The sequence below is a fragment of the Eubalaena glacialis genome, chromosome 12 (genome assembly GCF_028564815.1).
Source record: "Eubalaena glacialis isolate mEubGla1 chromosome 12, mEubGla1.1.hap2.+ XY, whole genome shotgun sequence".
NCBI lineage: Eukaryota > Metazoa > Chordata > Mammalia > Artiodactyla > Balaenidae > Eubalaena > Eubalaena glacialis.
In genome coordinates this window covers 98842083-99130440 of record NC_083727.1, presented here as the reverse complement: position 1 = coordinate 99130440, position 288358 = coordinate 98842083, and the positions used below count along the sequence as shown (strand labels likewise).

The following is a 288358-nucleotide window of genomic DNA, read 5'->3' as shown; positions in this document are numbered from 1 at the left end:
TACAAAAAATAATTTTATAGAAAGAATTTGAAGTCTAGGATATTTCCTTCCAGAGAGAATTTTCCTTTGCTTCTTCTAAGCTCTGGGGATTACTAACAACCCAAGATCAGTTTAATAAAATTTTTGAGTTGGAGATTTTCTAGACTACACAGGAGCTGGGCTGTATTTGGTGGAGGCCTGGATAACCTTGTGTTCCCCTTTGCTCCTAGGATGCAGCCCTTCAGAACTTTGGGGACTTTGGGTCTTTTGAGCGTCAGCTGACAGTTCTCTTTGGTTGTCCATGTTGGACACCTTGTAATAAATGCTGTACTTTCCTTCATCACAACCCCGTGTCAGTAGACTGGCTTTACCTCAAGTGGGGGAGCAGACCCAAGTTTGCTTCAGTAGCAATATCATATAGGATATTTTTAAGAACATGAAGTAGTATATACCACATTCTCCTTTAAACAACATGTTTTATTAAGGAGGCTATTACGTAGAAATTATTTTCATACCTTAAAATTGTTGCTTTTTCTCCTAGAAAAAGAACACTGGTGTTTCACAACAGGGTTATAAACTAAGTATAACACAGGAATATACAGCAACAAAGAGAGAAAGTATTTTGTTAGCTTTTGTTAGCTACCAGCTTTTCAGCCCATAAAAATGTATATCAGAAATATTTATATAAATATTGATATATGAGTATGTATCTATTCTAAATCCTCATATCATTTTTCCTAGATGTGGTTATTTAAAGGTAGATTCATCTTTCACCTAGTTCATTTCTCATTTTCAGATGCACTGTTCTAAGATTCTACACCAATTTGATGATTCTAATTTTCTTTAGATATCACCAAAATAATCTGTAGTTAAAGATGAGAGCTGAAAACTTATTACCCTATGCTACCCTCTGGATACCCCCCAAAAATAATATTCAAAGGTATTTTTTAAATATGAAGCCACAACAATAAACAGAATGAGAAAGGAGACAATAGTAATAAAATTATAAAATTTCTGCAGCGAGTAAAGCAATTAGGTCATTTGAACCAGTCCTCCTGCTGAAGAAATGTAGAAAAGCTGGATGAAATATAAAATCATCTAATAGACGTGAGCGGAGAGCTAACAAATAATGAAGCAGAATAGAGATTTACAAGAGGTCAGAATCAAAACAAGTGAGCCTAGCTCTGGGGGTTACATTTGCCCCAAAGCATTTGCTGATCTGTAAGAAACACAGAGGCTGAGCAGGGCTTTTGAAAATCTCTTGGTAGGAAGTGGACAAAAATTGGAGTCCAGGCCATAGCAGAACCCTGGTAAACTCTGAAGGGCCGCATCCTAGGAACAAAAGTGAACACAAGGTTATCCAGGCCTCCACCAAATACAGCCCAGCTCCTGTGTAGTCTAGAAAATCTCCAACTCAAAAATTTTATTAAACTGATCTTGGGTTGTTAGTAATCCCCAGAGCTTAGAAGAAGCAAAGGAAAATTCTCTCTGGAAGGAAATATCTTAGACTTCAAATTCTTTCTATAAAATTATTTTTTGTATTTCTAATAAACTTTTTATATTATAATAAATTTAGACTTACAGAAAACTTGTGAAGATATTAGAGAGTTCCCATATACCCCTATGGCAACTCAGTTTCCCCTAGCATTAATATCTTCTATTATTATATTTGTTACATTTAATGAATCAATATTGATACCTGAACCTATTAACTGAAGCCCATACTTTATTCGGATTTTTCCTAGGTTTTTTTTTTTTTTTTTTGACTTTAATATAGTATCCTTATCCTGTTCCAGGATCCCATCCAGGACTCCACATTACATTTAGTTGCTATTTCTCCTTAGCCAAGTCCTAGCTGTGACAGTTTCTTAGAATTTCCCTGTTTCTGATGATGGTGACAGTTTCGAGGAGAATCAGTCAGGCACTTTGCAGAATGTCCCTCAATTGGGATTTGTCTGATGTTTTTCTCATGATTGGACTGGGGTTATGGGTTTTCTGGAGGAAGACCACAGAGGTAAAGTGCCATTCCATCACACCGTATGAAGGAAGCATGCTGTCAACATGACGACCTTGTTGACGTTGACCTTAATCAAAGGTGATGTGTGTCAGGATTCCCCACGGTAGCGTTTGTCTTTTCTTCCCCCTTTCTATATTGAACTTTTAGAAGGAAGTCACAGGTCACATTTAAGGAGTGGCAGTTATACTCCATTTCCTGAAGAGTGGTGTTATCTACATAAATTATTTGGAATTGTTCTACATGGAATATTTGTCTATTCTCCCCTGTTTATTTATTTATTCAATAATTCATCTGTATCAATATGCACTTGTGGATATTTATTTTACACTTTATGTTATCATCCAATACTACTTTATTCCTCAAATTGCTTCTGTTTGTGCCACTGGGAGCCCTTTCGGTTAGCGCCTGTGTCTCTTTGACATATCCCACCAGTGTGCAGTTTTTTGGTTTTGGGTTTTTGTTTTGTCTTGTTTGAGCACTTCCTCACTTTCTGGCACTACAGGACGCTCCAGGTTCATCTTGTATACTTCCTGCCCCAGTTTTAGAATGAACCATTTCTCCAAGGAGTCACTGGTTTATTTTATTGAAGAACAGGAGGTAAGAACCAAGGTCTGGGTGCTAAGTGTGCTCATTGCTACTGGGATGTCATTGCTTCTAGGCTCTCTCAGCTGTTGGAGAAAAGAAATATGTGTATACTATCCAGTACATATACACAGGTCTATAAATATATAAATATATATAACATGTATATTAATTAATTAATATATATTTATATGGTATATATTAATTAATATATCCATCTCTATGTAAAACTAAACATGGGTTTATACTGATCTCTCCAATTCTACCCCATTACCATATGCATTATTTTTGCCTCTTCCCCTTGCTTGTCTGTAACCTCCACTCCAATAGTGAGAAACGTGGCCTCACCATCTGCCATCCATTTACTTAACTGTTCAGTTCCAGCATGCATGCTATAGTTGTTTCAGAATTGTTAACTCATACCCCTGTGGGAAACAATTTTTTTCAACTAGAGTACACTGCTTATGTACAGTTCCTTTTGCCATTAGTCTGACAGACATTTCCCAAGTTATTTAGGTCAGCTTTTCCTCCACCCACTTCAGTGACTATTTCAGACATTTTTAATAAAATTAGATTCTTTAGTCACAGCCTGCACTGTCACAATTAGCATTGTTAGGTGCTACCTGAAGGATTTGTTTTTAATTTACATGCCTTTAGATTCATTCCTCTGTTCCATGGGTTTCAAATAACGCATAAAGTCATGCATGACAGTATTATACAAAAGTTTCATGCCCTAATACTCCATGCTCATCTCTTCAAAGTGTACACACCCCAAAATGCCTACAACTGTTTCACCTGTTTGTCCCTTCCAGAGTGTCATATAAATGGAATGACACAGTATGTTGTCTTTTCAGACTGGCTTCCTTAACCTAACAATGTGCATTTAAGATTCATCCGTGTCTTTGCATGGCATAGTTCATACCTTCTTATTACTAACAGTATTCTCTTGGGTACGCACAGTTTGTTTAATTCACCTACCAAAGAACATCTTGTTGCTTTTGGGTTTTGGCAATTATGAACAAAGCTGCTATAGATAGTCAAGTGCAGGTTTTTGCATGGACATACATTTTCAGTTCAGTTGGGTAAATACCTGAGAGTGTGATTGCTGGATTGTATGGTAAGACTATGTTTAGCTTTGCAAAAACTTACCAAACTGTCTTCTGAAGTGCCTGTGCCAATTTGCATTCCCACCAGTAATGAATGAGAGTACCTGCTGCTCCACATCTTTGCCAGCAGTTGGTAGTGTCAATTTTTTTTTTAATTTTAGTTATCCTAATAACTATGTAGTGGTATCTCATTGATGGTTCAATTTGCATTTATTGTACTAATGACAAATGATGTTGAACAACTTTTCATGTGCTTATTTGCCATCTGTATATCTTCTTTGGTGAGGCATCTTGTTCAGATCTTTGGCTCATTTTTAACTGAGTTGTTAGGTTTTCTTATCATTGAGTTTTAAGCTTCCTTTGTATGTTTTGGATACATGTCTTTTATCAGAAATGTGTTTTGCAAAAATTTTCTCCCAGTTTGTGGCTTACCTTTTTTTAAAAAAAATTTTATTTATTTATTTATTTATTGGCTGCACTGGGTCTTTGTTGCTGTGTGCGGGCTTTCTCTCTAGTTGCGGTGAGCAGGGGCTACTCTTCGTTGTGGTGCACGGGCTTCTCATTGTGGTGGCTTCTCTTGTTGTGGAGCACGGGCTCTAGGCGTGCGGGCTTCAGTAGTTGTGGCACACAGGCTCAGTTGCTCTGCGGCATGTGGGATCTTCCCGGACCAGGGATCAAACCCATGTCCCCTGCACTGGCAGGCGGATTCCCAACCACTGTGCCACCAGGGAAGTCCCTGTGGCTTATCTTTTAATTTTGTTTACAGTCTCTTTAGCAGAGCAGAAAATTTTCATTTTAATAAAATCCAACTTACCATTTTTTTTGTTTCATGGATCGTGCTTTTATCTTGTACCTAAAATCTTATCACCAAGCCTAAGGCCAAGATTTTCTTCTACACTTTTTTATAGAACTTTTATATGCATTTTTCATTTATGTGTATGATTCATTTTTACTTCATTTCTGTGTAAGGTGTAATGTTTGTGTCTAGGTTCATTTTTTTGTTTGTTTTTTATAGGAGTTTTTGGTGGCAGGTTCATATGGCACCATTTGTTGAATAGGCAATCCTTTATCCATTGAATTGTTTTTGCACCTTTGTCCAAAATCAATCAACTATATTTGTGTGGGCCCTCTGGGCTCTTTATTCTGTTGCATTAACCTTTCGGTCTATTCTTTCACCAATACCATAATGTCTTGCTCACTGTACTACAACTCTTAAAATATAATGTCTAGCATACAAAAAGAAAAAATAACCACTTGTACAAGGAGATAAGATAATAACAAATAAAAAAATAAGAAAAGCAAGACAACAGAAATAACACCCAGAGCTCCAGAATTTGGAGTTATCAAACTATTCTTTCTATATTTCATGAGATAAAACACAAGGTTAAAAATTTTAACCCAGAAACATAAACTATTTTTTAAAAATGATGAAGCAGACTTGAAGAAGAACCAAATGGAAATCCCAGAACTGAAAAATACAGTAACTAAAATTAAGAACAATAAATTATATCCAGCTGAAGAAAAAATAGTGAAATAAAAGATGTCAATATAATGAAAGCAAGAGGGAGGTAAAGGATGGGAAAAATGAGTATATGAGACACACAGATTTTATGACAAAGGTGGAAATTCAGAACAGTATGGAAAATGATGATCCTTTCAATAAATGGTGGTGGGACAAGCAAAAGTAAGCAACGGTGCTTACAAATGTGTAGTTAAGCAGAAAAAAAAAAATTAAGAAAAGCAAATAAGTGGTTACCATAGAAATCAGAATTAGTGATTATATTTCATGGAGAAGAAATGTTTGTGTTTGTAAGACCATGGATCCTTCTGGGGTGCTATTAATATTCTCTGGTTTTACTTGTATGTTACCAGGGTGTTCACTTCATAATAATTTTATTAAGCTGAACATGTAGGTTTAAGCCAAGTTTTAAAACATGGATAAATGGTAGCAGGCTTAGAAATACAAATCTTAAACTGACAGCAGAGAAAGCTCAGAAACAATCTAATTTACCTAAATATATTTAAAGACATACTGGGTACTTCTGAAAATGGAGGTAACTTAATAGAAGGATTGGGTTAAAAATAGAAGAATAAATTGAAATATCTAATAATCACTTAGGGTTCCAACTCCCCTCCCCCATTCCATTCATTTGTGTAACTGCCTTTTTGCCACCCAACAGAAGGCTGAAGTTTTATTTTCTGGACAGTGTAAAACATTCTCTGGACTATTAAATATTTGGCAGATTTGTGAATAAGGGTACTTCTCTGAAAACAAGAAAATTAAGTTAAAATATCATGAGACTATTAAGACTCAAGCCCCAGACCGTTTTCTCCACTCGTGTACTGATATATTGGGAGCTAGGCTATATCCTAAATTCAAGAGATGAGCAGTCTTTTCTGGAAGATCTGACCACCTGCAGAGGCAATACTTAAAGATGCTGACTTCAGATGTTCTGGAAAAAGGGTTGCCAGATGTAGCAAATAAAAATATAGAATGCCCAGTTAAATTTGGATCTTAGATAAACAAATAATTTTATAGTATGTCACACATAATACTTGTGACATATTTATACTAAAAAAATTATTTTTTTATCTTAAGTTTAACTGAGTATGCTGTATTTTATCAGGCAACACTAAAAAAGAAGTATCCCAGCCAGATAAATCTATACTGAAGACCACAGTTCACAGGTTCCAATCTTATGCACAGAACTTTCAGTCAGCTATTTACAGACTTGAAAATAAGTGAGTGGTCAGCCAAGGATTACCAGATATTTGAGAAAAGCTTCAAAGAAAAAAGAAAAAAAAGCAAAAAGAAAAAAATTTAAAATTCAGCTTGGATGAAACAGAGGCTACAAAAGAAGAAAATAATTTCTGAAACTGTTATTAATATCTTTAAAGAAATAAAAGAAATTGTATCCCCGAAATCCTGAAACAGTATCTTATCAAAATTTTTAAAAAAGAAAAAAAAATTTAAGACAAAAACCACCAAAAGCAATTCCCCAGAAATTACAAATGACAGTAAAAATTAAAAAACCAAATAAGGGTTAAAAGATTAAGTTGAGAAAATGTGCTAGAAACGGGAGTATAAAGAGTAAGAGGAAAATAAAAGAAAGCATGAATTTTAAAAGTTAAAGAACCAGTTCAAGAATGCTGCCATCCAAATAATATGGATTCCAGAAAGAGAAAATACAGAAATTAAAATATGGAAATCAGATCCCTAAAAGTTTTCAATAACTGAAGGACATGAATACCTAGATTAAAGGTCCTCTAAGTGCCCCATACAATGGATTAAAAGAGACCCACAACCAGACAGATTACCATGCAATATCAGAACACTGGAGACAAAGAAAAGATTCTAGAAGTTTCTGGAGAGGAAAAGATCCCATACAAAGAATCAAGAACAATTCGGACTTCAGATTTTAGTAGCACAGGAAGCTAGAAGATGATGGATTAATTAATGTCTTCAATATTCTAAGTAGATGCTATTTCCAACCTAGAATTCTATATCCAGTTGTCTTAGTTCTTTTGGGCTGCTATAACAGAGTACTATAGACTGAGTGTCTTATAAACAACAGAAATTTATTTCTGACAGTTCTGGAGGCTGGGAAGTCCAAGGTCAAGGGGCAGACATATTCAGTGTCTGATGAGAGGCTGCTTGCTGGTGCACAGAAAGCGGTCTTGCTGCTGTGTCCTCACATGGCAGAAGGAGCAGGGGGCTCTCTGGGGTCTGTTTTCTAGGGCACTAATCCCATTCATGAGGGCTTCACCTTCTGACCCAATCATCTCCCAAAGGCCCCACTTCCAAATACCATCACATTGGGGTTAGTTTTCAGCACATGAATTTTGGGAGGACACAAACATTTCGTCTATAGCACTGGCCAAACTATTAGTCAAGTATCAGGATAGATGGAAGCCATGTTCAAACATATAAGACCTCAAATTTATCTACTGTGAACTTTCTTTCAATAATCTACCAGAGCATGTGCTCTGCAAAAACAAGAGATTAGGTTAAGAAAGAAGGCAACCTGGGGTTCAGAAAACAAGAGAGGTGAAGGAATCCCCAGGATGCTTGTGAAAGGAGAACCCCAGATTACTGCTGTGAACAATAGCAAGAAATAGAACACTACAGCCTGGAGGAGGTTAGAAAGCTCTAGGAAACATGGACAATCTGAGGTGATTGACCATATGAGGAGGAAATTTACACATCTGGGGTAACATTTGGTATGTAGGAAACTTAGGGAAAAAATGAGATAATTGCAAAAGTCATTAGAGGTTACTGGTTAAGAGCATAGGCTCCTGGGTTCAAAACCTGGCTCTGCCACATATACCTTGGTTTCCTCAAATATAAAACAGAGACAATAGTACTTACCTCATAATGGTGTACTGAGAAATATATGGGTAATCTACAGAAATCTCTAGAACAGTGTCTATCACAACATAAGAGTTCAATTCATGTTAGTAATTACAGTATATTCCAGGCTCAGCTATATGTAGCATGTATACAGTCACAATAATATAAGATTGAATTTTCGATAAACTGAAAATACAATAAAACTGAGGCAGATGGAAGGATGGGACTAGTACATGTTTATGAGTGTGGGGAGGGTGTGTGTGGGGTAGGGGGAGAAGATATTCTTAATATTCATTATTTGATAACGCCTGAAAGTGAAAAACAAAAAAATAGTAATAGAAGCATACTATTTAGAGGTGCAAATGAGGCTACTAGAAGAGTTAGCTTAAAGAATTAAAAGTGGTTGCCTTTGAACGGAGGGAGGTATGGCACCATTATCTTTCACGAATCTTGTAGAACTATTTGACTCTATACACTCTGTGCATGAATAACAAATTTTAAAAATGTAAACCAGACTTAAACCAGAAAGGTCATCTGTGTGTAATGCCAGAAAGAAAGCAATTTACAAAGCAGGCCATTTCTATGAGAATGGAGACAGATTTGCTACCTCTGGAGACAGACATATCGACTAACCACATACTTCCAGGGGTGGCAATTAAGTTCTTTCAGTGGATGTTCCTTGCGCATGTCATTTTGGAAAATATTTGACCCTAACTGTCAGCCTTCTTCTGCATTTGGCCGGACTTCCCCTGGCTCTCTGTGTCCCTGTAACAGGTGAATAACTAAGGAAGAAAAGCATTCCTTCTGTCTGTGGACAGTTGTTTATAAGGCATTCAGGGTCCCCTAGCTGGGCTGACAGATGCTCCTCCAGAAGGTTAATGAGATAAAGTTTCCTCCAGCTGGTCCTTAAGCAGAGATTACACCTAAGGGGAAGATAAGGAGATTATTCCAGAAGCAGGCACTGGCTCATGTTCTTCATAAATTAGCACCCTCATAAAGGTAAACCAAGAAGGTTATCCTCACTCAGCTAATATCAATATTTCACTATTTTTCATATTTCTGTCATTTTATTTTTTTAATGAAACTTGGGACTGTTCTGTGATTGTTACCAGAAGTACCAATGCACAAAAGCCAGAATGTATTTGGAAACTAGAAGGGCTATTTTTGTTCTTTGGATTTTTCTCCAAGTTCAAGGAATCAAAGGTAAGTTATTTAAATATTTGTTTATTTTTTAATTGCTTATATACAAAATCTATTTACAGAGTTGAACATTCAAAGTCAAGAAAGTCACCACTGTATCTCAGAGGGCTCGTATATGGTAGGCCTTGAATAAATATTGATTGATTGATTGAATGATTGTCAGAAATGGTTTTCACTTGCTGAATATTTATTTTATATTTGCATAATATATGTATTTTTATATATATCTTGTATTTGCATCTTAAGTGCAATTTATGTTAACAAAATAGGAGAGATGAATGCATCCTATTTACTCTTATAAAACATTGAATACAAATTCATAACATTAATGTCAATAAAATTAGTAGGTCCATGAAAAAAATGAAATTAATACTTTGTCAATTATGATCAAACAAAAAAATGTATTCCTTACCCTCTCATAGTTAAATCATTAGTAATTTTCCCTTAGAAAATAGCAAGTGTGCTTCATCTTCAGAGTCCGTGATGAGGACCAATTCAGAAACTCGGTTGCTTGTAAAGTATGCGTAAAAGAACAAGCACTGCAAATTTTTACAGCAAATCTTCAAGTGAATCTAAAATTAAAGCAAGCCACAAAACAGACATATTTAAGAAAAATAATGTACTAAAAATAACTTGTTGAAGAACGCTTAATTTTTTTAAAGTATAAGGCTGACCATTATAACAATGTTTTAAGACATTCGAAATCAATAATGTTCAGTTCTTCTTTAAGGATGATGTAGCTTTGGACAATCAACCTTTTAATTGAAGCATTGGTTTTAAAGTGCCCATAGAAAAGTAAAACACATAGTTGGTTGCATTTGTTAAGTCACAAAAATAACAGATCTGTCGGTTATTTTATATGTAACATTTTAGTGGTTGCATCTGGAGAGAGAAGAAAATTTCTGGAAAAGATTATATGAAAATTCCCTTTATGTTTTGCTACCTATAAATGATGATGGATGGAGAAAAAGTTTACTTACTTGCCTTTCAATTTGTCAATTACATATAAATGTTTACATTTATAAAAACATTTTAATTATAAACAAATGATGGGATTCCAGTATATTCTGAGCTTAATCTGCTGAAGCATACCAATTTGTCAGTTTCAGAAGCTTGACCAGTCAAATCAGCTTTGGTTTTGTTTGTTTAATTAATTATGTTAACTAATTTAGCTATTTTCTCTATTTTCATATATTATGTATCAGCTATTACAATTACAAATAGCATAATTACATATAGAAAGTTAAATGAAAGAAGCTCACCAAAAAACTACAATTTGTTATATGCCTACATCTATGAAACAAACTATTATAACTGCATAATAAAAAATCCTTACATGGTTACTTGTTTGGGGCTTTTTATTCCATAAGAACCTCAGATCTGTGAATTTCTGTTAATCTTTAATTAGTGAGGTCCATGGGTAATTAGAGTTTATGTACTTCAGCCAGACTGGTTTCCCATTTCGGACTAATTAACCATTATGAGTGTATTTACATAGAAAATGCTTTTGGAAGAGAGAAGAGTTCAACTCAATACAACTAGCTGTGGACCATAAAAACTGGGTATTTAAAGTCAAGAATTTCTTTTTTAAAAGTTATAGATTATTTGAAAAATCAAAAGATATGGAAAATTACCCATAGTACACCTATCCAAACACAACCTATGCTGGCACCTTCATATGGTCCCTCAGTCTTTTTTCTATGCTTATTCAATCTTTACATGATTGCAGTTCTACTGCACACACAATTTTATATGAGGCTTTTTGCACATCTTTTGCATCAGATGAATGTTCTACATTGCTATCTTGCTTTGACAAGCATCATTTTATTGGCTGCATAATGTTCCTTTCAGTTGATATCATGATTTGCTTTATCTAAATACTCAACGAAAGAGAATTGTTTCTAATTGTTTTGTTATTATGATATTAAGATATTCATTGCAATGAATATCTTTGCGCATAAGCTCTCTCGGTATTTAAGATTCCTAGCATAAATTCACTAAAGTAAAATTATTGGGTCAAAGCAATATAAACAGTTTCATGGTATTTGATTCATATTGCCAAATTTCTTCTCAAAAGGTTTCCTATGTCGCTAGGTAATTTTTCCCAATTTGGTTCCACAAGTGGAGTGTTTGCAATGTACCCAACACAGAATATTAACAGATTCAGAGATATGCCGATATTTCAAAAGGTTTCCTTTAAGCTTTGCAGATTTCAAATGTAGTTTTTCCATTGATACATAAAAGTGAAATGGTTTCGATTTCAAAACATTCATTAAATAAATCGTTTAGTGCAACAAAAGACAGTTCAATAGTTTCAAAGAACAATTACTTCATCTAGATACCAAGCGCCTCTCTTCGGTTTTCATAATGTGGATGCCAGTTATATCCTATGTGTACTGCACTGCTTTATTTGCTTACATTTCCATTTCTCATAAACAATTTCATCGAATTGCTTGTGACATTCTGAGGTGTGGGAGAAAGAGAATAGAGAAAAGCCACCCTTAGCAAACCCTAAAATGGAAATGGTGTTTATCAGAGTATGGGCTTTTTGCATTATATTTGGTTATAGTAAATGAAACCTTAACTAAGTTATTATTAGCTCACCAAGGTAGGGTAATTTATTTTAGTAACTGTGAAATGTCAGGAAATATGCATTTGAAGACACTCCAGTTCTTGCTAATTCTTTACTACTGGGATATGTTCTCCTTTCATAAAATTACCCAGGAAGTTATTTTTCCTCATTGCGGCTCCATAAACAGAGAACAAAGCTTCATTTATATACCTGAGATAGCTGCCCAATGACAGTCACATTAACTTTGCAGCTCCTATATTTTATCATCTCTGCTACAGTCTCAGAACAGTGTAATTCAAAAGGTTGAAGGCAGATATTTTTCTTCAATTATACCTGAAAAGATGTCCTTAAAATCAGTCATGGAAATTGAAGACACTTTGTGTCCAATTGAACAAACCATGGCAGCACACCTCACTCAGACCATTTATTAGATTATATGCTTTAAAAAGAAAAGGCGATTGCTGCCTTGTGACCCTTCCAGGCTTATTTTGCTGATCACACTGAAGGACTATTATATGTGCGAGCTAATTAGGCAGCGTTGACAGGACCTATTGCTTTCGTGGCCATTTCCATCAATCATGAGCGAGCCACCACCTTAAATATCAGCCGTATTTGCATGCTAATCCTGTATGCAAATTCAGATCCTGTATACCTTTGGTGCCTCAGCCATGTTCACAGATCTTATGCTGTTTTAAAATAATCCATTTGAGGCAAACCAAGAAACCAGTTTGTTTTTCACAATAGTCTCTAGGTTTATATTATAATTCAGTAGGTATTTGGAAATGACCATAGTAAAAGTCTGGTTTTCAGCAACCATTGGGTCTGAGTTCCCTGTCTGAGACTGAGACACAGTCTCACTGGGATTTTAGCCTCACTAATCAAGAGCACCATGTCAGATGGAACCATTTTAATAAGGGAGGGAGTGTACTTTTTGTTCTGGATCCAAGGCAATCTGCATGCTGAAACTTATCCTACAGAGAGTTGATATGGTTGACTGGCAGAACCGTGGTAATGAGAATTCATATATGGAAATGCCACTGTCAAATCTGGCCTACCGTGTGCATCGTTATGATTATTTATTGAGGATGTACTCCCACTGCTACCCCTCTCTTCTGGCCACAGTGAATGTGGGAAGAATATGAAAGAGCTACAGAACCGTGATAAATACTTCGAAGCATATGGTTGTATTCAGTAGATAAATATTCTCCCATTTACATTCAGCCATTCTTGAGGAAACTGTGTCTTTCCGTGTGCCTTTATAAAGGCATCTTCTTTCATTCCAACTTGGGTTTCCCCATCCAACCATCTTTAGACCCCTCATGCACCACCACCCACATCTATTTTCATAATTGCTCCCCTAGGAAAAGGGTTAAAGGAAACTAAGCCAAAAGCCAAGGAAAGAGAAGAACTTCCAAAGTCTCCCCAATGCCTTCAGAATCAAGTCCAATCATTTCATTTGAGGGTCCTCACAATCCGCCCCTACCTTCCTTTCCAGCCTTACTTGTAGAGCCTGCATGAGTCCATGCCATGGCTAGACACATTGCTTTCTGCAGACCTCCTTACTTGGGAAATATACACCAAGAGTGTACAAAACATATATGTGGTATTTAGAGAAAAATAATAACATGCTCGCTTCCCAGGTTAAATAATAAAACATTAATAGTATCTTAAAGTCCCCTGTCTGCTCTGCCAGGATCTCATTCCCTTTACTGTCATGAATCTTGTGTTAATCATGTCGTTGCTTGCCATTAGTGTTTCCACCTATAGATGTATTCTCTAAATAGTATATTAATATTTCTTCATTTTGTTTGTTTGTGTATTTATATAAGTAATCTCATGTTGTATGTGTTCTCCTATGACTTAGTTCTTTGGCTCAACATTATATTTTTAAGAGTCATCCGCACTGTTGCGTACATCAGACCCAGGGGCAAGAGCTTACCTGCTACTCTTCATTAGGGAGTGCATTTTCAGGGAAACAGGAGGAGAAGAAAATGAGAGATGAAGCAGTGAAAGAGGGAAAACCAACATAAAGATGCCTCACCAAACTGGCCAGCACTTGGTGTCAAGTGCAACCAATTGCTGATTTCAAGGGACCATCTTTAGAGACTACAGGATCTCCAGATTGTCCATGAGGTTGGGAGCCTAGGGGTAAATGGAGAAAAATTCATAAGAGATCTCCTCAAAAGTTCACCTCAAAGGACATTAACTTCCCTGCACTTCCAGTGTACCCATCCATGGACCACGGGTGGGTCTTGGTGCTTCTCACACCTCAGCAGCAACAGAAAATCCTGGGGCAGGAGAAACAGACACTATGACACAGCAAGAGGCAAGGAACTGTGGGCTTGTGTCTCCCATGATCGGTCAGAGCTTATGAAGAGCTGGTCTGAGAGACAGGTGAGGCTAAGAGTGCCTGAGATGATGCTTGAGAGGCGTCTGGGACATACTGCTGCCTGGTATGGATACACTGTGTATTCATTCTTCTGTTGATGGACTTTGCGTTACATACAACACTGGTACAGACATTCCCAATTGTCCCCTGGTGCTCTCCAGGAATCTCTCCAGTGTCTAGCTCTCTCTTTCTCTCTCTCTCTCTCTCTCTTCTGAGTAGGAGAGAAATCATTGTGTCATGAGGAATGCATGTTTTCAGTTTTACCAGGTGATACCGAACTGTCTCCCTAAGTGTTTGTGCCATTTGGAGTGAGAATCCCTTTGGCTCCAAATCCTCATCCACACTTGTTATTGCCTGACTTTTTATTTTTTGTCACTCTGCATTGGGGGTGAAATACTATCTCAGTGTGGTTTTAATTTGCATTTCTCTGATTACTAATGAAGTTCAGTATCTTTTCCTGTATTTTGGGGTCTTTTGTGCTTCCTCTTCTAGAAAGTCCTTGAACAAGTATTTTGACCAATTTTTTCATTGAGATGTATGTCTTTTCTTACTGATTTGGAGCAGTTCCTTTTAAGTTGCAGACGCCAACACTTTTGCAATTATGTTCCCTTTCAAAAACCTTCTGTCAGTTTGTAGCCTTGCCTTCTTACTCTCTTAATGGTATAGCCTTTGATGAACACACATTCTTAATTTCAGTGTTGTTGAATTAGTCTTAGTGACTTCATATTCTCCTATATTGTCTTATAAAAGACGTTTTGTTTTTCATACTTAATCCACGACAATTTATTGTGTGTGTATGTGTGTGTGAAGCAGGAAAACAATTTCTTTTTTTAAAAATACTGATAATCAATTGTTTTAGCACCACTCAATGGATAGTTTCCCCTTTTCTCTCTGCTCTGTGATGCCTCTTCTGCCATGGACATGGGTTTGTTCATTATTTTATCCCTGAGCTAATACCACATTGCTTCAATTATTACGAATTTATAATAATCTTGAAATCTTGTAACCATGTTTCCCTGGCTTAGTTCTCTTTCTACAGGAGTGTCTAAGCTATTCTTCACTCTCCACTCTTCCCGAATACATTCTAAAGTTAGCTCACCACGTTCCACAAAAATCCTTATGGAGGTTGAACTGGAATTGTGTTGGATCCATAGATGAATTTGGGGGAAATTGATACCTTTAGGGTGTTAAGTCTTTCTACCAAGAACATGGAATATCTCTCCTTTTATTAGTACCTTACAATTAAGTTGCATAATGACTTTTTAAAGGGCTCCACATCATGGACTTATCCCTAGCCACTTGATATTAATTGTGATCATGTAAATGGCATCCTTAGTACATTTTTTTAACATCTTTATTGTGGTTGCTTTACAATGTTGTGTTACTTTCTGCTGTATAACAAAGTGAATCCGCTATACATTACATATATCCCCATATCTCCTCCCTCTTGCATCTCCCTCCCACCCTCCCTATCCCACCCCTCTACGTGGTCACAAGGCACTGAGCTGATCTCCCCATGCAATGCGGCTGCTTCCCACTAGCTATCTATTTTACATTTAGTAGTGTATATATGTCAATGCTACTCTCTCACTTCGTCTCAGCTTACCCTTCCCCCTCCCTGTGTCCTCAAGTCCATTCTCTACATCTGTGTCTTTATTCCTGTCCTGCCGCTAGGTTTTTTTCGATTTCCAAACATATAGGGAATTTTCCAGTTGTTTTTTAAAACTGATTTTTAGCTTACTTCTTTGTTGGTCTGAGAACATAATGTACGTGCATTATAGTCCAATATACAGTCAATATTTGTATGTTCTCCCTGTGCTTGAAAATAAAGTATATTTTATATATAATATAAATATATACTATATTATATTTTTGTTTTATAATGTTCTATATATGTTCATTAAGTCAATTTTAGTTATGTTTTCAGTCCTCTGTATCTTTATCAATTTTTTTCTGCTTGTTCTATCAGTTACCAAGAAAGATCTCTTAAAATCCACATGCTATTATTGTTGATTTTACTTTCTTTATTGTTCTGTCAACGTTTGCTGTATATATTTTAAGGTAATATTATTAAGTACATAAAATTATAACTTGTTACATCTTTCTGATGACTTTAAAATTTTTGCCATTATGACGTGACTATCATCATCTTTGTAATGCTTTCAGCCAAATAAGGAAATTTGTCCACTGATGTGTTGGAACTGGCCCATACTGACTTACAGGAGCCAGTTGCTCACATCTCTTCCCAACTCTGTGTTCAATAATAGCACATCAGTGGCTTGAAATCAGCCATGGGAGAGTTATAACACAGAAAAATTGGCAAATGTTGCAAATCAGGCCTTCTCATCCAACCCTAAGAGCTAGTTATGGAACATTTAACAGCAGACCTCTGACCTCATTAGATATTAATATAGCTATACCAACTTTCCTTTTATTAGTGTTTGCATAATATAACTTTTTTCCATCCTTTTAATTTCAACTTCCCTATGTCTTTTCATTAAATGTGTCTGTTAAAACAGCATATAGTAGAATTTTTTAAATGTAGTCTGACAATCTTTCTCTTTTAACAGAAACATTTTGTCCATTTATATTTAATGTGTCCCAAATATTGCATGGGACATACTTATACTAAAAATTTAAAAATTTACATAGTTGTTTATTGGAAATTCAAGTTTGACTGGGTGTCCTATATTTTATTTGCTAAATCAGGCAATCCTATTCCTATCTTATTCCTAGCCCTAAACCTCAAAATAAGATGGTACCACATCATAATAAGAGCTAACAATGTGCCAGGCCTTCTGCAATATCGTGACACCTATTTTCTCATTTAATCTTCAAAACAAAACAGAACTATATAACATGCAAACATTAATCCAAATCTATGGTGTTGGAATTATCGCTATACCCTTTGTAGGTTAGAAAGTTGAAGCACATTGAGATTATTTGCCCAAGTTCAGGAAGTGGCTCAGGAAGGCAGAGCTATCTTACTGTAACTTCAGCCCGACAGGTACTCAAGATGAAGTTCATCTTTCTTCTCTGCAAGAACTGTGATAGTTTATCATGCATAAGAAAGGCAGAGATGTATAGCTGTTTAGCCTGTTTAATCTGTTCCAATTCTGCTCTCCTTGAGTAGCTACAATATCATTCTTTTGTGGCAATATATGCAAGAACACTGTACATGCAATTCTCTTTACTCAGAATTCCCAGTACACTCCAAGACCAGGTTTACATGAGAGCACTAAAACTTAAGAGTAGCTGTTTCATAGTTTGTAATATTAGAATCGTCAGCAACAAAGAGATTCAGAAAACAAAGATGCTGGGCTAAATTAGATGATTCTGATACAAGTACTTCAGACATGGTTAGAATCTAATGAGATAAATATGCCTCAAATATGTAGCACCCCTAGGAATCACAGGGAGAAAGACACCAGCACAGCTGGAACCAGAGGAAAGTGGTTAATGTGTCCCATAAGCAAATCTATCTTCCTGTCCCCTGCTACTTCCTCAGTGCACTCCCAGCTTCTGAAGTTAGCTTCCTCCTAATTTGGGGGATTTTTTTATAGGCTCTTGGTAGGTCTTTGTGATTTCCCGCTACTTGTCTTCCCCACTCACTTCCAAGCAGATGGTGGACAGACTCTGCCTCCAGCTTGTGAATGACCTGGTAGTGTTGTTCCAGCAAAACCCTTTGGTTTCCATATCATTCAAACTTTCTGTCAAGCCAGGCTAGAAAAATGCTCTGAAAACTATCACATCACATACATTTGTGGGATACAACTCATCATCTGCAGATCTCAGATTAACTTGTAAAATTCCATTCTGATTCTCTTATTCGTAACCTGTGTATTTATTTAAACTTCACATTCTTTTTTTTTTTTTTAATTTATTTATTTATTTATTCATTTTTGGCTGTGTTGGGTCTTCGTTTCTGTGCGAGGGCTTTCTCTAGTTGCGGTAAGCAGGGGCCACTCTTCATCGCGGTGCGCGGGCCTCTCACTGTCGCGGCCTCTCTTGTTGCGGAGCACAGGCTCCAGACGCACAGGCTCAGTAGCTGTGGCTCACAGGCCTAGTTGCTCCGCGGCATGTGGGATCTTCCCAGACCAGGGCTCGAACCCGTGTCCCCTGCATTGGCAGGCAGATTCTCAACCACTGTGCCACCAGGGAAGCCCTAAACTCCACATTCTGAAACCAATGGAGATGGTGTCCCCAAAATTTACATGATGGGTTAAAAATTGGGAAGCAGAAAAAGGTTAGTAAAAGTTAATGTAAGGAAGAGATGATTAAAAGTGGCTTAACAGGGTTGGTCCTACATGGATACGGAGAAGGTGTCTGCCTATCCAGTGTGATTTGAGTGGTACTAAAACATCCAGCTGCTGGGGAAAACACTGTTTCTCTCTGTCAACTCCTGAAAACAAGCCTTATCTAGGCTAGCCAGCAACTTCAACATAATTGTTCTCACCTCAGTTTCACATCCTGTTTACTTCAACCTGACCTCAGCACTAAACCAACTCCACTCACCGTTTTCCAAAGAACTGTACTTTACAGTTAGTCACAGCTTATAGAAATATCCTACTCTTCTAACTTTCAAGACTGGCTTATTTGGGGGAGAAAGGATTTTGCTGATTTTGCTTATGTATTCATGTGAAAATCATTTACAATCCTTCACATTTTAAACTTCGCTGCTAAAATGCTCAAGTAAATTTAGCACTGCATGAAGAAGCTAAGTGTTGATACTGTGGTTTCTCACAACCTCTGACACACGAATGCAGACCTTGAGGGCACTTGAGAGTCAAGGGCATCCCATGGTCTTGAATTGCAGCAGGAACAGTGCCTCTGGAACCGGCAGGTGGCTGTGAACGGGCCTTGGCCAGGAGGCTTGTTGTGAAGGATTCCTCGCCTTAGATGAAGGCAGTCTATGAGCCCTTCAAGCTACCCCAGGACAAGTGCCTCAGTTGCGTTGCTCTCCTTTCTGAGGACACAGAAGGCCGGTCTTTGTGCAGTATGCTCCTCCCCCTTCTCAACACCCTCTTCTGTCTCCCCACAAAGGGGTGGGGAGCGAGCACCCATTTTTGTTCTGGGTCCAAGACCCTGCCCAGCTGGACCCCTGCCTCTCCACTCCCTGACACCTACCAGACATGAAGAGCTCAGGACCCCACTTGCTCACAGGTCATCCCCCTGGGGGCACAGAAGAGTCCACCCCCTTTCTCTTTCCTTTTTTGGAAATCTGTAATTAACATTTTCATAGATCTTTTTAGATTTTTCCATGTATATGAACAGATAATTATTTCATAAAAATTGGATCAACAAAATATATTTTCATACCATTATTTTTAATGCTTGTCCAGAATTCTAATGAACTCTTTTTTTTAACTTGGTAGGTATTTTTTGTTTGTTTGTTTATTTATTTTTCATTGAAGTATAGTTGATTTGCAATGTTGTGTTAATTTCTGCTGTACAGCAAAGTGATTCAGTTACACGTATATATACATTCTTTTTCATATTCTTTTCCATTATGGTTTATCCCAGGATATTGAACATAGTTCCCTGTGCTCTACAGTAGGACCCTACTGTTCCCCTTTCTCTTTTCCACTCCTCCCTTCAACTTCCATTCGGTCCCTGCCCTCTCACCAAGCCGCATACGCCCTCAGCAAAATTTCTCGGCATCTCACCTACAGATTTGGTTCTTCCTCTTTTTTTTAGTGCAGTGAGATGGACTTACCAATACATATGTATCCATGCAAACACATAATAGAAGATAGCAAGCTTTACTTCTTACAATGGTTTTCCAAGGTCCTAACCCTTTCCTTCTGACGTAGCAAATGCAATGGCCAAACCTATTTTTGCAATGTGAAGAAAACTAGTGCAACCACTCTAATGCTTTGAGAGAAGGGGCACTGGTTTTCACCCTCAGCAGGGGGTAGTGGTGTGGAGACAAGGAAGGCTGCCGTGGCACCCAAGTTTCCAAAGCTTCAGGGAGGGCAATGGTGTGGCATCCACCCTGCATCACCGATAATCAGTCTGTAGGCTGACTATCGTGAGACTGCACTGGCTTTGTATCTCATTACAGAAAATCACTGAAATTTTCCCTAATTTCTATGGTCCTCTTTTCCACCATTTACTCGCTTGCAGCAGGCTTGTCAGGATGGAATTTCACTGGGAGCTACACGTAGGAAGATAGAGGAGAAAGCAAGATGTAGGAGCTCTTGTCATCTTCACTTGATCATGCAGAAGACAGTGTGCTTAAAATCCATGCAACTTTCTGGACCAGCATTAAGCAAGTGTTCAGTACAACCACATAATTTCTGAGGCGTGTTCGGGTACGTGAAGCACAATGTACGTTTAGTTCCCTTGCTCTTTGGAAGAAAAAAATTTCAGGTGGGTAATTGAGCATTTCCACTAACGGAAGGGCCGGATTGGGATGTAACAGATCACAAGCAAGCTGAGCGTTTGCAAAAAGGCCAGAACGGTTTACTCTTTTTTGGTAAGGTCTGGAAAGCATATGCAAGATTAAATTTTTATTTTTTAAGACTTCCAATTATTGATTTGGTCCTGGAGTGTTCCCCACTTTCTCTCTGTGGAGTTCTGTTCTTCAAATGGAGATTTTTATTCTGGAGGAATTCCAGTAGCTTTTGTCTCCACTCCTGTTAATTCATTCATTAGGACATCGCAGCCTTTTCCCTTAGGAAAGCATAATGGGTTCACTAAGTGCTTTTACCAGTGGCTGTCACTCTCATAACAATGCTGCCGCGAACGCCCCATTCTCCTTTTTCTGTTGTCTGTTACTGTCACTATATGTGTACAGTAATCCTAGATTGTAAGCCTGCCGGGTTAGATGGCGAGAAAACATTCCTCTAGAGGAGAGAGTCTGGTGAGAATTGGTCCGAACAGGCTGGTAAGGATCCTCTTGAATACATAACCAAGAAAGAGGCTGCCTCGTGGGCAAGGTTGAGCCCTGAAATGGAAACTTTGTAAACAATCTATGGTTGGAGGCCAACTTTGGTACAGGAAGGAAAAAAAGAAACTCTTCAGTGATGTAATAGGGTGGTGGTTTCCAGGATGCCAGTCAACATCAAGGCCCTACCAGCCTAGAACCTAGAGTGGAAAAGATACTTTTGACTGAAGGGCTAACCTTCACGTGAACTAGTGGACATGTTTAGGCAATGCTTAGACAATCTAATTTTAACACAATAAATGAAGGGGCAAAAGCCCAGCATTTCAGAGCTGCCTCTCCACCCCAGCGAGATCTGACTTTTTCTTAGGATAATGTAATGTTTGAATTCAGTGTTTGAATCAAATGGTTGTTCATTAATTTCCCTTTCTGTACATTTGGACATTTCCAAACTTGTCACAGCTACCCTGGGTGGCGGGATCTGGGTCAGCTCCAGGATTGAGCGGTTACAGAAATTTAATTTAAACCCCAGTTTAAACCTTCGGTGTTGACCACCTTCCCCGGTCTGCTGGAAGTTGCCTGCCTGTGAACCTGCGGTCCTCTTCCTGCCACCTAAATACTGATATTTCCCTATCTGCCAGGCCTTTCAGGAGAACCTCCCAGCTCAATGGGAGTCCATCCCACCATGCCATGTCTCAGCCCTTCCTCAAATGGTCTGTTTTGCTGCAAAATCACAACCTTCACCACCACCCTCATCAACAAATGTCAGTACTGAACACGCACAATCCCAAAGTCAAAGAACTGATTATTGGGGTTCCGTTTTCCAACCTTCAGCTCTCATTATATTATGTGTTCGATAGCGACATCTTCTGGTGAAGTGTCACAATAGCATGTTGAATACCCCGGGCTCTACGAGCACACTGCAAACATCAAAATAAATAAATATAAATAAATAAATGAAAAGAAGGAAGGAAAAAAGAGGAGGGGATGAAGAGAGGAAATGTTGATAGCTTTGCATGTGGTGTCAGGGGAATCCTCCCTCATTCATATAGGACCTTGCTTTGTTTCAGGAAAGGAAGTAAAAACAGATCTTTCAAAGAGTTTTGCTCTAAGTGCAAATAGAAAAATGGGTCAGTGGCTGGAGGGAAAGTGATATCAAGAAAAAATAGTTTAGGTAGAAGGAGAAAATAATAGAATGTTTGCAGGCTGATAGGAATGATCCAGTAGAAAGAGAGAAAAATGATTCAGTAGGTGAATGAAAGGAGGGTTTCTGGAAGAACGTCCTTGCGAGGTGAAAAGGCTGGGATCCAGTGCATAAGTAAAGGAACTGGGCTTAGACAGGAGCACAGACCAGTCATCAGATAGTCACAGGAGGGAAAGCAGAGTATCTGAGCACAGATGCAGCCAGTGAGCGGATGCAGGGCTGGAAATCCAAAAAGTTATCTTCTGGCTCCTCTGCTCTCAATAAAATGTGAAGCAAGGTCATCAGCTGAGAGTGAGAATTGGCAGGAAGTGCAGGAAATCTGAGAAAAGTTGTGTGTAGTTCTCCAAGAGAGAGGGAGAGAAATTCAACGGACCAGAGAAACGTAGTGTGATATTCCTGAAGGATCATAAATATAAAGTAAGTCCTAATGATTGTTTTTCTCCAACCTTGTTCAGCTACTAGGGTGCCCGTGAGGAGAAGGCAAAGAGTAGTATTTAACCCTGGTTATGGTTTTGCCTGTCAGGTACAAAAACGGGGTCAAGAGAGTGGAGAACTCGTCCTCCTAAAGAACCGGGCAATATTAATACTCTTTCCTGTTGATACCTATGTTTGTAACTGGCTCCATTTAGCATTTGTTTGTTTCTTTACTCTTGGATAAATTGAAAGATTCTGGGGATGCTGATTTTACTAAATTATACTTTGCGTATAAACCGTCTCCTTTCTGTTCTTTTGGTTTTCATTCACAAAGGAATTTGGAGAGCCTTCTTTAACAAAATGGGAACTTAAATCTCTGTAAGCCACATGCTGGTGGTCTCCAGGGGCCAGAGTGAGTGGTCCCAACTGTTCATCAGTAATTCCTTTCTTAAACGGTAGAATGGCTGAAAGGAAAGAGATGGAGTGGGAGGGGAGAGTGGAGATCTGACCACGCTGTTAACGTGCTCTGACACCTCTAGGCCTCAGTACCTGACTGAATGGCAGACTGAGAAAAAGGGTATCTGTTTCGTCTATACACTAGAGCTTTTCTGAGAGTGATATGAAATAATACCGATGGAAAAAATTCAAAATAAAATAGTACTCAGTGAATGTAAGTTATTTTTATGAGAGGTCTACAAAGCTAAAAATGAAATCCAGACCTAACCCTACCAGACACCTCAGTGCCAGCAGGATGAATGGCTCCGGGAGTTTAATCCTCTGCCAACACCCTCTCTTTGACCTCCCCTCCATCCCTTCTCTCATCATCTCGCATAAAATATCAAGTTTGCTCTGTAAATGAAACTCTAAGGCCCCAAATCACTTTCAACCAGATTGCCACCCATGGAGCCCTGCCCTCAGAGAAATCCTAGGGCTGCTGCTAATAGGCAGGGAGGTTGTTTAGTTGCATTTTTTCCCCTAGGTCTTTAGAAGCACTCCACTTCCTCATCAAGAGTACACCTCTGGGTACCACAATGCTATATCATTCCCCACTTGAATTATAATGTCTATCTAAAGAGGCATCTCTCGGGAGGCTTGAGTGCTAAGTGGGGAGTGATTTTAGGAGAGATGTGTGGGAAAAGGTTTCAATATTTGGCAGTTCCTAAAGGCAAGATGATTCGAAATGTTGTTTTTGTTTTTTTTAAATACGCTTGATCAGCCCATTATGCTATTCCCTGATTTCTGAAAATGCCTTGTCATTGGAATATCACATTCGGCAGTTACAGCAAGATAGAACTTCCATAACCCTCAGGATCAAATTTTTAGTTTTTTCCATCCATTTATTATATGCTTCACTTATAGCACACAAATGTATATATTCATCAGGAAATCAATCTTTTTTTAATTGAAATATAGTTGATTTACCATGTTTTAGGTGTACAGCAAAGTGATTCAGTTATACACGTGTATATTCTTTTTCAGAGTTTTTCCACTATAGGTTATTACAAGACATTGAATATAGCTCCCTGTGTTATACAGTAGGTCCTTGTTGTTTATTTTATATACAGAACTGTGTATCTGTTAATCCCAAATTTCTAATTTATCCTTCCCCGCTCCTTTCCCCTTTGATAACCATAAGTTTATTTTCTATGTCTGTGAGTCTGTTTCTGTTTTGTAAATAGGCTCACTTGTATCATATTCTTAGCTTCTACGCCTAAGCGATATCATGATATTTGTCTTTCTCTGTCTGACTTACTTCACTTAGTATGATCATCTCTAGGTCCATCCATGTTGCTGCAAATGGCATTATTCCATTCTTTTTTATGGCTGAGTAGTATTACCAGGAAATCAATCTTTCTTTTACAGATCTCTCCATTAAAATATACCGTTCTGAAATTAAAGATGTAGACAATGCCGCAAGAATTGAAACAACCGAAAATACCGGAAAAATTTACGAAGTGTCAACAATGAGACGAATATTCGATTTGGCAAAGCATCGAACCAAAAGATCAGCCTTTTTCCCGACTGGGCTTAAAGTCTGTCCACAGGAATCCATGAAACAGATTTTAGCAAGTCTTCAAGCGTATTATAGACTGAGAGGTAAGGAAAGAGGCGCAGCCTGTTTGGACTTTCCCTCTCTTCATCCCTTCCCTTTCATCCATCCCAAGGTTGTGTTCAGCCCAGAACTTCTCATTCAGTCACAGGAGTTATAAAAATCAGCCAACTGACCTGAGAGTTATGAATAATAAGCCTTCGAAACTATGGTAGATCTGTGCTTGTATGTTTTAAAACCATGTCCTGTGCAACACAGAACCATGAGAGCATTTAACAAGCCACGAGAAAGCCTTGGCCTCTGGGTTTTACCTCTTTGTTTTATTTTTGCCAAAGCCCACTATTAAATCCTAATGTTGTAAGAAGCACAGGATGATTGCAATGTTAGGAATCTGTGCAAGCTGATTGATGACTTAAGATTTCACTTTTCAAAAACCACATTACAATCCCAATCCTCCCTCCCTTCTTGATAAGTTTCAGTTGTTTATTGCTGATCCAGTAAAAATGTCTGAAGCTGGGAAACCTGGAGGCACAAATTAGCAGTGGTTACCAAGATATAATGCAGGGGTGTTAACGGGATTTACAGCACAATTACTGTGGTTTCCATCAGAGCTACAGTGTAGTTTTTACCCCAAGACAGCATTACAGGACTCTTACAGCATTCCCGGAAATCATGATGGAGTTCAATCACACCACAGCCATCAGTAGCTGTCCTTGTCATTCACTTACCGTGGATGAAAAAAAAAATCCCATGGCTTCTTCTTTAAATGAAAGAAAAGAATCTTTGGTAACTGCTATTAAATTCCCCAGGTAGCTTGTCTGGCTGCATCCTAAACGCAAGTCACCTTACATGTGAAAACTGAGGAGGTTTACTGATTTCCACCTTGATCATAATAGATGTTTGCTTCCACTCCAAAAAGCACAGTCACCCTGCTCTATTTCAAGCCTATTGACTAGAACGAGCTGGTTCAATTCTAGCCTGTGATGTGTTGCACATTCTGACAACTGAAAACTATGTCATCAACTAACATCCCACCAAGTTCTTAAGTATTTACATCTATAAGATGTGCAAAAGTTGAATTAATCTGGGTGTTCTTATTGGGTTTGGGAAGCATAATTAACTAACAGTATCAAAAATATCAAGCCCTGGGCTTCCCTGGTGGCAGCGCAGTGGTTAGGAATCTGCCTGCCAATGCAAGGGACACAGGTTCGAGCCCTGGCCCGGAAAGATCCCACATGCCGCGGAGCAACTAAGCCCGTGCGCCACAACTACAGAGCCTGACCTCTAGAGCCCGCAAACCACAACTACTGAGCCCACGTGCCACAACTACTGAAGCCTGGGTGCCTAGAGCCCGTGCTCCACAACAAGAGAAGCCACGACAATGAGAAGCCCGCGCACCGCAACGAAGAGTAGCCCCCGCTCACCGCATCTAGAGAAAGCCCGCGCACACCAACGAAGACCCAACACAGCCAAAAATAAATAAAATAAATTAAAAAAAAAAATCAAGCCCTATGTTCCTCATATGTCTCATTTTATGTGGAAGTAAAAAGATACTTGCTTTCTGACAGAAGGCACACCCGCAGAGAAATGACAGCTACTGGGTCAGAGTCAGAGGGAGGACTCTAATTATAGAAAATCAAGTGCACGATATTAAAATTCTGAGGTCCTAGCACAGCACCTCTGCATATGGATGCAGAAGCAAAGAGGTCATTGGGAATGCAAAGAAAAGACAGTGCCACATGTAAAGCATTCATTTTGGAGGTACCTACACATTGATCGGACAATGACATTGGTAAATTTCATGTTATTTGTTAATGGATAGGAGCATAAATACGTGGGATATGCATCGCATTGACTATGAACCCAGCTGTCGCTAACTATTTTCACGTAACTTCTAATCCTTTGCGACGTTCACAAGTAGGATTCATCACAGGTATTTGTAGAATAGACTATTGCTGCAACCAAATTTTTAGCTCTGAATTTTATTCTTAGCTCTTTATTCTTGATTAGGTTTGCCTCTTTCATTCTTGCTTCCCTGGATGAAACAAACCACTGTTTCTCTCCCCACAGCAATGACAGCCTATTATCTTTATGGCTGCCCTTGGGTGATATGAAATTTTACTGTTCACCAGCATGGGTTTCTTAAGTCTAACAAATTGATTCACAAAGAAACTAGAAATAAGACCCAGCTGTAAAGCAGTGTTTCTTTGACAGAGTAACCCAGTTATCGTTCTCATAGCTGCTTTTGCAAAATTATCTGTTGATGTTTTGCAAACTTAGAGGAGACAGCGCCCACATTCCTCAAATCAAATGGAATACTGAGCTATTTCTCTTCCCAGTGCTTAAAGCAACACAAGGTCCAATGTTCTGAGCTTCCTGATAGAATCGCGAAGATTTCCTCAGAAAGCACAGACACAAGGGTCACGGTCGTTTCTGGTAGTTTCCCAGGCAGAACCTCCGCTCCCACCAAGCAGACTCTCTCCTCTGTGACTGCCTCCCTTCAAAGTCCTCTGTGAGTCCTTTGTGATTTCACCCCTCCCCATGTCTCTCTCTCTCTCTCTCCCTCCCTCCCTTCCTCTATCTCTCTCCACTTTCTCTTTCTCCCAACTCCAATATTAAAAGCTAGATCTTTCTTTCACATTAATGTGTGACTCGGAGAAAGTTAAAGGTGAAGGGAATCCTAGTTCTTGCTACTCAAACTGCTGTCCACAGACCAGCAGCATCACGTCACCTGGGGGCTTGTAAGAAACGCAGGTGTTCAGATGGCTCCCCAGACCTACTTCATAATCTGCATTCTCATATGAGAAGATGCCCGGGTAATCTTGCTCCTTCACCTGCGGCCCTTTCTCCCACCTCAGGGACACAGAAATCCCTCGTCCCTACTAAAACCTACTTTTCCCAAAGACTCTGAGAGAACGTTCTCCCTGAAGCACAAATGCCTGAAGCTGCTTGAAGAATTATTTCCCTGTGGCACTGTCGTTTACAGTGATCAAAATGTCGGGATGAAACAGGGACCAGTATCTTTTCTTTAGACGATTTTTGAGGGGCAGGATTTTGGTGACTCCTCTGATGTCATTTTTCTGGCATCCTGGAAGCTCAGCACAAATCAGGAGGCACAGAATCCTTCTGTGATCAAGAGAACAGGAGCACCAGCCCATGACTCACTGGCAGAGTCATCCATCCTTGCTAAGGGAGCCTCAAATAAAAACCTTGAAAGTTGAGGCATCAAAAGACCTCAGGGCTGGGAGGAGTCTGAAAACCTCTGAAAAGTTGGATTTTTCTAACCTCTTGGTTTACCTTTCTGCACCATCTTTGTCTGACTCTATTGGGAAGGATTGCCACAAGGATTTTGGAGAAAGCCGGAGCCTTGCCTCCCCAGTATCCCCACAGTTGCTTGAGATCTGACCACAGAACCTCAGCCTTTCTGCTGAATGTCTCAGCCTAGGCTGTTTGATGATGTAGGAAAAACCCCAGGCAACACACACCTCAAATGTGGAAAACTCGATGGCACTTTTGAGGTGGTGGGCACTGCAAACCACCCCCCCCCGGGTCTGTGGGTTCTGGTCAGGTTGCCGCTAGTAAATGACCTGAGTTTCTGTTGGTCTGGAATTCTCTTTGTCTCTTAAAACAGAAAGCTAAGAGAAACCCAGATGTGGACCAAGTGGGGAGTGAGGGAAGGTAAAGCACTGGAGTAAGAGTCTCCAGACTGGGCTTCTCATACCTTGTCCCCCCCCATAACCCATAACCCCTTTTCTCTGCATGGCAGTCAGAGGGTTTCTTTAGAAAGTCAGATGATGTCAGCTTCTACTCCAAAGCACCCCCTTGCTCCTCATCCCTCCAGAGTTGAAGATCAACATATTACAATTGCTTATGACCAAAGTCTTCTATCTTTTTTTCCTAACTTAATCCCCTAAAATAATTTTTAAATTAGGTGCCCTCTTGAGAGCTTTTCTGTTGACACCTAAAGTTTTTCATCATAAGCTTAAATAATTGGATAAGATGTAACTTCTGGTGAGCTGTAAATATTGATATTGAAAATAAAATAGGAATTAAAGCATTCTCATATATACAGTGGAATCTATCATAGATACTCAATACTTACCATCAAGTACTCTACAAATGCATGAACAAACCCTTCCAAACAGCAGGCAATGTCACGTGGTCCCTTTTCCTCCACACACCCACATTTCCATCCCACCTCTCACTGCAGAGTCTTATCTTAATGTAATTTAGGTCATACTTGAGAGTCTGTTATGGGTTGCTCTAAAATACTTATCAGTAACAAAAATGTAAGTAAATTGAAATTACATTTTTTACTTATTTCCTAAATAAATAACTTATTTTACTTATTTCCAGAAATTTCTTCTGGATTCAGTTGCATTTATAATTATTTTTAATATATAAAATTGATTAAAGGAAGTAGATATAAGTTTGACAAAAGTTTTTAATTTTTTATTGATGGATATAAGCTCAGATATTGGTTTGGGGTAACTATTGTTTATAGATACAAATTTAGGAACAAAGCTTTGGAAGGGGCCAATTTAAATGAAGGGCCTATAGCTTAAGGTCCACTAGCTTCTGCCTCTGGATAGATGGGGTTGCTTTGGTGCTGTCCCTCTATTAGTTCATGTGCCATTATTTATTATTCCTATTATGCATTGCTAACATTAGACAGGATTTAACATCCATTTTATCCCTATGCTTTGCCTTAGTTTCACTTAAATGCTGAGAAAACGTGTTACATAAATAAGTAGACGGGAAAAGATGCAGTTTTGTTACAGTAGCATCCTTATTCTTAAGTTCCTCTGGCATTTTATGCTAACAATCACATCGTGATCTGCCATCATTATTTTTAACGATCTATCAGCTGTTGACTTCATTAGGACTTCTTCTAATGTGTTGAAGGCAAAGCATCAGAAACTGCCCTACTTGCAAAAACTGTGTGTTTGCCCTTGACTAAGTTCACTCCCTGTCTTAATCTCAAACACAGTTATTTCAAATACCCTTTGCGTGGCAACCTAGGGGCACTGTGCCATCACAGGAAGACTATGGATGGGGAGATGGGGGAAGGATGACGGCCAAAGGGAAAGTGAGGAAGGAAAGATGTGTTGTTAGGCAAACCAATTTAGGAAAACACGATAGGGAAGTTGAGATCTAGAAATTGAGTCTCTTTCAATGTCTGTGTGCCTGTTTACCCCTTGGAAAGTCTGCAGATACAGCGGGGTACCTGTGCCCCAGTTGAAGATGACTGGGCTGCAAGACCTGCACCATCTCTGTGCCTCTCACCACATCCTTCCGTGTTCATCCTCTATGACTCTCAGCCTTGCTCTGGCCACAGTGACCTTTTTTACTGTTTCTTTAATGTGCCCAGCGTTCTCCAGCCTTGGGGCCTCTTCCCAAGCTGTTCAAAAGTCACCTTGATCATGAGGCCTTCCTCAACCACCCTATTATAAATAGCAGTCTTACACACACACACACACACACACACTTGTATTTCTATCTCCCTTCTTTTATTTTTCTCCACGGTGCATATAGGGGCTCGATAAATATTTGTTAAGTGAATTAATCTCTATGGGCTATAGGCTAGTGTATCGCATAAGCCATGACAGAGCTTGCCGTGTTTAAGATTGGGCTTGGGTTGGGAGAAGGGCATCGTCTCAGGATGTGGCCGTTTCTCCCTCCTCACGGCGCCGCCTTGCAGTGTGCCAGGAAGCAGCGTGGGAAGCGCATCGGATCTTTCTGGATCGCATCCCTGACCCAGGGGAATACCAGGACTGGGTCAGCATCTGCCAGCAGGAGACTTTCTGCCTCTTTGACATTGGGAGAAATTTCAGCAACTCCCAGGAACACCTGGATCTTCTTCAGCAGGTGAGTTTAAACACAGAGTGTTGGGAACCCGGTCCAAATAGCTCCCAGGCCTCCAGACCCTGCCCCTTTTGAACTGGTTCCCCCAGGGTAAGGGTTGGCTGAAGAAATGCTTAGAGAGATCTGAGAAGGCCAACAGGAATTTTAGTCCTGCAAAATAACATTTTACAGGCGGATTGAAGTGAAATTAAAGGGAACAGGGAATGAAAATAGACTTTGGCTCTTCAGTTGGCATTGTCTCTTGACAAAATTACTTTTTATCTTCCTACAGAGGATAAAACAGAGAAACTTCCTTGAGAGGTGAGTACCCAAAATACAGTGCAGCATGCTTTTGACTTTTGAAAGATCACATGATGGAGTGAGACTGAGCTATTGTGCCTTTATATTATTTCAGCTACTGAGATCAGAGTAGGTTATTCTGACAGACACTTTATGCATATATTTTGCTGAAGATAAATGAGTATATAAAAGGGAAATGGATAGACCTTATAGATCGAGATAGATGTTTGCACTATATTTGCAGATAAAATGAATGCAATACTGTGTGATAATTATCTAACATGTTTTTTACTTATTAGATACAGAGCAATTAAAATAGTTTAATTTTTAGAACTGATGAAAAATATTAGTTACATCAGGAACATGTTGAATGCAGTCAGAGAGCAACCTGAATTTTGAACTCTCATTTGGTATTCTGTAAAGTGTTAGTATTTCTCAAACTAAACCGAAGCACTGAGCTGTGTCTTCTACAAGAACCGAATATCAAATAAGAAAATCGAAATGCAAAGAAAAAGCAAAGTACATCTGATAAAATGATTAAAGAAGAGAGATGCTGTTGCCAAACTCTAAACTCACAAATTACACTCATAACAGTTAGATATCTAAAACTGAAGATAATAATACTGCAGACAGAGCCACAAATTGGGCTGTATGAATTACAATTCTTTATAATGCTTTTCACAGGTGTTCCTTGGTTTCTGTTCCCTTTGTCACAACCTGGCCCAGGACCTTATTAATTTACACTGTGCAAAACGTCAAATCCTTGCCTCTAACCTCTTCCCCTCCTTAACTTGCATAACTGCTCCTGGGTTAATACATCGGAGATATTCCTTTTTTTACACTGAGCCTTGTTCAAAGGCTTTTCAAAAATACTCCCGCATCTTCCCCTCGGCCTTCTGAATATCCATTCCCACCCTTCTCCACGCGCTCTGTGTGCAGAGGGCTGAGCGGGAGGGACTGACTCACTGGCCTCCCTTGGCCTCTGACTTCTGGGAAGGACCAGCCAATGTGGATCAGGAAATCAGAGGGAGGGTAGGGTGAGGTGAGCGAATTTATCACCTCCCCACGGCCCTGACCTGCAGAGTCTTCCAGGGCTACGGACCTCTTTCAGCAGCAGCTCAGCTCCTGTCAGGCAGCCCTCTCTTTCCACAGAGCCTTCTCTGTCTCTGCTTGGCGGTAACTGCTGCATCATCTCACCCCTCCTGGAGAGGGGAGCTTTGAGTACCTCGCTGTTATCACCCACGGGTTCTGCACTCACCCTTGTGGTTGCTCGTATACTCTTCCCATGACTTAGAAAGTAAGGCCTTTAGTAGACGTTGCTCAAATTACCCAACTCTGAGTGAGCCATCTCTTCCCTCTCAGGACCTCCACTGAGGCAGAGGCCAAACGAATTCATCAAGGTCTTCACACCCTGACCTTTCCAGCTTTGCCCTCCATGAGCCAGGATCCCACCACTGCCACCATGACACTTCCTCACCACATCCAGACCACACCCTGCTCATCCTGGGCTCTGACCACAGCCTTCCCCTCTGCCTGAAGAACCTGTCTTCTCCACCCCACCCACCGGAATCCTGCTCTCCTTTCAAGCTCCCTAGTCCCCTACAACCACAGAGGACCTAGCCATTCCCTCTGGTCTTCCATCAGCGTGAGCCACTATTTAGATCAAACAGTCAACCATGACTATATTGTACAAACACAGACATAATCCTTTGAGACCTAATAGCTTATAGTAAGAAATCTTTCAGTGAGCTTCAATAGCTATCACTACTGCTACTCCTTTCTAAATAAAGCTTGCTAGAATGGGCTAATGTGATATGCAGACAGCTCTATAACCATGACCTTGGATGACACTCCCTGGCATTGCAAACCTACCCACAACTCCCTGGCAGGTTACCATTGCAGGCAATGATTATGTCCAGAATAGGGATTCAATACACCTGCATTATCCAGAAATCTCTCTCTCTCATTATCGTAACCACAAGAGTTACTTTATCAGATAAACTGAATGACTCTCTGAATTTACAGGTTTGAGGGTCTGAGATTTTAGCAAGAATATTTCAGTCATAGACCATGTGATCAATTATCTTTGATGTCAACGACACAGTTGAAGCACATTTGGGGCTATAAAACATCGGACCCCCAGAACCATCTTTGCCTGCTATGAAAATGCTCCCCAGAACGGCAAAAAGCCAAGATGCTTATGGAAAACCCCTGGAGTCAAACATAATTATTTTGGGGTTGTTTGACTTTTTCTTCAAAGAAAATATATTAGAAGATTACTTCTGTAATGAAAATATAGGTAAACCTAGTTTTAAAATATACTTTCTCTCTAATTTTTAGGTCTATTCAGTATAAGCAAACTTAAATGCATTTCCTCTATTGTCATCAAGCTCCTTTTCACCATCTCTTTTTTATTTCCTATTGTGCTAATAGAAAAGATGAAATATCCACAAAGGAGACATTAGGAGAGCCTGGTGAAACCCCTGTGCTTTCAACAGGTAAGCTTAGAACTCCTCGTTTCATCTGCTACTGAACCTTAATTCAAACCATCATGAAAGCATGTTATTTGAAAAGCAATGGTTCATTGAAGTTGACACAGTGTATAATGCACTTTCTCAAAACTAACTTGTATTTCTAACCTTACAAAATAATTTAAATTCATAGCATACGTCTTGGAAAATACAGAAAAGAATAAAAACAAAACCGAATCACCCATTATCCTACAACTTGGAGGCAATCATCGATATTTTCCAACAAACAAATTCAAGATAATGTATTCATGTGTCCTTAGCATAGTCACAAAAAGAAAAAGTAACCAGATCTCATTAGGCAAAACCATTTAACTGTAACACATCTAGGGGAGCTCCAAACTTGCGTTCTGGAAAGGAATAATGAGGAATTTAAGTGGGATCAAGAGTCTGAGTTATATTTTGCTCAAGATCATATTTGTGTGATCTTAAAAGAAAATGAGTTCAGAATGCACCTAACATCTGTAATTTCCAGAGTGACAGGAAAAGCATGTGACATGGTGACCTCATTCTAATTTAAACTCCTCCAGCCTTATTTTCATGCCTGTACTTTTTTAAATTTCCACAGACGTTGCCAGTGTCTCACCCGGGTCCCTGCCTCCCCCTCCTGATGACACACTCTTCAACGAAATCCTCAACAACACCCTTCTGGACACCAAGATGCTTACAATAGTAAGAAGTTCTCAATCTAGCTCTTCACATGTCTGTTTGGTTTCATTAGTAAAACAGGGAAAGACAAGGGATGGACTGGCCATTCACTGTTATTAGTGCTGCATTTTTATCACCCCAAGTAAGAGTCGGTGACTTCCTTCTATTCACTGTTCTCACTTCTTCCAAGGGAGGGACTGAAAGGAAAAGAAATAGATTGGAGACTAGGATAAAGTGAGAGAAGTTGCAACTTAATTATTAACTCCAGGAGGGCAGGGGCCCTTCTTCCCTCAGTGCCTAACAGAACCTATGTACAGCAGGTGCTCACCAAGGGTTAGAGTGAGTAAATGATGGGTGAATGAATGAATGAATACATCAGTCAACCCATCAATGAAGTTCTTTCTCCACTGAAGTGTAATCACACACTGACAGCAAGGGCAGAGGTCTTCTTCCCAGTCATGTCCAGCACGAATAGACCAGATAAATATCCAAATGACCGAAATCCTGCATGTCAAGCTGGGGAAAAATAAAAACAGTGTTTTCTGGCAAAAAGCAACACTGGCCACCACTCTGAGTGAGAGGGCATGCAGGATTGTTAGGGAATTGAATGTTGGTTATCACTAAAGGGGGACTTTTTAATTGAAGTATAGTTGATTTACAATATTTTGTTAGTTTCAGGTGTACAGCAAAGTGGTTCAATGGTTTTATATACTCCATTTAAAGTTATGACAAAATAATGGCTATATTCCCCGTGCTGTACAATAGATCCTTGTTGTTTATTTATTTGATACATGGTAGTTTGCATCTCCTAATCAAAAGGGAGACATGCTTAACCTCTCCAAAAGCTTTGAGCCCAGACGCTCAGTACAGAAGCAGGCAAACACCACTCCCTTTGCTCCTGTGATAGGGTTGTGGCAGCACAAGGCAGGCAGCAGACCCAGAAGAGGGCAGTAATATAAGGAAGGGACCCCAAATCAGAAGCTGGATCTTATGCTGCCACTGCCACAGGTCTACCATTCCCTGTGGTCTGTGAGGCTTCTCTGGCCCTTTCCTCTTCCGGTGACCCTCCCTCCAAGGCACAGATCAAAGCCAGAAGGTGAAGGCAGGAAGTTCAGTCTCACCATCTCTACATGGAAATTCAGAGATGAGAACCCTGCTGGCCATTCTCTCTGGGCTTTAGGCTGGATGACTGTAGACTTGATGGAACTACTGCTATGAACAAAGAATTTAAATGTTCTGTTTTTCTCAAAAATACTGTTTCATCAACAGTGAAAACTGCTGTTGAAAAAAATTATTGAGATTAAACATATTCACTGCAAAATTTCTAAGACAACTCCAGTCTGCCTTCTCTCTTTTCTCACATTACCTGTGTCCCATCTCCTTCAAAGTCTGATATAGGTCCCTCCTCTACTGTAAATATCCCCTGAATATTTTATTTCACATTCATCATATCCTCCCGTTAACATCCTTTTCGCCACCTACATCTATATTTATTCTTTCATTCAGCAAACATTGGGCCATGCACTAAAGATACTAAGATGAGCAGGACTCAGTCCGGTCCTTCAAGGAATTTATAGTGCACATAAGGGCAACAAAATAGCCTAAGTGCTATGACTGAAGACAGCAGATGTATAGACAAAATAATAGGCTAGGACAGGTTGCTGAGGTTGTGACCCGCCTTGTCATGGATATTCACTGAGAGTTTCGTGCAGAAATGGTCTCATGTTTTTTGCTTTGAGGGATTCAATGAAGTGTGAGAATCACGCTGGATTCAAGGAGATTTTATGTGGAGTGACAAGATTACCATATTAAAAAAAACCTTCTATATGAGTGTATCAGAGGTACCAAATGAGCAATTCAGATGTCATTTGCTAGTGCAAAGGTTCAGAGAAGGCAAAGATTTCTACCCTAGATGGTAGAGGAGATGTTTTTTAGATGAACCAAAGGATATTGGTAAAAAGTAAATAAGTGTGTGTGTGTCTAAATGCTTTCATGAAGAGCACACAGTCATAAAATGATGGAGTTCTCAAGGATTCTACATAATTAACTCATTGGAGCTTTGATACTTTGTCTCTCCGTGAAATTCTTCATAACCCACTTCCTGAGACAGTATCAACATATATTATACAATGTAACCATTTGCTCATGGTTTATATGAACAGAATCCCTTCTCTCTTTTTTTTTTTTTTTTTAACTCTAACCCAGGAAAGAGAAGTAGAATTCACTGATGCTGCTGAGGATGCCCTAGAGCAGAAAGTGGGGCTAAGCGTCTCTCTGGCAAAGCAGAAGTTCAAGGAAGAGCTCACCGACTCCCAGTCCCCGTATTACCAGGAGGTTGCAGCCAAGTCTCAGCTTCAGGTGAGTGAACCCACCTCACACAACCAGAGCCCAGGGCAGGACTCAGATCTGGGAGCCAACAGCACAGAAATCGTCTTGGTTCATCTTCCTGTGACCAGGCATTCTTTTCATTTATTTATTTATTTTTTTTTTTTTTTTTTTTTTTTTTTACCTTTTGACCCCTTCACCCATTTCTCCTACCTTCCACCCATCTCTACGTCTGACAATCACCAATCTATTGTTTGTATCTATGAGCTTGGTTTCGGGGGGGGGTCTTTTGCTTTGTTTTTAGGTTCCACATATACGTGAGATCATTCAGTATTTGTCTTTCTCTCTCTAACTTATTTCACCTAGCGTAATGCCCTCGAGATCCATCCATGTTGTCGGAAATGGCAAGATTTCATTCTTTTTATGGCTGAATAATATTGCATTGCGTATGATGTATTCCATCTTCTTTATCAATTCATCCATTGGTGGACACTCGGGTTGTCTCCATTTCCTGGTTATTGTAAATAATGCTACAATGACCATGAATCTTTTCAAATAATGCTACAATGACCATGAATCTTTTCAAATTAGTGTTTTCATTTTCTTCAGAACTGGAATGAAGTGGAATTGCTGGATGATATGATAGTTCTATTTTTAATTTTTTGAAGAATCTCCGCACTGTTTCGATAGTAGCCGCACCATTTACATTCCTGCCAACAGTGCACAAGGGTTCCCTTCTCTCCGCACCCTCTCCAGCACTTGTTATTTTTAAAAGGCATGGCATTCTTCATGGGTGATAAGTGGAAGAAGTTATATGGTCCACATCATCCGTCACTAAATCAAGACACTATCCCAAGATGGCTCTTCCATCTCTGACCATCATCGCACCTGCCTGTTCCTGGTTAATTTAAAAAGCTCTTCATTCTCTGCAGGATAAATCCAAACTGTCATGCTGAACTTGGCATTTATTTGCCATGATAAGACTCCTGTCTTCCTTTCCAGCCTCCTCTTAACACCAGTTCTTTACCATCCCCCTCTTTACACTCTACTTTCCAGAAATGCGAACTGGTTGCAAATCTTTTCTTACCTTTAGTCTTTACATGGGCTGCCTTCTCTGTCTGGAATGCCCTTCCCTGAGTTGCATTTTACAAACTTCGTCATGAAATGTTCTCTCTACGCATCCTGGGTTCAGTGCCTCTCCTCTGGGCTAACAGCCGGTGCCCACTGTTGTCACAGCACTTATCACCTTGTCTTGAGATTGTTTGTCTGCACGTCTATGGCTTTCGTTGTCTCCACTCCCCTCTGCTCTCCAGCCACACTCACTGCCATGAGGGCATGAGCTTCCCCCTGAGGGCAGGAACTGCTTCTTTCATCTCTGCTGCTTACCTCCTAATACAGGGCTTGGGATGCAGTTAACTACTCAGTAACTGTTTGTAGAAATGCAATTGAAATTAGAAGCATCCATGAGATGATGTAACCATGAACTACATTTATGAACAGCCTGGGTGCCCAAGCATCTTAGCGTGGCCAGAGAACAACAGGCGCCTAGCTCTCATACTTGGAAAATTCAATGCTTTCCTCCTCTCAGCTGGAGAGGAGATGAATAACAGAAACATTCTCAACCTCCAACCTCTCCCTGCATCAGCATTCAGTCAAATGTAAAGAATCTTTTCTATGAACTTCAAAGAGAAAGCATCAGCATGGGATATTTATGAACCAGAGAAGTACTTAGACATGGATTAGTAGATAGAATGAATTAAAGAATTGTCTGTTAACTTTTCTATTTGTTCTTTGAAATATTCTTTTCAACAGATCCTTAGGCTAGTCAGATTATCTTAAAATTGGATAATTGGCCATAGACTGTATTCACTGACCTGTTGTTAATTTTCTAAGCACCTAAAACAACCTGATGTAAAATAATGCAGAGAAATCATAATTTTTTTAAATCTGAGTTTTAGTCTTGTTTCTGCCCAAGAATTAGCCGTGAGAATTTGGGGATCACTTCCCTGACCTTGATTCCTCATTTAGAAACTAAAGTGCCTTTCCAAGTCTAAAATGCTCTGTATCGAAATAGTAGTACTGTTCTTAACGTTTTATATATGTTAACGGGATTATTTACGGGATTCTATACTTAAAGTAAAATCATTTCTCTTTTTGACAAGTGAGGATACTGAGATGCAGGGAGATTAATTAATACACCCAACCATGTCACACCTATTAACTGGCAGAGCCAAGGTTCAGACCCAGGCAGCCTGACACCAGAACCCGTGCTCTTAACCACTCTGCTATACTTTCTATTTTTCCCAAATAAATATGCATGGGGAAAGGATTTTTGTATCAGCAAATGAACATGCCTCTGAAAAATGTATCAACCAAAGAAGAGTATGTCTTGCTGGATCTTGTTCCAGAGGCCATCACATCAGTCTTGCTGGTTCCATTTACATGGTCGCTGGTGCCCCTCTTCTCAGCACATCTGTTCCCCTTCCAGGCACCTGAGCAGTCCGACCGCCCAGCAGCTGCCATGAGATAACCAGCCAGCCTCACCACAGCCCAACACTTGCATTAGCTCAGCCATTCAGGCCTAATCAGGAATTAATGGCCAGTGCTTTGCAGTAATTTAATTTTCACAATAAACTTAATGACCAATTTAATACAAATGTCAAAAGGAATGCTTAGTTGTTGTCTGAATGCTTTCTCTTGTGCAAACATCCAGGAGAACTCAACACGGCTGCCTTTTTTTTAACATACATTCCAGCAGAATCAGGAAGGCCTCTGTGCATTTCACATTATTAATAAGGTCAACTGGGCACTTAATTAGCAATTTAGTGGTTAGCCGCTCCATGATCAGAAGTTCTCCGGAAGATAAGTTAGCAGAATTAACCGAAGGCCTTTGTCATCGCTTCCTTAGATGCCTTCTGCACCCTCCTAATCAAAGCTGATTCTTAATCAGTCACAGCCAGGTTCACAGAGAGGACACGGACACGAGCAATCAATCCCGTCCACAGGAGCCGGGGCTTAGGGGCTGCTCTCCCCACGAGGCTCCCTGCTGCGCACGTTGCAGCCGGGGCTTCTCCGGAAGCAGTTCTGTGTGTGATGGATTGTTTTCAGATGTGTAACGGCATCGCTGGTATCCTGGACCAGAAAGATGGACAAGTCAGGGTCTGAACCTTGAGCTCCAGAACCTGCAGCTTACACTTAAAACAGTCCACGCCAGGTGCTGTCACTGGAATGGCATTTGGGGGCACAAACGCCTTGTGGCCCCAGAGCCATTTGTCACAGGGCATCCACTGAGCTTTCCCACCTGCCCCCGTAATAAAGATCAGCTCTACGGAAACTGGCCTCCTCTCTCACCTCTATGAAGCCCACCGTGGGGTGGGAGTGGAGGCACAGAAACTTATTACCCAGGCCCCCTGCCCTTGACCTCTATGAGGACCTTCATCCTGTCCTTCCCCCCTGAAGTCTGTCAAAAACAACGGACTGAAGGCTTGCTCTGCCTTGCCAGCCTCCATGCTATGTGCCCACTGAGGAAGTAGAAGTAAATCAAGCTTTAATGAACTGGGAATCCAGTAGAGGAGGCAAAGACTAAGTAAATAAATAAAACAATATTACCAGCTCTCTGCTCACCGTGTCAGGCACTCACTAGTTATTCCTTATGACAACCTTACAATATACGTATTGTTATCCCATTTTGGCTAAGAAGACCAAGATTCAGAGAGATTAAGCGATAAACTCAAGGTCTTGCAGCTAGAAGGTAGCAGAACCGATATTTAAACTCAGGTGTGTACAGCCATCTCCACATCACCCAAAAGCTGAGCTACCTTCATCACTGCAGTTGTTACACACTCAGGGAACAAAACTACTTTTAATACTGGTACAATAAAATATAATTTAGATGGTAAATCAGTCTGCTGGAAAAAAAAAATCCACGATGCACTCCAAAGCCCAATGTAAGTGATTTGGGGACTATCTGTGCGTCACCGCTCTAGTCTTTGGCATAGATCATGTAGACTCAGCAGTAATTTTAGATACAGTGACAAGGCAGTGGCATATTGATGGGTTTAGAGAAAGAAAAGATGCTCTCAACCTGACTAAGCAAAGTTTGCTGAGTCCCTACTACATGGATGACGATCTGCTAGGGACTGGGAGGAAAGGAGATAAAGATGAATAAATAGGACACAATCCCTGAGCCCAGGAAGCATAATCTCAATGAAAAGACGGCATACCCCTCATGGACGGTTTTACGGGACGTATGGCAATAAGTTCTAGAACAGTAGGGAGAAGAAATAATGGAGCCTGACTTGGGGGAGCTACAAATGCTTTTCAATAGAGAAGATGCTTGAGCTGCCTTTGAATGATGGCATGGGGGAGGCATTCAATGAGCAGAGGGTAGGAGAATTTGCATTTGGGGCTAAAGGGAAGAAAAGGTCACAGAAGTCCAGAGGAAGTACATGTCATATTTGGGGAGACACAGGAATTCGTTTAGTGTGACCAGAGGACACGATATTGGCCAAGCGGTTAAGGATGGCAGGAAGTGCAAATGGAAAGGTACTTGGAGGGGCAGATTGTGGAGGGTCTTAAATATCATTCTAAAGAATTGGACCTTATCCAGTAGGCACTGCAGCCCATCACAGGATTTTTAGTGAAAAGCAACAGATAGGGAATGATTAACTTGGGAAGAAAGTATAGTCAAGGGGACATCTTCCTTCGCTCGCCCCAGCACACCCCCAAAACCCATTTCCCTTCCCTCCCCCTACACGCATCCAGAAAACCATTCAGCAGTGTCAGAGGGGAGACAGTGAGGGTGTGCCTGCCATGGGAATAAGAAGAACGTGGTGGAAACAGAAGTCATGTGGAATTCAGACTAGCAGGCATTGGTGACTGGACAGCAGGAGCACAGAGGGAAGGTGTGTAGGGTTGCTGGGCTCTCTGGATGGAAGACCATGGGTGCTCGTGACCCTGACCGAGACAGGGAGCCCGGGAGGAAAGGCAGATCTGGAAGGAAGAGATTCACTCTGGTTTGGGCGTATCTAGTTGGTGGCAAAGTTGGGATTTTCATGTGAAGAACTCCAAGCTGCATCTCAGGTGATTGTGGAAGCCGTGGGAGAAAACCAGAACCCCCAACGAGAGGCAGAGGGGAGTGGGTGCAGGGAAAGGGGGACAGGGGGTGGGCCCTCCTTTCAGTGCTTTACTACTAACTGCTATCACTTCCTCGTGGTCTCTCTTGCCTCCCTGCCTCCCACGAGTCAACTGGATGGGGCAGAGCCCATTTCCATGGTGATGTGTCCTGAGAGCCTAGCACAGAACCCACAGCAGAGCTTCCTGCGTACATGGGAGCGTGCGTGCGATGGGGGGTTGAGAATGCAGACCTGCAGAATCCTTACAGCTGAGGGAGAGGGTGAAGTCAGAAAGAGGATGGAGTGAAGGAGACTGAGAAAGTGGCCAGAGAGATGGAAAAAGAACCCTAGAAAAGCAGGGACTCCATGGAAAAGGAGTGGAAAGTGCCCCTGGGTTTGGAGAGGACCATCCTTGCTGGGAGAACCCAGAGGCAGAAGCCAGGCCGCCGTGGATCTGGGAGCCATTGAGTACTGCAATTGTAAGTTGTTCTGATCATGCACCTCATGAGCAAGATGAAATCAAGAAAATGTAAAGTCCACATAAATCTAAGAGCAGAACTAATAAGATTAGAATTTGCTTCTACCATTTTTTTTACTCATTCATTTTTTTTCAATTGAAATATGGTTGCTGTACAATATGGTATGTTACAGGTGTACAATACAGTGATTCACAATTTTTAAAGGTTTTATTCCATTTATAGTTATTATAAAATATTGGCTATATTCCCTGTGCTGTACAATGGATCCTTGTAGCTTATTTTATACCTAATAGTTTGTACTTAACCCCTTACCCCTACCTTGCCCCCCCCTTCCCTCTCCCCACTGGTAACCACTAGTTTGTTCTATCTGTGAGTCTGCTTCTTTTTTGTTGTATTCACTAGTTTGATGTATGCTTCTACCATGTTATTTAGGTACAGCAGCCAGTTTGACTTTAATAATCCCTTTAACATTACAGATATTTTCCAAATCATATAATTCAATTCAGAAAATATGATCATTACTCTGTGTGTATAAATAAAAATACTGTAGCCAAAAAAGTTTCTTCCAAATATCACCTTAAAATTATTTCATATTTTATGTAAAGTAACCAGTAAAGCAGGTCAGAACTACCCAATTACAGCTTTTAAATAAATAGCAAAACACTTTCCTCTGGGTTTCAGAAATAAATGAGAACAAAAAGTTTGGCCTCAATCGTTACTTCAATTTTCCATTTTCACTTTTTTCCCCTAACTCATCAAAAGTGTTTAGGCTTTTTCAGTTAGGTAAGATCTGACCCAGTAGAACCAAAGAGTATTTCATAAATTTCTTTCTCTCTGCAGTTGCAAAAGGTATTTAAGAAACTTCCAGGATTCAAAGAAATCCATGTGTCAGGATTTAGGTAAGAGAATCGGACTCTTCTCAATTTTTAACTTACTTTCTCGCTATCCCCTTTTAAAAGCAATGTCATGAGGATTTTAAGGTCACTTTTATCCCAATTGCTTAGCTCCACCAAATCCTGAAATATGAATACATTTCAGATTAAGGAGTTGTCTAATTAGAACGTGACTCTAGGTGATTTTTAAGGAGTAACACAGGAGCCGTCCTCCTTCCTTCCTCCGGAGTCAGAAACACGGCTTTCTGCAGAGAGCTCATCGCTGTCTTTGGCAATGTCATTTACCAAACCTCTTAGCAAAACCCCTCAGCAGAGACAGGTCCAGAAAAGTAGCAATTAGTTACCTTGATGTCAATTGCCTGATTTCCTATCCAATGCTAAATACCGTCATCGTTTAAGCAAATCAGGCTGATCCTAGGGAGACAGGGGAAACTAATCAAAAGTGGTACCTATAAGGGTACGAGAATTGGGTAGACAGGGATGGGGATGCAACGATTGATACCTGTTTTATCACTTTGATGTCTGACCGTACTTTTATACCATTCTGTTGTCTGGTCCATAGTAATGTATTACCATGCAAAATTTATAAAACTGAATATTTAAATAGAAGACATGAAATAAAATAGTGCCACGCTAAAGCAGGGTTGCATCATGTTCCCACAGATTTCCCATAAGCAGGCCTATATCCAGTAGCATCTCAATATTCCAATGTGGGTTCAGGAGTTTTGGCAAGACTTTTGCATCTTTCTTTTAAGTTCTCACTATTCAAAACATCTACAAGGGGGATCATAATGTGGTATTTTTTTAACTGTGCCACAGGGCATATATCAGCCCTGGTGTGAGCAGAGGAAGTCCATCCTCTGCTAAGTCCATTCTAAGTCCATCCCTTGCACTGAGGGGGATTTGTAAAACAGGAGGGCAGGCCTCTCTCAAAGTTCTTCCTGGCCTGTCCCCATCTGTTGTCTTAAAGCAAGAAGGTCCACAGGGTGGGTCCCACATGCTCACAAAGAACAGCCGTGTAGGTGGGGGGCTCCACCCATTTATTTCTCTCGAAGCTATCAGGCCCCTCTGATTTGTGTAACTCCAGAGGAAGGACATGTTGAACCATGAAAGTAACAACAGATGAAACCCTTAACATTTACCGAAGCAGACTCATTTTTCTTTATTTCAAGATGCTGCTCCACAGTATTCCATGTGAAATCAGATGGATTAGAGAGAAATAAAAGGTGATAGGAGAATACTCTGCATAGATGCAAGGTCTTCTGGATAGACCACTGCAGTTAAAGAACAAATTTTTAATTTAAACCTGAAGGAAATGATAGGAACAGTTCTGTTGGTGAATGTTCAAATGCTCATTATCTCCTCCCTTCAAATAAATGAAAAACTAATAATAATAAAAAAAATCTGTTTCAGAAGAAAACCAAAATGTTAGGTGATAAAATTTTGCAAGGTAAATATTTTAAAGTTATTATATCCTCTGAAACTGCATCTTTCCCGTGTGTTTTTCTCTGTAAGAGTTTATCCTTCTTTCTGTCAAGGATGCTTATAAAGTATATTTGATCACATCTTCCCAGTGATTTCCATTATGTTATGTAGACTTAGTCTCCCAGAAAACATTTTGACCCCCGAATACAATAAATAATATGCTTATGAGTGTGGCAAACTTTTAATAATGAAAAACAATGCTCAGAATATTGTAAAGTAAACTTGTTATGAAGGAAATTGCTTTCTCATGGAGTCAGATTCTCCCACAGAAGACCTAAAATCCCAGGAGCCTCAAGGTACCCTCTTTCTGTGAGCTCACTCTTATAAAGCCTGATCTACAATTAAACAAGTACTTTTATATTAGTGACCTCATTTGATTCCTTTAACACAACTGGGAAGAAGTTAGAACATCTATTATTAACACAGTTATAAGGAGGAACATTAAAAGTTCCACTTTAAATATTGCTTTATCTCTTAAAGCAAATATGAGAAACTATTAACAATCATTCAATCTAGTTGGAGGGTATATTCCTTCAAAAACGTGTACACAGATATCCACAGCAGCTTAATTTGTATTAGCCAAGAACTGGAAACAACCCAAATGGCCATCAGCAGAGTCATAGATAAACAAATTGTGGTATATTCTTACCATAGACAGCTACTCAGCAAAAGAATGAACTACTGGAATGCACAACAGCATAGATTCATCTCAGAATAATTATGTTGAGTGAAAGATGCCCAAAAAAAGGAGTATGATATAATTCCATTTGCATTTAACTCTGGATAATGCAAACTAGTCTACAGTGAGTGAAGACAGATGAGCTTCTAAACTAAATTCACGTTATATGCCCAGAGAAGTCCAAAATGTTGTCATCAGTCTGGTGACCAAATGGCTTTTTTTTCTGGCACAAACAGGTGGTGGCGTGGCAAAATGAGCCCAGGCTCATGGTCTTCCAGGCCAGGGTTAGAATCTTGGCTCTGCTACTTTCCCACTGACAGCTTTCCCTCTCTCTGCATCTTCCCTTATCTATAAAATGGTGATCGTGTTGTTGAAAAGATTAAATGAAGAAGCATGTAAACTGCCTGCAACAGACCACCCACTCGGTAAACAGGTGTTTGCTTTTCCTGCAACCTGTTGCGTGGTGAATTGTTCCATCCCCTCAAGGCTTACTGATTAAAGCAATTCAAAAAACAGTCAACAAAATTCCAGTTCCAGCGTCTGGCCTCAGATAAATTACCTTCAGGAATAAACGAAGGGGATAAGAAACCCATTTATAAAATACTTTTTAGAACAACTTCCTGGCACCAGCACCCCACTGGAAACCTAAGATGTATAGGATATATTTGAAGGCTCTGTAAAAGGAATATAAGGAAATCAAAGAGTTCAAGTACCTAAACTCTTTGAACTAAGGCTCAAATCCTAATAAGAAACATCATAGAATAATGTTTACTTCCTGAGATTCATATGGTTCTCAAAACTTCTATCCAAAGTCTGAGGGCAGTTTATATGTTTCCTTCAAAGCTCTGAACCAACATGGGAGACAATGAAACTTTTTTTTTGTATGTGATTGATTCATCGAATGTCTCAATAAATTTCACGAAAGTTCCTTCTCCCTTGCATGTTCCCGTCGTGTATGATGAAACGAAGACCAAAGAAAGAAAGAGATGGGTAAATAGAACTTTTTTTTTAATGTTATGAAATACAGTACATTTCCCCACACACACACGTTTATGTGCTAAACTCTTACAGATTATTTTTACAAGTAATGTCTGGGGTAAGCCAGTGTCTTTTTACTGGTGTCTTATTTAAATGGGAGTATTTGATCAATTGCTAAGTAGTAGAAAAGAACCCTCAAATCAAAATCACTACGTGGAGAAGCAGGTAAACAGTGACCTGATCAGCGGAAGTGTGTTCTATAAAACTCAAAAGCTTTTCAAAAGAAAAACATAATAACACATATCTGTGATGCAAGTATGTTTCAACAATTTCTTAAATGTCATTTGTGATGGGAAGTTGTCAGTCTAGATGCACACTTGTGCATGCAAGCCGCCTAGGTCTGTAATAAAGCAGAGAAACTGATTTGCCACTTGGTTCCCAGGTCAGTGTGAATGGGGAAAGGGCCCACTGTATCCAGCTTGGCTCCTGTAATTGGGGAAATAACCAACTGTAGACACTGACTGATCGTGTGACCTGAAGAACTGCCGAGAATACACATTATCGGTTCCTGTGGCCTTTAAAACATTTTTGTATCCCTCTGTGTGGATTTATGGCATAAACTAAGAGGTAAAACCTGGTCCTAGAAGACAGAACTAGAGAGGATCCTATTTCATGTTTACATGAGTAAAGGCGCTGATTCAATAAATATGATAACAAATACAGTTAATCATGAACTACTTCCCTTTCTCTTTTCTCACGTCTTCCTTCTAAGATGTTATTTTAAAAGCAACTTGAAGAAGAGATTATGTTTAATATAGTGTTGTACTTTTTAATTAAAAAATACTTCTTCAAAAAAGTAGAAAAGAAATAGCCTTGAGAACTGAAGCTTTGACTTGGCTACAACACGTACATATTGTTGTCCCCCTGCTATATCCTACAGGAGGCTACTTGTAGGGAAAAAAAAAAAAGACAATTCATCCTTCTTGCTGATTGGCACTTATAAGACCACGAAAACACTGATCAATACCAGCAACTCTTGACAACTAACTTTTTCACAAAGACCTGAAGTGAAAATTTATGGTCACTTGTTCCAGTTAATAGTCTCTCTTCAAGCTGGATTTCAGTCCCATCATACATTCTATTTCAGAGCTGAAATATATGTCAATTCTTTTTCTACCTTTCAAATTTCTGACAAACACTGAAATTAGTTTCAAGTGTGTGATATTCGTTAAAAGCCCGTCAGGAAAGAGGTTGAAGCTGTCCTGAAGCTTTGTAGCAACATAGTGATTCTCTTTACAAGGCATGTAACAATGGCTTTGGATGTGATGTGTCCTCTGCGATCTACAGGTCAAGCTCTACAGAGATGCAACTTACAGCCATCTTTCAGAGAAACAAGGCAGAAGCAAAAAGCCCTGCAGGTGACCTCCTGTCTTTTGATTCCAACAAAATTGAAAGTGAAGGAGACCTTCCTGGGACGATGGAGGAAGACAAGCAAATGGAAATCTACCCCACAGCTTTAGACCTCAGAAAGCTGATCAGCAAAGCTCTGGAGGAAGACCCGTCCTTGGATATGGGGTCAATTCAGTTCACTGATGGTCAGTGGGTGATTTCATAGTTCTGAGTTTATCCTCATCCTGACAGAGAGATGAGGAAGTGTGACTGTCTCCTGGTCACTGTCATTTTAACTTGGGTCCTGTAGAGTCAATCATTTCGGTGACAGGCAAATCATGGATGGTTATCATTTCTGTCTTTCCTCACTGCCCCCTGGGTCTCATTCAATGAGCCTTTCGTGACCACTTCACACCAAAAATAGCTCTAGGGAAGCCAAGAGGCTCAGCTCAGTCCAGCTCAACCACAGTCATCCAGTGGAGCCCAGGTAGGGAAAAGAACCCGAGGAAAGTTCTGTTCCCCTGGCACAGCCCAGATTCCCTCATCTAGTAAATGGGTCAGGTTCCAGATGGCACATTTGAATTAGGATAATTTGAAAAGAGTTTGATAAAGGGACTATTTATAAAGGTTTCCCTAATGCCCAGAGGACTAGGACAGTTCCCCGGGGCTAGAAGCACCAAGGCCCCACTACTACCTCCAGGCCTGAAGGGCTGTCTAACGATCTAAGCCATCCCAAAGACAGGGAGCAAGGAACCACTGATATGGTCCATATAAGTCAACCTCCCAGGGCAGGAAGTAGTGGGGAGAGAAGATAGTGGATCTAAAGAAATCAACAGATAATCAGGCTCACTCAGGGTCCTCAGAGGGGGCCTGGAGGGACCCAGGAGCCTGGAACTCTTCACCCAGTACTCTTGGCATAATAGATGGGCACTAGAAATGCCATCTTAATGTGACATGGCGTGAAACTGGCATTCTCTGTCAGTTCTGTTTCTGTAGTTTAGATAGTCAAACTCAACTCTGGAAAACTTTACAAAGATCCCTTGGGATGAGATGTAGGGTACGTCACTAAGGTTGTCAGTAAACATTAAAATCCTCTCGGTTCACTTTTGAATTTCTAGGCGAGGAAAGTTCAGTGAAAACTTCAGACTCATCTCTGAGAGCATCTGGTACTCTGGGTTGGTCTCTTGGTTGAACCCTTTGGGATAATCTGAGAATTGGGCTTCAGGGTAGAAGTAGGACTCGCAAGGACTCACATTCGGTCCTTGGTTCCAGTATTTATTCTAGCCATTTCTTTCTTTGTCAACTTAGTTATATTTTTGTCCCCACTGACCTAGCCAATCAGTTGGCCTGCTTGGTCCAAATGTGTACAACAAAACTAAAGACCCTAAAAATCCACCTTAATAACTGTTCTTATCCCATAGACTTGCAAGATGCACCCCTTGCATCCATCCTTCAGCAGGTCACTCAGATCAATGACCACTAGTGCATCTGAGGCTGATTTCTTGATGATTTGTTGTACCACTCCTTAAGAACTGATTATCGCCACATTTCCCCACCTTCACTGTTTTACTGCTCCAACCACAAAAGAAAAAAAGAAAAAGAAACACTCAAACCTTGTGATTTTTCACCCACAGAAATTGTTGGGTCTTTGCCGCCTCTTGATCCTGACACCCAATCGGTGCTGCCCACCCTCCTCGCTGATATCACAAAGGTGAGTTTGCTGTCCTTCTGTTCTTCAAATAGGAACAAAGCCTCGAAATCTTCCATCAGAAAAAATCAGCTTAAGGACTGAACAGAGCAAGATCCCCTCTGCCATGCTAAATATAACTCTTTTTGGAATCTAAAAAAAAGAATGAATATATGTATATGTATAACTGATTCACTTTGCTGTACACCTGAAACTGACACAACATTGTAAATCAACTCTACTCAAGAAATAAATAAATAAAATTCTTTTCTGTTTTTTATAGGCAGTACTTGCTTACCCACTTCCACTATCTGTATTAATAAAATATAATACAACTTGCATTTCAAATATCCTTAAATTCCAAATTTCCTTCAACATAGTTAGAGCTCTGTTTCAATTAGAATCAGGAATTGCCATTTTTGATAAAACAAATACACGTTCGTGAACGGAAAAAATACTTAAAGCAGAATATGTTATTTAACTTTGACTTTCTGAAATAAATATAACATAAAGATACTTTATAAGTTTGTTCTTAAGTCTTTTTTTTTTTTAAACATCTTTATTGAAGTATAATTGCTTTACAATGGTGTGTTAGCTTCTGCTTTATAACAAAGTGAATCAGTTATACATATACATATGTTCCCATATCTCTTCCCTCTTGCATCTCCCTCCCTCCCACCCTCCCTATCCCACCCCTCTAGGTGGTCACAAAGCACCGAGCTGATCTCCCTGTGCTATGCGGCTGCTTCCCACTAGCTATCTATTTTACATTTGGTAGTGTATATATGTCCATGACACTCTCTCACCCTGTCACATCTCACCCCTCCCCCTCCCCATATCCTCAAGTCCATTCTCTAGTAGGTCTGTGTCTTTATTCCCATCTTGCCACTAGGTTCTTCATGACCTTTTTTTTTTTTCCTTAGATTCCATATACATGTGTTAGCATACTGTATTTCTTTTTCTCTTTCTGACTTACTTCACTCTGTATGACAGACTCTAACTCCATCCACCTCATTACAAACACCTCCATTTCATTTCTTTTTATGGCTGAGTAATATTCCATTGTATATATGTGCCACATCTTCTTTATCCATTCATCCGATGATGGACACCTAGGTTGCTTCCATGTCCTGGCTATTGTAAACAGAGCTGCAATGAATATTTTGGTACATGACTCTTTCTGAATTATGGTTTTCTCAGGGTATATGCCCAGTAGTGGGATTGCTGGGTCATACGGTAGTTCTATTTTTAGTTTTTTAAGGAACCTCCATACTGTTTTCCATAGTGGCTGTATCAATTTACATTCCCACCAACAGTGCAAGAGTGTTCCCTTTTCTCCACACCCTCTCCAGCATTTATTGTTTCTAGATTTTTTGATGATGGCCATTCTGACCAGTGTGAGATGATACCTCATTGTAGTTTTGATTTGCATTTCTCTAATGATTAATGATGTTGAGCATTCTTTCATGTGTCTGTTGGCAATCTGTATATCTTCTTTGGAGAAATGTCTATTTAGGTCTTCTGCCCATTTTTGGATTGGGTTGTTTGCTTTTTTGTTATTGAGGTGCATGAGCTGCTTGTAAATCTTGGAGATTAATCCTTTGTCCGTTGCTTCATTTGCAAATATTTTCTCCCATTCTGAGGGTTGTCTTTTGGTCTTGTTTATGGTTTCCTTTGCTGTGCAAAAGCTTTTAAGTTTCATTAGGTCCCATTTGTTTATTTGTGTTTTTATTTCCATTTCTCTAGGACCTGGGTCAAAAAGGATCTTGCTGTGATTTATGTCATAGAGTGTTCTGCCTATGTTTTCCTCTAAGAGTTTGATAGTGTCTGGCCTTACATTTAGGTCTTTAATCCATTTTGAGTTTATTTTTGTGTATGGTGTCAGGGAGTGTTCTAATTTCATACTTTTACATGTACCTGTCCAGTTTTCCCAGCACCACTTATTGAAGAGGCTGTCTTTTCTCCACTGTATATGCTTGCCTCCTTTATCAAAGATAAGGTGACCATATGTGCGTGGGCTTATCTCTGGGCTTTCTATCCTGTTCCATTGATCTATATTTGTTTTTGTGCCAGTACCAAACTGTCTTGATTACTGTAGCTTTGTAATATAGTCTGAAGTCAGGGAGCCTGATTCCTCCAGCTCCATTTTTCGTTCTCAAGATTGCTTTGGCTATTCGGGGTCTTTTGTGTTTCCATACAAATTGTGAAATTTTTTGTTCTAGTTCTGTGAAAAATGCCAGTGGTAGTTTGATAAGGATTGCATTGAATCTGTAGATTGCTTTGGGTAGCAGAGTCATTTTCACAATGTTGATTCTTCCAATCCAAGAACATGGTATATCTCTCCATCTATTTGTATCATCTTTAATTTCTTTCATCAGTATCCTATAATTTTCTGCATACAGGTCTTTTGTCTCCTTAGGTAGGTTTATTCCTAGGTATTTTATTCTTTTTGTTGCAATGGTAAACGGGAGTGTTTTCTTAATTTCACTTTCAGATTTTTCATCATTAGTATACAGGAATGCAAGAGATTTTTGTGCATTAATTTTGTATCCTGCTACTTTACCAAATTCATTGATTAGCTCTGGTAGTTTTCTGGTAGCATCTTTTGGATTCTCTATGTATAGTATCATGTCATCTGCAAACAGTGACAGCTTTACTTCTTCTTTTCCGATTTGGATTCCTTTTATTTCTTTTTCTTCTCTGATTGCTGTGGCTAACACTTCCAAAACTATGTTGAATAATAGTGGTGAGAGTGGGCAACCTTGTCTTGTTCCTGATCTTAGTGGAAATGATTTCAGTTTTTCACCATTGAGGACAATGTTGGCTGTGGGTTTGTCATATACGGCCTTTATTATGTTGAAGAAAGTTCCTTCTATGCCTACTTTCTGCAGGACTTTTATCATAAATGGGTGTTGAATTTTGTCGAAAGCTTTCTCTGCATCTATTGAGATGATCATATGGTTTTTCTCCTTCAATTTGTTAATATGATGTATCACGTTGATTGATTTGCGTATATTGAAGAATCCTTGCATTCCTGGAATAAACCCCACTTGATCATGGTGTATAATCCTTTTAATGTGCTGTTGGATTCTGTTTGCTAGTATTTTGTTGAGGATTTTTGCATCTATGTTCATCAGTGATATTGGCCTGTAGTTTTCTTTCTTTGTGACATCTTTGTCTGGTTTTGGTATCAGGGTGATGGTGGCCTCGTAGAATGAGTTGGGGAGTGTTCCTCCCTCTGCAATATTTTGGAAGAGTTTGAGAAGGATAGGTGTTAGCTCTTCTCTAAATGTTTGATAGAATTCGCCTGTGAAGCCATCTGGTCCTGGGCTTTTGTGTGTTGGAAGATTTTTAATCACAGTTTCAATTTCAGTGCTTGTGATTGGTCTGTTCATATTTTCTATTTCTTCCTGGTTCAGTCTTGGCAGGTTGTGCATTTCTAAGAATCTGTCCATTTCTTCCAGGTTGTCCATTTTATTGGCATAGAGTTGCTTGTAGTAATCTCTCATGATCATTTGTATTTCTGCAGTGTCAGTGTTTACTTCTCCTTTTTCATTTCTAATTCTATTGATTTGAGTCTTCTCCCTTTTTCTCTTGATGAGTCTGGCTAATGGTTTATCAATTTTGTTTATCTTCTCAAAGAACCAGCTTTTAGTTTCATTGATTTTTGCTATTGTTTCCTTCATTTCTTTTTCATTTATTTCTGATCTGATCTTTATGATTTCTTTCCTTCTGCTAGCTTTGGGGTTTTTTTGTTCTTCTTTCTCTAATTGCTTTAGGTGCAAGGTTAGGTTGTTTATTCGAGATGTTTCCTGTTTCTTGATGTAGGCTTGTATTGCTATAAACTTCCCTCTTAGAACTGCTTTTGCTGCATCCCATAGGTTTTGGATCGTCGTGTCTCCATTGTCATTTGTTTCTAGGTATTTTTTGATTTCCCCTTTGATTTCTTCAGTGATCACTTCGTTATTAAGTAGTGTATTGTGTAGCCTCCATGTGTTTGTATTTTTTACAGATCTTTTCCTGTAATTGATATCTAGTCTCATAGCGTTGTGGTCGGAAAAGATACTTGATACGATTTCAATTTTTTTTAATTTACCAAGGCTTGATTTGTGACCCAAGATATGATCTATCCTGGAGAATGTTCCATGAGCACTTGAGAAAAATGTGTATTCTGTTGTTTTTGGGTGGAATGTCCTATAAATATCAATTAAGTCCATCTTGTTTAATGTATCATTTAAAGCTTGTGTTGCCTTATTTATTTTCATTTTGGATGATCTGTCCATTGGTGAAAGTGGGGTGTTAAAGTCCCCTACTATGATTGTGTTACTGTCGATTTCCCCTTTTATGGCTGTTAGTATTTGCCTTATGTATTGAGGTGCTCCTATGTTGGGTGCATAAATATTTACAATTGTTATACCTTCCTCTTGGATCGATCCCTTGATCATTATATAGTGTCCTTCTTTGTCTCTTGTAATAGTCTTTATTTTAAAGTCTATTTTGTCTGATATGAGAATTGCTACTCCAGCTTTCTTTTGATTTCCATTTGCATGGAATATCTTTTTCCATCCCCTCACTTTCAGTCTGTATGTGTCTCTAGGTCTGAAGTGGGTCTCTTGTAGACAGCATATATATGGGTCTTGTTTTTGTATCCATTCAGCCAGTCTGTGTCTTTTGGTGGGAGCATTTAATCCATTTACATTTAAGGTAATTATCGATATGTATGTTCCTATTCCCCTTTTCTTAAATGTTTTTGGTTTGTTATTGTAGGTGTTTTCCTTCTCTTGTGTTTCTTGCCTAGAGAAGTTCCTTTAGCATTTGTTGTAAAGCTGGTTTGGTGGTGCTGAACTCTCTCAGCTTTTGCTTGTCTGTAAAGGTTTTAATTTCTCCATCAAATCTGAATGAGATCCTTGCCGGGTAGAGTAATCTTGGTTGTAGGTTTTTCTCCTTCATCACTTTAAGTATATCCTGCCACTCCCTTCTGGCTTGCAGAGTTTCTGCTGAAAGATCAGCTGTTAACCTTATGGGGATTCCCTTGTGTGTTATTTGTTGTTTTTCCCTTGCTGCTTTTAATATGTTTTCTTTATATTTAATTTTTGATAGTTTGATTAATATGTGTCTTGGCATTTTTCTCCTTGGATTTATCCTGTATGGGACTCTCTGTGCTTCCTGGACTTGATTAACTATTTCCTTTCCCATATTAGGGAAGTTTTCAACTATAATCTCTTCAAATATTTTCTCAGTCCCTTTCTTTTTCTCTTCTTCTTCTGGGACCCCTATAATTCGAATGTTGGTGCATTTAATATTGTTCCAGAGGTCTCTGAGACTGTCCTCAGTTCTTTTCATTCGTTTTTCTTTATTCTGCAATGCAGTAGTTATTTCCACTATTTTATCTTCCAGGTCACTTATCCGTTCTTCTGCCTCAGTTATTCTGCTATTGATCCCTTCTAGAGTATTTTAAATTTCATTTATTGTGTTGTTCATCGTTGCTTGTTTCCTCTTTAGTTCTTCTAGGTCCTTGTTAAATGTTTCTTGCATTTTGTCTATTCTATTTCCAAGATTTTGGATCATCTTTACTATCATTATTCTGAATTCTTTTTCAGGTAGACTGCCTATTTCCTCTTCATTTGTTAGGCCTGGTGTGTTTTTACCTTGCTTCTTCATCTGCTGTGTGTTTTTCTGTCTTCTCATTTTGCTTGTCTTACTGTGTTTGGGGTCTCCTTTTCACAGGCTGCAGGTTTGTAGTTCCCGTTGTTTTTGGTATCTGTCCCCAGTGGCTAAGGTTGGTTCAGTGGGTTGTGTAGGTTTCCTGGTGGAGGGAACTAGTGCCTGTGTTCTGGTGGATGAGGCTGGATGTTGTCTTTCTGGTGGGCTCGTCCACATCTGGTGGTGTGTTTTGGGGTGTCTGTGGCCTTATTATGATTTTAGGCAGCCTCTCTGTTAATGGATGGGGCTGTGTTCCTGTCTTGCTAGTTGTTTGGCATAGGATGTCCAGCACTGTAGCTTGCTGGTCGTTGAGTGAAGCTGGGTCTTGATGTTGAGATGGAGATCTCTGAGAGATTTTCGCCGTTTGGTATTACGTGGAGCTGGGAGGTCTCTTGTGGACCAGTGTCCTGAAGTTGGCTCTCCCACCTCAGAGGCAAAGCCCTGATGCCTGGCTGGAGCACCAAGAGCCTTTCATCCACACGGCTCAGAATAAAAGGGAGAAAAAATGGAAAGAAAGAAAGAGGATAAAATAAAATAAAATAAAGCAATTATAATAAAAAATAAGAAAAAAATTATTAAGAAAAAAAATTTTTTTTAATTTTTAAAAATAGATTTATTAATTTTTTATACTAAAAATAAGAAAAAAATTAAGAAAAAAAATTTTTTTAATTTTTTAAAATAAAAAATATGAAAAAACTTATTAAAAAATTTTCTTTAATTTTTTAAAAATAGAAATAAGGAAAAAATTATTAAGAAAACATTTATTAGGGAAAAAAAATTTTTTTAAGTAAAAAAAAAAAAAAAAAAAAAAAAAAAAAAAAAACGGACGGACCTAACCCTAGGACTAACGGTGAGAGCAAAGCTATACAGACAAAATCTCACCCAGAAGCATACACATACACACTCACAAAAAAAGGAAAAGGGGAAAAGTTAATATATCCTGCTCCCAAAGTCCACCTCCTAAATTTGGGATGATTCGTTGTCTATTCAGGTATTCAACAGATGCAGGCACATCAAGTTGTTTGTGGAGCTTTAATCCGCTGCTTCTGAGGCTGCTGGGAGAGATTTCCCTTTCTCTTCTTTGTTCGTACAGCTCCCGGGGTTCAGCTTTGGATTTGGACCCGCCTCTGCATATAGGTCACCTGAGGGCGTCTGTTCCCCGCCCAGACAGAACGGGGTTAAAGGAGCAGCTGCTTCGGGGGCTCTGGCTCAGTCAGGCCGGGGGGAGGGAGCGGTACGGAGGAGGCGGGGCGAGCCTGCGGCGGCAGAAGCCGGCGTGACGTTGCAGCAGCCTGAGGCGCGCTGTGCGTTCTCCCGGGGAAGTTGTCCCTGGATCCCGGGAGCCTGGCCGTGGGGGGCTGCACAGGCTCCCGGGAGGGGCGGTGTGGAGAGTGACCTGTGCTCGCACACAGGCTGTTTGGTGGCGGCAGCAGCAGCCTTAGCGTCTCATGCCCGTCTCTGGGGTCCGCGCTGATAGCCGCGGCTCGCGCCCGTCTCTGGAGTTCGTTTAAGTGGCGCTCTGAATCCCCTCTCCTTGCACGCCGCGAAACAAAGAGGCAAGAAAAAGTCTCTTGCCTCTTCGGCAGCTGCAGACTTTTTCCCGGGCTCCCTCCCGGCTAGCTGTGGCGCACTAACCCCTTTCAGGCTGTGTTCACGCCGCCAACCCCAGTCCTCTCCCTGCGATCCGACCGAAGCCCGCGCCTCAGCTCCCAGCCCCCGCCCGCCCCGGCGGGTGAGCAGACAAGCCTCTCGGGCTGGTGAGTGCTGGTCGGCACCGCTCCTCTGTGCGGGAATCTCTCCGCTTTGCCCTCCGCGCCCCTGTTGCTGTGGGATCCGCGCTGATAGCCGCGGCTCGCGCCCGTCTCTGGAGCTCGTTTAGGCGGCGCTCTGAATCCCCTCTCCTTGCGCGCCGCGAAACAGAGGCAAGAAAAAGTCTCTTGCCTCTTCGGCAGCTGCAGACTTTTCCCGGGCTCCCTCCCGGCTAGCTGTGGCGCACTAACCCCTTTCAGGCTGTGTTCACGCCGCCAACCCCAGTCCTCTCCCTGCGATCCGACCGAAGCCCGAGCCTCAGCTCCCAGCCCCCGCCCGCCCCGGCGGCTGAGCAGACAAGCCTCTCGGGCTGGTGAGTGCTGGTCGGCACCGCTCCTCTATGCGGGAATCTCTCCGCTTTGCCCTCCGCACCAATGTGGCTGCGCTCTCCTCCGTGGCTCCGAAGCTTCCCCCCTCTGCTACCCGCAGTCTCCGCCCGCGAAGGGGCTTCCTAGTGTGTGGAAACCTTTCCTCCTTCACAGCTCCCTCCCACTGGTGCAGATCCCGTCCCTATTCTTTTGTCTCTGTTATTTCTTTTTTCTTTTGCCCTACCCAAGTACGTGGGGATTTTCTTGCCTTTTGGGAGGTCTGACGTCTTCTGCCAGCGTTCAGTGGGTGTTCTGTAGGAGCAGTTCCATGTGTAGATGTATTTCTCATGTATCTGTGGGGAGGAAGGTGATCTCCGCGTCTTACTCTTCCGCCATCTTGCCCCTCCCTCCTGTTCTTAAGTCTTAAGGTCTTATCTATATATTTATTTATGGGGGTTTGTAAGGATAAATTAATATCTTAGGAAGTAAAAAATAATGAATTCAGTAATAACTTTTGTATTTCATTTAAAGCTGTGTCCATTTAATTTATGCCAAAAGTTGTCACTACGGGGTTCATAAATGGAAGCGCTAAGCTTTATTCCCTTTTTAAATAAAAAAATTCATAAGTTCAAATATGATTGACACACGTTTCAAAGTATTTTGGGTATCAGTTAACCCTATACAGGCAGACTCAGCCAAGAGATCGTATTTTACTACTGTATCAATGCATGTTTTCCTTTCAGGACATGTTTCTGTATCAGAACCTATAGCAGAATCCACAATAGATTCAAGTCAACTACAAAATGATTTGCTTAAATTTAAATGAAAAGAAAAAATACAGAGTATAACCCTTCTCACATACAGAGAAATGTCCCTTGTCAACATCTGTCCTAAATTCCTTCTTCAGGTTGCTACTCTGAGTCCAGAATTTCCTCTTGGTCAACCCATGCTGGAGACAGTGGACAGAGCAGGACAGAGTCTACCTGGTGAGTTTACTCCCCACAGAGTCTGTGTTAGATGACAACATCCTCTTTGAGGAATCCATCTATGACACTATCTCAAAGACCAGTGATAAAGTCATCCTTCACCCAGGAGAAGGTTGGGTCCCACCACTGTTTCCAACAGAAGAGCTGTCCACTGAACCACCTTCTTCTAAAGAGGTGGTCACCCTCAGCATCCTTTCCTCAGCTCTCATCCCCAGTCCCACAGAGAGCACTGACAGCCCTTTCCTGACAGATCTGGTGAAAGAAGCTGAAACCAAAGCAGCCCCAACCTCTGCCCACCCAGAACAGCCATCTCAACTGGGCTTCAAACCTGAGAGTCTGTCAGGACAAGGTTGGTCCTAAGGCCCACGTCCATGACAAGGGGCTATGGCGACAGAGGATTGGGCTCTTACAATCAGTATTTGTATTCCTATTCGCCATACACAGGCTGACCCCAGATACTGTCTGTTCTGCTATGTGTGTTTCTTTAGTGCCAATTAGCACATGTGTAATTGGTCAATAAGGATGTCAGTAAACATTGAAATCCTCCTAGTTTACTTTTTTTTTTTACTTTTTAATTAATTAACTTTTTTTTAATTGATGTATAGTTGATTTACAATGTTGTGTTAATTTCTGCTGTACAGCAAAGTGATTCAGTTATACATATATATACTTTCTTTCTCATATTCTTTTCCATTATGGTTTATCACAGGATATTGAATATAGTTCCCTGTGCTCTACAGTAGGACCTTGTTTTTTATCCATTCTATATATACTAGTTTGCATCTGCTAACCCCAAACTCCCAATCCATCCCTCCCTGACCCCCCTCTCCCTTGGCAACCACAAGTCTGTTCTCTCTATCTGTGAGCCCATTTCTGTTTCATAGATAGTTTCATTTGTGTCAGATTTTAGATACCACATATAAGTGATATCATATATTTGTCTTTCTCTGTCCGACTTACTTCACTTAGTATGATAATCTCTAAGTCCATCCATGTTTCTGCAAATGGCATAACTTCATTCTTTTTTATGGCTGAGTTGTATTCCATTGTGTATATATACCACATTTTCTTTATCCATTCTTCTGTTGATGGACATTTAGGTTGTTTCCATGTCTTGGCTATTGTGAACAGTGCTGCTATGAACATAGGGGTAGATGTATCTTTTCGAATTATAGCTTTGTCTGGATCTATATCCAGGAGTGGGATTGCTGGATCATTTGGTAATTCTATTTTTAGTTTTTTGAGGTTCCTTGTTCATTTCTGAATTTTCAAGAATGTTTACTTTCGAGGCAATAAGGTCAAACTTTCTCACAGTTAAAGAGGAAATCTTTATCAATATATGAAGACCTTATGAAAAAAAAAGCAAATATTCTGCAGAAGAGTCTTTTTTTAGTGCAAGAAGTAGTGGATATAGTGGCTTTAGGAACCTCTGTGCTTCCCACTTTATACAGCTCCCTGGTGAAACTATAAGTAAAAAATGTCTTTAAGGAAGCATGAACCCCAAGATATAAGGCTGATAAGGATGCTCTGTGATTCTCAGTGCAAATGCCAGGGAAGATTTTTTGTGGCTGATATTTTTAATAGAATTGTTTCTGTTTTAGTTAGGGCTCTTTACAAAATTCTATGGGTTTTGGTGGTCTACCTCATTCTTATTTTCCTCATAAACCTTGTGTGAAATTAGTATGCAATTTTACTGAGTACAGGGTTTTTCACAAAAACATGTATGGCATGATAGCAGAACCACCTACACAGATTATTTTTGGTTTACATGATTACCAGTGACTAAATATTAACCGCATGATACAGTTATCTATTTCTGCATTACAAATCACCCTTAAAGCTAGTGCCTTAAAACAACAATCACTTATTTTGCCCATAAATCTGAAATTTGGACAGGGAGCAGTAGGGACAGCTCTTCTCTGCCCCATGTTGTGACAACTAGAGCGTCTCAACTGGTGCTGAAGATCTTTTTTCAAGAGGGCTCACTCACACAGCTGACAAATCGGTGGGCAGCCAGAGCTGTTGGCTGGAGGCCTCATTTCTCCACTGTGTAGCCTCTCTGAGGGGCTGCTTGAGCTTCCTCTCAGCATGGCAGCTGGGTTCAAGGAGTCATTATCACAAGAGAAAAAAGTGGAAGGCTCCAATCTCCTCAGGGCCCAGAAACAGTGTCACTTCCTCACATACTAATGGTTAGGCAGCCATAGCGTCCATCTTGATTAAAGAGGAGGGAACATAGACCTTATCTCTTGATGGAAGAAGTAGCAAAGCATTTATGGCCATTGATAATCAACCACAATTCACAACAACTGCTATTTTGACTTTTAAATCACTTAAAAGTTGGTTAGATAAAACAGACCACCTTTTGGTGACATGAATGATATTAAATGCTCACTGGATTTCTTTCCTTCATTATGATATCAAAAAACCTTATTATAAGATCAGCATTTTGGGTATATTAGTAAAAACGATAGTATATCTATGATGAAAGTATTATTGTATTTTCAAAATTGCTTTACTGTTTTCATTTTTTGTATACATTCCTTCCATTCATGAATATACCATAGAACACTAAAGCTGGAAAGACTCTTAGACATACTCTAGTTAAGCTGTATGTTTCACAGGTAAGAAAACCAAGGCTAGAGATGGGAAGTGCCTTGCTCAAGGTCACACCGTGTAGCTGGTGGCAAAGCCAGGACCATCATTCAAGTTTCTTCCACCTATTACACTATGTTTGGCTTAGTAACCGCATCATTTAAAAAAATATATATTGCCCCAAACTTGCTTGCCTTCAACCCACAGCCTCTTCTTTCTCTATTTCACTACCTTGTCATTTTTTTTTAATAGTCTAGCCTTCTGAGTCTTCACAATCTCACCTCCTAATCACCACAGTTTTCACAAGGTTTCACACGTTACAGGGACACAATTTTCACAAAAATCACAGATCTTTTTTCAGTTTAGCAGCCTCATTTCCATCTTTATTTTACTACACTGCTGGTGCAGGGCTCCTATTGACACTCCCTTTACACTCCTTCATTTAGCTTCCGCAAGATGAGTCATTCTTGGTTCTTAGGTTTTTTAAAATAATTTGTTTATTAAAATCCTGCCTCATTCCCCAAAAAAGGTGATGATGGTTTACAGACTTGTGTGAAATACAATCAGATTTTATCTTAAAGAACTGAAAGAAAAATGGAAGAAAAGATGAAACAAAGATAGGTCAGATGACTCTTGGAGTAATGAAAATGTTTGGGAACTAGACAGAGGTGGTGGTTACACAACGTTGTGAATTTTCCCAACACAATTACTGAATCATTCACTTTTTTTGAGGTCATCAGACGTTTATAACTAATAAATAATTTTAGAATAACAGAATTAAGGCAATATTGAACTGAATATTGCCATCACTCCTTTTTTATATTTGGCATTTTACAAGTTAAACCATTCACTTTAAAATGTCTAATTTTATGTTATGTTTCACCATAATAATATTTTTTAAAAATCAAGTGACTCCATACGGAAAATTGTTTAGAAAGTAAACATCAGAAAGTTCTTTGTTTGCTTTAGGTGGTTCATGAATTTGTCTTTGAGCTTCTCAACAGACTGTGCAGTGAGGACAATGCACTTTGTCACATAATTTGGAATCTGCATGCTTAGAGCATGGTAATTGCTTAGGAGAAAAAAATTTCTCCTATGAGTCCTTCTAAGGAGGAGCATCTGGGTTACGGTGAACCACGTTCTGTCTGCCTCAGCCTCCCTACAGCATAAACTCCGGGTCAGGTGTTTCCTAGAAGGCCCTCCCTGGAGACGCATGACGAATGCCTGAACCCAGTTCATTACAGTGGTTCCATGAGGGACACGTGCTGACCGTCTGCCTTAACTCAAGGATTGATTTTAGAGTATCCAGAGGAAATGACTATGCTGCATAACCTTCAGTCAATGCCCCATAAATAAAAATTACACTCATAACTGAGCTTTTGATTAGTATTGACCAAGAAGCACTATATTTGTTGGCCTGGGTTTACACAGCAAGTATGCTAGGTTGCCAATGAAAGGCAGATCCATACGTTTTCGTAATCAGCCCAACCAGGGATAGAAAGGACATATCTCAATGACCACTGAAGACCCCAACTAGGAAACATCCCTGATAAAAAGGCATCCCACTCATATATGTAGAAACAGGAAGGAAAACACAGAGCAGCTCTAGGCAGAACCAAGCCTTCCCTCCGTCATAAAATTCTGGGTCTCTTCGCAGCACACGTAGATGACAGCCAGGACTCCAAAGCTCTGCACCTTGGCATCACTGAGATAATTCTAGCCTGGAAAATTTTTAAGGTTAGTGTCACCAAACGCCCACTAAGCCATTAAAATCTCAGTCAAGTACTCATAGAAATCTCTCAGCTTAAGTAGTCTAATGTAGTGGTTAATCCCCTGAGATAAAGTACTTGCAAAATGTGCCTCTAGAACACTGAATGAATTGGTGTCTGTCTGGTCTCGAATTCTGAGGTCTCCTATTTTTATTTTTTTAGGTTAGTTGATCCCATTCTTTCTTGCAGAGCCAGTTATCTGTTAAGATTATTCCTATTTCATACAAATGAGTCATAAACCTATAGGATAAAATCAACATTCTGTTCTCCACATAACATGCATCCAACTCGTTCAAAAGTGGTATCATATCATTAGGATAGAAATTTTGTGTGGTTTGGTTTGGTTTGGTTTACATGTGCGTAGGCAGCGATACATTTTCCTTTTCGTTCATTAGAATGATGATCTGACCCATCAAAAAAAGAAGCTCTTTAGTGTTCTCCCTCCCAAATTACAGTTTTTCACTTGCTAGACATTCCATTTAAGATGTAAGCCAGATCTCTCAATAAATTGCAATATCTTAAACGGTGAAAAAGCAAACTTTAGGCAGAGCTATTCTGCTATTGGACGTTGTTTTGCCTTTAATTTCCTGCATTAATCTGGGTTCTCCAGAGAAACAGAACCAACAGGGGATTAGAGATAGAGATAGAGATGATAGAGATCGAGATCGAGATCGAGATAGAGATAGAGATAGATTCACTGTAAGGAATTGGTTCCCATGCTTATGGAGGCTGAGACATCCCAGATCTGCAGTCAGCAAGCTGGAGACCCAGGAGCATCAGTGGTGTGAGTCCCAATCTGAGTCCAAGTCCAAAAGCAAAAGAAGACCAGTGTTCCAGCTCAAAGACAGGCAGAGAGAGTGAATTCCACCTTACTTCGCCTTTTGTCTTATTCAGGCTTCCAACAGATTGGATGAGGCCCACCCACATTAGGGAGGAACCTGCTTTACTCAGTCTATGAATTCAAATCTTAATCTCATCCTGAAACACCCTCACAGACACACCCAGAACAGTGTTTACCCAAATATCTGGGCACCCCATGGCCCAGTCAAATTAGCCATCACATCCCCCAACCTGGGTAATAGGTTAAAACACCACACATTTCTGACTTTTCTTAATCTGGCCTCAGCCTTTGACTCCATTGAAAGGAATCAGTGAGATGAACTAAACTGAATGAACCCATTAGAGAACCCAGGTGCTCATATTCCAAGAGGTCAAGGACTCGGTCTGTCTCTATTCACTGCAGCATCTTCAGTGTCAAGTCAGATGCGTGGAACATCTAGACAGGCAATTAATATATATTAAATGAGTTGAAGGAGTAAATGAATGAATGTATAGCATAATACCTCCATGAAAGTAAGAGTTGATGGGTTAATTTGATTATTTCCCTTTTGGCTCTACCTAAAAAAGCAGCTCAGAGCGAACCAATTAAGTGGTACAGAAACAGTGGGCAGCTATCTATTCTGGTCGTTCCGCTCCCCATTGCCATAATATGTCATCCATAGTCATGCCTTTGTGGCTTTGCACAAATTATTTTCTCTTGTGCTTATAACACCCATCCATCCTTCTAGCCTGATGACCTCCTACTCATACTTTAAGTTCCAGCCAACATGCCACCTCCTCTGTGAAGCTTTTCCCAACTGCTACCTGAAAAGACTCATAATTACCATTTTTTCCCTGACTCTAAAATAAAAAAGTATATATACCTCCATCAAACATTTACCACTCAGTATTGAAACGATTGGTATGCATCTCTGGGGTCCCTCCAAGACTGACTTCCTGAAGTGAAAGAATGTGTTCTTATCCCTTTTTTAAAAAACTCCTGCACTGAGCACAGTGTCTGGCACATGCTTGGGGGTTCATAACTATTTGTTACTGCTGTCAACTTCATTGGGTCCATCAGTGTTTTCTGGTGTCAGATGGTAAACTCCTGGAGGATATACCTCTCTGTGTATTGGTCCTCATGCATCTCCAGAGACAGCCTCACATGAAAGGTGATATTCCTCATTGGTAAATACTTTTGTCAAAATGAGAGTGCTGAACAACTTTAATTAGCTCCACCCCATGGGATGTATTAATACCACACGGATTCATGTGGAGGCATGAAGTGGACGAAATATGCAATAAGCCACTCTCCCAGCCAAAACATTTTACTTCCTAACTCTCAACCAGAAGGGCCTGGCCAAGATGTTATTTAATTTGCTCCACTTCAAGATGAAAAGATAATAATTAAGACTTGGAAAGATTTGTAAGGAAAACTCAGCTGAACTTTACACCACTAAGGTCAACATGTTTGACCTCTTCTTCCTTGTATTTCTAAACTGAGGACCAAACAGTAAATTTTCCCAGCAGGAATATGCCACTTATAAAAGGAGTTCAGAGGTCCATGGGGAAAATTTCATCTCAAAGAAGGAATGGACGGCCATTCAACAGGGGCTTGCAATTACACTCCATCCCTAGATACCATCTTCACAATGCCCAGAGAAAACTGAAAAGTGAAGGCCTTCCAACTCTCAAATTGGATCAAAGCTGAGATAGTACTGTCCTCCAAATTTTATATTTGGGAAATTCAATGCCCTGCCCCAAATTGTGGCAATTCCCAAGAAAATGTGTTTTCTGACTTTCTGCCTCCAGTTGAACTGATCTGATGCCCTCGCCCTGCTGCAGTGCTATTCAGCCCTCATTTTCTCAAACCTCTCCTCCATGACCACCCTTTTTCCAGCTCTTCCCAATTCCGTCCTCAAGTTATGATCTAATTTTCTATGCAGAGTAGTGGTCCCTTTAATCTCTTTTCAACATTTTAATGAACAGAAACATCGAGTTTTATGAGCCCTGTTAAGAACATTGAAAGGGTCTTAAGCTTGGGAATGACACAGCAAATCTGCTTTTAAATAGATCTCTGACTGCATTGTGAGGAATTGGCTGGAGGTGGGCAAAAGCAAGCAATCAGTTAGAAGAGTGTTAACAGCAATCCATGCTGGAAATGTTGATGGCCTGGACTTGGGTGATAGAAGGGGAGTTGGACAAAAATGAACTGATCTGAGTGGTAGTTAAGAGGTAAAACCATTATGAAGAATTCTGAAGCCATGAATGGCTTTCGGCAAGAAAGCTTGGCCTGATTAATGAGCAGCGTCTGTTATGAGCTCAATAGTGGGTGGTGGGGATCTCTGTGTCTACAGTGTCTGTACTATATGCAAGTGAGCTGGTCTGGGTCACACTCCCAGATGTCCAAGTATTGTCTTCTTGTTGCCACTTTATGGTCATACGACCAGTGAGCACATCCCAGGAGATGCCAGCCTTAGCTTGTTCTCAGACCCTTGACATGGTCACTTGCATCCATTTTTGTTGGTTCATATTTACATAATGAGGAAGATTGATAAGTATCCATTATTAGCAATGCTTTTGATTGATCTGTCGAGTATTTTACAGTGAGGAGAAAAGAAGAGGTTGATAAATACAGAAAACTGTGCCACATAAATAGGTCAACATAATGATTTTAAGGACTTGACCCATGCAACTGTGAAGGCTAGCAAGTTCAAAATCTGCAAGGTAGGCTGGCAGGCCAGAGACCCAGGGAGGAGACTGCTGACAGAATTTCCATTTCCTCTGGGGAGGTCAGGTTTCTTTTTTTTTTAATTGAGGCCTTCAACTGATGAGGCCCTCCCACACTATAGAAGGTAATTTGTTTTACACAAAGTCAACTGATTTAAATGTTATTTTCATCTAAAAAATACTTTCACAGAAGCAGCTAGAATAATGTTTGACCAAATATCTGAGTATCATGGCCTAACTAACATAAAATTAACCATCATAGTAGGTCTTGAATGAGCTCAGCATAGTAGGTAAAAAACAGAGAGTGCTTTATACATTAGGTCAGCAGGAAAAGATTCTAGCCAGGACTAGAATCAGGTCATAATTTGACAATTCATCTGGTGCAGAGAGAAAGCAGGGTTGCCTGATGGAATGCCCTTAGTCATAATGTGAAGGTGTGTTTGTCATCAGTGATAATAGGTGGTCAGTATTTGTGGAGTTGCAAGGAGCCCACGGTAGAAAAGGGGGCAGGAAATACACAGTAGACAGAGCATTGTGCAGAAGAAAGCCACAGAGAGAGAGGCACCAGGGTGACATGGGCGAGGCAGTCAAAGTGACATCTAGCCAATCCCATAGTCACCCGTTCCCACCTGTATCACCTCTCGAGCGACTGGGACATGGCGTATTCATAGCTACAGGATTGCTGTCTCGTGCCCCCTTATCTTGACCCACACGAGGTGACATCACAATTAGGGTGGGAAGGCAAATATTTCTGACTCTCTTTTGCCCATTTTTACAGAGAGTATAAGGCACCAGTTGTGCAAATGGTCTGAGGCCAGTGAGCAACCAGGAGCTGACAAGGTCATCTCTGAGACTGTGGGGAAGGAAGGTCACCTTGGGTCCTGCTGTGAAGAATCGGGAGTTTACAATACGATCAGCATTGTAATCAAAGAAGCAACTCTTGCATTGAGGGAAAGTGACATTTTAGCAGTCGTTAAGGTAGAAATAGCAAGAGCATTTACAAGGGAATTCTATCCATTTACATGGATAGAAACTCCCATGAATTCCTTTAGTTTTTAAGTTTTAAGAAGATGAAACTGCATTCCTAAAGGCATCAGGAAACACCAAGTAGCATGCAGTGGTCAGTTTCTAGAAGGAAGTCCGCACAGGCAACTGAGCAAACCAGTCATTGTCATACACGTCTGCTCAAAGAGACAGGTCACATCATTCATCTGACCTTAAAAATGTAAATGTCAGGAAAATGGGAACTTTGTCTTTAGATTCTATAATCTCAGAGAAAATTTAATGTCTTTTGACCACTGAGTAAACCAAAAGATAAGACGATTTTCAATTTCTTCTATCTCTATTTTTTTTTTTTTGCTTGGCAATGAATGAGATAGAAAAATAACAACTCTCCCGTGCTACTTGGCAAGTTCTCTGTATTGTCAAGTTAGGTAAAAGCCTTGCCAGAGCATGTGTATTAGCTTTATTCTATTTGGAATGTTGAAACAAGTGCTAATCCACAGAATTTTAATAAAATGTTCACAAAATGTCATCCAAAGACAGCATTTACAAAACTTACCAAACTTCATTTATAGATGGAACAAATGAAAGCATTTGAAGACAGGTAAATGAATACCTCTATTTGTATTTGTTTGTTTGCTTTGAATGAGCATGTTTAGAATTTAGGAAAATGTATCTCTTTAGATTCTCTATCCAAACCTTCATTCTGCAGGGTGACAAACTCCCCATTGATTTGAGTCTTTCCATGGGAGTTTGCAATCATTTTAGTCAGGCCCTTCAGCTGTTTATTTGTGACAATCTTGAATGATCTTCCAGTAAATTTCTTCAACTTTGAAAGCTGGAGTGACTCAGGGTACTACATAAATGAGGTACACCACTTTTTGCTGTATCTTTTGTATAAGAAATTTAAGTACAGGTAGTTGGACAGGAAACTGAGAAGAAATATTCAAGGAACAGAGCAAGCGTGACTTCCCTGGTGGTCCCGTGGTTAAGACTCCGTGCTTCCACTGGAAGGGACACAGGTTTGGTCCTTGGTCAGGGAACTAAGATCCCACATGCTGTGTGAAGAAAAAAAAAAAAAGAAGAAGAAGTAAAAGAAACAGAGTAAGAAATATTACAGCTGGGAGAACTGGGCAGTAGAGAGGAGGAGGGAGGCCAGAAGAAGGAAAATGAGATAGAAAGAATACAACCAAAATAGCTTAAAGGGCCTTTCAATTGTGGAAAATATTTGTTTTAACCATGGGATCTGGAGAGCAGCCAAAGAGAAGCTGCACGAGGATAGAGACCTTGGAAATAGGACAGTGGCAAGAGGTGTTGGGCAAGACGGGGGTCACATCAGTGCTGGGGGGCAGGGGCTTCTCCCTTCTGGAAAGGGAGCTGGGGCTGCTTCTGTAGCAGATGGTTCCCAGGAGAACCAGTTTAAAAGAGTAACTGCTGATCAAGGCCCAGGGATGGGAAAGAACACCTATTCCCTCAGGAAAGGAGAAAAGTTGAACCGATTCAAGGATGCAGAGTCACCTTATAAGTTGGACAAAGCCACACTGCTACTGGGCTGTGTACCTGCAATTTGCTAACTTTCTTATAAACTTTACTCATGATCCCTGCATGGCTCTAAGGAGCTGAATATGTTGAATGACAGCCCAGGCAAATGAGAGTGAGAATACTCAGCAAGACTTTAATGTCAGACCGAAATCCAGAAAGAGGACCTCCGCATCCTCCTGGGGGATGAAGAATGGGGGAAGACCTGGGGGAGGCTCTCATTGAGGCTCTGCTCTGCTTCACCCCAGGTGAACCCTTTCCCCAACGCTCCTCCCAAGGAAGCTTCTTCTGAGGCAAGGAGGAAGTTAAGCGTAAGCCAAGAAAAAGAGGAAATGAGCACTGCGGTACTGGGCCCCAGCTGCCTTAATATTCACTATGGAAAATGGAAGCTGCCACTTTGCATGACTGGTTGATGGGTGCCCTTAATTCCTGGCTAAAAAAGAAAAAAAAAATGACTTTGCGAAAACTTTCCTGAGACCAAATACTACGTTAGAAGGCTCGTTTCTGGAGCAATTTAATTCATTGTTTCATCATATACGAAAGATATGAAACTCTTCCTGTTTCCATGAGACTCATCTGAGGCTTTGTTGGTTTGTAGGCTTGTTTTGTTCGTTTCGTGTTTGTTTTTTAAGTTTGCAGCCTTCATACCCAAATTAATGAATTTCTCAATTCATTTCTCTCCAGGGCAGTGTCCTTTTCTCTCCTCATTGCAAACATTTCCTCTTATGAAGCACAGGAGAGAGATCCACTTTGACATGTTACGCAGTTTATAGCAATAACCCTGAAATGGTATCTTTCAGTCCTCTTTATTGATATCTACTATGCTTGATCAGGACAAGTTATATTACAGGTGTCATTCTTTTCTACTCTAAGGCCATTTTCCCAATTTCAAGTTTTCTTGGCAAACCCATGATCTACAATAAAGTAGCTTTATGCTGATTCCCATCTGGATCTGTGTCTTCAAGGGCCTCACCACCAATTCAAAGGCAATTTGCCCAGGATTCAGTGGACCTTGCTTTTTTCCCCTCAGACTTTATCATAATAATTTTTAAGACCGTGAGTCTACTTTGGGATATTTTCTCTCAATTCCGTAGCATCCTCCTTTCATGAATTCCTGCATAGACAGCCTGGCCCTTTTCTCTTTCTTCTTTCTTCCTCTCAACCTAATCTCAGCACACCCTCTGTGCATGTGTGACAGGTAGCACCCCAGCAGGGCCAGGTTTAGGGTGTAGTGAGTGAGGCACAGATTGAAGGGCAATCCAACAAACTCAGTCATCAAGATAATATTGAAATGTAAGATTTCAAAAAATCAAAATTAATGCAAAAACTCAGGAGGAAAAAAAAATCAAAATTTTAAATGAAGATAGCTGTTGTTTGTTTTACAACCCTGCATTACCGTATGACAGGGACACTCATTTCCAATCTCCACAGCCCTGGTCTCTCCCTTCAGTCAGGTTTATGAGGGTTGACATCAGTGCAAATGACTGGATAATGTGAGGCTTCATAACACAGAGTTATGATTTGGTTTTGTTTTTTGGTTTTTTTCTAGTGCCTTTGCTAACTTTTTCTATTTGGTTCAAAACATGGGGGGATATTTTGCTAAGTGTATAAAGGGACGCACATTTTTCCTTTTGCCTCAGGACCCAATAGGCTCAATACCAACAGAACTAAGTCTTGCTAAGGTTGTGTTCTATGAGCAGAAATGCTCTCCAAGCCTTACCCAGCAGCCTGGTGTCAGATCACGGAGTAGTAGGGTTGCAATAGTCCAGATAACAACTAGCATAAACAGCACAGGCAGGGGTAGGTATTTATAAGGATGGCAAAAGGGGTTATTGTAAATCACTAAAGCATTATTTTGGATGAGAAATGTATTGATTTTTCCATGCATTCATTGAAATATAAATACTTTTCAGAAGGGTTCTGGAATCAACTTTCTACTTTTCTTCCCTAATGACCCAGTCAGTCTATGTAGGATTATCGTCTCTGCTTTGGTCCCACCTGGAAAATGCTGGCGGTTCTGCCGCCTTCTGCCTCTTCCCCATCCCAGTACTGTGTCCTGGGCCCCTGTTCTCTCTGCCCACTGCATCCCCTCTGCCAGGGCCAGCATTTTAAAGTCCCTTTTTGGTGGGAAGGATTCCTTCCTTAGTTGACCTGTAACAGTCAGAATTTAACCAAAAAACAAAAAACCAGAAACTACTTCAGGCATTAGGTTACCATTTTTATAAGTCAAAACAGTCAAACCTGAGCAGTACATAATGGTTCAAACTATTATTTACAAGAAAGAGAATTTAATGCAAGGAATGTGTTAGGTGGCAGAGGAGCTGAGAAGCCACACAAGAGAGAGAGGCTGCCCACAGATTAAGAAGAGCAAGTGCTTCTACTCCAAGTGCACCCCAGGCTAGAGAAACAAAAGTTGGAGGTGGTATTACTGGGATCCAGAGGCCAGCTCACTTGAGGGAAGCTGGAATCCTGGAGCACCTATGAGGGGGAGGTGGAGACCCAGAAGAGAGAGAGAGTTGCCAGAGCAGTGACCTGGGGCACACAGGGAGGAGGAGAAATAGTCCCACCTTTCCCTACCCCTGCCTGCCAATGCCCTCATTGGCCAAACCCAGCCAGAAACCAGATGCTGCAGAGGCCTTTGAAATGCTACCTACAGGGTTCAGCATCCCACCCCCACCTCCCTGAAACAGAGCGGAGGGAAGGGCAAGGAATTACTGAGGGATCAGCCCAGAGTCCAGATCGTAAGGGGTGCCATCATCGAGTAGCAATACGGCACTTGTAATAACATCGTGAAACATTGCTTATCCACACCCAACCAAGAGGTCTTGCTATCCAATCGCTTTATTTCCAGGATTGTGGGAATACACATGTCATTGCCCTTCAAAACTGTCACCTTATTATTCACACTTAATTAAAAACAGGAGGCTGTCTCCCTATGTATTAAGTAATTTTTTTCTTTTAATTTAATTTTTTTAGATTGGGGTATATTTGATTTACAATGTTGTGTTAGTTTCAGGTGTACAGTAAAGTGGTTCAGTTATACATATACATCTATCCATTCTTTTTCAGATTCTTTTCCCATTTAGGTTATTACAGAATATTGAGTAGAGTTCCCTGTGCTCTACAGTAGGTCCTTGTTGGTTATCTATTTTGTATACAATAGTGTGTATATGTTAATCCCAAGCTCCTGATTTATCCCTCCCCGCTAACCTTTCCCATTTGTTTTTGAAGTCTGTGAGTCTGTTTCTGTTTGTATTAAGTAATTTCAAAATTTCAACAGAACTGCTTATTTTCCCAGAGAAATATCTCCTTGTGTACCCAAACCCATCAGCTTCTATAAAGTAATACACAGCATAATCACCTGGGATAGTCCTCATTGTTACTGACATCTTCCTGATGTAGTTACCCATCTTAGCTGCCCTTGAATTGAAGCAATCTTACTCCATCTTTTGACACCAACTCTTACCATTATCTTGTTTTCCTCTCCAGGGTCACTCTCTAGATGAATGGATGGATAAAGGGATTGAGGGGTGGGTGATGGAAGATGGATGGATGTTAATGGTAATGATGATGTCCCTGGATTTTAAATAAAGAGATGCTCCCAGCCTTTCTTTTGGTGGCTGCAGGTTGATCCACATACAAGTGCCAAGGTTGATGCAGGGTCATAGATGCAAAATGTGAACCTCGTCAATGTAACACTTTATCTTCAAACCACAGTTGAATGTTAAATTAAAGGTAGAAAGAGATGATTTTCTCAGAAAGATATCAATGATTCAGGCATTCCTCACTGCGGGTGAGGAGAGTTTGAATGTATTTTCTTAATTCAGATAATAAATAATAAACTGCTGCCTGAATTATTCAGATTCTCTTCTTAATGTTCACATTCCCTATGCATTCAGCCTTTGCAGTATGCTATAAATCTTCCTCTCACCCCACCACCTACAATGTCTTATGGAGTTGAATTTTTATTATTTAATGTTAATATATGATTAGGCTATGATTTCTTCAAATACAGTTCATTACTCTTAATAAATCTTGCAAATTGTTCAAAGTCCACTGTAAAATAAAAGCAGATGAAATATCATATTTTAGGTAAAATTGTCAATACCAAGGGCATGAAATTAACCAGGCATATAACGCACTTAAGGCAGTTTAAGTGCTCTTTGTAGATCACTTGAGGATGAATAATGCTTAGAAATTTGAGTTTAAAATAGCCCTAACTGGAACTATTAAGTTATCCCCCCAAAAGTTCTTGCTTCTAAACCACCTTTTAAAAACAAATTTAGAACCAGTCTCTTGCATTCTTCTCTCCTTTGCACATAATGATTCCCTCTAGCTGACAAAATGTGATGTTCTCTAGTAATACCTTCAAAATATGTATTTACAAAACCAACTTACAGAATGCATTGAGGCAGGAAGCGATGGTTTTAAGTGGCTGAGATACAAATATCTTCTGCAACCGTAACTCGGCAAAAACCACTAAAAACTATCATACCGGCTTTCTTCGTACGGGGAATTTATGTTCCATTAAGAAGTAAGCAAAGAAAGATGTTAACCAGCTTGAATTAACAACATCCTGGAAATTCAAACACACTTTTTAACATGTATTTGCTCTTTAACAAGCTCTATAGATATATGGCAGAAAATGTCCATTTTTTCCCAAAAATGACGTTCATGGACATAAAAAGCATTTTAAATGTCAAATGGAAGAACGCTTCTGAAGGGACTTCAATGTGATCGTATTATGGATTTCTTACTCTTCAGAGTACAAAGCTACTGTCTAAAGTTGAATTTCCTTGTCTTTAATAAACATTCTAAAGAAGAGTTCCCTTTGGGGGGACTTCACAGATCTTGGTATTAAACATAAATGTTCATGTACCTCTTCTTGACCCAAGTCTTTACCACTAAACTACAATACAATAAAGGGGCACCTGTGGATGAAGTAGGGACTCCAAGGACTGAGGGCAGAAGAACGATGTTGTTTTACATCCTCCTCAGGGGCAGACCCAGGCTGGGCTGCATCACCGTGCTTCGGTCACTGTACATTTTCCGTAATAAATTGTGGAAGCTTTCCTCCTCCAGCGTTCTGAAACTTTTCCATGAATCAGAATCCCTGGAGGGCTTGTTAAAACACAGATTGCTGGGCCCTTCCCCCAGAACTTCTGATTCATTGTGTGTGAAATGGGGGCAAATTTGCATTTCTAACAAACGCCCAGGGGCTCAGGTGCTGCTGGGAGCCCGGGGCACACTGAGAGAAGCCCTGTTCCACAGGAAGAGCTGTAACTTACATTGGGCTCTACCTAACATTTTCAAAGCTCTTTCATGCCTTTGTATTGAACTAATTGATTGATAAACTTTGCCATAGATGCACAGAATAGCTCTTCTTCTCTCCATTTTAGACTGTAAATGAGAAGCACTGAGGCTACCCCCCACCCCCGTATTCCCTGTCTCAGTGACTACAGGCAACATCAATGAAAGCGCCCGAGCTGGAAACCTGGAGGTCACTCCAGGCCCTTTCCTCTCTCTGCACTCACATCCAGCTGCGTCCAAGTCATGCTGCCCTCACCCCCCATCTTCTGGGTGTCCTGCTGCCTTCCACTTCTGTGCCTCTGCACATATTGTTTTCTCTTCCTGATAAACTGTGACGTAAGAAAAATGCACAACCTAAAAATTGAGAGTTATGTTTTATTCAGAGGACAAAACTGAGGACTTAAGCCCGGGACACAGCATCTCAGGTAGCTCTGAGGGACTGCTCTGAAGAGGCAAGTGTCGGGGGAAGGGGGAGCCAGGATACATAGGAGTTTTTGCAACAAAGACCAGGTAGTCGGAACATCAAAAGACTACTGTTTTGTTTTTTTTTTTAATTATTTATTTATTTATTTATTTTTGGCTGCATTGGGTCTTTGTTGCTGCGCACGGGCTTTCTCTAGTTGTGGCGAGCAGGGGCTACTCTTCGTTGCGGTGCGCGGGCTTCTCATTGCAGTGGCTTCTCTTGTTGCGGAGCACGGGCTCTAGGCGTGCGGGCTTCAGTAGTTGTGACGCACAGGCTTCAGTAGTTGTGGCTCGCGGGCTCTAGAGCGCAGGCTCAGTAGTTGTGGCGCAGGGGCTTAGCTGCTCTGCGGCATGTGGGATCTTCCCGGACCAAGGCTCGAACCCATGTCCCCTGCATTGGCAAGTGGATTCTTAACCACTGCACCACCAGGGAAGCCCAAGATTACTCTTAATTAAGGAAAACCAGACATCTGAAGTTAAGGAATTTAGCACTTTTCTGTGTATGGGAAGATGCAAGAGTCTGGGCTCTCTGAAATCATTCCTTTGATATGCATCTCAGCTGTCTGGGGCCAGTATCCTGTGCTTTCTCATCCTGAGTGTCCTCAGGGTGCACCGTCGGGGTGCCTGCAGCAGCTGACTGCTAGATGGGGGTCCATCCTGCCTGATGGGGGGGCATCCTGCCTCCACCCTGAGTTCCCTCAGGGCTCATCGTCAGGCTTGATGGCTGCAACATCCTTTGCTTACGGATATGGCAGGCAACATTTTTTATTCACAGTACCTTGATACTCATGCTTACATTTTTCAGGAAAAAATGTTTCTTAAGGTTTGATATATAACACTGAAACAGGGTGAGTTAACCTTTGATACAGATCTAATATTTTGTCCCCTTTCTAGTATTCATAAGCTCAATTTCTCCTTCAAATTTGCTAATTCTGGGGTACATCTTTTTCAAAGTTCACCATTCCCTAGGTGTGTGATTGTGTCTGAACAATCTTGCTTGAAACACGCGAGGCAAGTTTGGTAAGACCCCTTCCTCAGGTGGGAACTTGAGTAGCTAATCCCCCAATACCCTGTGGCATCCAAGTCCCATTTCTCAGGCTTGGTTCAAGCTGCTTTTGCCCCTCACAAGTGCTCTGACTCCTGGGTCTTCCCGTTTTTCCATTCGGCTCATTACATTCAGCACGAGCCTCAAGGCCTGGGGTCGAGCAGGGTGGGCTGCTCTCCTGAGAAAAAGTGTATTGCTGATAAATACAATTACTCTTTTATTGTGAACGTTTATGAGGCATATAAACAAGAATGCTGCTAAATTGTCAGACTCACAATTGTTCGAATGTAGCTGATGTAATTTTCCTTAACTTGAAATTTCTATAACCTGTGTTTTCACTGAAAGAAGGTCTCTCTGGACTCCTTGCTTAATAATTACTCAAATCTCAGCTTCTGGACTCCCCCTAACCAAAATGGGAAGGGGTGGTGGACGGCATTGTCAGTAGCCCTGCCTGTCCCAGCACTTGCAGACAGTTAAACTAAGAAAAATAAGAAAATAAGATTTAAGCAGTTTAGAGGTTCCTGACTGAAAAGTAAAAAGCTGAGCTTTTGTTTTATATCAATCAGGTGTCAGTAAACCCGCGAACCCCTGATTGGCGGGGTGATTGTTCTCTGCTGTGAGTAGCGTGTAATTCACAAAGATTCAGCAGAGCCACTTCACTGGGTGTCCCCACTCCCACTCCCACCCCTCTTCCATCCAACTCCTCATGACATATTTTAGATCCAACACCTTGTTTTCCTACCGGTTGTTCCTGCACAATGAGAGAGATGTGAGCTTTTATTTGGGGCAAAATGAGGACTACAGCCCGGGAGACAGCACCTCAGATAGCTCTGAGAAGCAGCTCCAAAGGGGTAGGGGGGAAGGACAGTATATATGTGACTTTGGTGAAGGGGGAGTACATGCAATCGAGCACATATTTTTTGCAGAAGGTTTCTGCTAGTCTCGTGAAGGTTACTGCTAGTCGCTAGGGGCAGACATCACCATGAAGGATTTTAGTGGTTTTCTAGATAGGAGGAGGTGCGAGAATTGGGCTCATAAAATCATCTCCTGAAAATATCTAACTATCTGAAGACCTGTTCTGCCAGTTTTTCCCAGAGCACAGAGTGCCTCATTCCTGATCTCCACCCTGAACTCCTTTCAGGGGGTGTTGAAGGTCAGCAGCCGCAACGGCTTGATCCTTGTAAAGGTAGACGGCAAGTGCTAATCTGTAGGTGGCGTACCCATCACTGATTCTATTAAGAACTCATTCATCTGTCTATGCCTCAGTTTCTTTATCTGCACAGTGGAGGTGATAGCACCTTATAACTTGGATGTGACCTTTAGATACAATAACATACATAGGTAGGAGATGCTCAGTAAGTTGGAGCTTTTGCCATATTTTCAGCTACTATAAGCACTGAGGCAGTGAATGTATTTATCTTGTTCATTGCTGCTGCCCCAGTGCCGTGTAAGTACCTAGCACTTGGTAGATACTGAGTAGTTTTTATTGAATGAATGCAAGCATGCATACACAAATGAAAGAATGAAGCCCCGGCAGAGAGGAAAACATCAACAACTTTGGGGTGGGGGGGAGTTTGGTGGAAATAAAATGGATATGTTAGGATAATTGAACTTTAGTGCGGAGTCTGTCATAAGTTAATTTTGAGTAGGACTTGAAGTTTTCTCGGAGTCTTTATCATTAAGTGAGATAACAATGCCTACCTTGCCTTTCTCAAAGGGGGTTAATAGACATAAATGAAATAAAGAATGAGCAGAGAGAAAAGAAAGCAATAACAAAATATGCCAGCAATGAAAGAGTATATTGGGATTCACTAAAAGGAAAGAACACCAAAATGCATAATCTTGACTGCAGCCCGTGAGGTGCAACTCCCTGTGAATGTCAGAGAGTCAGGAGAGAAGGAAACAGATTCCAACCACACACAAAGAGCAGGAGGGAGAACCAAGACAAAAGGCCCAAGAGAGCTTGTATTTAGCGAGTATTTGAGGAACTGATGTTGCATCAAAAAATGGGGAGAGTTTTGGTTTCACATGGAAAATAAATTACAAATTTTATGCAATGTAATTAACTTTTATAATATTTATTAAAACCTTTGAGGACCATTTTGCATAAAATATGTAGAAATACTTTGCAAGGTATAAAAAGTCAGATAAGTATAAAATTACTTGGTATTTCAGAGCTAAGCCATCACAATTAGTGAGTACACCATGAAGTCACTCAAAACTTTGAGATTTGGAAAATTTAGAGTTCCTGCTTAAAAAAAGACTCTCCAAGTTTTCCTATCCAAAAAACTAAGAACACTATAAGATGGGGTGGAAAATCACAACACTTCACAGGTTGCTTTTAGGTCTTTAGTCTTCCCTGAATTCCTTATGGAATGAAGTGAGGTTTCAATTATTAAAATTAATGTTTGAGCCTTTGGCAATAATCTTAATTTGCCAATTTCCAAACAGTTAGAAAAACCTTAAGAGATTAATTAAATCAATCCATAATTTTATAATCTTCTGTTCCATATAATTGGATCTTTCTATTATACTTTAAACAAAAAGAACATTATACGTTATTAATATCACAGGAGTTCTATCTATTATTTATTGTATGCTGTATATCTTAAAGTAACAACTTGCCTTTGCTATATCAAGTAATTTTTTTAAATGCCACTTCCTCAAATGTACCAGTTCTCCATCCTGACTGCATGTTAGAACCACCTGGAAAGCTTTTCAAACATACCAATGCAGGGCCCTCTCCTGAGGATCTAATTATCAAACTCAGTTCCTTTGCAGAAGGGCCCAGATATTGATACAGTTCTGAAAACTTGCCAGGGTTCTAATATTCACTCAAGACACAGTCTCTCAGCCTTTTGATTCATGGTCTCCAAATACCTCAATTGAATTCCATTAAATTGCCTTTGGCAAACGGTAAAGAATAATTCTCTAAAGGGGTAAAATCATGACTCTCGTTCAAATATAATATGAACACGTGTCAAAGATTTTATTTAACTCATTAGTTAATGAGGGAGCAAATAAGGTGTTATAATTGATCCAAAAGAGGATTCAAAGACAGGCAAAATATAAGCCAGGGATCGACAACTGAAAGCCCTGTGGGCCAAACCCAGCCCACCACTGGTTTCCCAACAGCCTGCAAGTTAAGTATGGTTTTACATCTCTAAATGGCTGAAAAAAATCAAAAGAATTATAATGTTTTATGACGTGTGAAAATAACATGAAATTCAATTTCAGCACCGATAAATGAGTTTTACTGGAACACAGTCAAGCCCCTTGACCTGCTATGGCTATTTTAGAGCTACAATAGCATAGCTGGGTGGTTGCAATAGAGACCAGATGAGCTATACAGCCTAAAACATCAATATTTACTATTTGGCCCTTCTTAGGAAAAGTTTGCCAACCCCTGATATAGGCAGTCAAGAATGCTGGCACAAATTTGCAAATTGACACAAAACTGGTCAAAATCTACCCAGCAGTAAAATATAATGTTTGGAATCATCTCTTCCAGAGGGGGGAAATCAATGGCCTCCCCATCAGACGAACTTCACTTGCATCTCTGTGGACTACAATTATTGCATTAACTTTAGTTCCCTATAGCTTATGGAGCTGTAAAATAGCCCAAAGACAATGAAAAGCACAAAACTCTCTAAAATTAGATAACCTCCCACAATCTGCCCACTGATGCTCATAATTCCTTTGAAAAGACACCCAGTAATCTTTTACACCCATATCACAGTCTTTCACAATTTTTTCTGACACAAACTAAACTACATTCACTTTTTTTTTTAATATTTATTGAAGTAGAGTTGATTTACAATGTGTTAGTTTCAGGTGTACAGCAAAGTGAATCAGTTATACATATACATACACCCACTCTTTTTTAGATTCTTTTCCCATATAGGCCATTACAGAGTACTGAGTAGAGTTCCCTGTGCTATACAGTAGTTATCTATTTTATTTATGATAGTGTGGTTATGTCAATCCCAATCTCCGAATTTATCCCTCCCCTACCTTACAACCGGTAACCAGGTTTGTTTTCTATTATCTGTAACTCTATTCTGTTTTGTAGATAAGTTCATTGGTACCATTTTTTTAGATTCCACATATAAGCGATATCATATGTATTTGTCTTTCTCTGACTAATTTCCTTCACTCAATATGACAATCTCTAGGTCCATCCATGTTTCTGCAAATGACATTATTTCTTTCTTTTTATGGCTAATATTCCATTGTATATATGTACCACATCTTCTTTAACCATTCCTCTGCTGATGGACATTTAGGTTGCTTCCATGTCTTGGCTATTGTGAATAGCGCTGCAGAGAACATTGGGGTGCATGTGTCTTTTCGAATTATGGTTTTCTCCGGATATATGCCCAGTAGTGGGATTGCTGGATCATATGGTAGTTCTATGTTTAGTTTTTTAAGGAATCTCCATACTATTCTCCATAATGGTTGTACCAATTTACATTCCCACCAACAGTGGAGGAGGGTTTCCTTTTCTCCACACCCTCTCCAGCATTTATTGTTTGTAGACTTTTTGATCATGGCCATTCTGACCAGTGTGAGGTGATACCTGACTGTAGTTTTGATTTGCATTTCTCTAATAATTAGTGATGTTGAGCATCTTTTCATGTGCTTTTTCAAGACATCAGAGTTATACTCTGAAGAGAACTCGTATTTCAGATGTGCTTAGGACATGGCCAGACCCCATTTTATAACCCATATTCTCTGCCTGCTCTAGGAGCTGGGTGCACGCCAGTGACTGACCACCACTAACTGAGCCCTGATTGTCAGCTTCTCATTCACAGACCAAACATGAGTCCTTATTTGGCTTGTGCAGAGTCCTCTGGGCAAGGAGCTCCCTTAAACGAAGGCCTGGGCTCTGCCCTGAGGGAGCATGTGTTCCTGGCACACACATTTCCAAGCCAATAGAGATGCTCCATTTTAGATCTGATTCCCCTGTGATTTTACAGCTTCCCACTTTCCCCAAAGAAAAGGCAGCATTCCTCTAAAATTCTTATCCAGACTGCATTTCTTCCATTTACTGGTAGAAAAATGTCTGCATAAAAATCAATATTCTCTGATACTCTCTGATCATCCTTTAAAATGCATGTTTGACTTTTCAATCAACTTTATTTTCATTTAAGCTGTTGAATATTTATTGCAATTAAGAAAATCCTCATTAAACATACCTTCAGTGTTTTGATGATATTCTTATGAAAACTTTTTGTGAGGTAAACAATTTTCCAAATCCGCACTAAAATCTTTGTATTATTTTTTAAAAATATCTCTTGCTTTGATTTTATTAGTTCACAGTCAAAATTGCTTAAGGCCATTCTCTGAAGACGCTCTCTCCTAAAGCCAGACTTGCATCTCCAGGGTACACCAGCTTGGTTTCTACAAACGATAACCGTTTGTGGCTCAAAGAATTGCACTTGCTGAATTTTGCTTTCTTGTGTTTGGCTTTGCTCCTCACCACATCCCTAAAGCCAGCAGGGCTTATCAGTCTTATCAGTCTTCTTTCACAAACACAGACCCACCAGCTAATGAGAGTTAGGCCTCCCTTTTTATGTCTCCCAAAGCATGCCAGGTGTCCTCTTTCACAGCACTTGGCACATTTGTGATTGTATAGTTACTGCTTGAAGATGGAAAGTTCCCTGAAGACACGCGCTGGGTCCGTCATATTCACCACTCTCGTGTCAGCAGTGCAGTGAGGAGGGTTCTGGAGTCTGATATGTGCATCCAAACCCCAGCTAACTACTTGCAGCCTTGGGCGAGTGCCTCAGTTTTCCATCTGTGAAATGGTCATAACAGTACTTACTTCATGGGGTTCTTGTGAAGATTCAGTTAGTATGTACAATGCTTAGAATTGTGTCTGGGGGGAGGAATGGACTAGGAGTTTGGGGTTAGTAGATGCAAACTATTACATATAGAATGGATAAACAATAGGTCCTACTGTATAGCACAGGGAACTGTATTCAATCTCCTGGGATAACCATAACAAAAAAGAATATAAAAAAGAATGTATACGTGCGTATAACTAAGTCACTTTGCTGTACAGCAGCAATTACCACAACACTGTAAATCAACCGTACTTCAATTAAAAAAAAATAAGTTTAAAAAATCTAAAAAAAAAAGAATTGTGCCTGGTACATACAATGTAACCAAAAAATAAGAGCATGCCTGGCACAGCTCAATATGCAATAAATATTCATTAAATGAATGAATGATTGAAGTAAAAGCAGAATTGAATCAAATATTCAAATATTCCAAGTCCAGTGCTTTTTTACTCTTCTTCCATGCTTTCTTGAATATACAGAAAGCTTAATTTTAGGAAAAAAGCAGGATTCCAGCAAACTTTTAAACAATGATTCCACTGGTTCTCTATAAAAATGACCATTGGATTAACTGAAAAATTACTTCTCTCTGGGTTGGCTGTTCTAGTCCTTGACTTTAAGCCAACATGCTTTAAAAATAGCCATAAATTCATCTCTAGCAATTGATTAAAATTACCAGATTATACTGGTACCTAGTATGTGTTCAATAAATGTGAGGGATGATTGTTTTAAGGAATGGATGAAGAATTCATATGTACACATCATTTGGTAAAATTAGAGCTTAGAGCAGTGTGTAATACAAAATATACCAGACAATTAAGGATACACTTTCATTCAGACTATTACAATAGGGGGAACATTCATTAATGAGGAAGGTGTCAAACAGAAAAAGTGGGCTGAGGTTTCATAGAGGCTGAGTCTTATGGGAGTCAGGAGAAAGAGTGAGTCTCATCCAAGTCACACGAGGAAGGGGGATTCTTTGCAGTTAACCCTTTCCCAGAACAAAAAAGGGTGGGGAGATTTCAGAAAGCAAAAGGGTTGAGGTGAGTGGGAGTTCTTAACCATAGCTATTTTTTGGTAAAGCTCAAGTCAAGTTCAATATTGTCAAGAGTAATTTTCAATGGGGCAATACTGCCCTGCAGGATATGTCTTGAGAGTGTGAGTGACAGAGACACTTCTTAGTTGGTTCAGTAAATGGGAGGGCACTGCTAATACTTTGTGGGAAGAGAAATTCTCTGATATGCAGGACAATACTACACAACAAAGAATTTATCTGCTTCCACTAATACTTTTGTATATCTTGCTAGATATTCATGTATATGGGGGGGGGGGGGGGCGGAAAACTGTAAATTTCTAAGCCTGGACCTTAACTCCTGTTAAAGTAAAACTTTATTAAAAGGTAAAATCATTACTCTCATACAAATATAAAATGAACATGAGTCAAAGATTATATTTAACAAATTACTAGTGAGGAAACAAGTAAGACGTTATGACCAGTTTGAAGGAGAATTCAAACAACACCATCAGCAATTAAAAATGAGGAAATAAATTTACAAGTTTATGCAAAACTGGCCAATAGCCACACGGAAATAGTCAATTATATTCCACCTGATGAAAACCCTTTGTCTTTCATGGACAAGAATAATTTGCATTACTCTAAGCATACTACAACTAAAAGATTGCAAAAACGATAAAAGGCACAGACCCCTATAGATCAGAAAACCCAGAAAGTGCACTAGGTAAGACACTTAAGTCCTTTACATTCTTTCCTGACACTTCTTTTTTTATATAAGTATAATTTGCAAAATGTATTTTGCAAAATTTAATTTAACCTGAGCTTTCTGCAAATTCAACCAATGTGTATAATGAACTTTACGAAGTGTTAGCCACTAATTCAGAAAATCAATACTTCTCTTATGACAGTGGTGATCATTGTGTTTATGTGGCCAATACAACATCTGAATCTGTCTGCCATTGTAGCTGTGGAATCCACAATGATGTTTACAGATGTTTACGTTTAAGTACATATAGGAATCTAACTGCTTTATTATGTCTTATGGTGCTATAATGCCTTTTGAATTACATATTGTGCTATTATAAATTATTTTCCTTTTATTTCTCCTTTATGTTACAGTTTTTTTAACTTTTTATTTTATATTGGAGTATAGTTGATTAACATGTTGTGTTAGTTTCAGGTGTACAGCAAAGTGATTCAGTTTTACATATACATGTATCTATTCTTTTTCAAATTCTTTTCCCATTTAGGTTGTTACATAATATTGAGCAGAGTTCCCTGTGCTGTACAGTAGGTCCTTGTTGGTTATCCATTTTAAATATAGCAGTGTGTACATGTCAATCCCAACCTCCCAAACTATCCCTCCCCCCAACCCTTCCCCCCATTTATGTTACAGTTTGAACAATGCATTGACTTTTTTGAAAGTGTGTATTTGCTTGGTTATATTCTTGATGAAGCTCATTCAGGATCATAAGGGGGCATTACCAAATATTTGTTAGAAAAAGGGGTACTGAATTGGTTGGGTTGGGGACACCTAGCATGGAAGTCGCCTACGGCGACCTAGATTAGGTAAATACAATTCAGAGCGGCAACACTGAGGATAGAGACCACGTTCCTAAATGCACAAGCTATGTCTGTCTCTCAGTCCTTCCTTCTACTCACTCCTCCCCTTCTTCCCACCATAAACACAAACACACACCCTGTTCTAAAAGCTTCCCTGTAAATAGACTGGCATCTAATGTCCCCATTGCAGATTAGAATACTGATATTGTATATATATATATATATATACACATATATATATACACACACACACACACACACACACACACACACACAATGGAATATTACTCAGCCATAAAAAAGAAGGAAATAATGCCATTTGCAGCAACATGGATGGACCTAGAGATTATCATACTAAGTGAAGTAAGTCAGACAAAGACAAATATCATATGATATCGCTTATATGTGGAATCTAAAAAAAAAAAAAAAACAAATGAATGTATTTACAAAACGAAAATAGACCCACAGACATAGAAAACAAACTTATGGTTACCAAAGGGGAAGAGGCAGGAGGGATAAATTAGGAGTTTGGGATTAACATATACACACTACTATATATAAAATAGATAACCAACAAGGATCTACTGTATAGCACAGGGAACTATACTCAATATTTTGTAATAACCTATGAAGGAAAAGAATCCAAAAAAGAATACATATAAGAATTTATGTATTTATATATATACACACACACATATATATATAACTGAATCACTTTGCTGTACACCTGAAACTAACACAACATTGTAAATCAGCTATACTTCAATAGGGAATTCCCTGGTGGTCCAGTGGTTAGGACTCGGCACTTTCTCTGCCGAGGCCCAGGTTCAATCCCCAGTTAGGGAACTAAGATCCCACAAGCCACACAGCATGGCAAAAACAAAACAAAACAAAACAAAACAAAACTATACCTCAATTTAAGAAATTTTTTTTAATTTTTATTTCTTATTTTTTATTTATTTATTTATTTATTTATTTATTTTTGGCTGTGTTGGGTCTTCGTTTCTGTGCGAGGGCTTTCTCTAGTTGAGGCGAGCGGGGGCCACTCTTCATCGTGGTGCGTGGGCCTCTCACTATCACGGCCTCTCTTGTTGCGGAGCACAGGCTCCAGACGCGCAGGCTCAGTAGTTGTGGCTCACGGGCCTAGTTGCTCCGCGGCATGTGGGATCTTCCCAGACCAGGGCTCGAACCCGTGTCCCCTGCATTGGCAGGCAGATTCTTAACCACTGCGCCACCAGGGAAGCCCCCAAAATTTTTTTTAAATTTTTAATTAAAAAAAAGAATATCCTAAACCAAAGCCAGATCCTTTGTGGTATTCTGATAAAAGCCAGAGTTAGAGACTGGGAGACTTAAATCCTGTGATGCCAGGTCTTTAAGGGGTTCTATGTGGATTGGTTATCTGTCGCTGCATATAAAATGACTCTACAATTTGGTGGCTGACAGCAACAATAAACATTTATCATCTCTCCCAGTTTCTGCAGGTTGGAAATCTATGTAAAAGTTTAGCTGGGTGGTTCAGGCTCAGAGTCGCACATGAGGTTGCGGTCAAGATGTCAACTGAGGCTATAATCTTAAGACTTGACAGGGGCTGGTGGATCTTCTTCCAAGATGACTCACACGTCTTGCAAACTGGCCTCAAGAAGGCCTCCGTTCTTCCTCATACAAGCATCTCCACATGGCTGCTTGAGTGTCCTCACAACATGGCAACTGATTCCCTCCAGAGCAATTGATTCAAGGGAACGAGGTGGAAGAAGTAATATGTTGTATGACCTCACCTCAGAATCATGCATCAACATTTGTATAGCACGCTATGGAAGTCAGCCTCTGCAGTGTGGGAGGGGACACTACAGAGATATTAAAAACAGGAAGTAAGGCTCATCAGTGACCCCATTAGAGGCTACCATACCATGTAATGTGTTGTGGGTCTTCCACAGTCCCAAATGCACACTATATGTAATATTAATCTTTATCATTCTCTCAGGTACATATGAAATTATTAGTAGAGAGAAAAATATGTTGATTATTTCACTTTGCAAGTCAAAGCTGGAAAGTCACAACCTTTTCCATAATCTTGGAATAAATGATTCAGAAACCATTCAGAACTGAAATATAACCATGCTATTAAAAGCTACAACATCACTGCATGTCAAATTCATGTCACTGTTACTTCATTTGTCCCAATAAGTTTTGGTTTATTTTGTTTTCATTGTCATTTGTTTCTAGGTATTTTTTGATTTCCTCTTTGATTTCTTCAGTGATCTCTTGGTTATTTAGGAACATATTGTTTAGTCTCCGTGTGTTTGTATTTTCTACAGTTTTTTTCCTGTAATTGATGTCTAGTCTCATAGCATTGTGGTTGGAAAAGATGCTTGATATGATTTCAATTTTCTTAAATTTACCGAGGCTTGATTTGTGACCCAAGATATGATCTATCCTAGAGAACGTTCCATGAGCACTTGAGAAGATAGTGTATTCTGTTGTTTTTGGATGGAATGTCCTATAAATATCAATTAAGTCCATCTGGTCTAATATGTCATTTAAAGCTTGTGTTTCCTCATTTATTTTCATTTTGGATGAACTGTCCGTTGGTGAAAGTAGGGTGTTAACGTCCTCTACTTTTATTGTGGTACTGTCGATTTCCCCTTTTATGGCTGTTAGCATTTGCCTTAGGTATTGAGGTGCTCCTATGTTGGGTGCATATATATTTACAATTATATCTTCTTCTTGGATTGATCCCTTGATCATTATGTAGTGTCCTGCTTTGTCTCTTGTGATAGTCTTTTATTTTAAAGACTATTTTGTCTGATATGAGTATTGTTACTCCAGCTTTCTTTTGATTTCCATTTGCATGGAATATCTTTTTCCATCCCCTCACTTTCAGTCTCTTTGTGTCCCTTAGTCTGAAGTGGATCTCTTGTAGACAGCATATATACAGGTTTTTTTTTTTTTATCCATTCAACCAGTCTGTATCTTTTGGTTGGAGCATTTAATCCATTTACATTCAAGGTATTTATCGATATGTATGTTCCTATTACCACTTTCTTAGTTGATTTGGGTTTGTTTTTGTAGGTCTTTTTCTTCTCTTGTGTTTCCTGCCAGAGAAGTTCCTTTAGGATTTGTTGTAAAGCTGGTTTGGTGGTGCTGAATTCTCTTAACTTTTGCTTGTCTGTAAAGGTTTTAATTTCTCTGCCCAATCTGAATGAGATCCTTGCTGGATAGAGTAATCTTGGTTGTAGGTTTTTCCCTTTCATCACTTTAAATATGTCCTCCACTCCCTTCTGGCTTGCAGAGTTTCTGCTGAAAGATCAGCTGTTAACCTTATGGCGATTCCCTTGTATGTTATTTGTTGTTTTTCCCTTGCTGCTTTTAACATTTTTTCTTTATATTTAATTTTTGATAGTTTGATTAATATGTGTCTTGGCATGTTTCTCCTTGGATTTGTCCTGTATGGGACTCTCTGCACTTCCTGGACTTGATTGACTGTTTCCTTTCCCATGTTAGGGAAGCTTTTGACTATAATCACTTCAAATATTTTTCAGACCCTTTCCTTTTCTCTTCTTCTTCTGGGACCCCTATAATTTGAATGTTGGTGAGTTTAGTATTGTCCCAGAGGTCTCTGAGACTGTCCTCAATTCTTTTCATTCTTTTTTCTTTATTCTGCTCTGTGGTAGTTATTTCTACTATTTTATCTTCCAGGTCATTTATCCTTTCTTCTGACTCAGTTATTCTGCTATTGATTCCTTCTAGAGACTTTTTAATTTCATTTATTGTGTTGTTCATCATTGTTTGTTTGCTCTTTAGTTCTTCTAGGTTCTTGTTAAACATTTCTTATATTTTCTCCATTCTATTTCTGAAACTTTGTATCATCTTTACTATCATTACTCTGAATTCTTTTTCAGGTAGACTGCCTATTTCCTGTTTGTTTGGTCTGGTAGGTTTTTACCTTGCTCCTTCATCTGCTGCATATTTCTCTGTCTTCTTATTTTGTTTAACCTACTGTGTTTGGGCTCTCCTTTTCGCAGGCTGGAAGTTCGTAGGTCCCATTATTTTTGGTGTCTGCCCCCAGTGGGTGAGGTTGGTTCAGTGGCTTGTGTAGGCTTCCTAGTGGAGGGGACTGGTGCCTGTGTTCTAGTGGGTGGGGCTGGATCTTGTCTTTCTGATGGGCAGGGTCATGTCCGGTGGTGTGTTTTGGGGTGTCTGTGAACTTAGTATGACTTTAGTCAGCCTCTCTGCTAATGGGTGGGGTTGTGTTCCTGTCTTGCTAGTTGTTTGGCATGGGGCATCTGGCACTGGAGCTTGCTGACTGTTGGGTGGAGCTGGGTCTTAGTGTTGAGATGGAGATCTCTGGGAGAGCTCTCGCTGATCGATATTACATGGGGCCGGAAGGTCTCTGGTGGTCCAATATCCTGGACTTGGTTCTTCCACCTTGGAGGCTCAGGCCCAACACCCAGCCGGATCACCAAGACCCTTCCAACCACACAGCTCAGAAGAAAAGGAAAAAATGGAGGAAAAAAAAAAATGAAGGACAGATAGAATGCCAAACCAAATGGTAAAAGCAATACTAAACAGACAAAATCGCACAAAGAAACATACACATACACACTCACAAAAAGGGAAAAAAGAAAAAAATAATAATAAAATTACAAAAATAAATAAATAAGAAAAAAATTTTTAAAAAGAGAGCAACCAAACCAATAAACAAATCCCCCAATGATAACAAGCACTAAAAACTAAACTAAGATAAACATAAAACCAAAAACAAATCAGACACAGAAAGCAAAGCCCAAGTCTACAGTTGCTCCTAAAGTCCACTGCCTCAATTTTGGGAACATTTGTTGTCTATTCAGGTATCCCACAGATGCAGGGTTTATCAAGTTGATTGTGGGGATTTAATCTGCTGCTCCCATAGCTGCACAGAGAAATTTTCCCTTCTCTTCTTTGTTCGCACAGTTCCTGGGGTTCAGCTTTGGATTTGGCCCTGCCTCTGTGTGTAGGCTGCTTTCAGGTGTCTGTTCCCCACCCAGACAGGAGGGGGTTAAAGCAATAGCTGATCGGAGTCTTGCTCACTCAGGCCAGGGAAAGGGAGGGGTACGGTAGTCATAACTGGAATGCAGGGCAAGCCTGCGGTGACACAGGCCCGTCTGACATTGCAACAGCCTGAGGTGCATCGTGTGTTCTCCCGGGGAAGTTGTCCCTGGATCATGGGACCCTGTCAGTGGCGGGCTTACAGGCTCCTGGGGGGTGTGGGTAGTGACCTGTGCTTGCACACAGGATTCTTGGTGGCAGCAGCAACAGCGTTAGCAGTTCATGCCCATCTCTGGGGTCCCAGCTGATAGCCGCAGCTCATGCCCGTCTCTGGAGCTCGCTTAGGTGCTGCTCTGCCTTCTGTGGGCACACAGAGCAGGAATCCCCTCTCCTCACACACCACAAAACAATGGTCTCTTGCCTCTCCGACAGGTCCAGACTTTTTCCCAGACTCCCTCCCAGCTAGCTAGCTAGCCAGTGGCACACTAGCTGTCTTCACACAGCCAACCCCAGTCCTCTCACTGGCATCTGACCTTCACGCAGCCAACCCCAGTCCTCTCCCTGGGGTCTGACCTCCGAAGCCTGAGCCTCAGCTCCCAGCCCCCACCCGCCCTGGCAGGTGAGCAGAGAAGCCTCTCTCTTGAGGTTGGTGAGTGCTGGTTGGCACCGATCCTCTGTGCAGGAATCTCTCTGCTTTGCCCTCCGCACCCCTGTTGCTGCACTCTCCTCTGTGGCTCCAAAGCTTCCCTCCTGCCCAGCCCCCATCCCTGCCAGTGAAGGGTCTTCCTAGTGTGTGGAAACTTTTCCTCCTTCACAGCTCCTTCCCAGAGGTGCAGGTCCCGTCCCTATTCTTTTGTCTCCATTTTTTCTTTTTTCTTTTGCCCTACCCAGGTACATGGGGAGTTTCTTGCCTTTTGGGAAGCCTGAGGTCTTCTGCCAGCGTTCAGTAGGTGTTCTGTAGGAGTTGTTCCACATGTAGATGTATTTTTGATGTATTTGTGGGGAGAGAGATGATCTTCACGTCTTACTCCTCCGCCATCTTGAAGGTCTCCCTCTTCCTTACTTTATGAGATACTCATTCTTAAAACATCCCTAAAGCCTAAGAAAAAAGATTACCTAAAATATTAATTTGGAGTCATTATCATTTACACTGTATGTACCAACATTAGGCAGCATTTTTGATGTACTGTCATAAAAGGTAAGATTATCAGAACACTCCAGAACATAGTCCAGCCGTCTTCACTCCCCCACATCCCAAGTTTTGATAATTAAACGAGTATATTACATTGTCAAGGTTTATCAATTTAAAATTGATTCTGCAGCCACAACTCCCATGGCTTCCTGGACAGATTTCCATATTTAACTGGATTTAAGGCTCAATCTCAAACCTTCTATCATAGCTTCTGTATTCCTGAGTCCTCTGTTTTGATGTATCTTTTAGTTGGCTGGACTGTATCATCAGATAATTGCTTCAGGAAGGGTATCAAAGCTCCTGAGGGTTTGGCTGCTAAAAGAAGAGCTACTTCTCTATTCACAGCACTTCTAATATCGAATGTGTAGGGGGTTTTCCTACATCAACCTATTCTCGACTCTCCAGACATCAACTGGGTGTCCTACAGCTCAATTATGACACTAAACACCTGGAGTTGATGCAGAGCCCACAGATAAAGAGCTCAGATCCACAAGACTGCCCCCTACTGTAGATACCAAAATCCCAGCTGTCACTTGTACTTCTGATCAACCAGCTAAAAATTGGGGCTTCCCAACTTTTATGGCTGCCATCAAAGGGACTGGGTCCCAAATCACCCAGCTCTGGCAGCCAATGGAGTTCAGCATTCACAGTTCCCCAGAACCACAGAAAACAAAAGAGGCAATTTTAAATGGGTACCAAGCACTTCCTGTGGCCATCCCCTGGGGTTCAGCACAGAGGGAGCCGGCAAACACACACAGCTCCCAATTTCTCCCTGGAACGGGTTTGACTGCATACTTTTCCAGCTGCCGCTCAAGGTTCAGAAATTTAGGAGCTCTGTGTCAGGAACTGGAGGCCCAGGCAAATACATATTTCTTATTGTATCCCAGCTACTTACTACCTGTAACTTTCAAATGTGAAGGACAACTTGACTTTTGGAGTTTCTTCTTCTGCCATTTTCACTGATGCCCGTCTCTACTATTCTTAGAACTGCATTTGAATATTCAGTTGTCTCAAAATAAAACGTTTAATATTTCTAAAGCCAAATCATTGAAGTGTTCTGACAAATACAGCATTTTGCTATCTCACACTTCCCCACTGTGCAGTCCCACTTAAAAGTACTCCCTTTTAACTCAGCTATTTCTTCTGGCATTTATTCTTGCCATATTTTTAAATAATATACATCTTTTGACTCATCTGTTTTATACATTATTTACTGACTTCCTATTATTGTAAATAAGGATTTAAGTTTCTTACAACACCTTTCCCTATCAATATGGTAATAACTATTATTGAATCAATATTCGGTGTTTCCATTATGTATTTACAGCTGAACTATTTTCTCTGAATATGTTTACTTTCTGTTTTCCTGGAATTAATATTTTCTTTGATTTTTTTATTTGCTTAATGTTCTTTGTACTTATTGCCAATTCTTTTCAAATTTTGCATTGAAATTTCCAGTATTATTTTCCACATCAGGTAACTTATCACTTCCAATTTTCAAAGACCTTCTCTTTCTCCTGCACTACTACTCTCCAGGCCTTTTGGACAGCTGTCACCTGGGATTTCCATTTTCTGTCATCCTTAAAATTTCCTTGGCCTTTCTCCTGAGTTGGATTCCCTGATCCCTAGATCTCAGGCCCCTCTGAGTTCACTCTCTTGTTTTATGGAGCACATCCATTAGTAGTTTTCTCAAGTTAAAAAAAAAAAAAAAGGTACAATGGCAGAGGGCTTGGTGATATAAGCATCACATGTACTTAGTTTCCTTTTACACCTCGAGTACCCATCTCTCTGAGAGACCCCTTCGCCTTCTTCCTGGGGATTTCCCTAACTTTTCTTCAGTACCCCATGTCTTCCTATTTCTTGGTTTACCCTATCATTTTAGGTAAACACATCCTAAGAAAGGGTGCCTGGGAGGAATTTTTTGAGACTTTACGTGTTTAAAAATATCTTTAGTCACCCTCACACTCAACTGATAGTATAGAACTTTATTCTGGCTATGCTGCCCTCACAGCTAGCTGTTCCTGGAGCAATACAGACACCCTTCTTTCTCTGGCTTTCTCATTTGCATTTGCTGCATTGCTAAACTCTCTCACCTCCTTCAGGTCTTGCTCAAATATTGCATTCTCAATGACCACTGTATAAAATTGCAAACCCAGCATTCCCACCTTCTTTCCTGCTTCATATTACTTCATGAGCTCTTATCACCACCTGGTATAGAATATATTTCCCTTTGTTTATTTTGTTTATTTTCTGTCTTCCTCCACTAGATAGTAACCTTCTTGGGGCCAGAAACTTTTATCTGTTTTGTTCACTGATGTACCCCTGCACCTGGAACAGTGTCTGGCACATAGTAGGCCATCAATATCTATTTGCTGAATGAATGAATAGTAAACACATATGTTCTATCTCTATAATATGCCAAAAAGGAAGATGACTTTTTTGTTGTGATAAATAAGAATGGATTTTTTTGATAGAGAATTAAGAACTTGCTGGTCATGTCACTTGAAGATCTAAAGGAGACTGTGGAATCTTTGTTTTTAGATTTTTAAACATAAACCAGGTGACCTCCGGATGTTTATGATTAGTGGGTACATGTAGATGTGTGACCCTTTCCAGCAGTATTTAGAATGATCTTTCATCTGCACTTGCCTCACACGTCTCTGTGCCTTCCTCTGGCTACTAGTGGGGCTTCCGGCTGCCCCCACTAAGCCCATCCTCACCTGTTACCGGCTTATCTCACTTTGGACTTCAGCTGGACCTGAGTTCATCCACTTTGGTTTGGAGCATTTCATCTGTGGCCTTTGTTTGCAGGAAGATCTCCTGCCCAGAAAGTGACCAAAGTAGGCTTTTCCTTTACACCCAGCAGCTGGGCTTCTACCAGCACCCCCACACCGCCCCCCCCCCCGCCAGCACACATACATATAAACATACCTCATGCCCTCATGAGAACTCTACACATGCTCTAACATGACAGCTAAGAAGTCAAGTTATTTTGAGTCTGTTTTGCGTACCTCGTGATGAAATAAATGGCCTTGGCTTTTCGTGCTTGCCTTCTCCATTGCAGTGTAAAAACTTAGGGTTAGGATGGCCTTTGTTGCTGGCATGTCTTTTGCATAAGAGTCTGATGAATAATTATTTTAAATACATTTATAAGTGGTGGTAATGTCTGGATGATATTTTGTTTCAAAAGAATTGACTATAGCCTTACTAGTTTCAATATCAAGCTGAGAGACTGTGAGGAGTCCGTTAAAATCACACTTAAATAGGGCTGCTAGATTCAGCAAAGAAAAATACAAGATAACCAGTTAAACTTGAATTTCAGATAAACAACAAATAATGTTTTAGTATAAGTGTGTTCCAGTGGGAATCCTGTATTTTATCTAACAATGTACATTTAAATAGCCAACGGTTCTATCAGTGAAATAACTTGGTTGGGTTTATTGTGAATGTGAATGATTAATGTTAAGATGCCACAGGGACTTCCCTGGTGGTCCAGTGGTAAAGAATCTGCCTTCCAATGCAGCTGACGCAGGTTCGATCCCTGGTCGGGGAACTAAGTGCCCCCCACATGCTGCGGGGCAACTAAGCCCACGCACCACAACTACTGAGCTCGTGAGCCTCACGGAGAGATCCCGCGTGCCACAACTAAGACCCGACACAGCCAAAAAATAAAAAAAATTTTTTAAAAAGATGCCACAAAGGTTAAGAGTTAGAAATTCTTGTTTGCTGGTTGATGACATAGTGCAACAGACTGTTTTAATCTGACTAAAATCTCTGTACTGAGAAAGGTATGAGTAATGAGATGCTGGCCTGGAGCAGAAAGAAGACACCTGTCATTGTGCTTCCTCCCTGACCCTGACCATCTGGAAGAGCGCAGAGGAGCTCAGATTCAAATGCATTTCCCCCTAGCACAAAGTCAAATCAAACCACTGATAGTACTTGAAGCCGTCAATTTACTTATCCCAGATCTTTCCAAGGATGGGCTGCTATAACAGAACATCATAGACTGGGTGGCTTAAATGACAGAAATTTCTTCCTCACAGTTCTGAAGGCTGGGAAGTCCAAGGTCAAATTGCAGGCTGATTCAGTTCCTGGTGAGGGCCTTTTTTCCGGTTAGCACACAGATGCCTTCTTTCTGTATCCTCACATGGCAGAGAGAGAGAGAGATCATCTCTCTTATGTCTCTCTTTATTTATAAAGGCACTAATCCCATTCATGAGGGCTCCACCCTCCTGACCTAATTACCTCCCAAAGACCCTACCTCCAAATACTGTCACATTGGAGATGAGGATTTCAACATATAAATTTTGGGAGAATGCAAACATTCAGTCCATGGCAATAGAGATTTGAATAAACTACGAGTGTATATCTAGAAAGATCTTGGATGTTACAAAACATCATTTCTGATAGTTGAGTGAATTATGGGTAGACATACCCAGGCATCCTCCCCAGGTGGAAGAAAAGGGGATGCTTCTCTGAAATCTGGTTAGATTCTCCACAGACAAGTTTTATTTTAAGAAACTAATAAAAGTAATATGATTCTACCTTTCAGAGCTGTTTATCACTTGGATTTTCAGTTTGGGTGATTGCACTCTAGTAAATTAGCTGACTGAGAGTCCAAAGATTATATCTGCATCTAGACAGTCCATTCATCATGCTTAGCATTTGGACTTTAACACAGCTTTCCCAAATATTTGCCAAAATGCCACCAAAGTATTCACAGAAAGCTCCCTGTTTTGATCTACCTAATGCCTTAAATATTATCTGTCAGTGGCTATAGATTTAGGTTTATTGGAATATTTTAATAACCCACCAATATCTTTATCTGAAAGCTTCATATAAACACTTTCTTAGTTCATAAATACTTATTGATTTTAATGTTGCACCAAAAAGGGAATGGACTTCAGTAGTTCAATATGTACTTACTCAAGAAAGCAATGCAAAGTGGTGGTAGTATCAAGGTATAATCATGTAGGAATGAAAAAAACCTTTAAATATTACCAAATATTTAGTTGTATGGCCAATACAAAGTTCAAATTATATGTGTAACCCACATCTTCACGCTCTCCATATCATTTTGCAAATAGGCAAGTTATTCAGTCAGATTATCCAATTTTGGAAAAGCATAATTTAAATTTTAATTGATGAAACTACCAAAATGTGATAACTGAGATCCCCCAAAAAATCCAATTACATAAAATTCAGGTTTGCATGATTGGAAGGTGAATAAAACTCCGGGCCAAAAGAGCACAGCTAATTGTCTGGGAGGTCCAGATGGGGATGTGGGATCCAAGTCTACCCCAAAGCCATCTGTGGTGTGCCACCACCTGCTGACCTAGTCCTTTTTTACCACCTGGCCCCTAGATGTCCTGTGTCTCACTGGGCAGTAAGTAATTCCTGTAATTCTAGGCAATTGGTGCTCTTTTAGTCTCGCATATCCAGAAGTATTGGGCCTGAATAAAATGGTTATAGAGACCCACCCTCTGTCTCCCTAGGTGTGGACACAGGGCTGCCTGCCCTTTCTGTACCAATTTGTCTTTTTTGTTTTCTGGCCGCGCCATGTGGCTTGCAGGATCTCAGTTCCCTGACCAGGGATTGAACCTGTGCCCTCAGCAGTGAAAGCACGGGGTCCTAACCACTGGACCGCCAGGGAATTACCACCAATTTGTTTTTTAAAATATGATACTAAATATGGTAATTATTTCACTACATAAGTAAGTCAAAACATGCTGTACATCTTAAATTTATGCAGTGAGGTATGTCAATTATATCTCAATAAAACTGGAATAAAATCAAATAAATTTTAAAATAAATAAAATAAAATATGACATTAAGATAGTCAAATGCTATTTTTCCAAAATTAATTTTAACTTTGGATTTTCTTTTTTGCTTTCTATTCTTTGCGGGGATGCTTGGACATAATGAATTGGTCTCAGGAGCTTCCTCCATGGACAGTTCTTGGTCTCCACCTGCTGTGGCCTCTACCTCCCTATCAGAAACTCTACCTTTTTTTACTGCATCGAGCATCTTTTCTCAGACTGATCAAAGTGCCACAGACATAATGTCCCTTGACCAGACAGTACTAATCCCACGGCTAACCATCCCCACTGATGATTATTCTGCCATCAGCCAATTGGCTCAGGAAATTTCACATTCACCTGCATCTTCAGAAGACAGCAGGTTGAGTATCAGCAGTCAAGATACAGTCGGAGACTTAGACGGAACGGATCTCGCCAGCACTCCCGCATCCTCTGAGGTACTGGGATTCAGTGGGTATGCTTCCACCCTGGATCATTTCTTGGAGAACATCACTCCTGGCCCAGCTTTGCAGTCCATCACCACCAGCGCCATGACCGTTGCCGCCAGGGGCCGAGAGCTGGTGGTGTTCTTCAGTCTGCGTGTGGCCAACATGCCCTTCTCCACTGACTTGTTCAACAAGAGCTCGCTGGAGTACCAAGCTCTGGAGCAGCGATTCACACAGCTGGTGAGTGGACACCGCGTACGGCTATCTGTGTGTCTCCTTTCTTCTTTTTTTTGCCGTTATTTTATAATATAATCCCTGGCTGTCTTGAGCAATGCAAGGTGGAAGAGACAAGCCTCTGAGATAGCTGTTGCCGACAGCATTCAGCTAGAGCGTTGAGATGGATTCAGATCCAATGGGCCACTGCCGCCCAGCTTCCTGGGAACAAACTTATTTTTAAGACCTTTTCATTATAGTTCCTCCCGATTTAGTTTTCCCAGGAGTAATACATAGCCACTCACGGACTGAACTTGGAATTTATAAACAATATGAGCAGACTTTTCCTAAGTTATAATGCCACATGTTGTTTTCCAGCCATCTGACTAAAGGGTTCAAGGCTAGAAAAGTCCAGCACAAATGAGGCCGAGAGTTCAAGTGTAAGAATTCTTTTTTTTTTTAGTTCCCCTTAAAGTCTCATAAAACTAAAAAAAAAAAAACTGACTAAATGGCTTAGCATCCCAAGCCCTAACAAAGAAAGTGAGAAGACAATCATGGTGGCATATAACCCTGATTTATGAAACACCCCCCAAACTCACATGTACTCTTGTAGAAATACATACACAATGAAAACTGCTGAACTATGAACCTCTACACAGTCACGGCTAGTGGAATTCAAGTACACAATGCATAGCACAAAGATTACAGAATTTCTGAAAATAAGAGGAAAAATATTTGTAAGCTTCATATAAGTTAAATCATTATGCAAATTAAAACCACATAAACACCAATGCTTCAGGTGAACTTTAAAGTAAGACTTTGTGCTATTCCCCCTCCCCCAAATGAGGTGAGTAGAGATTGGGAAAATCTCAAGGAACAGAGTCCCAGGGCACCGAACCCAGGTGTATTAACTAGGGTACCTGCTGGGCTGCCATAATGAAGAGATCAAGAATACTGTAACTTAAATAGAGTACAAGTGTATTTCTCTTTCACTGGGTGGGTGGGACGGCTCTGCTCTATGACGTCATCCAGGGACTCACAATCCCTTCATCTTATAACTTTGCCAACCCCAAGGGTGTTTCCTCACTCACGCAGCCAAAGCTGGGTCACCAGTACATCCCTGTTTCCACTGTGAGAAGGGGAAAGAGAGGAAGCCCAGGGCAACCAATTTCCTAAGCAAGTGATGCCAAAGTCGCTCGCATCTCTTACACTCATATTCCATTGGTGGGAACTGGTCACGTGGCCACAGCTTGCTGCAAGGGAGGCTGGGAAATGTGGTCTCTAGCTGGGCAGCCTCTTTCCCGTGAAGAAGAGGAGAATGATTTGGGAGAAGGGAGCAGCTAGTTGTCTGCACACTAGCTGAGGACAGGTAATTCCCACCAGAGGCCAAAGCAATGTTAGGACATAGAGAATGAGCCTAGTCAAAGTAGGTGGGAGAAAACAGGAGAGAGCGGTTCCACACTTTGTATAAAATTTCATTTTATTTTCACAATGACCTTGTGCAGGGGGGCGGTTACTGGAAGGGGTACCAACATGTGGGTCTGGGTCAGAGTCAAAATTCTGGTGGGGTGGGGACAGGGGCAAAGGAAAAGCAGGTCTGGGCCAAGCCTGGGAGATTGTAGTTTGCATCTGTGCCCTCTCTGGGTTCGTGGGTGTTGGTTCATGAAGGAGAGGGCTCACTTTCAAGGCCAGAAACAAAGCAGACATCGCTGAGTTTCAGACATTTCTGAAAAGTGATCTCAAGGATGGTCGTGGGGACCTCCCTGGTGGTCCAGTGGTTAAGACTCCGTGCTTTCACTTCAGGGGGCACAGGTTCCCTGGTCGGGGAACTGAGATCCCACATGCCATGCAGCGCAGCCAAAAAAAAAAAAAAAAAGGATGGCTGTGGCTTATAAGAGACAGGTGTGGGAACGTGAAGCACAATTCTCTGGGGCATCATTTTGAGATTATTAAATTATAACTTGGGAAAGGTCCTTAGGGAGCAACTTTTCTTCTCCCTCACAATTCAGGTGAGAGCACTGAGGTACAGCAGTAGTTAAGTGGCTTGATGGGGTCACACCGCTGGCTAGCAACAGTCACAGGACTGACACCTAGTCTCCTGACAGCCAAGTTCTCTGCTCTTTCCACTTCACCACATTTGTGTTGATATGAAGCATCCTGCACAGACAGACGAGGTGATGTTTCAGCTGTTGTTTATTTCAATAGGTCATTTCAAATTGGTTGCTTCCAAATGGATGTCCTATTTACCAGGCATAGGTCAGTCTGCTCCTGGGCTCAGTTTGGAACACATTTTTATTTACTTGGATTTTTTTTTTTTTTAATAACTGAACCTGGCATCCCTGCTTGGCTGATAGCATTGACCTGGATTTTTTTTTCAATCCTCTGTTCTCACAATTCATCATGAAGAAAATCACTGCCCATCCATCTCAATACCCAGGAAAGTGGAAATATGGGACATAATCACTGCAAATAGATCATTAAATAGTGGTGTTCTGGTCTCATGTTCAATCCAAACACCAACATAAAAAAGGAACTGAAATTTATGCCCCAGATAATGAAATGTGAGCATAAATGGAATTAGCAACAGCTGAACACTTAGAACACCGTTAAGAGTAAACCATCTTTTATTTTTGCAGCTGGTTCCATATCTACGATCCAATCTTACGGGTTTTAAGCAACTTGAAATACTTAACTTCAGAAATGGAAGTGTGATTGTGAATAGCAAGATGAAGTTTGCTAAATCCGTGCCGTATAACCTCACCAAGGCTGTGCGAGGGGTCTTGGAGGATTTTCGTTCTGCGGCAGCACAGCAGCTTGATCTGGAAATAGATAGCTACTCTCTCGATGTTGAACCAGGTAAAAGAATCCAACCCAGAAATCTGTGGGAGTGTTTTGGTTTTGTTTGTTTGCATAAGCATGCGGTTCAACTTTGAGGCCACGACAATCAGTTTAAAACCGCACTTGACAAAATAACTTCTCGGAAGCTATGAATCAACGTAGTAGAAAGGTAGGGTCCTAAGACATGCAGGTTAAAGTTTTCCTACATCAAAAAAGCAAAGAGCAAGTATACCTCTTGCTTCACAATCTGGGCTCTTTAGTTTCCGCACAGAACAAAACTTTTGCTGTGCTTAAGAGATTTTTTTTTTTTAACATAACCCACAGCCAAGCTAATGTACATGTTGCCGGAAGTCAAAAGCACTTTCTCAGAGAACTGCCACGACCTAAGAAACCTTCCAGTTCTCTTCGTAGCACAATTCGGGATGAAACTGAGACAGTTTCCCGAGGAAAGAAAAATAATCATTAGACCAAAACTCAAACTTGGAAGAAAGCCACTTCACCATCACCCAAGAGGAAAATCATGTCCCTTCCCATTTGTATACCCTAGATAAGCTTCCACTTGTGCAGGTTAAAACAAAGTAGTTAGATGTGAAAAAAAATCTTAAAGATACAGGGGCTGAGCCCGAAGCTACAAAATAGAAAGCAAACATTTGTTCTGATAATAAAGCATAGTGTATGTACCAATATAACCAGCTATGCCCAAATTGGGAACTGTTTCCACCATTAGCTTCAAAATTCTGTTTTCTAACCAACTGAAGAAAATGTTTTAAATCCCTGGAGCGCAAGGGGGCAAGGCTCCAAATCTACTGGAAAAGCGATCTTCGAGTCATGTTCAGAACAAACTTCCTAATTGGCTATGAATTAGTGAGGTGGATCTTTAACATCCTCTCTGGCTTCCTGGGGACTAACAAGGAAGGCATAGGGAAAGGCCTTGGACAAAATGCAAACAAAAAGGCTCAGTTGGGAGACACTTATCTTTGATGGAGCATAGCTTTGAGCAACTTTAAGAAAATTGCCTCCTACCTCGGTAAACAGGATTATTAGAAAGACAGAGAGCCCGAAGGCACTGAGCCTCGGAGTGCTTACCTTTGAACAGCTAAGCAAGCCCTCTGGACCCCTAAGAAATCAAAGACCTCCTAAATGCTAGTAAGATGCTGCCTCTTCCCCTGAAAACTACCAGGGGATCCCTGCCAGTTAAAATCAGAAGACCAATTCTTTTCAGTCAATTGAAAACAGGAACATATATAGGGAGAACTTAGCATAAGAGAGACAAGGGCCCGACCCCCTCCCCTTTTTCCTCCCCAGGGAGCTGACAGGCTACTTAGAGACCCATCCAACAATACGAGAAGGTAAAGTGAGGAGCCAAGTTGAGGCAGGGGAAAACTGGGCACCTCTTAGATAGAGGGCAGGAAGCTGGTAATGTATTTGCCAGGGATGTGTAAGGGACCCTGGGGATGCTGGAAGGAAGCACAGCAGAAAACCATGACCTTGGAGGGCTATGGTCCTGAACATGAATCCTGCGTTCTAATGATGCCAAAAACTCTGCCTCTGTGCACCAGTGTGGAATCGAATCTCAGAGACAGGGCTTTGGGTGAAGTAGAAAAGAATAGTTTTATTGCTTTGCCAGGCAAAGGGGGACACAGCAGGCTCGTGCCTCTCAAAACTGTGTGGCCCAACTGGGCCGGGGGGGGGTGGGGCGGGGAGGCGGGGGTACGCGGGTGGGATTTGGTGAGGAGTTTTATAGCAATGGTTCAAGGGCAGGGTTGCTGATAAGGATTGGGGTGTGTACAGGGCCTGCATTCCTTTAATCTGGCCTCAGGTGGTCTCTTGATGAGCTTCTGGAGGTTATCAACTGTGATCTTCCCCAGAAGGAAGAACGCTAACATCTTCCATTTGTTGGGGGTTTCAGTTCTGCAGAAGAGCGGAAAGATATTGTTATGTGTATCCCTTGAGGCGGAACCAGGACCCTGCCCCAAGGCTGCACTATTATTTCTTGACTATTCTTCCCTTGTCTCACCATCCCCTCCCTTCCCTGATTAGCGTCTGTTTGAACCTGCCCTTTGGAACTCAGGGAGGGTCATGGAGGCTGGAGTGTATTCCCTACAAACAAGAAACAGGGACACAGAAAGGCTTCCGTGCCCAGGAGCCCTACAGGGTCCTGTTCAGTTTCACTAACAGCAGCACTCCATCTCCACAACTGGAAAATGGAAATAGTAACAGTTGTGAGGGTTAGCCAACACTTAGCATAACACTCAACACACTGTAGTTGACTAATAAAAGTTAGTGGTTAATATTGTAACATCGTCATTAGCAACTTGACTAATAATCTGTGATCTGAGGAGGGTACCAGTGGGAACAATGACAAGTACCATGACAAGGTATTTGTGTGGAGGTTCAACTGAAATTATTTCACTAATTTCTCACAACCAGTTTGGCTCTGTAGCTTTTCCTCTAAGAAGCCAATTGCAATAGAAATGAGATGGTACTAATATGGGTTCCAGTGCCTACTGGAGCCAAATTTACACTGATTAATGGTAGAGCAAGAGGGGAGGCCAAAGAGCACTGGGCAACCTGGGACATTACCTTACTCTACTTCTTTCTTGATACTTGGAGAATTCAGAAAAATCTGAATTTTTAATACGCTGGAACTCATAGAATTATTGGATGACTCGATGGATGGAGGGATGGATGGATAGATGGACGAGGTCTGCCAAGAATGGCTGTTGTGAGCCAGCCAGGACATGAGTAATGCCTAAACGAAAGGGTTGGAGGACAGCAGAATTAGAAAGCCAAATATGGATTTTATAAAAGTTAAAAAATAAATAGCAAAAAACTTTATGGATTCCTCTATATAAATCAAAATGGATAAATCTAATATCCAAAAGGGCTTCTAGTCATAGTGAGAAGACACTGTGCCATCTTCCGATGGGCAGGGAGCTGGAGAAGGTGGGAGGAAGCAAGGCTTCCTCCCTTGCAGCTGGTTTAGTTATTTCACAAAAGGCAAAGGGAAGATTCACCCATGTAGCCAGCAAGTGGCTGACGATTGATTGAACCTTACCATCTTCTACGTGTGTAACCCAAAAGAGTCAGCATTCATCCACCACAGTAATAACCGGCGAACCTAGGAAAGTCCCTGCCCAAAGGAACTTGCCCTGTGGCCAAGGGTGGTCACCTTACAATGATGCTGGGATCAAAGCTATGCCTTTTTCCTTCAAAGACCTTCTAATGAGTACTTTCTGATATGCTACTCTTAGTTGCAAATTTCTGTGAGTTTGGGAATCTCCAGGGAGGGATCCCATAAAGAAGAAAGCACTGAGTTTTCCTTTAAATCCCATTTCACTGAAGCCTGAGGCCTGAATAGTACAGAGAAAATATGGGGATAGAGATGGATGTAGAGAATTCTGGTCCTCCTGGCTGGTCTCAGGCAGTGAGGAGGCCTGTGGTGGTTGGTGGTATGAGGGCTGGGCTGCTGCAGCCGCCATGAAGACAACCAGCATCGTTAAAGAAACAATTACTCAGTCACATTTGTTAAAGATGCCAAGGGAGACTTTATTCCGGGGGCCCATCTCGATGGATGTAGGGACCACGGCAATGGAGTCTCACAGTGGAGGAGAGAGATTGGACTCAGCTCTGGGCACAGCACACGCAAGTGGGAATTTATAGCCAAGGAGCAGAATAGGTCAGTGGATGGAATATTATTAAAAAGGAACATCAGGGGTAAGAGGGGATTCTGGCTAAACTGACCTAAAAGGATTCTTGCTGAAGGCAGGCCAGGTGATCAGACACCACCTGGGAGAGAGCAGAGGTTGAGGAACCTGATGATCGTTTATATGGAGGCTGGGAGATTCTGGCCAAACCTACTTAACAGCTTTCGTGCTATAATTGGACAACGAAGAGACAAACACAGAAGTCCAAGAGTTGAGGCCGAGTTGAAAATTTTAGGGGAGCCTGAGTTAGGGTCTGGTCAAGGAGAAAATCTTTGTCAGCACCAGAGCCGGAGAGGCAGGACACCAGCCACAAAAGTTTTGGTGGCAGTGGCCCAAGCTACCTTTGGAGGGTGGTGGCTGCTGAAGAGAGGGAAGTGGCCACCCAAGACAGAGAGGTGCTCGGGGACCCACCCAGACACAGACTCACAAATGCTCCCACCTTCGTTCTCACACTGTTCACAGCCCTTCCCTGTTCACAGCCTGCTGCAATCCAGGCGGAGACAGCCCCAAACTCAGAACACTCACAGCCGTTGCTTCTGCACAGAGTTCATTAATTTCTTACTTCTGTGAATCTGCACATCTTATAAAACTTCTTGAAACGTAAAATGCCAATCATAAAAAAAAAAAAAAAACACCTGTATACTTAGAGTATAGTAAAGTGTTTCTAGCCTCAGTTCTCCTGTACAATTTTAGTTTGGGGAAATATGTACAAACCTAGTATTTTGATTATAGAAGAAATGGGTGTCTGGATTTTTTTTTTTTTTTTAAACACCTTTATTGAAGTATAATTGCTTTACAATGGTGTGTTAGCTTCTGCTTTATAACAAAGTGAATCAGTTATACATATACATATGTTCCCATATCTCTTCCCTCTTGCATCTCCCTCCCTCCCACCCTCCCTATCCCACCCCTCTAGGTGGTCACAAAGCACCGAGCTGATCTCCCTGTGCTATGCGGCTGCTTCCCACTAGCTATCTATTTTACATTTGGTAGTGTATATATGTCCATGACACTCTCTCACACTGTCACATCTCACCCCTCCCCCTCCCCATATCCTCAAGTCCATTCTCTAGTAGGTCTGTGTCTTTATTCCCATCTTGCCACTAGGTTCTTCATGACCTTTTTTTTTTCCCTTAGATTCCATATATATGTGTTAGCATACTGTATTTCTTTTTCTCTTTCTGACTTACTTCACTCTGTATGACAGACTCTAACTCCATCCACCTCATTACAAACACCTCCATTTCATTTCTTTTTATGGCTGAGTAATATTCCATTGTATATATGTGCCACATCTTCTTTATCCATTCATCCGATGATGGACACCTAGGTTGCTTCCATGTCCTGGCTATTGTAAACAGAGCTGCAATGAATATTTTGGTACATGACTCTTTCTGAATTATGGTTTTCTCAGGGTATATGCCCAGTATTGGGATTGCTGGGTCGTATGGTAGTTCTATTTTTAGTTTTTTAAGGAACCTCCATACTGTTCTCCATAGTGGCTGTATCAATTTACATTGCCACCAACAGTGCAAGAGGGTTCCCTTTTCTCCACACCCTCTCCAGCATTTATTGTTTCTAGATTTTTTGATGATGGCCATTCTGACCGGTGTGAGATGATACCTCATTGTAGTTTTGATTTGCATTTCTCTAATGATTAATGATGTTGAGCATTCTTTCATGTGTCTGTTGGCAATCTGTATATCTTCTTTGGAGAAATGTCTATTTAGATCTTCTGCCCATTTTTGGATTGGGTTGTTTGTTTTTTTGTTATTGAGCTGCATGAGCTGCTTGTAAATCTTGGAGATTAATCCTTTGTCAGTTGCTTCATTTGCAAATATTTTCTCCCATTCTGAGGGTTGTCTTTTGGTCTTGTTTATGGTTTCCTTTGCTGTGCAAAAGCTTTGAAGTTTCATTAGGTCCCATTTGTTTATTTGTGTTTTTATTTCCATTTCTCTAGGACCTGGGTCAAAAAGGATCTTGCTGTGATTTATGTCATAGAGTGTTCTGCCTATGTTTTCCTCTAAGAGTTTGATAGTGTCTGGCCTTACACTTAGGTCTTTAATCCATTTTGAGTTTATTTTTGTGTATGGTGTCAGGGAGTGTTCTAATTTCATACTTTTACATGTACCTGTCCAATTTTCCCAGCACCACTTTTTTTTTTTTTTCACACACACTGTATTTTATTTTTACAAGAGATAAATAGACTGACACCAAGCATTGCACATGGATGACCACAACAAAAGCAACAATGATTGCAATTACCAAACATGAAACACACTCATACTATGTCATAATATTGACGTTCAGTCCAGTAATCCTCCACTGTAACAGCTCCTTTACTTTGCAGTGAAAATTGATTTGTATATTCTTTGCCTCTGAGTTCTTGTGGGATTTTTTCTTTTTTTAAATTCAACCAGAAAGTCACAAAAATTATACTCATCCTCATCAGTTCACTCAGTCCCATGTAATTAATTTTTTTTTTTTCATCTTGATCTTTTGTTAGCACTTTTATGAGCTCATCAGTTTTTCATTAGAGTTCTGAAAATGCTTATTCATTCAGTTCAGCAGTACAGTCAGGTACCAGAAACCTGTACTTGTCAGAGTCTTTCCCATGAATTTCCTGAAGATGAAACCCTTTTATAGGAACATATTTACAAAAGCATCAGAGTACACCCAGAACTGTCTGTAAATGACAAAAGACTTAAAAATGACCACGGTTAAAGATTTGATGAAAGTTCATAATAATGCAGTTGACAAGAAAATTAGTTATTTCTGAGATATACATTTTAAAGTAATAACTAGGATTATGACTTATAACATTATACCAGAACATATAAGATTTTTAGAAATTTCATGTAATGTCTGAAACATTTATATCAACATATTTCCATACAAATAACCCAATGAAAGTTTAGTATTAGTTGTTTTGTTTGTTTGTTTATACTGCAGGTTCTTATTAGTCATCCATTTTATACACATCAGTGTATACATGTCAATCCCAATCACCCAATTCAGCACACCACTATCCCTGCCCCACCGCAGTTTTCCCCCCTTGGTGTCCATATGTCTGTTCTCTACATCTGTGTCTCAACTTCTGCCCTGCAAACCGGCTCATCTGTACCATTTTTCTAGGTTCCACATACATGCGTTAATATACGATATTTGTTTTTCTCTTTCTGACTTACTTCACTCTGTATGACAGTCTCTAGATCCATCCACGTCTCAACAAATGACTCAATTTCATTCCTTTTTATGGCTGAGTAATATTCCATCGTGTATATGTACCACAACTTCTTTATCCATTCATCTGTTGATGGGCATTTAGGTTGCTTCCATGACCTGGCTATTGTAAATAGTGCTGCAATGAACATTCGGGTGCATGTGTCTTTTTGAATTACGGTTTTCTCTGGGTATATGCCCAGTAGTGGGATTGCTGGGTCATATGGTAATTCTATTTTTAGTTTTTTAAGGAACCTCCATATTGTTCTCCATAGTGGCTGTATCAATTTACATTCCCACCAACAGTGCAAGAGGGTTCCCTTTTCTCCACACCCTCTCCAGCATTTGTTGTTTGTAGATTTTCTGATGATGCCCATTCTAACTGGTGTGAGGTGATACCTCATTGTAGTTTTGATTTGCATTTCTCTAATAATTAGTGATGTTGAGCATCTTTTCATGTGCTTCGTAGCCGTCTGTATGTCTTCTTTGGAGAAATGTCTATTTAGGTCTTCTGCCCATTTTTGGATTGGGGTGTTTGTTTCTTTAATATTGAGCTGAATGAGCTGTTTATATATTTTGGAGATTAATCCTTTGTCCGTTGATTCGTTTGCAAATATTTTCTCCCATTCTGAGGGTTGTCTTTTCGTCTTGTTTATGGTTTCCTTTGCTGTGCAAAAGCTTTGAAGTTTCATTAGGTCCCATTTGTTTATTTTTGTTTTTATTTCCATTACTCTAGGAGGTGGATCAAAAAAGATCTTGCTGTGATTTATGTCAAAGAGTGTTCTTCCTATGTTTTCCTCTAAGAGTTTTATAGTGTCCAGTCTTACATTTAGGTCTGTAATCCATTTTGAGTTTATTTTTGTGTATGGTGTTAGGGAGTATTCTAATTTCATTCTTTTACATGTAGCTGTCCAGTTTTCCCAGCACCACTTATTGAAGAGGCTGTCTTTTCTCCACTGTATATGCTTGCCTCCTTTATCAAAGATAAGGTGACCATATGTGCGTGGGCTTATCTCTGGGCTTTCTATCCTGTTCCATTGATCTATATTTCTGTTTTTGTGCCAGTACCAAACTGTCTTGATTACTGTAGCTTTGTAATATAGTCTGAAGTCAGGGAGCCTGATTCCTCCAGCTCCATTTTTCATTCTCAAGATTGCTTTGGCTATTCAGGGTCTTTTGTGTTTCCATACAAATTGTGAAATTTTTTGTTCTAGTTCTGTGAAAAATGCCAGTGGTAGTTTGATAGGGATTGCATTGAATCTGTAGATTGCTTTGGGTAGCAGAGTCATTTTCACAATGTTGATTCTTCCAATCCAAGAACATGGTATGTCTCTCCATCTATTTGTATCATCTTTAATTTCTTTCATCAGTGTCCTATAATTTTCTGCATACAGGTCTTTTGTCTCCTTAGGTAGGTTTATTCCTAGATATTTTATTCTTTTTGTTGCAATGGTAAATGGGAGTGTTTTCTTAATTTCACTTTCAGATTTTTCATCATTAGTATACAGGAATGCAAGAGATTTCTGTGCATTAATTTTGTATCCTGCTACTTTACCAAATTCATTGATTAGCTCTAGTAGTTTTCTGGTAGCATCTTTTGGATTCTCTATGTATAGTATCATGTCATCTACAAACAGTGACAGCTTTACTTCTTCTTTTCCGATTTGGATTCCTTTTATTTCTTTTTCTTCTCTGATTGCTGTGGCTAACACTTCCAAAACTATGTTGAATAATAGTGGTGAGAGTGGGCAACCTTGTCTTGTTCCTGATCTTAGTGGAAATGGTTTCAGTTTTTCACCATTGAGGACAATGTTGGCTGTGGGTTTGTCATATACAGCCTTTATTATGTTGAGGAAAGTTCCCTCTATGCCTACTTTCTGCAGGACTTTTATCATAAATGGGTGTTGAATTTTGTCGAAAGCTTTCTCTGCATCTATTGAGATGATCATATGGTTTTTCTCCTTCAATTTGTTAATATGATGTATCACGTTGATTGATTTGCGTATATTGAAGAATCCTTGCATTCCTGGAATAAACCCCACTTGATCATGGTGTATAATCCTTTTAGTGTGCTGTTGGATTCTGTTTGCTAGTATTTTGTTGAGGATTTTTGCATCTATGTTCATCAGTGATATTGGCCTGTAGTTTTCTTTCTTTGTGACATCTTTGTCTGGTTTTGGTATCAGGGTGATGGTGGCCTCGTAGAATGAGTTGGGGAGTGTTCCTCCCTCTGCAATATTTTGGAAGAGTTTGAGAAGGATAGGTGTTAGCTCTTCTCTAAATGTTTGATAGAATTCGCCTGTGAAGCCATCTGGTCCTGGGCTTTTGTGTGTTGGAAGATTTTTAATCACAGTTTCAATTTCAGTGCTTGTGATTGGTCTGTTCATATTTTCTATTTCTTCCTGGTTCAGTCTTGGCAGGTTGTGCATTTCTAAGAATCTGTCCATTTCTTCCAGGTTGTCCATTTTATTGGCATAGAGTTGCTTGTAGTAATCTCTCATGATCGTTTGTATTTCTGCAGTGTCAGTGGTTACTTCTCCTTTTTCATTTCTAATTCTATTAATTTGAGTCTTCTCCCTTTTTCTCTTGATGAGTCTGGCTAATGGTTTATCAATTTTGTTTATCTTCTCAAAGAACCAGCTTTTAGTTTCATTGATTTTTGCTATTGTTTCCTTCATTTCTTTTTCATTTATTTCTGATCTGATCTTTATGATTTCTTTCCTTCTGCTAGCTTTGGGGTTTTTTTGTTCTTCTTTCTCTAATTGCTTTAGGTGCAAGGTTAGGTTGTTTATTCGAGATGTTTCCTGTTTCTTGATGTAGGCTTGTATTGCTATAAACTTCCCTCTTAGAACTGCTTTTGCTGCATCCCATAGGTTTTGGATCGTCGTGTCTCCATTGTCATTTGTTTCTAGGTATTTTTTGATTTCCCCTTTGATTTCTTCAGTGATCACTTCATTATTAAGTAGTGTATTGTGTAGCTTCCATGTGTTTGTATTTTTTACAGATCTTTTCCTGTAATTGATATCTAGTCTCATAGCGTTGTGGTCGGAAAAGATACTTGATACGATTTCAATTTTTTTAAATTTACCAAGGCTTGATTTGTGGCCCAAGATATGATCTATCCTGGAGAATGTTCCATGAGCACTTGAGAAAAATGTGTATTCTGTTGTTTTTGGGTGGAATGTCCTATAAATATCAATTAAGTCCATCTTGTTTAATGTATCATTTAAAGCTTGTGTTTCCTTATTTATTTTCATTTTGGATGATCTGTCCATTGGTGAAAGTGGGGTGTTAAAGTCCCCTACTATGATTGTGTTGCTGTCGATTTCCCCTTTTATGGCTGTTAGTATTTGCCTTATGTATTGAGGTGCTCCTATGTTGGGTGCATAAATATTTACAATTGTTATACCTTCCTCTTGGATCGATCCCTTGATCATTATATAGTGTCCTTCTTTGTCTCTTGTAATTGTCTTTATTTTAAAGTCTATTTTGTCTGATATGAGAATTGCTACTCCAGCTTTCTTTTGATTTCCATTTGCATGGAATATCTTTTTCCATCCCCTCACTTTCAGTCTGTATGTGTCTCTAGGTCTGAAGTGGGTCTCTTGCAGACAGCATATATATGGGTCTTGTTTTTGTATCCATTCAGCCAGTCTGTGTCTTTTGGTGGGAGCATTTAATCCATTTACATTTAAGGTAATTATCGATATGTATGTTCCTATTCCCATTTTCTTAAATGTTTTGGGTTTGTTATTGTAGGTGTTTTCCTTCTCTTGTGTTTCTTGCCTAGAGAAGTTCCTTTAGCATTTGTTATAAAGCTGGTTTGGTGGTGCTGAACTCTCTCAGCTTTTGCTTGTCTGTAAAGGTTTTAATTTCTCCATCAAATCTGAATGAGATCCTTGCTGGATAGAGTAATCTTGGTTGTAGGTTTTTCTCCTTCATCACTTTAAGTATATCCTGCCACTCCCTTCTGGCTTGCAGAGTTTCTGCTGAAAGATCAGCTGTTAACCTTATGGGGATGCCCTTGTGTGTTATTTGTTGTTTTTCCCTTGCTGCTTTTAATATGTTTTCTTTATATTTAATTTTTGATAGTTTGATTAATACGTGTCTTGGTGTGTTTCTCCTTGGATTTATCCTGTATGGGACTCTCTGTGCTTCCAGGACTTGATTAACTATTTCCTTTCCCATATTAGGGAAGTTTTCAACTATAATCTCTTCAAATATTTTCTCAGTCCCTTTCTTTTTCTCTTCTTCTTCTGGGACCCCTATAATTCGAATGTTGGTGCGTTTAATGTTGTCCCAGAGGTCTCTGAGACTGTCCTCAGTTCTTTTCATTCTTTTTTCTTTATTCTGCTCTGCAGTAGTTATTTCCACCATTTTATCTTCCAGGTCACTTATCCGTTCTTCTGCCTCAGTTATTCTGCTATTGATCCCATCTAGAGTATTTTTAATTTCATTTATTGTGCTTGTCATCATTGCTTGGTTCCTCTTTAGTTCTTCTACGTCCTTGTTAAATGTTTCTTGCATTTTGTCTATTCTATTTCCAAGATTTTGGATCATCCTTACTATCATTATTCTGAATTCTTTTTCAGGTAGACTACCTATTTCCTCTTCATTTGTTAGGTCTGGTGTGTTTTGACCCTGCTCCTTCATCTGCTGTGTGTTTTTCTGTCTTCTCATTTTGCTTATCTTACTGTGTTTGGGGTCTCCTTTTCACAGGCTGCAGGTTCGTAGTTCCCGTTGTTTTTGGTATCTGTCCCCAGTGGCTAAGGTTGGTTCAGTGGGTTGTGTAGGTTTCCTGGTGGAGGGAACTAGTGCCTGTGTTCTGGTGGATGAGGCTGGATGTTGTCTTTCTGGTGGGCTCGTCCACGTCTGGTGGTGTGTTTTGGGGTGTCTGTGGCCTTATTATGATTTTAGGCAGCCTCTCTGTTAATGGATGGGGCTGTGTTCCTGTCTTGCTAGTTGTTTGGCATAGGGTGTCCAGCACTGTAGCTTGCTGGTCGTTGAGTGAAGCTGGGTCTTGATGGTGAGATGGAGATCTCTGAGAGATTTTCGCCGTTTGGTATTACGTGGAGCTGGGAGGTCTCTTGTGGACCAGTGTCCTGAAGTTGGCTCTCCCACCTCAGAGGCACAGCCCTGATGCCTGGCTGGAGCACCAAGAGCCTTTCATCCACACGGCTCAGAATAAAAGGGAGAAAAAATGGAAAGAAAGAAAGAAAGAGGATAAAATAAAATAAAATAAAGCAATTATAATAAAAAATAAGAAAAAAATTATTAAGAATAAATTTATTAAGAAAAAAAATTTTTTTTAATTTTTAAAAATAGATTTATTAATTTTTATGCTAAAAATAAGAAAAAAATTATTAAGAAAAAATTTATTAAGAAAAAAATTTTTTTAATTTTTTAAAAATAAAAAATATGAAAAAACTTATTAAATTTTTTTTAAATTTTTTAAAAATAGAAAATAAGGAAAAAATTATTAAGAAAACATTTATTAGGGAAAAAAATTTTTTTTAAGTAAAAAAAAAAACAGAAAAAAACGGACGGACCTAACCCTAGGACTAACAGTGAGAGCAAAGCTATACAGACAAAATCTCACGCAGAAGCATACACATATACACTCACAAAAAAAGGAAAAGGGGAAAAGTTAATATATCCTGCTCCCAAAGTCCACCTCCTAAATTTGGGATGATTCGTTGTCTATTCAGGTATTCAACAGATGCAGGCACATCAAGTTGTTTGTGAAGTTTTAATCCGCTGCTTCTGAGGCTGCTGGGAGAGATTTCCCTTTCTCTTCTTTGTTCGCACAGCTCCCGGGGTTCAGCTTTGGATTTGGACCCGCCTCTGCATGTAGGTCGCCTGAGGGCGTCTGTTCCCCGCCCAGACAGAACGGGGTTAAAGGAGCAGCTGATTCGGGGGCTCTGGCTCAGTCAGGCCGGGGGGAGGGAGGGATACGGATGCGGGGCGAGCCTGCGGCGGCAGAAGCCGGCGTGACGTTGCAGCAGCCCGAGGCGCGCCGTGTGTTCTCCCAGGAAAGTTGTCCCCGGATTACGGGAGCCTGGCCGTGGCGGGCTGCACAGGCTCCCGGGAGGGGCGGTGTGGAGAGCGACCTGTGCTCGCCCACAGGCTTCTTGGTGGCGGCAGCAGCAGCCTTAGCGTCTCATGCCCGTCTCTGGGGTCCGCGCTGATCGCCGCGGCTCGCGCCCGTCTCTGGAGTTCGTTTAAGTGGCGCTCTGAATCCCCTCTCCTTGCGCGCCGCGAAACAAAGAGGCAAGAAAAAGTCTCTTGCCTCTTCGGCAGCTGCAGACTTTTTCCTGGACTCCCTCCCGGCTAGCTGGGGTGCACTAGCCCCTTCAGGCTGTGTTCGCGCCGCCAACCCCAGTCCTCTCCCTGCGATCCGACCGAAGCCCGAGCCTCAGCTCCCAGCCCCGCCCGCCCCGGCGGGGGAGCAGACAAGCCTCTCGGGCTGGTGAGTGCTGCTCGGCGCCGAGCCTCTGTGCGGGAATCTCTCCGCTCTGCCCTCCGCACCCCTGTGGCTGCGCTCTCCTCCGTGGCTCCGAAGCTTCCCCCCTCCGCCACCTGCAGTCTCCGCCCGTGAAGGGGCTTCCTAGTGTGTGGACACCTTTCCTCCTTCACGGCTCCCTCCCACTGGTGCAGGTCCCGTCCCTATTCTTTTGTCTCTGTTATTTCTTTTTTCTTTTGCCCTACCCAAGTACGTGGGGATTTTCTTGCCTTTTGGGAGGTCTGACGTCTTTTGCCAGCGTTCAGTGGGTGTTCTGTAGGAGCAGTTCCACAGGTAGATGTATTTCTACTGTATCTGTGGGGAGGAAGGTGATCTCCACGTCTTACTCTTCCGCCATCTTGCCCCTCCCTCTGTCTGGATTTTAAAACGAATTAAGGGAAAATATGCATATGATTTTCAGTAGTTTTCTTCTTATTTCTTTAATCTAGAAGATGGCAGCTACTTTGCTTCTAGTTTTTCAGCATGACTGGCTGGTCCAGATTTTCTCCTCATGGTGGTGTATTTAAGTGTAAGCTGTCGCGGTGATTGACAGGCAAGCTGATTAAAACATCCTCCTAGTACATTCAACCAGTGCACCCAACTGCTCAGGCTGCCTCTCAGGTCCCCGGACCCCAAGTGATGTAATGACTTCAGCTTCCTAGAAAACAAGGACTCAAATTCCAATACACGCGGCCTCTGGCTCTGTTGCCGGCATGGTCTTTTCTAGTGTCTAAGGCTCCGCTGACGCTCAGCAGTGCCCATCCCCAAGCACGTAGCAAGAGGGGTCACAGTGTCAGGGCACTGACCATCAAAATCCCAGATAACACCCGAAGGCCATTGTAGCCAGTACAAGAAGCCTCGCTGATTCGGGTTTGTTCATGCAAGTATTTGCTTGAACTTACTGGAGAAAACTCTCTTTGAAAGAGGATCAGAAAGGGAACTCTTGAGAGAGAAAAAGGGCAGCTCTGGAAATACTGTACATCCGGAATAAATACCTAGCTTGTCTACGGGAGAGAAGCCCAAGAATCTTTCCTTGGAAAATGGGGAACATGTCCTATCATTTCAACCTTTTCCCAACCAGGATGGGCCAAATACAGCAAAACTAAGTTACGGGGTGTTTTACCTCTTTGCACTTTTCTTACCAGTTTCTTGGAAGAAACAGACTAAAACTAGGGCTACACAACACTGGAGGGTCTCCCGCCTCAGGTGCACTGTCCCCCAGCCCGGGAGCCGCCAGCCTGCCTCCTCCAAACCCCAAAATGTGAAAAGCATGAATGTCATACGAATAGATAGTGAGCATATGCCACAGTCTTATTTGACTCATTAATAAGGAAATTGTTAGATGACAAATCTGGTTTAAAGAGGATATGGAAACAGGGATCTTATATAAACAGAGAACAAAAGCAAATGATGAAATCTAAATACAAAACAGAAAATACAATCATTGTGTCTTATCCACTTTCTCTATGATAGCTTCTAACTTTATAGAGTTGTAAAATGCCATAATCAATAGTAAATGGTAGGTCAAACCAAGTTACCTCCTTCTAGGAGTCAGCAAAGTGTTTCTTAAAAGGCCAGACAGTGAATATTTTAGGTCTTACGAGACAAAAGGCAAAACTGAGGATATTATGTTGGTGCGTATATAACCATGTGAAAATGTAAGAATCCAGCTGGCCGGCTGTAAAAATGCAGGTAGCTAGCCGGGTCGGCCCACAATGATCCCTGTTTACCAGGCAACTTGTCCTCAAGTTTTCTCCTTATTTCCAAATGTTGGGGGATTTTTCTTAAACCATCAAATGTTTCCCAGCCTCTTGCTCTCTCCGGCCCTTCTCTTTGCTGTTACAGAAAAGTCGGACAAGTAAATGGCAATGCAAAAACGATGTGGGACTCTGTTCATTCATCCCTTCAGGAAGCACTTAGGGACCATCTGCCTAGAGCCAGGTGCTATTCTAGACACCGGACCCAAAGGTGGATGGAGCCCATCTCTGCCCCAAGGAGCAAAAGGCCTAACAAGACAGACAGAAGCATGTACAAAAAAAGTCAGAGACTCTCTAAACACTATAGTCAGGATATGAACAGAAATGTTAGGAAGCCCAGAGCAGGAAGCAATTCACTCTCCCCAGGTGAGAGAATGTCACCGCAGGCTTCCTAGACAGACAGCCATAGGGGCTGGGCCTTGTAGAATGGTGGTGGGCCCAGGCAAGGGAGGGTAAGGAGGGGCTATTCCAGAAAGGGCAGGAGGAAAACGCAGACATTTCTGGGAGTGGCGGGGTACTGCTTCCACTGTGAGAGCAGCTTTGGGTACTAAGTAAGGAGTAAAGATGCTCAGAATGGAGGGAAGGGAAAGCCAGGCTGAGGCAGTGTTACCCGAAAACTGGGTTCCCCTCCTGATGGGTGTCGAACCAAAAGACACAAGCAAGCCAAAGAGCCGGAGAAGGAAGGATTTATTACTTGCAGCAGGTAAGGAGAACCCCAGGGGTCTTTCCCAAAGCAGGGTCTCCCTGAACAGCGAAATTGGGGAAGTTTTAAGCTAAGGGTACATGCATATTCATGAAGGGGCTTGAGTGTTGGACAGAGTCCAAGCTTTAGTTGATGGGCACACAAGGGTCAGAAAAGGTCAACATTATCCTCCCTTAGGTTCCAGTTGATCTGGTGGTTGAGCCTTCAGGCTAATCTTTACCACTGAAACAGAACTGGGAGTCTTTACAACAATGTTATCTTTGCTGTTGTTACTTCTCTTGCCCGATAACAGTCCTTTGTTCCTGCATTCTTTTGTTCCCTTAAGATCATTAATTACTGAGACCTGTTCAAGGGCAAGCATTGTGGCTAGGCTTAGATCACAAAATGGCTTAGGCCAAAAATGGCTTCTCTTATGTCAAGAAAGCCTTGCCTGGTTCTCTTTCTCCAGGGACCCCCATCCTACCTGTTCACTCATGTAAAGCCACTTAATTAACTGTTGCTCATTTAAAGCCAGGTTGTCTAAGAGCCCCTGTTCAATCTATTTGCATCTGCTTTAGGGTCCTACTTTTCTTTTCTTTTTCCTTTTCTTTTCTTTTTCATGACTTATGGTCTTTTAAAGTTAAACTTTAATAGAATTTTATAAAACTCACAAAGTCTTCAGACTAAGTACTTAAAGCATTCCCAAGATTATAAAATAAAAACATAGAGTTTATCATTCATAAAATACTGAAAATTTAGAAAATACTTAGTAAAAATATATACATAGTTACAAAGGGCACATAAACTAAGTCATTTTAAAAAGTTTAAGGGCAAAAGTTAATAAAATATCTTCAGGATATAAAAATACCCCAAAAAATATTTTTGGGGAAACCAGTTTTATGGAAATGGATATTAGGTGAATTGACTTCTAGCCTATGAAGTAGGTGTCTGGAGGCCGGGGGGCGGGGGGCAGCGGTGGGGGGGCGGGTGGGAAAGGCCAGTGCTGAAAGGATGCATTTGGGTGAGTAAACAGGAGATGGAAGTCATTTAAGTTGACAGTTCAGAGGTCATTAGAACCCTTTGCAAAAGCAATCTAGTGGAATAGCAAGAGCAAGGCCACATTTCCATGAGTTTGGGATGATACTGAAAATGAGAAAGTCAACGTGCCCTGCCCGCCTCCTGTCTTACAACTTGGAGCAAGGCTCCAACCCTCCCACAGAGCCCGGGAGGTACGAGGTGCTACCTTCCCCGACGATTACATTTTAAAGACGTGTCTCCCAGGTCCTGGAGAAATTCGGAAGTCAGGAGTCATAATTCTGGCAAGAACCTCTAAAGAGATTTACATCTCAAAGGGGCAGAGGAAGAATTCACAAGTTTTCTAAACTAGCTGCTCTTGATGCCGAAAACTCAGCCTCTGTGCGCAGGTGCCGAATCAAATCTCAGAGACAGAGTTTTGGGTGAAGTAGAAAAGAATAGCTTTATTGCTTCGCCAGGAGAAGGGGGTCACAGTGGGCTCATGCCCCTCAAAACTGTGTCCCAACCCTCGAGGATTTGGTGAGGAGTTTTATAGCAATAGTTCAAGGGCAGGGTTGCTGATAAGATTAGAGTGTGTTCGGGGCCAGCATTCCTTTAATCTGGTCTCATGTAGTCTCTCGATAAACTTCTCTTGTTCCTTTAATCTGGCCTCAGGTGGCCTTCTTTGGAATGAAGAATGCTAGCATCTTCCATTTGTTGGGGGTTTTAGTTTTGTAAAGAGCTCAAAGATATTGTTATGTGTATCCCTTGAGGTGGAACCAGGACCCTGCCCCAAGGCTGTGCTATTGTTTCTTTTTTTTTTTTAAACAGCCTTCAAATTCAGGACACTCCAGCGGTTTTTTAATTTATTTATTTATTTATTTTTGGCTGTGTTGGGTCTTCGTTTCTGCGCGAGGGCTTTCTCTAGTTGCGGCAAGTGGGGGCCACTCTTCATCGCGGTGCGCGGGCCTCTCACTGTCGCGGCCTCTCTTGTTGCGGAGCACAGGCTCCAGACGCGCAGGCTCAGTAGTTGCGGCTCACAGGCCTAGTTGCTCCGCGGCATGTGGGATCTTCCCAGACCAGGGTTCGAACCCGTGTTCCCTGCATTGGCAGGCAGATTCTCAACCACTGCGCCACCAGGGAAGCCGCATGTAGAGCTTTTATGCCAATTAGGTGTGCAGGTTGAAGATTTCAAAAATGCAAAACTACATATAACTTATTCTGACTTATTCTCTCCTTGAATTCCTAAAAATCCTCCTCAAAAACAGGCAGACCTCAAGCCTGGTAAATGGTAAACATTGAAATTAACTACAGTCTGGCATCCTAGATGCTTCCAGCCAGAATGTGGATCAACAAACTCATTTTCTCTGGAAAGTGCATAATTTGTAAGATTCGCACTTAGTCACCAGCTCTGAGAAGATGGTAGATGTCACTCATCACAATAATGACAATAAAAATGGTAACAGCTACTGTTGATTGACACTATTTTTTAATCTTAATAAGTAACTACACAAAGTTATTATTTTCCCCCCATTACACAGTTGGAGAAACTGTTTCCTAAAACTGTAAGTAACTTACGTTTTACTGGTCACAGAGTCACCAAGTGCTGGAGCTGGAATTCAAAGGCAGCTTTGTGTGCTTCCTTCAACTCTACCTACTGCCTCTTTATAAAAAGGAGTCTTATCAACCCTCCTACTGGGTATACAGAGGCTGTTTAATCTACTTAGAAAAAGTGACAACACACTTCGTTCTAATTAATCCTAAATGAACTGTTAGGTTCTACATTTCACCAAGTGAAATTTCCTACAATATTTTGTCATATTCTAGAATGCCAAAAAAACAAAAAGTCATTCTCTCAGAAACAAAAGTCCCAAACTTGCAAATGTCCCCTTTCCACGTATTGTTTATTGGCTCTGCTAGGAGTGTCCCTTCTGAGCTGGGGCAGCCGCACGAATCCTCTTTCCTGGAGACTCTCCCCAGCTCCCCCATCCCGTCTCCTAGGTCTCTGGCCAGTCTCCTGGGGTCACACTGCTGCTGCCTCGTGCCTCCCGGGTGCCATCACAGGACTTTCTGTTAATGTCTGCTTCCATTACCAGCTGGACTGCCACATACCTTTCACCCCTCTCCAGAGTTTCAGCCTGTGCCCTCATCTCACACCCGAACCACCCCATGGAGCTTCCTTAAGACACTCCCAGAGCCCTTCACCCAACCCCTTCATGCAAACCCTCCACACAAGCCTGGGATTCACCCCAGCTGCAGGGTCACCTCCCACAGCGCCTGCTGTCAGGCGTCCCCCTCCACATCCTGGGACACTCAGGCCCTAAGATCAGTGCACCCAGGACACCTCAGTTTAGCTGATACAAAAATGACTGAGCAAGAATTCTTCAACCCTCTGTCCAGGGTAAGACATGTGTGTTTGCCCTGGAAATGTTACTGAGAGCTTCCTATAAAGAGTTTGTGGTCGTTTTCTTGAGAATGGTGGAGAATTGAAATGAAACCCTAAGTGTCTTCATTGCATGTCCCTTCAAGCCAGAAAGAAGTCCCATTAATAACTTACTGAATTCCACAAACGTGTATTAAGCTGCAACCATGTGCATAGTACTATGCTGTGCGTTACGTATCATTGGATAGTTATTCTCACTCTAATCCTACCCTTCGGCAATAAGTCATAAGCAAAATATTTTTGGCCAGTAATAAAATAACAATAAAACAATAAACATGAACTTAAATGTAGATTTTTTTTAAGTTCTTTTAATCACTGAATTGCACAACAGTTCTGGAGCCCGGCTAAAGCTCCGGATGCCTTTGTTCCAGTAGGACACCTAGAATGGGAGATTTCTATTTGAGCTTGAGAAACATTAGTGATCACCTGCTTTCATTACCCCTTTTTATAGAAGGGAGAAATGAGACACAAAGATGCTAACCTGCATTCCCAAGGCCACAGATAATTGCTGGGAACCAGCTCTTCTCGCCCAGGGTGCCTTCCTGGAGGCTTCAGCATTGACAGCAGGGATGAACAGCTTCACTCCGCGGCAGGTGCAGCCAAGCCCAGAATGTTCTCAGGACTTGGGAAAACAAGCCCAATGGGCCTGTGTGGAAGGTGAGGTTCCCCGCACGAAGCCCCAGAAGGGTGCCACATTTATTCAATGACTAAGCACTCAGCACCAAGCACTGAATTTAAATGATATTCACGCCTTAAGAAGGGAGCAGTCAGACGACCAGCGCTGCATTAGGATTTCCTGGGCTCTAGACCCTTTGCCTTCATGAATATTAATTTTAAACATTAATATTAATAGAAATCTTTAAAATTATATTTTATGTCTGCGGTGGTGTAGAGACAAATATAATGCAGATTGGATTATATTAATTTTTTTCTTCTGATTTTAAAGAATTTAAAACACGTTCGCGAGCCCCTAAAAGTACGGTGGGCTAGTGCGTCCCGTGCCCTGCAGATTACCATTGATCCGGATGTGTGGGGTTGTCATTCCCTGATGCCCCAAGGAAAGGAATGACACCTCCCCACCAACAAAGCCGGGACCGCAAAGCCTAGGTTGTTCGGGGGTTAGGGGGCCCCAGCTCCCCACTTCTCTCAGACGTGAGGCTGGGTCGCGGCCTCCTCGGAACTCTGGGGCCCTGTCTTTGCCTTTTTGAAATGGGAAAAGATGATCCAGGAGTTTGCACCACATGCCCCAGCCCGCCAGGCCCTATCTGCCGCGGTGATCACGGCGTCCTAATGGCTCCATCAGCCATTAGGTCCCCCGAAGCTGCTTCTGCCACCGCGCCAATGCCTGGCGGACCTCGCCTCCCTCCACCGGTGCGCTCCGCACAGCGGCTTTTAAGGAGACAAAAATCAGTTCGGGCTCTTATCATTTCATCCCCTGAATCTATTCCTACTTCTTTTGCTATTGAGCGCCATCTAGCGATCACTAGGTTTCATCGCATTAAAGTGTTAAAAAACAAACAGGAAAAAAAAAAAAAGTCCACAGAAATGTCTTAACAGGCCCTCAGCCCCGGCCAGACCAAGCGAAGCCTGAGTTCCAGCCATACTGAACTGAAATCCTGCCCTAGGACGGGACCCGATTAAAGGAGATGCCTCACTTCCGGTCTAGCACGTGAGTGTTAGGACCGCGCAAGGGAAGGGGATAATGAAATGGTAAAGAATGATGAACAACAGGGCAGAAAGGCAATCAATACTCAGCCCCAAGGATGCGGGACAAGTGACAGGACGATCTGGGGGGAGGAGTGGGTGCAATGAACCGGAGTTAGTGACAGGTGGGCCTGAGACTCTCAGAGGGCTGGCGGGAAACAAGAGTCTATTTTCAGGCATGAGTGCACTTGGGACCAGACATAGAGGGTTGGAAAAAAGACAGTCTTGGACCATCAGGAACCTATGAATTTATAAGCTGCTTGATGACCTGGATCGTAATCTTTTTAGCTATAACTGTAAAGTGCTTTCAAGTGTCCTCTGCAGGCAGGGGATATTCATTTAAATGCGTTTTGATCACATGATGTAGGGCTGAGAGACCACCTCCCTCAGTCAGCAGCTGGGAATACTTTTCAAGACCTTTGAAATGCACACCAAAGACATGATAGAAGCCAATCCAGGGGAGAAACTGATACATAAACTGTGCTTGCACTGGAAATCTCAAAATGATCCAAGCCCCACATGGCAGCTCCATTACTGCAAGTCATGTTCATTGCTGTCACATTTGAACAACAGAAAGAATGTGGAGCCATCGTCTGTCAGACTGTGCTTTCTATAGGGAAGCTTTCTGCCTCACGAAGGAGCAGTGGCAGATGAGGGTTTTGAGCTTGCTTTAGTTAGGAGATTATGGTTCAGAGGAACCATCTGATTTGTAAACCAATGAGACTGGAGATGCTGGCGAGTTTCACCTCCCCACCGCTCTCTCCCTCGTCCCTATTCGCCCCTCCAAGCCCTGAAGGGCCTCCTGGAAACCCCATATTTGAAACCACTAAAAGGATGTCGAAAGCTGAACATCGTAACATACGGATGTTAATCTTGGGTCATACTTACTACCTAAAATGGGCTTCAATTTCCTTACCTGGGAAAATGAGGTCAGCACTGTCTACTTTGGAAGATTATTGTTAATATTAATGAAGACACATGTTTAAAGTGGCCAGCACAGTGCTGAACAAACAGTAACCCTCATTATATGTGCGCTCCCTGTTCATATAAATAATTGCCATTGTGCTCCTGGCGAAGCTGGAGGTTCAGGATCATGATTTCTGGGGCCAAGTCAAGGACAAGGCCTGAAATGAAATGACACCAGTGCTCTGACTATGGTCGGAAACCATGTGGGAAGCCAAGGACCAAGTGCCAGGATGAACCTGGACCTTTCCCAGCTGCTGCAAACTAGGAGCTACTAACACGGTCAACTCACTGAGTGCCCTGGGCTGCCTCTACAGAGAGATTGTCAAATTTGCTCTGCAGAAGAGCTATCCACATGGATTAAGGATAGAATATTAAGTCATTTTGCTAGCAAGCAATTATGATAAGCCCAGAGGATGTCCCAAATCATACTAGGTGTTTGCTGGGTGTGTTAAGGCTCATGGAGAAACCTCTTGGGGGTACGCACCATCAAAACAATCTATTTAAAGGGGATTTAAGTAAACCCAGGAAGCTAAGGCATCATGAGGCCCTCACTTCCTCAAATCCACACACAACCTGATAGTGACTTGAAAATATTCTTCTAGAAAATGGCAGCTAATTGTTCTCTTCCTGATTGGCTGTTGATCTCAAGTCTTGCCCTCCCTTTTTCCATGCCACACACCACATTCAGAACAGAGCATTTTAGGTTGTTGCTGCATAATGTTTAGATTATTAATCTTGACCAAATCAAGAGCAAAGTGCAGGAAGTTCAGACCAATTTGTTCTGCGCATGTCCCAGGGAGTTATGTTAAGAGGCAAATAGTTGCGTGGTCCACTCGTGAATGAGTCCATCATTCTAAGGAGAATGTCCTTGGGATATGAAAAAGAAAGAAAATAACAAAGTAGGGAAAGCTTTGCTTAAGAAACTTCTACTAGTTAAACTTTCATTCATCGTAGAGCCATCTCTCCTCTTCTATGGCTCTGCCTCTGCAGAATCAGCCTAAAGCCTAAAGCCCAAAGTTGTAGGTGTCCCTCAAAGAATGATATGTAAGTAAAGAGGGTCATTTTTACTTATGAAAACAACTTTTCATAAATTTTTAAGGTAATAGGAGGGGACGCCGTAAGAGTTGCCTCACAAATTAATGTAAATATTCGTCTCTTCTGTTACGATTCTAACTAACTGAGATTGCCTTTACAAGCCATGGCCAACAGCTCCCCCTGGGACTCTTTCCTGCCCTGGAACCTGTCCTCACACAGTCCACAAGATGGGGGGGCCGGGGGGAAGGGGGAGGACTTGAGTGCAAACAGCCTTGATCTTGGCAACGTTCAACCTCACTGAGTCTCGGCTTCCTCAACTGCAAAGTAAGCAAATTAGTGGAGAAGGTCTCCAAAATACCTGCTAGCTCTAAAATTCTGCCTCAAATGTAAGGTTTTAAATATGGATAAAACAAAAATCTAAAGCAATTAGTTGGACTGGAATTCTTAATACTAAAGAGTTTGAAGGGCCAATTTGGTATTTGTTGAATGACTGAGTGTCTTAGGACCCAGGAAGGCGTACACAGCAAACCAAAACTGAACTAGGTGACGTGAAGACTTGTACTGTTCTGTAGGCTGGTCCCAAATAGATGACATGGGAGCATCAAGTAATCTATAAACTAGGTGCATTTGTTTATCAAATATACCCGATTGATGGCCCCCAGATTTGGAAAAATTCATTTCTGCAGTGTTGCCTTACTGTGTTCTGTTCAGCTTTACTGGTACATAGACATAGACTACGCCTGGCTGGGCTGAAGGCAATATTGGTAAAACAGAAACATTTTTTTAAACAGGAAACTCACGTGGTTATCACACATTTCCTATTTCTCTTCAGAGGGGTAGACTCGGTGCCTTCAGTCTGCTTTCCCAGTGAAATCTATTTCTCCACTGCAGAAAGAGGGCAGTGGAGGCGCTGACTATTCCTTCCTGGCCTCTGCTTTCAGGACTGCAGTCCTGGCTGTCAAGTTGCTGACAGCTGCTATTTATTAAACCAGGCCCTGGACATGAAACACCTGGGTTGTCAGGGTAAATCTGAGTCATTTTCTAAACAGTGACAAGGATCCCGTTGCAGGGCCAGCTTTTTCCCTGTGAGGCAGGGAAACCCGTTCGCATTAGCCAGGCCTGGCTGTCCATATGGACCCTCAAGTTGCAGAGAAATACAACTTTACGTAAAAACTTAGCAGGTCTACTTTGCTGGGAGACCCCAAGGTATGTTTTCAAGGACCTGCCCTTGCCCTCCCTCCACGTGGGCTGGTCTCGCTAACCCCCTCGCTCTCCTCTTCCACCACAAGGAGGCGCTAGATCGGGACAGCGAACACGAGGGTCAGCGGAATTCTCGCCCCACAAGCTGCCCCCCACCCACCTGCAGGGCTTCTGTGGTCAGTAAACTTGGCAAAGCGGCTGACTACAGCCTTCACTCGAAGATGCGCAATAGATATTCGCTTATTAGTGAGTCTAAGAGGTTTAAAAGTAAAAAGAGAAGGGGATGCAGCTGGAGGGAGAGAGAGTCCAGGGGAAAGAGAGAGAAACCGGTTATGTTTATTTCATGCAACATTTTTTTAAAAAACTTATTTAGCCACCAAATCTATTTTTAACATAAAACTTATTAAATCCTGCTCAATTTGAGTTCTGCAAATGTTCCCGCTTGGGAAATACTATACCAGACGATCACTGAAGCAATCCTAATTCTGAAACTTCTAAGATCTATTTACATATTTTCTAAAGCACAAGTCTGATCACAGCCCTGCCCTGCCCCCAAATCCTCCATGGCTCCCACCTGCCTGTAAGGTCCACATTCCTTAGCACGACATTCAAGACCCACCGGAGCTTGGCCTGAACGTACCTCTCCAGTCTCAGTTCCCTTCCTCCTGTGCACGAGTCTCTGCTCTCCCCCATGCTGGGCTTCCCCTGCCCCCTCTTCACAGGGCCGTCGCTTTCCCGCCTCTGTGCCTCTGTTCATGCTGGAGCCTGTCGGAGCGCCTTTCCTAGTCGTTGCACATCAGATGCAACCCACTTTAGACACACAGTTCAACAGTCCCCTCCCAGATAGCTCTTCTCTAACATACCCTCATAGTTAGAGCCCTTATACTAGACAAGATACTGGGCTTGTGTGTAGAAACATCTGTGTATATGTCTTATTGTCCCCTAGCGTTCTTGAAAGAGTGGCTTCACACCCGACGGCCTGTCCTCTAGCTCCTAACACATAATAGGTGCTTATTGAAATAATCTGAAGGGTAAATGGCTGATGTGATTCAACAGGACACCTTCCGGGCAGAAAAGAACAGTGGTCTGGGGACCAGAGGCCTGTTCTGGTTCTGCCATCAGCATGTGGGGACGTGGGCCTTTTGCTTCTCCGCCCGAGAGCTCAGTACGCTCAGCTCTAGAGAGACAGGGAAGGGGCTGGCAGGGGCCACAGGCTTTCCAGGGCTAAACTGTCTGAGAGTCTCTTGATTTATACTCCACCTTACAAAGAACTTGAGGCAGTCCTACAGAATTAAGAATAGAGTGAAAGAGAACAATTGATGACAAAAAAAGAACAGAGACCTGAGGTCTATTTGAATTTTCCAAAGGAAAGAACCTCTAACATTAGGGCCTTAGGGATCACAAGAGACTGAGAAAAAGAGATTTTTTTAAATCAAGAAATCATCCTGAGTTCTCAAAACTGTCCATAAAAATGACTGACTATTTTACTACTTCTAAGGTATCCCTCATCTTAAATATATAAGATCAATTCATCTCTGCAGAAAATGCTTGCCTTTAAAAAAACCTAATGAACAAAAAAAATTTTTTGAAGTATATTTGATTTACCATGTTTTCAGGTGTACAGCAAAGTGATTCAGTTATATATATATATATTTTCAGATTCTTTTCCATTACAGGTTATTACAAGATACGGAATATAGTTCCCTGTGCTATATAGTAGGACCTTGTTGTTTATCTATTTTATATATAGTAGTGTGTATCTATTAATCCCAATTCCCAGTTCATCCCTCCCCACTCCTTTCCCCTTTGGTAACCGTAGTTTATTTTCTATGGCTGTGAGTCTATTTCTGTTTTGTTAATAAATTCATTTGTATCATTTTTTTTAGATTCTGCATATAAGTGATATCATATGATATTTGTCTTTCTCTGTCTGACTTACTTCACTTAGTATGATAATCTCTAAGTCCATCCCTGTTGCTGCAAATGGAATTATTTCATTCTTTTTATGGCTGAGCAGTATTCCATTGTATATATGTACCACATCTTCTTTATCCATTCATCTGTCGATGGACACTTAGGTTGCTTCCATGTCTTGGCTATTGTAAATAGTGCTGCTATGAACACTGGGGGGCAAGTATCTTTTTGCATTAGAGTTTTCGTCTTTTCCAGATGTATGCCCAGGAAAAAAATTTAATTCTCTAATACAGTGGCTATCGAAATGTGCTCCCCAAGTCAGATACATCAACATCATCTGCATTAGAGAATTTTTTTAATGTTCCCTTTGTTAGTGCCTTAGAAATACAAATTCTCTGTCCTCAAACTTCCTGCATCAGAAACTGTGAGGCTGGTTGGGGGGGGCAGGAGTCTGTTTTAACAAGGCCTCTAGATGATTCTGATGCACACCAGGGTGTGCATAATTATGTTTGGAGCTACATATGTTATCACGTGTGTCTATACACTCATTTATCAAAGATACAGAAATGTGTGGTTCCCTTTTCTCTCCACTCTCTTCTCACTCTTGTACAACTCACTCCAAAGTGGGGTGATGGCAAATCTATGTGGTCCCTCGTCTCTGACTTCTGCAGGATCCACTGCTCAGGCGTCCCTGCACCAATAAAATCTGCCCTGTTTTTTACAGCTGATCAAGCAGACCCCTGCAAATTCCTGGCCTGTGGCGAATTCGCCCAGTGTGTGAGGAATGAGTGGACCGAGGAAGCCGAGTGCCGCTGCCGAGCGGGGTACCCTGGGCCCTGTGACCCCGGAGAGGACTGTGAGGACACCCCGGGGAAGGGAGCGCTGTGCAGGTGGGTCCAGCACCGCGACACTCAGACCCAAGAATTAGTCACTCAGGCTTCTGAGACACCCATCATTAGCATGAATTCATGCAATCCCGTAAACCCATGGTTCTCAAACTTCAGTGAACACCAGAATCTCTCGAAGAACTTGTGAAAGCACACATGGCTGGGCCCTGCAAGGCTGTCTGTGATTCGGTAGGTCTGTGCGGGGCCCAGGTACGGCTGCTGCTACTGCTGGTCCCAGGGCCACACTTTGAGAACCACTGGCCCTAAGCCCTTCTGCAGGATTTCATTAAGGCCAATAAGGAAAGAAAAAAGAGCCTGCATCAGCTTTAAGACAGAACACCACGTGACCTACTACCTTAATCGGTGTCTATGTGTCTAATATTTGAGTTTTTCCCTGGTTGCAGACACATTAGCTGTCATCATAAGAAAGCTGAAAAGTATAGAAAGTTATGAGAAGGAAGATTAAAAGCCTGTATAATTCATCACGTTAATTGATGTACTTCTTTACATAGAATTTTCCAAAGCAAAGTGGAATTAGACTGGCTTCTTATTTTAGAGTCAGCTTTTTTTACTTAGAACATTCTCCCATGTCATTAAATATTTTCTGTAGCATCATTTTTTTTTAATTTATTTATTTAATTTATTTATTTTTGGCCGTGTTGGGTCTTCGTTGCTGTGCGCGGGCTTTCTCTAGTTGCGGTGAGCAGGGGCTACTCTTTGTTGCGGTGCGTGGGCTTCTCATCCCGGTGGCTTCTCTTGTTTCAGAGCACAGGCTCTAGGCACGCAGGCTTCAGTAGTTGCGGCACACAGGCTCAGTAGTTGTGGCTCACGGGCCTAGTTGCTCCGCGGCATGTGGGATCTTCCCGGACCAGGACTCAAACCCATGTCCCCTGCATTGGCAGGCGGATGCTCAACCACTGCGCCACCAGGAAAGTCCCTGTAGCATCATTTTTAATGATCACATGGTAAGCCATTCTCTAGATATGTTATACGTTGAATCAGTCCTTCATTTCTGAAGCTCTTTAGAAGGAGGAAAAGGAAGTAAGATATAATTGGCCTTCTATTCACAAACTAGACTTTAGGGTGTAGGTTGCCTTATGAACAAGCAGGGAACCCAATGGGTCCTAATTCTTCTCCAAGTCCTGTGTCACCCAGTCAAGCTCTGCCTGGGGGGCCTCTGTCCTCAGAAGTCTTCTCCTGAGCCTGTCCCAAGCTTCCCCAGTCCTGAGCTTCCAATCACACACTCTTGAACATTTCCTCCACGAGGATCACCTTGACCCATGTCTTTATTAGATCATCCTGTTTTTGCCACTGTCCTCTTATTCATTCTCGTGGCCGCTGTCCCTAATTTCCCACCAGGGGAACTTGTGGCTAGCTGCTTCCACAATCGTCAAGAAACAAGAGAGACTGAGCCCTTTTCTTGATGAAACATACCCTGTTCCTTTAAAGTATTAACATTTTAAAGACCATTATCCAATAAGAGTTAAGAAGCAATATTCTGAAGTCAGACAAATTGTGATTAAAATGTTGGCTTAGCAATTTACTAATCAGGTGACTTTCAACAAATTTCCTAACTTCTCTAAACCTCCATTTTTTTCATTGGATAGTGAGACCGATAAAAAACCCCTGTTGGGTTGCTGCAGGGGGCATATGAAATTACATTTATAAAGCTTCTTAACAAATAACATAAAACACAGAGTATCCATTCAGGTAAGGGAAGATTATGATGATGCTGTCAGTTTTCTCTGAGTTAATCTCAATCCTGACAGAATTCTTTATGGAATTTGACATTCTGGTTCTAAAGTTCCTCTGGAAATAAAAATGTACAAGAGAAAATCTTGAAGTACAATGGTGGGGAGGCTGCTCTATAAGATAGAAATACATAAAATAATAATATTTGAAGCACTAAGATAGACACAGACCTAGACGATAGATCAACAGAACATATATAAGCCCCAAACAAAGCCCTATATATCAAAGAATTTATTTTAACAAGCATTTCAAATCAGTAGGGAAAGTATAGACTTGTCAATAATGATTAGAGTACATCTGGCCTTCCATTTAGAAAAATAAAATATTAGTTTCTTACCACACACAAGCCAATTCAAATCAAAGATTCAAACCTAAGATTGAAACTATGAAAATACGAAAAAATTTTTTTATATTTCTATAAATTAGGCTAAAAAAAGGCTTCCCTAATAAGACCTCAATCCAAGAAGACATTTTCCCCATAGGGGAAAAGACACCATAAATAAAATTAACAGATAAACAACAAGGTGGGAGAAAAATATTCACAACTTATAGACAAAGGATGAACATCCATACTGATAAGAGCTCCTACACATCAATAAAAGGCAAACATACTAATATTAAAATGAGTAAAGAAAATAGAGGCAAGTTCATAGAAGAAATCCAAATGACCCATGAAACATAGGAAAAGGTATTCAATCTCACAGTAATTAGGGAAATCTAAAAACAATGAGGATATATCATTAGTTACTCATGAGTTTGGCAAGAGAAGGTCAAAAATATCCAGTGTGGGTAACATCAGGGAAAACTAGTTCTATCAGGCATTGCTGTTGGATGTATAAATTGGAAAAACATTTTTTCAAGAGAAATTTGTCAATATCTATAAAATTTTAAATTTGACTCAGATACTCTACTGTGTAAATAATTGTTTAGACAATTATTCCTACAAAAATCATTGCACTTTGCAATGTTCACAGTATCATTGCTTTGAATCGTGAAATAATTGCACAGCCCATCAATAAGGGAACAGTTAAGTACATAGTGTGGTGTATTATTCACTGTGGAATATGGCAGTTAAAAGCGGTAATATAGTCTACTGGAACTGCCATAGGAAAAGACCAGGACATTTCATTAAATGAGAAAAGTAAATTTCAGGATAATAGATCCTGTTTACATAATATATCAATAACAAAAATATGTACTTATAAGTATATTAGGTTCAACCGTATGGCATTGCCATTTTGCCAGTTAGAAATCATCAAATATTGACAATGTTGTATGATTCAATCTAATATGTAAGGAAAAGCATAGCAAATATATGGAATAATAAGTACATTTAGCTATCATTCCAGTTAACAATGGAAAGGAGCAGATTTGGGGTCCAAATTTTTAAAAATGAGAATATGTCATGCATCACATACGTAACTTAAAAGAAAGGGGGGAGGGAAGGAAGAAAGGATCACTGAGTAAGACCCTAATAAGATGAAAAGGCAGAGGAACTGGTCTCAGTTGAAAAAGCAAGAGAAAAAACCATGAAAAAATAATGAAACAGAAATAAACAATTTAGCAGATAAAGAATTCAAAACATTGGTAATAAAAATGTTAACTGAATTAGGAAATAGATGAACACAGTGAGAATTTTAAGAAGGAACTAGAAAATATTAGAAAAGACCCAATCAGAAATGAAAGATTCAATAACTGAAATAAAAAACACTCTAGAAGGAATGAATAGCAGACTAAGTGATACAGAAGAGCACATAAGTGACCTGGAAGATAGAATAGTAGAAATCAGAACAGCAAAAAGAAAACCAAATTTAAAAAATGAAAACAGTTTAAGTGATCTCTCGGATAACATTAAGTGTACCAACATTCGCAATTTAGTGGTCTCAGAAGGAGAAGAGAGAGAGAAGGAAATCAAAAATATATTTGAGGAAATTATGGTATAAAAATTCCCAAACTTGAAGAAGAAAACGGATATTCAGATACCGGAAGCACAGAGGGTCCCAAACAAGATGAACCCAAACAGCTCCACACAAGGATGTGGAAAAAAGGGAACCATCGTGCACTGTTGGTGGGAATGTAAATCGGTGCAACAACTATAGAAAACAGTATGGAGGTTCCTTAAAAAATTAAAAATTAAACTGCCATTTGATCCAGGAATTCCACTCCTGGGTATTTATCTGAAGAAAATCAAAACACTAATTAGAGAAGATATATACACCCTGATGTTCATAGCAGCATTATGCACAGTAGCCAAGATATGGAAGCAACCTAAGTGCCCATCAATAGATGAATGGATAAAGATGTGATACATATATACAACAGAACATTACTCAGCCATAAAAAAGAATGAAATCCTGCCATTTGCAGCAATATGGATGGACTTGGAAGGTATTACGCTAAGTGAAATAATTCAGAGAAAGACAAATACTTTATGATTTTACTTATATGTGGGATATAAAAAAACAAAACAGGGACTTCCCTGGTGGCGCAGTGGTTAAGAATCCTTCTGCCAATGCAGGGGACACGGGTTCAAGCCCTGGTCCAGGAAGATCCCACATGCCGCGGAGCAACTAAGCCTGTGCACCACAACTACTGAAGCCGGTGCGCCTAGAGCCCGTGCTCCGCAACAAGAGAAGCCACCTCAATAAGAAGCCCGTGCACCACAATGAAGAGTAGCTCCCGCTTGCTGCAACTAGAGAAAGCCCGCACGCAGCAGCGAAGACCCAACGCAGCATAAATAAATAAATAAGCTAATTAATTTTTTTAAAACAAGAAAATGGTAGTGATGGATCAAGTACTTTTTAAAAAATAACAAAAATAAAATAAAATAAAAAAACATAACAAATGAACAAACATAATATAACAGAAACAGAGTCATAGATACAGAGAACAAATGGGTGGTTGCCAGAGGGGAGGGGAGTGGGGGGAAGGAATGAAATAGGTGAGGGAGATTAAGAGGTATAAATTTCCAGTTGCAAAATAAATGAGCCACAGTTATGAAATGTGCATTGTGGGGAATATAGTCAATAACTGTGTAATATCTTTGTATGGTGACATATCATAGCTAGACTTATGTTGATCATTTTGAAATGTATAGAAATATTGAATTACTGTGTTGTGTAATAGGAAATAATGTAGTGTTATAGGTCAATTATACTTCAAAAACAAACAAATCATAGAAAGATGAGATATGCGGTTACTGGAGGCGGGGTGGGGGAGGGAGAATTGGATGCAGGCAGTCAAAAGGTACAAGCTTCCAGTTATAAGATCGATAAGTACTATGGATGTGATGTACAACATGATAAATAGAATCACCACTGCTGTTCGGTATACATGAAAGCTGTGAAGAGAGTAAACCCTAAGAGCTCTCACCACAAGGAAAAAAAATTTTTTTTCTATGTCTTTAACTTTGCATCTATATGAGGTGATGGATGGTCACTAAACTTATCATGGTCATCATTTCGTGATGTATGTAAGTCAAATCATTACGCTGTACACCTTAAACTTACACAGTGCTGTATGTCAATTATATCTCAATGAAACTGGAAGGAAAAAAAAGATTAGAGGCTTTAAAGTTAGTCCCAAGTTCAAACTTGAGTTCTACCCCAAACTAGTTGTAACCTTAAGCTACATTTCCCCCCCCTTTAAGCCTCAAATTCTCATCTATACAATGGGGATAACAGGAATAAATTTAGGTAAGAAATACATAGATGTTCCTCGGTGTCACCTGCTCAGCTGCTAGCATTATTATAGCTGTGTGACAATTGTAAACAAAAGGCAGCCCTGTAAGGAAAAACTGATTCCCTACCTGGCACTTAAAACTAAACTCAGAAGGGAATCAGTTGAGGACATTCAAAAAGCAGCACTCTCTAATGAATTACTAACTTGGTTGCAGTTCTGTTATTCCACCTGAAAGTGAAGGAAGAGATGGGGAAGGTACCCTGAGGGCAAGTGCCCTACTGAGAAGATGAGGCCATTGACACACAGTGGGCATTTGCAGCTGGTTCAGTTCTTCATTCTGGGGCCAAGTCATCGTCATTCACTGCATTTTCACCTTTATTTTTCCTTCTATTCTTTTCCTCCACTCAATATTTATGAACATACATTTTTCATTTCCCTCAATTTTCGATGTTCTATACATAGAATCAGTTGTACTAGGAACTTACTTGGCAAAATTCTCCCAAGAATAAACAAAATTTTCATTTTCAAAGATCTCTTTTTAGGCTTGATGAGTTTGACTTTCAGTAATCACAATTACCATTATAAATACACAGAAAATGCAAATCTACATCTAACAGAGTAAATTATTCACAATTTTTCCTCTTCAGAACTAAAATTTTTCACTTTGTCCTTTAACTTAATAGGGCTAATGTGTTCTCTGTGACACTATTTATAATAATGAAAATCATTTCAAATATAGGGGCCAGATTAAGTAAATGATGATAAAAAGTGACATTTATAAGGAGGTTTTAATAATATGGAAGTACTTGTTTTAACTACAGCAAGATCACAAGTTTGCTCACATGCTACACCTCAGATGGGACAGGGTAGGGGGAGGTCCATTTTTTTTGCCTCGAGAATCTAGTCGTATTTCCCTTTTTGAGCCCTTTCTCCACTGGATAGTGGGGGAGGGGAAATAAGAGAAGGAGAGGTTGGAGTTTAATATAATCCAATCCAGTTTTTAAGAACTCCAACTGATTAATAGTTCAAGCAATCACTTTAGGCAACTCAATTCCCTTGGGATATTTAGGCTCAAAGGTCCTCTCCCATTCCCCTCTCTTCTCCAAGGTGGTATCTGGATGTATGGCAGAGCGGGGGTTGGCTCTCTTTGTCTTACAAGAGCCTTTGAAAAGTTTCTATTTCCATTGTCCCCTCACCTGTGATCTCTTAGTCCTGACTCCAGGTTTTTTTTTTTTTTTTTTTTTTTTTTGGCTGCATTGGGTCTTCGTTGCTGTGCGCGGGCTTTCTCTAGTTGCAGCGAGCAGGGGCTACTCTCCGTTGCGGTGCGCGGGCTTCTCATTGCGGTGGCTTCTCTTGTTGCGGAGCACGGGCTCTAGGTGCGCGGGCTTCAGTAGTTGTGGCTCAGGGGCTTAGTTGCTCCCCGGCATGTGGGATCCTCCCGGACCAGGGATTGAACCGTGTCCCCTGCATTGGCAGGCAGATTCTTAACCACTGCGCCACCAGGGAAGTCCCGACCCCTGGTATTCTTAGAGCCTCCAATTTGCCCAACCAGGGCAAGTAGGAACCCAAAATGCTACCTTAGCTGGTGGTAGGAGAACAAGGAACTTGTTACTCAGCCTCTTCAAACCACATGTCTCTCCTCACTCTTCTCCCTTCTTCCTATCAAGCACTAGGACCGGACAGGGTTTCCCTCCTTCCTACAATGATACCCTCCTTCCCCCTTTCCTTGATATTATAATGGACAGAATGTTGAGAGAAAGAAAAGAGTTTTTACTGAGTTTACTGATAAGGGAACATATATCATAAAATATCTCACAAATATTACACCCATTTTATAATGTAAAGAGTGAAAAAGCAAGATGCAAAATGTTTTACAGTATCGTCAGAAATTATAGGTATATAGAAAAGTCTGGAATTATATACATCAAATTTTAAAATAAACTTTTTAAAAAGTTTTTTTTTAACTGTATGAACAAAATATTATTACAGAGTTATTTTTCAGCAACCATAACTCAGAATTTGACTTTAAAAATAACTCTACTTCTTGCAAGATAAAGTTATCACTCATCTTTCCCGTGAGCTTTGTTCAATCCTCCTGACACCACTGCCCATGAAACAGTAAGCCAACTGGAAGGCAAAACTCGGGGCAGGGGTGGGCTGGTGCACAAAGCATATCTCCTCCAACTCTAATGGAAGGCACCTGCAAAAATATGCTATTTTCATTTGTCATAATAATTTTAGAACTAAAATAGTAGAAAGCCGTGGTTGCTCTTAATGTTGATAAGCCCAGGAAACAGGATATCTTGTTTTTGCTTTCTTTTGCAGGTCACCAGATCAATCTAAAAACCAAGTGTATGAAACTAGTGTTAAAAAGTTCCAAAATCAGCAAAATAACAAGGTAAAATCCCATTTTTATATGTTGGTTTTAATTACTGAATATAAATTTTGAAGGAAATTAAAAACATTTCTGGGCCTGACTCTTAAATAGAGATAAGAAAAAGCAGTTTTCCTTTATTTGCCAAGCTTTTTTATTTAGTATTTTAAGAGGGAAAAAGGCATTTCCTGGTACAAAATGTATAGAGACAGGGGCTGGCACTAACTGAAATGTGTAGACAAAACAATAAAATAACAGAAAAAATCCAAGTATTTTATAATATCCCTAACCTTTTCTTTAAAAATATACATGCAATTTATCAAATGCATTTCAACAACACTGAATTTCTCATAATGATTTATATTCCTGGAACTGAGTAATTATATATATAGACATATATATATTATATATATGTATATGTAATTATCTATGTACATGTATATATATTATATATAGTCTATATATACATGTATATGTATATTATGTATGTATATATGTATATATTCTTATAAAGTGTTTTTATTTCAAATAATCAGCTAAAGCAAAAATATGAAGAAACATGATTTGTGAACAATGAGTAACCTCAAAATTTCCTAAAAGTTCATCCTCAGATAAATGTTCCTTCCAGTGTCCTAGATGTCTCTTTCAAAATACTCATCCATTCAATCAACTTTTTTGACTAAATTTTATTTTACAAAGGGAAATAACTTATCTAATAAGCAGGTTAGATATAGCCTACATAGAGCTTTTTAAATAACTTTTGGAAAAATACCTTTGACAATTTTTAGCCTAAAATTACCTAGTTTCAAAAATTATAACTAGTCTTTGATGGTAAAAAAGAGTGATAATCAGCCAGTGTCCACTCTACCTGAGGTCTCTATATATAGTGCTCGATGGAAACAAACATGGCAAAGTTTGCAATTGAAACTAGTCATTACGGTCAACATACACTCCAGAAGGATACTGAGGCCATTACACCAAACGCTAATCATAAGTTCATGTGTCCAAGTGCACACAAGGAATAATGTGTGCCATTTTGACTTCCTGAAACAAAGAAAATTGAGAAGACAGAAAAGGTTCAGACTTGGGCCATAAAATGACAATAGGACACAGGATCTGATATTAATAAAATGCCCAGGATGAAGTATACACCAACTGAATCTGGAAGTACCAGGTAGAATTAGGAACCACATTTCAAATGAGGAAGCAGCTTAGAGTAATGATGTCTGCTATGGTTGGAAGGGAACATGTTGACTTTGACTCACAAATAATTTGCCATTCCTGCTTCAAGAGATTGATTCAGTCTGAGAAGATTTAAGAAGAATAGTAGGTTTAAGAATTCTTAGTAGGTTGTAAAGTTAGGAATCTTTCCCACCTTTCAAAGAATATATCCTAAATGGCAAGCATATTATCTCATCTACCAGCAGAGGTAATATTGGAATGAACCATTGGTTTGACCTTGGGTGACATTTTTTAATCTCTTAAAACTATTTCTCTTCCAGGTAACCAGGAAAAGAAATTCTGAGTTACTGACTGTAGGATATGAAGAATTTAACCATCAAGATTTGGAAGGAAATTAAAAACTGAAAATGTACGAATTATCATTTAATCTATCGCAAGAGAGATGGCTTGCTTTCTCAAGGAAAATTATATCCACTCTGTCAAAATTCTGAAAACATAGGCAGGCATATCCACTGGTCATCGATATCCAGGCATGTAGTCAACACTGAGAACCAGGACACATCACATTTCAAATACAGAAGAGTCATGTACTTGAAGACCAATAAATTCTGAAAAAAAAGCAGATTATCAAAACCAAAAACACCACCAGTAAAATGTATTTTGGCTATTCCTCAGTGATAATCAAGGTGATAGCAAACTAGCTCTGTGTCCAGCTGCCCTTAAAATATTGTTCACGGGTCATTTACAACAAGTGCAACTTATTATTTGGGGGCAGGGGGGTGGGATATACTGGGAAATAAAGCTCTTCATATATTAGAATGTACATAAAAGATGATTATGTATGCAAGGAGGTGCAGGATGAATGCATATAGTATGTAAATTGTGGTGAGTTTACAGATGCTCCACACTTCAGCATCTGTAACTCACATGCCCCTTCAGTTCTTAGGCCCACTAGTTTTATATGAAATTTCTGCTTACATGGTGGATAATTTTGTTGCCAATAATTTCTAAGTTGTTCCTTTAAAGAAAAGAACTGGGATATACATACCATGGAAAATCTTACTTTTTCTTGTTACTGCATAAAGCTATTTTAAAGAAAGATACTATATTGGGGGGAAAAAAGTGAGGTTGTACTTTGTGACATAACCAATTCCTGTTTCCCACCACGGATGAACGATGTCTTCTTCCAATTTGATAGCTTCCTTGAATACTCCTTGACACTCACTGTGGTGTGTACATAGATAGACTGGCATCAAGGTATTCCAGTTCAGCTAGTTTTTACTGTGCTATTTAATGAAAAACAAATTCCTCCATATCTCTTTCAAATGCTTGACTATCAAATATACCTTAATTTCAATAAAATATAAGCACTATATATAGATTTATAATGTGTGTGTTTACTAGATATCCCCTGCATTTGCTTTATAGATTATGATAAATGATTCTAAATGAAAAAATCACTTATGTTGGCCTCCCAAATGCATAGCTTTCGTCCCTATTCCCATCCCAACTGTCCCCAGAGTGAGGCGCTATGATATGGGACAAGGGCTTTGTGTATGGTGACAAAGTGCCACAAAGCAAAGAATGGTGGCAAGAGGTGCACCTGCTCACTTCCGTATCCTTGGGACTCCCCAGAGGAAAACACTCTTGTTAGAGGCATGACAGGCCAGCCAGAAGCATATGAGAAAAATTCCATTGGGAGAAAATGAAAATCTAATGCCATCACCTCCCCAGAATGTGCCCTCCGTCGCCTACATTTCAGTTGTGCTCTAACTGCTGCAGAGAATGTAGCTTTTGATGAGGAAAGAGAAGGAGGCAAACACTTCATCTTCTGTGGGGAAGGTCCCCTTTGGAAGCAAGTGTCTCTCACTCTTTGGATCACCCACTTTTTGGATTGGTCTTTTCCAACCAACCAGAGAAAAGCTGTTGAGGTTAAGATGGCCCGCATCTGCCTGCACCCAGAAGACCCATCTGGATCATGGTAGGTTCCACACGAAGTAGCCTGTATACACCAGCTGTGTTTGAAGTCCTAGGGACAAGGACTCTTCTTTGGCTCCCCAGTTTTTACATCCTATGTCACCTCACAAACAAACTGGTAAGGGCCTGAGGAAAGGCAGCCACAATTTGGATTTTCTCTCATCTAGGCAAAGTGGCTCCTGCTTTTTCCCTGGATGGAAAACCTGTAGGAGTTTGGGGTCAAAGCTCAAGGATGCTTCAATCACCCAGGTTCCTTGCCTGTTCCTCCGCCACCTGGCACAGGGCTTCCAGGTCTGGTGACTGGATGAACTTCAGGATCCCAGCTTCTCCAATTTATTCCATTGGAAACAGGAGACAAGTGTAACATTTACAACTTTTTTGTTTATAATACCCTGTAACTGTATTAAAAGCACAAGAAGCAAGTTCTACATAGAAGCATTTATAATTTGTATTTCTAGTACATCAGTATTTTAGGAAAGTATCAGATACACATTTTTAGGGAATGAGGAAAAATTAAGTAACAGATGTAATTAGATGAATTTTCGAAAGTGAAAAGAAAATGGCCAATTAATAAACCTATTTGGGGTTTGAAGGTAAGAGTCTGCACAGGTACAAATTAGGATTAAAGATTTTCTTTTCGGTGTGCATTTTTTCCTGATTATCTCTTGAAAACCTTTTTGAAAAGTATATGACAACCAAACTTACTTCATGTATTAGGTTAGTCACAGTGAAGGAAGAATACATTGATTTGACGTGAACTTCACTGTACTCAAAGATCTGGTCCCGGCACGGGTAGGCTTGACCTCATAAATTATCACCACTTCATCCCTCCACAGGGCCTATGCACAGAATGTCTACTGGCCTTCTCCAGCGTGGCAGTGTCATTTCTGTATGCTAAGAATTTATACACCAGGCCTATCTTGGTCCAAGTTTAATAGGTCCATGGGTTTTGCTCTCATGTTACATACAATTCATTCTACAACTTAGCAAAGATCTAGGAGTGCTTGGTCACCTAAAACGCCGCACTGTTTTCAGCCTGGGGTGTAGCGTCTTCAGGGGTGCACCCCTTTTCCTTCTCTTCCATCCACTCTTCTCTTTCCTTATTGTTACAACCTTCCCCCTTACCTGTCCTTATTCTAATTTTTAGATGTCCTCTGTCCTCCCCTCCCTTATTAGTTTATATTCTGGAAGAAATAAAAATGCTCAATAATTGTTACCGCTGGTAACGCTAAATAGACAAAGGCCATCACATCTTCTGAAGATGGAGAGTGACAGGAGAGCAACCCTTCATCAACCCCCAGGGGCTACTCAAAGAAGTCTGCTTGTTTTGACTCTCTGTGTTCCACATGAGTAGAGCAAAGGCATTTCTATCTCTTTCACGGTCTAGAATTAAATTACTTGAGCTCTCTGGATCTCTGTTTACCTCTTCTGTAAAAGGAGTTAGGTCTACCACTAACACTGAAGTAATTCACTGATTCATTCAATAATATTTACTCTACTGATTCAGGTACTCTTAAGGTAGTTTAGGTGAAGAAACCAAAGATCTACCTGTTTGGATCCCCTGAGAACCACCATAATAACCTGTGAATGAAAATATCTTTTTAAAAATCCAATGAATAAAACTACAAAATCCTCATTATTCCTTGTGCCTGTGAGTTTCTACTCTCTAAGTTTCCACAAATACCACCTGCGTTCCACTTAAGATGATCTTTTCTTTTGTGATCTGATTTGATCTTTTGTTTTGTTGTTTGCAGAACAAAAGGGTTCACTATGTTACTGGAAAGAATGACCTATAAAAAGTCACTATAGGGAAGCAGAATGTGAGTTACAATAGAATGTCTTTTGTGTGGGCTTGTGCCCCTAAGTGCACTATTTTACTTCTTCCTCATATAATCCTTTGAGAAGGTGCCATCTACTCAACCTTACAACTAAGAAAACTCACTGTTCTCTTAATATATGTATGTATTAGAGAAATTTTCTCTCAGTGCCTACCCATAGCTCACAATACGTATCTCAGATGTGTTAATGAGATTAGGAATTACATCATAATTGAATGTGAAAACATTTTCTCAGTTTTAATATTTTATGTACATCTACCTTTGCAAAGCATACACTAAGGAAGGAACTGGTATTGAGTGAGACAAGCGTTGAGAAGAATTAGTTCTTAATGTACAGAATGCTCGCTTTAACTTCTAATTTTACATCTCAAATAAAACGACTGATTAAAATACAAATTGACGTTTGACTCATACCGTTTTCACCTAGTGTTTCTGGGTTTGATTGTGAACGTTGTAAAGAAGCTGCATCTACATTTTTCACAACACTCTGCTCTTTCCCTTAAAGGACGATGGAGGTCCTAAGCTTCTCCAGCAAAGGGGCTTCTGTGTGTGCAGAGCTGTTATATGTAGGTGACTGTAAGTCTATCTGAATTAGGGCAAGTCTCCTGGAACCACAATTAACTCAGGAGACTACTTAAAATAGATACCTTCTAGGACAGCTGTGTGACATAATTAGCAACGAAATGGCTTAAGACTGACTATAATTTTATCAGCTATTAAAGTAAAAAATTAAAGACCTGTAACAATGCCTTGCTGTGATATATTTCTCACAAAATTCTTCAAAACTTTAAGTTCTCTCATCACGATAATTTAACCTGTGTGATCAAGTGCCTGCATGTATCTAGGACACACGTAAAACTGTTTCTGGAAACAGCGCTAAGGGCACAAGTCATTAAAAATCTATTTGGTTACTAAATTTTCTTCCAAGACTCTACTTGTTACCAGTTAAGAAAAAAGCTTATCATTCACTATCCTGTACAAATAAAAACACCAGTTAAAGGCGAGTGATAAGAAGAGGGAGAACAGGACATTTATTTTCAGTAACTAGACCGTCTGTCACCAAATCACAGGGACCAAATGACCCAAGGGTGGGTGAGTCTATGCAGTAATACAGCCTTAAAAAGATAATCACATTCACATTCTCAACAGTACGGACAGGACCATTTACTTTCTTTAACAGAAGACGATCGTTTGCACAGTATCATAATAAATAAATATCTCTATACTAAAACATATAATGAGAGAAGCAATTCTGAAAGCAGTGCCCAGCTCACAAGACTAATCCAATCAGCTGGGAAATACTTTCCTAACTGAGGTACTCTTTCTAGGAAAAAAAAAAAAAATCACTGTAAATTCATTTCAAAGGTTAGGGTCTTTAAACATCAGGGGAAAAAAAGTACAGAGAGTAATTTTATTTTCTAATTTTATTCTAAAATACAAACAAGACTCCTTAGGATTATGTCAACATAACTCCTTGATGTATGTTTCCAAATTCCTAATATGAAAGTCATAAATATTAGGCTTGAAACTGCTGACATTTGATCAAAACTAAACAGCACACAAAACTTTTTTTTAAATTATCAGTTACATGAAACAAGCAATTCCTCAGTGCAGGGTTTTTGAATTACAAGGCTTATAAAAGAGCTCTACAATTACCAAAATCTCGAAGGCCAAAAAAGACAATAGGAATTTTTTTAAAAAACAAAGGTGTTTTGAAGCAGAATACTAGTTTAAATCACATGAAACAACTTGGACAAGATTCTGACACAAAATCACAACTGAGATGAAATTGAAAGAATATTTGAATTCAGTCCAGTTAAACCAAACTGCCACCTAAAACCTATTTCCTTTTCTAAATGAAACAAAGTTATCTCAAAACTTTCAAGCATTTAAATGATCTGAATTTCCTTTATTTGTCCACGGAATATAAGAACATATTCTTACAGCAACACTATGTGACAGAAAAGCAAAACAAATCTGTGCAGGATACTATGTACCTTCTTTATCACAGATTGCATCAAATACATCAAGGCTCTCTCCAGAATTCTAGAACTTCGGGTAAATTGCTTTACTCAAACTAAGACACTGCAAAAGAGGGGGAAAAAATAAAAATTTCCACCTTTGATGGAAATTTCCATGAATTTCGGAAAAAGTTAGCAAAGAAAGTACACAGCTTTCAGATCAAAATATCAGTGCCTTGATCATTTTAAGTGCCTTAATTTTTGTATGAAAATTAAAGCTAAGTTTTCTTTATTCCAGTTATACAGTACTGCGCCATCCTTAAAAAGCAAGAATTCTGCATTTTTTAAAAACTTCTTTTCCTAAAGAACTACGATGGATTTAAGGTAGTCTGTTGGCAAAGAAGGAGAAATGTCAAGAGTCTGTCCAAGTGTACTAAGTATTACAATAATGAGAGGTCTAACAGTTACAGCTGGATACAGGAAAATAATTTTTAGGTCCCAAATTCACTACCATAATTAACCTTAAATTAACAAAAAACCATGATTAATAAAATCTGTTCACTTTGTATAAGTAATTCGAACTTGATCGTGGAATGGTTAAATCTCTGGGACACACTCCCTACCTAGTGCCATGGCAAGGGCTCCCAGCTGCAAGGCTAGTGCAATTTCTACTTTAACAGATTCTGCAGCATGGCCGTGGCATAGGTGGGCCTGGCCTGCCTGCTCTCAATTGCTTTCTGAAGATACTGGATGCCTCCACAGCGTTCCCAAATTTCTTCGAACTGTCTTGGCAAAATCTCAGCACCGCGCTTTCGAGTCAGGCCTGTCTCTTCAAGATTCAGCTCACACATCTCCATGTCATCCTTACCTGCACAGATGAGACGTCAGAGAATTACTATACCTCCTTTCAGAACCATTTACTGTAAACTTTATTCCTGAAATGTCTACCAATTCTCATAGATTTGAGGACTTTTAAAACCATTTCCTTCCTCTAAGATTGAAATCTGCTTCATAAATTCACCAGAAACAAATGTGTCCTCCACCAAGTTCCATTTCAAAATGTATTAACGATGCAGTTGACCAAACAAGTTACCAGGGTTAATAAAAATGCTACATTTCCTTAAATAACCATTACAAAGCAATGATATAATCAGACACCAATGAAAAGGTTCCTAGGACACAGACAAGTTTCTATGTGCTCTACAGGACATAATTAATCCAAGCAATTCCATATTGTAAAGAAGTTATCCTCAACTGATGTGACTTAACTGCAAAACTCCACGCCTCAACCCTGAAATTTAATGAATTATTACACTATACATCACACCATTTCATTCAGAGGGTACACAAGCCTTTTCTGCTTTATACATTTTTTTTCACGTGAACCGTACACACCAGCCACAAGGAGGATGGGTGGCTTGTCAGGATGAAGCTCCATCTGCCGGGCAATCCACGGTCCATCAAAATGGGCATACCACCAGCCTTTTTTCTTATTCTGCGGGTCTTTGTACTGGTCCGCAGGGCGGATGAACGGGATGCGGAAGAAGCGCTGTTGTCGGTTCATCTCGATCCCCGGCTGCCTGGCAGGGAGCTGAGCTGCCGGGTTCTGCTGAGCTGTCACAGAGAACAAGCAGAGTCACGCCGGCAGCCCAAGGGATACGGAGAGCAGCCTTTAATCCTAAAGTGCACCACGGATTTTTACAGAAGCAAAAAGAGGGGTTCCTAACAGTGAATCTAAAACAAAATGTAAATGTGAACTGCCTACAGATGAATACAATTCAAAGGGTGATTTCTTAGAAGTTTCTTCCCCTGAAGATGTTCCTGGGCATTGTAAACACACACACACACACACACACACACACACACACATACACACACACCATCAGCCGCAGCAGCAATAACAACAAAAAGCCCCTAGCAGATTCCCACAAATGACTGCATCTGCGCACAAAACTCACTCACTCAGCAGGAAAGCAAACTAGTATGATTTACTAGATTTATATTTTTTCCTCCAAAGAGTTCAAATGAAGGCTGCAGAATAACTTTTGCAGGACTATTTATGATGAAACAAATAAACAGTAATTTCACAAATCTGAGGGATTCTAGATATTTGTCGATTTAATCACAGTTTCTCAAAAAAGCGAAAGACAAAAGTTTTCTCCTTTGCCAACTGATTCTGGGATTTAAAATGGCCAAGATAACACAGATATTTTACTAATAAGATTTAGACAACTTCGTGACAACAACAACAAAACTGTAACAGTAAGCATGAACTTGCACTCAGAGAGATTTACTTCCTCTGAAACCAGACTTCTCTTGGAATAAAATCCACTGCAATAAGTGGAACGTGTATAATATTTGGTATATAATATTCCTTTGCCAATAGGAAAGAGAAATCCTTGCTTTTCTGCTAACACTGGGCATTGAGCTCATATCATCTCTTTTCCCTTGCTCAATTTCCATTACTAAATGGTTGAGTTTTGCTTTTTTTTTTCTGAAAATATACAGTTCTCTGAGGCAATGACTTTACATCTTCAGGAGCATAATTCTGGTAAGTCTGTTTAATATGCTCTATACTCACAACTTTACAGGTGGACCAATCATTTACTGCAACTCAATTAAGAATCTCACTGAAAAGCTAAGCATGTCAATGAAAAATTATATAATATGTACAAGTCAAGGACAGTCACATGGCTTTTGTAAGACTTTCCAAGTACTGAAAGGATGAAATTACTCTTATTCTACTTTTTGCACCAATAGCAAAAAGCTTTATAGCAGCTCAATTTATTTTTGTGCAAACAAGAGAAAGCAAAAAGCAGTTAGCAAAGCTGTATATGCCTATGAAAGAAAGAAAGAGACCCAGTTTTGTTAGTGACTTTAAAAAGCCGTATCACCTTTAGCATGTTACCAGAGATGAGCTTATTTATTCTCTCGTTCCTGTTCCCTCAAAACAACTTACAGGTCAGTGTTTCCATTTCGAGTTTTAAAAACTACCTACTTTGCCGAAAATACACTAACTCAAAACTAAGACATTTTATAAAAGGATTAAGAAAAAAAAACCCTTCCCTCCATCTTAAGCAGTGAATTAGAACTCAGTGTCCTGTTGACAGAAACTTACTATGATACTGATGGCCACCCATTAGCATAACCTACTTTTTTTCTTTCAAAATAACAATCCCCTGTAACTTAATATATTGGGTAAAATTTCGAAACCCAATGGAAAGTCTTGGATGGCTTCTTCTACTAATGTGAGAAATGAAATTGTATTTGGGAAGCCTGGAAATGAATATTCATCTGGAGAAGTACAAAGATACAGACGTTAAAAGCTTGAAACTAATCTTCTAAACAACTATTTCTTTCACATCCAATTGTTATCTTCAACAGTGTGAATAAGTTTCAAATTTTTAAGTCTGTAAATTACTGGAAGCACTAAAAAAAATCATGTCCAACCAGCTGGCAAATAAATATGGCCTTATATTCAAATCATTACTGCTCAACTGATTCTAGAAGAAATTTACTGTACACTAAAATGACTCAGAGCTTTTAGATGATCAAAAACTGTGCATCATATGAAGCTGTAAAAGTAACAGAATAATCTCCTCTTCCTATTAAGAGGTATTCTACTAAGCTTGTGTACATTATCATACAAAACTCAAATCTCTTCGGACAGAAATGCTTATACCATCACAGTATTTGAAACCAGCACCTAAAGTTAGTCTTTACTCTAAAAGATCAGCTGCTTATTAAGATAGAGTTTTGCTACAATAAGAACTGGGTATACTCAGTTTAAAATGCTAGTTTTTTTAAAAAGGAAGTAATTTGATGAAATAACAGATTAATTAAATTTTGTTCTGCATGTATATTTTGGAGTGATCCAAATGAAAGTACCATCTCAAATGAGGTATCTTAGTACAGATAAACCAACATTAATGTACTACAATTCACCTTAAAATTGTAGCAAAACAATGTTTAGAAGAAGTTAGTACTTTATAAAGTATTTTTAACCCATCTTCCAGTTAGCTCATGAGTTACCACCCATTGACTTACGTGAATTGTTCAAAAATGGCGCAAAATCTGTGAACAAATATTTTATGTTGAAGAAAAGATAAAAATGCCAAAACTGTTAAATGAGCATTCTTCTAATTTATAATGTCTTCCCATCAATGGAGGTGGTGACTAACAAATAAATACCCTATCCATAGCCAAATACTCCCAGAACTACCTACAAGTAGATGCTGCTTTCCAATTTTTTTTAAAGCTATTTTGATTATGTTTTTAGGACATCCTGCTTGATGGACATACAAAGAGGACCAAAATTTTAATTTTCAAACACAGTAATATCCAAACAAAACTCCAAAACAGTGACTTAATAATCAAGATGAAAGTACCTTTAAAGCACTACTAGAATTTTTGTAGGGAAAAAAAAGAATAACTCATAAATTCATTTAAAAAAGCTTTTTATATAGAGAAGAAGCATTGCCACACTTCCATATACTCAGCATGTTTTAATTTCTTCACATTGTCTTACTTAAACTCACAACATTTTTATTTAGGAACTATGAAATAAAACTACTCTCCAAAGTCATTGTTTTAAGCAAGTAAATGTAAATCTTTACTGGGTAATTTGCCACTGCCCCCAAAAATTATTTCTGAAAGGCCCTTTCCGGGGTAAATGTAATGAGGGTGTGCTCACCCAGTACAGCACACAGGAAAGGGACCTAAGCCTCCCGACTCCTAACTCTTAAGAATTTACCATACTTTGTCAATGGCTTACTCTTAAAGGCAATAATACCAAGTTATATTTTTGTTAATCATAAGCTGTCATCATTTTATTTTCTCAAATTAATGAATTCTAATCCTTCTAAATTTTAAACTACAGAGCATTCCTTTTAAAGGTCAAGCAGCTGCACCATTAGGAAACCACCTAAAGTACAGAATTTTCTCAGGTGAGCCGTTAAGCATCTTGGTGCCCTTCGCCTTTCCTTTTACTGCACTCCTGTGTCAGAGTGAATTTTACACGACAGAAAAATAGAGAGAAAAATTAAAAAGTACTTTTCAGGGCAAAAGTTACATTTTATGCTGAAAATGACCCACATTCAAATTCTCTGAAGGCGACCTATATGCGGGAGCGTGCTCCTACACAACTCCTAATTTTGTTCATCTACCTGGATGGGACCCTTGAGAAACTTTCTTAATCTACTCTGTTGTTCTTCCAAAAAGTACTTTAGGAATGGAAACAGTATAGGAACCAGTAAGGTAAGCCGCATGTTATTTGCTCCTTTTGGGGCAAAGTTGGATGAGCAAGGTACCAAAGTTTGGTTTGTTACAATGATACATGAAATATTTATATATTCATTAAAAATGTGTGTACCGGGGACTTCCCTGGTGGTCCAGTGGTTAAGAATCCACCTTCCAGTGCAGGGGACATGGGTTCAATCCCTGGTGAAGGAACTAAGATCCCACATGCCACGGGGCAACTAAGCTCAAGCCCGCGTGCTGCAACTACAGAGCCCGCGTGCTCTGGAGCCCGCACACCACAACTAGAGAGAAGCCCACGCACTGCAACGAAAGATCCCACATGTCACAACTAAGACCTGACGCAGCCAAAAATAAATAAATTAATTAATTTTTTAAAAAGTGTGCCAAATATTACAACATTTCTTTTTTTTTTTTAATTAATTTATTTATTTTTGGCTGCGTTGGGTCTTCGTTGCTGTGTGCGGGCTTTCCCTAGTAGCAGCGTGCGGGCTTCTCATTGCGGTGGCTTCTCTTGTTGCGGAGCACGGGCTCTAGGCGCGCGGGCTTCAGTAGTTGTGCCTCGCAGGCTCTAGAGAGCAGGCTCGGTAGTTGTGGAGCACGGGCTTAGTTGCTCCGCGGCATGTGGGATCTTCCTGGACCAGGGATCAAACCCGTGTCCCCTGCATTGGCAGACGGATTCTCAACCACTGCACCACCAGGGAAGTCCTCTTTTTAAGAAGTGCAATCATGCAGATGTATAAATTCTGAAATAGAACATAATGAAACCCAATCAAGTTCAAGGTCATGATTAGACCATTACACCTAAAGATTATAGCTAAAAAGAATAGCCCTTTGCCATTTTTACAAAACAAAGCAACTGTGGTAGAAACTTGGTGCAGACAGTGAACAGGTAATGGAATCATCCTGTCATCTTCATTTCCCAGAGACAAATTTTTAAACTGGAGAAGAGAGTGGTGGTCACAGAACATCAGTGTCGAGAGGGCCCTCCTCCTGCCATTTCTCAGCTGCAGGCAAGCTCACTGCTCTTGCAAGAGAGTTATATTCTGACTGAGGACACAGTCATTACTACTAATAAGACTTCCCTTCCTCAATCTAATCTTTGCAACATCTTAGAAACACTAAAATTTCACCATTTAATTGACTGTCGTCAAACACTGTTTTATTTGCTAGGAAGGCGGTAAGGGAGGCAAAATATAACCGTGAGCTCCTCTTCTAAGTCAGCTGGGGCCACGCATGGCTAAGCTATACCACCAAGTGTCGGGAATACACCTCGTTCTAAAAAAAGATTTTAAATATGCTGTCACCTTGACATTAGCCAGAATTAACCTAACAAATTGTGCCAGTAGCAAGTTGAATAAATGAAATTCCAATTATTGCTTTTAAGACTGAAATGACAACTCATATCACAGGTATTCTTAATTAATGTTGAAGCTAGTACTTGCTTTTACCAGGTTATGTCTATTCTGCTCTATTTTCCAATTTCAGGTACACAGCTTTGTCTTTTGCATAACAAAGTAACAAAATTCATTTTTAGGATCTCAGTCAAAAAAGCAAATTCTGATCTAGGTAAAACTCTGGTCTAAACCAAGGTATTATTTCTCACTCATATTTTCACAGTTTTATAATATTTGCAGTAAATATTCTTTTTTTCATAGTAATCTTTACACTTCCACACAAAATCTTTACATATGTGTATATATGTGTATGTGGAAAGAATACGTATCTACAGCATTATCATACAACTTCCTCAGTATAGACAAGATTAACCTTACCTCCAGAATTTATCTTAACAAGTAAATTCAATACTTTTAAACAAATGTGACTTTAAAGATGTATCTAACAGAAATAATACTTTGAAAGATAAGCCATCATGGTTGTGTTAGATTCAGTGGACCCATAGTTCTAAAGTAAGAGGAAATTTATATTGGACAATTTTACTCAAATGCCTTATGTATAGTTACATGTAATTATATACATATACTTTTTATATGCATATACTTTGGAACATTCAAAAGTACAGATTTGTTTTTACCATAATCAGTAACAGACTTGGGAGCACGTTGCTCTGTTTCAGTATTTCTCTTCTTGTTCTTGGATTTCCAAGCATGATACACTTTTAGTCTCCTATGAAATTCTTCTCTGCAAGCTGCCAGGAGCTCAATATCTATCAATTACACAGAGAGAGTAAAAAAAAAAAAAAAAAAGGCAATTAACATCCTAATTTAGTTGTCTAGCGTAATTATCCCGTGGCATAAACATATATTTTTTTAACATCTTTATTGGAGTATAACTGCTTTACAATGTTGTGTTAATTTCTGCTGTGTAACAAAGTGAATCAGCTATATGTATACATATATCCCCATATCCCCTCCCTCTTGCGTCTCCCTCCCACCCTCCCTATCCCACCCCTCTAGGTGGTCACAAAGCACCGAGCTGATCTCCCTGTGCTATGCGGCTGCTTCCCACTAGCTATCTATTTTACATTTGGTAGTGTATATATGTCCATGCCACTCTCTCACTTCGTCCCAGCTTACCCTTCCCCCTCCCTGTGTCCTCAAGTCCATTCTCTACGTCTGCATCTTTATTTTTGCCCTGCCCCTAGGTTCGTCAGAACCTTTTTTTTTTTTTTTTTTTTTTTAGGTTCCATATATATGTGTTAGCATATGGTATTTGTTTTCCTCTTTCTGACTTACTTCACTCTGTATGACAGACTCTAGGTCCATCCACCTCACTACAAATAACTCAATTTCATTTCTTTTTAACATATATATTTTTAAATGAAGATTTCATTTTTAAATTAACAGTACAAAATCAAAAGTAAACTAATTATTGATAAAGATGAGCACTTCATTGTAATACTATCTTTTACACTTACAGAGCATTTTCTTAAACATTATTACTACGTTATATCTTTCCTCCACACAAGAACCCTGGACTAAATAGGTCTTTTATAGATGAAGAGCTTGAAAAAGGAAGGTTAAGTCACTTGCCCAAGGTCACAGACCACGACAATAGAATAAGAAGTCACTGTGTTCAAACACAAGCTAGATTTACATGCGCCACATTTTTTACATTTGTAATTTTGCAGATAAACTCAGTGAAGAGGGAAAGAACATAGTGAGGCGTCCTGTACGATTATGACACTTGAAGTCCCAGCTACAGTGTCCTGAATTCAAACACTATGATTTATACGTGAACACAACTGTGTGGGATTCTCTGAACACAGCCTTTTACTCTGTTCTGTTGGAAGAAAAATAGCTTTAAAAAGGAAGGACTCCATTGCCATTTGTTACTTTGCATTCATAGACCAAAAGAGTCTGATATATAGGTATTTAACTATTATGAATAACGTTGGGAGGGTCAGTCATTAATATAGCCCAAACCATAATTCATCTATGCTTTTCCTCTCTGGCCTATGCAAGAGATGGGCAAAATGAATTTAACTTAATAAGTATGTCTTTCTTTTAGCTTTGTGAATAAACTAGGTCTTCATTTCAAGGTGAGAGTAACAAAGAGAATGGCTTAAACTAATTTATATGAAAAAAATTACCATCCCAATCTAGGTATTTACTCTATATTACCAGACAGCGATAGTCTTCCCACTTTTCATCCTCCCCATATACCTACCGCAAGAAGTATTGATGGTATCACGTAGTTCTGCATATTTCCATTTACTAAGATCATGTTTCTTGGTACCAGCAGCCGCCTTGGTGGCTTGTACAGCAGGGCCTCTGTAATTATTACACATTTTTGCATATTTAAACTTAGAAACACGAATGAAATGTTGACTAAACAGGCAAGAAAGTGAATATAAGTTTGAGAACTGGAAATAATTACTGGAAAAACACATAATAATTTTTGTATCTTTGACAGATGAGATTAAGAATGGTGTACTACGGGATGCCCAGGTGAATTAAAATTTTCCAGTGCATCATTCAACAGCCATATTAGATTTTCAATCAGAATTTCTGATTCCAATATTCTAGTACCATGGACTTCCCCCAGGCTTCAGTTTAAATCTTCTAACTCATGGATATATGAACATCAGGACAATACATTTACATATATTTCTCAAAATCAAAGCTACAATGAGCTATCACCTCACACAAGTCAGAAGGGCCATCATCAAAAAGTCTACAAATAATAAATGCTGGAGAGAGTGTGGAGAAAAGGGAACCCTCTTGCACTGTTGGTGGGAATGTAAATTGGTGCAGCCACTATGGAGAACAGTATGGAGGTTCCTTAAAAAACTAAAAATAGAGCTACCATATGATCCTGCAATCCCACCCCTGGGCATATATTCAGAGAAAACCATAATTTGAAAAGATACATGCACCCCAATGTTCATAGCAGCACTATTTACAATAGCCAAGACAAGGAAGCAACCTAAGTGTCCATCAACAGATGAATGGATAAAGAAGATGTGGTCCATATATACAATGGAATATTATTCAGCCATAAAAAAGAAGGAAATAATGCCATTTGCAGCAACATGGATGGACCTAAAGATTATAATACTAAGTGAAGTAAGTCAGACAGAGAAAGACAAATATCATACGATATTGCTTATATGTAGAATCTAAAAGAAATAAAAAGATACAAATGAACTTACTTCCAAAACAGAAAGAGATCACAGACACAGAAAACAAACTTATGGTTACCAAAGGGGAAAGCGGGTGCGGGAGGGATAAATTGGGAGGGTGGAATTAACATATACACACTACTATGTATAGACTAGATAACCAACAATGACCTACTATACAGCACAGGAACTAAACTCAATATTATGTAATAAGGGAAAAGAATGAGAAAAAGTATGTGTGTGTTTATGTGTGTGTGTGTGTGTGTGTGTACACATAACTGAATCGCTGTGCTGTACACCCGAAACTTACATGATATTGTAAATCTACTATACTTCAATTGAAATTTTTTTTAAATCAAAAGAGAACTCCTCAACATACTTTAAGATCATTAGAGGCACACGAAGGGTTTGTTTATGAGCCAATCACCTGCAGACTACTGGAACCTGCAGATGGCCAAGCCCCGCCACTCCTAATGGCTCAGACTCTCCCTGGGCATCTGGATGTTTAGAGGTCCCCAGGGGAGTAGCCAAACTACCACCCTCTGCCCGAGTCTTTAGAGACGTGCTAAAAGAGCTGCTGGAGCCTGGAAACTCCCGTGACTTTTGAGCTTTTGTGTTAAAAATACTTAGCTAAGTTCTTTAAGCAGATAAAACCACACCCTCGTATTTAGTGAGTAATAATATGACAACTAGTAAATTAAAGGAAAAGGTTGCAGGTCATGAGACAGATAACAGAGATTTCAAAGGGCACAAGTGCTTTATCTTGCCCCATGTAGGAGGAACATTTGAGTGGGAAAAGAGGAAAGAAATAAAAAATAAAATACATATATTTAAAATATAAAAAATAAAATAAATAATTTTAAAATTAAATGGGATAAGCTTTTTCATAGCAGTGCTACTGAGCGCTTAAGATTTGCTTCTATATACATAATTTGAAATAATTATTCTAAAAATACAGGAAAAAAATTTTTTTTGTAAAAATGAACATTATTTTTCAGCAAACGATTACACTTGCCACATAGCAGACACTCAGAATAAGCTGCAAGTGAACTTTTAAGCTCAATGTAACAAAGGAAGAATTTAAATACATCATATATCAAGACATGAAAAGAAGATGGCACAATATTAAAAGAACTAAATATTAAAGAACTAAAATATTGCTTCTCTGGTATCACACAAAGCATTTCCCCTTTGTGATCTACTACTTGGAAAACCTTCCTCTTAAAGAGGGATGATCATGGTATAATACTGAAAATGAGCTCGTATTTTCTCAGCATTCTACATTTTGAAAGACAACAGCGATCTTGGCAAACAATCAAGACACAGACACTTGAGACTGATGTTATTTAAAAGTGATGCTTGGGGGCTTCCCTGGTGGCGCACTGGTTGAGAATCTGCCTGCCAATGCAGGGGACACGGGTTCGAGCCATGGTCTGGGAAGATCCCACATGCTGCGGAGCAACTAGGCCCGTGAGCCACAACTACTGAGCCTGCGCGTCTGGAGCCTGTGCCCCGCAACAAGAGAGGCCGCGATAGTGAGAGGCCCGCGCATCGCGATGAAGAGTGGGCCCCGCTTGCCGCAACTGGAGAAAGCCCTCACGCAGAAACGAAGACCCAACACAGCCATAAAAATATATTAATTAATTAATAAATTAAAAAAAAAAAAAAGGGATAGGGAGAAACTAAGACATTTAAAAAAAAAAAAGTGATGCTTGAAAATATGTACCCTCCTTCCTGAAATAAGGAAAATTATTCCTTCAGCATTAAGCTTAACAATGAAACAAATAAGGTACTTTTACCTCTTTAAAAGGCCTATTTACGCTTTCCTTTTAGAGAATAAAAATAGCATACTTCACCCTACATACTTAAAAACTGTTAGACATGATGATTTTTAGTCACTTACAAGCCTGGCTAAAGAATAATGTGTGCCCATTTAGTCCTTCCTGCATTTTCATGGTTAAAATCTGTTTCAAGTTTATTGCAGAACCTCTTCTTTTCATAAGCTGTGTGACTGGCTATTCTCCATGGAGCTTTTTCTTAATTGCTTTGCTCAAAAAGAGCCAGCTGTGTGTCAGCAAGGTTTCTCTATTACCCTTAACAATAAGTTATGCTTTTAACATTATTCAAATATTCTCTTGTTTTCCTACATCCTGAAACCACCATTCAATAAACTAACAAAAAACTTATTTTTTCTTCCTAGCTCTTCTACCAGTCTTTTCTAGAAGAGCAGCTGAAATTATGGGTTTTTGTTGTTGTTTTCTTTCCTCCTGAAAGAGAAACTGAATCTACACAATATGGTTTTATAGACTCTCAGAATGTATACGAGATGTTGATATACATAAGGTGTTTTGATACTTTTAAAAATCACACTGAATTCAAACTAGTTTTGCTTAAAATATGTTTTTACTATTACTAACTTTTCATTCATATTACGTCAAACAAAAATACACCTGCTAAAAAATAGCATATTCAGCATCCTAAGAAGTACACAAATCAAATTCATTTAAATGCTCCCCCCCCCAATCTTTGGAGTTATTAAAATAGTAAAATGAAGGTACACCTTCATTTACTGATTAGTTAGACTTGTGATAAAGACAATCATGTGAAATACAGAGTAAGGTAGTAGCAAAACTGACTTTTGATTTTAAAAAATATATTAATTTTAACACTTTCAATTAACTCTGCAACTTCAGAGTTGAAAGTTAAAACGTGATTGATTCATAGCCACTTGATAATGGACCAGATCCTGCTGGGAAGATATATTCCTTGGTGGCTCAACTTCTACACCGGTGGTGTTCCACCCCTGTGCTGTGGAGGACAGGGGCGGCCTGAGCCCCACTCTTGCTCGCGTCCCCTGCAACCAGGCGCAGCGGGCCCAAGGACGGGAAGGGCTCCCCTACTGGGACTGAACTGGTCGGGGCTCATGGTAAGTCCCACAGTACTACCAACAAGGAATAGCCTCAACCAAAATGCCAGTGGTATCCTCACTGAAAAATGCCAATTTAGAGGAACACTGGGTTTTTTTACCTTTTTCTATGTCAGTGCGGCCTGAGGGCAGAGTCACATTTCTTGTACCGAAAATTTACACGGAAAGGACAGGCTACTCATATAACAGGTTCTGGTCCAAATAACGAAAAGTAATTTAAAAAATATGATTTTGAGGTGACGCTTATTTCCCCAAATTACACTGCACTAACCTACTCAAAATTTCTGACATTTCTTTCGCCATTTGTTCCCTATAAGAAAAATGATAATACAACATAATTAGATAAAAGACAACTATACAAATTACTTAAAACATCTCAAAGTATAATTAAAATTTATATTTTCAACAGGATTATTGCTTCATTAGCCATACACTATTATTTTACTTCGTAAAAGTCGATAATATACTTTTCAATATATATAGCCATACAATACAGCAAAATTTTTGTTTAAACCCAGTTAAAGTTACTTGAACTTCACTTTTGCAGAAACTTTTAGATAAAATCTCATGAGAGCCATGCTTCTGTGATATTTTTATGGATAGAATATAATCAGCATGTTCTAAATGCATCTAAATGTAACTTGGCAGGATACAGATTCTACACAAGGATTTTTGCACCGGGGTTGCTTAGTAAATATTAATTAGACAAGGTATAATAGTGGTAAACCAAACTGATCTATTTTACAGTGCCAGAGTTTAAATAAGAGTCTGATACACTCAAAGCTCTAAAATTCTGAATCAAAGCATGCCTAAGAAAATTCAAATGCATCAAGCACTTGTTAAAGATCTGAAGTGTTCTGACCTTTCACGGATAAACATTCCCCAATGGCAAAAACTTGCTTTTCTTTTATTACCCAGAAGAGTGTAACTTTTCTCAAAATTTGCTTAATTCTGTGAAATGGAATGTTCATGTCATCATGTTCATCAACTTCATTAGTATTTTATTTTCCTGTCCTTTGTGCTCTTCCTTCATAATTAATCATTTTCTCATTCATTCTATTCATTAGACTCTGGTAACCTCAAAATCTTGTAAGTCAGCAAAAATCAAAAGAAAAGAAGATGGCTATGTTTGCCTCAGGGCTCAGTCTTCCGGATGCCGGCCAAGAGCTGGGACCCTGATTATACAGGAGCAGCGGGCCCTCTCTGTCCTCGTGAGGAACACTGGCTAAGGTTCGGTGCTGACAGAGGTCTAGCCAAGCAAGCGCAGTCAGAGAAAAAGTAATCTTTCAAAACTGATGATCAAGGGCAACAAACGCAAAGTAAAAAAACACAAATATCATCAAATAAGATCAAACTAATAAGAATTTTCTAACTTCACACTTCTTTTCCCACAGCAGATTTCAAGGGAATGCACGGCCTTTCAAAGCTCTTTACTCCAAAGTCTGTTCATCATGTGGAGATTTCATACGCAGATGCCCTCACACCACCCACGCTGGACGGGCAATCTCTACTGATTCAGCATCCCACCCGGGCATGTTACTGCTCTAGGAGCTGCACCGTATACACTGGATAGAAACGGCTCCTGCATCCAGGTGTTTTTTTTCCTTCTGATTTTTCCAACCTATATGCAAATGCTCACAGTGTCACCTCAGACATCAGTTGGTTGCTAGGCTTATTTAATTCGAGCTCAAATAGTAACTATGAAGCAGTGGATGCAACAGCACCCACTCAGAGATAAGTTTCAAAATCTGAGGTGCGTTGTGGGAACAATGATGCTGTGAGAGTCCACTGCTGGCATCTGATGAGGTGAGGGGTCAGGGATGTCAAATGTCCTGCACAAGAAGAACTGCCCCATGTCCCATATCACTTTAACATGTCCACCAGACATATAGAGGTGAAACGCACATATACATATAGTTACATGTAAACTATATACACATAGTTATACATAAAGTTCTACATGTAAAACAACCCTCTTTTTGCATGGTTTTAATATTCACAGAATTTCTCTAGGAATTTCTCCACTACTGTATAATGGAGAGGACACTGTATTTAACTCTGTTCAGAACTTTACAAAGGACTGTTCACAATTTCGTGGCATTTAACTGACTAATACAACAGTCTTATATCAATTTGCATTTGTAGCTGCTGCACTCATGGTGATTCTATGTATATGTGAAAACATCTGAGTGCCTGACTACGTTTTCCTGTAGTTGTAAGCAAGCACTTTCATATTACATATAATAAAATAAATAATTATAAATTACTGTCCTTTTATTTCTCTTTTACATGTATTGTTTAGAGAGAATTATTAATGTAGGTTGCATCGTTCATAAAGCATCTGTTATTGGTACTGGGGTCTGACAGAGTTAAGAACCATCACTATAAGGGGTACAGGTGGAGTCCTAAAAGCTATTAAAATTCAGATTTTAAATATATTTCAAAATTATATACATATAGCACATATGTAAAAATATATGCAAAAATATATTTTATGCATATAGAGTATAATTTATATGTATATCCCTATTGCTACTTAGATTCTCTCTCTGTGGGGAGATTTTCATAACAAAAAGATACACGAGCACCAAAATTAGCATTACGTATATAACTTTAGATTATGAGCTATTTTAGATATTAGCAGAATGAACTATTATATATATGGAAAACTAAGCTATCTGCCATGACTCAAATACTTTAAATATTTTACTTATTCTTATTTATATCTCTACTTCTACTTTTATAACGACATAAGTAAGCGGTAATTAAAAACACATAAAACAAGATGGGTATTAAAGTTTAAACAAAGTGAGCAAACACAAAGAAAGAAACCAAATCATAAACTACTGTGATTGAGTGCCGAACAGGAGCATTAAACATTTTTCCTGGGCAAAATAATAATTATGATGATAATGATAATGATGTAAAATTTACTTCAATGAGGAAAATGTTTCTCCTAAAAAGTATCCACAACTTAATAAAGAAGAAAAAAAAAAAAAAGGTTATATGATTAAATCAGTTTTAAAAGGGAAATGACATACGGTGTTATTTTGGGTCCTGCTCCATTAATCCTGTGAAAAGAATACGTATATTTTAGTCAATACCATAACCAATTCTGAACTGTGAAAATCTGGATTGTGCCAAATTTGTATTTCAATGACTTTGCAAATTGATTTTAAAAACTCCATTATCTCTATTTAATCTATGTATGAGAACACTCAGAATTTTAATGCTTTTACATCTTCATTACAAATGATTAGAAAAAAATAAACTAAAGGCATTCTGTGAAAATTAAAGAGTGAATATATTACATCTAGATTAAAAAACTATTCATGTGAGGTTTGTGTGTTTGTTTTTAATAGAATCTAGATATTACTTTATAATTTAAGGTAGTGTGAAATCATTACTTTGCATCAGGATCATACGTGTAATTGATTGAGATATTTTAAAATATATTACGTATGCAGGAAACAATTCTTACTTAGAAGTTACTGGATGGGAATCCAAGCTGGAAAAGTAACTTGAAATTGTTTTTTAATGTATCACAGAACCCAAGAACATTTTCATGCCATATATTAAGAACAGAGTTACTTAGAGAGGTTCTTACTCATAAATGTGTTAGAAAGAATTCAGTGCTAACAAAGGTAACATAAACATTCAAAAACATTTAGATGTAGCCCATGGAGTAAGATAAAATGATCAAACACGGAAAATCTATAGAGAACATCATATCCACAATGAAGTGCTAATGCTTTTAGTACAGTGTATAAAATAACCTGGCAGTTCAGTAGGGAAGGAGTTCATGGGGACCTGAGGGTCAGCACTCTTCCTGGAAGAGAGCTGGCAGACAGGACCTGAAGGGACAGTCCAGGGAGGGACACCATTCCTAAGGCTGTCCCACAGGAGAACTAAACTAACTCTTCTGCGGTTCAAGTCATAACTGCTTGAGTATCTCCTAATTACTTGGTAGTGGTCCCATTACCAAGTTAATTCTGTTTAACTTAAATCATAGGTAACGCCTCCCTTAAGTTAAAGGTCCTAAATGGTCCACTCCTTCTCTGAGACCACTCACGTTGGAAGAAGTGCATCTTTTTGAGGATGAGAAGGAGCCCACATATGAGCCAGTATCTTACTCATATTACCTGGAATGACACTGGATAGAGCTAAATATTTCAAATGCTTAAACATAGAGTTAAGCCATAAACACCAACAATGACTCCATTAATGAGTCTCTCACTAACAAGCTTCAACCATAATAAAGTCAGCTCTGTCAAGTGCAGGACCTCCTCACACACATCAGGGCCACTGCTCGGTTCATTAGGAGCCTGGCCTAGGCCACTAGTCAGTTATCCACAAAGGCTCCGCCAAGCCACCCAAACACAGGTGGAAGGAACCGAACAGCAGCGGAGCTAAGTCTGCAGTTACAAAAGCCACAGGCGAGCAAAAATATCTTAATTATGGTGAAATGTTAATAAAGAACCCAAACAGTGGACCCAAACCAAAGAGCTTAACAATTATTATAACACATAGGCATATTCAGTTTATTTAAATATAACTTTCATATGCAATTCAGACTCCAGAGCTCCCCGATATAATCATTTACTAGAAAAAGTGTGAAGGCAACTTAACATACTCTTTTCCTTCCCTATCTCTGTTTTCAGCTAAATAAAATCTAATCACCACCTTGCAATGTGGTGGACCAAGTTTTTTTTCCTTTCACAAGGAAATAGCAACATCTAGTGGTCATATTTTAATTATTTTGTCATAAACAGTGCTCTGACATTCTGACAAGCATGGTTACACCCATCTATGTGCCTCTCAATATATATGCAATATAGATACCTACACATAAAGGAACCCTACAAACTAGTCTGCTTTGTTTTTACAAATAAATAATAACAATAACTAACATTTCTACATTCTGTATTTTTAAAAAATGAATCTGTTATAGTAAAACCTTCCTGCCACTTTTAATAAGCACTTCCGTATTCCTCCACACTCCACACTGTTTAGAGACAATTCGGAAATGTGAGGAGCCAAGGTATTTCCATGTGATTAAGCTTCCTTCTCGGAAAGGGAAATCTATTCATTCTAAATCATGGGGAAGCTGGGGGGAGGGTGTGCATATGCGTAAAATTTCTAAAGTGTTAGGGTATATGACATATTTTTTAAATTTGCATTAGGAAAGTAATGAATTCCAACCTCAAAAATATTAAACTGGATTATAACATATTCACTGATTTTTATGCCAGTGTTTAACAGCAGATACTTAGAAATTATTTGTCTACCCTTTATACACTACTCTTTGATAATTTCAGAGTAAAAACTTAAGATATTTTCTTAAACTACTCAAGAGCTGAAATATCAGCTTTAACTTTCAATAGTTTAACAGTTTGATGAAACCAATAGCTTCATTCACTTGGGTGGTGTAAAAGTGAACATAAATAATTTTTAAACGGCAACTATACCAGGACCTACGGAATAGGACTTTGGCCGACCCTAACGCTGGAAAGAGGCAGGCAGGGAGGTCAAGGGGCAAAGCGCCGCCCGCGCCGCCCCCGCCGCCCGCGCCGCCCCCGCCGCCCGCGCCGCCCCCGCCGCCGGAAAGCCCCCGCCGCCGGAAAGCCCCCTCCGCCCCCGCATCGCCCCGCGCGGTACCTGCGCAGCGCCGCCGGGTCCACCTGCGCCTCGTCGCTGATGAGCTCCGCCTCGCTCTGCGCGATCCGCAGCGCCAGCTCCCGGTCTCGGCGCTCCTGCTCCAGGACGGCCTGCTGCTGGGACTCCTCCTCCCGCTGCCGGGCCAGCTGCGCCTCCACCTCCGCCTGCCAGCACAGAAGGCCATGGCACCCGGGCCTCTCCACTTGTTTACCTGATCATTCCCCTCACTACGTAAAATTGTTCCATACACTGTGTTTTTTTTTTTTTTTTTTTTACTAAGAAATACCTACTGTTTAACCAGAAGTCTCTTCTATATTATGATTAATGCTACCTCGTTCCCCAAACCAAGAGTCCACCATTCTATCACTAGAGTATGAGTCTCCCAAACATCACACGAGTATCCTAGGCATCACCTTAACACCAGCACCTACACAGCAGAGGTCAGGAATTTAAAGTGTTGGCTGTGCTCAGGATGAATCAGAAAGCTGATTCAGACAGACACTCAAATAGGGAATCAATTATTCTCAGACACAGACTTTTTAAAAAATGGGGGTAGGGGGACTATCTTAATCCTAACCTATTAATATCAGTATCTACAAAGTTATAAAACAACATTTTTAAAACATTATATAATGTAACTGAATATTGATCTGACTTTCCCCCTATGAATAGTAACAACCTAATACTTATTGAACAAGGCACTGTTCTAAATGCCTTAACACGTGTTAACTCATTTAATGCTCACAATCACTATTTATCTCCATTCCAGAGAGAGAAAACTGTGGCCCACATCGTGACTTGTGCAATGTCACAGTTTCTATCAGTGAGGGGCCGGATTTGAACTCACTTCCCTAGCTCCAAAGTCCCGTCCCATAACCACTTGAGAAACTGCCCTCCGCCTCTAGAATAAAACAATGACAATTTATACCTAGTAAATCAAGATCTTCTGTTTTGTAATTTTGTAGATTTCATTTTGATAGAAATTCAGTCTGATTGCCTACTGAGTACAGACCTGAATACATTTTTCATCATCTTCCCTTTTCTTTCTCTCTTCTTCTTCTTGCTTTCTCTTTGCTTCCATCTCAAGTTTCCTAACAAAAAGCAGAATACTCTTCAAAAATTTAACATAAAACAAGAAATCCTTCAGAAGGCAATTTAACTATTAATAAACAAAGGTTACAAAATGGGAAGTCAAATTAACCTCCTGGCTATAGACATTATCAACTTATTTTGAAAAATAAAATAAAATCTAACTCTACTGACAGCAGTTCTTCAGAAACAAAACAAATACAATGATATTCTATAACCTTTAACATCTTTGGATTAACCTGGTTACCAAGCTACTTGTAAGGTGCTTATCACACTGCTTTTCTCTACTCCTTCTCCAATTAGACAATCTTACATTCCTTCCGCCTGCCCTACTATGGCAATCTTCCAAAATGCCATCAGTTTTTAAACTGCAGAAAAGAAGTACCTTCTTCCTAGATTATAAAATAATATGAAAGTCATAGTTTTAAAAAGAACTCAAGTAATCCTCAGGTGTAAGAGTTTAACCAAAATTCAGATTACAATTAGAATCATTTTATGTTATGATTGTAAAACAAGCTTACTTTCTCCATTTTCAAACTTATTCTAAAACTAGTATTTAAAAATAAGAATATGACTTTTAAAAATAAGAATATTCATTGACCACCATCAACACGAAGAATTCACTGTCCTGTCAGCTTCTAATTCAAGGCGACAACATAAACCCTTACATCCGCCTTTCCTCCTCCTCCTTTCTTCGACGTTGTTCATCTTTTTCACGTCTTTTCCTTTCTTTTTCCATTTCTTCTTGGATACGCCTCAGCCTTTCTGCTTCCTCTTCCTGCTGCTTTTTTTTCTGTAATGCACTGAGGAGGACCTCTGAGCTTTTAACTAGCGCATCATATTCTTTTTGTATTTGTTCCCTTGTCATCATGGTGGACTTAAAGAAACAAAACAATGGACATGTACTTAAAAAGTTATCTCTTCTGATACACAACGATATGAATATACTAAACACTACTGAATTGTACGTTTAACAAATGGTTAAGATGGTTAAGTTTAGTGGTATGTGTTTTTACCACAATGAAAAAAAAACCCAACATGCACATATACAAAGACTGGAAAAGCTGGTAAGCAGTAAGCCCATTACCTTTTCATACTGTTTAAATATTAAATATTCAAAAAAATTTTTTAAGTTATCTCTATGCACAAATATTTGAGTCTATTTCCTATCAATCAAGTAATCAAATATCTAAGGGTGTACTGTGCACAGACTAATACCCTGTAGTTCAAAATTATTTTTTAAGGAATGATTAGCCAATTTTGCCAGAGTTTACTACTCTTTAATAATAATGTTCAAATAATACCTCAGGAATATTTAAGAAATTATCAACTACACCCAAAACTGATGGATGACTTTCTTAAATGTGGCTGGGTTGATTTTAATTGATTTAATACCACATAAATGGGGATGGCTCGTGACAGATTTGCAAAATCAGCTAAGGCTATCCAAAGCGTTTTCATTATTCTCTTGACTTCTTTCTCCATTCTTCCTCCAAGATTCATCATTGTCTACATAAAATATCTGTAGAAAACATCATAAAAGCCTCGGTCTGAGGTATTATATCCCACATAATTGCACTGAATTATGAAAGTAGATGAGAAAAACATTAAGATCCTAAAGTATAACAGAAAAAGATATGAATAGACAGAGGGAATGTAACTAACGAACAAGCACATAGAAAAAATTTTCAGTCCCGCTAGTAATCAAATGAAAATCAACACCAAAAAAAAAGAGGCCCCCTTTTTTTTTGCTACAAAATATGGAGGAAAACTGTTATTTCGTAACAGTTAAGTAATTTATGATATAGCCTATATGAAGCTAACGGAATAACAGGAACGAGGCACTAACATAATGATAGGGATACAAAATTAAATGTACATGATAAGAACTATGCAAAAATATGTACATATAAACTAAGATTGAGAGGAATATGCAACAGTATAATAGTTGAATGTGTTAGTGTGGGGGGTAAGGATTTGGGGGTGATTTTCTCCAGATTTTCAATAGTATTGCATTACTTTTATAATTTAAAAATTAGTTTCTGAAAGTAGAAAAACATGAAACAAAATTAATATGCATTAAATCCTCTCTCAGTAATGATTTTGCAAAAGCTTACCAACAGAGTATAGTATTTTAGTTAGTATTTTGGAAAAATCTTTCCTAGCAACAGATGAACTGCACAAAAATTGTCTTCTTTTTAATATTTTTACAATGAAAATTTTCAAATATAGAGTAAATAATATGTTGAGCATCACTTATCACTGAGACTCAACGTCTGCAACGTCTTGTATCTTTAAAAAAAGGACAATACCAATAACAAAAGGTATTAAAAATTATTTTTAAAGGTCAAAGTCATTTGGATTAAAATTACATACCTTAATTTTGGCCATTAAAGCATCAATAGAAATTTCAAGGTCCTTGACCTGTTTATTCATCTCTGGTTTTCCATCCTTCAGTGCACTTACTACTTCGTTAAATTTATCAAGCCGCTTTTTCAGTGTGCCCACCTTAACCAGGCCATCAATGCTGTAAAGGTAACACTTCATCAGAGTTTAATTTCACCATTTAATGCTGCAGACAGATTTTTCATTTTAATAAAATACCAAACATATTGTTAAACAGAATATTTCACTTCTGTTTTCATGTTCTTCAATAGTCTCTTTTTTTTAGATCTTTTGTTGAGGGTAAAAGAAATCATCAAATATGGATATGAATGACATTAATATGTGTCAGTAAGATTTAAGCCTTCTATACTTACACTGAAAAATTTGAGAATTCAAATTATAGAAAAACTTAAAAGAGTAGAATCAAATAAGAAATAAAGACTAAACTGACAGTGAGACAATATAATTCCTACAGGTAATCTTGAAAATTATGGGCAAAATATTAATGAGATGTTTTTAAAAACAATGTCAATTTGACATTTATCAATAAACTCAAGTCACTAAAATAATCAGAATAAAACAGCTTCTTTCAACCTTTCACAGTGTTTACATTTTTCTAAGCTACTTCAAATCCTTTTATAGAATGAGGCAAGCAATGAATTAATGAAGCAATTAATTAACTAATGTCCAATAAATAACATGAATAACAGACTAATACATCTTTTACAAAGAACATGAGAAAAAAGGAAACTGTGAGTATGCAAACTGCTCTTCATTATGACTTTATGCCATTTTATATTAGGGTAAATAGGTTTTTTTGGATTCTTTAGGCTCTATTCATCTCACCGAGGTTTGTGTCGTCTTTTGCAAAGCCACATTCGAACAGTTTTCTGCATTTTAATGCAGGCTTCAGCTCGATATTTTATTTTGTTTTTCACTATGTGTAAGAGGAAAACATAATGACAGAAAATTACTTAGTTTAAATCAGACACACAGGATTTTTAAAAACCATTCATTTCCACAAAGCAATTCTCAAGAAACACAAAATCTTGATGAACACATTACATCAGACATCAAAACTGGCAAGCTTAACATTTCTTTAGTTCTTTATACTTCTTAAAATAAAAAGCATATCATGTATAGGGCTAGGTGTACATTTTAAATATATTATCTCCTTGTTATGCTACATTAATGCGTCTCAAATTGTCCTAGGTAATATCGGTCTAGGAAATGGTAACAGGCGTGTCTTGAAAAAAGGATTCACCTGTCAAATGAACTCAGGAAAAGCTATGCGCTACACCTCCTTCTGGAGATTCACAATGAACGTACTGAGTGAGGCCTCTAAGAATGCTACAATAAAGGACTCTACTTAACTTCAGTTACTTGATATCCTAGACTGATCTGACCTAGAGACATTTTTTTCAGAGGCCCCCCATTAACATGCTGCAAAGATCCTGTCTACTGACTTGACCACTGCACAACACTGTCCACAAACGAACAGTACAGTAGAAATAATTTTAATATAATATGTTTTCCATCATAAGGCAATGTTTAAAGCTGAAGGCATTTAACTATAGTGACAAGTACGTTCATATTTCACTTGGAAAGTGATGGGAAAAGAGCTTCTGTTGTCTTTTTATTATTATAGTTTTGTTTTTATCTGTATCACAGTTGACTAACAAAAGACCTCATGATCACATGCACGTTGCTTGCATGATTCCTTTTCATTAGGTCAAAGGATTTTTTTTTATTAATAAGCAGCAATGTACTGAATCCTCTTCATGTGCCTAGCACTCTTCCAGGTACTGTGGAGAGTATGGCTGGGGCGGGGGATTATAAATTTAATCAAGTTACTAACAATACTCCCTACAACTAAAGGTTTGCTATAGACCATCAGGTAACCCAAAATTATTCTGTCCCTCATCCTTGTTTTGGGTCAGAGATAAGTAGTTGCTACAATATTTTAAGACTTTAGGCTTTGCCCTTTATTAAAGGAAGCTGTAATCAAAGGCTTTTAGTTAGAGACTCTGGGAAGGTAAGTCTGGGAAGCCAGGAAAACCAGTTTGGGAGCCACTGAAGCTACTATGCAAGCTGGGGAGAGGAGCTCCAGTAAGGCAGTGGCAATAAAGAGCAGAGAATGTACAGTGTCTGGAAGGGGGAATCAACAGAGCTTGCTGACTGGCATGATTTCAGGGACAAGAAGAGACAATTACGACTGTGACACTTTTAGCGTGTGTATTCTGGTGATGCCATGGGGGTGGAAAGAAAAGTTCTGGCTTTAGTCTGAGAGACTGGGGTACGGTGTGGGGAGCAGGGGAGAAAGGGAGAGGAAAGGAGGTGGGGGGGAAGAATCAAGGTAGTGAGTTCTGGTTTTTTTTTTAGGTCGTGATGAAATTATCATATAATGCAGGCGATTAAAGAAGATAAGTATCATACACTCAGAAAACTTAAAAAAGAAAGTCCACAGGTACTAATTTATTACATACTACGTGTAAGGTGTTAGGGGAGGAACCAGGGACACAGCATGAATAAGTGACACAGTCCCTGTTGTCTAGCGCTCACCACTGACGCAAATGTATAACATTCCACAAACCAGTTCATTTCCAGAATAACTGCGTATCTCGGAGTGGAAGGAAACACCTACGTTTGATGACAGACAGTGAGCACCACTGAACCTTCTTCCAGCGGCTGCAGATGAGCCAGTGATTGACCCTCTTGACCAGCTCTGCTAAGTGGTCAGGGTCGGACTTCATAATCTGATCAAATTCTGCAAACTAGGAGATAAAAATCATTGGCTAACAGTATCAAAAGGCAGATGCGTTTAAACACACAGAGAGATACAACATAACTGGAACTCAAATCCAAAATCTAGCTTTCTGGAAGTGGTCACAAGCCCATTACACAGACATGTCTCAGCGGGGTACACAGCAAACCCAAGCACACTTGGCTGAATTTTGCTGCCTTTCTCTTCCTTCCTCCAGGATCTTTTTTGCAGTGGTTGGGCTGGGGGTTACTCACTGCTAGTTAGCAGGCTCAACAGGAAAAGTAGAAAAAGAATCTTAAATGACCACTGCAGATGGTTAGTAAAAAGGTTTTATGGACAAAAGAATGAAAACAGGTCTACTATCTCTCTGAGCTGGCTCAGCCATATTCTCAGATCACTGGAGAAGTGAAGGTCAGCGCTATCAAATCAGGTACCACCAAAACTACTGTGTCTCTCCCGATCCCCACCTTTATTTTGGTCAGAGATAAGAAACTGCTACTAAGAGACACACAACACAAATAAAACATCTACTAGGTTATTAAATATGAAAATGCATTATTTCCACAATTTACCACCAAATTACATATTGATTTCTATCCTTTACCAAATATCCCACTACAGTATATTGAAGATGTCACACATCTATCAAAATAACAGCTTCTTATAATCAAAATTAAATTAAAGGTAATATAATGAGATTAAAGATCTTTGAAAATCTGCCTTGCGCTTTCACTGTATCCTTCTGACTGATTAATTTTTCTGGAGGCAAATAAGACCAAGTGCTTTCTCTACCAAGCTCTTAATTCTAAAATAATTACTACAGTCCTGAAATGAGAAATGTTGAGTTTATGATAAATATGTGTGATTACAGCTAAGCCAACTATGAATACTTATATTCTTAACATTTTTTCTTTTATAAGAGATCATATAACTTCTCTGCAGTAAAAATATTCACAGGAAAGTGCACACATTGGTAATGCATTACACAGATTTAATTTCATGCCCCAAGATGTGAAATCAGATTTATTTATTATGATTAATTTAGCCTTCAAGGAACTAGAGATATTTATTAATGATTTTGCTAAGTCAAACAAGTATAGTTGTCTATTATATAATAACAATTGTGTTTAAAATTATGAGAATGCAATATTCAATCAATATTAAAGAAGTCAGGAATGGTGAAAATATTATGAACAGATTGTGAAGAGCATTTAAGTATTTCTGTATTGTATATATTTAGTAATGAAATATTCTACAACTCAATTTTGTATCCTAGTACAGGACTAGTACAAGAATCTGTAAATACTAAAACTAGGGGTAGCCTAAGAAAATTATGTTACATACAAAAGTATTTATACAGTCATTCCTTCTACGATTTGGCAGAAGTCAGCACAGACTCCAGTCCAATTTTCTGTATGTTACACATCTATCAAGCTCTAATAGATCTCATTCTCACAATGAAGACTCAAAAGTACCGTGATTTTTTAATTATTGAAGATGGAATATGTTTTAGAAAAGCTTTCAACTTGTTTAAAACAGAAGTATCTCAGGTTAACCCTTATTTAAGTAAAAAATTCAGCTAAACAATCCTCTGATTCCAATACTTCCAAAGCTGGGGGGAAAAAAAAAAAAAACCTGTACAGAGTACTATACATTGTAAACTTCTCACCAGAGGGAAAATTGCGTGTATGTGTGTCACACACATATGCATGCTCTTTAAGAATAATATAAATCACTGAACACTTAAAAATATTCACTGACTCCGACTATCCATATTAATTATGTTAAAGTTTAAAATAAAAATGTATTTACCTTGCCAGGTCTAAAAAATACTTTTGTTAACCCAAACTTGTAGTCGATTTCATTTAAGCCCAAAGCTTTAAAAAGAGCCTGAAAAATAAAATTTAAATGCCAATTAGGGATTAATAAGAAAGATAGTTTATAGCTAAGATATCTCAATTTAGGTAGTATTTGTACCTTACAAAATAGTCTTGGATCTAATCTTGCGAGTTTATCTGGCATATACTTTTTATACATGTTGTAGAGTTCGTGAAATGAAGCTCGTGATGGGAAACCGCCCTGCATCAAGTCCAAAACAGACACCATACCTACATTCATAAACAAACAGAAGTTTTACTGCCAATCACGGTGCAGAAGTCTAAGGATAACTTGCAAATGATCAAAGAATTTTATAAATTAAAAGGGGTAATTTACAGAAACTATCAGCAATGAAATATTACATAGAAAATATCACACTTATACTCAATATGTCCCAGCTTACCCACCACCTAAAAACTACTGTAGCCAAATTTCATCTAAAACTAGCTTGACTATTTTCTAGAGACAAACGACTGGTCTTTAAAAAATTCAAATGCAGTTTGTATCTTTTCTTTCTGCTGGAAACCTTTGTGTCACAATCACGGTATACAAGGCAAAGACCTGCCTTAGGCTATTTTCCAAGTCCTGAGGTTGCTTTTGGAACAAGATTCCTGATAAGACTCTCCAAGACAAAGTCAAACACATTCCCCGATTCTCACCAGTGCTTCAAGCAAACGGAAAAGACAGGAGAGCACACTTTCTCACTATAAAGACCCCCTTTCACTCACCTCTTAAAGGAATTAGTCTACTGGCGTAAAGAGTCTATAGGATGACTAGCTATATTCAGTATAACTCTACTAAGTGATTAATTTGAGCTTTGAGTCAGTGTGAGCTTTTCACGTCAGGAAAAGCATAAAATAGGGAAAGGCTCAACTACTATAGATAATGCCAGGACTTTTGTTTATAGAAAGACCTGGATTTCAGTCTACAGGACTATTTAAATCAATGAAGAGAATAAGATAATTCAATAAAAAGTGTTAGGGGCAAATGGCTAGACATTTAGAAAACAAAGATAACATCAGATCCTTACCTCACTCCTTATACCAAAATAAATTTCTGCTGGTCAAAAAGTTAAATTAGCAATATAAAATTATAAAATATTTTTAAATGAGTGGATTTTTATTTTAAAATAATCTCATTGGAAAGGTAGCCTCTCTAGGCAATCAGATTGAATTTTAACCTATCTGACTGGCAAAGAGGTAAAACCCCAATAGTACTTGGGGATGATGACGGTGTAGGAAAACACGCACACACATTCTTCGTGGGAGAGTAAACCAGTGCAACAATTTTAGATGGCAGTTTGGAATATTTATTTATATTATTAAATTAATATTAAGTGTTAATAATAGATATCTATCCCTTTGACTATTTTCCACTTTGATGAATCTATCCTACAACTTGTCACATATGTGGGCAAAGATATGCACAGAGAAGGTCTACATGTTCACTGGGTCACTGTTGGTAATAGAAAACACAGAAATCACTTAAATATTAATTAAATTATAACCGTATGATAGAATATGATATATTTATTAAAAATAACAGGGCAGAGGTTTAACAAGTATGAAAAATATGTCCAAGACACAGAGTTAAGTGGTCACCCCTGAGAAGTGAGACTTCTTTTTACTTATATTATTCTGTACCATTTCATTTTTGTCACAGTGAACATATATAGCTATTATAACTTAAATATAATAAATATATATTATATGCAATAGATAATTTATATATAATACTATAATGTATAACATTATGTATTATAATTAAACAATGTTTAGTATTAAATTAAACATAATCTTAAATTAAATTTAATATAATATAATGGAACATATAAACGCAATTATTCCTATGGAGAGTTCAGATCTAGATTTAGTTTTTGGCTCTGCTTGGAGAGATAAAATAAGGTTTGGTTGATATTGTCACAGTTGTTGGCCATTTTATTTATATCAAAAAAACAAGTACCCTTAGAAATGTGTGCATCCCAACCTCTGAGTCCCTTGGCTTACCCTGTAGCTGCAGACAACTAGGCTCACAGAAGTACATTAAGAATTTCATGGGGCTTCCCTGGTGGTGCAGTGGTTGAGAATCTGCCTGCCAATGCAGGGGACACGGGTTTGAGCCCTGGTCTGGGAAGATCCCACATGCCGCGGAGCAACTGGGCCCGTGAGCCACAACTACTGAGCCTGCGCGTCTGGAGCCTGTGCTCCGCAACAAGAGAGGCCGCGATAGTGAAAGGCCCGCGCACCGCGATGAAGAGTGGCCCCCGCTTGCCACAACTAGAGAAAGCCCTCGCACAGAAACGAAGACCCAACACAGCCATAAATTAAATAAATAAAATTAAAAAAAAAAAAAAAAAATTTCATGGAGCTTAACAACTTACCAAGTCTACGGCTGCTTTCTCCACACTTGAAGCTAATTTACTCTAAAGATCTTTTGATGCTTAAAAAAAGTAAAAATCACCAAACCAAATACTCTCCCTTCTAGAGATTCCCATGACTTGGCTCTTCCTCGGGCAGTTTGGTGAAGAGCCAGGTTGGCAGTCCCGGCTGGTCATCCTCAGAACCCCTCTTTGCTACCACAGACAGGCAGCAGAGCCCCGAGGTTAAAGAAAGAAGACCTGCCTTCTCTCACCTTCCCTCACTTTGCCCTGGGGTTGGCTGATCAGAAGACAGTCACTTTAGTAAAAGCTGTCCTCAATTAATTAATTCTCCTTAAATTGGAAAAAAACAGAAATGGAAAGGCAAAGTATTATAGAAATCAAATCTTAAATGTCGTTTTTTTTTAGAAAGCTTCATAATTATTTTTCTTTCCACCAGTTATTGGTATTTTTTGCTTTTTCTCATTACCTAGCCACATAACTCGAACCAATTCTATGCCATTTTACTATTATAAGTACTATAAAAAAATCAAACTATTATGAATTGGTGGCATCTATTAAACTGCCAACAGATCTTAACATGTTAAAATACACTGCTTACTAAAGAGGAATCCCAGCTAAAGCATCAGTGAGCCCACACTCTGCTAATCTAATAGTATATATAGCTAAATCTAAACACACATTGCCAGGAAGCAGGAACATGCATACAAGCCAAAACGGACACAGTTTCTGCCCTCGAGAGGTTTATAGATTAGAGAAAGGAGAAAATAAATAAAATTTATGACTGTGAAATGATGGTGCTAGGCACCCTTTACTAAGGTCCCCTTCCTAGTTGGGGGCTTTCATAAAGAAATGACAACCGAGCGCAAATGTGAAAAATAAGACAAAGGGGAGATAAGAGCTTCTCAAACAGGAAGCAGCATGTGCACAGGCTCCGTGAACGGAGGGAATACGGAGCATTTAAGGAACTAAAGCAAAGACCGGAGTGACTGGAGACTGGAGAGGAGAGAGAGAAAACAGAGGAGGCTATAGACACACGGGCCAGACCCTATGGGGCCTCATAAGGTACGAGGATTCTGCTCTCTACCCTAATCATAATCAGAAGCCACTGCAGCATTTGAAGCAATAAAAAGACATGCTCAGATTTGAGTTGTAAAGCAGTAATTCTGGATGTATGTGAAGAACAGACCGAGCAGATGTGAGGAGAATACTTAGGAAACTTCAGCAAAAAGCCAGGTGAAAGATGGTGACAGCTTGGATTAGGGAGTACTAAGGCTCACTGTCTACTAGGAGAGTAGACCTTAAATGTTCTCACAACAAGCAAGCCATGGTAATCATATTACCTGATGGGACTCTTAGCTAACACTATGGTGGCAATCCTTTTACAATATGTTAGTGTATCAAATCAACACATTGCACAACTTGAACCTACACAATGTTATATGTTAATTATATCTCAGTAAATCTGGAGGAGTAAAAGACACACTCTTTAGGTCATATCAAAGGGCCCTGGGGAGACTTAGATTGAGAATATGTAGCTAGGTTGTCCAGTGTGACAGTTGCTAGGCACATGCTCTGTAGTTGCACTAGCCACATGTGACTATTTATATTTAAATTTTTAAAAATTAAAATTAAATACAAATTAAAAATTCAGTACCTAAGTCATACTAGTCACATTTCAAGAGCTCAGTAGCCACAAGTATCTAGTGGCTACCATACTGGACAACACAGGCATAGAATATGTCCACCTCCATGGAAAGTTATACTGAACAGCACTGATCAAGAGTGAGAAGGAGAACAGGCCTAACCCAGAGCTTAAAAAACTCTAACAAATAATATCTAGGTAGAAGATGACCCTGCAGAGGAGGCAGGAATGGCCAGAGAATTCAAAGGAGAGGCAGGGACACACGCTGTTTTAGGCGCTGAGGAAAGGCTATGTTATGGGGATGGGGCAGAGGCAAATGCTGCCGGACTCCACTGAGATGAGGTCTGAGGAAACATGTGATTCAGGATCAAGGGAATCACCGGAAATCTTATCAAGAATTATTTTGTTGGAAACTGAGTTCCCTCGGGTTAAAGAGCGAGTGGAAGGCAGGAAACTGCGAAAGCAAGAACGGAATATTCTTGGAGAGAAAAGCAAAAACTGGAGAAAAGAAAGTGAGGCCAGAGATAGGGAGGCAGCTGGAAGGGAATGTCGGTGAGAGGGAGTGAAGATGAGGCTTCTATGGGAGAAACCATCTCAGAGCTTCAATACAGATCATCGATACTGAAAATTAATGAAAAGCCAGGAAGGGATGGATCCAAAGAATTACAGTCTCAATGAGGAAGAGAGGCACTTCCTACTTTCTACCAGGAGGGCAGTTGTGCAGGCAGAAGTGTTTGGTAGCACACAGGTAAGGCTTTCAGCTTTTTAGTAAAAAGAGGTGAGGCTGCCTGTTAGCAGAGGCTCAGAGACTTGAGGAGAGCAGGGTGGGTCTGACTGGTCTGGGAAGAAACAGAAACTGCTGGCCAGGGAAACTTGGTGGGGCGGGTAATGAGAGCCCTTTGAAGGTTAGTGGTCATGAATTTGTAACAGTGCCAATCTATCTTGCCCACTTTCTCCGTGCAGATGAGGACAAAGGACACAATTAGATTCACAAACAGCTAAGGTTTTGTGAGAAGGGTCAAGGGTAGATGTAGCTTTGGGGAGCCCGAAGCTTGTATAACTAGGGGAGGGCACTTTAAGAAAAAAAGTATGAAATTACAAATTACAAAAGCATACAAAATCAGGTTCGGGTTTTGATAGGAGCTCATTTAAATAAGGCACCCTGAAGCTAAAGCGACCTTAGCTTTCTAATAAATCCGCCTCTAAGAGTAGCAAGATGAGTCAGGGAGGCAAGAGAGTTCCAGGAAGTGTCCCAGGCCTGAATCAGCAGGAGAGGAGAGGCCTCACCCGTGGGAGAGGCAGGGGTGGTGTGGGAGGGATGGAGGATGGGCACGGAGGAAGGAAAACAGGGAACCCAGGGCCCAAGACTTGGGTGACTAAGCACAGGCAGAAGGTGGCCGGGTGAGGGGTAGAAAGTGGTAGTTTAACCAAGTGCAGAAAAGTTCCACAGAAGCCGAGGGTACTGTGTTGTTTTCTTTTTTTTTTTTTTACAAGTAGTGGAGTGGGAAGCAAGGACACCAAAACCCACCGCCTGACCCAGACCCAGTTACGTGGGGAACGAACCGCTGCAGGACTGAGGAGGCCACGGAAAGCACCCACAAAGGGAGACCTGGGTTCGCAGCCGAAGAGTTTTTATAAATTTTACTTCAATGATGTAAAACATCGTAATTGTGAAATAAAACTATACCCCAATATTGCTCAAATAATTTGTTAGCCCTTCTTTTGTTATAAATAAAGGAATTATAAAAGTCTTACTGCACTTAAAAATAATCAAGATAGGGTTTCCCTGGTGGCGCAGTGGTTGAGAGTCTGCCTGCCAATGCAGGGGACACGGCTTCGGGCCCTGGTCTGGGAAGATCCCACATGCCGCGGAGCAACTAGGCCCGTGAGCCACAATTACTGAGCCTGCGCGTCTGGAGCCTGTGCTCCGCAACAAGAGAGGCCGCGATAGTGAGAGGCCCGCGCACCGCGATGAAGAGTGGCCCCCGCTTGCCACAACTAGAAGAAAGCCCTCGCACAGAAATGAAGACCCAACACAGCCATAAATAAATAAATAAATAAATAAAAATTAAAAAAAAAAAAATGAACTCTGATCTCTGATCTAATCAGAGATCAGAAGGTTTAAAAAAATAAAAAAAAATAATCAAGATAGTTGTGAATTATTTGAAAACACTGCATATATTAAATTTTATTTGAACTAAGACTCTCGACACACCCCGATATAGATTACAAAAACAGAGAAATACCTGAACATTGAAGTTGAGACAAAATTTGAGCTCCTTCAAAGTCGTGGCTTGTCATCTTTAAATTAGGCTTGATACAACGAATAAAGCTTGCTCCCTAGAATAATAAAGGTACTTTTAAAAATGATACATATAGCATTCTTATTTTTCTATTTCTATGAATACCAGCTACTTTCAGAGCATATTATCATTAACTTCTGAACCTCTTTTAAAATAATCACTAAGGAACTTAAGACCATTAGCATACTTTTATAATGTAAAGCATTTATATACTAATATTAGAAAAATACATTTTAGATTTGAGTGCCAAAAAATTGTGTTATTGTAAAAAGAAAAGTCTCTCCTAGTAAAATATTTCAACATATTTAAACAATACATTTCACAGCATGACATACATGTGATTTTATTCTACATTTAAGTATATTTATATGCTGTGTTTCTGTGATAAGAAAATTGCCCTATGACAAGATGGCATAAAATTATGCCTCTTAAAATTTAGGCCAAAGTGCTAAAAAAAAAAAGTCAACCTTTCTCATCATTCCATTTTAAAAACATATAGTAGGTCCCTGAGCTGCACCACTGCACATTTTAAAGTTTTGTTTGTTAACCGATATGTATTTTAAAAAGCTTAAAGGCATTCATTTACAATCCGTTATCAGATTTTTGCTGAATGAGGCAGAGAAAATATTGCTATGTACACAGTGAAACTGTTGGGAACTGAAGCTAATACACTAAACATCCAAATAACAGCTTCTCTTCCAAGTAGCCACCTTGCAAAACTGAATAGTTAATGTCAACAATGATGCTCACTGCAAACACTTTTAGAACACTTTTTAGAAATGCCTTTTTTAAAAATCACAAATATAATCTAATCATTTTACAGTAGCATTATATTTGGGTGATAAAAATAAAATACCTCCTCATCAGACTTGGTTTTTAAAGAAGGTCTGTCCTTAAGAGATAAATATTTACAAACAATGAGGATAGTTAAAAGAATTTCTTAATGGCTTCAAAAGCAAATCTAACAGTAAGTTAAGCAATAATAGCACAGAGAGAATAAATATTTGGCTTTCAAATGACTACATGAAAAGGAAGAGTAATCAGTTAAGTTCTGTGGATTTGCTTAAAAAATAAGTCTTCTCATGAAATCATGCCTCATTTATATAACCCACGTATCAAATTTCTTTCTATGGTGAATTTTTCTTTAAAAAACAGAGAGAATTAAAATGTCTAGTTAAAAAAAAGGCTCCTAGGAAATACTGCCACTATAATAGGGCATAAACATATTATGTCCATTTTTTCCATATCAGCACTGTCATGTTAGAGAATGTTACCGCCAGAGTAATAAAATGAAAATGAATTATATGCATTACCTTTAATCCTAAAATATACATTTTCCTTCCCTATGATAACTAATTATTTTCACTTTCCTGAAGCTATAGGATAATCTTAATAACATTCAGAGAATTCTATAAATTTATAAAACAATTTGACTGCACATATATATTTGACCCTTCTTCAGAAAAAACCTAACCAAAATGACAACCATTTTAAAAACTGATTTTTTTTTTAATGATGAAATTTGGTTTTAAATGAATTTCTAATTATTCCAGGTTTACTGTGCTTATTTGAGTAATTACTAATAATAGTTTAAGAGGACCATTTAAAAACCCTGTTTTTGAAGACTTCCCTGGCAGTCCAGTGGTTAAGACTCGGCACTTCCAGTGCAGGGGGCACAGGTTCAATCCCTGGTCGGGGAACTAAGATCCCACGTGCCTTGCAGCGCGGCCGGAAAAAACAACAACAAACAAACAAAAAACCCTGTGGCTTTTTTTTTTAAGTGTACTCACAGTACTTCGAAGTTTATCCAGAAGCAAATTTAACTGTGTCTGTAGAAGAAAGGAAATCACTTCATTATTTCAAAGTCCAAAAGTACATAATACCATAAGTAAATATTAGCTTTTCAACATTAGAATAAAATAACATGCAATAAGACTGATATATATAACACATTACAACTTAACAGCTTCTGGTACACAATCTCTTTAACAGATAGTAACATGCAGAAATGTACGGCTAATATATGATGCCAAGGACAGTAACTTATTTTACTTGTACAGAACTTATACAATTAAAAGACTGAAAATGAGCAATACTAGAAAACATACATGCACACTTGCAGGTGGGGTGAATGAGGAAAAAGTATACAGGCAATGCAAGAAGTAAATGAAAATGCTGGGGATGCGTTCAATAAGGGATCAACGGAGTAGTGTGTGAACTCGTGGCACGCTGGGTGTAGCTTGTGTCACGCTCCCTTAAGAATGAAAACGTGTTTAAAATATACACTAATGCTATGTATTAGGACTGTTTTATGTAACACCTTTCATAAATGAAACTGACCTGCCTACCCTCTCTACTATTTTAAAACTTCACATTTCAATTATTTTTAAAGGCTAGGACAATTTTCTCAAGAAAAAATTTCTCTACTAGAAACCCTCTCTACTATTTTAAAACTTCACATTTCAATTATTTTTAAAGGCTAGGACAATTTTCTCAAGAAAAAGTTTCACAATGGACAGTATAAGTAGTTACTGCCCTTCCCTTTTCTTAATAATATTAAATGATTTTAATGTACTCTGGTTCAGTACATTAAAATCATGCATTGGCTTTACTTCTCTGCAAAGTAAATTACTTAAATTGTTATATTGATTTTATACTGGGATGCTTATTGTACTACTTAACAAAAGATAAATTAAGATGTTAATTCTTCAATTAACATATTTATTCCATCACAGCTATACTTAATAATAATAATAGGTATACTTTACTGAATGCTTTCTATGAGTCAGACACTGCTCAAAGCTTTTCACGGGCATTATCATGTTTAATCCGCACCGCAACTCTGATGAAGGATATATTAGTAGTCTCATTTTACAGGTGAAAACATTGAGGCCCAGAGAGATAAATCACTAGTAATAAATTGCTAGTAATGGCAAAACCAAGATTCCAACAAGGACCTAACACCAAGGCTCATTCTCTTAAGCGTGATGCTACAGTACACTTCAGACATTATAGGCTTAAGTTATAAAAACAGAGTGAATTTCTCACTGGTTTAAAAAAATACAGTCATACCCCACTGATCTGCTTGACAGAGTTCTGACACCCTTAACCAGTCTAGACCAGCACACAAATGAAAAGCAAGTGTAAGAGCCACTAATTTGGAAAGAAAACAACTGTGACAAAGCCCATGCTTCCTAATCCATAGCACAGTATTCTCCCAAAAAATGGAGATAAAGTTAAGTCAGTAGAAGCAGCAAAAATAAACTATAGCATCTGAGAGAAGAGGGAAGAACGTCAATTACCAAAGAACAGCGGTCAAAGACCAAAAGGCATAATAGCCTTATGCAACGCACGCTTTACTTGTATTTTATTTTTATTTTAAACCGTACAATTATTCATGTATATAATAAAAGAATATGATTTTCATCAAAAAGAATTACTTTTTCTAAAACACTAATAGTAAAAGAATTCTATTTCAATAACCTGAAAATGTCACTTTTCAGTGGAAAACTTCCGATTCTCGGTCATGTTCGATAACTGAAGTATTACTGTAAATGGTAGCCTGTTTTGCTTTATTGCCTCCCATAACTTGAATTTGAATTTGAATTTAATGAGCTATTCTACTATATTTAAAAATAAGAATTACTACTAATATTTCATTTCAAAGTATCTCAAAAACATTTTGAAATTTTATTATTAACAATGTTACATCTTTTAGTTACAGTTTTCAAGCAGTTTGATGTGCAAAATACATTGTATTGCATATAAGCAATTTTAAGGCACTTAAAGTCTCAATATAAAATACCTTAGTCCAAAGAATTTTAAGAATGTTTTTTATTTTATTTATATTGTCTAAAATTTCAAGTATGTTCTTGCTAGGAATACAACTATATCACAGTAGAAAAACAATTAATAAATGATATCCATTTCATACAGGCTATTTTAAACCAATCTGTTATCATTATGTCTATTTAAGAATCTAAGTATATCCAAATAAGAGAAAGAATATTGTCAAGAGAAGAAGAAACTCATAATTAATGAATATAACTTACAATAAAATTTAAGACTTTTTATTCAGTTAACTGAAAAAATGTGTTATAAGCGGAATTCTCCTATATCTGTGTTTCAGCTTTTGTTTTATAAACATGATTTTATCAAGTTAGTTATTTACAGCCCATTTCAATCCACACGGGATTTCAGGAAGCTTATTACACTGTTAGTATCCTAGTATTCTGAGTTCTAAATATTGTTCCTAATTACATCATTTTTAATATTTGAAGTACACATAATGAAAGGCATATGTAGTTTTCTTGTAAACAGAACAAAAAGACTTTGTGGAAATGTATAAGAGAGAAATTAATTCTATTTCTTTGATCTATTTATTATAATTTTTTATTCATTAAACGTGACACAAAGTTTTTAAATTATCTTTTTCTATGCAAAATACTCAGCAATTAGAACCAAATAGCAGTGTTGCATTTCTAAGGCACATCATGTGACAATTCCTTATCAGACCTCAAAGAATAAATTCCTGATCCAAAATTAATGAAACAAATGAAGTGTTCTTCAATGTCAAATAAGCAATTTGAAGGGTTTGCCACACAAAGCACTTATCTGTTACAGAAGTTATTAAAAGCTTTCATCAAATTTTAGCGTAATATGCACACCCAAAATGCACTATGAGAGAAAACACGTTGAAAATGAATTACAAAATGAAATCATTAACTCGAGCTGGGCTCTTTTTAACATGGCAGCCACTCTGTAAGTAGGAGTCCACGAAGGTGATCATTTACCTGAAGCCCCTGGCAGTGCCTGCTTTTCCTCTCTCAACTCAACTAGTCCTCTCTAGCCATCTGGAGCTGGACTACTCCAGCTAAAACAAAACTGCTGAATGAGGAAGGAAACAGAAAACACATGGGAAAGAGAAGGTTTGAAGGTCAACCAGACAGTATGCAGAAGCAAGAACATTAGGAGAAGCAATCAGACATGTTAAGCACCAAGAAGGAACACATTCGTAAAATTACAAGGTTTCCGTATGGTCAATTACTATGCCTATTGTATGTTATTTTGCATACAAACATCAACAGTTCAGGGTCTGCTCCTGAATCTCACTCGTGGGATTTCTCAGAGTGATCTACACTATCCACTGTAGAGTATAAAACAATTACAATTTTAATGCAGTAAGAAAAAAATTCAAGTAATAGATTTAGCACAAATACCTTAAACTTGTTTCCCACACTGATGAAGCTAAGTTTTCCTGCTTTTTGTTTAGTATCTTTGTTGTTATTCGTGGATGATTCAAATAATTCCCGGACAAATTTATCCCTGGATTCACATATTAAGGACTCAAGAGACATATGTAAAGCATCATTATTTTTTTCCACAAATTGAGTCTGAAACATAAAGCAAACAGGAATGATTCGGTCCATCTTGTGATAATATTCCTTAACATGGTGCTGCCCAACAGAACTTGTCTGAGGTAGCGGAGATGTTCTGTAGCTGTGCTGTCCAATATCGCCACCACCCGGCAGTGGGAACATGGAGCACATGAAATGTGGCCCGTGTACTGAGGAACTGAATTTTATATTTTATTTAACTTTAAATAGCCAGATGTGGCTAGATGTTACCATATTGCACAGCACAGCTTCAACATCAAACGGTTTTCTCCCGGTAAAAGTTATACTCACTGTTTCATAGCACACTGCCCCTGCGAAATGCCTGATGATGAAGCCTTCATCATCTCTGATGTTCCTGTGAACTGCCAGCTTAGACTTTCTAGGAATCTGAAAAATAATACATGCACCAGTGATTAAATTATCAAAAATATACTACACAACTTCCTTTAGAAAACATCTGGCATGTGAAATACTTAAAATTATAAAGGGAGTTTTCATACTTTATATAATTATACTGCTTTTTAAATAAGCCTTAAAGTACCAGTAAAATCTAGCAAATATTTTTGGTTATAATCTCTTAGGAAAGAAAAAAGGATCAAAGGTTTATGAAGTTAAATGCCTGTGTCTAAAGTGGTGGCTCTTGAGCTTGGCTGCTGAACGAGAATCAGCTGGAGAACTTTTAAGCCTCTTACACCATTTACATCAGGTGATTCCTAGGTGTTGCCAAGGTCGAGAAGCACTGTTCTACAGAAACACCCAAAATCAGCACAGGGACTCACCTACTGATTTAAACCATACACCCTAACACGTTTACACAATGAGCCTGAATCTATTTGAAGGAAACAACATCATTTTCCGGTTGTACTATCTAACTGTAATATCTCATGTTGGTATCGTATTTGAAAGTTTCCAAAATAAAAGATCACATCTGACCCTCAAAATAGCCTAAGGTTAAGAAAGACAATCTCATTCAAAAATGAACAAGCTAAGACATCAGAACCTTCCCAGGCTTTTGCTGGGTGAGAGAGCTAGCAGACCACAGAGCCCCCCTGTGCGTGGCAGCAGGCCGGCACGAGTCAGAGGGCGACCCTGGGGTCAAGACACTGGCCGGATGCCCAAATCCAGCACTTTCTCTCTATGCTAAACATGGAGGTCACCTGAGCTCTCCGTGCCCGTCCCCCCACCTCTAGCACGGGGATGCAAGCAGGAGCTACCCCAAAGGATTATCATGGGGATCAAATAAAGTAATTCAAGCAAAACTCTTAGAACGTGCCTGGCACATGCTAAAGGTTCAATAAATGGTTATTAATAATTTTATTTTCAAAGACATACAATAAAAGTAATGATCTGTACAACTCGGAATTTACTGTCTTGCTCTTGTTCTCTTTTGAGGAAAGTGGCCATAGTCCATTCCTGATGCTTTAGTTTGCTGTCCTTGGAGCTCTATGTCTGAAACTCTGGTCATAATTTGTTGACTAGCAGTGAGTACTCTTGGTAAAGGCAACCAAGCATCCACAGACTGGTCTCTACACAGAGAGCAGTGAATAAACAGGACTAGATGTACGTCTTTAATCTTAGCAGCAAGTTTTGTTGGGGACGCATACTGCTTTTTTTTTTTTTTTTTAATTTATTTTATTTTATTTATTTTTGGCTGCGTTGGGTCTTCGTTGCTGCACGTGGGCTTTCTCTAGTTGCAGCGAGCGGGCTTCTCATTGCAGTGGCTTCTCTTGTTGCGGAGCACGGGCTCTAGGCGCACAGGCTTCAGTAGTTGTGGCACGTGGGCTCAGTAGTTGTGGCTCGCGGGCTCTTGAGCGCAGGCTCAGTAGTCGTGGCACACGGGCTTAGTTGCTCCGCGGCATGTGGGATCTTCCCGGACCAGGGCTCGAACCCGTGTCCCCTGCAATGGCAGGCGGATTCCCAACCACCGCGCCACCAGGGAAGCCCCACGCATACTGCTTTTTTCTATCTCCACTGAAGTGAGAGAGGCAGCCTCCACATCGTAAGACCTATCTAAGGATACAGAAGAACTCCAAGTCCATGGAGCAGGGAGTTGTGAGATGCAGATCAGCTTTTTAATGCCTTCAACCTAGTCACGTTCTTGATTTAGTTAATGACGTATGGAAACAAGAATATTTGCTTTCATTCACTTAAACTCCTGGACCCATCAAAGCAGTGAATGTTATATACTATGCTACAGTCTCAAAACAATCAACAGTGCAGGAGGCAGCTGCCACTCTAAGCAGCTTCTCTCTTCTTCCTTCCGTCCTTTCTTTGTTGTTCTAAGATGAGGCAGCACCTACCTTCGTGGGTGAAATTAACATCCACATTTCTCTGTGCTAGTCAGCTCTTTCTGGGTGCAAGGATGGAGTTGTGCTTGCATTACCTCAGGTGATGGTGGTCGAGTGTAAAGATAAACCCAGAGCTAGGTGAACATGGAAAACACCTCAACAGCTGCACGGAGAACGGCCCTACCGTTCACTGCCACAAGCAGGTAGTCAAGCACAGCACTTTAGGGAACCAGGTCTTCTGACCCTTTCAGAAGTGTACTTCTCATTTATTTCTACTGCCTTCTGTGTCTGTTTTTCCCTTTAGCTAATTCTTCTATTGCTGCAGCTTCTATGACCCTCTCTGAGTACATTTTTCCATTCAAAACTCCCAAGGAAAGAGCATCAAAATCAATTTACTGATCACTAAATGAATTGCTTCCACCAGTCAGACTCTTAGCCACAAGCTTTGCTGGTCTTACAAATTTGCAGACAGGTAGCTGCTTGTCACTCGAGGTGCTAACCCCTGGAAAGTGATCAAGGTCACATGATACAAAACAGAGCAACTGATGGCCACTTAACTCAGAAGGGAGAACATAAAAACAGGTAATAAACCTTTTTGTACGTTTTAGATAGGTGAAATGTACTTTATATCCAGCTAAAATCACCTTGATTAGATAGATCATCAACAGCAAAAATATATAGATACAAATTAAATGGTCATCTATAGAAGATACTGTGCTGGATTAATTACAGAAGATGTTTATAGCTGTTTAAAGCCTTACATAACTTATGATTCTAATTACCTAATATCTAATGTCTAGTACATCTTTTTAAAAGTTTTTCTTCCCACCAGAGGCTCAATTTTGAAGTAGCAAACTCACAGAGAGTCGGAAATGGTCTTTGTGCTTCTGGTGAACTTCAGATGTAAAGTGTTGATCACTTGGCTGGGGAAGGCGATTTTCTTCATCCAAAATATCCAGTATTCCCCCTAATTTTGCTTCAATTAAATCTATTTCAAAAAATCAGAATATGACAGGATAAAAAACATAACATTTTAAACTTACTGATCACAAATTTTGAGGACTGGTCAGAAACAATGTAACATGATTCTGTAAGTATTGTATTCTCTCACAAGCTACAGAGAGCAGATGAATTTTATTTCACATCTGCAATTTATTAGAAAATAACATCATATATTTAATATAGGTTTTAGAAAAACCACTCCATAAAGAAAGCGGCTAACATAATAACCATTCCATCTGTAAGCTAGGACAGAGGCTAAAGAGCCAGAAATCCCTCCACTCCCACATGACATCTATATTCAAATTGAAGTAAAACTACAGAAGTTTTTGCAGGCTTAGCTTTTTAAAACTGTTTATAGATATGGATTCAAAAACTTTCCAGCAAAACGTCAGTAACAGCACATATTTATGCTCCTTCCATTCATGTTTTTGAATTTCCTGCATGTCTAAAATAACTATAAAATGTAAGCTGCTTAAATACATAAGCAGTGCTAAATGGGACAGACTCTAAAAGCCGCAGGACGTAGGAAGAGAAATCAAGAAGTGCTAAATGGGACAGACTCTAAAAGCCGCAGGACATAGGAAGAGAAATCAAGAAGTGCTAAATGGGACAGACTCTAAAAGCCGCAGGACATAGGAAGGGAAATACAGAAGTGTTAAATGGGACAGACTCTAAAAGCCGCAGGACATAGGAAGGGAAATCCAGAAGTGCTAAATGGGACAGACCCTAAAAGCCACAGGACATAGGAAGAGAAATCCAGAAGTGCTAAATGGGACAGACTCTAAAAGCTGCAGGACATAGGAAGAGAAATCCAGAAGTGTTCAATGGGACAGACTCTAAAAGCCGCAGGACATAGGAAGAGAAATCAAGATTCTGACTGCACTGGTCAGAGAATGATGCTTCTTGGGAAATTAATGGAGGTGGCGGGGGACGTGCTAACTGAGCTATAAATGAGAGTATTCTGATAGATGCATGACTGAAGTGGGCTGAAGGAAAAATGGAAGGGGAGGAGTTCCAGCCAAGATACCTCTGAGAAAGGATATAGTGTGTGAAGGGATATGCTGAGTGGACCAGGTAGGATGTGAAAGTGCTTTGAGAAGAAACACGAATGTAAAGTACTGTTATTATTGTTATTGTTGTTGTTATTACTATTACACTATCTTGTCCAAATCTAGCACATGAGTCACTGACTCAACTGTCAGATTCCATTTTCAAAGCAAGGCTTGCCCAGCAGCTGATTTCAGAGACGGGTGGGAAAGAAAAAGGCAGACCGAGCACTGCCTGGGTGGGACAGGGAAAGGCTGCTTTACTGATAAAAACAGACAAGGAAAACAGACACCCTGTTCTCCTGCTGCACGGTGCTACGTGGATGGGACACGTGGAACTTGTGATGCCAACTTGCCGCCCGCCAGAGGGTGCGGATGCAGAGAATAGAAACAAAGAACTGCAGACGGCAAAGCCAAATCCTGGCAGACGCCTCGGGCTTCCTCACATGAGATAAGAAATCCCTTCACTGCTTAAGCAATTTTGTTTCCTCCTTAACTTATTCACTGTTTAAGAAAGAAAATATCCCTCACAGTAGATAGAAGGAATTTTACGAAAACTTTCAGTATAGCTGAATTTGATGCCTTCATAGGAAAAATAACTTCCTAGCAGTACTAGAGAAGTAAAACCTCTCTCAAGTACCACAGTTTCAAGTCCCATAACCAGCAGAGCACAGAAAAATTACTAGTGACATCATTCACTGTATCTTCCCATATTTCCCAAAAGTAGAGCAAAAAAAAAATACATACCTATACAGTCCTGGTTATCCACGTAATGTACTTCATTCACACCTAAACCTTCCTTTTGATAGAGTTCTTGTTCCTAAAATGAAATAATCATAATCATAGATATGGAGCTACTGTGTGATAGGAAATGGATTCACTGTGCCATATCCGATCGTTACATTTATTGATTAGTCAGTGTACGAGGTTCACACCAGCTGATTCAGGGACTGAGAAGCCTTACCAAACATTAGGGAAGAAAAATCCTTGCCCCTAAAGCAAGGCGAAATCAAAACTTACATGGCCAACATAACATGATTCACATTATGTGGAAATGTTCCCTCCTGCAGATAAGCACGCTTTTCCCGAAACACGCTGGGCAGCCAGGCACAAGCACAGGGATCTGTTTATAACCATTCAAACCCAAGACAAGACCAGGGCTTTGAAACATTTTTAGCAATTCTAAAGTCAAACTTCCCAGTAGAACAGACCAGGGATCAGCAAACTTTTCTGGAAGGGCCAGATAGTAAATATTTTCAGCTGTGGGCCATACTGTCTTTGTCACAACTGTGCAATTATGCCACTGCAGGGCGAAAGCAGCCACAGATAACAGTAAATGAAGAAGCATGGCTGTCTTCCAATAAAATTTCATTGGTAAAATTAGGCGGCATGCTGGATATGTCCTGAAGGCCATAGTTTACCCCTGGAATACACAGAGGAACGTAACTTGCTTTGATAATTTTAAAAAGCTTAAAAAACAGCTAAACAAGCTCCCTGATGACATGAAATTTGTCTCTCCTATTATATATCTTCAATAGCCCTCAATCATCGTCTAAAGACAGGTAGAGCAGATTTATAACATTTATAGACAAGCACTAACATCAAGGAAAGAGCAATTGACTGCAAATGGGCTCTAATATCTACACAGTGATATATATGAGGAGTGTATCATTGGGGAAAATAAACATAATTTAGAAGAATAATTTACAAATCAAAGTTAAGTTCCTGGATGTAATTCTGATAACTTCTTAAAATTAAAAAAAAAAAAAAAAGAGGAGGGAGGGATTTTATCACAGATGGGTGAGCAACGCAATGAGCTTAGGGTGATGTATATTTCAACCTTTTTTTCCCCTGAATGTTTAAATATTTCCTCCCACGAGACGTACTATTTAGAAAAGGTTTCTGTCATTCTAGAAGGCGCTGTCTACTTGAACTCAATCTGAATTTGAAATTCACACATTTACTTTAAAGAATTATTATAAAAATAAACATGAATCAAGGCACTGTCTCCTCTTCATGTAGTTTCTACATAAAGCTTGCTGGGCTGGTGTGGAAGGGAAGAATTAAGGCTGATTAAGTGAGAAGCATACATGCAAAACTTCACACAGTAATGAATGGATTAAGGCTGCCAGATGAAACTTTTCAGAGAAACTATCCTGATAGGTACTTGTTTTAACCTGTTTTTATTTATGCCAGAATTGGTATAATATATAAGATATAAGGTAAGGTATAAAAGTTGGAATGTACTAGGAAACCAATAAAGACAAAACACAATAAAAATGGGGGAAAGATGAATGGGATGGGAACAGGAAAGAAAATATTTCACATTTCAAGTCCAGAGACAGTGGGGAACTCAGAACACAGCAGTGCTAATACGAAGGGAACAGTGCTGTGAGCCAGCAGCCGGGAAGGAGGGTTCAGACCTGCAGAAGTCACTGAACTCCTGCAGTTTCTTCATCTGTAAAACAAAGGGCTGCACTAGATTAACAGATTAATTCTGAGTTCCCTTTAACTCTACTTTCTTCATTCAGTAAGACGTATCTCAAACGGCTCAAAGGAAGGAAAGACAAGGGTATCAGTAGGTGGAGAATTCAAAATACAAGGTAAAAAATGGTGAGCCTAATCACAAACCCACTGATCCAAAGCTACTTGTACTCACTGTGCGCTCTGACGTGTTACAAAGGAACCTCCCTAGACTTGAGACTGTGAGTGTAGGCCACCACTCATCTACTACGAGCAGGGGCAGGAAGTCCTGACTGGACCGGAGATGGTGTCCAGCCGAAAGCACCCCACTGACAGGCCACTGGCAGTGCACAAGGTATCCTGGCAGGGAAAGAGCTGCCCGGAGGTGGGCCAGGCCAGCGGCCCCAGGGAATCTCCTGGCCCGGTGGCTTTCCTGCCATACAAAGAGTGGGCGAGCAGGCAGCGGAGTGGACAGAAGCAGAGACACAGAGGACTAGGGGGAGATGCCCAGGTCAGGGCTGAGAGCAGACTATTGTTTGGCCGTGGCAGGAGTAGAGACAACAGAATCAGGAAAAGAAACAAGCAGAATTTGAAGTCTAGTAAAAGTCACTAGTAAGAAGCAAGAGACATTCACTTCTGAGGAGGTGCCTATTAAGAGTTTTTACTGGGTCCCTAAGCCTCAGCTGTACCATTAACACTTCTGATGTGCCACTGGGGCCCACACTGGGCATCTCTGATTCCCTGGGGCACCTTACATCACACCCCATCCATCGGGTTAACTGCAGTATGTCTCTGTACCTTGAAATTTAAAATAGCTTAATGCGGTTCTTAAATCTAAATTGTATGGCAATTACCTCCTTCAGAATCCTTTCATTAAAAAATTGTTGAAGTTTTTCATTGCAATAGTTGATGCAAAATTGTTCAAAACTGTTACGTTCAAAGTACTCTGAAAACAAAACCAGAATCAAGAGTCGTCATCAGATCAACTTCCCATTAATAAATTTAACTTAGGATAAAATTTTATTGTATCAATGTTTAATTTAACATTAGGTTAAAAAATATACATATAATTGTTCCATACTCCCCAAATGTTCTTATTTCAAGACTTAAATTTTGATATGCATTAAAATTAAGTATTAAAAATACCTTCGCTTGACAAAAAGGTGTTTGGCAGATAAATGTCATATAGTAAAATATATAAAATATAAGTCACTTGTAAAGATTTTTAAAGCACAGGTGTTAAAGCAATCTAAATCAAAGAAGAAAAATGACTTAAAATGTAAGTACTTTATATTTTTCTATATAATCTGTAAAATTATAGTTAGAAAAAATATTATGGATACTAATGCATTTCTAAAATTAAGGGATTGTATTACATTATTTCTAAGACCCCTGTAGCTCTAAAATGTTATGACTCTCTGTATGTGAGTGTTAGGTTAATACAGTGCAGACCAGTAAACAAATGTCTGAAGATTACGAAATCTTAAGTCAGTGACGAGTGTTTCTCTACCTTTGATCATAAGGTAATGCTTTATTGTAAATTTTAAAATATGTATTACATCGAAAACAAAACTCTGCCCCTCCCAAATGTAAACACTCACATCTTCCCTTGACAAAGGCAAACAAATTACGAAGGACACCACTTCTGCACAGAGCGAACACCCACACTGATAAAGCCCAATATAAAAACGGTCAGACTTACTTTGAGATTTTTACAACACGGTAATTCCAAACAAAGCAGCATTCAGATATCAGTGACTTGTTTCATTTCTGGTTATACACCTCCACAGTTGTTCTCAAATATTTATCTCGATAGCTTACTCATTTGGTGGAAATTAATTGGAAATAGCTATCTGTTGACAACTAACACTAATGATGAATTTTTACACATAGTCATGAGGCTGGCCTCTGTGCTAGGTCAACCTGTACCCAGGTCTACGCTGGAGCCAATGGTTTTACTGACTTAATTCTCTCTATCAGCAGCACTCAAGACTTCACCTTTATCAGCTGTACTCATTTAAGAGTACAGAGACATCTCTACCTACAATAGTTTCAGTCAACATGTTTTAATTTAAGCATTAGTGTGACCAAAGTCCATGAGTCTTTCCTTTCCTTTTTTTTTTGAAGCATTAGCTTCCTACTTAAATCGTATTATGAAATGAAATGGTGGTATGGACATATAACTGGAAATACATCAAGTGAAAGGTATTACAAGGGAAAAAAAGTTTTTAAAATTTTATTTTAAATATGTGTGAAAATATCAGATACAAACTCACAAACAAAACTATACTTACCAAATCCAGCAATATCTAGGACTCCGATAAAATAGGATGATGTTTCAAAAGGAAAACACTGATTTACTCTGTTGACCACATGATCGAAAAGATGGCTATAGACAGTCTTTGCCAAGGCATCCCGGGCGTTGTTTGCTTGCTCCACTTTCAGGGGTACCCTGTAAAAGAAGACCGTACCAACAGGAATTCATCATAGTAATATGTTGTGGAAATAATGCCATATTCCCAAGAACTAAGTACATATTCACTGTGAAGAACAAAATAAATAGTTACAAAATGTCATTCGTGAATAGAGACAGGTAAACGGGGCTAAGTAGAATACTACAAGAGAATTATCTACAAGATAATTAGATTAAACATCGATCACTGAGTAAAAGAACACTAGGCTCAAAAAATCTTTTTAACCTTAATTTATACCTCATTGTACATGCTGAATATATAAAAAAATTACTCAGAGGAATAATCTTCCATGTGACTTTCTTAAATGCAAAAGAAATTGTGTTTAATTCAAGACCACTTTAAAGGTCAGAAACTTGGTTAACACTGTTTAGGAAAAAAATGTTTACATCTTAAAATCCAAACTGTTCAACCCTACTCTTTCATATAAATAACTACATGGTATAACAGTGTTGGACACTGCAGATTCAGATACACAGTCCGATGAAGAAAGGCTGCCACAGGAAAGAATTTCCAAACACTGTGCTAAATGCTGTCATGAACCATGAGGCCCTGTGGGAATACCAGAAAAAATTATCAAAATTTGGAAGTAACCTTAAAAGTCATTCAGGTCAGACCAATACTTGAATCCCTTCTAAACAGTGATTTCCCAACTTATATTTCTTGTAATAGAACCCTTTCCTAAAGGGACTCTTATGTGGACACGCCATACTTAAGACACAAAAAAGAACTGCTTTGGCACACAGGGGAAACGGAGGACATGATTGCTGAGGACCACCCACCTGTGCTTTTACCAGCCTTCCCTTGGGTTCCAGAAATCTCTCCAAGGAACCACGCAACTGCAGGGCACTACTATACATCCTCCTCGCTGAGATTTTCTTCATAATAATAATTTGGAGTTGGCTTAGCAAAGAATCAGGCTAAGCATACCTTGCTAATATTTCCCAAAGTAAGAGTTACTGAATTTTCTGAGGGGCTAAAAGATCTTTTTTATCCTTATTTTTTTTTACTTTGTTGAAAATTTTTTGCAATATGCCACTAGAACTCACTGTCTGCCTTATTCAGCAAGTGACAGAGGACCTGGCTTTCTTCCCCACAAGGCAGGATTTTTACAGAGCAATGAGTGAGGGAACTTACTTTATCACTGTTCCTTTGGTGCCCCCTGCTGTTGTTAGCATGACTCTTGTAGTTAAACTTACACGGAGATCATCTTGATCCAAACCCAGTAATTCAGCGCAATACTCCAATGACTGAGTGGATTTATTCTTCAGATTACAGCCACCTAATGAACACATATTTCAACTTGGAATTAATAAACATTATGTAAACCAGATTTTCAAGATGCATTTCTTAGAAGTACACTTCACTTACATAAAACTATGGACTAGACAAGGCTTAGTTGTGACTTTTAATTTCACCTCGCTTGTTCCCCGCCCTTGTCAGACACTCACACTGCCAAGGTCAGTGGGAGACCCTCACTCAGGGCAGCCCATGATACAATCCGTTCAGCCCATCAATTTTAGCCTGTCACAGTTTCATTTTTTATGACCCTGCAAGCAAAATATACTAATGATAGATTATAATCCTTGTTAATATATTAAAATAAATCTCTGGAATAACAGAGTGCCTTATCACTAAAATCATACGACTGCAGAAAACATCAAGGAGTAATTTCAGTGGTAAATGTTGTGAGGCACCGGAGTAGGTCAGTGTGGGTGTGGACGTTTGTCTATGTGTGTGGGGGGGTGTGTGTGCACATGGCATGTGCTCGTGAGGCTCCGGGACAAAGGAAGAGGGTGAGGAGGGCACGGCTATTTCCTGTACATCGTATCTATAGATTTCTATTTATGGAGCCTGTTTTCAAAAGTTTTTCCTAGAAAGACAGAATACGACAGTGCTTAGACTCGGGGCTGTTATGGCTCTACACCTTACTAGTTGTGTGACCTTGAACGAGTCACTTATTCTTTCTGTACTCAGTTTCCTCACCCATATAATGAGGATACTAACTGTACTAGCCTATTAAGGTTGTTATGAAGATTAACAAGGTTATATACGTGAAGTGCCTGGAATAGTGTCTGGTACCTAATAAGCACTATATGAAGGTACCTATAATTATTATCTTATTACTACTAATATTAAAAATAATAAACATTTTATTAACATTTTAATGGTTTAGTGCTTATAAATGATTCATTTTAAGACTGATTTCAAAATTACAAAGAATGTATGAAATCATAATGAGAATTTTATCATGACAAATTAATACACTATTTAACAGACTGCTCTCAGGAGAAATAAACCATGAGATCTTATATGAATAAGGGGTTGTCAAGACAATTCATTGGGGAAAAGAACAGCTTTTCAAACAAATGGCACTGGACAACTGGACATCCACAGGTAAAAGAATGAAGTTGGACCCCCTACTTCACACCATACACAGAAATTAACTCAAAATCAATCAAAGACCTAAAGGTAAGAGTAACACTATTAAACTCTTAGAAGAATACAGACATAAATCCTTGTGATCTTGGACCAGGTAATGGCTTCCGAGATATGGCACCATAAGCAACAAAAGAAAAAAACAGACAAACTGGATTTCATCAAAATGAAAAACTTTTGTGCTTCAAAGAACATTATCCAAAAATGAAAAACACAACCCGCAAAATGAGAGAAAATATTTGCAAATTATATATCTGATAAGGAACTTGTATTTAGAACATATTAAAAAACTCTTACAACTCAATAATAAAAAGGCAATCCAATTAATAAGTGAGTAAAGAACATAAGTAGTCATTTCTCAAAAAAAGATATACAAATGGCCAATACAGTTGAAAATATGCTCAACATCATGAGCCATCAGGAAAATGCAAATAAAAACCACAATGAGGTAGCACTTTGCAGGCACTAGGGTGGTAAGAATGCAAAACCCTTCAGTTACTTTGCAAGTCAATTCCTCATAAGGTTAAATATAGAATTACCATATGACTCAGCAATTCTACTCCTAGGCATACACCCAAGAGAAATGAAAACATGTGTCCACACAAAAACTTGCACACAAATATTTATAGCAGCATAATTCATAACAGCCAAAGGTGGAAGCAACCTAAAAGTTCATCAAATAACAAATGGATAAACAAAATGTGGTATATCCATACAATGGACTATTACTCAGCAATAAAAAGAAATGATGTACTGACACATGTTAAAACATGGATGAACCTTGAAAACATTATGCTAACTGAAAGAAGCCAGTCACAAAGAGCACATATTGTATGATTCCATTTATATGAAATGCCCATGATAGGCAAATTGATAGAGACAAAGTAGAACAGTGGTTGCCTAAAGGCTAGGGATTTGGGAGGAAATGGGGTGGGGGTGGGGGGTAAGGGTATGGGGTTTGTATCTGGAGTGATGAAAATATTCTAAAACTGAATACAGTGATTGTTGCATGACTCAATATGAATTATATTTCAATAAAGCTGAAAAAAAGAATAAGGGGAGAGGAATACTTAGAAGATATATTAAACCTTTAATTCTATGAAAGTAAGATTACTACTAATTTCTAGTTTATACACACACACATTATCTAAAATTATATAACTCAAAAAGTTGACCAACAATAATTGATTAATTCATTTAAATACTTCTTTTTTTTACTATTCTGCAAAGTTTCCTACACACTTCCAGGAATTATGTAAGGCTAGCATAGAAAAAATTCATTTTAGAAGTTTCAAAAGGGCAAAATACTGTGAAATAACGCAAGGCTTTTCATGTCACTCACTCCCCTTCCAAAAAAGAACTTCTTTGAACGCTTTTTACATTAGTTGTTATAATAATGTATGTTTTTGTTATGTGGAATTTTAAGAACATAGGAAGTCCCTAGAGGTATTCTTTGCATTTCCATCATGAATAAACTTTTAAATAGCAGCGGGAGCTGTCTAAACATTTACTGAAGAATAAAATTTCTGATAAAATAATTACGAATATCCAGAGCTTTTTCCAATTGCAAGGTCATGCCAAAATTGAGCCCTCTAGGGCAGGAAAAATCAATTCTGATTAGAAAGAAACCATCTGAATCTATAGGAAAGATCATAGGAAGGATGAAGATTAATATAATAAAATCTTAGCTATTAAAATAAAAATAGCCTAGTTTATTAATTCTCTGGATTCATTGCCTCATTCCAATCTGCTCTGCTTTCTGCTCATTTTCCCTCCCACAGAAGGAAGTTTGAGAAGAAAAATAAAAGATAATGTGAATATCTGCTATGTGCCTTTGGACCATTTAAGTGCTTTTCAACTAACTAGATCATGCCACATTTATGATGCTCTGTGTACATCTGCATGTTTACCACACAGTAATAACATGAAGTGTGTGAAAATGCCACCTATCACTTCTAACAGCATGTCCAAACTGTGCGTTAATTTTTCTAAACTTTTTTGGATACTACTTAGAACTCCTACACGCTCCCTTGGTATAACGATGCTACAGAGCAAATGAAAATGTATTCTAACATTCATTACATTTTCAAATCCCTCAATAAAAACTAATAACAATTTTAATGCATACTAAGAACATACCTGATTTTGCTTGGTTTTTCTTTTTGTTTCTTTTATTTTAATCTGGGAGTAATCTGCATTTTTATTTCACTTATTCATTAAAAAACACTTAGAGTGATTACTACATGCCAGATGTAAGTATTCACATCATTCTACAAATATTTAACTCATTTATTCCTCTTTATAACATGAGGTAAGGCCTGTTATTTATTATTCCTAGTTTACAGGTGAGGAAACCGAGACACAGAGAGGTTAAGTTCCTGGCCCAAGGTCACACAGGCAGGTAACACACGGTGAAAAGCCTGGCCCAAGACCACGTGCTCTTACACACCACATTCTGTCACACCTGATGTTTATGTCACAGCACCGCAGACACTCAGTCTGAAAGCCACTCAGACTGTCGACTTCCATCCGCTCAGAAGGTTCAGTGACAGGGGGCAATGAGGGGCAGTTATCACACGTACTGGAGTTAGTCAGACATGGGTAGAACCGGCTCTCACACCTACAACTTCACTAATGACCACATTACTTAAACTTCTGCACAGGTCCTACTTCTGTAAAATGGAGATAATATCCTCTACCTCATTATCTTTATTAAGTTCAGATTATGATTATGATGTTTATGATGAAACACAGTATATGAAGGGTCTTGCACGTAGCAGACACACTTTTTTTAATGTTCTTTTTCCTTCCTCTTGTGCCCTTTTCCTTATATGCAAACTACTGCTAGGAAAAAACACTTCTCATGGATTATTTCTTCATTATTTTACGAATGAAAAATCCAAGGCTTAGAGAGCTTCTGGGATCTGCCACTAAAGCCCATGTTTTTGACTACTATATTATAAATGGTGCTTTTGATTTTTTTAAAACTCTTTTAAACAATGTATATATGCAGGAGTCAACAATCTTTTTCTCTAAAGAGTGAGGTTTTAGGCTTTGCCGGCCATCCAGTCTCTGTCACAACCCCAACTCTGCCACTACGAAAGCTGGCATAGGCAAGACATAAATAAATGTGTGTGGCTGTGTTCTAACAATACTTCATTTACAAAAACAGGCAGCTAGTCAGATTTGACCATGAGCCATAGCCTGCCAACTCCCGCATTCATGGATCAAACTTAAGATCATATAAAAAGCCTTACTATTTACGTAGAGACTGAAACAATACAGTTGAAAAGTTACTATAGTGAAAGCATTTAAATGATCTGTTCAATCTGCATCAAGTTTAACCTGTTTTCATTTCCCAGTAACAATGTATATGGGCTTTCATGTATTCAATTATCCTAATTAACCGTTCCAAGTTTAGATCAATGAACCAGAAAAATGTCAAAATACCTTAAAAGATGGTAGAGAGAATTATTATGTTCACTTATTGGAAAAGATTAATATCAGTTGAAAAATTTAACCAAATATGACGTTGGTAGTCAGGATTATTTATCCTTCACAGAACGAGTTTATTCCTCATCAGTATCACTGATTTATTCAAAAAGAGCTCATAATAACTAATAATGCAGCATCCTGCAGTTGCAAGATTCATCACATAATAACAATATATTCTAGAAATGTAGGGTATTAACAAACCTGCACACAGAGTAAATTTTCATATGACAATTAAATGACAGAACTTCTAACTTTACTCCTTTTTAAAATAAAGCAAAAGAAAAAGACCACAGGGAAAAAAAAAAAAAAACCTGAAGTGCTGCCGGCTTCCTCAAAATCAATATTTCCAAGGTGCAGGACACCAGCTACTACCCGGAACAGATCAAGCTTTTCTTCATCATCCAAACCAATCTTTTTCATGGCTGTGCACATTCTAATAAAATCTCCATGGTCATCTAACAAAGGATCTTTCAAGGAACCTGCCTTAAGATACTACAAAACAAGAAGACATCAATTAACTGTGGTTTACATTATTTAAGTATACTAACACAACTACACAACGTCTATTCACTATATAACGTGCAAAAATAAAATGTGTCAATCATAAAACTTTAGTGTTCCAACACATTCAAAAACTGAATGACTGGGCAAAGTGTGCCCAGGATTTATGTATTATTTCTTTCAATGACATGTGAATCTACAACTATCTCAATAAAAATTTCAGTCAAAAATGGAATGAGATGTTTTCCAATTTAATTACAATTTTAACTCTAAAACTAGGGTATTATATAAAAATATAAATTGAGTGAAAATGAAGGGAATATCAGTGGTTGAAATGAATCAACATGAAACCATAGGTGAAAAAGAACTGAGGTTTTAAAAAACTGTAATAAAAATTTAAATCTGACACTTAGCATTACACTCCTTCAGGTTAACTGCCATCAACTGCACCAATATTCAACAGCAGTAACGAGTGGACGGGCTAACAACAATGTTCATGGCCTGGGAATTAATTTTTAAACCTTTCTGTATTAGTATATATGAGGTAAAGTGTATTAGTAAGCATTATGCTTATGCTAAGAATTTATGCAATGACTGAAAACATTTCCGAAAAAATGAAGAGAAAATTTGCTTTCTCTCCAAGAAGAACGTGCATCTAAAGTATTCATTTACTAGAACCTATAACAAACTCAGAAAAAGGAAGAAGAAAAGTCAGCCCTGCAGAAACTAGAAGGAGGAAAAAAAAATTACTGGACACAGAAAGATTGGACTAGCGATTTTCCAGAACTTGAGAATGAATAAGTAAAATTAAACATTAGGTAACAGCATCAGAATTAACTGGTCATTAAAGACGCCCCTAGGAGATGTTTTTTTTCCTCCAGGTTGCCAATTGCTTCCCAGCTAAAGTTGTAATTGCCTTTCCACACAAGTCTTTAAAATGTTTAATTATGCACGTGTAAAATTTCTGGAAAATGTCTAGACAAAGAAATTTAATTTTATTCTTAAAGAAGACAATCACATGCAGCCAAATTTAGAACAAAGCACATATCGTGCAGAATTTTTAGTCTTGCAATTGAACGGTTACTTCATTTAAAAACTGTTTCTAATCAAATGTCAATGAATATATTGCTATCACGGCAGACTAAAAATACTGCATTCTCCTAAAACTAACACACAGCTTAAAGACATGCCAATGGAACTAGGCAAAGGATTCTAAATAGTCAAAATGATCACCTCATCCTCCTGATAAAGAAGACAATAAAAAGTAATTTAAACATATTAAATCCATCATTCACTTACATATTTTTATATATAAACCCAGTAATAAGAATAAGATTCCTAACAAACTATGTTGACTCTAGAATCAGAAAGTGTACATTTTCTTCCTAAGACAGCACAAAGACTGCTACTCTTTGGAGAGTAAAATCCAGTTTTCTTTCCTCTCCACTCAGTTTTTTCCATGGTAAAAGATCAAATTTATATATGTATACATTTTTTCCTTTGGGATAGCTGCAGTATCCCACCAGGAAATGCCCCCATTATCTTAGTGGAAATAATACAATTTCTATATTTCAATGATGCTTTATAAAAATATAGGTTATCATAACAAAGGAAGATACCATAATAAATATTAATGTCACTTCTTAAAGTTCCAACCATGGATGTAATATAAAGTTTACATACATCTGTGTCTAAAATGATAAATAAAATGTCAAGTTAAACAAAAATTAACTGCAGACTCATCTGCTTAGAATTCAAATTAATGGGAATTTTTAGTTGCTTTCTGTTCTTTTCTATGAATATATTAAAGATATAATTCACCTCACCATTTTGAAAGTAGTCAAAAACATCTGACTCACAAATGCAGGGGCATTAAAAACCGAGCATAATAAAACCTTGTTCACTTAAATATAAATCTTTTAGTAAAATAAAGACAATAAGAACAAGTCCCTATAATTAATCCTGACTTAGGATTTCATAATTTAAGCTCCCTGAGTAGATACAACTTAATCCCACTTATAACTTAAACACTGCATATTAAAATTTATAAAAGTTGCAGTAGATTTTTAGATTAAAATAATCTAAAATAATTTTTTTTAAATAATTTTAAATTTTATTATTTTAAAATAATACTTAATGGTATAATTATATCTACTTACTCTTAGAAATACAATGATTTAGTAAGACCTATACATAAAACTTTTCATAATGTATTACAGAAACATGATGTTTTAAAGAGAAATATTACAATAATACATAAGCATTAGTTCACAAGAATGCTCACTCTACTTACTGTCTACATCAAAGCTTACTTCCGCCTTGACATAGACAATAAATTATAAAGGACATATTTTATACTTAATCACAAATGGGTAATATGAGAGTAAGTTTCAAAAATGTCAGCGAAGGATGATTCTTAGGCAATCTGATGCCCTCATGCCGGGAAAATAACAAGAGGAGAGCAGTGCACTGAGGTCCCACCAAGAAGACCCAGAACCTGTGGCTTCTGCAGATACCAAAAGAGGTGTAAAGTACTTCACGGCGAGAGGTGAGGATGAGTATTTAGGTTTTTAAAGCATAAGCCTAAAAGTAAGAGATCTTACTTGGTTTCCAAAATAAAAAATAGAATACATCTTTCAGCACAATTTTTTTGTATTAAAGATTATAATTTTTTTAAAAAGGCTACTTTACCTCAGGACTTTTTCGGTTCTGTAAAATGTGTTTGTCAGTTTCTTTGTTAGCGAAGTATCTAGTGCAGCCTCGGTTTAAATACTATGACAAAGAAATTTAAAATATAATTAACAAATATGATCCACAGGAAAATAATACAAAGGAAAACACAACTTATCAAATAGTGCTAACTCTAAAGAATTTCTAAACATAACCTGAGTATCATTTAATCTCTCAATTAAAATCAATACTTCTATATATCATAAACATTTCATTCCTACTAATCACAGCAGGGATGGTGAAAATCCTAACCTGAAAATAGAATAAATTACATGATTAACATAAAAACCAATACCGTAAAGCTTTCCTATTTTTCAAAAGTAGCAATTTTTTAAAAATATATATCTCCAGTTTATTCATTTTAAACATCTTTATTAGAGTATAATTGCTTTACAGCATTGTGTTAGTTTCTGCTGTATAACAAAGTGAATCAGCTATATGCATACGTATACCCCCATATCCCATCCCTCTTGCGTCTCCCTCCCACCCTCCCTATCCCACCCCTCTAAGTGGTCACAAAGCACCGAGCTGATCTCCCTGTGCTACGCAGCTGCTTCCCACTAGCTATCTATCTTACATTTGGTAGCGTATATATATCCATGCCACTCCCTCACTTCGTCCCAGTTTACCCTCCCCCACCCCGTGTCCTCAAGTCCATTCTCTATGTCTACATCTTTATTCCTGTCCTGCCTTTAGGTTCATCAGAACCTTTTTTTTTTTTTTAGATTCCATATATATGTGTTAGCATACGATATTTGTTTTTCTCTTTCTGACTTACTTCACTCTACATGACAGACTCTAGGTCCATCCACCTCAATACGAATAACTCAATTTCGTTTCTTTTTATGGCTGAGTAATATTCCATTGTATATATGTGCCACATCTTCTTTATCCATTCATCTGTCAATGGACACTTAGGTTGCTTCCATGTCCTGGCTATTATAAATACTGCTGCAATGAACATCGTGGTACCTGACTCTTTTTGAATTACGGTTTTCTCAGGGTATATGCCCAGTAGTGGGATTGCTGGGTCATATGGTAATTCTATTTTTAGTTTTTTAAGGAACCTCCGTACTGTTCTCCATAGTGGCTGTATCAATTTACATTCCCACCAGTGCAAAAGGGTTCCCTTTTCTCCACACCCTCTCCAGCATTTGTTGTTTCTAGATTTTTTGATGATGGCCATTCTGACCAGTGTGAGGTGATACCTCATGGTAGTTTGATTTGCATTTCTCTAATGATTAGTGATGTTGAGCATCTTTTCATGTGTTTGTTAGCAATCTGCAGTATCTTCTTTGCAGAAATGTCTACTTAGGTCTTCTGCCCATTTTTGGATTGGGTTGTTTTTTTGATATTAAGCTGCATGAGCTGCTTGCATATTTTGGACACTAATCCTTTGTCAGTTGCTTTGTTTGCAAATATTTCCTCCCATTCTGAGGGTTGTCTTTTTGTCTTTTTTATGGTTTCCTTTGCTGTGCAAAAGCTTTTAAGTTTCATAGGTCCCATTTGTTTGTTTTCATTTCCATTTCTCTAGGAGGTGGGTCAAAAAGGATCTGGCTGTGATTTATGTCATAGAGTGTTCTGCCTATGTTTTCCTCTAAGAGTTTTATAGTGCCTGGCCTTATTACATTTAGGTCTTTAATCCATTTTGAGTTTATTTTTGTGTATGGTGTTAGGGAGTGTTCTAATTTCATTCTTTTACATGTAGCTGTCCAGTTTTCCCAGCACCATTTACTGAAGAGGCTGGCTTTTCTCCATTGTATAGTCTTGCCTCCTTTATCAAAAACAAGGTGACCATATGTGCCTAGGTTTATCTCTGGGCTTTCAATCCTGTTCCATTGGTCTATATTTCTGTTTTTGTGCCAGTACCATACTCTCTTGATTACTGTAGCTTTGTAGTATAGTCTGAAGTCCAGGAGCCAGATTCCTCCAGCTCCGTTTTTCCTTCTCAAGACTGCTTTAGCTATTCAGGGTCTTTTGTGTTTCCAAACAAATTGTAAAATTTTTTGTTCTAGTTCTGTGAAAAATGCCATTGGTAGTTTGATGGGGATTGCACTGAATCTGTAGACTGCTTTGGGTAGTACAGTCATTTTCACAATGTTGATTCTTCCAATCCAAGAACATGGTATATCTCTCCATCTGTTTGTATCATCTTTAATTTCCTTCGGCAGTGTCTTATAGTTTTCTGCAAACAGGTCTTTTGTCTCCCTAGGTAGGTTTATTCCTAGGTATTTTATTCTTTTTGTTGCAATGGTAAATGGGAGTGTTTCCTTAATTTCTCTTTCAGATATTTCATCATTAGTGTACAGGAATGCAAGAGATTTCTGTGCATTAATTTTTTATTCTGCTACGCTACCAAATTCATTGATTAGCTCTAGGAGTTTTCTGGTAGCATCTTTAGGATTCTATATATATAGTATCATGTCATCTGCAAACAGTGACAGCTTTACTTCTTCTTTTCCGATTTGGATTCCTTTTATTTCTTTTTCTTCTCTGACTGCCGTGGCTAAAACCTCCAAAACTATGTTGAATAATGGTGGTGAGAGTGGGCAACCTTGTTTTGTTCCTGATCTTAGAGGAAATGGTTTCAGTTTTTCACCACTGAGAATGATGCTGACTGTGGGTCATATATGGCCTTTATTATGTTGAGTTAGGTTCCCTCTGTGCCTACTTTCTGGAGAGTTTTTATCATAAATGGGTGTTGAATTTTGTCAAAAGCTTTTTCTGCATCAATTGAGATGATCATATGGTTTTTATCCTTCAATTTGTTAATATGGTGTATCACATTGATTGATTTGCGTATATTGAAGAATCCTTGCATTCCTGGGATAAACCCCACTTGATCATGGTGTATGATCCTTTTAATGTGCTGTTGGATTCTGTTTGCTAGTATTTTGTTGAGGATTTTTGCATCTATGTTCATCAGTGATATTGGCCTGTAGTTTTCTTTTTCTGTAACATCTTTGTCTGGTTTTGGTATCAGGGTGATGGTAGCCTCGTAGAATGAGTTGGGGAGTGTTCCTCCCTCTGCTATATTTTGGAAGAGTTTGAGAGGGATAGGTGTTAGCTCTTCTCCAAATGTTTGATAGAATTCACCTGTGAAGCCATCTGGTCCTGGACTTTTGTTTGTTGGAAAGTTTTTAATCGCAGTTTCAATTTCAGTGCTTGTGATTGGTCTGTTTATATTTTCTATTTCTTCCTGGTTCAGTCTTGGAAGGTTGCGCTTTTCTAAGAATTTGTCCATTTCTTCCAGGTTGTCCATTTTATTGACATATAGTTGCTTGTAGTAATCGCTCATGATCCTTTGTATTTCTGCAGTGTCAACTGTTGCTTCTCCTTGTTCATTTCTAATTCTGTTGATTTGTGTCTTCTCCCTTTTTTTCTGAGTCTGGCCAATCGTTTATCAATTTTGTTTATCTTCTCAAAGAAGCAGCTTTTAGTTTTACTGATCTTTGCTACTGTTTCCTTCATTTCTTTTTCATTTATTTCTGATCTTTATGATTTCTTTCCTTCTGCTAACTTTGGGGGTTTTTTGTTCTTCTTGCTCTAATTGCTTTAGGTGTAAGGTTAGGTGTTTATTGGAGATTTTTCTTGTTTCTTGAGGTAGGATTGTATTGCTATAAACTTCCCTCTTAGAACTGCTTTTGCTGCATCCCACAGGTTTTGGGTCGTCATGTTTTCATTGTCATTTGTTTCTAGGTATTTTTTGATTTCCTCTTTGATTTCTTCAGTGACCTCTTGGTTATTTAGTAGCGTGTTTTTTTAGCCTCCATGTGTTTGTATTTTTTACAGTATTTTCCTGTAATTGATATCTAGTCTCATAGGGTTGTGGTAGGAAAAGATACTTGATACAATTTCAGTTTTCTTAAATTTACCAAGGCTTGATTTGTGACCCAAGAAATGGTCTATCCTGGAGAATGTTCCATGAACACTTGAGAAGAAAGTGTATTCTGTTGTTTTTGGATGGAATGGCCTATAAATATCAATTAAGTCCATCTTGTTTAATGTATCATTTAAAGCTTGTGTTTCCTTATTTATTTTCATTTTGGATGATCTGTCCATTGGTGAAAGTGGGGTGTTAAAGTCCCCTACTATGATTGTTACTGTCGATTTCCCCTTTTATGGCTGTTAGCATTTGCCTTATATATTGAGGTATTCCTATGTTGGGTGCATAAATATTTACAATTGTTATTTCTCCTTCTTGGATTGATCCCTTGATCATTATGCAGTGTCCTTCCTTGTCTCTTGTAACATTCTTTATTTTAAAGTCCATTTTATCTGATATGACTATTGCTATTCCAGCTTTCTTATGATTTCCATTTGCATGGAATATCTTTTTCCAACCCCTCACTTTCAGTCTGTATGTGTCCCTAGGTCTGAAGTGGGTCTCTTGTAGACAGCATATGTACACGTCTTGTTTTTGTATCCATTCAGCCAGTCTATGTCTCTTGGTTGGAGCATTTAATCCATTTATATTTAAGGTAATTATCGATATGTATGTTCCTATTACCATTTTCTTAATCGTTTTGGTTTGTTTTTATAGGTCTTTTCCTTCTCTTTTGTTTCCTGCCTAGAGAAGTTTCTTTAGCATTTTTTGTAAAGCTGGTTTGGTGGTGCTGAATTCTCTTAACATTTGTTTATCTGTAAAGGCTTTAATTTCTTCATCGAATCTGAATGCGATCCTTGCCAGGTAGAGTAATCTTGGTTGTAGGTTTTTCCCTTTCATCACTTTAAATATGTCCTGCCACTCCCTTCTGGCTTGCAGAGTTTCTACTGAAAGATCAGGTGTTAACCTTATGGGGATTCCCTTGTATGTTATTTGTTGCTTTTCCCTTGCTGCTTTTAATATTTTTTCTTTATATTTAATTTTTGATAGTTTGATTAATATGTGTCTTGGTGTGTTTCTCCTTGGATTTATCCTGTATGGGACTCGCTGTGCTTCCTGGACTTGATTGACTGTTTCCTTTCCCATGTTAGGGAAGTTTTTGACTATAATCTCTTCAAATATTTTCTCAGACCCTTTGTTTTTCTCTTCTTCTTCTGGGATCCCTATAATTTGAATGTTGGTGTGTTTAATGTTATCCCAGAGGTCTCTGAGACTGTCCTCAATGCTTTTCATTCTTTTTTCTTTATTCTGCTCCCTGGTTGTTATTTCCACCATTTTATCTTCCAGCTCAATTATCCGTTCTTCTGCCTCAGTTACTCCATTATTGATTCCTTCTAGAGTATTTTTAATTTCAGTAATTGTGTTGTTCATACCTGTTTGTTTGGTCTTTAGTTCTTCTAGATCCTTGTTAAATGTTTTTTGTATTTTCTCCATTCTGTTTCCAAGATTTTGGATCATCTTTATTATCATTACTCTGAATTCTTTTTCAGGTAGGTTGCCTATTTCATCTTCATTTATTTGGTCTTGTAGGTTTTTACCTTGCTCCTTCGTCTGTAACATATGTTTTTGGCGTTTCACTTTTTTTTTTGATGGGTGGTGCTGTATTCTTGTCTTACTGGTTGTTTGGCCTGAGACGTCCAGCACTGGAGTTTGCAGGCAGTTGGATACAGCTGGGTCTTGATGCTAAGATGAGGACCTCCAGGAGGCCACACTCCAATTGATATTCCCTGGCATCTGAGGTTCTCTGTTAGTCCAGCGGTTTGAACTGGGAGCTCCCACCACAGGAGCTCAGGCCCAACCTGTGGCCTGGGAACCAAGATCCTGCAAGCATGTGGCAGGCGAAGTCATGGTCCTCCAAAGACATGGACATCCAAATCCCTGGAACCGCTTGGCTGGGGCGCGGTGATGGGGACCTGGAGTCACCGGAGGAGCAGGGTGGTGGCCTGAGCCACACAGGGCGGCCTGGTGTCCTCGGGGTCAGAACCGGGCCATGTACACCGCCCATGCCGCCCAGCGCACCAGGGACTCTGCCTGGGCTTGACAGGCGTCTGCACCCCAGATTCACGTCCAAGCCGCAGATTTACGTCAGTGATCCCGGTTTTATGTCTGAGGCCCCAAATTTACATCTCAAAGGCAGCAATTTTAAATCTTCTCAGGGTTAAATCTTATTGAAAATACAGTTCATAAGATATGAACTAAATATGTAAAAAGTCTCAAATAAGGACCCACACTGTGGTTTAATATTTTGAGTAATATTTTAAATTCTGAATAATTAACAAATAATATTCTTGAGTTTCCTAATTTTTGATTTTTACAATCAGTCCTTCAAAACATGCCTTTCATACTGACTGACAGTTAACACTAACTGTACATAAATTACAACACTTGCTTTACGAACCTTCACAGGTATTCAAAGAACAATTTCAGCTTTTAGCTCAATGATTTACTTTCCTGCCCAGAAGCCTTTAAAGGTTAAGTGCTTTGAAAACACAGAATAAGGGAAGCAGCTGAGAAGAAAATAATATACTGGTCTTGAAGAGGATCTTTTACCCACACTTAAGGGGTAGGGGTCGTTCAGGAAGGACATGCACAGGGAACAGGATGAGAAAATTTTTTAAACATCTCAGCTTTTCTTAAATCAGGTCACTAGGATTCCACTGTCCCATGGCATCAATTCCAAGGTTAACTATATCGCTAACATATTATATACCAAGAAAAAACTTACAGTAAATTTTAAATGATTTAGGGATAAATTAATACTTTAGATGATCAATGCATTTATCTCCCCCCATTACAGTGAAATATTAAAATACAGTTAAAACCAGAAAATAATATGCAGTGAATTTTTCTTTGTAGCCTAGAATCTTGGGGGAAAGAATAAAATTGAAGGGAGAGGGGATAATACTGATAAGCATTTTCAATTGACTATTTCAAAACAGAGCTCTTTTATTTAGTAGGATAATAGTAGCTTAACTATATAGAGCCAAAACAAATGTTTTCTCTGCTAGCAAGAGTTTTATCCACCCGCCCCAACTGTTTTATCAAATACTTGGCTTTTGGACAGATGGACTTAATATTAAAACCTAAGAAAAATACTTGTTTCTTCTAACTTTTCTGTAACTAGAAAGCTATAACTATTCTTGTCACCCATTCTCATTCTATCCAAGCTTTATTTATATTCAAGGATTCTTGCATGACTATAACAAATGCTTCCATGGAACATGCGCAAAAATATTTCAAATTTTTGAATAATGCAAGCATTTTAAACCTTTTATTTGCTAAAGTACATGTGGAGTTAATATGGGTGTTTTCAAACAGATGTATCTCTACAATTCTTTACATACTAATTTGGATAGAATAGTGACCAAAAAAACAGGGGGGGGGGGGGGGGGCGGGGGAAGCGTTCACCCTGCTGTAGAGTTTCTCCTTTGTCTTTACAACTTTACCCCTGAGTTATAACTGGAGGCCTAAACTAAACCCGAGAAAAACCTGTTGAAATGACCAACACACTTTTAAGTCACTCTAAGGCAGAATCATTTGGGGGAAGGAATACAGAGGTGTGTGTACACCTGCCTGAGAGGAATATCCAAGATGGCAGGTGTTTTTGGGTGAAAGGTAATGCTGTTCCACGAGTTTCCTCTTACCACCAAAAGGACTCTCCCAGTTCATGCCACAGAGACAAGAAACTCTCTGACCTGATAAAGCATTTCAGTGGCTGCCCCCTTAGGATGGCTGTCCTTGTGCCAGGAAAGACTGTACGTTCTGAGACACAGAAACTATGTTCCCAAGCCCCCAAGTAGAAAGAAATGCTATATTAAGACAAGAATAGTCACATCACTTTATCATTAACTCAGTGTTGACAAAGCCACATCATCATTATTAAATTTTATATGATTCATATTAATTTATATTCCTTTTCTAAAAATCACTGTAGAGAAATGCCTCTTCTACTGTCATGAAGATAATGTGGGCAACTAACTTCAAATTCCAATTAATTTGGTGAGTTCTAGAGAAGGTTAAACATTTCAGAATTATATAAATAGATGCAGCTATAAAGCATTTTAAAACAATAGAGTTTTTAAATTTCCAAATAGACATTAAAAGAAATTGACGTAATAAAGAAGAAGCCGGGTTGCAAACACACACACACACTCACACACAGAACAATAATTAAGCATAAACGTGTGCCGTGATTCTCAAATGGAGGACTTCTGGCCAGAGAGGACTATGAGAATCCCCTGGAGAGCTTCACACAAACTGCATTCCCTCCCCGCACCCCGTGACTCCCGTATCCCACACAGGGACACTACCTTCTAGCTGAGAATCTGGCAGTTACACTAGCCACCCCCCAGTCACCACTTCCTGAAACTCAGTATTGACTTGTGATCCTTGGCACTCCTGATCTCCTTGTACTTCCCTCACAACTCCACCTGTGCTTTCTTTCTGGGGCAACTCTTCATCTGCTCATCCTCTTCAACTCCAGAGTTTGGATGCTGGCACAGGCTTTTCTACATTGTGCAATCTCTCTGGACAGCCTCAACTACTCACTGTCACAGTTGTAACTACCACCAGGGCACTGACGTCTCCCAAACCTGTCCCTGCAGCACTGACCTGACCTGAGTCCACCCAAGAGTCTTCCAAACAGCTCCACTCAGATGACCCACAGGCTCCAAAACTGGACTCATCCTACACGCCATACATCTTCCATCTGGCCCCAACACGGTATTTACAGCCACCCAGTGACCCTAATCGTATTTTGGAAAATCATTCCAGACTCCTCCTTCTCCTTACCTACTTCAGTCTCCAAGTCCTGCCAATTTTACCTCCTCCTATTTCACACAACCCCTCCTCAGTATCCCTGCCATCGCTAAAACAAATTCAGGCACTGAGTAACTGCTACATCACCTAAAGCCACAGGTTCCCAACCCATTTACCCACGGCTGCAATTTCTATCCATCCCCTCCCCTACCCTCTTAAAGCTATCGTCCATATTAAACCCAGAGGTAAGTACAGACCTGATATCCAACTTTCTACTTAACGCCCTTCGATCAGCTCCTTACTCACCACAGAAGACCAAACTCTCTAGCCTCACCTCCCACCCCTTCCTGTCCTACCATTTAAGCTATTTCCTGCCTTTCTTTGTCCATCTTTTTGCATCTACCAGGAATACCTCTGCATGTTTCTTCCTCTAGTTATAGTTAACACTTGAAAATCCTTCAGGATTCTGATCCAGCATCAACTGTTCCAGTAAAGTTTTTCCAAAACCACCAGCACCCTATGCATCTCTCTCACTTATCATTTGACGTATCAGTCAGACTGTGTGTGTGTGTGTGTGTGTGTGTGTGTGTTTCCCACCAATTTAAGTTACTCAGAAGCAGGAACTGTGTCTCATTTATCTTTTTAACTCTGGCACAATGCCTAGTACCCAATGGGTAAGGAATAAATACTTGTTGAACTGAATTAAGGAAGACAAGTAGGGGTCCTTTATTAATTCAGTGGTCAAACTTTTTTTTACAAATAAGTCAAAGGTAACATTAAAGCTAGCATTACAGAACTATTATAAACTTCTTACTGAGTTTAAGGGGTTTAGCATCTATCCTTTTACCTATCCCATTATGTACCTCCTCATATAGTGTTATAAACTCAGCAGTAAATCTCAATACAGATCTACTTAGTACGAAAGTCATTCTATCCTATTACACTGAATTTAATGTAAGTTATATGCAAATCCACTGAAATAAGTTTTAGAATAGAAGGCAACTCAATTTGCAAAAATTGTATGAAATTTCTTTTCATCCAACCTACCCGAAAATTATCTGGGGAGCTCAAATGAAGTCTTTCCCTAGTATCTTCAGAAGCACCAGCACACAACCTATAAAAGATATGATAATTCCTTTCCTCTTTGCCTTGAACACAGATCCTAGATTTCTCTAGAAGATAATGTGAAACAAATCCTCCAACAACTGAACTCTAAAAAACAAAACAGAGAAATTACGTTTTTGCATTTAAAGCCTTAAAGTATAACCTACCAATGTTAAATTATCTTTTCTAATAATCATTTGTCTATCAAAGAGGTTGTAATTTATGAAATAAAGGGGAAAAAACAGATAACTAAATGTAAGTTTATAGTATTTACAGAGATCACAATGAACATATATATTATCCCAACTGTTTAAAAGTAAAAGAGGAAAATTTAAATATATTTGCCATGAGTTCAAGTACAGCACCAATTCTATCAAGACCCTCCCTGTATTTTCCAAAAACACTCCCCAAACATATTACCCTGAAACTCACTCTCACTTACCTTTTCATTGAAATGTATTTCTACAAATTTCCCAAATCGACTGCTATTATTGTTGCGAACAGTCTTTGCATTTCCAAAGGCTTCTAAGAGTGGGTTAGCTATTGAAAAAGAAGTGAAAATACGCCATCAGAAAGTTGGCATGAAGGACGATTACAAAGTAACATGCATAGTATGTTTCCATTTATTAATAAACATAAATAACTAGAAAATATTCTCAGAAACATTAACATGAATGAATTCACTTGTAATGTCAAATCCCACAAATATTTATTGACTACCACTATGTTCGGGCCCTATCAAAGTGCAAGAGATGGAAAAGTTACTCAAAATTTATTAAAAAAAAAAAAAAAGTAAGTGTTATGAGAAAGACTAAATTTTCAAAAGTCACTAGGTTGCAAAATTTATAACTCAACTTTAAAAATCACTCCCTAAAAATTTTATGGTTTTCACATCAGCCCTACAAGAGCAGTGATGATAGTAAAGAAAACAGCAAGCTTCCTGTGACGAAATACAGGCAAGAAGTTATTAGTTGACTTACATTTAAAAATATACATTAATAAAACCTCCAGATTTAACATTTTTACATGCACATCCAACAAAATCTAACAAATAAGCATTTACAGAATTACCTACGAAAGGTTCTCAGAACAATAGTTCTTGAAATCCCAATGAACAAATGTAAAATTTTAACTGTCTTCATTTTATAATTTCACACATTCTCTCTCTCTCTCTCGCTCTCTCTCTACCTGACTGGAAAAGAGCTCCTAGAGTCTATTCTGGTACTCACCAGTCTTAACTATAAGCATACCAGATTAGTGTCAATCTTACTCACATATTCCTTCAATAACCTCATAAATTGCTTCATATGTTTATTGCTAGAATATTTCTTATGAAATCTTTTATAGTCCATTTCTCTTATTCTATCCACAGCAGAAAGTTTAACTAGTCACTAAACCCTTTTAAAGATCACTCCCACGTTGTTTCACTTGCTAAAATAAGAAAGTATTAAAACTAAAAGAAATATTAGCATGTATTCCTCACCTAAAGATTTCTATGGCCCTGCCAGTTAACATAAACTATTCTCCAGTAAGGGGCTGTAGAGACATTTGGAATAACACTTTCCAACTGTCCTCAACTATAGCACGTTACACATTGCACAGTACGTTCTCATGGAAGAAACCAGGCTTATCTGGTTTCACAGCAAATCTGTACCTCAAGTAAACAAGTCCGAATATTAATTAGTATTTTATTAAATTAACCCATTATTTGTTTTTTATTTATTCAATTTTAAAGGGCAATTCCCTCACTAAAGGCACTTTACTGTGACTATACCTAGGTGTGTCACAGTACCACAGTGAGAACTGTAGATACAAATTAGAAAATTATTTATATCAAGAAATATGAAAAACCTTACTGATGCAAACTTTAAAAATGTTTATTAGAGTCAAATTTATATTCATCTACATGCATATTTTACCTGATTGTGAAAAAAATGTATGTAACATTTGCCTGCCATGACATAGCGAAATGCATGAACATAAAAGGCCCCTGATAAATTTTTGTTCAACTGGAATTTTTCTTTAAAATGTCAAGAATGTTAAAATATGCACTTAGTAGAGCATATAGTTAAGATGCCTGGGTTTATGTCCCATTTCCACAACTGATGAGCTTATTTACTCTTCAGAAAGTTACTTAAACTCTTTCTACCTTACCTTCTCATCTGTGAAGCAGGGATAAAATAGTACTTACCTCATATTCTATGGAGATTTAAGTTAGGTAACAGATTTTAAGCAAATCAGACAACGTCTAACACATCCCACACATGTCAGTATCATCATCATTATTAAATACTTACTGAAGGGGTGAGAAGAGTGTCCGAAGAGGCGTGAAACACCTCAAAGAACTAAAAGGAGACCAATGTGACGAAAGCATAAGGCTGCAGAGCAACAACAACTCAATCAGACCAGAGGAGGCGGGGCAGGCCACACAGAGCACTGGAGGTGATGATATGAATTGGGGGTTTTAGCTTGAGAGAAATACGAAGCCAATACAGGGCTCAGAGCAAAAGAGGTCATTCCAACTTCCACACGGAGAATAGGTTAAAGGGCAGCGAGACCATAAGAGGGGAGACCAGACAGGAACCTGTGCTGCAGGAGGCTGCTGCAGACTCAGCGTGACGGCGGCGGAGACCAAACAGGATCCAAGAAGACTCTAAGGGGTGAGCAAGCCCTGACAGCCCGAGGAAGTCAATTCACAGACTCCTGCTTTCCAAGTGTACTCTTTCGTTAAAATGATTTCCCCCAGCACCTCATTTCCAAATAACCCTCTCCCTTTCTCCTTTACAAAAACAAGGTCAACAAAATAAACAGGAGGCAGGAGGGCTTCCTATATTCCTCTCATTCATCCGACAGATATTTATGAAGCATATACTATGTATCAGGCACTATTCCAGGAGTTTGGAATATGTAAAATCCCTGCCCTGTTAGCACGTACATGGGGTTGGGGGGGGGAAGACAACAGACAGTAAGTAAATGAGAAGACAACATCTGAGCAAAGATTTGTAGGAGATGGGAGAGTCTTTTGGATCTCTTGGAGAACACTCCAGACCACTTAGAGGATTCTTCTAAGTTAATTTCAGTACATATCTAACAATGGAAAATAAGAATTTTAAAAATTAACAATACCTTCGACAATTCTATCATCAATGTCTTGACCGGTTCCATACGATTCAGTCAGATATCTGTTTAAAATACAGGATTAAAAAAATGCTGGATGAGAATGATATTGCATGCATTATCTTTCTAATTTTAATATTATTTAATACATCTAAAATTTAAACCTGGATCATGCACTGGAATGGCTTATTTAAAAATTACAAATTTATATTTAAATGCAACTACTACTCTGTTATAGTTTTTTAAACGTTTAAAATTCTATTTGGATGGCCTTTAACATCTAAATCAGCATTATTTTTAAAACTGTTTGGGAATATTCTGATTTTAACCAACTATTTAGTTGTAAATATGCCACACAGTGCACACAGAAATATTCATCTTTGACACTGGGAGAAGGGTTGTGGGGAGGTAGAAATAAGAAGGCCAGTCATCATAAACTTAAGGTAAAAAATGGTTTCAACCACTCTAATGGCAGGACTATTGAGAAGAGAACATAAAGGCTGGATTTTGAAGGAACATTCCAAGATTTCCCTTTGCCTAACTAGCACTGGTCTTCTCCAGGATCCTCATGAGAATAGCATGTCAGAGCTAGATTTCAACAATCTGCAGCTTAGCTTCCACATGTCTGTTTTTGTAAAAGGGATAGAGCCCACCATTTCAAACTATGTCATAAAGCATGCAAGAGTATTCAAAGTCAACGGGTTCAAATCTCAAGGAGATCTTTGTAACTCTTTGCTCATAACATGTTCATGGCAACACTATTCACAAGAGCCAAGAGATGGAAGCAACCCAAGTGCCCACTGAGGAATGAATGGGTAAACGAAATGTGATACATACACACGAGGGAATATTACTCAACCTTAAAAAGGAGGAAAATTCTGACACATGCCACAACATGGATGAACCTCGAGGACATCATGCTATGGGGGATAAGCCAACCACAGAAAAACAAAAAGTATATGATCCACTTATATAAGGTATCTAGAGTAGTCAAAATCATAGAGGCAGGAAGTAGAATGGTGGTTGCCGGGGTTGGGGTCAGGGGAAACAGGGAGTTGTTTAACGGGTACAGAGTTTTAGTTTCGCAAGATGAAAGGTTCCGGAGACTGGCTGAACAACAATGTGAATATACTTAGCACTACTGAACTGCACACTTAGAAGTGGTTAAGATGGTATATTTTACGTTATATATTTTTTTACCACAATTAAGAAAAATCAACCTGCTCAAAATATTCTAGGTCAGCTAAATACTCCTCACCTTAGAACAAATTTTGTATTTTCCGTTTTGCCAGCTCCTGATTCTCCAGATACAATGACAGACTGACTCATCTTGAGCACCTTCATGTCGCGAAAAGCCTTATCAGCTGGGGTCAAAATAATACATTAGCGATGAACAGTGTATTAAATACAAAATTTTCCAAATGATAGAAAGTCCATTTACTATCGAAAAGTACTTGCTCCTAAAGAAATTATAATGTGTGTTTTACAGTTACCAAAATTTTTAAATAGAATCATTGAAAAGCGTTCAAAACATCTCTAAAGGTATATACGTTAAATGTTCTCTCTAGTTATCCTGACAGCTAAGTAATATGAAATCAAATAAACAACTCTTATGTTTGTACTAGAATGTCTCCACATTATGAGCTGTGGCTCAGCTTTTCCTAATACTAGAGCAGACCTGCAGAGAGATGAAAAATGCTCACTATGCATAACTAATGACATCCCCGGAGAAAAAAGCAAGAAGTAACGAGCTACCAATTAAGAAATCTGGCAGCCAAAATTTCTGCTGGAGAAAAAAGAATACATAACTGCACAATAAATCTGTGGGTTTTTTTCTGTAATACTACTATTAAACTTAAACATCGTGTAGAAGTTTTCAGCATTTCAAAATTAGGCAAAATTAACTGCTTTAAATTTTTTAGATTTGTGATTATTTATATATACAATTTTTAACTATCTTCATTACACTCCAACAATTTAGACTATAAAATGTCTTTAAGACTCCACAGACAAGATGAGTACAATTCAATTCTATTAAAGTGGGCTCAAATTAAAACGATTTTGATTAAAAATTAGGTCCTGACAAACTTAGCCCTATAAGGCAACTATTTCTCACCTCAAACATGTGCTACCCATACCAGTGAAGAAAGCTCTACTAATGCCTTTTACTCTAAGGGCCAAATGCAAACTACACACAAGAGTATTCACATCCCTTTGACCAATTTATCAGCAATCTGTTCCATGCACTTTTGTGGAGTCACTGTAAAAACTTTTTTAGCAGTAAACAACTAAAAACAAAAGCCGGTTTATTTACATTTTAAACCTGTAACTTGCTCACATTGAGGTTCTAAGGATTTTGCACCATTTAGCCAGCTGATAGAACACAGACCCATGCCCATCAGAGCATCACAGAACCAGAAGTCAATGTGCAGCTGTACTGGACTTGGTGTACACATTCACTCTTGCCTAAGTGGCACATACACGGTCAGCCAAATCTAAAGGTGAAGCCCGGTTAGGCCATAATACAGGTACAAAGAGAAAGCCCAAAGAGAAACTAATTGCACTAAGAACCAGAACCAAAACGGTTCTGGTTGCACTAAGAACCAGAACCAGCTATGTCTGAATCCCAAGGCTTGGCTAACATCTCTGTACCTGCAGCCACCAGCTACGGGGGACGCCTGTCAAATAACTCCGTCTCTGCTCCTCAGAGCTAAAGTGCTTTGAGATGAGACAGCGCCTGAGAAAGGCAAAGACAGATGCTGCTGCCTTCCCACACAGATTCCCCAGAGATATGAAGCATGTATCACTGTCGATCCTTTACAGTTTACAGAGCCCTGATGCGGGGCAAAGCATGGAAGACGTCTGCTCTCACAGCTCCTTTCTAGCCCAGGTAACGCGCTCACTAGTGATGACCTGGGTAACAGCAGACAGCCCGGGCCTCCTTCCTAGTTGTGGAAGGAGGACACTTTTCAGGTGGAGTCAGAAGAAAACAATAGGTCAGCTTTTACTATGAACTACTTTCAACTGGGTGGACATGCTTAAGACGACACAGGCCTTTAACAAAGGTAATGAGGTACAACCGCCCCATGAGTTGGCCGCAAAAGTATCTTCCCCACCCTGTGTGAATACATGCTCCTGACATGGTGATACATTCAGAATGCACACAAGCCCTCCAAAATACGTATTCGATTCATGGTATCTCTTATTAATCCAAAAGAAAAACTGAGTAAATTTGTACAATTTAAAGAAAAATAAATATTAAGATACAATTAAATTACTTACCAATTGCAAAGACATGAGGTGGCATCGTCCCAAGAGATTTTCCTTGGTACGACTTTATTGTTTCTGAAGAATATATTTTAGGTATGTCAAAGTATGGGTTCACTGCAATCAGAATGTTGGCCACATATGTCTAAGTGGGAAAGACATAAACATAAAATTTTCCAATTACTGTTTTCATTTAAAACCAAACAAGGGTCACAGGAGAAAGAACACACAGCAAATAGACACCCCCAGTTCTCTCTGTAAGTAGAACTCCTAAATCTGCATTTCTGGACCTAAATATTCCCTGATCTCTATAGGACCCATATTTCTCTAACTCTTAATAAATATTTACATCTTCTTAACCCATAGCCATCTAAAGCTCAGCACATCCAAAATCAAAATCATCTCTCTTGACCTCCCTTTGCCTCAAAGGAAACATGCGTCTCCCACCCACCCTCCCAGGTTCATCACTACCAGGTCTGCATGGGCAGCGCTGAGTCTACACCTCCATCTCAGACACCTTCTGTTGACTCCACTTATATGACATCTACTCTATGCCTACAGCCTGAGTTTTGCTTATTTGTATTCCTCGCCTAGACTACTTTCTTCACCCTGCTACTAAACAGTTTAACACAGCTCACAGGACCCTCTAGGCCCTGAGGAGTTTAACATAGCTCACAGGACCCTCTAGGCCTATGCCCATCACTGAAAGCCAAGGACTGATTTAGCTCGGTGGTGACCACTTGGTCCCAGATTTTTGCAAAACAGCATATGCGCTAACCATTGCCTAGAATACTGACGGGCTAAATGTCTAATGAGCAAGTGAAGCTTGCTTTTAAATAAATCTGAAATTTAACTGTGGCTTCAAAAGACCAGCAAAATGCCACCAATAGGATTTATAAAATTCCTCGTGGGTAGAAAGAGAGTTGTGGTTTAGCAATTAGTTGTGGTTTACTGGCCAAACTAGGGCACACAAGACCATGTTTTTCTCTTTTCTGCTTCTAGTTGTGGAAGGGAAATGATACAGAAACCCCGAACTCTCAGCCTACTCATCTAAAATTCCGTGAATGTTCCCAAAGATGTTTCCTGGAGTTGGGTAAAAAATAAGAAATTCCCGATAATAATGTTTCTATGGGAAACAAAAGGAAAGTAATAGAGACTTTAGTAACCAAGGGAAATGTTAAATGTGAGTTAGCTATTGTTCTACTCAAATCTAAGGGAGAATGGTGGCAACTCTGGTTGGTGAGACGTATAAAAATATCCAATTTAAACTATTCTGAACTGCTCCCCTCTTTTACATATATTATGATAATAATAACTCTATTTGTGTATTGCTGATATTTACTGGTTTTAAAACTAAAAGGCATAACTGGCTAGGCAAAAACCCACCAGTCACGGCTTTCATTAACTTTGAAAATACTGGTTTTCCAAACAGGATCTGATGATCCTAAACAGCCACTATCTAACACTATCTAACAACCGCATACACATCTTAGGAAAAGAAGGCAATAACAGCTAGGAATAACCTTAAAATTCTCCAGAGTGATGCAGACATTATACATGAGAAACAAAAACTTAAATTTCACAAATAGGTAATTATTTCTATCAAGCATGTGATTTAGCAAAGACTTGTAGGTCAACTAAACATAATGTGAAAAAAAGACAACTAATTTTTTTGAAAGTACAATGAATTCTGCACGTAAACCTTCAGCTATCAATGGTCACAGTCAGCAAACGTAGCACCACTGCAGCACAGGAAGCCTTAAAAGACCAACGAAAATCCCATGGGTGTGAAGCTTTCCTATAAACATCCCAAATAAAAACAAAGTATCTCAATTTCTTTGAATAAGATCATTCTGTAAAGGTAACTTAAAATTTGTAAACTTCAAGAAAAAGATATTAAAACAATTAAAATTTGCTCAAATAAATAAGATTGCTCCACTACCACCAAGTGATGTTAGACATGTAAAGAAAAAATAGCGGCCAGTTCTACTTGAAAGATGGTTACATCTAAATCAACTTTTACTGACTTATTACAAGTTAAGCTGCTTTAACAAACAAATTTTTAAAATTTTTATTACTTTAGTACCTAAAACATTTAGCACACATTAGATACTCAATATTAGTATGCTGAGTAAGTGAATTTTGCTTCTAAATATATTTTTAAATAAGAATAGCCATATATATATATATATATGTGTGTGTGTGTGTATATATATATATATATATATATATATATATTAACCGAAATACACTATTTAGTTGATTTTGAGAAAAATCAAGGAGGAAAGGAAAGACTTAATAACTATGTATAACCGAAAGACAGCAAGTAAACTCTTCTGGAAAAGACTAGATTAGTTCTATTTCCCAGCTGTCATTACTTGGACAGATGGCAAAGACTAAAGGTAATTTAGTCAGAATTAAGTAAGTACAATTAGGCAAATTGATAGCGATATAAAAGATTAAGAATGTCATTTGATCTAGGAAGTGTCAAAGAAGCCATGTGTTTTCTTCGTTCAAAAATAATGAAGAGTCCCATCTTTATAACAGGAGGGCTACAGTGCGGTAATTTACCTCCAGCCAACAAAGGGATATATAGAACTCATATGTGCCCAATGAATCATTATAATTAAAACAGACTAGTTAAGTATCCATCTGAATGATTTGGTACAAACCCTATTTCCATTAAAAGCATTGTCTTTCATTTTTAAGTATCCTGGGTTTTTAGGGTAAGTTATCTATTTGGAATGAAATATTGCAACTATTCAGGCTCTGTGATCAGCATTTCAGTGTTCTTGATATTTCCTCACGTATTGCCTTCTATTCTAATTCACACTGTTTTGTCTTCCAAGTTTTTAATTTCAATACGTATGCCTTATAGTCTGCCTTAAACGTTTTGCAGAACAATGTGGAAACTGCATCAATTAAAAAGATCTACAGGGGCTTCCCTGGTGGCGCAGTGGTTGAGAATCTGCCTGCCAATGCAGGGCACACGGGTTCGAGCCCTGGTCTGGGAAGATCCCACATGCCGCGGAGCAACTGGGCCCGCGAGCCACAACTACTGAGCCTGCGCGTCTGGAGCCTGTGCTCCGCAACAACAGAGGCCGTGATAGTGAGAGGCCCGCGCACCGCGATGAAGAGTGGCCCCCGCTTGCCACAACTAGAGAAAGCCCTCGCACAGAAACGAAGACCCAACACAGCCAAAAATAAATAAATAAATAAATTCATAAAAAAAAAAAAAAAAAGATCTACAGATATATGCCAAAAGTTAAAAAATCAAAACTCAAAATAATTAGTGTTTTTTTTTTTAAATATCCAAATTGGATAGTTTTAAGTCTGAATGATATTAGATGATACTCTGCATTCATCATTTCATTCTGCAAATATTTATTAAGTGCCTACTATGTACCATGTGTGGTCTAAGCCCTAGTGTTAGAGCAATAAATCAGAAAAGAATCCTTATCCTCATGGAGCTCACCCTCCGTTCAGCAGGCTCAGATCAAGTATGATTTCCTGTTAGAAAATCTCAAGCTCAACAAAATCAAACAGTAGCACGTAAAATAATTATTCCCACAAAAACTTAACCTACAGGTAAAATACTTACGTAAATTCTGTCTTTACTGTATCGAACTTTGATATTATGGAGCAGTGTGGCTTCATTCAAATACATTAATGAACCTGAGATGGAAAATGTGTAAATCATTATATATTTGAAGAAAGAAAGTAAAATAAAACAATGCCATCTTAATCTGAATCATTCTGATCTAAGCTAAAATTCACCTGTTACGTTAGATTTAATTCCATCTTTTTCCTGGTACATGTAAACCCCAGAGGCTGATTTAAAATGTATCTAGTTTACATATGTGTGACAGGGATATTTTTAAACAATAAATTTCCAGTGAGGTGAGTACCTCTAGTTAGTACCAGGTGAGTACAAAAAACCGAGTACAATTCAAGTGGAAAAAAAGAACTACTTTAGATAGTGCTGATTTTAATACATTTTGACACAAAAAAGGTTAGTAGACGACACTAATCCCATCTGATGCTCAGAATTTTACAAGAAAAACACAAAAGATAAAATTTTAGAATGGGAAGCGATCGTGTCATTCAGACAGTGCCTCACAACTGACAGACTAAACAAGAATCCTGAAGAAATTTGTACGTCTTAAACCAGGATATGCAGCTAACTGACAGCAGCATCAGGGTAGAAATCTTGTTTTTCTAACATCTGTCCTCCTAACGCTCTGACACATCCTGTTCTCCCAGCCTGATCTACTGCCCCGGCCCTCAGTCCCCTGAGCTCCATTTCCACGTTTCCACCACGCACTTGAGCAGACAAGCCCACTCTTCCCCCAACCACTCTGTTTCCATTATCAGCACCACCGTTTCTCACTCATCTATTCTGCAAGCCTTAGTCAATACTAGGACCATCCTCTCTCCCCGTCCTTGCTCTAAGCCCATTTCCAAGTCTTTATACATGTGATAAAGTATAGCACAGCACCAGCTTCATGGTAGGCACTCAAAATTAGCACAATCTGAGTCTCTGAAATGTCTCTCCTTTCTTCCCATTTCCACAGCCCCAATCCCAGTTTAGGTGTCGTCATCTCTTCTGTAATCACAGCAGCCTCTCACTTGTCTACTGCCACAGCCTCTCTCCTCTCTAACCCAGATTGCTCAGTGCATTAATCTAACCACACTAGAGCCCTGACTAAACCTCTCTCTTCCTCAAAACTCAGCAGTGGGTCTCCGTCAACTACCAAATCCATGTTCAAGTCTGATATTCAAGGCCCTTAGTAAACCTGCATTCAACTGACCTTTTCATATAATTTTCCATAACTCCCTTTAATGTGGTCTAACCTGCAGGCAGACTAAACCATTTACCAAACTCAACTATCATGCATGCATTGGGCTGCACCTCTATATTTCTAGGTATCAAAAATCTACCTACCCTTTAAGGTCAGTTCGAAGACTATCCCTCAAATGACACCTCCCCATTCTCACTACCCCACCACCACTAGGACTACTTGCTCCTCTGTCCTGTCGTCATGGGGCTTACCACAGGATGCCAGTCTTGTGATGACAGTTTTGTATATCTGGTTTTGGCTTCTATACCGGATCCCTGAGGGCAGGGCCCTGCCTGATTCATTTGCTTGTTTGCTTGATCCCTCCCTGAGGTTGTATATATGCCTACACTGTATGTATATATAACCTACAATGCAACACCCGGCCAATTCTGTCAAACAAGAGCCCGTTGCTCTACCTGCCTCAACAGACTACCCGTGCTTCCACACTCACACGATGCAGCCAGTTCACACCGCAAGGACACGGGCCTCACTGTTCTCTAATGCCACTTACAGCAGAAAAATACAGAGTAAGAAGTGGGTGGAGGCCCCTAACAGTTGAAAGGCAGCCCTCCTTTCAGTTGAGGAAAGATGTGGAGAAGGCAGGCAGCAGGGGGTATCTCGTGTGGGTTCGGTCCCCTACCTTCTACACCCCTGCGCTTCTTCCACCCCCGTCCCCAGGAGCTTGATCTACAAGCTGCCTTTCCTTATGCAAAGCACAACATCGAACCACTCGCCCATCGCTCAGCTTCCTCTGAAACTGCCTGGCTGCATGATGCTACTCTCTCTGCTTCCTGTAAGTAACAATGCCTAATCCCACGATACGGCTCCCCTAGAAAAGCTAATCATATAAACCTACATGGCATGTGGATGGCTGCTTGCCCTTCTTTCTTTACCTCCTCCCATACTCACCACCAGCCTTCTCAGGGATATCTGGTAATCCAACTAAATAAATCCCTCACTGTTGTCCATAGACGGATGGATAAAGAAGATCTGGCACATATATACAATGGAATATTACTCAGCCATAAAAAGAAACGAAATTGAGTTATTCGTAGTGAGGTGGATGGACCTAGAGTCTGTCATACAGAGTGAAGTAAATCAGAAAGAGAAAAACAAACACCATATGCTAACACATATATATGGAATCTAAAAAAAAAAAAGGTTCTGACGAACCTAGGGGCAGGACAGGAATGAAGACGCAGATGTAGAGAATGGACTTGAGGACATGGGGAGGAGGAAGGGTAAGCTGGGACAAAGTGAGAGAGCAGCATGGACATATATACACTACCAAACATAAAATAGATAGCTAGTGGGAAGCAGCCGCATAGCACAGGGAGATCAGCTAGGTGCTTTGTGACCACCTAGAGGGGTGGGATAAGGAGAGTGGGAAGGAGACGCAAGAGGGAGGGGATATGGGGATATATGTAAATGTATAGCTGATTCACTATGTTATAAAGCAGAAACTAACACACTATTGTAAAGCAATTATACTCCAATAAAGATGTTAAAAAAAAAAAAAATCCCTCACCATTGAAATATCTGCCAATGACAATAAAAATTTGGACCAGAGGGTCTTCCTCTTAAATTATGCTACTCAGATTATTCCATTTAAATAAAGACACAGAAAAGGAAAGACAGAATGGAACATGTATGACCCTCAGCTTGCCAGAATGGGAAATGCTAAGTCTCAGTGGCCTTTGCACCCCTGAAGGCACGACCTAGGGATGCTCAGAGGGTCTTGGAAATCACTTCCTGCTCCACCAAATTCCCTCCTCCCCTCCTCTCCTAGTGGCCACCCCAGGACTACTTGGTGTGGCTACTGACATGCAATACTTTAGGTGAACTGTTCACCTTTTATGCCTCATTATTCATTGATTTAACTGTACACTCGATATTAAAAATTTTTAAATAAGACATAATAAAAGAATGAACGTCTTTGTTTCTTTATAAACTCCGTAAGAAGAATTTTGGTATAATTAATATATACTGAGCACACCAAAAGTTTCTAATGAAGACTAGATATCACTCAATTATTAAATTTAGGAATCTGACTAGGGAGTTATCTAAGCATTTAAGATTCTACTTATTTGTTACAGTTCTGGTTCACTGAGAGAAAAAAAAGAACCCACAAACAACTTCGACACAGTAGAAGTCAATCAATTCTATCGTTACACTGCTGTAGAAGTCATTCTATTACTGAAAAAGAGACTGAACCAGGCAACTTTGGGGATTCTTTCCAATATTATAGTTTATACTTTATTATTCTCGACTTCTAACAGGGATCATTCATGAAGATTATTATATGCCATGTAAGTAACAGTAGCTTAAAAATTAGCACAAAAAATTGCTTATTTTAATTACCAACCTCACATCCTTGAACTATTTTCCTATTCTGGCATTAATCCTCAAGAGTCAAGTAAAAAGGCAAAGTTAACATACTAAACTCCACACATAAAACCCTTCACATAGAAAACCTGGAGCTAAAACTAAAGGTAATAAATTCTGCTATATTATGAGGGCACTACCAGAAGTCAACTCGTGGGTCTGTTTCAACAGAACCTTTATCACATAGTTCAGGATGCTCTATAGACATCAAGCTTTTAATCATTACATTATTACCGTGATACAGAGAAGACGAAAGGATTTTAGAAATACGCACGTGAGACCCAAACAAACAACGCCATGCGTCACTTGGCGGAGGACAGTGGTGTAGTGGGCAACCAAGCCTCAGGCAAAAGGACTAAACTACTAAGTGACGGAACCACTTTCGCTGGAAAACCTGCATTCTAAACTCAACCGTTAGAGCTGCGTTCGTGATGTGGTTTCAGAAAGGGGACATCAAGTAGGGCTGGACTACTGTGTGGTGAGGACAGGTACATCCTCAGCAACATTCCTGCCGTCTGGCATCACCAAAGTCAACACCTGCAAGAAGCAGCACGTCTCCACTAAGACCAAGAAAAGTAAACGGTTAGACAAGTCCACCACCATGAAACAATCAGAGGGAGACTGCTTTAAAATATTTAAGAAATGGATTAAAAGTAATTCAACATCATTTATTATGCTTAGCTCTATGTGGATGCATAAACCAGAAAACGTTATTTTGATATATGAAAAGGACTGATTCCAATTCTGAATACCCTAGCAAGTTTTCACAGAAAAGAATCTTCTCTTATTTTAGATACGATAGAATCTCGTTCTTTTTTGTTGTTGTTCTGATTGCTGTTCAGAAAAATATTATCCCATCAGACAAACTCTCCAGCAATTTTGGAAAGGAAGGGAGCGCCACATTTTTTCTCCCAGTCTCCTACACCTAATAACAACAGATACCATCTACTGAGAGGCTGTGAGAGGTCAGACACTGCACCAAGCATTTTAAATGTATCATCTCTAAGCATGAAACATAAAAATCATGACTCCTGTTTTCCAGAAGAGAAGCTCAAAGGAGAGAGAGAAACTGCCTACGGGCACACAGCTTCCTAATGGCACAGTCAGAATCTGAACCCGGGGCTCCCCCATTACTCCTGTATTCCACGTCACACAGGGGGATCTTACAGGCTTACTCAAATGCGAACTCCAGAGAAAACCAATAAGGACAAAATATATTCCTTTCTCCTACCTCTCTTATTTAACTGCAGAGTTTTTAATGCCAGATACATTTAACGAAACCCATGACAACTGGACATGATTCTTAAATATCGCCACATAAAAAATGAAACATGATTACCGCTTTATCTTGAAAAGGTAAGAATAAACATGGCCTATTGCTCTGGATACAGTATTTTTTCACCAAAAATTCTAAGATAGTTGTAAGTCAAATTAATGTTGCACTTTAATCCAATGTTCTGAAATCAATTTTCAATTAGCACTTACTACACAGTATTTTTTTTAATGTCTGTTTCCTTCAAACGGTGACACTAAATGGGTCCTCTCGACTCAACTTCCAAATTATTGAACCACATATACAACTATAAAAATCATCTGATTCCAGATGATTCAGAGTTTCAAAAAGAAAAAAAAACATAAAACCAAGAGATCTTTAGTTCAGGCTTCATAGTTAGTAAATGATTAATTACCATTCCCTGTATTTACACAACAAAGATAACACTAAAAAGATATTCAGGAGACCCCTTCACCAAAGTGCAAATGTGAGAGAACAATGCATCTAGGACTGTGGGGCTCCTCCATTCACAGGAACCTTCAGGTCAAAAGGCAACATTTCTTCTGAACAAGGACGGTGTGCCCTGTAATATAATCACTCATATACTTTTTGAAGGAACAGTTCCCTTTTCTATGATGAGAACTATCAATTTTTAAATTGATACTTACAGTTATCTTCCACATCTTTTTTACTGTCCTCTTCTGCAGGGAACACTTGGTTTATGAGAGCCAGAAATGTCTAAAAAACAAAACAAGAGCTCATTAAACTAGAAGCTTACAAACAGTAAGAAAGATAAAGGAGCTTAACCGACTGCATACATTGAAATAATGGCAATAATATGCTCTTCATTAAAATGTAATACAAGATCCTACTACTTAACAAGTCATTACTCACATATATTATCCATTATTACTATGAACATGAAATCAATAATGGAAATCAATAAAACAAAAACAAAACCTGTGCTGTAACACCTAGAGTGGGACAAAACAAGAAGTATATTAAGTTTACATAGGTATGCTATTTAACAACTTTTTAAAAAAATAAAAATTTTAGTGTTTATGTATACAGCAATTTTACTGTTTTAAAAAAGGAAAAAAGTAACATCCAATCAATCAGATACACCAACAGACCATAATTTAATTAATGCTATTGTCTGAGTAAAACACATTAGACACAAATTCCTGTACAGGAATGTGTCAAAAATATAAACAGTATCCAAAACTATTAGGTCCATAACATTACAGATATCCATGAATAAGGTGGTGTTTATTATATCATTTAAATACTATGGTAGAAACTCTAGAATTAAGATAGTATCTTGTAAGAGAGAAGAAATGATCTCAAATTACATCTAAAGAGAATTAAATTTTCTCCATGCCATTCTAATAGTTACCTATACATTTCTATTTCTCAAACAATTACAATTACTCCTGTGGTTGAAGCTTCCATCCACATCAAACCAATCTCTAAGGAAACCTGTTCAATTATTTTAGATTATTTGTAGGTCTGTATATGTATATATATGCAAGAGTATAAGACAAGGCTACTGCTATAGTTTACAGAGGAAAATCCAGGCTGTTAGTGCTACCTCAACTCAAAGTCATACCCAAATTAGAAAACTGTTATGTCCTGAAAACTCTAGAAGTTAATTATTTGGAACCCACTACACATGTTCTTAATGTTATAAATGAGGAAAGGTTTAAAGGATAAATCACAAATTCAGAACTAATCCATAACGTACATTAAGTATATTATGGTACTATAAAACAATCCACAATTTATAACAATGATTCTACAGGAGAAACATGTTCAGAAATAACTGCTAATGTCACAGATCTACGCGCCACTTTCACAGCCTCAGCAATGGGGCTAAAGCCTCCCCAGACTCCAGGTGTTGGCTCCATAAATGGGGTGCAGGACACAGAGTTCCTAGAATGGGAAGGTTAATAATCTTGGGGCTGAAAGGCCTGTAGTGAGTCTAAAAAATAGTTTCTCTCGATCCTTTTTCACCCCCCAAATGATCACCAGCCCCCCCATCTTCTTCTCCCCTTTACTACCTACTCAGTGAGAAGGAGGAAACTTGTTTCATTAAGGCAATTGTTTTCTCTTAGAGGAAGGAGGCTTTTTCTCCTATCAAGAGATCACAGTAAACACCTACCACCCAGCAAACACAGTGCATCCAGCTCCATGACAACATGGACAAAGAAAATAGCCCCTGCACTTGAGAAGATTACAGTCTAGCAGGGAGGGGGAGAAATGTAAACAAATGTCTCCAATAGCGTTACGGGAGGCTAAGAAGGGATACCACTCCTCAAAGGAAAGAGTAATCAACAGTAAACTCCACTGCATGGGAGGAGGAGGAAGAGACAGGGCGTCTGTGGAAAAATTTCATAAAGGAGGTGACCTCAGTCACTCTTGAGAGATGAATTAGTATTTGCTAAATAAGCACAGAGCTGCAGAGAGCGGCATTCCAGGCTGTGTGTCGCTGCTCACAGCGACACACAGAGCCCAGCACCACCTGGCTCCCTGAGGACCTGATAAACCCTGGGAGGAAGGCTGGAAGAGGAGGAGAAAGACACATAAGACTAAGCATAAGGGCAAGAGAATGAGGGGGAGACTGCTGGTTGACAAAAGACAAGACTAGCAACATAGACAGGGAAAAGGAAATGTAGACCCTTAAATGCCACACGTTTAGGGCTTTAGCCTGCAGGCCAGTCACCTGCAAATATGGAACATGAAATCAATTGAGAGGTTCAAGATGGCATTTTTAACAGAATAAAAGATATTAGAAAATATCAGAATGCATCACATACGGTAAGGATGTTGCATTTGAATACACACACACACGATACATATACTTGTTGACATGTATAATCTATTTGTCGTCAATACACACATACACACACATGAATAATACATATACCTAATGCGATTTCAAATCTATTTCTTACGACGGGCCACGACTGAAAAACTTTAAAAGGCACTGCTATCAACAAAGACAGGTTCCCCACTAGAGCTCGTCACTCCCTCTTCTATGCTTCTACTGTATCAGCAAACAGATGTACTTGACTTGTCCGCTGCTTTACGCACTTCCTTCATTTTTAAATGCTGATGATCTCTACTCCATGAATCATCTACACAAAAGACTGCTTCTCTTATGGATCTTTTTAACCACACGGTTGTTATGACACTTTACAATTTATTAAGACCCTGATCAGAAAGTGGGGGCAGGGAGGGGATTAAGATGAAAAGAAATCCCTGAGAATTTGTTAACTTTCAAAAAGATTTTGTGAAAAGAAGCTTCAACTTTAGTTTATAAATAATCTACGATCCATAAAGTTTTCATGACTCCACAATTTGAATTTTAAGTGTTTTTATTGGTTCTATGTGTGCACCTGATTAATCCTAATAAGGCACAGTTGAAAGCACAAAATACTTAAACTATAAAAAAGCATATACCCGTAAATAAAGTTTCTTCTATCCCTGAACTGAATTATTTTGTTACTTATGGATATAACAGAATACATATAATGAAATATAAGTAGGAAACATACTTTTCATTTCATTTGGGGCTTTTGATTTACTGTGCTTATAAGATATGTTAAACAAAAATGAAAAAAGACTTTGAAAGATAATGAAAGGCTCACTAAATTTCTGTCACCCCAAAACATGCTACTTTGGCATATTGATTATCTTGAGTTAAAGGCACTTGACAAACAACAGATGTAGGAAGGGCACTCTGACCCTTTTTATTCCTGAGAGCAGGAGATAAAACTCCCACGTGTGAGGTGCCCTCGCTCTACCAGGAGGAAAGAAGACATTCTTATCACCAGCAGAGGGAATGGAGACCAAGAGAAATCTGTGCAAACAAACCTTGCCTTGTCAGACTAACCCTTACCTTCCTAATCACTTCTCCACCATTTACCACCCCTAGCCCAGAACCCTTTGTCTTATCAATTCTTCATAAATGTATTGTTTCTTTGTCTAAAAGATATAAAAGCTTCCTGCTCTGGTCACTTCTTCAATTCTTCATTCTCTTGTGAAGGCTGCTATGTATATGAAAAAATCTGGTAAAAGTTGTGTGCTTTCCTACTGTGAATGTGTCCTATGTCAATTTAATTTTCAGGCCCAGCCAGAGACCCAAAAGGGTAGAGGAAAATTTTTCTTCCCCTACAACTTCAAATATATAAAAATAATTGAGTTTTTTTTTTTAATTCTTTCTTTTTTTAGAACATGTACTGCATTGTAAGTACAAATAGGTACTTGTTAATAAGAGGAAAAACTAGAAACACTTTGTCTTTTCTTTTCTGAGGGTATCTTTAATTGGCCGCCGCTAACATGGCACATTATATATTATGCATTTAGGTTCCTGGGTTGTTTACAGTAACAGAATAGTTTTCTCTGTGAACGGACCTCATGAGAGATCCACCTTGTTTTTCTAAGGTTCCCAGAAGGATGGCAGTCATATGGCATTAGTTAACCATGTATCAGTAGAACATAAATTATTCATGAACACTGGCAGAGTCTAAAGTAAACAGAAATGACATCAACAAATTTAATTTAGTCAGAGGTTCTGTTTAACGGGAACATTTATTAAACTGAAAAGTGTTAAGCTCTCCCACAAAACAGGCCCTACAGTCCCCAGGAAGGCTGAAAAGACTCCAAGTCACTTTTCCCCCATACTTTCATTTTGTTATATTGTCTAGTCTATGTCTAAGCCAAAATAGATACCATGTGTACAAAATTAAAGTATGCTTTTATGTTTTAAAAAGTACCATTACAACAAAAATAATAACAGTTATGTTTAAGACTTAAATATCTTTATTTAATAGAAATATTTTTACTACAATCACATGATAATAAATTTAAGTAAATAAAAAGCTTTTTAAAAAATAATTAACAGGCTTCCCTGGTGGCGCAGTGGTTGAGAGTCTGCCTGCCAATGCAGGGGACACGGGTTCGTGCCCTGGTCTGGGAGGATCCCGCGTGCCGCGGAGCGGCTGGGCCCGTGAGCCACAGTTGCTGAGCCTGCGCGTCTGGAGCCTGTGCTCCGCAACGGGAGAGGCCGCGATGGTGAGAGGCCCGCGCACCGCGATGAGGAGTGGCCCCCGCTTGCCGCAACTGGGGAAAGCCCTCGCGCAGAAACAAGGACCCAGCACAGCCATAAATAAATAAATAAATAAATAAATAATAATAATAATAAAAATAATTAACAGCAGATGTAAGCTATTATATATAGAATGGATAAACAACAAGGTCCGGGCTTCCCTGGTGGTGTAGTGGTTAAGAATCTGCCTGCCAATGCAGGGGACATGGGTTGGATCCCTGGTCCGTGAAGATCCCAAATGCCACGGAGCAACTGAGCCCGTGCACCACAACTACTGAGCCTGCTCTCTAGAGGCCGCGAGCCACAACTACTGAAGCCTGCGTGCCACAACTACTGAAGCCCGTGCACCTAGAGCCCGTGCTCTGCAACAAGAGAAGCCACTGCAATGAGAAGCCCGCGCACCGCAACGAAGAGTAGCCCCCGCTCGCCTCAACTAGAGAAAGCCCGCGCGCAGCAAGACCCAACACAGCCAAAAATAAAATAAATAAACTTTAAAATAAATAAATAAATAAGGTCCTATTGTATAGCACAGAGAACTATATTCAATATCCTGTGATAAACCATAATGGAAAAGAATATTTTAAAAAAGTGTGTTTATGTGTATACCTGAATCACTTTGCTGTACAGCAGAAATTAACACAACATTGTAAATCAACTATACTTCAATAAAAAAGATTAAAAAAAGAATTATCCGGGAGCTAAAGCAAAAAGCAAAATTTCATAACATAATCCCATTCACTTTTTATATTTTTACTTGGTAACATGTTGAATACAGCACAGATATATTCATAACTTTAGTTATGTGGCTTAAGGAATAAAAAATGTTATTGTTTATATTTTGTTATATAGCTATTTCTTCTTAAGAATATGCTAATGAAAGGCTCACTAAATTACTGTCTGATTTTACGACGGGACACCATTTTCCCCCTAGGGTATGCACTTCTGATTTAATCACACAACTCAGGAGAAAACTAGGATTCACTGACCAGAAAACTGCTTTCCCCTATACTGTGCTAAAAAAATACCTACTTCATTGAAAAAGGGAGATACCTACAGACACAAATCAAATTTTGAAATCTTTCGGAGAAACTTCTTACCTTGCCTTTTTGGTTCAAGGGTTCAATCGTTAAGCTGTCAGGGCCAATATCCACGATATTGCCCATCTGAAATCCATCCGTAGGGTGCGGCGCCCAAACGGGCTTCCCGTCCTCCATTTCTGAAGGGAGCTATCCACTATCTCCTGTTTCAAAGGAACAAACAAAGCAACGTGAGTAACTCTGCAAATGAAAAAAGATAACAATCTTTTTCTCAGTTAACATGTAAATCGCAATTCTTAGAAACACAGGAGCACCCCTGCACAGGTAATCCCCGCCCCCTGCCATCCCGCTGCACCCACCCCCCTGTACCGCCTGTACAGAGGGACCAAGCAGAGGCTGCTCTGCCCGCCGGGAACACCTGCTTTGCCACCGTCTTCCTTCGGTGGTGACTGCAGTGAGAACCAGCTACCCTTTGAGCAGCGCAGAGAGAGCAACGGTCACAGTTTTTACCTCTTGCCCGCTGTAATTTATACTAGCGCTCCTTTTTACTGCCTGAAGTATTCCCGATTGCACAATAAATTAAACAGTCATCCGAAGAAGAGATGTTATTGTGTGGAGTTAGCTAAGACTTGAACAATAAGTCTACCTTAGACCTAAGGGATAAAAATGAGACACAGGAGAGGTTACTTCCTCTGGGAGACTTTCCCTGACAGGCTGAAACTACAGCGATGCCCCACCCCTGTGCTCCCTAGAGGGATGCCCACAGAACCACTGAGCTTACTGCTTTGTTGTCTTCTTATTTTTTTTTCTGCAGTAAAACTTACATACAGTGAAATGTACAAATTCTAAGGATACAAGCTGATGAGTTTCCACACGTGGACATACCCGTTCAACAAACACCCCAATCAACAGACAGAACATTTCCATCTCACCAGAAAGTTCCCTTGTGCCTCTTTCTGGTCAATCCCTACCTCCACAGGCACCCACTGTTCAGCACACACGCTTCTGTGTACGGCTTCTTTCATCCAACAAAATGTTCTGATGTGCAGCCAAGCTGCTGTGTACACTAACCCACTGAAATCACATGCCACAGTTATCTACCTGCTGTCCTGGACATGAACGTTTAGATTGTTTCCAGGTTTTGCCTAGTTTGAATTCCAGGCTAGTTTTTCAAGTATTCCTAGAAAGCTGCTTTCATGCTTGGCATTCTCAGACCTAACGTTTACGATTCTGTCTTTTGAGAGTATCCCAAAGGGTCCATAACATATAAAATATTTAATTTTAATGAGCTTGGATTCTGTGAGACTAACGTGTTATAATGAATCACCTAGTGAGTGATCCCAGACGTCCTAGTTTCAGCACCTCAGCAGGAACTTACTTTTCCTTACTTATCTACACTTGAAGAGACGCATGTGCCGTAACTCGCCTCTTGTGTGGCGTTCTCAGATCTGGGATTTCCCACATGGATGTTCCCATCAGGCCTAGTCTCTCACGGAAGACAAGGATGTCTGGTATACAGTTCAATCTAAAAACTGCTAACTATTGGCAAGTCTGCAACATGCTTGCTAGTTAATGTCTTCCATGCCATGGCTACATGATGGCTTCTGCTGTCCCCACGCAGTAAATGCCATTCAGTGTTAAGAAATTAACTGAGGGTTCTCCACAGAAGTGAATGAGTAACACTGCTTCAGATCTGCATTACCGCACCTTCACACAGCTACATCCACACACCTTCCCTAAATAATCATATCTAGTCCCATGCTTTAAATAGAATCTATATGTAAGTGATGCCCAAATTGACTTCTCCAGCCTACACAGCACCACTGAGTTCCCAGGTGTTTAACTTGCATACTGGACACCTCCTCATGGAGATGTCTAACAGATGTAACATTGTTATTATTATATTATTACTCTGTTCCACCACATTCATTATATCACTAAAGGCACCAACAACATTCATTTCAAATCAAACCCAGAGTCATCCTCAATTCTTACAGCTCCTTCCAAACCCCTATCACCCCCTAATCCTGTCGGCTCCACCTCCAATAGGGTATCTCAAATCCACCCACTTCTCTGGATCTGCTCTGCCTTCCTGGTCAAAACCAACATGGCCCTTTACCAGGACTCCTGTAACTAACTTAGCCGCCTGTTCCTACTCTTGCCAGAATGCACAGATCACCAGAAATCCTACTGAAAGTAAGTCTGATCATGACATTCCTGTTGTATCAGGGCATGGCCTAGCCCTCATGTGTCACCAAGGCCCAGCACGGAGCAGGCAACCCAACCTTCACTGAGTGACTGAATGAACTGTGTACACAGTTTGGGAGGAGTAGAAGGAGATGCTATCCTAGAAAGACTTGAAAGGTCTTAAAACCTAGGCTTGAAACTAAGCTCCACCACTGTCTGACTAGCTCTTAAGTAAGTTACTTAATCTCTCTGATCAATATCTTTATCCTTACCCATACGTGACAATATCGCTTACCTTACAGAATTGCTATGAGGATTAAGTGACGTAAAGTTGAGATCCCCTTTCTATCGGCACCCAACAGATGCCAGCGACACCTCTTCCCTTACAGTCCCCCATATCCCTTGTTCGAAGCCACCACTAAATTTCAAGTAAATGGTCTTGTGATAGTTCTAAATACAAAGGGAAATTACAGAATAGCCATGAGGGATCATTTAGGAATCATGAGGTATCTGAAAAAAAATCACAGGGAAGCAAAACCCACAAAGTCAAAAAAGAATGTCAAAATTTCCTTGAACTATTTAAATTGTTTTCCCATTTTGAACCATTTGCTGCAGCTTCCCAGTTAAGATAACAGATTTAAAGCTACACATCCAACGCTGCTCCTTCCTCAAACCCCTAAATCTACAGTAAAAAGAGTCTTTAAATTAAAGACATCAGTGCACAAGGAGGGGGAGAGCCCAAGAGGAGACGACAGCAACGACATTCTGGAAGCTGAGAAGTGAGCGGCCGGTGTGCTAACTGACTTAGCAAACCTAAGAGCCAAACCCCAAATCTGGGATGGGGAAAGATAACCCAGTTACACCACCGAAGCAAGGGTGAAAAGAGGGGTCTAGCATCAGGGAGATAGGGGAAAGCTGTTTGAGAAAAAGAGTTCTAACGCCAGGCGTACACACGGCACACAGCTGGGCAAACGCCACCTCCCTCCCACCATCACCCCAAGAGAAGCCTAGAGGTTATTCTCTGAAGGAGACAGAGGGCCTCCGGAAAGAGAAACACCAGGAACGACTGAGGCTGTGCATACCGAAACCGCCACGTGCTGACAAAACTCTCTTCCTGACCAAGCTTCAGTGAGGCTCCTCTGAGCCCTCTTCTTTTTTTTTTTTTTTTTTTAAACATCTTTATTGAAGTATAATTGCTTTACAATGGTGTGTTACTTTCTGCTTTATAACAAAGTGAATCAGTTATACATATACATATGTTCCCATATCTCTTCTTGACGAGGCCTCCGCTAGGCCTTCGAGTCTGTCCTGTCCTCGTTCGGCCTACAGAGGCCAGTTTTAGCAAGAATCCTGCTAAGCCGGTTTAGAGAAATCCTCTCACCCTTGATATCTTATCAAGTTCCTCATCCCCTACCTCTGACATATAAATCCTTGATCTGCCTTCAAAAAGAATCCCTGTAAGTCAGTTGAGCAAGAATCCCCTACCTGTGCTGTTTCCACTTAGTTTTTTTCATCCACTGACCCCCGCACTCTGCTCACTGGCTATAAATCCCCAGCTGTCTTTGCTGTATTCAAAGTGGAGCCCAATCGTTCTCCCTATTGTAATACCCCTTGTTATAGGCTGAGTGTATGTGTCTGCTATGGACTGAATTGTGTCCCCCCAAATATTCATATGTTGAAGCTGTAATCGCCCATGTGACTGTATTTGGAGACAGGAGGTAATCATGGCTAATGACATCATAAGGGTGGGGTCCTAATCCAATAGGATTGGTAGCCTTACCAAAAGAGGAAGAGAGACATCTCTCCACCTCAATGCACACACTATAGGGAAAGGCCACGTGAGCGGCTGCAGAACCCAGGACGAGAGTCCTCACCAGAATCCGACCATGCTGGCACCTGATCTCAGACTTCCAGCCCCCGGAACTGTGAGAAAATAAATGTCTGCTGTTTATGCCACCCAGTCTATGGTATTTTATTATGGCAGCCCAAGCAGGCTAATACACTCCTGTTGCAATAGTCATGAATAAAGTCGTCTTTGTCATTTTAACAAGTGTCAGAATAATTTTTCTTTAAGAACGTAATAGCGGAAATGAAATATTCACTAGAAGGTACAGAAAATAAAGTTGGACAATTTTTTTCAGAAAGCCAAGAAAAAAAAAAAAGAGCTAGAAAGTAGAAGGCAAAAAAGAAAAAGTAGAAGAAAAACAGATATAAAAATGAGACAAGTAGAAAGATTCAGCATCAAAATACCAGGAAAAACAGACATCCTGCTCCCTTCAAAACACAGAGGGGAGAAAGCTTTCCAATATCCAAAGAAAATTCACCAGAACTGAAAGGCATGATTTTCTAGAGTCTAGCCAAAATGCCAATTAAGTCCTCAACACAATAACTGGAAAAAGACAGACAAAAGGACAACATGTCACATTTCAGAACACCAGAAATAGAAGATGTTGCACATTTTCAGAGAAATGAGAGAAAAAGGGGGGATAAAACATGCGTCACATCCAAAGGATCATGAATCAAAATGGCTTCAGCAACACTGAAAGCAGGAAATCGATAAAGCAATGCCTTTAAAATTCCGAAAGAAAATGGTCTCCAACCTAGAACTCGATACTTAGGCAAATTACCAGTTCAAACTGGAGCAGTATGACCCCAGAAGAGCCACTGTGAGCACCATTATCAAACACACCCACTGCCTCTGGCCCAGGCCAGTCTGGCCCAGATTCTGATCTGAACTTATCTTTCTGTAACTCTGAGTCGATGATGTAACTTGTACCTGGAGGAGCGGTAGACACTCACTCCCCCCTCTATTAAATTAAAGATTATTTTCTACTGAGCGCAAGGCTTTCACTAAAATAAAACCTCTTTTAAAATAAGGCTTCATTTAATTAGTTTTGGAATCCTAATTATTTATTACATAAATTACCCTTCATTAATGAAGTCTGATTTATTCATTCCACAAAAGAAAATTCTTTTGACATATTACTATTTGTCCCCATAAAAGCATTCAGAAGACCCATACAATCAACACTCATACATATGAAGCATGTCTGCACAGGAAGAGCAGTTAAACAGGTGCTGCTGTACTAGAAACCATAAACACATTAACAGCTGACGACATATGCACTGCAGGAATACAAAAGAAAAAATAAGAAGCACTGGGGCTGGCTAAGCAAATTTAAAATTCTTGAAATTCCTTAAGTTATTCAGGAAGAGAGGGAACGCTCTATAATACGCTATCATCAACTGAAAATTATCTCATTTTTAGCACTTAATTGACAGCTGATATTTTTAAAGTAAGCACTATAGCAATCGATAGAAACGCAATCTGTAGCCTGTCAGAGGTACTGTGCTAACTTTCATTTAAGGCTTTGTTGAAAAGTGAAAAGCAGATCACCAAGAGGCTCCCTGGAGAGCAAACATACTGGAGGCCAGCGTGACAAATACATACGCATCCATATTCTTTTTTCTCGGCAACTCCAGTGATGATCCCAATAGGGACCATATGCCCGGAGCCGAACATGTAGACCCAGCCCACCAAATAGGAACCATCACCCGCTATGCCGCCATCACCTTCAAGGATTACCCTTTTCAAATTGTGATTGTGATATATGACAATGCCTTGTTTTTATTAGCTAGGGTATTAGAAATTGAGCACCAGCTAAAGTTAATTTAGAATTGAGCCGAAAGAGCTGGCATAAGATACCAAAAAGGAAGGAAGAAGCATTAAACAGGGAAAGAAGAACCCTTATAAGACTGCCTTCCACAGTCATTCATTCTGTAAACTATTATTTATTTGACCACCTAGTATATAACACATACTGCTAGCTGCTAAAGATATAATGATAGGCCAAAAAAAAAAAAAAAGACATGGGCTGTCCTCATGGAGCCTTCCAACAGGGAAACAATCACTTGGAATAGAGCAGTAAACCAAACTGGCAAAAATCCCTGCCCTCCAGGATCTTAAATTCTAACTGGGGGTAAGGGAGCTGCGTAGATGTATCAAATTTGCCTTTTAAAAGGACTACTCTTTCATCTGGCCAGGCCCCGGCCCTGCTGATCAAAAGAATGTTATGTGCACCTTTGGCACACAAGCTTGAAACTGGCAACTTCTCTCATCTGTATCAGTGCATCCTGAAGGCTATTAGCTTCCCTGGTGTCCAGACACTGTGAGAAAACTGGGCACCAGGTAACCGTTGGCCAGTGGCTGGTGCATTTTGTGTGTACCTAGCACAATCTGCCATTAAGCGTTTCAGTTCCCTAAGAACTTACCTGTACACCAAAATTCTCAAAAATATTTCAGTAGGTTTCCCTTTAGTCACTAAACTACCTTTTAAAAGGCCTTCCTAGAAAACATTTCCCAGTTTACCTTGTTCAGCTAGTAATAAAGTACGGGAATTACTTAATTGCCATAATACGGTATTATGCATTCACTACAACACATTCATATTAAAATTGATTGTGAATGTCTTGATTTTATCAGCAATAAATATTCATTAACAACGGGGAGAAAATACCTACCACTAAATACAAACTCCTGACAAAGAAATAAAATAAGAAAACATCTAAAGATAAGTTCTAAAACTTGACTACCTGAATTCAATTAAGAAGTAATTTTGGTATTCACTCACTTTTTCAATGTGTATTCACTGAGTGCCTACTAAGTGCTAGCTACTGTTTTTTAGGCTTAGATATCGACAAGAAAATACAGAGCTCTAATGTTTTTTAGTGTAAGACATAAAAAAGGAGCAATGTCTAGACCAGCTATGACATTCCTTCAGATTTCGGTAGTACTAGGTCCAGTTCATCACAGCGTAATGAGTGACCTAATCACAGCCTAGTGAGTGATCCTAATGAGTGACCGTTTTTACAAAGGTTATACAGTACTTCCAAATATAACTTCAGAAAGCCCAATGTATCCACTGGTGTTTCAAGCTAAGCCCATTACCACTTGACTCTTTGAAACAGCCTCAGAACACCAAGGTTAACTAGCTTAACTGGTATAGCTAAGATGAACTAGCTAACAAAAAAAGAGGATAAAAAATAAGGCAAATATTTTATTAATAAGTTTATTATACGGTTATTAAATATTTGAGATATTTTATAAGATGATCTGAAAACTGATACAATCAGGCAAATTACTCCAAATACATATAATCTGAATTATGAGAATTGGTTATATGATTTTCTTATAGATTTTACAGAAAAGAAATCATAACTATATTTAAGCTATAAACTCCTACATAAATTACTATCACAAAACAGATTTGAATTTAGATATAATTCAAATAATACATGCAGACAACCTATATACCAAGATAACCTGGCCACAGCTTAGATCGTTCTAAAGAAAGTTCTGTATTATTCAGAGACTAAACATCCCAGTTTACTTCAGAAGCTCAAAATTTCTTTTACAGATGTTAAAATACCAGAATATAACAGCAAGATATTAATTTATGCCAGGTGATTTAAATTTTCCACATCCTGTGACTAATAATAAGATTTTATTTATCGTCCAATGATTACATCCAGACCTTCCCTGGATAATTAGTGCTAGATTTAAAAGTTACTTCTTAAAAGTTTGTTGGCCTTTCAAAAGAGGAGTTTGTAAAAGACTGAAGACTTCTTCATTTTCTCCACCAAGGGATCATGTTAGCCTCCCAGTAAGTGGCTAATGAAAAGAGCAATCAAATTTCAAGAAACCACGTTGGTCTTCAAGCCAAAGAAAGGGCTTTTCTCTAGGATGACCCTGCCTGTGTAAAATGGCCCTACTCTGCTCAAATTCTGCAGCTTCAGCTGCAGGCCCCAGTTCAATGTCACTCAAATTTGTCAGGAACCAAAGGTCTGTGTGTGATCAAAACCACAGTCTAGACTGTACACTATCTTCAGTCAAGGTGATAAGAAGTCTGAACAATCCTTAGGCCTTTAAACACATCTGTGACATCTCTGGCATTTGAACTCTCCTAAAATGTCCCAAAACAGGAGTTGAGTATTTTCACCTATGAGCAGCAGAGTCGTTTTAAGAGGTGGTCCCAAGTCCAATCCAATTCAGGCCACACAGTTCTCCTGAGGTAGGAACTCGTTAAACAAACAAACCAACAAACTTCTCAGATGCTATGATTAGGAGGAATAAACCAGGAGAGAGACACAAATTAAAAAGGAAGGGTAGAAGGTGCTGCTCCATTGTCATTTCTATCATTCTTTCATAAATGAGCCAATATAATCCAGGATATTCAATGAAGTTCTCATGTAATTTATAAGACTAAGGTTTTGTTTTGTTTTTTTTTAACTCTACTAACTTGGGTTGTGTGTGTGGGTATGTGCACACACATATCACTCAAAACAGACACTGAAGACACAGTGACTTTTCTTCTCACAGCTGGGATGGAGTTCACTCAAGTGGTCAAAGGAAACCACAGATTCACAACATTTCACAGACCTTCACTATGTACAGGCGTCGCACTAAAACACTCGGACATGTTACCTCAGTTCATGTTTACAGCTCTGGGAGGCAGCTACCATCCCCGTTTTGAAAGTGAGGTTTGGAAGTTTGGGGAAGTTGCCCAAATAGAGACAACTGAGAAATGAGTGTAGAGGCGAGATATGAATCCTGTGTGACCCCAAGTCCAAACTCATAATCACTGCACTGCACTGCTTTGCTTCAAGCTTCTTGTGCACACAGTGGTTTGTATTTGTCACCAGATCTGGAAAAACCCCCAGCTGTATAATACTCTGCTGTCCTAACCTATGTTTTAGTGGCATAAGAAATAAATGAAGGTTAAAAGATACGTAAAGGCTTTATGAAAACCCTCTTACCCCTTCTTTCATAAACATTAAAATGTTTATTATTTCTTATTTGTAAAGTCTTACCTTGGGTTTAAATTCTTTCATGGGTAGATTACAGGGAAGCACAAACTAGAAGAACTTTTTGGCTTGGGCGCTCTGTGCTGCAAGGTAAACATGATGATACATGGGGGGTAATTTTGTCTTCCAGTTAATACTGCATTTAAATGACCAGCTGAGAATCGGGGATAATGAAAGGGATTGGAGGCTGTTGTTGGAATTTTTCACTTTATTGATGCAGTTATGAAATAGTCTTATATTGTTGTTTCTTTCTGAACTGACCTATCAATAAAAATATGCAATAAGAATGTTCAGATATTCTACAAAATGAGAAACAAACTGTCTTTTCAAATTTAATTTATTTAACCCCACTCCACAACGTGTTTTGATGACAGTGTCGACCAAACTATCTGTATCTACCAAACTGTCTACCAAACTATCTGTAAAAATTCAAATTTTCTCACTTTTTAAAATAACCAAATACTCCTCGAGCTTTCATCACCACATCAACTTACCAATCTGTGTGTCCATATATTCTGCTTTCCTGTTTACTAGTGAGGCCAAACGAGCCTTCCTCATACCTAAGGCCAATCCCTCCACGTACCCACCAGATCCCACGCCCTCGGGCCACGCAAAGGCAGCGCTTCGGCAACGTCTATCTCTGCTTCTTCCTCTCCCTCTCTCCCTCTCCTCGCCCACTTCCCCTCTTCACTAGTGGTCTACTTTCCCATTCACTATCTACGCTCACTGCCTGTTTCCTCCCTTCTCATCCTCTCTTGAACCCATGACTATCGCACCTGCATCCCCACCCTTCAGGGTCTCCGGCGACCTCCTCCCCACTGCTAGGTCACATGAGCAGGTCTCAATCCCCGGCTGCCTCAAGTAAGCGGTGTCAGCTGACAGAGCTGAGGCCTCTGCCCTGAAGCAGCTCCTTCACAGACCTCAGGATCCCTCACTCGGCTGCTTTGCTCCCTGGGTTGCCTCAGCTCCTCTGGCTGGATTCTCCTTATCTTATCAGAAACTCCTGGGGAGTCAATCCTTGGGCCTTCTCTCCACCTATCCTCATCCCCCGCCTAGGCTTGTCGCATCTCGTCCTATTACCCACACGCTGATACCGCCCAGGTTTCTAGCTCAGCTGACTCCTCTCCCCTGAGCTCCAGAGGCCTCGAGCTCAGAGCCGCCTCCACTCCACGCTTCAGGAGACAGCGGCCACCTCTGGCTTCACCCTACAGCGGCCTCCAAGCTCCCCTTTCAGTGCCTCCCTCGCTTGGCCCTCCTCTTGTCATCAAATGACCATGTCATCCTCACGCTTGTACGTGCCGAAACCTGTGAAGTCACCCTCAACTCTCCTCTTCCTCTCCCGTTCTGCATCCAGTCTTTCAGCAAATCCTCCTGGCGCCATCTTCAAGTTCTATCCAGAACCTGAATAGGTCTGACCAGGGCACCCAGCCCTCGGCCGCGTCGCCCCTCACTAAGATTCCCGCAGTAGCTTCTGGCTGCTCTCCCTTCTTCTGCCTCGGCCCACACAGAGTCAGGGCTGGTACAGCAGTCAATCTGACCCTTTTATAACCTAAGCCATTGCCGATCTCTGCTCCACTCTCTCCGAATACCGCCCTCCTCACTCACATAAAAGCCCAAGTCTTCCCGGTGGCCACAGACCCTTCCCAGAGGCTCTCCCCTGCCCAACCCCTCTGACGCCGCCCCACCAGTGCCCCCTCGCTTTACGTCATTCGCGATGGTCTCCGTGCTGTTCTTCAAACACACTAGGCACGCTTGTGTTTCAGGCCTCTGGTATTTACTGATGCAATCCCTCTGCCTGAAAGAGTTTTCTCCGTACCTTCTTCGGGACTTGGCTCCACTGTCACCTTCTCAGGGAGGCTTCCTTCATCATCTTCCTGAAGACAGAAACCCCGCCCATCCCCCCGAAACCAGCACAACTTAACGCTCTCCCCAAGCTTGCTACTCCTATAGTACTTAACATCTGGCAAACTTACTATGTGTTTTAGTTATTTAGAATATAAGCTTCTTCAGTCCAGGGACTTTATTTTATTCACTGCTATGACTCTAGATGCCCACAACAATGCTTGGCACAAAACAGGTATTTGTTAAATTGACTAATTCTACGGTCCTGCCACCTATAAAAATAGCTAGTGTTGCTGCAGTGAGATGAGAAACCAAAAACAAAGACACGGGACACTTCAGTGAGCCTACTCCAGTTCCATCACAGCAAATATAAACCTGCCACCAGGCTTCCTGAAATACTGAAGACAGACTAAGGAGAGCCACTTGTGCCTGAGGGCCCTTTAGACGGGAACCTCAGCACTTTCCCAGCAGCTCCCAGGTCCCGGCTCCTCCTGATTCATCAGGGACCACACCTCATGGGATGTGTTTCTGAACGGTGTGTTGACCCGTTCACATCTTGTTCAGCCTCACGCTCATTCTCAATTTTCTTTGGTTAAAGTTAAGGGCTGATGTCACGCGTCTCATGTGACTCAACAGAAAGCAAGCAAGAATCCAGGAAGAAGGTGGCTAATGTTACTGTGCCCAAGGCACTCCCGCTCCACAGGACGTGGGAATATGAAGCATCATTTGACGCAGGTGAGCTCGTTACTGACTGAGCTGGGTCACAACAGAACGTTCCTAATGACCACAAAGGCTTACAGAAAGCAGTTTTTCAACAGGGCAGGAATCCTGTTTTTAACTTTTAATTAAAGTCATAGAGTAAATACACCTTAGACACTTGAGTTTAAAAAAAAAAAAAAAAAAGCAAGCAAGCAAGTGTAAGAGAATCAGTAAATCTTTTTCACAAAATTAGTCCTCAACCAAGTATCCTAGGGTTTCTAGGTGTAAGCCTACGAGTCAACCATACTGTTCGATAAGATCTTCTAACAGGAATCTCACCAGCTTTGGAAGGACAAACTGGAAACCATTTACGGACTTCAGGAACCACTTCTCTTTCTCGACTAGCAACCACTAGTAGGACAGGCAACCACCAGAGCACTAAGATGTTAAGTCTCTGACAAATCCATGCCGAAACAGCTCCCAGAGAAAACACTGAGTGGCTCACCTAATTCCACTTCGTCTCACTTTATAACGGGCGGAACCATACTTATCCTAAATGTTAACTATTCGAGGCAGCCATAGGACGATGAAGCTGTATAAATACTTTAAAAACATGTCTTCCTACAGAATGTCATCTCTTCAGCACATAACATCACACAGCTCTTGAGTGAGTCTGAAGGGGCCTTTGAATCATGAAGTGGCCTGATTACAAACACGTTCTACTGAATTTACTGAATTCCTATTATGTGTCAGGCATAGCACCAGAAAATAAAAAACAGTAGTTCTCATCCTAAACAAAAAACAAAAGCACATTTTTTCTTAAAAACAAAACACAGGTAGAAATAAGATCCTAAAAACTCCAAAAAATTACAAAGTTATCTCCCATTGCCATTTAAAGAATTCAAACTAATTATTTCACGGCAGGGTCAGGGGAGAATCACTAAAGTGATAATATCCCAGGTATCCAAATGCGGAGGCGGGGAAGGGTGGTCAGAAAACCAGCACCGCAACACTGCCCCTTAGTGCTATAAAGTAGGTGAGGTTGGTCTATACCACCTTCTCTTTCCTCACCTTTTCCCCATCTGAGGACACTAACGTAGGTCCCCAAAACAGGCAAAAATCAAAACGTAGTGGCTACCTTAATTCCTCGAGATGAAGATTCAAACCCCAAGCTACACAAACCTTACGTGTTAGTAAGTAAATTAGGGGAATAAACCAAAGCAAGGATTTTCCTGCTTTATAAACAAGTCTACATTTGCCTGCCTTATTAACTGCCTAGGGCTCAGACTTTTTTGAAATATTCATTTGAACATTTCAAGCACTGATTACATTCATGATGTTCACGCTGCTTCTCCTGGATCCATCATCTTTGTCCCTCTCCCATCTACAAACACCTTTGTTCTTCCCTGGCCATGCTGTCCTCCACAAATAAGAGACCAAAGTAAAATACTCTTATATGGGAGCATTAAGACAGGATGACTCTGGCTGCCTGACTGATGTCAACCCAAGGGGGCCTCGACTTTGGAGAGAGAAAGTGATGTAAGCTGGGTCTCGAAGGTCCAAAGATTTCAACAAATAGAGAATCAGGGAAGAGCACTCCAGACCAATGAAAGAACAAAAGGAGAAATTCAAAAATGCAAACCTGAAGCTGGAGGGTGTATAGAAAAGGAGAAGAAGGGAAAAGAAGCTGGAAAGGCAGATCCATGCCAAAGCATAAAGGGCCTTAACTCTGATTCTTTATTCCACAGGCAATGGAGAGCCATCTAATTAGATCTGCATATTAGAAAGATCACGGTGTTCTGGTAGAAAAGACTGTGTGTAAGAATCCAACATGGTGAGGAAAAAAACATCCAATTAGGGCAGTATCAGAGAGAATGACAAAATGGGACAGAAACCAGATAGCAGTAAATAATTAGCGAATGCATGAACAGACAGACAGACAGACAGACGGAACAGGGTTAGTAACCAACTGGGTGTTTCAAACAAAACTAAATGAAACTGATTGTCACAATCTGTTGGACTGTACATACCCCTCCAATCCGATATATTCATTGCTGGCCATCCAACTTAGCATTTCCCACAAATGTGCCGGATAAATAAAATTAAGGAAATAGGGTAACATAATAGATTCTCAAAACATGGATAAAAACACAAAGATTTACCAGTTGGCAAAGTTTAGGCGAAAGTTAGTTTTGTTTTTTTAAAGGTAGATTTTGATTTTAAAAAAGTATAAGTGGCCAAATAAATCAAACACTGTAACTGCGATTTCTCTGAGTGGAAAAATCTACCTGGATTTTTGATTTTTCAGAGCAAGACTTGAGACAAACACAATTTATATGTTACTGTGAGCCCTTATACAAAGTGTGTTAAGAAACTGCAATGGTTTTGTCGAGGCACTTAAAAAGTTAATCAAATAGTTAACTTTTCACAAACAAAAATAATTAATCACTCTAAAATGTAAAATAGTGATTATATGATCCAAAGATTCGTGCAGCTTCCCAGCTCATAAAACATGACATCATCTCAAAGAAATGCTACTTACAGGGTTCAAGGGCTTCAGTTTTCCTAAACGGAGTTAAAAGTAAGCAAGCGGTTTTGTTTTTTCATTAGATCTCCCAGTGAAAACCCTCTCCTCCACTGCACTTTGGGCATTTTGCCTTTACTCCAACATAGCTATGAATGGTTTCCTTTAAAGCTGCTGCTTTCCACCTACACCAAAATTCAATCTTGAGTTTTTACAGCATCAACTTGATTTGTAAAGTCCCTAGTTACTGAGGTCAACTGAGTCCAAAAACTTGAAGTCAGAATAGTTCTTGAACTCAGTTACTATTTTCATAATCGCATGCATCTTGTGGACATAATTACACAGTAATTATTCAACAATTAAAATTCAACTCAGCTACAATTTAGTCTCAGTTCACAAGAATTACTGTCCTAGAATAGAATCCATTAGAACTACTGAGTACTCTTCATGAGGAAAGAATTGCTTCTCACCCTGATTTCACTCTGCATTTTTCCTTCCATCTAGTTGTTCACTTAAAGTTGTGTGAATTACAGTCTCACAGTCCTATTCAATACTGACAGCACTTCATGAAGATGCACTTTATATTAACTTTTTTATTAAAGTGATAAAAGAACGGGGTTTTTTTTTTAAGCCGAATATACTATTTTAAAAGGCTTATATAACCATCAGAGGGCCCTGCCCTCCCGTCTCCCCCGTGCCCAGCTGCCCTCTGGACCCACTGCCCAGCATCATCCCAGGCTCCCTTCACCCTCCCTCCTGGGTACACACCGGAGTCCTTTCACGTCCACCTTCATACCTAGTGATAGACAATGAGCGCGCACACACACACACACTGAATTCCAGGATGAAAGTCATTTTTCTTCAGGATTTTAAAGGTGTAACCATTAGCATCCAGGACTGTTCTGCCTTTCAGATGCCCCATCCCTTTATCTCCTCCTTCTTCTCCCCTCTGAACTGCAAGCGTCAAGGATCTAAACTTCCTCAAGGACACATTCGGTGTGCGGTGCTTGGATTCACTGAGCTGCGCACCCTGAGAGCACGGTGACTCTGTAGGCACGAGGCACGTAAAGCTGACAAGCGTTCTGATTTTATTTCTTTAAAACGCCTTCCCGTTTTTTGTCCGCATCCTGCCAGCTCTGTAATTGGATGCTGCCCCTCTCTGAGTTTGCTCGCACCCTCCTCGTTTCTATCCTGCATTCCTTTACCTCCTTATTCCACCTGCTTGGAAATGTCCCCACTCGACTTTCTAATCCTCCTGTTGAAATTTCCACTTCTACAATCACATTTCTAATTCCCCTCCACTGTTTCTGTTTCCTTCTTGTTGTTGTTTTTTTCTATTGTTTCTGCTCTTTCTCTTTCATGAAAAGGCCTTCCTCAACACATTTGTTTTCCATTCACACTTACAAGGCACGTAAAAGCTGACCAGGAGTTCTGTAGAGCGAGACCATCACTTGGCAGGCAGTCTTCATTCTCAAGTACCCGGGCAGCACTCAGCCTTTCTGTGGGCGTGTTCCCACTGGTCGTATCTGTTCATCTTACTCTGGTAAAGGGCCATTTTCCAGAGAACAAGGCCTCTGGTCTCTGGCAAAACAGTTACGGAACCGGGGGCCTCACCTCTTCACACACAGCCTTTCAGTCAAGCCCCCCGGTTTTCTGCCAAGTCTTCACCCTCACCTTCTGTACTAACTGAAACCCCCAAACCCGAAGCCTTGCAGGGAGCCTTCAGTTCGATCTGATCTGCTCGTGTTGGTTTTCTTCTCTGCAAGAACTTAGAATATAGATTCCTCTAGTTAACTAAGTCAGATAATATTCCTTTATCCCAATTTGCTGAAATTCCTCATGTGCTACTACCTTCTTCTAATCTCTTTGCCACAGACTTCTACCTTTTTTTTTATTCCTGTGCTATCATTTTAATGAAATCTCAGGAGAGAAAGAAGAGATAAATGTATGCAAACAAGAAATTCATGTTTAACAAACAAAAAATATTTTTATAGAATAACTCACTGCTAATTATTTTCATCATTGCAATTGGGAATGTTTAATAAAGCCTATTAAATCTGACAATTTCACAACAGCTGAAATTTTAATCATTGTTTTTTAAAAAGCCCCAATACTTTATTAACACAATTATTCATTATTTAAGAGTTTTTTTAACTTAATTTTTTAAAGTTTGCCATTAAATGCATTTCAGGTAAGTGAACTGTGGTCTTGCTGACTTGTATTCTCACTGTCATTATAAAACTGGGAATGTGTTCCCTAAGGGGAAAGAGGCTTAATTCCAGGGTAGAGTAAAATCATACAGTATCTTTTCAATTTTAAAATCATGAAAAGAAAATAAGTTTCACAGAAATGTTAACAGAAATACTCAAATGTATACAATAAATGAAAAAGCACAATAAAGGAAAAATATAAGTACCCAAAGCTAGCAGAACTCCCGCCCATCATTCTTCACTTACTGTACCCACCACATGGTACCAATCCCATAAAAGTCCTACAACTTTTGCATTTTTGCTTTATTTCAGTATTCTCAAATGCTACATGCTAAGATTCAACAGCTGGATAAAACAGATGTAGAAAGATTCAGGAAGTTTCAGAGAAGCTCTACCACTCTGAATAAGCTTGAGAGAAAACACTGTAGTTATTTTTTGGCATGACAAAAATACACGTTTGGGATCTTAATTTCTCTGGCACAAATTCTCCTTTTTTAACTCTGTAAAAATAATTATACAGTCCAACCTATCTTCTAGAGAATAATCTACTCTTACCTTGTTAACAAGATACTGATAGCCCATATCATCATCCAAGGTACCCCATTAATAGCAATAGAGCAAAATCATTTAAAACATGCTAGATTGGATCAAGCCATGAAATAGATTCATCTTAACCCAAAGCTAAAAACTAAGAACCAAATAACCATAGTGACTGGTGGACCAACTCTTCAGCAGAATATCAGAACTTAACTGTTTCTAAAATATGAACAATCAATGACCTGTGTTACTGTGTTAATTTTCAAATACAAAAACAAAGACAGAGAAAAGTTAAGTGACTCATCCATAGCCACGTAACAGAGAGCACTGCACAAGGCTCCTCTGTGTCCATCCATTTGCTTCCCATTAAACTGTGCCAACCCTTCAACTTTCTTTCAATAATCTACTTCTATCAGAGCCCACTGATAGAAATATTATGCCACAAGAAAAGTCTGCAATTTAATATATATTACTTAATAATCAATTTTTTGTTCCCTAAAAAGGATTCAAGTATGCACTTCAATATAGATTGCTGAAAGCCATTTAGAAATAGCAGGTAGTGTGGCTCAAGAGAAATCTTTTTAAATATTCAACCCAAATGCTTCTACTTCACAAGTATTCAAGCAGATCCTTATAAAAGATCAAGGTGAAAAATATTTTTTTTCATTCTTACATCAGCTGAAAAATCAGTCTCCTTGATGAAGTACTTCTACTAATGGAATAAAATCAAGAGGAAAAGATTTTAACAGAATCTTTGTGTTATTACTTAAGTGCCCAAAATTTTTTTACCACCTAGTATAGCACATCCTGTTACATTTTAAACATATACCATTACAATTTAAAATTTTTTCAGAGACTTAATCAGGTTTCACAGCAATTACAATTTTATCCCACCGTTAACAGGATCATAAACACTATACATATTAAGTTCATTAATTCTTCTAAATATGAAATCTTACCTAGAAAAATTCACAGTTGAGCCACAGATCAAAATAAGAAATTCAACAGGACTCCAAAAATTTTCTAACTACACCAATTATTTTTTAAAATTAAAAATCTGGTTATTATGCTACTGTAGGGAAAAAATAAATCTAGTAATTAAAAATGTCATGATGGCTGCATAATTACATCTGTACTTTATTTATAATTTACTTATAACAAAAAAATTCCAGAAACTTACACATCAATGATAAACTCCTATAAAAATTAACGTGAACAAGTCTCCAATCTAATAATCCAAAAAATGAAAATGAAAATGAGATACCATTCTTGCCTGCAGAATTAGAAAAAAAGTTTATTGTAATAACCAACGCTAAAGAAGTTATGGTGGAACTTACATCTTCAAGCACTGTTGTGAAAAATATAAACTGGTGTTACAGTTTTGAAAAGCAACATGGCTATATGCATATATTAAGAGTCTTAAGAATGTTTAGACTTTTCTTATTTCTAGCCATCTATACTTAAAATAATCAGAAGCTTAGCTATAGAGAAATTCTCTGAAGTGGTACTTAAAAAAAAATAGAGGAAAAAAAGACAAGGGAGAGAAAAAGAAAACAGAAAAAGAAAAATCTTAGAAATAAGCTAAATGTTTAATAAAGGGCAATTAACTAAATTATAGTACTGTGTAATTCAGCATTTGAGGAGTCAAAACCACAGGTTTGAATACCCAATAACAGCTACTCTGAAAAACCATGACATAGTGATTTATAAGGGGGTGATACCTACCAACACTGTTATTGTGAGGATTAAACGAAATACCACATATCTCCACAATTATAATATGTACCTTTTTCACGTGCTAACATGTTTAGAACTAAGATGCATTTAGCAATCAATGGTGTGTCATGACTTAATTGGCAGTGTTATTTTTTCTCTTTCAGAAGTACATAAAATAATTGTGCGCCTTAGAATTGATGGTTATTAGGATAGAATTTAGATTCAGTGAAATCTGGCAATGGACTGCAGAGCCTGGCACAAATTTGAAAGGCATAGCACACAGGGAGACTGGCGACCTGAACCAGTCATCTGGCTAGCAAGTGAGCCTGCAGACATTCCTGCATCTTCCCTCAGCTCACCAGCTGTACCTCGCATAACATACAGATGAACTCTCGTTATTGTTTTCAGTTAAAGTATACACTGCATATGAAGGACTATCACATTACCTTAATTGTTTTCATTTGTTTAATAGCATGGCAAATGCTTATTTCTTTGGGGAACTACTTTCTCTCATCTCCTTCCTCCAGCCATTTTCAACCCAAGTACTCCAGGCTGAGCCAATCCCCAAGCCTTTGCTCAAATGGCTTCCTCTGACAAAATCATTCCAGAACCAAAGCTCTGGCATCACCTTTCTCTGAAGCTTCTCCTGCCTCAGCCCCATCTCCTCCCACCACTCTTTCTCATCCTTGGTCCCACTTCATCCCGCATGCAACTTTCCAAATAGAGCATGAGAAAATGTTACTGCTAGTGTTTACTTAAGCTCTTCCCCCTAAACTGAAGTAACTGACGATGGGGGAGTTTGATTGTGTATCCTCAAGCCCTCAAGCCAAGGACAGAATAAACCTTCTATAAATGTTGCATACACAGAGGAGTTTAGAGTGCACCATACATAACTTGCAGAACTAACTGTACCCTGGATACTCCAGAAATATTTAAATTGGCATCAGAAGCAAATTTTTAGTCCTACATGTTTATGCGACAAAACATGAACATAGTTCAACTTTTCTTATATACTTTACCCAATATTTTCTCAAAAGAAAATAGTCAAGGAATTAAACTGACGCATATTTTATACAGCCATCCCGCAAAGAATTCCACAATTCATCCTGAGGGTATAGTAACCTTGATAATAAAATTTACAAACATAGATACAAAAATCCTAACAAATATCAGCAAACCAAATCTAGTAATAAGTAAAAAGTACAATATATCACAACCATATTTGGTTTATTCCAAGAATGCAACTTTGTTTTAACATTTTAAAAATCAATCTATGAAAAGATACTCAAAATTATAATGGATGGCAAAGAAGCACAGGAAATAATGTTCAACACTGTAATCATCAGAGAAAGCACCTTAAAACCCCAATAAGATACTACTACACATCCACTAGAAAGGCTAAAATTTTAAAAACTGACACTACCAAATGTTAGCAAGGATGCAGAACAATTGACACTCTCATATATTGTTTACCATACTATCTGAAATCCTACTATCCTAGGAATTTACCCAAAAGAGATATCCACACAAAAAATTATATCCAAATATTTACAGCAGCTTTTTTGTTTTGTAACTGCCCCAAATGGGAAACAATTACAACTTCCATCAACAGATGAGCACATAAACAAAAATCCATATAATGGAAAACTACTCAGCAGTAAATAGGACTGAGGTGCTGATAGACACAGCAACATGAACTATGCTAAGTGAAAGACACAAGACACCAGGAATGTATAGTGTAAGATTCCACTTACATGAAATGCCAGAACAGGCAAAACTAATCTAAAATAACAGAAAGCATATTGGGGAGGGGGTCAGGAGCTGAGAAGGGGCAATGGGACTGACAAAAAAGGGGAATGAAGGACCTTTGGCGGGAAACGGAACTATTCTAAATCTCAAACTGTACTCCTAAAAAAGTGAATGTTATTGTATGTATGTATGTATATACTATTATTGTATGTTATTGTATGTATATACTATACCTCCATAAACTTGAATTTTTTAAAAAAATCAATTATTAGGATTCATTAACACTAAAACATTCAGTAAAATTCAACAGCCAGTTGTCATTTTTTTAAAAAAGATTCTCAGAAAACTCAGAAAAAAAGGTAAATTCCTTAATTTGATCTAACAATCTTTGAAAAAAGAAAAATGATACTTACGGGTTAAGCACAGAAAGCTTCTCCTTTAAAAACAGACACTATGTAAGGAAACCTGCTACCACCACTTCTGTTCAACATTTCAGCTGAGGTGTTAGTGGGTTCAGTAAGGCAAGGAAAAGCAAAAGATAGCAGGATTGGAAAGGAAGCAATAAAACTCTTATTTACAGACCTGACTGTATACAAAGAAAATATTTTTCAAATCTACAGATAAATTACAATAAGTGAGTTTAGTAAACGTGTGGAATATAAGATCAATGTACTGAATGAATTACATTTTTATATACTGTAATAGTTTAAAAATAAAAATTTTTTAAAGATATCATTTACAATAGCACCAAACAATATCAAATACCTAAGAATAAATCTAATTTAAAAATATATGCATCTCCCCAAAGATACTTAATTACAAAGCAGAAAACAGTAACTTTACATGTAAAGTGGCAGACACCACCTTAACCAAATGATCAAAGTTCTGCTCAGTACATCATACCCCTTCTGTGGTACTTCTGCCGAAAATGTACATACAGCTTAAATCTCACCATGAGGAAACATTAGGCAAACTGAGAACCTTTATACAAAATAACTATCTTGACTTATTCAAAAATTTCAAGGTCATGAAACAAAGAAAGATGAGAAACTGTCACAGGTGACAGGAGACTAAAGCAGCTTGACAACCAAACATAATGCATGATCTGGGATTTACTTTTGCTATGCATGAGCTCTGATTATGATCTGCAAATTTTAAATAACATTTGGTTATTAGGAAACACACACTGGAGTGTTTAGGGGTAAAGGAACAGGTATAAGTCTGTAAGCATGATGAGGGCAATAAGGAAAATGTGGTAATGTGTTCATGTAGGGAATCTCGGTAGAGGGTATGCAGGAGTTTTTGTAGAGTACTGTTCTTAAAACTTTTCTGAAAGTCTGAGATTAGAGCAAAGTTAAAGTTAAAAAAAAAAACATATAAGTAAGACTACTACATAGAAAACTCTAAAATATCATTATGAGAAATTAACAAAGACCTAAATAAATTAAGCAACCCACTATGATCCTAGATGAGAAGACTCAATACAGTAGATGTCAGTTCTCTTCAAAGTGACCTGTAGGTTCAATGCATCCGAATTAAAATTCCAACAGATCTTTTTTTTTAGAACTCTACAAGCTGAGGGACTTCCCTGGTGGCGCAGTGGTTAAGAATCCATCTGCCAATGCAGGAGACACGGGTTCGAGCCCTGGTCGGGGAAGATCCCACATGCCGCAGAGCAACTAAGCCCGTGTGCCACAAACTGAGCCTGTGCTCTAGAGCCCGCGAGCCACAACTACTGAGCCCGCGTGCCACAACTACTGAAGCCCACGCGCCTAGACCCTGTGCTCCGCAACAAGAGAAGCCACCACAATGAGAAGCCCACGCACCACAACGAAGAGTAGCCCCCGCTCGCTGCAACTAGAGAAAGCCCGCGCACAGGAACGAAGACCCAATGCAGCTAAACATTATTTATTTATTTATTTATTTATTTATTTATTTATTTATTTATTTATTTATTTATTTATTTATTTTAAAAAACTCTACAAGCTGATTCTAGAATTTATACAGAAATGTGAAGGCCAAGAACAGCCAAGATATCCTCAAAGAAGAACTAGATGGAAAGGTAAGATTTACTATAAAGCTACAATGAGACAGTGTGATAATGGTACATGAACAGACAAACTGACCAATGGAGCACAACAAAGACTCATACACATATGAGGTATAATGAATACTTGCTTAACAACAAAAGTAGCAATACAGAGTAATAGTAGCAATGCAGGGGAAAGATTAACTTTTCAATAAATGCTACTAGAAAAACTGGAATCCATTTGGGAGAAAATGAAATTTGAGACTTACATCATACACAAAAATTATACACAGGTGAATTATAAATCTACATGTGCAATGCAAACAATAAAGCTTCTGGAAGTTTATACAGGAGATTATCTTCATGACCCCAGAACAGGGAAGAACTTTAAATAGGGGGAAAAATTAACCACAAAGAAAAAGATGCATAAATCTGACAAATTAAGAATTTGTGATCTTAATTACTATACTATACTATTTTCCCCCAAAGATGGCACTTTAGCAGAACTTCCAGTATTTCTTATGGCTGTATATGTTGCTATGACTTTCTTCTTCAATATGAGAAAGGTTTCAAATGATTAACTTGGAAAAACCACATGGTTGGCCCTGAAAAAAATAGTCATTGGGTAAACTACTAGATAAATAAATGAAAATTTACATTTACTTAATGAAAAATGTTATACATACGACAAACGCATATTTGGAGAACAGAAGTATGCACTGAGTACTCACACGTAATGAATTACAAAGGGACTCCTACATAGTTACACTTGTGCCTCTTCTACCAGTTCCAAGGATTAGCAAATTAAACAGCAAGTGGCTTTCACTTTTTCTATAATGGTTTCAAACCACAGAAGCACTCCTCCATCTCAAGCAGGCTGGTACTTTATTCCTCTGCTCTATCTTCTTCTTTTTCTTTGCCTCCTTAAAGAACAAACTTCTCTTTCACTCTTCTCTGTTCCTTACTGCCACACCCTGTGGTCTGTCGGTTTTCCCCAGCCTGATTTTATTACACTCCTAATTCTGGCTTTCAACTTCACCTACATTCTCTGTGCCCAACACTAGTTATTTCAAACCTCCCTCCCAACCCTTCAAATAAAGTCGCCCCTTCAGGATCTCTTAATCCATCCGTACAAAAGGTCCTTCCACCACGGTCCTACTGAAGGCAAACTGTGATGAACAAGAACCATATTCTAACTTCTCCTGCCCAGCCCGTCACCTTACGGCAGAAATCTGACTCCGCCCTTAAACACAGCCTGCCTTTTTGCTCTCCCCCACTTAGAAGATTCACAAATGTAAGTAAAGTTCATATAACTGTGCTCCAATGGAGCAAACCAAAATCTAGATGATTTCTCTCTCAAAACTGCTAGCGAACACTAAATGATAATAAAAATGACCACAGATGGGTGGATCCTAGACATTGGTAGAGGAGCCTTGCTGTTGTCGTCAAAATAATTGATTTATTGACCTCTTGACATAGCCCAAAGCCTCTTCTGATTACGGCATGTGCCAGTACTACTGAGGCAAAGAGGATGGCTACAATGGCAATAGCAAAAGAGATACCAAATGCCATCTCAGAGGCAGAAACTACCCCCTCTGTAAAATCTTTCATTATTAAAACAAAGACCTAGGCAGAACACTCTATGACATAAATCATAGCACGATCCCTTTTGACCCACCTCCTAGAGAAATGGAAATAAAAACAAAAATAAACAAATGGGACCTAATGAAACTTAAAAGCTTTTGCACAGCGAAGGAAACCATAAACAAGACGAAAAGACAACCCTAAGAATGGGAGAAAATATTTGCAAATGAAGCAACTGACAAAGGATTAATCTCCAAAATCTACAAGCAGCTCATGCAGCTCAATATCAAAAAAACAAACAACCCAATCCAAAAATGGGCAGAAGACCTAAATAGACATTTCTCCAAAGAGGATAATACAGACGGCCAACAAACACATGAAAAGTTGCTCAACATCATTAATCATTAGAGAAATGCAAATCAAAACTACAATGAGGTATCACCTCACCCCAGTCAGAATGGCCATCATCAAAAAATCTAGAAACAATAAATGCTGGAGAGGGTGTGGAGAAAAGGGAACCCTCTTGCACTGTTGGTGGGAATGTAAATTGATACAGCCACTATGGAGAACAGTATGGAGGTTCCTTAAAAAGCTAAAAATAGAACTACCATATGACCCAGCAATCCCATTACTGGGCATATACCTTGAGAAAACCGTAATTCAAAAAGTCATGTACCACAATGTTCATTGCAGCACTATTTACAAGAGCCAGGACATGGAAGCGACCTAGGTGTCCATCGACAGATGAATGGATAAAGAAGATGTGGCACATATATACAATGGATTATTACTCCACCATAAAAAGAAACGAAATTGAGTTATTTGTAGTGAGGTGGATGGACCTAGAGTCGGTCATACAGAGTGAAGTAAGTCAGAAAGAGAAAAACAAATACCGTATGCTAACACATATATATGGAATCTAAAAAAAAAAAAAAAAAAAGGTTCTGAGGGAACTAGGAGCAGGACAGGAATAAAGACACAGATGTAGAGAGTGGACTTGAGGACACGGGGAGGGGGAAGGGTAAGGTGGGACGAGGTGAGAGAGTGGCATGCACATATATACACTACCAAACGTAAAATAGATACCTAGTGGGAAGCAGATGCATAGCACAGGGAGATCAGCTTGGTGCTTTGCGACCACCTAGAGGGGTGGGATAGGGAGGGTGGGAGGGAGACGCAAGAGGGAGGGGTTGATTCACTTTGTTATACAGCAAAAACTAACACAACATTGTAAAGCAATTATACTCCAATAAAGATGTTAAAGAAAAAAAAAACAAAGAGCTCCACCAAAATACAGGAAGAGACAGAGGGAGGAGTGCTGAAAGCCCCGTTTACCGAGGCTATTTAGATGTCCTAATTTCACAGGTGGGGTTACCGGTTCAGGGCACCCAATCATGTAATCCATGAAGTATCTCTCATCTGAAATCAAAACAAGACCTTATGACAATGGGCAAAACTAAAGCGTTGGGAGAAAACTAGAGGCACTTTGAGGAAAGAGAGACTAAAAAGCCCTCGGAAGATATCAAAGACACTGTGGCTCGTCCTTTTGTGAAAAGCTAAATTTCCAGCACGTACACTTCAGGAGAGTTTCATGAAGACAGCCAGAACCCCTGGTCAGACAAATAGAGAATCTGTTTTCAGCTTAAGAGATAGTTAGCACAGAAATAATAGATATAGGGCAAGGAAACAAGGACAGATGGAAAACAGGCTGAAAAGGGAAAAAGGAAAGAAGAGAAAGGAAACATGAATCTAGGGATGGGGTATCAGAGCAAGGATGAAAGGTAACAACCAGGGCAACACGCTGGTTAGGAAAACAGCAACTCAGCACGCCAGACCCAATGAACGGCAGGCAAGGGGACATTAGAGATTTATAATCATCACCATATATAAATGATAAATCACAAGTCATCTTTCCACTTTTCTTTTTAACCAGCTATAGAGAAAAGATCAACAACAAGATTTTGTGCAAGAAGCAGCAGTAAGATACCATCATCTTGAACATAAGGGTAAGGAAGAGACAGAAACCAAAATAAAACCACAGCATAAAGCTATTTTAAACTGATACGAATTAAGGTAATTAATGAATATTAATTGTATTTCAACCTGTCTCTAACTTCCAGCAAAATGCCCAGCACAAACTCAGCTCTCAAGGCAAAGGAAATGTGCTTATGAAAATTCCCTTAAAGCCGGAGAACTGTGAAACCCACTGCGAAGTGATCTCCATCATCCGCCCTGCACTTTGTAAGGCTCGCCTCCCTTTAATACTTGGAGTAAGGTTACTCAGAATAATTAGTCTCGCTCTGAACTCCAGCACAGCTGCTCATCTGTTCCTCTTTGGTTTCGGTGACGTCCCCACCCTCCCAAGCCTTTGTCTTATCTTATCTCGAAGAGAAACAGTTTCTCCAAGCCACACGAGAAGAAGCACATGCAGACCTGCAAACCTGGGAAGCTGACTTATCGCCCAGCACAGTTCGATGTGTCGACTCCATTCTGGAGACGAAGGCGCCCGGGTGGTCTCCCTCTCACCAGCCGGACCGGGTCAATTTCTCGCCGGGCAGCTTCTGCACGTCGCACATATTCTGTGCCCCAAACACCCTGAAAAAGTCGCCCTTGCAGGCACACAATTTGCACTCCTCCTGCCAGAAAGACCTCTCCCCTATCCTTCACGTACTGCATTTCTACTCACTGCTTCAAAAATCAACCAAATCTCTCCTCCCTGAAAGCTTCCACCATAATCCTCAGAATTAGGTATTCCTTCCTCTATACCTGCTTTCAGCTTTATAGAGAATAGCATTAGTTCCTGTTTTGCTCTGTACTTTGTTGTTAAATTTTAATCTCTCTTTAGAGTTCTCTCTCCATGTCCTGCCTATTCATATACTGCCAGCCCTTAATACAGTATATCGTATATAGGGAATTATTAAATATTTGTTAATCGAAGAGATATGTAGCCAATGCCCTCTTCAATCCAAATGACTCAACAAGGCTGTATGTTAGGTTAGAATCTGTACAAACAATAGTGTCAGATGCTAAGATTAAAGTTTCCAAGGAAGCAGATGTGTACCATTACTAGTTCATCTCTACAGAACTGCAAATCTAGCACATACGCTACCTTGTCTCTGTAAAGAGCAAAGAAGTGGTCATGTGCTTAAGTAGAATTTTAACATCACATATTTGAAGTGTCCTACTTTAAAAATGATTTTTGCCATTACCCAGAAATGTTGACAAACACAACATATAGTTCCTGAAGTAAAACTGACACATTACAATAAAGTATCACAAATGGAAGGCAACTTCGTGAATTAAAACATTTAAACATACTGTCTTTAAAAGTGTTTATCTTTTTTAAAAAGCATTTTTGATAAGAATTTAATTAACAAAGTTACTGCTGTACACCGGAAACTAACACAACTAAATCAACTATACTCCAATATAAAATAAAAATTAAATTAAAAAAAGAATTTAATTAACAAAGTTAAAAGGCTGTAAAAATAGTTAGGGAAGTGATTACCTTATATTCTGATTCACTTTTAAAGCATTTTTTTTCACACCAGGAAATAAGAAAAGTGTAGGCAGAGCTTTCCTGTAACTTATTTTCATTAAATCAATATAAGACATATAAAACTACCTTAAAAAGAATTAAACAAAACAATTCATTTCTGCTCAATTCTCAAGAAACCATAAGATACAGAAGAAAATATATTATACTGTACAATATTTGTAAGGTGCTTTAGACTTTGACCACAATAAGTAACTTAATCGAAATGGAGATAGAAAAGCACTAACAAAAGTGAAACGTATGTCAGAGGGAACTATTTACAAACTTAGCTGGGTAGTTTATGATCAGGTCCTTTTAATACCATATTCATATTTGTTTCAGTTAACTTATCATATAGATCATGCCAGTACTAACCAAAAATCAATGATACACGTACAAAATACTTAAATAAATTTAACACTGCAAATGCTATACTCTTGAGTACAATATTTGAATTCTAATAATAATCCATTACTTGCCACTTTTCCAAACTACTAAAATGTATTCTTATTTCTCCATTCCTCTAAATCAGAATATAATATGGTATCTTGGTTCCATATTTTATTAAACAAGCTGCATTTTGTCAAGTTTGCGAATGTTTCCCAAGGTCTTAGACTTTAAAAAATCTGATTCTAGAAATTGAAAAGCAAAGAATACTTTTTTCCCTGTGTTACAGCTTGAGTGAAATGAAAACTGAGCTAACTAAAATGAATTGGGGGGAGGGATTAAGTGCTTGTTTATACACAATCACAAATGTAAAACAATATTTTTTACTTTTTAAACACAGTCTCTATTTCAAACAGCCAGCCATGCCTCTGTAAAGACTTATACCAGAAAACCATATTTTTTTCCATCTTTATCATTACATTCTGATATTTCCCCTTAAGAAAAATATTATTATATATAATTAAACAATGAGATACTTTTTTCACTCATCACAGTGATTAAAAATTAAAATCCAATAACATCGAGTTGTTCTGTTAGTGAGACTACAGAGTGGTAAATTCTCTGAACCAGCACTTCTTAGGACACACCACGGCTATTTATTGTAGCACTTGTAAATAAGAGGGGAAAACTGCAAAGAATCTAAGTGTCTAGCAAGAAAGAAAATGGTTGAACAGCTATGCAATATCTGGACTACGGAAAACCATGCACAATCAAAAGCAGTAAAGTGGATCTTAACCTTTCAACATGGCCACCTAAGGCCTGTCGTTACATGAAAAAACAAAGCTGCAGAACATTTTGCAGAGTATTCGTAGGTCAAGACGCACATACAAAACGACGTACTTCTACAAACCTAAAGCTGTAAATAACAGTAAAAATACAAATGTATACACACCAAAATGAAAACAATGCTTAGTTTCCAGATGGAGACCAGGTAGTGTCCAGCGGAACATGGACTCCAGCTGTACTGTTTTGATCTGTTGTGGCAGATCACTTATTAGTTGATTAAAATGAACACAGTGTAAAAGATATTACTCAAAAAAATTCTATGAGGCTTTAATAAAGAATATGGAGGAACTGGGACTTCCCTGATGGTCCAGTGGTTAAGACTCCAAGCTTGCACTCTGGGGGGCACGGGTTCGATCCCTGGTTGAGGAACTAAGATCCTGCATGCCGCGTAGCGCGGCTAAAAAAAAAAAAAAAAAGGAATGTGGAGGAATTAAAAAATAAAATTTCCCCAACAACAATCCAAAAGATCAGATTTTTCTTAGTGATAAAAGAAAGATGATTAAATATTACAATTTTAAAATAATTTTTCAACCATGCTCCAAAATAAATTCCAGATAAATTACAGTTAATTAGGAAAAAAGAAAGTAGAGCATAACACTTCTCTGATTTCACAATAAGAATTTAATTAATAATGTTTTTTAAATATATATATTAGAATAGGAATACTTATTTTGTTTCTAAGTGATGGCATTATAAATGGTTTTTCTTTTCTCCTTTACACATTTCACATTTTTCAAATTTTCTGAAGGACAGCTACCACTTTTATAATCAGAAAAAAAGTTATCTTTAAAGTAACTTTCATCCAAAAATATCATAAATTATATGAAAACTCTAATTGGTGCTACAAGTGTGTATGTGGTAACAAGTTTAACGGTCTTTCTTACACGGTTGGACTTGTTCAGGCTGGGAAAAGTAGTACACAAAACTTCAGGATGGAGGTCAAAAAGGGGAATACACACAAATAACTAAATTTAGCTTTCTAATTTTTCAAAATGATTGGTCGAACCCTAACAGTTATGCAAACAAGCAGATCTTGTCTCCCCAGTATATCCCGTTTCACATCATCCTCCCTAATTATTGAAGAAAGGGTTCTTTCAGCTCTAGTTTCATCTTCCTTAAAAAGTCCTTTATTACCATTGCTATTAGTTTCAGGGCTTTTTTGTAAGCAATATTCTAGGTACCTGGGCTCATTAACCCCTTGACTATCCTAATCTCAACTCCTCTGAGAGGTTTTATGTTGACGAGATGACCTAGAATTTATATTTGGAGAAAAAACTTTTTAAAAGAAGTAGACAATATATTCACAGTTCAAATTCGTGATTCAATTATTCACTGAATAGACAGTTATTGAGCATCTATATTACAACAGGGCCAAGTACTAGGCCCTAAACACACAAGAATAAAATCACAGTGTTCACAACCTACCGAAGGAGAAAGAAAGGTAAACTGTGTTGTAGAGAAACACAAAGTGCTCAAAGAATTGCCAGGGGTAGGGACCGGGTGGGGAAGGGACAGTGAAGGACAAGGACCAGGACAAAGGAGACCCATTTTGAACAGAGCATTAAAAGATGAGCAGAATGAAATCTTAAAGCAGTGATGTGCTGCACATTCCAGGAAAATAAAACAAAACTCCAACGCGCTCTACATGTCAGAATTCAAACTACTCGTAAGTATCACTAATTACTGTTCCCAGGACTGCACGAGTTAACTCCGTTAAAAAGCCACTTTCCACAGGTCTATAAGGGTAACACTACGCATTTCTGACACAAGCCATATTCCCTCAAACAAACGTATAGCTAAACATCAAAAGTGTTAACCAATAACAAAATAACATTAACAAATAACAACCGAATAAAGCTCAAGCCTTGAACAGCCTAACTGGAAAAGGAGAGGACCCTTTTTCAGGTCACACGCACCTCCTGACCTGTATTTGGCAAAGCTGCTCCCAGACTGTCCGCAGATAAGCCACACAGCTCTCAAGGCAGGAGACTGAGCTCGGGCAGAGCCAGGCGTCCACTGGGGGCTGCTATCCCCACACTGCCCGCAGATGAGCCAAGGTAGGCCTGGAACCTGAGAAGGTATATTTCCAATCTGGACAGCTGCCAACGTGTCTCATTCAAAGTATCCAGGGACAAACGCCAGCCCAGCCCCCAACGCCAGCCCAGCCCCCGACGCCAGGAGCCAAGGCAGCACCTTCTGTTCCCACTCCCAACCCAGAGCTGACCTGCAGGCATTCTTCCGTGCCTGCTAATAGCCAGACAGGAATTTGCTCAGTCCAGTAACTGTGAAGCCTCTAGCCTGACCACTGGCAACCCAGCAACCACAAACTCCAAGTCCTAGAAGGATCATATTTACTGGAAAGAGCACACTGGTCTCTTGGGACAGAACTAAGGATTGCAAAAACAGCACCTTTTTTACAATGCATAAGTGATCATATCAAAGCATAATCTTGCACACTTTACAGCTAAATCATCCCCCAAGGTTTTAAGCGCCACCTCACAAAAGTCAGGGAAGGGGTGATATTAAAAGCTAAGGGGAGGGAATTCCCTGGTGGCGCAGTGGTTGAGAATCTGCCTGCCAATGCAGGGGACACGGGTTCGAGCCATGGTCTGGGAAGATCCCACGTGCCGCGGAGCAACTGGGCCCATGGGCCACAACTACTGAGCCTGCGCGTCTGGAGCCTGTGCTCCACAACAAGAGAGGCCGCGATAGTGAGAGGCCTGCGCACCGCGATGAAGAGTGGCCCCCGCTTGCCGCAACTAGAGAAAGCCCTCGCACAGAAACGAAGACCCAACACAGCCAAAAATAAATAAATAAATTTATTAAAATATAAATAAATAAATAAGCTAATGGATTTGAAAATGGGAAGGGCACTGGTAATATCGGAGCAGTTTCAGTATACAGTAGTTGAAGCAGAAATGATACTGCAGTGAATAAAAGAGTGAACAGAGGAAAAACAGAAACAGCTGGTAGAAATTTTTATAGTAAGGGAAAGAGAAATAAGGCAAAAGAACAAGGAGATGACAGGGTGTAAACAGGAGGTGTTTGTTTCTGGCTTTGTTGGTTAGGCTAGAAAAGACCTCTGAGAGGTTAATTCAAACTTATTTTAGATACCAAGCCCCCTAATTACAAGTTTTAGGAAGTACTCTCTCCTACAAACTGAAATGCTTATAGATGATGAATTAAATGATATCTGGAATTTGATTCAAAATAATGCAGGGGGAGGGAGAATAATTAGATTTTTTTTTAAAAAGTAAAATAAGATTAGCCACGAGTTGTTAACTGCTGAATCAGGGTGATGGTACATAGTGGCTCACATGCTCTTCTTTTCTGAATACGCTTAAAACTTTCCACAATAAAATGATTTTTAAAAGAAATACTCTCCAAGGAGGCGGAGTCAAGATGGCGGTGTGGGAAGACGCGGAGTTAGCATCTCCCCACAACTAGGGCGCCTGCCAGCCGCTGGTAGGGGACTCCGATGCCCAAGGAGACGGGAGGAACCCCACAGTGAACCGGCGGCTTGCAGGAACTTGGTTCACGAGCCCGGGGTCGGGCCTGAAGCTCCTGCGGTGGGAGCTCTGAGTCTGAACCACTGGACTAACAGAGAACCTCAGACTCCAGGGAATATTCATCAGAGTGAGGTCTCACGCAGTTCCTCATCTCGGCACCAAGACCCAGCTCTACCCAATAGCCTAGAAACTCCAGTGTAGCATCGACATATATACACTACCAAAAGTAAAACAGATAGCTGGTGGGAAGCAGCCACATAGCACAGGGAGATCGGCTAGGTGCTTTGTGTCCACCTAGAGGGGTCGGATAGGGAGGGTGGGAGGGAGGCTCAAGAGGGAGGGGATATGGGGACATGTGTATGCATATGGCTGATTCGCTTTGTCGTGCAACAGAAACTACCACAGTATTATGAAGCAATTATCCTCCAATAAAGATCTATTAAAAAATAAAAGATAAAATACTCTCCAAAAGATGCTCAATTACTTTTCAATTTTCTATATAATCATATCCTGCTCTCTCAAATGTCAAACTGATGATAATGATTTTTACCATGGTAAATACTGAGTTTTTTCTTACGAATGATTATACACTAATTGCTGAATTATCTCAATTTCTCACTTAATCTTCCGTCTGATCACAGCAAGCAATTTCATAGTCAACTAGATGAAAAAAAGAGGTGAACAAAATAGATGCAATCTGATCCCAGAGTTCTGGGTCACAAAGTTCAAAAATCTATCCCCTAAGAATTCTATTTGACAGTATCCACACTATAGCTTAAAAAGAAATGCTTACTTTCTAGCCATAGCTTTATATAAAATATCTCTGAAATTACCTCTAAATTTTTAAACTGCACAATACTGATAGAAAAAATGAATTCTGAATTAAGAGGTATTCCTGAATTAAGAGGAATTATCTTTTCAGTCCTGCCACTTATTTGGCTGTATGACCTTAGCAAGTCTCTTAACCTCTCAAAACCTCAGCTTCCTCAACTTCTTGATAAGGAATTGGAATTAAATTAACTGGGGGGTAATGTCTAATTCTAACTGTCCAGGCTCTAGGTCTGGTCTACAGAAAACCTGAACACACAACTCCAGTGGACGATGATCTAGACCAGCGGTTCTCCAAGTGTGGCCAATGAACCCCTGGAGATCCCTGAGACCCTTGCAGAGAGTCAACAAGGTCAAAACTATTTTTAAAGTAATACTAAGACATTTGCCCTAATAATGCAGAACCAATGACGGGTAAAACTTCTACCACTTTAGCTAAAATCAAGGCAGGGGCACCAAATTGTAGCAGTGGTCACTGCTGTCACAGTAAAAAGGATGCTGCCTCACGTAAGAATACCTCTGATGTGGCAACTAGAGTTGATCATACTTAGTGAAGTCAGACAGAGAAAGACAAATACCATATGATATCACTTATATGTGGAATCTAAAATATGACGCAAATGAACTTATCGATGAAACAGAATCACGTACATAGAGAACAGACCGGTGGTTGCCAAGGGGAAGGGGGTGGGGGAGGGATGGACGGGGAGCGTGGGATGAGCAGATGCAAACGATTATATGTGGGATGGATAAACAAGGTCCTACCGTAGAGCACAGGGAACTCTATTCAATATCCTTGATAAACCGTAACGGAAAAGAGTATTAAAAAAAGACTGTGTGTGTATATATATATATATATATATATATATATATATATATATGTGTGTGTGTGTGTGTGTGTGTGTAACTGAATCACTTTGCTGTACAGCAGTAATTAACACAACATTGTAAGTCAACTACACTTCAATAAGAAAAACAATACCTCTGATGAAGCAGTAAAATGTATTGGTTTCATTACATTTTGATCCTCAAATACACATCTTTTTAATACTCTATATGACAAAATGGGGATTGTGCATAAACCACTTCCACTGTAAAACAAGGTACGATGTTGCCCCAAGGAAAATATTTCTGGAAGTGTTTGAGCGGTAACCTTCAGGAACTGACTCTTTCATGAAACACTATTTTCACTGCAAAGAATGACTAACAAACCTTGGTTATTCAAGCTTGAGTTTTTGGCAAACGAGGTTTTGTTTGTTTTTTGAGTGAAGCCTGTCACATCAAGGAAAGCAACTGACAGTACTTGTTGATGATGATAAGATTCAAGTGAAAGCAGAATCTGGGAAAACCCGCATCTGCCACCTTGAACATAAAACAGCTTATACTGTTTAAGCTTAAATACTTAAAAGACTTTTCTGATGAGATCAAAATATATTACATATATTTCGAAGATCTGCATAACTCAGTGGAACGGTATGTTCCAAATGACCATTACACCACATTATAAAATCACATGTGGGTAAAAGTTCCATTCAAAGTGCAAAACTGAACAATGGATTTTAACGTAACAGGGTACAGAAAATTCACGGATATGGCTTAAAATTCCACTTTGGAACTTTAAGAAACTACCATTTGGTTAGTGGTGGTGAAGGATCGAAGAATATACACACAATTAACTGAAAAGGTCAAGTTAATATTTCCTTTCCCAATGAGATATTTATGTGAGGGAAGATTTTCTTCATACACAGTTCAACCAAAAAGAAATAACGCAACAAACTGAATTCATGAGCAGATATGACAGCCCAGCTATCTTCTATTAAGTCAGACATGAAGGAGTTTTACAAAAGTGTAAAATAGTGGCACTCTTTTCACTAATTGTTGTTTTGGAAAATAACTATTTTCCATAAAATATGTCATGTCTGTTAAAATGCCTATATTATTATTTTTAAATAGACTAAATGTTTTTAAAGTTTCTAATACAGTAAATATCAATAGGTATAACCAAGTAGATAAGCAAAATCTTTACAGAGTCCTCAATAATTAAGAGTGTAAAGAAGTCCGAAGACCTGAGATCTGCTGATCTACGTAAGACCTCACCAAATCATCTACTGGCAATGCATACTCTCCAGTCATTCACGATCTAGGATGAGTAGTGGAGAATGAAAGAAGATACACATATATTACATAACCGGTGAAGAATACTACAATACAGGTGTACTTCCAAACTGTAAACTGGGGAAAGCTACTTTGAAAGATTTAATTCAAGTAGGTCCTGAGAGATGGGTAAGCCTGACTAAAGGAAAGTATTCCAGACAAAGGCCTGTTTGAACAAGAGTAAGGAGGTGGGAGAACAGGGACATGTCTGCGGAACAGGTCAATGGGGCCAGAGCTCAGGACAATGGCAGAAGTGTGATGAGTACTGAGGTGGAAATGTGGGCCAAGAGATCAGGCCTCAAAGGGTTTCAAATCCCACGATGAAAGTCTGGACTCTCCAATGTATTAATAAAGGGCTAACAGGGATTCTTATTGAGCAAGGGATTATTACAATCAGATTTCTACTTTGAAACAGAACTCTAACGGCAATGCACAGGACAGCCTGTACACTGAGGGAAAGGGCCAAACATAGGGAGCTATGAATGAGAGAAAAAGGAGCGAGGCCTGCACTCGGTCAGAGGGGGAGGAAAGTGACGGCCAACCCTCCAGAAGCGGAACAGGGTTTGGCAACTGACAGAATATGACAAGTGAAGCGGGAAAAGGTGAGTAAAAGTTCTGAGCATGAACAATTAGGGTAATGAGGGTATCATAAGGGAAACAGGAGGAGAAGCAGTTTCTGCAAGGAGGGCTCTGAAGGAAATATGTGAAATTTTAAGATGTCTATGGAGCATCAATTTGGAAATGCTGGTCAAGATTATACAGAAAGAAATATGGGGGGAACTGGGCTTCCTTGATGGCGTAGTGGTTAAGAATCCGCCTGCCAATGCAGGGGACACGGGGTCAAGCCCTGGTCCGGGAAGATCCCACATGCCGCGGAGCAACTAAGCCCGTGTGCCACAACTACTGAGCCTGTGCTCTAGAGCCCACGAGCCACAACTACTGAGCCCATGCACCACAACTACTGAAGCCCGCGTGCCTAGAGCCCATGCTCTGCAACAAGAGAAGCCACCTCAATGAGAAGCCCGCGCACAGCAACGAAGAGTAGCCCCCGCTCACCGCAACTAGAGAAAGCCCGCACGCAGCCACGAAGACCCAACGCAGCCGAAAATAAATTAATTTTAAAAAAAAAGAAATCTGGGGGGAATCCTGCATAAGAGTCAGAACCATGGAGCTGATATAATTATCAAAAATAAGAACAGACCAAGTAGAGCAAAGTGCCACGCACAGGATTTTATGAGACATGCACAGTAAAGACATGGGCCGACAAAATCACGCAGTAAAAACCAAATAGGAAAAATTGGAGACCTGGGAAGTGCATGACCACAGGCGCTCAGAAGAAATAATTCAAGGAAGATTAGTTGCTCAGTAGCCGAAGAGGTTGGAAAAGAATAATGATCTAAACGAGGCCACTGGATCTATTAATTAGGAGGTTACAGAGTAGTCTCTGTTGAGTGTTCAGGGACAGAACACAGATTACAATGGAACTGGGTTCACAGCCTCATTAGCAAGGTATTAGGTACAGGAAATAAATATTTCACCCAGGGTTACATGAAAATTATGTTTTCCAAACAACAGCTTGTCTGCCTTTCAACCATAACAATTTTTTTAAAAAACTCTCACTCTAAACTTTATCTGTAATTTTCAGAGAATGTATTTCAGACGCACGTAAAACACCAATTTTAGCATTTAAACAGAACATTAACATTTACCTAATAAATTTTATGACACAAAAAGAATTTACTGTTGTGCTATATATTGAACCTCAATCTACTGCTTAAAAGAACATTATTCTTAGTCGAGATAAGCCTACTATAGTACATTTTAGTACAAATTCAACAAATAGCATTTGTTTAAAAAAAAGAAAACCATTATCCAATCCCTCTTCATTAACAGTATCAAGCACAATATGAAGTCACACTTAATTTAGGCATATTTATATGAAATGTGTGTTTAGCCAAACCCATGTTTATGCAAAGGTAATATGTGAAAGATCCATACTTGTTAGTATAATCCAGAAAACAATCATTGTTTTACAAAAAGATTCTTCCCTTTACAAAAGAAGTCACTATCCAGATCCTTTAAACAAGAAGCTTTCCAAGGATAATAAAAATATATATAATTTAGTTATTTATTTAATTTACACAAAACTTTACAGCAATACATTTGTTTAAAGCAAATTAATGATGTAAGTAAAAGGGGTAGTTGTTCAGGGGTTGAAAACGCATCCAGAATGGTTTAGACTCTACGTGTCCACAAAGTCCCCCTCTCATCAGTCCCAGGAGAGGCTGGAGCCCTCTGAACAGCAAGAACCAGCGGGTGGGGACACCCAAGCGTGTTGCAGAGGACCTATTCGCCCTGAACTTGAAATCAAGCAACTTCTGTCCGAATGTCAGGGTGTTACCAACCCTTATTTAGACAGAGAAGGAAGAACAGCTTAATCTTGAAGGGTTCTTTGACTCTTTAAAAGAACACACAGAAAAAGGTAACCTAAAATTCTGAATCGGGCAAAGGCTTTGGATCCAGACCACCTGAACTTCCTCAGCCCTGCCCCTCACTGCTTGTGTCACCTTAGCAAGTTACTTAGACCTCAGTTCTCTCAGCTGCAAAATGGGGTAAGAAGAGCCACCTCACGGGTCAACATTAGAATTACGTGAGACAAGGACTGTGAAGTACCCAAAGTGGTGGCATACCACTGGCCCTCAGGAACTATTAGAACTGCACTGTTCTAGAGTCATTTGGGGCCACTCCTTCAAAACATCGTCATAATATATGGCCACCTTCCGCTGTTCAAGCTTGCTGATGTACTCAAGTGTCCGTATGTCCCGAAAGTGATCTAGGTCAATGTTGCTGCCAAACAGTAGAATCGTAGAGAATAGGACCAAAGTGCATGAGATTCTGGACCAGTTCCAGAAGCACACTTTTAATAAATAATAGACCACCTTCTGACACACTAGCATTCTTGTATGCAGCCGTCAGACTATCTCCATTTTTGCTAATAATTCATTAAAATCACCAAATTAAACTAGTTTATAAATTCCTAATTTATGCTGCATTCCCCCTCAAAAAAGCAAACTTATCAGTAGAATCTATCTCTAGAAAATACAAAATTCTGACTGAAATTTTTTTCTCTGGCTTCTAAAACATCTGAAGTGAATCTGGTCGCATGTTCAAATTCATTCAGTTCTCCTCCTCCCCTCCCCTCAAGCACAACAGATACATAAACCGTCTTGCTGTTCTCATCTTCAACTCAATAATGATAGACCAGAAAAAGCAGAGAAACTAATTCATTCCTCTTCAAAACACATACACATGTATACTTTGTTCTTCTGCAAAATACCAAAAGGATAACAGACAGCAAATCTTGCCCACAAACCAAAACACAGCTGTTTCATCTAATTTTAGAAAAAAAATAACAAGGAACCAGAGAAAAGTTCCCTCTGGAATAACTCAATCCTCAAATCAGGGAAATTCAAAGAGTATAACAAGGAAAAACCGACAGCCTCAATTCTTTCCTGCGGGGTACTAATTCTATCAGCATCAAATCAAAATAAACAATATGTTTTTAGAAGATTCCACAGAAGTCTGAACTCTCCCCTTTTACAGAAAGAAAAAGGCCCACTTACAGAAAAATAAAATCTAAATGTATGATTTCCAAGCGCAGGTGCTATTTTGCTTACTCCAAACCTGTTTCTGTTTTCCACCATACTCTTTTAAAGACAAGCTGAGAAACTTAATTGTTCCAAAACAAAACAAAACAAAACAAAAAAAAACCCCACTATAACATTTACGTGTAGCCTTTATTTGTATGTTCAAGTCTCATAGCCAGGTGCTGGTTATTGATTAATTTGCTCTCCTTTTCTGGAAACTGTGAACAAGACCCAGTCTAGCTGCTGCTTAATCCGAGTAAAATCTTGGACTCTTTTTCCCCAGAACCCTCAAGAGAAGACATATAAACTATTCTAATTGTTTTGGGGGGAGTAATGCTCACACACTAGGGACCTTCATACCATCTCTTTAAGGAGAGAAATGTTTTTCTTTAGTAATCCTCAGGAATCTATCCAAAATGAAGAGCACGGATTTAGACTTTTAGCCAGAAATCAGATTAACTAGGTAAAACTGGCATTAGCGGAAGACAGCTGAACAACAGCAAACTGCGACAGATTTATACAGAAATTTAATGTGTCTTTAAAAGGACTTGGGGAGGAAGAACAATTATGTCCTGAGAGTCTAACTTCTACCATCTGTGTCCTGGTGTCCTGCACTCAAGAGTCCAGGTGAACAAGAAGTATAATTTCCAGAAGGCAAGGGACTTTTCTTGCCAAAATATTTTAAACTTAATTATTAAAAGATTTTTTTAATGAAAAACATTTATTCTATCAAACCAAGACTACCTGATGAAGAAAATTTCAGAAAACCTCATTAAGGCATAACAACATATTAATAAAAGTGCTTTATGTTAACCGACCTAGATTATGTTTTTCATCGGGTTACATGGATCATCAGATTTCCTGAAATAACTGTTTGATTAAATGAGAAAATGAGTAAACTATCTTCTAAACGCATGTATAAGACAGGTAGTCTCAAGCACTTTGCAGATATATCACAATGCTACAAGCGATTTAAAATGCACCAAGGCAACGCTACAAATTCCCAAAGGTTCCAACTGACGCCCGAGTGCTCCACTGCACCTCCAGCCCGGTTCTGCTCTGCCCCCGCCCTGCGGGGAAGAGCCGGCACAGAGCCAGGCTAACCTAGGCTCCCCAGCTGCCTTCCAGCAAAGTCACCAGCCAAGACCCAAAAGACAGAGGGAGCCGAGAGGTCAGGGAACTTCCCCCCTCCCCGCCGGGCCGCCTCAAAGCCTCAGCCCCAACCCAGCCTCCTCCTCAAGGCCAGCTCTCTGCTTCCGCGACCTCCGGAGAGTTAAGGGCTTCTCACCATTGCTATTCCCCGGGTGCTTCACCACCCCGTGCTTGCTCCCTGCCCCTGCAGTCTCTTCATCTGCACCATCCGGGATGAAATCTCTTTCCTGCTGGGACCTTGCCTGCTGCGGCTAACAAGACCAAGTCTAGTTATTCAAAACAGTACATTATCTAAAGAAATCCAATTAAAAAGTTTAAAAAGGGGGACTTCCCTGGTGGCACAGTGCATAAGACTCTGCACTCCCAATGCAGGGGGCCCGGGTTCTATCCCTGGTCGGGGAACTAGATCCCACATGCATGCCACAACCAAGAGTTCGCATGCCACAACTAAGGAGCCTGCGTGCCACAACTAAGGAGCCCGCCTGCCACAACTAAGACCCAGTGCAACCAAATAGTTCAAAAAGGTCTTAAGATCTAAACGAGCATTATTTATATATTACTGCTATCTGTATAGTCGTTTAAAAATTAAATATAAGTAGCTCACATCCAAATGAAACTGGTTAACAAGCTGAAATACTCACTACAATTAAATTTAGGTGTGAAATTTAACACTGCATTGTCATCTCAAGATAAATGCTATGAGCTCCAAATAAGCTTAAAAGAAGAAAGAAAATCAACGAAGAGATTCTGGTAACCGATATTTCACTCCCTTTTACCATATGCTGCCTGGTTAATCCGAGCAATTTTTTGTTGTTATTGCCGACACCCTCCCAAAGCAGACGATGAAGAAAAGGTTTCAACCAGTGGTTCTCCAATGTTGGTACACAAATAAATCAACTGAGAAGCTTGTTAAAATGCTACTGCCCATGCCCCACCCACACCTCTCTGGCGTGTTTTTACTAGTTCCCCAGGTAATTCTTGGTACACACCTGAATTTCAGAACTACTTAAAACTGGTCAACTTCAAGATTTCACCCAAATCTCCAATACAGAGCTTTTTTCCTTTTGGATGAACATTCCACATTAAACATGGAAACGAAAAAACAACCAACACAGTCACAATAATAACGCACACTAGCTACGTGCCAGTGTGATATGTGCTTTCCACGTATTAGTGTCTAATCCAGTCCTCACAAGAACCACACCAGGTAAGTAATATTGTAGCCCCCATTTTACTAACTGAAGCCCAGAGAAACTAAGTAATCTGACCCAGGTAATAAGTGGCAAAACCAGGATCCCCTCACCTCTGCTGTCCTCTTACCCTGGAGGCAGACAAGCAAGCACTTATGCACAGATGCAACTCTGGAACCTGGGGGCTGGCATACAGAGGCTAAGCCTGAGGGGCCAGCAGTTAGGCAAGCAATAACGCCCCGTCCCCCTGACTCCCACCGCTCACCCAACAAGCTCTCGTGACTCTCCGCACCCATCCCTCACTCACCAAGCCCTTCCACCTACGTGGTGTGCCATGACACACTGGTGGCACGTCGCAAGTCTACCTGCACTCTTTCCACATGAGTATCTACAACCACATGCTAAGGACGACAAAGGATCCAATCCCAGCTCCACCAAGTACTGGCTGGGAGCTTGAGCGAGTTTAACATCCCTGTGCCTCTCTCTCCTAAGACACGAGAGTCTTAATGCCAAGTGCACTGAAGTGACATAGTGATTTTTTTTTTTTTAATGTCTTCTATTTATTTATTTTTGGCTGCGTTGGGTCTTCGTTGCTGCACACGGGCTACTCTTCGTTGCGGTGCGCGGGCTTCTCATTGCAGTGGCTTCTCTGGTTGCGGGCTCTAGGTGCGCCGGCTTCAGTAGTTGTGGTACGCGGGCTCAGTAGTTGTGGCTTGCGGGCTCTAGAGCGCAGGCTCAGTAGTTGTGGCGCAGGGGCTTAGTTGCTCCGTGGCATGTGGGATCTTCCCTGACCAGGGCTCGAACCCGTGTCCCCTGCATTGGCAGGCGGATTCTAAACCACTGTGCCACAAGGGAAGTCCGACATAGTGATTAACTGAGCTAATGTACATAAAGTACTTGCTTGACATAGTACCTGACACACAGCAAGAGCTCAATAAACAACAGCGGCTACTAAAATTATACTTTGCCAACCCACTCTCTTACGAAAGCCAACATATCAGTCCTGGGTCCCATTTATTTTCTCTCAGCCTTATTTCCTGAAAGTGTGATAAAAGATGGAACATATTCTTATTTATCAGGAAGCAATTGGTAACAGTGCTGTAACTCAGTGGACTAAAGGCCAAGAGTAGAATATTTTAGAGCAAATGAGGCTTTTAGTGGCCTTCAAATTGTACCACTTTGACAACTATTTCTCAACTTTAGGGTCAGCCCTGTTAATCACATACTAAAATGATGAGTCTATAATTAACTTAATTCAAAACAACAATAAAATGTCACTCAGTAGAAGGACTTGGTTTTATCACCTGATCGTCGGCACTCAGAACAGTGCCTGGCCCATGACAGACACTCAAATATTTGTGAAATGAATGAAGGCATAAAGGTACCAACAGAGACACACCTTAGCTCATTAGCGAGTCTTTACAAAAGCAAGAATAATCAGATCAGTATCAATGTGCAAAATAATAAAACTTATTTTCAAAATTCCTCCAGAATATTTTTCTCCTTTTTTAAAACTAATTGTTGGGCTTCCCTGGTGGCGCAGTGGTTGAGAATCTGCCTGCCAATGCAGGGGACACGGGTTCGGGCCCTGGTCTGGGAAGATCCCACATGCCGCGGAGCAACTAGGCCCGTGAGCCACAACTACTGAGCCTGCGCGTCTGGAGCCTGTGCTCCGCAACAAGAGAGGCCGCGATAATGGGAGGCCCGCACGCCACGATGAAGAGTGGCCCCCGCTTGCCGCAACTAGTGAAAGCCCTTGCACAGAAACAAAGACCCAACACAGCTATAAAATAAATAAATAAATAAAAATTAAAAAAAAAAACTTGCACGTGGATGTTTTAAAAAAAACTAATTGTTGGCTTTCCCTTAAAAACACTGCTACTAGAAAAGTTAATTACCAACCTCGACTCCATTAATCTATTAAAAATGTTAAAGTAGTTCCATAATACTACATCATGCTCATCTTCTACCTTACATTAAAAAAAAAGAAGAAAAAAAAAGTGTAACTACGTATTTAATAATTATCACTTCAGTTATCCTGACTATTCAGAATTTCCTGAACCATCTGAATTAAATCCATAAAATGAAATAAGTCACTGCTGAGAGGTTAACCCTTACTAAATCTAGGAGTTAGAGACCTGGGGGAGGGAGGGATCTATGGGAACACACAGATAGCAGTTCCATTCTCAGTGATGTTTCTAAGCAGCCTCACATGTGACCTTGAACAAAGTACTTATTTTTTTGTCTCCATTTTCTCATGTGCAGAATAAGAACAGATTTACCACAACTACTTCATCAAGTTGTTCTAGGACCAAAGGTACATAAAATGATTTCCAAAAGAGTAAAGTGTCATACATGTAGGGTGTTAACGTCTGACGTAAACAGCTTCAGGTTTTAAATGGAAGTTTCTGTGTATCTTTCTTTTCACATCTGTCCCACTCTTCCTATTTCCTAGATCCAAAGATCTGCCAGAACAGGGAAGAACCAGTTCCCATCAACAGCTATATTTTAAACACAATGAACCATCAATAAATATTTGTTGAAAAAGATGCTCATCCACATATAATAGAAATTTTTTAATTCTGTGATATGTAATACCTTACCTTGTAAAGGTTAAGCAGCAGGTTACCTTCAAATAAAATAACAAGTGACATAAGGTACATAAAAGATGCCTGTGGTTTTGCCAGGAGCACCGCCTTGCTTTGTGCACATTGCTCAGCGGGCATGTGAACATCACCTAAGGAATGTGTTTCAGTATTTTGGTTTCACTGGAAGAGACATGCTTTATAAATAGAAAAGGACTTCCCCTCTCCTCAACACTTGCAAGGTTTCTAAAGATGCCAGATCTGTTCTTCTGGTTTTACTTCCCATACTTCAGTACTCACAGGGAGAACTTTTGCTGGACTTGTGGTCATTTCTCAAACCACTATGTCATTCTTACACTACTCAATGAGAAAAAAAAGCGTATTTTTGAAAACCATAAGTAGGACGATATATTTATATTTTAAGATTATTAACAGTCCACTAAATCTGTCAAATAAAAGCATAACTGTTTTAAATGTAGAACATCCTGGTTCCTCAGAATTAAGCTTATTTAACTTTAGTTAGTTCTTGATTATCTATACACACACACACACACACACACGAAAGCAGATGTGTTACAGATCACCCATTAATAATTTACATTAAGCCCTTGGATGATGGTTTTGTATTTACAGTCGAATATGAGTATCCTTCAGATGCAAAATTCCTAATAGTTCAAAACAAAGACACACCCATAACAGAAGTCACCCAACTCAGCCTTCCTACCATTTTTCTGTTCATTTACCCAACTACATTCTACTGTTGAAATGACTCCTCATTTGTTACAAAAGATGGACTTTGTGTGCTCACTTTGTTCTTTATGTCTATTACAGCTCAAGGGACATTCCCGAAATAAACACAGGACATAAAAAAAAAAAAAACTGTCCTGATCGAACAGCTCACAATTTAATCATAATCTGAAAACCATTTTCCCCTTAGTATTACACAGTTAATTACATAATATTTGAAAGGCAGCTACTGCATTTATAGGCAATAACCTATCTCATTTTTAAGTTCTACCCTAACCAGTAACATTATATTATTCACTTTAGCTACAATGAAAACCAGTGTTACATTACAGCCTAATTCTAGTTCCTACAGCCCATCAAAATTAAAAGTACACAATATGTATAATATTCTGGAATTTACCCCAGAAATGATAAAGCAACATCATATCACTGTTCAAGGCTGTCTACTTAAGAATGAAGAAACAGACACAGAGTTCTAAATTAGTTCCGAGCCCCATTCCTGGCCTTTCTTAATGTCACTCCTCTGTACCTTGTTCAAACCTCCAGTTACATTCTTTAACACAATACCAGTTCTGCAGGTTTACCAGAACAGTCTACCAACTGCACTGAGATCAAGGCAACCTGCTCTGGTGGAAAGGACCGAGGTTTTATGGTCAGAAGACTTGGGTGTGAATCCAGACTCTCCCTGGAGCTACATGACCTCATGACCTTGAGCAAATATTCAATTCTCTGAGCCTAAATTTCCTCATGTGTAAAAAGGACAAGACCACCAACGTTGAAAATTATTTTGTAGATCAAGTTCCTCAGTTAGTGTTCAGATTATGAACACTGCCAGATTATGGCAGATGCCTAATAAATGGGTGATGATCTTATCCTACTAAAGGACCAGTCACATTACTACCAAATATCTCATTGTAAGGATCAAAATTAAACTGTATGAGATTTATTACACTTGTCATACTTTTTTCAATCTTTTACTTAAAACATTTTAATATATAGAAATAAAAATTTCACAAAGGTGAAACATCTTTATAAAACTGACATTTTACATAACAGACCTGGAGGTTCAATTATCAGCAGACTGAAAATCAGTTTTTTTTTTAAATGTCTGGGGTGCTTATATTTATTCAAACCTCACATAGTCAAATTTTTTTAAAATTTTAGTTGTATTTTTAGAACCCTGAGACAGCCCGTTGTCTAAACAATGGGCTGCATAATACACCACAGTCTCCAGGCAAAGTCACAACAGGATGAAAAAAAAGCCTTCAGCTTCTCTCAGATTTCCTGGCCACTGTTATTTTAAAACTTGATCACACAAACATAAACAGAGAAAAAAATCCGTTTCAGATGAGTTCCATGGGTTACGATTTATGATATTTTTAAGACCTTGCATGAATTTACATTAAATATTGCAATAGCTTATTACATTTTTCTTGTCCATGTTTCCAGGCACTAATGAAGAATATATATATATTATATATACTTTTAAATATTACATACATAGTTTTTAATCATAATCTTTTCTTAAAGTTGCTTATCACTTCCATTACTCCCTTTTAAAATCAGTTTTTGAAAACTAAAATGTAACTTAAAAAGCCAACAATTAAATAGCATGTCACACAGAACATACAAATGCAACAGGCAAACCTGAATAACACTAAAATAACTTCTGTTTACCACTATGCAAGTAATTCTGCACAACTGAAAATACTCTAAATGAGATGGATATTTAAAAGTCAATGAGTTATTTTAAAAGGATGCTTTGTTTCAAGCTCTGGCTATAGACCAATTTGTGGTGTTTCTAAAATTAATAGTAAAAGACACCAAGGTAGTTTTTTCACTAAACAATTTCCAATGCAAACCACAACCCAAGACATCTAAGTTTAGTTAATTTGTACAGAAATGTCCCTTTGCTGCCAACCTTTGTACCATGACCACTACCAGCCCAAGTTCAAGATTCACATTTTATGGTGTGAACAGTGCTCAGCTAAATCTTAAGAATATTAATCTTTTAAACTCTCAAACCCTGACGACATTTAGCTATATTGCATCTACACCGCCAGAGCATAACAAGGAAAACTTTTATCTACCATGTACAGCAGCCTATTAAATTGGGGCAGTGTTCCTAGCTCCTTAGATCTGTAGATTAGGATTTAAGCATTCCTCCACTACAAACTTCACCCCAGATAAAATGTAACACGTTTTCTAAACCTGTATGGAAATATTTCTGACACGGATGTTCTAGTAATAACCCTATCAAACTATTTTCTTATCCCAGAGTTTGAGCATTTTAATCGTTTTAAAGAGTTTTAGAAATTAAGAAATGTAAAAATCTCTTGTTCAGTAGCTGATACATATACTAACGTACCCAAAGTACTAGACCAACTAAAGACTAAAAACACAGCTTTATACAGTCCCAACCTGGGCTCCTACAAGATTAAATTAATAGGGACGGCAGCTGATCCTCACATCCCAGAACAAAAAGCACTATTCCTGCGCTGAATTTTAAGCCTGTTTACGAAAGAGAAAACTATCACGGGGCGTCCAGGTCAGAATTGGACACCTGAGGGCTCAGCTTCTACCTGGGAGCCAGAGAAGATACACGAAGGTATCCTGGTGATAACAGACCCTTGAAACGAGACTCTCATTGTCCTGTGGAAATGAGACCCACCCCTGCGCTACCGGGAGCCGCCGCCGCCCGGGCCCACTCATCACCTGCTTCACCCCCGGCGTCCCCGGGAGATGAGCCGAGCCGGCTCGTCTGCCCCGGGCGGCGGGAGGAGGCCCCGAAGCAAGGCCAGGCTGGGGGAGCGAGGCTCCGGGAAGCGGGGCCCCGGCGCCGAAGCCCCACCGCGGGCGTCCCGGGGCACTCACCTGTGCGGACGCGAGGGCAGGTGTGCGGCGGCGGGGCTACCTGTCGCCGGTGAGGCGGGGGGGGAGGGAGGGGGGGTGCGGAGGGCGAGGAGAGAGGGCGACGACGCAGACCGGCACCGGGACGGGGCGGCGGCGGTGACCGGTCCCCGGCTCGCTTCCTGCTCGGACGGATCCCGGGTCCGTCTCCGCCCGCCGGCCGGCACCCCGCCGAGTCCCCAGCCCCGCCGCGCGCACGTCACGGCTACGGAGCGCCCGAGGGGGCGGGGGCGCCGCGGGCCGGCGGGCGGGGCGCGGGCGCGGGCGCGGGCGCGCCGGGAGGGGGCGCTCGGCGCGGGGCCGCCCCGCCCGTCCTCGCGCCGACCCGCGGCGCCGAGCCTCCCGGACCGGGAGGGCGCGCGGCGGCGTGGGGAGGGGCCGCCCCGGGCCTGGCCCACAGCCCTCGTTCCTGCCGCCCCCGCGAAACGGCCTCCTTCGCGGGTGTTACTGCTCCCGGCGCCTGCAGCGCACCCCCGTGGAGTGCGTGCGGGCAGCGCGGGAGTCCGTTCCGGGAGGGGGAATGTCGTTCGGGCAGGGGGCGAGGATCCCGAGAGGTGGGGAGGGCGGGCGGAACGAGGCGGCGTCGTTGCGGAGGGAGGGCGCAGGCGACTTCGCCTGCAGCCCCGGTCGCCCCGGCTGGGCTGCCCTAGGAGGGTAGTAGCCTCCCTGTGCCGCAAACTCGCCGTTCCGCTTTTGGGAGCGGGGGTGGGGGGCGCTGGGCGGGTCTGAGAGGGAAATTTGGCATTTCTTCGGCCCTCCCGCCGCCGCCGTATATACTGATTAGAGCCCAGATCTTCTCTGGTCATTTAAGTTTTACTGTTTTTATAAGGGACATACCTGTGAGTCATATTTGAAAGTGAAATATGATGAAAACATATACTGCCTTTACGACAAAAAGAAGCTTCTCTTAAGAAAATGAAATGGTGATTGACTAAAAATGCTGAAAAAAGCCAGCCGCACCTACACAGGAAAATTACCCTGAGAACATTACCCCGGAAACGTTCCAAGCAGCAACGGGAAAACTTCAGGAAATCTACAAGATTCTGATAGGGGACAAGTTTCAGTTATTCAATGTTCCACAGTTCTCTCGGAGGAAAAGCTAAGTTATGATGAAGTATTTTAGCAGACAGTTAAAACAATAAAATATTAAGAATAAAGTAGGGAAGTAAAAAAGAGGAAGAGAAACCAAGAAAGGAAATAATTTACAGCAATCTCAGAAATGTAATTCCAGACTACCGGGAGGTAAATCTTAAGTATATAAAACTAGATTTCAAAACGGATCGCAAAAAAAAAAAAAAATAAGAACGAGGAGAGGATTTCAATTCACTGCTTTGACTTCATTTTGGATTTAAGATTAAACGGCTTGGTCAGACCAATAGAAGCCCATACAGCCAGCTAATTGTGAGCAACGACTTGTGATTTTTTTTTTTCTCTCTCTCTCTCTCTCTCTCTCCTTCCTCCTCCACTTCCAATTCATTACTGAGACTCTGCTTCTAGCTCCCCATCTGTCTGATGTATCCAGTTCTTCATAGCAACTACTGTCTTGCTTCAGGCCACCATCATTTCATGTCTCGCATACCGCTATAGCCGCCTAGCCAATTTCCCAGGCTGCAGTCTTGTCCCCTCCTAATCCAGTGCCTACAATACCATCAGATTTATATTTTATAAAATGAAAGCCTGATTATGTACTCCTCTCTTTAAACTCTTACAGTGGCTCTCCACTATCCTTAGTATAAAGTGCAAACTCCTTAAGATGTCTTATATGATCCTTCAGCTGTTTTTGTTTGGCTAGCACAGTGGAGATCTCTTTTGTTTTTTTCTTTTCATTGTTCCCCAGTTCATCACCATTCTAAACTCCATAAAGCTGTCCTAAACCAGGCTTCCTCACATAGTGTTACCTCTCTTGGGAATCACTGGCATTTTAGACCACTGGTCTTAGCCCTGCTTACCTGTCCAATTTCACTTCCACCCACTGCCGTTTTCCATTTCTTGTACTTTACATTCAAGCCATTCTGAAGTGCTTGCTCTCCAGAACAGACAGCTAGGCTATTTATTACATTGGAATGTTGCCAGGCTAAATCCAATTAATCCTTCAGAACAAAGCCTATTGGTCCCCTCCAAGAAGTTTTCCCTAACCCCCTTATTCCAAACCTTAGGTGCAATTTGGTGCTGTTTCCCATCTCTCTCTTAGCACCCATTGCACGTATGTCTTCCAACACTTATCTCACTATCTCTATTTCAGTGTACTTACAAGTACCTCCCACCTGGACCGTAAGCTCCTTGAGGGCAGGGTAGGGGACTTGTTTGTCTTTGTGTCCCTAGTGCCAAGCATGATGGCTTTCACATCTCATTTGAACAGTGCCTCCCATTATTGTTACTATTGAATAAATGGTATAGATGGATGAACAAACAGCAAGAGAATAGACGACTCTGGGAAACTGCATACATGTCATTAAGCATGGTGGATATAACTGTATCATATCTGCTGCCAAAACTCATCTTAACAATTTATTCCGTATTTATGTTTGTAAGCTTTTCAACTTTGCTCTCACCCACTAAATATTTGTAAGACTCTTCCCCCAGTCTCCTTGTGCTAGCCCATGGATTCCTAAACTGAGATCCACGGACCTCCTATCGTAGATGGGGGCTCCAAGAACTCCCTCAGAAATCATATGCAAAATTTCGCAATCTGGTTCTTTCATTTTTACAGGAGTCAATATGGTGGGTATTTAAAGTCTCTCTCCACCTTCCCTGGCTGATACCCATTTCAATAGCTTCAGCTTGCATCTTTGTTGCCAACTCCTAAAGTAAGGCAGGCTGAAACCCACACAGGAACTCATTCTCTTTCCTCTCCCAGCTGCTTCAAATGATTCCCTTGCCAATCGAGTCTATTACAATCGTGGCATTATCATCCACTCATCTCAAAAAGTTGTGGTCTTTTAAGTCACCCAGGACTCCTTCCCTTCCTCACCCCTAGTGGTGGAGGCACTGAATGCAGTTCATTCTATGTCATACATTGTTTCTAAGCTGTTGTCTTACTCTCCATCTTCCCTGAGAACAGGCCATCATCTTCCCTTATCTGAACTCTTTGTTTTTTTTTTTTTTATCGTTAAGCTTACTCCCTTACTTCAGAGTTAGAGGTTTTTTTGGGTTTTTTTTGTAAATTTATTTATTTATTTTTGGCTGCGTTGGGTCTTCGTTTCTGTGCGAGGGCTTTCTCTAGTTGCGGCGAGCGGGGGCCACTCTTCATCGCGGTGCGTGGGCCTCTCGCTATCGCGGCCTCTCTTGTTGCGGAGCACAGGCTCTAGATGCGCAGGCTCAGTAGTTGTGGCTCACGGGCTCAGTTGCTCCGTGGCATGTGGGATCTTCCCAGACCGGGGCTTGAACCCGTGTCCCCTGCATTGGCAGGCAGATGCTCAACCACTGCGCCACCAGGGAAGCCCCCCCTCATCTGAACTCTTGACATTGCCTCTGCTCACTCTCGTCCTTCTCTCATCACGCCTAAAGAGTAACCCCACCCCTAGATCTGACTATGTCATCCCCTTCACCAAGTCCTGGTGACCTTCAGATCAGTTAAAGCTCATTTAGATGGTATACAGAATCCTTCACAATCCTGAGCCCGCCCTGCTCATAGAAATTCAAACACGCCAAGCCCTTTCATGACGCTCCTCTCAATATTCAGAACTCAGTCTGACTATTTTCTCTGTCCTGACTCAGGCAGAATTGGTTTTTCTTTTCCCTGTTTTCCAGAGCACCCACTTCATAGGTACCTATACTGTAGCACTTATTAACTGGTATTATAATTATGTTTTTATATTTGTTTCTCACTGTAACAGCTCTCCAGAATATTGAGCTTTTTGATTAGAAATTGTGCCCTATTACTTTTCTATCCCTAGAGATTAGCACATTGCCCGCCTCATTGGATTAATAATAATAATAATGCCGAAACTGATCGAGTGCCTCCTGCGTGCCAGCACTGTGCCACAGGTCATCCCACTAAACCTTCACAGCCCTGTGAGGTCATACGATGAGCACCGGCTATTTGCCTGCCTCATTTCTGACCTCCCATCCTATTTGTGGAGAATCCTTAATTTTGAGTCTTGGTGGGAACAAGGCCCACTTCACAGTTTGGCCAAAGTCCTTCTCCCCACTCTCTGGCAACTAGGGTGTAGTCATGGCATGGGACCCAGGTTAAGTCAATTGGATGCCCTCACCTGAAACTTGGAATCTGCACAAAGCGATGCAAAGATGCAGAGATAATCCCCAGTGGTGTGGATCATTGTGGCGACCAGGTTCTGGTTGTGGCAGTGCCAACAGTGATAGGCCTGCCCATTTTACACACTGAGTTCACCATCCCTGGGGATTCTGTGAGCTACGTGATTTTCTTCCAGTACATTCTTTTTCTGGGTAAGTTAGCCAAAGTTTATTTCTATTGCCTTCAACAAAGAACCCTAATTGATACAGAATGTTCTGTCATTATCCCCATCTTACAGAAGAGGAATGAGTAGGTGTTCAAGTGTTTATTTAATGAATAAATGAGATATTTACATTATAGCTTCTAAAAGAAGTTTTGATCATTTCTTTAGTTATTAGCAAGTTTGCGCTAATGGTAATCATCTGGAATTTATAAGGAAATAAAGTACAGAGAATAAGCAGGTCCCTGAAAAGGTAGTCTTCTGATTTTTTTCCTTAGGGTATATTTTAGCCCATCCTCAGACACCATCAACATCCGTATCTCCCATACTTTATCAGGAAAAACTAATGCTTAATGTAATCACTATAAAAGCATAGACCGTTTCTTTAAAAAAATTAAATGATGTTTTAAACATCATTCTGAACTTACTCTCTAGAAAGAAAGTAGGCTAATATATTTTAGAAATATTTTCTATATAAAGGGCAAAAAGTAAAGCTGAAATGTCATTTATCAATAGATGCTTTAAAAAAAAAATTCCTTAACCAGATCAACACACATTTCATCGTTCTAGCTCCCGGAAATTTCTGTAACTATAGTTTTTATCTCATTTAAACTTCCAGCTAGTTTTTCCTGAATTGTCATAGTGGCATTATAATTAAAACTGAAACCATAGCGCAAGTCTAACCAAAGATCATCACCTCAAACACTTTAATGAACTGTCAAATGTCTTAAAAATAATATTTCATCTAATTTGCCATATTCTGTGATCTCCAGCTCGAGTGGGGTAATTTGAAGAAAGGCAGAGGAGAGTCGATTTTTTTTTTTCCAGACTTCATTGCGTCAAATGTAACCTAACCAACTTGTAGAATTTTTTTTTTTTTTAATGAGTGAAGGCCATTCTGGAGGTGCAGTATTATATTAAAACTTACTTAACACGAGGTGAATAACGTGAAGAGGAGCCAGGGTCCAGGCCTGTGACAGTTAATCTTACTGAGACTCAATTTACTCATCAATAAAACAGCAATGATAATGATACCTCCTCCTCAGGGAAAGGACTAAATAAGATAATACAAAAATGAAAGCATTTTGCAAACTAAAAGGTTTGCAAACAGCATAATACCAATCCGAAGTATAGATCATGTAAACAATAATAAATGTAAGAATACAGTCCCATATAATCTTGAACTTGTTACATGCTAGAAAAGTATGAAATATATTTGAGCAAGAAAAACGTAAATCTTTAAAAATAAAACCAATGGTAAAATTTATTTGAAATTAGCTTTGTATTAAATTTAGAAATTAATATAAGTCAGTTATGGAATTTCTTTTAGGTACAGTTTTGCTGAAATCTGAATGTTAAAAAAATCCATAAAAATGTATATAAAACAGATAACTTCTAAAAATTTTCCCATTCTAGAGAAGTCTTCCTGCTATAGCTATACAACTTCCAGGAATATAATGAGAAAAGTAGTTGATTTATCTATTTTTGTTGCATATTATGAATAAATGATTACAGTTGGATTTATGGATATTATTTAATTAAAAAAACAAAATGTACAGTTTAAAGAAGGTTTGAGAACATATAAAAACAAGCTTGAATTAAATTTTGAGAAAGGAAACCGTAAATATATATTTGTTAAAGTATTCAGTGACACAATTCAGAAAGGTCAGTTCTCCACAGCCTACATAAATAGTCCAGAAAAATACACCAAAAAATTAATGGTGTTTAAGATCTTCAAGATTGTATTTTTACATCTTAATCCCAATTTGATTACAAGTTAATCATTTTCAGTGACTTATTGATCCTTCTTTAGATGTTAATATCATAAATATGTTTCAGCCCTCAGGCTGAATTTAATGCCCACTGGAATATCCTGGGCAGATCTCCACATTAGCACACTTCCTAATAATATAGGATGTTTTATTTACAAGTCTGTGAGATCACAGAGCTCCTACCCGTCTTTGGACATCTAGAGCTGGCTGGGACATAAAAGGCACGCACTGAGGAAATGTTTGTGGAATGGAGCTGAGCTGAATGCACTTGAGCTTTGGTCCATAGTCTTGACAGTAGAAATCCTTCAGAAATGAATATTTTAAAAACATTTTAGAACTTTGTTCTAGAAGAGGAGCGTTATAGTACTTGAAACTTAAACCACCATTCCACACATAATTCAATATTTATTGAGTTGTAACAATACTTATTTTTATTTTTACCAACTCCCCTTCAAATTCAGATGGTTAAACATCGTGTTGCTATCTTACAAAAAAATATAAAAATGAAAATAAATTGTATCTTCTTTCAAGGTTACAACTAAAATATTCAAAGTTGATACTACGTAATACAAAAATTGCTATGTATATAATATTTTTAAAAAAGACTGGGTGTGGGAGTGCTATTTAGACAAATCAGTGATACACAGTATTATTCTGCAAACAATGTTTGTTTTTTTTTAAATGGAAGCTTCTTTATTTATTTATTTTTGGCTGTGTTGGGTCTTCGTTTCTGTGCGAGGGCTTTCTCTAGTTGCGGCGAGTGGGGGCCACTCTTCATCGCGGTGCGCGGACCTCTCACTATCGCGGCCTCTCTTGTTGCGGAGCACAGGCTCCAGACGCGCAGGCTCAGTAGTTGTGGCGCACGGGCCTAGTTGCTCCGCGGCATTTGGGATCTTCCCAGACCAGGGCTCGAACCCGTGTCCCGTGCATTGGCAGGCAGACTCTCAACCACTGCACCACCAGGGAAGCCCACAATGTTTGTTAAACAAATGAAAAGATTGGTAGTGGCTGGTTTTCTTGCCTTAAAAATAGTAGTATCTTGAAACAGATCAAGGAAGTATCAAGTAATCTCTGGCCAGGAAGTATCTAATTAAATATGTGTCAGAGTTAAATATTATCCTACAGTTAATAATAAACGTAAGTTTGAAGTGAACACAGCCTTAAATGGATTCACAGAGTAATAACCTGTGTTCATTCACTTATGCTTTTTTGAGTTTAACAAATGATAATTGTATCAGTCAGCCTTTGCTGTGTAACCAATAAAATCTTAATGGCATGTAACAAAAAGCATTCATTTTTCTCTCTGGCAAGTATGTGGGTCCCCTGGGACAATTCTAATTCAGGCTGCCAGTATATTCAGGTCTGTTCTATGTGTCTCATTCTGGGGGTCAAGATGAAAGGACAGTGGCTACCTGGAGGGACGTTCTCCATGTGTCAGAAGTCAGAAACCTGCTATATTTCCTAAAGCCTAGGTTAAGAATTGGCACACTGCTACTTCTGCCCCCGTTCCATTAGATGAAGAAGATCAGATGACCAAGTCTAGCATCAGTGGGGTGGGATGAATGGTCTTAACATGGATGTGTAGGTAGTGAATGTTTGCTGAACAATCATCTAATAATCTAAATAACCTAATCTATTGTACTTATTAGTTATTCAAAATGATACATTAAAAAGGGTTGGTAGTTTAAGAAGAGGCGTGTGGAACGCTTCTGTGATGCTGGTAATGTTCTGTTTTTTACCTGGGTGGGTGGTGTTTGCACAGGTGTGTTCACTGGGTGATAATTCTTTGAGTTATACATTCATTCATTCATTCATGATCTGTGTACTTTTTCTGTAAGTTTGTAATACTTAAAATGGAGCTTATATCTTTTAAAAAGAAAAAATACTCTGAGACATTTTCAGTATTATTTTAGTTCTCTGAATTTTTACTTTCTCTTAGAAGAGTCAGATTGAAATAAATGGCATGATTCTTGAATAGGAGTCTTTTTTTAAAAATTGCTGTGAGAAAACTTATGTCTTTCCAAAGAAATAATATGTATTCTTGAGATGAAATATATATTATATTTGCGTATTTATTAATAATGTGAAGATAACCAGGCTAAGTTAATTAACTCAAGCAAATTCATGAAAAATGTCTAAGGTCATTTCTGGGTACAATCAAAATTTTAAATTTTGCTTTCAGATGTTTTAAAATAAACATCTGTACCTTGTGTATCCCTCTGCAATCACAACTTCCACTTTCCCCACAAGAGGCTTCTACTAACCTGGATTTCTAGTTTAGTATTTTCTGACTTCTATGTTTTTATATGTTTTCATATGTATGCATCCCTACACAATATAATTTTTAGCTTGAATGTTCTTGAACATGAAATCAATAGTATCTTACACTATAAATTCTTCTGATACTTGTTTTCAGCTCACAATATTGTTTTTAAGATTCACCCATGTTGTTACATGTGGATGGAATTCATTTTCACTGTTGTGTAAAATAACTTTGTATGAATGAACCATAATTTATTTATCCATTCCACTGTCAATGGACATTTGGGCTTTTCCCTGTCTACGCTGTTATGAATATTGCTGTTACAAATATTGTTTACATGTTTCCAAGTCCATTTTTATATAAAATTTTTTCTAGAGTGTAAATCTGGGAGCAGAATTGCTGCTTCCTAGATTATGTAAATATTCAGGTTTCCTAGAAAATGCAAAATTGTTTATCCAGGTGGTTGTTTTAATATATACTCATACAAGAAAGACATAAGGATTCCTTTTTTCTGTATTACTGCCAGAAATATGTCAGACTGATCTGCCAATATCATTGTGGTTTAAATTTGTATTCTCTGATTACTAATAAGGTTGAAAATCTTTTCATGTTTGTCATTCACATATTTTTAAAGATTCATTTATTTATTTGTTTGTTTGTTTGTTTGTTTATTTTGGCTGTGTTGGGTTTTCCTTGCTGTGCGTGGGCTTTCTCTAGTTGCGGTGAGCGGGAGCTACTCTTCGTTGCAGTGTGAGGGCTTCTCACTGCGGTGGCTTCTCATTGTGGAGCACGGGCTCTAGGCACATGGGCTTCAGTAGTTGCAGCACACGGGCTCAGTAGTTGTGGCGCACAGGCTTAGTTGCTCTGCGGCATGTGGGATCTTCCTGGACCAGGGATCAAACCCGTGTCCCCTGCATTGACAGGCGGACTCCTAACCACTGCACCACCAGGGAAGTCCCTGTCATTCACATTTTATTAAATTCCTTGCATATTTTGCCCATTCAAAAAATAAAAAGTCTGTAGAGAAATGTATTGGTCATGCCAAAATAATATGATCATGCCAATAACAATTATAATACAAAGAATTAGAAAACAGTCTGCCTCAATATATACCCACCAAATTCCAAAGTTCAATATCATCTTCAAATAAGTGATACATTTTTTAAACCAAAAGTTGAGAATTTAAAATTAGTTTTCATAATTTATGCAATGAGGATATATCTAGTTGTCACTAGACAAAATTTTACTCTTGTGTATTTAAATCTTTTGAAGCACATAAGGTTAAAACCTTGGTGTTATTCAAACTGTTGATGATAATATCAATGTAGTGGCTTTTAAGGAGCGTTTTTAAAAAGAATAAAACAGAAATTATCAGAATGCATCTCTTTAAAAAGTATAAGAATTGTTTCCAGGACTTTCCTGGTGGCGCAGTGGTTAAGAATCCGCCTGCCAATGCAGGGCACATGGGTTTGATCCCTGGTCCGGGAAGATCCCACGTGCCGCGGAGCAACTAAGCCCATGGGCCACAACTACTGAGCCTTCGCTCTAGAGCCCGCGAGCCACAGCTACTGAAGCCTGTGCACCTAGAGCCCGTGCTCCACAACAAGGGAAGCCACCGCAATGAGAAGCCCGCGCACCACAACTAGAGAAAGCCCGCGCATAGCAATGAAGACCCAACGCAGCCAAAAATAAGTAAATAAATAAAAAGAATGGTTTCCTCCTGAAACTTTTCAGTTGTGTATGTGTGAGAAAGGCAGGCGGCAGGCAAAGGGGAGAGCGGAGGGAGTGTATACAGAACTGGGCAAAATCTAGAATACGTTTATCAGTGATGTCACTGTCAAAAAGCCTGGCAAAGAAAGGAAATGTCTGACAGCCATTGCCTGTCCCAGAAGGGATGGAGTCTCTCTTCCATGAATCTAGTCTTACCCTGGGCTTTGTAGGTTACTTGGCAACTTGAAGAGATCATGACTAGTGCTGTGTCTAGAGAACAATTTCTCCCCAGGAGTCCTGTGGTTATCCTATTTATAGCCAAGCCTCTATTGATTTAAGGGTAAAAACAACTAAAGGACTGTTATTATAATATGCTAATTAGCACTTCAAACACTGCTGATGACAGCAGCAGTTTATTCTAAAGCCCACAACCTAAATGAACAGCAGGTAGAGGGGTGACAACAATGAACAACTGGATGACTGGCTCACTTCAGTATTTGCCACGTTCTTTTCACCCTTTGTGTGTTGTTGGTGTTTCTCTCCCTTTTTTTTTTTTTTTAACATTGTGTAAGTTTAAAGTGTACAATGTGATGATTTGAGACACATATGTATTTTTAAAATTTTTATTGGAGTATAGTTGATTTACAATGTTGTGTTACTTTCAGGTGGGTACAGCAAATTGAATCAGTTATATTACATATACATATGTCCACCTTTTCTTTAGATTCTTTTCCCATGTAGACCATTACAGAGTATTGCGTAGAGTTCCCTGTGCTGTACAGTAGGCCCTTATTACTTACTTATTTTATATATAGTAGTGTGTATATGTCAATCCCAATCTCCCAATTTGTCCCTCCCCTCTTTCCCCACTGGTAACCATAAGTTTGCTTCCTATATCTGTGAGCCTATTTCTGTTTTGCAGGTAAGTTCATTTGTACCCTTTTTTTAGATTCTGCATATAAGCAATATCATAAGATATTTGTCTTTCTCTGTCTGACTTACTTCACTCAGTATGACAATCTCTTTTGCAGATAGTCTCTTCTGTCTTCCTCTGCTTCAGTCTGTTTCTCTGAACACAACTCATTTTATTCTATCTTCCTCCCCAGATTCCATATTAAATTTTTTATAGTGACATTGTCATACATTCTGAAACCTCTTTTCCTGGCTTCTCTCAGGCATTTTTCCTTTTATATAAGCTTTGAGATTTTAAGTCTAAAACAACACTACTGGTATTATATAAAATTGAATTATAGTTATACTCTATTAGGAGAGAATTGACTTTTTTACAGTATTATGCCTTCCCGTCTGAGAACATGATTATCCGTGTTTTCCATTCCTGCAGCTCTTATTCGATGGCCATTGATGGAATTGTGTAGTTTTCTCATTCAGGTCATATGCTTTTCTTCTTAAATTTATTCCTAAGTATTTTATAGTTCTTGGTCATAACTGTGAATAATTTTCCCCCAAATTTCTTTTCTAGGTTCTCATTGTGTATTTATCCAGGCAATGTACCAGATTTTCTTTTTTTAAATAGGTTTCCTAAATTTCCCAGTTATATAATCACCTACTCAACAAAAAATATTCATCTCTTATTTCCAAGATTTATACCATTTATTTCATTTTCTTGTCTTCGTATATCTGTTTTAAGTGCAAAAATAACGTTGAAAAGTATAAGAGCCTATCTAGGTCTCAATATCAATTTAATTGGTTTTAAATGTTTCACCATTTAATATATCATTTGTTACTAGGAATCTATAGCCTATATTTTAACAGATTTCTCCATTCTCATGTAAAGATTGTGTTACGAATGACTGAATTTTTAATATAATCATATAAATTTCCCCCTTTAATCTTTGACATAACAATTAAGTTGATGTATTTTCTGATATTGAACATCCTTGAACTTGGTCACAGGGCATCGCTTGTTTGTTATTAATGGATTCTGATGACCAATATTTTATTCAGATTTTGTCAGTCTTGAACCACAAATTACATACTTCCTTAGTTTTCTATCTTCACTAGAATTTTTTATTAAAGGTATGCTGGCTTCATAAATGAGTTGGGAGATTTTCACCCATTGTAATGGCCTGGAATAGTTTAAATAACCCAGGTTTACCTGTTTAAATGTTCAAATCCAAGAATTGATAAGGTATTTGTGCATTATAACGGTAGCTCTGTAATGCCTTGCCGATGTCTTCTGTGTGTACATAATATAATCAAGTTGTCTATTTCTTGAACCCGTTCTGATATCTTCTAACTCTTTAAGACTTCACCTGTTTCCTTCAAGCTTTCAAATTTGTGGTCATAGTATTACACGTTAAAGTCTCTTTCTGTATCTGCGACATGGCTCCTTTTTCCTTTTTATTTTCCTTTTTTCATTTTCTCCTT

General features: G+C 39.4%; 2 protein-coding genes across 10 annotated transcripts; one reads left to right on the top strand and one right to left on the bottom strand.

The window, feature by feature from the left end:
- Positions 1 to 9171: 9171 nt before the first annotated feature.
- IMPG1 (interphotoreceptor matrix proteoglycan 1) lies at positions 9172 to 135526 on the top strand. Of its 2 annotated transcripts, XM_061207430.1 has the most exons (17): positions 9172 to 9238; positions 24564 to 24797; positions 30452 to 30618; positions 30887 to 30915; positions 33328 to 33392; positions 33991 to 34094; positions 36276 to 36428; positions 42829 to 42887; positions 46015 to 46035; positions 47371 to 47618; positions 49047 to 49123; positions 57827 to 57909; positions 95767 to 96295; positions 98905 to 99124; positions 125977 to 126142; positions 133898 to 133970; positions 135449 to 135526. In XM_061207430.1, the coding sequence occupies exons 1-17, from the start codon at positions 9172 to 9174 to the stop codon at positions 135524 to 135526; spliced, it is 2373 nt and encodes a 790-aa protein (XP_061063413.1). The 2 variants fall into 2 exon arrangements, with proteins under 2 accessions (XP_061063413.1, XP_061063414.1); XM_061207431.1 differs by lacking the exon at positions 24564 to 24797.
- Positions 135527 to 139951: 4425 nt separating this feature from the next.
- MYO6 (myosin VI) lies at positions 139952 to 276011 on the bottom strand. 8 transcript variants are annotated; one of them, XM_061207677.1, is made up of 36 exons: positions 275775 to 276011; positions 228440 to 228582; positions 222901 to 222970; positions 217335 to 217408; positions 213749 to 213878; positions 211725 to 211830; positions 210476 to 210531; positions 207792 to 207889; positions 207293 to 207457; positions 197563 to 197643; positions 194682 to 194862; positions 189574 to 189718; positions 188260 to 188417; positions 186820 to 186911; positions 184250 to 184322; positions 182315 to 182442; positions 179458 to 179553; positions 178990 to 179163; positions 175561 to 175599; positions 173714 to 173807; positions 167545 to 167675; positions 167380 to 167457; positions 165448 to 165577; positions 163650 to 163740; positions 162795 to 162945; positions 161087 to 161295; positions 160342 to 160420; positions 159330 to 159493; positions 157153 to 157191; positions 156713 to 156742; positions 153943 to 153981; positions 149791 to 149894; positions 148196 to 148327; positions 144952 to 144978; positions 142300 to 142518; positions 139952 to 141772 (listed from the first exon to the last, which is right to left on the bottom strand). In XM_061207677.1, the coding sequence occupies exons 2-36, from the start codon at positions 228554 to 228556 to the stop codon at positions 141573 to 141575; spliced, it is 3900 nt and encodes a 1299-aa protein (XP_061063660.1). In that variant the 5' UTR covers positions 228557 to 228582; positions 275775 to 276011; the 3' UTR covers positions 139952 to 141572. The 8 variants fall into 8 exon arrangements, with proteins under 8 accessions (XP_061063660.1, XP_061063662.1, XP_061063661.1 ...); XM_061207679.1 differs by having other exon boundaries at positions 157153 to 157179; XM_061207678.1 differs by lacking the exon at positions 275775 to 276011 and adding an exon at positions 237437 to 237458.
- Positions 276012 to 288358: the final 12347 nt, after the last annotated feature.

Coding starts and splice junctions, on each gene's coding strand:
- IMPG1 (XM_061207430.1), top strand. CDS start 9,172: ATGTATTTGGAAACTAGAAGGGCTATTTTTGTTCTTTGGATTTTTCTC. Junction 30,916..33,327: donor CAGAGAAACTTCCTTGAGAG/GTGAGTACCCAA, acceptor TTGTGCTAATAG/AAAAGATGAAATATCCACAA. Junction 33,393..33,990: donor AACCCCTGTGCTTTCAACAG/GTAAGCTTAGAA, acceptor AAATTTCCACAG/ACGTTGCCAGTGTCTCACCC.
- MYO6 (XM_061207677.1), bottom strand. CDS start 228,556: ATGGAGGACGGGAAGCCCGTTTGGGCGCCGCACCCTACGGATGGATTT. Junction 189,719..194,681: donor GGAAGCCGGCAGCACTTCAG/GTTTTTTTTTTT, acceptor TGTGTTCATTAG/GTGGCTGTAATCTGAAGAAT. Junction 141,773..142,299: donor ACCCATCCTCCTTGTGGCTG/GTGTGTACGGTT, acceptor TCATCTGTGCAG/GTAAGGATGACATGGAGATG.